The sequence below is a fragment of the Diadema setosum genome, chromosome 4, assembly GCF_964275005.1.
Source record: "Diadema setosum chromosome 4, eeDiaSeto1, whole genome shotgun sequence".
Taxonomy (NCBI): domain Eukaryota; kingdom Metazoa; phylum Echinodermata; class Echinoidea; order Diadematoida; family Diadematidae; genus Diadema; species Diadema setosum.
The window spans coordinates 3229200-3517557 of NC_092688.1; the positions used below are offsets into that span (position 1 = coordinate 3229200).

The 288358-nt window shown below is 38.2% G+C and overlaps 3 protein-coding genes and 1 pseudogene across 3 annotated transcripts; 2 read left to right on the forward strand and 2 right to left on the reverse strand.

The window, feature by feature from the left end:
* Positions 1 to 14267: 14267 nt before the first annotated feature.
* On the forward strand, positions 14268 to 168947 carry LOC140227519 (tetratricopeptide repeat protein 28-like). Its single transcript, XM_072307920.1, has 17 exons — positions 14268 to 14357; positions 55047 to 55475; positions 140298 to 140445; positions 145788 to 145934; positions 148545 to 148670; positions 149345 to 149503; positions 151068 to 153881; positions 154344 to 154928; positions 155272 to 155510; positions 158937 to 159133; positions 159616 to 160165; positions 160677 to 160911; positions 161436 to 161512; positions 162598 to 162729; positions 165445 to 165556; positions 166204 to 166311; positions 166706 to 168947. Exons 1-17 carry the CDS (start codon positions 14322 to 14324, stop codon positions 168862 to 168864), a joined length of 8253 nt encoding a protein of 2750 aa, XP_072164021.1. The 5' UTR covers positions 14268 to 14321; the 3' UTR covers positions 168865 to 168947.
* Positions 168948 to 181164: 12217 nt separating this feature from the next.
* On the reverse strand, positions 181165 to 200142 carry LOC140227281 (uncharacterized). The gene is made up of 7 exons (XM_072307703.1): positions 200076 to 200142; positions 199005 to 199289; positions 198138 to 198332; positions 191447 to 191673; positions 185640 to 185856; positions 181923 to 182222; positions 181165 to 181301 (listed from the first exon to the last, which is right to left on the reverse strand). Exons 1-7 carry the CDS (start codon positions 200140 to 200142, stop codon positions 181165 to 181167), a joined length of 1428 nt encoding a protein of 475 aa, XP_072163804.1.
* Positions 200143 to 201965: 1823 nt separating this feature from the next.
* On the forward strand, positions 201966 to 202816 carry LOC140227284 (uncharacterized; annotated as a pseudogene).
* Positions 202817 to 243464: 40648 nt separating this feature from the next.
* On the reverse strand, positions 243465 to 255265 carry LOC140227293 (conditioned medium factor receptor 1-like). Its single transcript, XM_072307716.1, has 9 exons — positions 254963 to 255265; positions 250847 to 251071; positions 250071 to 250207; positions 248539 to 248810; positions 247852 to 248031; positions 247352 to 247441; positions 246687 to 246831; positions 246002 to 246078; positions 243465 to 243670 (listed from the first exon to the last, which is right to left on the reverse strand). The coding sequence occupies exons 1-9, from the start codon at positions 255263 to 255265 to the stop codon at positions 243465 to 243467; spliced, it is 1635 nt and encodes a 544-aa protein (XP_072163817.1).
* Between the last annotated feature and the right edge of the window lie 33093 nt (positions 255266 to 288358).

Genomic DNA, 288358 nt, shown 5'->3' on the forward strand with positions numbered 1-288358 from the left:
ACTCACACACAAAATATCTGTGGTAATGTATTTTAATGACAGTTTACTAGAGATACCTATAGAGGATGTCTGTCTTGAGATCAGAATGAGAGCTTACCTGAGATAGGGGTATACATTGAGCAATGTTCTGGATTCAAGGAGGGGGGAGGGGGTCTCCAAAGCAGGAAAAGCCTGCCAAAAGCAGAAATTTTGGCAGCCTGGAGATAGGATATGCTTTCAAAAGGAGGGAATAAGCATTTAGGTTTAATTCTACATGTGAAGCAAAAGTCAGCTTTATAGGTTTGGGTGAGACATCAAAAATAGTACAAATATTTCCTGTTATTTGTCTGTCTGACACATTATTGAGAATAGCTTTTAAAGATTATGAAGCTAAAGTGTCAGACAGTATCCACGTCACAGTGCTGCAGCAACAGAATCTGAATCACGTGAACAGCTCTCACAAAACATGTACATACATACACACACACACACATACACACAGACACACACAAACCAAAAATAAGCAGACATACCCACCCTCGGGCCTATATGTGACCCGCTACAACAAAAGGATCCTAAAGTCGCTGACGGGCGAGCCAAGCATGGCCCAGAAAAATGCTATTTTCAGGCCTTTCCTTTCTGCCCCCCCACGGAAAAAAGCAGTAACTGACATTTTTATGAATGTCTACTTTTTTGCAAAAATGAATAGTTTAAGGCCCGGTCCCACTGGCCGACGGACACAAAGCGTATGCAGAAAGGACACAGCGGACGAGCAAAATTTCGGGGATGGCTTCATCCGCTTTCATCCGCTCCAGAAATTGACAAAATTGGCGAAAATTGCCGGTAACAGAACGGAAATAGAACGGACGTGGGTAGTATGTAGCGGGGATGTTAAACGGATGTTCATCGGAAGCCTAGCGGATGAAAGCGGATGGAAGGGGATGACAGCTCCGAAGGGGTTACCGGAGATAATTGCGAAACGGACGCATAGCAGAAAAAGCGGATGCAGAGTGGATGCAGAGCGGATGCAGAGCGGATGCAGAGGGGATGCTTTCGAAATGCTTTAAATACGAGATGCATACGCTTACATCCATTCTATTAACGTGCTATTAACGATGTAAAGACGTTCCACGTACCATATCTTTCCTCCCTCTTTCCGTTTTTAGCTGCAGCGGATGTGAGTTGCGAGGATGCCCAGAGGATGCAGAGAGGATGCAGCGGACGTTTAAGGGATGCCGCACGGACATACAACGTTTGTTGCTCGTATGTCGCGGATTTACATCGTACACAGCGGAAAGTTCATCCGTTCTAAAAGTTTTAAGCAGCTTAAAACTTTTTGCGCGGATGAAATCACAGTGGACGGATGCTCGATGGATAGAGCGGATGAAACACGTATGCGATGGGTACACAGCGGATTCGTAGCGTTTTCCAACGGATGGCAAGATTTTTTGTACGCTTTACATCCTCTTTGCATCCGTAAGTGCAGTGGGACCGGGCCTTTACCCAATGCTCTCCAATGTTAATAGGTCAGTTTTGCAAAAAGAAAAATGAAAGTGACCAAAAATACAATTTTTCACTTTTGCAAAAAGCAGTAACTGCATCCAGTTGATTCAACTTTGCAAGTTTCCCCACGGAAAAAAGCAGTAACTAACAAAGCCCACGGAAGAAAGCAGTAACTAACAATTTAGTCTTTATCATTCAGACTCTGTATAGTCCTTCCTGTATATATTTTTCCCTAATACCATTTATTTTTTCTACTAATTTTTTTTTTTTTTTAACAATGTAAACAGCAGTTTCTCCCATAATTTAGGAGAGTAGATATAAAAAGATTGTTTCACCAGTAACTTGACTCTGCCCGCAGGGAATCATATGACAAGTTGTAGAAAAAGCTTCTTTCTGGAGACTAGCAAACCTGGCAGACTCAGCGCGCTCAGAGTGCAGAATACGCGTGCAGCAGCTGCTGCATGCGCATAAATTCTGCAGCATGCATACAGTAACTAGCTAAACATTGCATCACATCACTCATCACTTGCATGCACAGTATTGCCAGGTCTGGTACAGTCTGAGTGATCATGCCAGTGCTAACGATGCTGTCACAGTTTCTGCGGTCCAGGCATGCCTGTTTATCTATCATGAATTGCAGAGGAAAAGTCATGGTAGCCATGGCTTTGGCCAGAACCAGAAAATCTAGGTGAGCTGAAAATATATTGAAGGGAGATGAGCACTAGTATTAATGCACTAGTTAACGTTAGTCTAATGTTAGATGTAGGACTAGGCCCTAAAGTTTAAAATAGGTCTACCAGATCTAACGTTACAGAGTAGATCTAGATTCTAATCTATTGTTAACTGTTTAGTGTTAGACAAAATGTCAGTAGGCCTAATCTAACGTAATAGACCTAGGTCTAGCACTAACATTGGGCATAGATCTGTAGTCTAGCTTAAGTGTAACGTCAGAGTTCGACTAGGATCTAAGACGAAGAGACTTGACTTTATTGTCTAGTCCAGGGTCATGTGTCAGGGGCCAGGCCGGGCACTCCAAAGTTCAATTAGGGTACATAGGTGTCTACCTTATTTTTACACAGAATGCCATTCAATCGACAAGACCTAGTCTAGGTCTAGCGATAGGTCCTAGATCTTATAGATCTAGACTAACCAGAAAGTAGAAGAACTTTATAACCTGGTGGTGGTAACAATTCTCCTCCTATGGTCATGTGACATGTGCAGTTACTGCTTTTTTCCATGGGGAAAACAGCAGACTCCTGGCCGTCTGCAGTTACTGCTTTTTTCCGTGGGGAAACTACCCAGAATCAAGGGTGAGCCACCGCAGTAACTGCATTTTCCTAAATAACATTTAAAAAATAACGGAAACATAATTTTTTCCTAGGTATTGTTAGACAACTAGGTATGGTGCATAATCATACCACAAAATTATTTTTGAATGTTTCTGTGTTTTTAAAGAATCTGCAAAAAACACAAAATCGCATTTATCTCAGCTCAGCAGCTATGCAGTTACTGCTTTCTTCCGTGGGGGGGCAGCTTTGATCATTTGATTTAGCTTCGAAATTTCGGCAGATGATAGAAGATACATTAGACTACAAAATTATGTAATAACAGAAATCTGAACGTTTTGACAGATTTTGGTGATATGACTTCAAACTTGATTTTCTCGGCTCACCCGTCAGCGACTTTAGGATCCTTTTGTTGTAGCGGGTCACATATGTACCAATATCACAGACAGTTTGTCCCTTATAAACAAAACAGCTGATATAAAACTGGAAGTAGAATTTTGTTTACTGCCGATATGTAACCATTCCACATTGTGATGAACTCTCAGGATTTGTCAGAATATACCAGCACTTTTCTTCAATCAAGCCACAGTGGTTGTGTTATTTATGGGATGTGACAGACCATAAAGAGTGTTTAAATTGAATGTATTTTTATTGTTTTTCTTTCTTACACTTTTATAGCTAACATTGTTACATACAGTGAGTGTATGTGGTAAAGCAGATGTGTAAAAGAAACAAATGGAGTGTCAAAAACTAACACAATTCATTGTAAAACACAGCAAAATCATACATTTTGAAGATAAACTGTACTAGATGATTGCAACTGAGTTGTTTGAAATTTTGTGTGATATATTTATTGTCCATTCCATGAACTTATGCATAAAGTTTCCTTTGAATAGTGTATTTATCTTAATAAACTCATTTTGGGTGTTTTAAAGAGAGAAGTTATGTTTTGAAAATAAGTGTAATACATTCCACTGGGTCTTTGCAATGAACACTTTATGCAGTATACAACAGCAGTGGTATTCATGTGTGCTATCACAAGAATGCACTGTTTTTATTGCCGTGTGTGTCTGCCATTTTTGCTCTAGAACTGGCTGAGTATTCTGCTTTCAGCTTTTCTCAGTTTGGATTTCTTGTTTCTTCTGAGTGACCTTTAAGTTTAAGATAGATATGATCAGTAGACCTTGAATGTGATTGATTAAAGTTTATCACAACAACAACAACAACAAAGAGATAAAATCACAGGAATTTGGTAGAATGGTTGACATGGGTGAGTTTTGCCCTGTACAAGCAATAAAAGATGGTCAACACAGTGCAACAAATAAAATGTGTTTTTGGAGTTTTGTCTGTATTGGTGGTAGTGAGATGGTTTTGGTGGTGGTTGTTGAGGGGGTGATTGGATGGAGGTAGAGGATGATCACTTTTATGACATTGATCATTATCACCATAATCATTGTTTGACTTCATGTGATGAGATTATACATGCAACAAAACTGCAGAAACAAAATCTGGATTACAATGATTAAAGAGGTTCCAAATTATGATTAATATATGAGCTCTGCTCAGTTTTATTGTGGTAATAGAGCAGTTAGACCCAATTATTATAGAGAAACAAATAAACAAAATTTGATCATGCTCCATTAGTCACAGTGCCATAAAGATCAAACTAAATTAATAATGACTTGAAGCAGAGATTATGTATTGCTACAAAATGTCCTGATATTCAATTCAATTATATTGAACTTTTTTTTTTCTCATATTTCTTAAATAAGATATTTGATACAATGTAATACACATACAATCATGACATTGTTAGACAGAAAAGAAATACTGTACATGAACATGTATCAATATCATGTTGTAACAAAGTAAGCAAAAGCATGAAAAACTGGATGGAAATGCACGGATGTAACAAAAACAGTAACCACAGACTGATAATGTTTATAATGATAATGGTGATGTAATGAATGTAACAAAGTATGTTTTGCCACTCGACATATAGGCAAATTTTGTAAAAAGTTAACAAGCACAGTGGTAAAAGTTTTATAACTACTGGATGTCAATAAGGGAAAATTGTGAGATTTTGAATTTGACATATTTTGCTGATTGGATGAGACGCTGGTGTCATTTCCTTGCTTTCCAATGACTCACACAATTGTAATGGAAAAGAATATATTTTGTTATATGTTTGAAAGAAAAAACGATTATATACTTTGTCACAAAGATTATTATTATCATTATTATTATTATTATTATTATTATTATTATTATTATCATCATCATTATTATTGGCAACCAGAGCAGTCCATAGTGTGGCATATTACAATTCATATTGATTATCACTATCATTATCATTATCATTATTATCAATATCATCATCATCATCATTATGTTATATCCTCCACAACAAACTATTAGGTATTGTAGCAATCTAGCAAATATGGATGGCTGTTAATGTGAGATGGGATGTTTCAAAGTTACCAATCAAAATATGATTCTCATATTTTTATATTTTTATGTATAAACAAGTGAGAGTGATGTGTAGTGATAATGCAAACACCTCACATGATATACTAAAACATATCAATGTTGCCGCGACCAATATATCATCTGGTGAGGAAAAAAAAGTAGTTCCATAATAGTAATGATAATACATGATTTCTGAACTCCTGGCTCCATTTTGATTAATTCTCAAGGCGCATTACACCAAAACAAAATGATGGAATTCATGTACCGTAAAAGAAAGAAAGAATGTCTGTCCATGAAATTCTATGACTTTTTTTTTCTGTCATGTGTAAATTCAAGAGCGTCAAATTCTTTATCATTCTATTTAGATTTTACTCCCTCTATGAACGCCACATGAGCATTGATCTAGTGGTATTTCACTGTGAGAGTCCCAAGACGAAAAACCACATCTATGAGCATGATCATCACATGATTCTTGAAATCACAGTGATGTTAGTGAACCTGTTGAATAATTATATATAAGACAATTATTTTTCATCATACTCAATTTCATAAGTAGAAGTAGTTTCACACTCATCATTAGTATCATTATCGTCATTATCATACATTTCCATTTTTTATGGAAAACTTAAGAAAATCACTTCACCTAAGCAAAAATGGTAGTGCCGTCTGCCACCTATTGACTTTTGTCGAGTTTATCGATTGAGAAAACTAGTGTAGAAGGATTGACAATGACGCAGAATATTTCACTGTTGATATCAATGACTGACCATGAACTGCACACCAATAGCTGGCGGGTGGGGTCGAGGTTACAAATTTGGGGGCACCATTATTACTGTGTGATGTTTATTGGGTATAGGATTGCCATAGAATCCACTGAAATGATAATGTTCTCCCACATTTCAATTACACTTGGATTTCTTTTTTGTCTTTTGAACAGCAGGTAGTGTATTCTCATTTTTGTTAAATGCGTAAACGACTCCTGCGCGTAATCATTTTGTATTATTAAGAAAAAACAGTGCTGTACATTTAAGTCAATCAGTAACCTTTATCCATGTATTTCCACTGTCTAAATATCACTCAATAACTTTAATTGACTTGCTGTTAAATTCTTTACGAAAAAGGAATGCAGAGATAAAATGAAATTATATTAATCATATCGAATAAATGACTTCAATTTGCCGCCAGCGAAATTCTTTGCTAGTTACATATTCTAAATGCGAGTGATTAAACTGGTTGGATGTTCTATTCCTATAATTATCTTTACCTACACTTTCTGTTCTTTACTTTTCTGACCACTTTTTCTTATAATTCACTTGAAATGTACGTAAACTCACCACATCTAATTGCTCAGTGCTACTGAGGATATCATTATTTGCATAATACATCAAGATAAATCTGAGAATGATGTTAGGAACGAACGACCGACACCACAAAAGATTTTACAAATAAATTTCGCCTGCTTGTTCTCAACAAACTGGAAAATATAGCACACGAAGCCCTTTGTTATTCCTATAGTATCTCTATTATTTAAGGGTTTGCTAGACAGGCAGACTTCTCAAAAATTATGAAGAAGTTAACATACCAAATTAGTGATTGCCTTTCCCCGACTTCGACGACGGCGGTGGTAATAGCTGAGAACGAATTAGTGGCACGGTACTTACCGCAGCGAGCAGTTGTCTCCGGGTCTTCGTCCGCCCGGATCCAGCCTCCCGCGCCTCAGAACATTGCAGCCTCCCGCCTCGTAGCATCGGAGGGTCCGTCCAGCACGCCGTCTTTACAAGCAGCTGGGTTATATCATTTACACCTCATTCACCTCAGATCGGCTTATTTCTTCTCCTTTATTCTCATCTCTATTTATTTCATTCTTCTTTTCTCTCACAATTAACATTGGCATTTCTGTTGTCGTGAAATAACGACCACTGCGGATCAGAGAGGCCGCTCAAATCTCTTATCAATGCGATAAACCTGCTTTTCTTCGTAGCATATAAAACTTCTCCGGAGATGTGGTTTTAACGATCTCCGCTCAATATAAATCAACGGTATTATTTATTGTGCCATTCTGACGTTTAATTTATATGTGCTGCAAAAAATAGAGTGGTTTTCGCACTTGAATAATATTATCGTAGATTATCGCATATCCAAGTCAGTATACTTGAAGAACTGTCAGGTGTAAATCGAAATATATACCGTAAAAAGAGAAGGAATGTTTTATTATTAAAGCCTAATGTTGTATTACCAAACTTCACACATTCGTCTTTCTTAATTAATTCACTCACACTTTATTTTGTAACATGTATTCATGCACACATTAAAATTGTTGTTTTAATTCTGTATTGAAAAAAAAAAAGCAAACATAGGCAGCATAAAAGTTATTAAGGAATAAGGAACGCACAAATAGTCCACCAGTCATATAAGTGGCTAAAATTATTACATGTATAGATAAAAATAAATTTAGGTCCCATATACATGACCATGTGCATGCTTCCCGCACTGTAACGAGTACCGAGAAAGCGTCCGTTTCTTATATTGATGTTGGAGTACCTGCTAAAATAATGTGAAACTCCAACCTAAACATTTTTTAAACAATAAGATACCGTGATACTCATTTCACATTTTAGACACTCTTTTTCTTACACATTGCCGCCACTGAGACGTCAAACCCTTTTAGAGATATGATTATGTATCATGCCCTATATTCAGACATTATTTTACAGAAAAAAAAATCGGAGATTGGTCAATTCATCAAAGTAGTTTTGGGCTAACCCTAGCAAATTCAAACGTATGACTATCAGTTATTTCATATGAGTTTTATGACCATGGTAGTGAAAGGCTTACAAATGCGACGGAGTTTTAAGAGCACTGAAAATACAACTAAAACAAGTTTGAGTGTAGAGGACAAGATAATGATATGAACTACATTATTCCATTTGCGAGAGATTAAACGGAAGCACAATATCAATATGTGTGAAATCACATTCAAATCTGCACATAGGCCCTAATTCGATAAATTTTGAAGCTGCTGGTTAGAAGATGCATGTAGGCATAGTACAATAATTATTGAACTTCTTCGGTATTTTTTTTTTTTTTTTTGACGTTCTTTTGTGTGATATGCTCATCCCGAATTCTTTCTGTTTAATCTAAACTGGTAGTTTTATATAATCATTTTGACTCTTTTGGTGTTTTGACATTTATCACGTTTATTTTCAGTGGAAAAGGCGCAATAGTTTCTATTCTATTAATACATAGACTTCAAATGGTGTCAGTAACCAATAACTTTACATTAATGTTTATCATATGATATTTTAATCATAAATCCGCTCACATTTAGAGAGAGAGAGAGAGAGAGATGAAGGTATGCATTCTCCATGTTTTTAGTTATTTTCTTCCGAATTTGATTTTCTCTCAATAGCGTATACCGTAAAACTGCTTAATTGAGTTAGGACTAACCAGAAACCTGCACGTACTATTGAATAAAAACCTGTCCAAAACTGTCATTGTTACGAAAGCAACAAAAAGATTAAACAACAACAACAACAACAACAACAACAACACCAACACACACACACCAAAGTTATTGTACATGAGGCAATGAAAATAAAAACACCATTATATTGATGAATTATTTGATAATGTTGAGTAAGTCGTAAGTATAGGGGAATTGATAATTAAGTTGTTGAGTTATAGCCAGTGAAAATGTTAATGTTTATGATAATACACAGGATACAAGATTAATTCATGTTGCTAAATGCCACGGGCATATACATAATCATAATATTGTATTCATTACATCATAAGTGAAATATGCATAAAGTGATAGGCCCCATATCAGACGAACAGAAAAAACGGACTGAAGAAAGTTTGGGAGATTTAACGTTTTGCAATCATGTTTTTACAACTCATTGAGATTAGAATCATAATTATTACAACCACTTTTGCATTTAGAGGTTTGTAATGATGACCGTCATCGCTTAAAATCTCCACGAATGTTAATCGTGCTTGTTGGAAAACAATGAGAATAATCTTTATCCTTCTCAGTACAACCTGTATTGCAGTCTCGTGATAATCTTACTAGCGATGACTCTACGGGAAAGACGTTAAAGTTTTTAACCAAAAATAGAATTTATATCTTATCTCACAGTTATAAACCAATCAACGAGGGAGGTGTAAATGTACTGGTACATGTATAATCTTCTCTGTCAACTTATTATACGGATCGTCTTTGCAGTTAAAATCACATGTTGGAAAAAAAACCCAGGAAATTTAAAAGTCTTGAAACTTTCTCATTTCTCTCCCGACTGAGAAGAAGATTCTACAATAATGACTATAAAATAATAATAAAGTCAACTCTATCATGATTTAGGAATGAATGCACTGTTGGGAAATGAGGTATATTAGGCCTATTATGCTAATTGTGATGAATGTCTACAATAGAATGACAAATTCATATTTCTGAAATGGAGAACAAAATTAATACTTCTAAAGGCTGAACGTGGATCGCGTTGAGAGTGCTGTACATAAGAAAACAAAACTCTTAGTATTTAATTCGGATTTCAACAAGAACAAAATATGAGAAAATTTGACAGAGATGAACACATAGTCCCTACGAATTGTATACAAGAGACAAATAAAACAAGAAAGAAATAAAGAGAGAGAGAGAGAGAGAGAGAGAGAAGGGGAGAAAAAAAGAATAGGGAAGTAGATAAAAAGAGAGAACAGATGATGAGACCAATATACCACAGAAATATATCATGGCAAATATGAAAGTCCTGGATGGTCCCATCAGGAGGTGGTAGAATCGTTCATCCCTGTGGTCCACGTCTTGCTCCTGTAAGGTGAAGGGTCAAGATATATATATATATATATATACAATATTATATATATATATATATATATATATATATATATATATATATATATATATATATATATATATATATTATATGTCGCACATTTTTTCTTCGCTATGTGTTAACAGCCTGTGTTTATAAACTAATGCATATAACCCTCGGTAAGTGTCGGCAGGTCTATACACACGTCCGAAGCAAGTTTATTTTCATGCAGCCTATTTTCGTAGTGTGGGTATTTTCAATCGATGATGCTTTTGTAGCATAACTTTTTTCCCCTCTCTTTCTGTTATGGAAACACCGCTTCAAAGACCCTATATCAATAAGTTTTATCATGCTACCCACACACACGCCTATAATCTTTATAATTTATCTCCGTTCTCCGATTCATATAACTTCCCCATCCATGAAAATATTTGACTTTGCTCTGTTGATATTGATTTCATAAATACGCAGGTGACGTTTATTATTCTTTTTCTATTTAAAGAGCCAACAACTCTAGCCCCTCCCCCCCCCCCCATTTCTTAACTCACATTGCGCTAGTATATTCGGTATACCCTCATGTCATAGTCATCCTGACATGGATAATGATTATGCTGCAGCTCTCCGTGGAAGTTTGTCAAGAAACAAACCAGATTACTTGCGACAACAAAGGTTTCTGACAAGGTATACAGTAAATAGTTGGCAAATTCGTCAGGTCAGAAACCAGTTCCCTTCACTTCTGCTTCGAATCAAAATAATCACCACTTATTCAGAAACGCATCCTTCAGTTCCTTTCCTATAATAATTATGCACAAAAAGCCTTGCACACTCTAAAACTGAAAATGGTAAATCAACAATCGTTTTAAATGCTATCACTCCCCAACCTGATTTTGTTATTAAATTTAACACTCAAAATGTCAAAATTTAACATTCAAAATGTTTAATTTACCATTTCAGAAATGATGAATCCAACATTTTGGGTGTTAGATTCGACATTTTATAAAAAGGTTGAAGAAGTGGCAACATTTGATATGCTAATTTGCTACCTTGTTAAGTGTATCATAATATTCGGTACAGGTCGTAGAGAAACTAAACCTTTATAGGTCTACTCTCTTTGCAGTCTATATGGCTGTATTCCCTGAGGACAAACAATCAGTGAGTGAGAACTTTGAGGCTTACCGGTCTGCTTCTATACCCCACCAGTAAAATTTGTAGAGATCTGTATATACTAACACGAAAGACACATAAGGCCTATATAAACATGAAAAATCCGAACTGTATTTCATAAGTATATAATAGCCTATTATGCACAACAACTACAGCTAGGTATTATTTATGTTCATCAACCCTCTGCATGCCACATTAATTAACTCTCCATAGGTTTAATTTTGTGCACATTAACTTCGACTCATTGGCACAGAATCGGATAATGAAAAACAAAAACCGTCACATTCAAACAATAACAATAATTTATTAGTTAGCGAAGTTAAAAACAAAAAGCGGTTTGCCCTCTTTTTACAGTATAAAGCTGTATATAGAATAAAGCATCTGCATAATGGTAGTTTGCGATGTTTTGCTCATGAGCACTTTTGGGTTAGAAAAAATAGCGGAACCTTTTAGAAAGGCGCTAAATAATGATTCAAATCCGGGAGGTGAGCCGCAGACTGCAGTCCCTGTAAACGTGGTTTGGCAAAAAGGTGTGTGTCTCTAAAAGTGCTAATTCTGAAGTATTTTTTAAAGTTTGATGCAAGAAAATTATCAGGTAATGAAAATTGAAGTGTAGGCCTATACTAAATCATGGAATTAAATGACAAGTTCACCTTCATTAACATAAGGATTGAGAGAATGTAGCGATATTAGTAGAACACATAATTGAAAGTTTGAGGAAAATCGGACAATCCGTTCAAAAGTTATGAATTTTTGAAGTTTTTTTGTGCAGTCACCGCTGGATGAGAAGACTACTGCAGTGTATGATGTCACATGCGTACAACAATATAAAGAAAATATAAAGAGAATTTCACAAAATTTCATCTTTTGAAAAAAGTACACATTCCCTTGACTCGTTACTGACATAATTATGTTATGGGTAATATTATTCCCATTGCCTTTAGAAAGAGGCAAGTCAAGTGCTCTTTTATTATGCGAAAAAAAGTGAAAATATGTAGTATTTTCTTTACATTTACTTTATACTGTTGTACTCATATGACGTTGTTGTTGTTGTTATTTGAATGTATTTGGCGTTTATCATTCCTCGAGGAATATTTACGCCAAATCTATATTAATAAAATTTCTATAAATTTCCAAATTTTACCCTATACTATTTTCATTTTATTGCAAATAATTCAAAATTAATATATCATATCAAATGAAATAAATCTCCCTCACTGGCCTCGGTTCGAGTTGCCCAATCACGAGCCTTAGTAGTCTCCTCATCCAGCGGTTCCAACTCAAAAGTTTTAGAAATTCATAACTTTTGCATCGATTGTTCATTATTCCTCAAACTTTCACTGATGTGTTCTACTAATATTGCTGCATTCTCTTAATCCTTATGTTAATGAAGGTGAACCTGTCCTTTAAATCCCTGAGCGCTGCACAGTTTAGATGGCTTCTACGGTCAAGGAAACTGCCAAAACTTTAAAGTCGATTTTCTCGGCTTTGTAGTCGCTGTAAAACGGCAGACATATACCTTTTTGCCAAAACACGACTGGACTCACCTCCCTGGTTTGAAATCGGTCTCTCAAGCTCTTTGGCCCTCTAAACATCTGCCTTTTTTCCATTATAGCGCCCTCAAAAGGCCATAGTACGAACATGTCAGTTTACGAAGTACACTGTATCGATTTTCTCTCTCGCACAGTATTTTGTATTGAATGAATGTCTTCTCTCGATGTTGAACAATACAATCAGCGACCAGTGAAATAAAACATGAAAGAGATAGGGCCCTTCTCTACTGGTCTATAGTAAGACTAAAGAAAATGTCAAGAAAGTGCGAACTTAACTTTCAAGCGATGATGATAGGTCATGAGTTGGTAGGACCTACGAAGAGATTGAAAATTGCTCGTAGAGCCATGCAATGATTTTTACATACACACACACTCACAGACATTTTTTTTTCTAAAAAAAAAAAGGGAAAGAAAAGCGGACTTTGTAAAAGCATTCCACATTGCGACATTACATAATTGCCTATTGATGTTGCAATATTTTTACTTTTGTCCTAGCGCAAAATTTAACCCAGATGAAAGTGTAGGTATTCTTGAATGAAAGAAGAAGCAGGGCTGAAAATTAAGTGAAAACATGGTCGAAACACTCGAATTAGTCGATGTGCATTACATAAAATTATTCAAATTGACAGAAAACATAAACTGAATGACTCAAAACAATTGAAAAGAAAAGAAAACAGGAGGCATAGCGAATTCATAACGAAAACCGCAAGTTTAGAAAAAATACAAAGCAACCTTCATTTTCCCCTTCCTTGCCGTGCACGACGAAGCTAAAGAATACTAGTAATAGAATAGCGATCCTATGGTTCACCTTTCAAGTTAACCTTGTGTTTGATAGCGATTTAATGACTGGTTAGCAGGATTAAACTACAAGTGGAATCCCTTTCGCGTTCGTGGAATCTAACGAGCTTGTTACACCAAATTTTCTCAACCTTCAGTGAATAACCCCTTTTGTCTCTTCGGGGTATCCTTTCTCCATTAACAGTCTCGAAGAGATTATCAAGTGAATAGAGGAAGAAAGAGTGGACCAATCGAGGAAACAACTAAAGGCAACGAAGTGTATCAGTTTATTCCCTTTTGTTGGGAAAACAGCTTTTGTTGAGATTCCTTATGATAAGGAAAACGGCCACGACAAGAAAGAAGGATTTTCTCCGGAGGGCTATTATGTCATTAAATTGGACTCCTCTAAATGCACTTTTAGAAACGAATGAAAGTTCCATGGAATTCATCATTATAGTGAGTATTCATGCCAAGCGAGGGAATCTTACAAAATGATCAATATAATACCAGAAACTTTCATATGACTGAACCGTTCGATTTATAGTGCTGAAACACATTGAATAATATCTATTCATATTTCCAGGGGGAGGTAGAGCTTTCAACACAACAGCACCCTAGAAGCAAGCTTAATCAAGATGGCGTCTGCAACAACGCTCGCTACGTGAAACCAGCTCCTGTTTAGCAACAGAATGTTTCTGCTTACGTTGGATTTATCTCGCTTTCGTGACGGATAACCAATATGGAATATTGAAAGGAATAAAATGGAGAAACTTGGCGAAAGGAAGAAGAGGGGAAAGGTAGGTTTTCACCCGTTATGCTTGAAGAATGAATCCTGATGCTGCATATTCAAATTTCGAGGAGTGTGCTTGTCGTGCATCGGATTGGGCTCGGGCTGGCTCCGGCGTACTACGTTATGGCGGTACGCTGGCGGTACCACTGTGGCCAGTGGGGATCTATGACATGTTACTTGTCTTGTGTTGTGTCTCTGTTCAATCGCATTCTGCTCTACTCAAATAGAATCTAAGACACTTTCCGAGACATGATTGGTTCGCTTGTCGCTGGATATGGTGTAGTAGTACGTAGGGCCTACTTTGATCAGGACGTTTGAAGTGTTTTCCATGTTGCTTTAAACCTTCGTTTGATAGCAACTAATTTGCAGGTCAATCTTGATACTCGGCGCCTACCGCCTAGCCTACCCTATCTATGAATATGGTTCAAAGCCTAATGGCCCTCCCACTTTCAGCAAGTTTCCACTGTACAATGTATGTCAAACTTGAGTACCTTGACTTCTTTACTGCAGTATTGACTGCTACTGACTGAGAAAACTACTCTGCAGAGTATGTGAATCTGTTGTACTTCTTTGACAGGAATGTGTCAACTTCTGACTGGAATCTGTTAGATCTCTTTGTAGTTTATAAGATGTTTCCACAGTAGCCTGACCAGACCGCTGTGCAAACATGTACTAGTGTTTAAACGTTGTAAACGACCGTCGTTTTTGACGGTAAGACCACAAAAATGTCTTTTATTTTGTTTGATTTTAACGGTAATACCACCCACCTATATCGTATTTTGCTGATGGTTGAGTTGAATTTGGTGTTTTGTTGGTATCCAAACCTTATTGTTGAATTTTTTGGAGTAGATTGTGCGATGATTCACAAAATCAACAAACTACCACGAACGCTCACCCGAGGTACCGTGGTAGCATTTTACGTACGCCTGTGCGTTTCTTGTGTTACGTAAAGCTTGTCGTCTTCTACGTACATGTATTTCCGCGTGTGCTGCTCTCATGATTTGACGTCACTTCCGCTCCGACTAGCTCATCCACTTCCGCTCTGACTAGCTACGTTGTAGTATAGGACTAGGAGAGTGATTGCTATTCAATAACACGCAGAAGATGAGGAGTGAAGCAATATGGACGCTTACAGACCTGATTTTAAGGACGGATTTCGGTGGGTTTTTGACATAATTAAAAAAAAATACGCATACCGATTATTGAATGATTATCATAGATTACGGGGATTCCTTATATTTTAGTTTTCCACGATTAATAAAGATATTCATGAAGGAAACGTACACCCACCGCTGAAAATAACAACGTCTGCGAAGGAGTAGAGGTGCAGCCGCTGTCGCGAAGCGACAGCGGCTGCGTGTAGTTATATCCACAGCTGACTTTATATATGTTCATGTGATGTGTTTGTTATCAGATTTGATAAGTAATGGCACCTGACTTGCGAAATTTGTGAAAATATACCATGTACATACAATTCATTGCCAAACTTCAACCAAGTTGCATGATCATAGGGAACAATATAGGTAACCTTCTGTCATACCTGATCAGGTTGCTTGCAAAACTGGTAGAGCTTCTAGTGATATAGTGATAGCCTTTGTTTATCGCCATCTCCCACCCATCAAAAAATAAAGAAAAGAAAGAAAACACATGCACAAACACACACACAAAACAAACAAACAACAAAACTAAAAGGCAACAAACAACCCAACAAAAACAAACAAATGAAAAGCAAAACTGGAAGATGTACTGTTTTTGACATGACTCTATAAATGACAAACTAATGTTAATTTCCAGAATGAAGTGAAGGGTAATCCTCATCATTCATATGATTTGAGACTGTTGAATGTGAAGTTTGAGTAAAGGAAAAGAACAAATCGTTAGCCAGAACTTCCAAAAGATAGATGAAGTGGTGCCATAATTGAAGCGGAAATGTGCTGCATTGTCAATCTGTTCAATGATTTACTACATTGTACATGTGTCATCTTTTTTTTGAATAGGTTGTATTAATATTCTGTGTGAGTTTATGTCCTTTTGTCTTCCTAAAAACTGTCACAAGATGATATCTAGTAAAGTAGCCTTTTTTTTTTTTTTTTTGCAATCATGCCAGAGAAATTTATTTTTCGATACTAACATGATGTCAAGAACTCTGTCTTGTAGTCATGTGACATCAAGATTAGCTTCTTACATCACATTGATTCACTGCACTATGTCTGTAATGGCTCAGGACTATTGCATTTTGATAATATGTGACCCGCTACAACAAAAAGGTCCTAAAGTCGCGCACAGTCGAAGCCGTGAAAATCGAGTTTGAAGTCAGAGCATCATAATTTGTCAAAACTTACGATTTTCTGATTTTGACATATTATTGGAGTCTGACATGTCTTCTATCATCTGTCAAAATTTTGAAGCAAAATGATGAAAGGAAAGTACAAAAAATAGCGTTTTTCTGGGCCATGTTTTTGGCGTTTCAACGAAGCAGAAACCGGTTCGAAAATTTGGATTGAGCGCCACAGATAGGCTCCGCCCATAACAACGACCGGAGTGATCTCATTGGTCAGTTTGCTGCTTGCCGCTAACCGAAGCGTGAAGCTCGCACACTGCCAAGTTGACTGGTGCGTGCGGGCGGGGTGCGCTATGCCCAACCGCTTCTCCTGGCATCCTGGTCACTGATTGGTCGGTGAGGAGACCGCCAACGCTGTGCTTGAATGAGCATTTCGGGGGTTGCTAGGGTTTACCTTCTATTGTCCGGAGGTGAAAATTGACTAGCGTGTCCCTTGATCGCGATTGCGTCGCAAGGAAAACTTTTAGGGCGCTTTTGTCGAAACAGTGATTTCCCATACGTCTCGACATGCTCTCTTTTAAACATCGATATCTCCGCAGCCGATTATTTTTATAATTATTGTTATATATCAATTTAAAGCGGAAAGATTAGGGAATTTTGTCATGCAATTTTCAAATAATCGACCTCACCCGACTTTAGGATCATTTTGTTGTAGCGGGTCACATATGCTCATCTGCTGTGTCTGAAAGGACTCAATTTGGTTCTGGTGATATACACAGGGGTCACTGTATTACAGAGTCTGTCATGTATGCATTGTTGAACAAAGCAACTGAGATCTTAAGTTTACAAAATTGTATCCTATACAAGAGACACTTAAAAAAAAATGAAAGTGAACAAGGGAGCTGATGATTTTATTAGATTTACAGTATGTTAGTCTGTTGTCTTCTTATTCACTATTAGATTTAAAAAAAGATAAAAAGAGAGAAGAGATCAAGAATTTCCCCAATAGCATTATTTTGTCCTTTCCCTTCGAACATTGCAACTTTCTTTGTGGGGACCATAGCGGGGATAAATTCACCTCTCTTGTAACACCCAAAATGACAGCAATACATGAACCATATCAATGTGCCCACTGTTTCAAGAAGACATGCCTCTTATTCTCTCCTGTATTAATCATCAGTTTTAGTCCATGTTGCAAGTTTGAGGCAGTGTAATTCTACCGATTCTTTCACGGCCACAGGAGACACTTGATTCCAACAGCTGCAGGGTCCTGTGGACATTGATTATTTGGAGTAGCTTTCAGTTACTCCTTCTGATATTCAATTATAGTCCACTGAGTGAGTGCTACATCAGAAAGTCCCTGTCAATCTGTTTTTAGCAGAGCAAACTCAAGTGTGACAGGTTTGTGCTAGCACTGTTTGTTTGAAGTTCATAGTAATTAAAAAGCAAGAGAATATGGTGAAGTGTACTGGTCAGTGGAATGTCAACTTTTTAATTCGATGATCATGGTGCAGATAAAAATCAGTCACGGATATAGTAAACCTACATTGAGTGTGTGTTTCAAGTTTATAGTGTTTTATGATTTGCTGATTAATTTCTAAAGTCTTTCTCAGACTTTACTGCCAAGTTTTGCCATCTTGCTGTAATTTCACCAGTTTTCTTTGGAACCGCTAGTGACCATTGCTTACTTTTAAGAGCAGAGGTTCAGTCAATATTCAAAGCCATGACTTTCAATACAAGAATGCTGTTCTCACTTCTTCTTCTTAGAACTTCTGTTTATTCTGCCTCCTTCAATCCTGAAGATTCTTGCAGATACACTCACTTCTGAAGGCAGTTTCAAATGGAAAGAGCATCACATCCTTACAGCATGTAGGCTTCCTTTGCCTGTTTGCGTTTTAAGTGGGTGCTAAGATTTCCCTCCAAGTAAACACGGTAGTGAAGGAAAAAGATAGGAATGCTTGAGTGTGCTAAGTGTGACAGCATCTAAACCTGCCTCACAGGGCCCTGATCCAGAACTGCTCAGCAGTGCTTCTTATGGTGTAGCTGTCACTCCTGAATGAACTCTGCATGCCACTGGGAGGCCCAGTCACTCTTGGTACAGTGTATTACAAAGACTAAACAAAACAAAATGAAAACGAAAACAGAGATAAGAAATGTAAATGTTTGACAGGGCTTCCTAAATAGTTGTGATAGCAGATAGACAACCACTGGAGCTTGCTTGCTTGCTTGCTTGCTCTTTGGTCTGATGGGAGCAGAAGCAAAACAGTGTCTGGTGTTATGTAATAAATCTTCTGCTGGGTCCAGAGGTCATTTAGTCGTGATCAGTTGGACCCCAAAATACATCAAATATGTGCATAGATTGTATATTTTTGTATTGATGTTTGTGTGTTTGTGTATGAGTGTATTGGGGGGAGGTGAAGGACAGGAAAGGGATTAAACAAAGCTGAAATGAATATTCAGTTGCAAGACAGAATATAAACAATGTGTTTTATTCTTTGCTTGTCTCACTGTGGAACACAATAGGCCTATTTGTTTTGGAATCTTACTGATCTGATTTATGGAATTGCGGAAAGCGCATGGTGGGGGGGGGGGGGGGGGGAGGTGTACTGTATACTTGAATAGATGGACTTGTCAAGGAAAACATAAAGCATGATATACAATGTACATGTGTAGGCCTACACGTGTACATACATGTACAACTGTACGTACATGTGTGCACTTGTATGAGGGACACTTTCCCTTCCAGAATTGAGAAATAGACCCTGTATAAAGTTTGTAGTGAATACGAGGCCTGTGCTGTACAGTATGTTTAATACAGAGTTGTGGGCAGACAGGCAGTAGGCCTATGCATGTGACACAGCTAAATCTTTTTTTTTTTTTTTTTTTAATGTGCATTTTTTTTTATTTTCAATTCGCAGCTTATCATGTAGTGAAGACAGATGTGTTCAGTATGATTTATTGTACCTGCTAATCTAGGGGAACAGCCTGACCCGCTCTATGTCACCTACAATTTGACTGTGGCGTCTCTGGTCCAGATTATGTTCTATGCTTTTTGTGTGTGTATTATTCTAGTTTTCATTGCTATTTTGATTGTTTGTTTGCTTTTTTTTGGGGGGGGGGGGGGTGGGGGGGGGGGAGGTTCAGTGATTGGGCCTCAAAACAAAAAAAAAATTCTGAGTACAATGCATGTACATGGTACTCTGACTGTGTATTGTTATTATTTCTTAAAGGGAATATTCATAAACATTGCAGTAAATCATTCCCAAATGCCTTTCACATTCTTAAATTCCTTTCCCATTCTCAAATCCCATTAGCCGAGTAAAGAAAATAATTTTGCCCAAATCGGTGGTTGTGGGAATATGCCAAAGAGATTCTTCTTAGAAGAAAAAAAATGAAGGAATTTCAAAGCGCAATTTCCATGTCAGCATTAAACATGAATATAGCACAACTGCAAATATTTGTTTGTGCAGAACTTTCAGCAAATGCCATCATACTTGGTACATATTACAGTTGAATGTTTATATTGATTTTTATGCCTCCGCCACGAAGTGGTGCCGGAGGCATTATGTTTTCGGGTTGTCCGTCCGTCCGTACGTACGTCCGTACGTCCGTACGTCCGTCCGCTTTCGTTTACGCGATAACTTGAGTAATATTTACTGGAATTTTACCAAACTTGGTCCAAGTATGAAGTATGATGGGGCAACGATTTGATAAGATTTTGGGTGAAATCGGCTAAAGGTCAAAGGTCAAAGGTCAAGGTCAAATCATGAAATTGTATCCGTTTACGCGATAACTCAAGACTGTATGGAGCAAATTTCACCAAACTTTGTTGGAGGATGATGTATGATGGGACAATTACTTGATTAGTTTTTCAGTGAAATCGGACAGAGGTCAAAGGTCAAAGATCAAGGTCAAATCCTAAAATTTATCTGTTTATGTGATAACTCAAAACTGGATGAAGCAGCTTTCACCAAACTTGGTCCAAGGATGATGTATGATGGGACAATTAGTTGAGTAGATTCTAGTGACATTGACAAGAGGTCAAAGGTCAAAAGGTCAAGGTCAAATGCTAAAAATGTTGCTATTTCCCCCATATCTATGCAATGCCCGCAGTTATTTTCTTGAAACTTAGTGTAGACATGTACTACTGCGTAAGGATTCTCCAGAGAGAGTTTCATGTCATAAGGTCAAAGGTCAAAAGGTCAAAGGTTAGGTGAAAATGTTGCAATATCACTTTTCTCGCAAATGGTTCAATGTATCTTCATGGAACATGGTACATATGCATGTACTGACTGGCAGGGATTATCTAGGGAATTTAGGGGTCATGGGTCAATAGTCAGGGGTTCAAAGGTCAAGGTCAACTCCTCAAAATGTTACTTCTGTATTTCCCTCATACTAGTATATGCAATGATTGCATTATTAGTTTTAAAAGTGTTTAATATATGTACATGTATTACTTGATGGAGATTCTCTTGGAAATTTCCAGCCAGAAGGTCAAAAGTCAAAGGTTAAGGGTCAAAGGTCAGGTTTAAATGAAAAAAAATATTTTGTACTGTAATTACACTCTTTCTTCATACCTTGAAAATTATACTCAATGCATAAACTTATAATGAGGTCGGTCAGAAGTCAAGTAAAAATTTTCAATTCCCCAAATATGTGTACCTGCGCTCTTTAATAGACAATTATAGCAAACCCAGTTCGTGGAAAGTGAACATTCAAGATATTTCTGACAAACCTGTTATTTCAATATTTTGCCAGTTATGTGAAACTGTCATCACACATTGTCAAGACATTGTACTATACACCTATTGGGAGAATCATGCATTATGGCGGAGGCATCAGTCGCCGTAGCGACATTTCTAGTTAAAATTGTGAGGGACCAGGGGGCTACTAATATGAATGATGAACACCCTGTCCTTTGTATCAGACAAGCTGCTCTCTATATGCACATGTACTGTACATTCACAAGGAGAGTGCTAAAGCCTCTTTGGAATACCAAAGTGCCATTTCATATGTCTATGTGTGCTGAAGAACACAAGCCATTCTTAGTTTCCACATGAGCAGGGTTGAACAAAAACAGTTTGGTCAGAACCAGACTTAACCACAAAATGGCATACTATCACACCCACGGTAAGCTGCTCACCACTCAAACCCTATTTGCGATTGTGCACTAAGCATGCTGAATTTGCATATCAGAAGAATTTGTGCACATGAACGTATACAGTTTTAGTTCTCTCTTTCTCTCCCACTTTCCTGGTGTCTCCCTGGCAAACTGTACACTGTAGTCTTCTCAAGTGGTAACATTATCCACATTCCATCTTGCATTTGGTGGGGTCAAATATGAACCTTTCATTGCCCTCGTTCACCTGGAGGGACTCTTCAGATGTCTCCTCCCATGTTCCTCCGCCAGTAGTCCGACCCCACCCCAGTCCTACCCTCCTGATCTGTTTCCCTCAAACTGAAAGGTATGGTACAGTATTGGTGGAGATGAGAATTGGGCTTGTAACATTTTGCGAGATACCATGAAAACACTTACATAGTATTATATAGTACAGAGCATACCATTCTAAGAGGAATTAAAAGTTTATTTGATGAATATCGGGTTTGGAATGACTGAAACATCCAAATACAAAGTAAAACAAAGTGATCGTAATAAAGTGTGGGTCCCACACTTTATTAGAATCGCTCTTTTTTGATATCACGGCCATTTCAAAACCAATTTTCATCAGATAAATGTTGAATTCCTCATAGAATTACATGCTCTTTCATATTTCATAAGAGGTTTCTCATTATCTCACCAAAAAGTGTTAGAAACCTGAAATTAGGTCTCGACCAAAACTATACGATCCCTTGAATGTAATGTGAATGTGTGATGCTTCATATCACACATAGGGATATGATTCGTCTTTGAAAAGTCCTGTGTATTTAATGCTGCAAAAGATATGATCTGAGTAAATTTACACTACCTTATGCCAGAACCCTGCCATCATATAATTCTATATTTTTTAATGGCCCAAAAATATGGAATGCTATTCCGGTTGAAATAAGACAGAGTTCATCGCTGAATGTGTTTAAAAGAAAATTAAGATTGCATGTTCTAAATCAGTATGTCGAAATTGTGTGATAAATTATTCTTTTATAAAATATGTCAGTGTGTGTGTGTGTGTGTGTGTGTGTGTGTGCATATGAATGTGTAGTAATTCATAAAGAAATGTATTCAATTAATATTTTGATATTTTATGAATGAAATAGTATGGGGACAGGACTTTTATATAAGGCATAGCCTTTCTGTCTGTCTCCGAACACTTTTAAATGTATTTTTATTGTGATCATTCTTTTCTTGTTATATTAAGTGTTTTCAATTGTCTGTATTTTCCTCTGTTTTTACTGAAAGTGTTGAATAAATCTGAATCTGAGTCTGAATCTATGAATTTGATCTATCAGAGGCTCAGAAAATTGTCGGAGGTACAGTTGTAGGCAGTGATGATCTACAGCCTGTACATGTACATGTGTACTGTGTATGAAAATGAGCTTAAACAAATACGCAGAGAGGAGGAACTATCAAAAGCCATACATACAATGTACAAAAGATAAGTTACTATCTATAGATAGATAGATAGATTGATATAGATAGGTTAGATAGATAATAGATAGATAGATAGAGCTAGAGGTCTGAGGAGAGAGAGAGAGAGAGAGAGAGAGAGAGAGGGTAGCTAACTTGCACCTTTTCAGGACAGATCCCCTCCGTAGCCCAATCAATCATCTTTAGCAGCGTTAAGTTTGTGGAAAAATGGCCATTCCACAAAGTGTGGAAGTTTCCACGCCAGGCGAGACTTGCGTACCACTTTCTTGATGGTTCGGTGCAGAAGACAAAAGATGTTTACAATGCTTGCTGACATTTAAGAGAAAAACTAGGGGCTGGCAGATAGCAATTGATGTTGAAGGTTTTGACTTCACTTCAGAAGTAGGAGACCCACGGAACGTCACATGTAAGGAGTGAAGTAATATTCAAAATAAGGGATAAATTGCACCTCGCATCAAAATGAAAAAAAAAAAATGTAGGGGAAATATAATGTTGTGGTTTTGCACTCTGGGAGATTTTGCCATATTTGCCTACGTACTCTGACACTTACACTTTGTAGGTAGTGAGAAAGCTGTGTTTGTTCTGAGAATTAGAACCTGATTCTGCCGAGTATTTTCAGGTGAGATGTTCATTCCCGTCAAAAATCACCTGCCATTGGCTGTCAGCTAAATTACCCTCTCCGAGTGACAAAGATATATCAAATACATTATGGAAAGGAGAGAACACCATCTCTCATTGAAGCGTTTTATAGATTAATATCATACATAATGCACTGCTGCAATACTACTATGTATTCTAAGTGCCAATCTGTGGCATAACACATTGTGTGTCAGTGGGGCATTTTTGTTTTATAACACAGTGCAAAAGTGTGTTACAGATTGTCAACAAGCAGTAGTCTTCAGTGGAAGTTTTTTCATCTACAAAGATTGTACAAACATACTGAATAATGGGAAGCACCTTGTTTTGGACTTGTTTCATTCCCTTGGCTTGATTTTCAACTAGTTGACAGAATTTGATTTATTTGTGGTTTTGATTTTTCTGCAATGGAGTGTTGTTATTTCAAAGGAAGAAAGGTGAGTGTAAAATTGCATACATTTAATATAGCAGTCATTCACATTTTTGATTGTTCTATGAAATTGCATTTGGCAGTGTACTGTGTATGTTGAAAAATCTGACATTGATATGAAATTTGAATATGTGTTTGTATGTAATTGATTATGCCAGTTGGAAAGTCACTAGTATGCAAGAATTTGCATATAAATATGATTGAATATTCCATGATTGTTTCTTGTACTTGCCTGGTATTATATTGGTACATTGTAGCATTCAAATGGAGGGATCATGAAATTTTGTCGCAGTTTGGAGCATGGAGGTTTCTTGAGCAACATGACATGACTTTCATGAATGGCTTCAGAACTCTTAAGGGCTTTTTACACTTGTGTTTCTTAACCCCTGCTATTTTGCAGGGCCAGATAGTACCGTACTATCGGTGGGGCTAGCCCACTTTGGCAAAAACGAGTGTAAACAGAAAGTGGGCTAAGGATAGTCCCGTACCAACGGTGGGGCTAAGGCCCCCCCTTAGCCCCACCGTTGGTCCGGGGCTAAGCAAAATTTTACAAGTGTAAAAAGCCCTTTAAAGACCTGATGGAAGTCATGTTTCAGTATAAATGTGCATGGTTTCTGTTTTGGCTCTTTATAATGCCATGTTATGAGAGATCAGTGATGTGTGTCTACTTGTTCATAATAACAACCGATCAAATTTTCTTCTGATGGTTGTCATAATGCTCAGTAAGAGCATAATAGAGCCAGATGGATTTCACATCCCCGAAATTGTCTTGATAGACATTGGCAGCAAACTTCTTCATCGATATCTGGGGGAAGAGTGATAATGTTGTTTCAGGGAACCATTAGAGGCACCCACAGTAGGGCTGTATAATATGGCAACGTAATTTGATTTTCTCGCAACCTGCTCTTGATGCAAAGACAACCACTGACTTAGCAGCCATCTGCGGCGATGTTCTTTTCGTGCGTCGCGAAGTGCCGATGACTGATGTCTATTCAGGCTGTCTGTCACAGGAATCTTCCCTCGTGTGGATGATTGCCTTTATGGTCCCAACCCCCACTGCCTTGGTACCTTTTGACAAATTGCTTCCTACATCATGCACGAACTCAAAGTATAAATAGTATCCTGACGAGAAACCCAAGCAATAAGTCAGGAAATGGTCCCAGGTGCATAACTGGGCAGAATGTAGTGAAATAAACCATAGTTATCAAAACGATATACAGTACCACACATTCTGCTCTAACTGTCTCATTCAGCAAGGATTGAAATGACACGTTGAATGAAGTTTTGCTGTATGCACATTTGATTACCTTGATCAGTCTCTGTGACGAAAAAAGAAAGACAGAAAAAATAAATACGCCTGTAGGGATACGGCCCAACATTTGTTGAGGATGATTGATCAAGCAGTGAGAAATGCCCACTAGAAGTAGGTGTTTATGAAAACATGCCGCAAACAAACATTCTTTCTTCTGTGCTCACTGAGAACTATGCATGTTTGTGTGCTTGCAAATATCTAGGTTGTTAGACAATGCACAGTTATAGGTGAAATTATTTAGGAGGAATTGCAGTCTTAACCCGATGAGGATTGACTGAGTTTCCTACCACATGCATTTCCCATAGACACCTGCCCGAGTATACTGTACTTAGGACTCGTCCTCAACGGGTTAAAGGGAGCCGTAAAGTACTTGCAGTAAATAATTTCTGAATGGGAACAGTAGCAGAAATACAGAAAATCAGTGAAAATGTGTTCATCATCAGACTGGTCAGTGATCTGGAAGTTATATAATCATATTAATGTCAAAATATTAATTTAATCCAAAGCTTACCCTAAGGACACCCTCATGGGTAAATAGCAGTTTTTCCTCTTTGCCTTGTCAGATGATTTTCTACCTACACGTACATGTAGCACCGCTATTTGAAGATCCTGTGTGGACAGTATACGGTGTAATTGGCAGTGGATGTGATACAATGTACATGTTGTAGATGATATTCAGTGTACAACCACAGTTTTCGTATGGTTACATGTACAATGTACACCCTGTATCCTTTGTCTTTCAATTGTCACATTACATTAAAAGGTGTTATTTTTGCGTATTTCGCAAATGAGGATGTCATAGACATTTATGTGAATAATACTGTTTTTGCGATTTGACATTGATACCCCTTTCATAAACTCAATAATGCGGATAATATCCGCAACATTTGGGCGTAAAATCGGAGCGGGGATAGAATAATGCGCATTATTTCGACCCTTCTATTATCCGCATAATAGCAGCGTCGGGACCAGATTTTGAGTTTATGAACGCAAACCCAAATAATGCGGATAATTGCCAGGGTGCGGTCAAACGTCACCTGTCTTTCCTGCAGGAGGGACGTGTGCAGTCACCATGACGATTATCCGCCTTTTTCAGGACAGGCGCTCGTAAAAATAATGCGGATTATTTTCAGAGTTTGTGAACGCATTTTTTATTGAATTGTCCGCATTATTCTTATGCGGATAATAGGAGGATGAGTTTATGAAAGGGGTATGAGGCTATCATAAGTGCACTGTTAATGCCTGTCTTTTTCGAATAGTTTCACATATTCGCTTCCCAACAGTGATGCATGAAATTAGCGAAAATTATACCCATGCAAAATTAATAGCTTTTGCAGTAGTTAGGGCCTATATAATGATAGATTTTCTGTCTATTTGCAGTTGAATTCCTCCAATAGAAGATAGTTTTCCTTTCACAAATTTACATGATCTGTTATACGTCATAGTTAGGAAATGATTTTGCTCCAATGGATGCATTAGACAAGCAAAATTTTAAGATAGTTTGCTCATGAAAAAGCTATTGGAGCTCAGATGAGAGCACCAAATATAGAGTAGATGCATGCTTGGTGTTTTTGTGTGTCTCTGTATTACGATTTACATTGTATGTGGATCAGCACTGACAGAACAAAAAGAATTCTGCAGCTTCTACGTTTGTATATGAACACTGTGCATTTTGGCATAAACTCAGTATATAACACCACACATGCCCCCTTTTGATGATATCTTGTTTACTCTCGTCATAACAGGATTGAATGATGGCTAGCTCCAAAAGTATTGATTGTGTATCGTTATTCATGATGGGGGACGGTATGAAAGGTGTGTGGTTGTTCCTTCTGGAAGGACCGGCACACACAAGTTTTTATCTGACAGGCAATCTAGGAAATCTTCTATCAAGCTCTGTGGACTGTTGGTCCCAAAAGTCACAATCGATAAGAGCGGCAGAATGGATGAGCCGCCGAATCGCACCATGTTTCGTTTGGCACGGATGGAGCTTGTGCCGGAGCTGCTGCTGGCTTTACAAACATCGATTGTCGGAAATTTGGGGCATTTGTCGGTTTTTGCCCCCGCGCCCCCGAGTCGAACAAGTTCCCTTTCTGCCGGTCTGCACACATCAACGCCCTCCTAATACCCTCCCAATGCTTCCTTCTCTCTTTCATCCTAACCATTGTCGTCCCCCGTCCATGGAGACAGGAGCTCCCAGATTGACACTCCCCACAGGTGTCCTCACAACGACCCTTGACCCCCAGTGTGTCGGCCATTCAGGCAACCCCCCTCGCCTCGTCTTGTAGCAACACCCCAGTGATTCATTCACATAGCCAAGGCAAAAGAGCCAGTTGCACTTTTTTTTTTTGAGTCTCAAAATCAATTAATTGTTAATCCTCTGTGGAACAGAAGTTCATAGATATAACCTCCTTTTCCTCTCACATGACACAATTTTGTGAAGTACAACAAAGCGTCCCTGAATAGTTGACAGGCAGCTTGGGTCTTTAACGCACTTGGCTCAACAAAGTCACAGCAGTTCTGTGATTTGCGCCATTTGTTGGCCGAACAATTTCATCGCGGGATGCAGACCCACCACATGCACGGCGATTCTGGGTGCAGCCCAACACTGTGCAAATATTTTTCGCTGTTCAGCCTCATTAGGAGAGAAGGAAATATTGTATAAAAATATTGAAATTATACAGGAAAATGGAATCCTGCAATCCTGTGATACTGCACCTTTTTGCTGTACCCAATGGAAAACTCTATGCGCGATACTCATGGCATGCATTGTACTCAAGAGTTCAGGTCTATAACAAGATTTTCTGTGGATTGGATCATTATCCATTGAGAGCCTACAACTACAGTAGATTTACAACCCTTTATATATATGTATAATACATTGTGTACAGTGTATTTACAGTAGTAGCAAGAATGTTGTGTGCTTATTATGCTTGCAGCTGTACATTCATGTACTTTCATGGAAACAGAAGGATACAAAAACAAAACAAAACAATGTACTCTGGGTTGGCCTCTGCAATTTATTTTTGTGAATAACAATAGACAAATGTCAGGTATGTTTCATAAAGATACAGTATTTTGGTTGTTTGTGTATTTTTTTTGGAATTATGGAAGTTAGAAAATCTGACTCCTAGCGGAAATCATACAAGTGAAGCTCTGAAGTATGCAAATTGGCTAAAATCAGATGAAATCAAAAGCATGAAAATACTGTACATTTTTTTGTTGTTCTTGAAAAATGATAGTGTCCTCGAAAAAGTCTATTAAAAGGTAATCTGGCACATAGGTTGGAATTTCTACTCCAGGCTAAATGTTGCCTCGTCTATAAATAACAGTAAGAACAGTAGCTACGTGTTGGACATCCTCTGATAATGGTGATCATAAATGTCAATGAAGAGGCAATTACATGTAGCCTGAGTTATGATACTTTTAGCTTTGTAGTGATATGGCATGTGTCCACTGTCAAAAGGTTATCTAGTGCATCTATTTGCACTATACACTGTAGATTTATCCTGCTCTCCGATTCCCCCCCCCCCTTATGACTTGGTATGTACGCAATACATTGTATTGCATTTGAATGGGACCCAGATTGCTACCTCTAAAGATGCATGTACAATACTCCTTTGAACTTTGTTTTATTCATTGTATATATTAAAGAACATTTTCCTGCAAGTTTATTCATTAGAGTCTATATGTGACCCGCTACAACAAAATGGTCCTAAAGTCGCGCACGGTCGAAGCCGTGAAAATCGAGTTTGAAGTTAGAGCATCAAAATTGGTCAAAACTTACGATTTCCTGAATTTGACATATTATTAGAGTCTGACATGTCTTCTATCATCTGTCGAAATTTTGAAGCAAAATGATGAAAGGAAAGACCAAAAAATAGCGTTTTTCTGGGCCATGTTTTTTTGGCGTTTCAACGAAGCAGAAACTGGTTCGAACATTTGGATTGAGCGCCACACATAGGCTCCGCCCCTAACAACAACCAGAGTGATCTCATTGGTCAGTTTGCTGTTTGCCGCTAACTGAAGCGTGAAGCTCGCACACTGCCCAGTCCTGGTCACTGATTGGTCGGTGAGGAGACCGCCGACGCTGTGTTTGAATGAGCATTTCGGGAGTTGCTAGGGCTTAACTTCTATTGTCCGGAGGTGAATACTGACTTGCGTGTCTCTTGATTGTGATTGCGTCGCAAGGAGAACTTTTAGGGCGCTTTTCTCGAAACAGTGATTTCCCAGACGTCTTGACATGCTCTCTTTTAAACATCGATATCTCCGCAGCCGATTATTTTTATAAGACGTGTTACATATCAATTTAAAGTAGAAAGATTAGGGAATTGTATCATGCAATTTTCAAATAATCGACCTCGCCCGACTTTAGGATCATTTTGTTGTAGCGGGTCACATATTATGAACCAGTTTTGTTTACTCAAAGAAGGCAATGAATTCACTGTAAAACAAGGATTCATACTCAAGAGTCAGTGTGTGCATTATGCTGAAAGGTGAACAAATTACACTGTACAATGCAGATACACTGTAAATACAAATGACTGCATTCAAAATATAAAAACAAACTTGCAGGCTACTACAGCATACAATAGTTACTTTTGCAGATGTGTGTGTGCAGTGAATAGTGTTGAAACAACAACAAACAAACAAAGCAGTTGATAAGAATATAACTTGCATTTGATCAGTAAATACTTGAAGTCATGTTATATTTGAATTATGATTACTTGTCCCCACTTGAACATAAGATGCCATTGATTGACTTGTAAAGTAAATACTACTGGCTGAAATGAGAAGTACTGGATGGTAGGAGATTTTTTTTTCTTTGTTTGTTTTGCCCAAATGTAATGTGTTTCATACTCTAAAGAGGATTCTATATTATGTGAGGACAGAATAGGAGTAGTATTGTATGTGTAATTCTCAGCATTTTATCCAACTGATGCATGAATTACAAATTGTTTTCAAACAGGTTTTTTTCTTTGTTTTATTTTTTATTTATTTATTTTTATGCCTCCGCCACGAAGTGGTGCCGGAGGCATTATGTTTTCGGGTTGTCCGTCCGTCCGTCCGTCCGTCCGTCCTTCCGTCCGTCCGTCCTTCCATCCGTCCGTCCGTCCGTCCTTCCGTCCGTCTGTAATGAATTTTGTGGACAAGGTAACTATCAAAACCTGTTGAGGTATCCTAATGAAACTTGGCATGTATGTGTATTAGGGGGTGAAGTTGTGCCTATCAACTTTTGGGTGCACATGCTCAAGGTCAAAGGTCAAAAGGTCAAGGTCAAATACATAAAATTTCACTTTTTCCAACATATCTATTGAATGCCTGAAGATATTTTCTTGAAACTTAGTGTATACATGTATTACCCAATTAAGATTCTCTGGTGAAAGTTTGCGTCATGAGGTCAAAGGTCAAAGGTCAAAAGGTCAGGGTCAAATACATGAAATTTCACTATTTTCGCCATATCTATTGAATGCCTGAAGATATTTTCTTGAAACTTAGTGTATACATGTATTACCCAATTAAGATTCTCTGGTGAAAGTTTGGGTCATGAGGTCAAAGGTCAAAGGTCAAAAGGTCAAGTACAATATCAAAACTTCTTCTCCGTGCCTTGGAAAATTGTTCAAGGTATCTTCATGGAACATAGTATATACATGTACTGACTGGAAGTGATTATCTAGAGAATGTAGGGTTCATGGGGTCAAAGGTCAGGGGTCAAAGGTCAATTGCAACACTTCAAATTTTACTATTTCCCTTATATTTATGCAATGCCAGCAGGGTTGTTATTTTTTTTACACTTGGTGTATGCATGTGTAACCTAATAGAAATTCTCTGGAAAGTTTTTTTTTTCTTCTTTTTTTGCCTCAAAGGTCAAAAGGTCAAAGATCAAGTGAAAGTGCTGAACTAACTTTTTCCTCCATATCTCGGAAGTGGCTCAAGTTACCTTGAAACTTAGTACATATTATGCATGTTCTACCTGAAAGTGATTATCTTATGAATTTTAGGGTCAAGGGCCAGATGAAAATGGTAACAATTTACTATTCAATTCAGAAATTGCACTTTTTCCTCCGCACCTGTACCTTGAAAATTACTCAATGCCTAAATGTATGAATGGGTCAAAGTCAAGTTAAAGTCCTTAAATCCCTAGATACATGCTCTCCTATTCATCCAATTAAACCTAGGTCAAGGAAGGTGAACATTCAACACATTTGTGACAAACTTGTCATTTTAATATTTTGCCAATTTTGTGAAAATGTAATCACACATTGTCCACATGTACTATCTAGACCTATTGGGAAAATCATGCATCATGGCGGAGGCATACCAGTCGCCAAAGCGACATTTCTAGTTTTTTTTGCTTGACAGAAGTTGTGCATTCTGGTAATCAAGTACTTCAGCCGAGGTTTCTCTTTTTAAATTACTATCTCTTGACTTTCTGGTATCGATATGTTCCTCCCATGTGGAATAATTGTAAACTTTCAAAGTAGGATTAAGTCAATAGCAACTGTGCTTGCTTGCAAGACTGTTTAGTATATTTTGTTGACTCCAGTATTGAAGATTTTGTGTTGCACATATCAACACTGCTAGCAATTATGACCACGTAGCTCAGATTTAATAGTGCATAGTTATACAATGCTTCAGTTGGTTGAATGGTGTCTGTAAGAAAAGAAGAGAGTGGAGTGGGCTAAGGCCGGAAAGGTAATGGTCATAGTGGACATACATGCACATCCAGGTGTGAAGGAAAGAGAGGGAAGAGATATGAATGGATGGATAGATAGATGGTTGGGGATGGATAGATAGATGGTGGGGGATGGATAGATAGATGGTGGGGGATGGATAGATAGATGGTGGGGGACAGGATAGAGAGATGGTGGGGGACAGGATAGATAGATGGTGGGGGATGGATAGATAGATGGTGGGGGATGGATAGATAGATGGTGGGATGGATAGATAGATGTTGGGGGATGGATAGATTGATGGTGGGATGGATAGATAGATGGTGGGGGATGGATAGATTGATGGTGGGATGGATAGATAGATGGTGGGGGATGGATAGATTGATGGTGGGATGGATAGATAGATGGTGGGGGATGGATAGATAGATGGTGGGGGATGGATAGATAGATGGTGGGGGATGGATAGATAGATGGTGGAGGATGGATAGTTTGATGGTGGGATGGATAGATAGATGGTGGGGGATGGATAGATAGATGGTGGGGGATGGATAGATAGATGATGGAGGATGGATAGTTTGATGGTGGGATGGATAGATAGATGGTGGGGGATGGATAGATAGATGGTGGGGGATGGATAGATAGATGGTGGGGGATGGATAGAGAGATGGTGGGGGATGGATAGATAGATGGTGGGGGATGGATAGATAGATGGTGGGGGATGGATAGATAGATGGTGGGGGACAGGATAGATAGATGGTGGGGGATGGATAGATAGATGGTGGGGGACAGGATAGATAGATGGTGGGGGACAGGATAGATAGATGATGGGGGATGGATAGATAGATGGTGGGAGATGGATAGATAGATGGAGGGGGATGGATAGATAGATGGTGGGGGATGGATAGATAGATGGTGGGGGATGGATAGATAGATGGTGGGATGGATAGATAGATGGTGGGGGATGGATAGATAGATGGTGGGGGATGGATAGATAGATGGTGGGGGACAGGATAGAGAGACATGCAGTACCAGATGGACAGAAGATGTGGAAAAAAATGTGGAAGGAACGAGGGATAGAGAGGTGACTGATTGATAGATGGATATCAAAATTTGCCTTCTTTGAAAGAGAAGAATGAATGGATTTAATATGAAGACAAATGGATGGATAGATAGTTAGATAGATAGATAGATAAATAGATAGATACTGTAGATCTGCAAATTGAGGTACCCAGTGTGAGAAGGAGAGATACATTATATATTTGTAGGTAGATAGAGCACAAATAGATACAGAAGGAAAGAGGGACAGAAACTGGAGGGGGGGGGGGGGGAGATGATGGATGGACAGATTGTATAACAGTTTAATCTTTAACATCGGAGGGGAAATATAGAGATACAATTTTGTACATGAACAGAGGAATGGAGGGGGGAGAGGAAAAACAAAACAAAACAGAAAGACGACATGCTTTAATACCGCTTCTACAACAGTCTACAAGTCACAATAAAGCTCCAGACCTATTTTTATGAATAAATCACCATGGCACCAATACTTTGCAATTTTTTTCCCTTCCCCCAAATACCAGAAATACAGCACTTGTGTTATATCTGTATGATCTGAAAGAGCATAACCAACTGGACATTCTGCATGGCTGCTTATGCATACAGTGAATTCTTTCACAGGAAAAAAGAAAAAGCCGTCTCAGCAGTATTGTTCATACAGATCTGCAGGTTTTCTCACAAAGAGTGTGAAAAGGGCTCTTGTCTCCCCGCAGTGACTGGTGTTTGTGTCATGTACAACTCGTTTTGGTGTGTAGCTTCTTTTCACAGGGGTAATTTTAAAGTGTCTTGATTCCATTTTAGTTTACAATGTACCCGCCAAAAATAACACTCCTCCCCTTTCTGAATCTGTCCATGCTGCAGACAAGATACAGAATACAGTGCATACAGTACATGTAAATTTGTACAAGGACAATCACTGTGTGTGCGTACACTGTATTGACTCCAATCATTATTTGGGCTTGCTCATATTTGGCTATGTAGATAGTTTAAAATGCTGAAAATATATGAGAGGGAGTCATACATGATCTTCTATTTTAGGGCCAGATTTCATGATGATTATTTGTGGTAGTGTATGGTAAAACTACCACCTTCTGAGCACCTGTTGGATACCAAGGGAAGTCACAGCTCTGGGGTCATCTGGGGTCACCTGTTGTTAATATGTTTCTCTTTCTCTTTTTAAAATGTCATCTCTTATCTGTCTGCTGTGAATTGTGTGTGAAGAGGGTTGTTGTCAGCTAGCCATTAAAATGTTTATTGCCCCAACAGGCTGATTGGGTATCGCTTCCATACAAACAAACCGATCACCACCCTGGTATTTTGGTTGTCTTTTTATCTGTCTGAGCACTGATAAAACTTCAGTACTGTTTATTGTGTCCTTCAGTGCCACCAATGACGGCATTGACATACATTATCACATGAAAGTACATTTGTGATTTGGAAAGAGAGGGTAGAATTTTATTTCTCACCTATTGTAAAATTTTTTAAATGAATGGTAAAATTTTTTATTGGATTTTATAGGATATAATTTGCTGTACTAGGCCTACTCATGTATGACTGTTACTGTACCTGGGTTAGGCCAAAAAAAAAAAATTGTTGCATTGGCGTAACCCGCCCGACCCTAAAAATTCCGCCGACCCCATGTTTTTTTATAATTTTTTTTTTGCTATCGATATCAAATATCTTGTTGATTGCGATCGCGATCGCACAAACCCGGAAGTGGAAATGGCTCTGGGGATATCGGATGTACGAGGGAGAGATCTAGCGCCTCGCATAAGCCTTCCTTGATCAGTACGTCATCTGTTTCCAACACGGACACGTACTCTAACAAGATTTATTCAGTGTATACGTAGCATTCAGACTGCGATGTATTGTGCACAGTTTTGCCATAGGTTTCTTGTGTGGAGAACTTACACGAATCTGTATATGTGGGACTGTGAGATCGCCGTGTGCGATGAAAAGATCGTACATATGGGTCAATTTGCATCTATCTTATCTAAGTCCAAATAGTAAAATATGAAGTGAAAACATTCAGGATAGGGATTTCAACATCTTTAAATTCTGTGAAGGGGTATAATTCCAGTAATATCGGCCTCATAAATGATTTGTAGAATAGATGAACACAGCACATTCGGTGCAGCAGTTGTAACTGTTTACTGAGCTGAGCACGAGTTTTACACGTAAAATGCAGGTAGCCAAAAAAAAAAAAAAAAAAAAAAATCCGCCCGACCGACCCTATTTGAAAATCTCATGTTACGCCAATGCAACAATTTTTTTTTTTTTTGGCCTTAATGCATTGCTCAAAGTATGATGTTAGTGAAAGAGCTGATAAACATTGACTGCTAGCTATCTAAAATGTGGAAGGTCCCATCTCAGTCTTTCTGTACAGTGTGTGTGTGTGTGTGTGTGTGTGTGTGCACTCTGTGATAAAGTCTTCAGAGGAGGAAATTAAAAGCAGTGATGACATGAATTAGTTATAAGGGACTTCCCTTGGTGTCAAGAGCCTGATCACTTTTATTGGCAGGCATCTCTTTGGTAAAACCTGCCTGATTGATCAGTCTAAACCGCTTTATGAAACAATCCAAAGATCTACATTGGTTGTACCTGCTTGGATTAATATGAAAACAGCAGGGAATGAAAGTGAAGTCTGGCAGCGTGATGGAAAGTTGTATTCTAGCTGTCGCATTGACAGCACTCTGTTGACGTCCTGCTCGAATTGTGCACTTGACGGCTTGCTGCGTGTCTTGGTGTGGCTTGGCTTGCATCTGCTCCCATCTTGTAGGGAGCTGGGAGGGTTACAACCCTGCATACATCATTCATGTGAACCTCAGCCAGTGTTCTCCAATGTACATGGATGATGGTAGGCAGGTTCAAAGGTCCTCCAATCCTCTAGTGTCAAGTGTCAAGAGAACCCCAAAGGTACATGGAATTTCACCCTGCTTCTTTCTCCCGCAAACACTTGATACATGGTGTCATAGTTACAGTGTATGGCATGGATTTTCATGTACACTTGGAATGGTTACATGAGCAGACCATTATTATCTTTTCCTCTATCGTATTGTGTGTTCTTCAGTTATGTTTATTTGGTTAATTTATGAATAGCAAGTTGTACACTGTATGTTGCAACTATGCTTTCACTGTCGTGTGAAAGCTATGGTCACAAACTGCACTGAGGATGTTGAAGGAGTGGTCCCAAGGAGATAGTAACTCCTAGAGTAGGCCTATGATAGAGAGTATTTTACATCCAATTTTACTTGTAATAATGTAATTGTAATGTATTTCAAGATAAGGTTATATTTTGATGCTATGTATTAACCCATTCAGGACGAGTCCCGAGTACACTCGGGCAAGTGCCTTGATGGGAAGTGCACATTGTAGCAAAATTAGCCCATCCTCAACGGGTTACATTGTCAGCAGACACGCCTGAGCATCAACAAAACTGTAGGAAAAAGAGAGATGTATTTTTACTTTGCACTGAAGAGACATAGGACTTAGATGTATTTGCCATGAGGTCCAGGAATGATGCAATAAACATGCAACTCTTAGAAAAGTATGGTCTCAGTAAAGGTGGGGGGAGGGGGATGATTGGTGACAGTGGTTCTTACAATGTAGGTTTGGAAGCATTTCTAGTAAACTTTAAAGACTTTGACCTTTGAGAGACAGATTTTGAAGTTGACTTCTTTGGTTTCTCATTCCCACTCTAGAAGCTAATTATCGAGCAACAATGTAAGCCTAATTATGGAGCTAATTATCTTTGTCATTATTCTGGACAACTATGCAGGGCATGCTGTGAACGCTATACCTCCAATAGACTAATGGTCCAGAGGTATATATTCTAGCATCAGAGAAGAAGAGGAAAACCTCCCTTTAGATGTGATATGTGGGTGCATGTACGGGAGTACCTCTTCACGGTCTAGTTATACTGGTGGGACTGCTTTCAGAGATGTTCTATGGTGTGCGGGTTTGCAGCTCTTTATTGTTGGTGAAGGAGGAAAAACAAGCTCCAAGCAATACATTGTACAGTAAATTCCATTTCGTCTTCCAAACAAACAAACAAGTACATGTAGAGTACATGACCTATTTTCTTATGCCTCTACAAAGGGAGAACATTCAGACACAGTTTTGTTTTGGTGTTGTATCTTGGCAGAGACTGCTCAGCTTCTGCACATAATGGTATATGGATTTGATTTATCTAACTTTTTTCTTATTGTAGCCACAAACTCAACCTGTCTAGGAGGGCAGGAGTGGAATAGTGCATCAAATGTGAATAAAGTCTGGGATTTAGTCTGAATTTCTTCCACAGAGCTGACATAGAACAAAGTCAGTGTGCAATGTTGTTTACAGAAAACAATTCTTTATCATCCTATTTCTGAAAGTGAATTCATCAAGTGTGAATACTAAAAATTTCTTGAGAAAAAAAAGAGTCTCCATTTTGAATGGTTTCAGATGTATCATCAAACTGTGAATGACCTCCTCTACATGAGCATTCCCAAAATTCATTTGATTTTTTTTTTCACCTGCATCATAAGATAGAATTGAGGTCAATATTAGGAGAATTGAGGATTATGTTCGAAGCTGTGCTTAGAGGGATGACAAAAAAATTGTATGTTGCAGGGATACAGAGATTGATATGGTGAGTGATTCTCAAATACACAAATTCACTCTGTCTCATAGTAGGAGTTTTACTGTGTCAACAGAAGATACATAGCATTGTCTTTGGATGTATGCACCTGTTCTGTCTGTGTTGTATCATGTCTCGGACCATGGAGGTTCAAGGGAATGGAGTCACAACTGTCGTATTTCCTTTGAAGTCACGTTCGATGCCGCCACTCGAAAGTATTTGAAGCATGTGGCAAACTGGATCTGCCGCGCAGATAGGAAGACAATTGACTCATGTCTCATTGCATAATCATCAGCCACTTTCTAACGAAAATATGTCTTTGTGATGGTAATTACTTTTCGCCATCCCTACTTATAAAAGATAGGTGGTATATAATGGTAAAGACACGGGGATGCGCGAATAGAAATTGCGCAAAAAATGATGAAATGAAAATGAAAATTACTCGACTGGCCGTGCCCGGCCACTAATCTGATATATCTAGTAATATAGAATTATACTCGAAGATTATTCCATATCAGTTTTATTTGGAGGAATTAAGTGGAAAAGTGAAAAAAGCTGCTTTCCGGGAGGGTACAGTTTTAAACACTTTCACATGATACAGCTCTGATTTACACTTTTGCTTATATTTCTTGAAGGAATTGACCTTTGTTTAATGAGCTCTATCATTAAGTGAGATTTCGTTTCATTTAATAGATAAACAAGCAAAATATAGCCAACATTAAAGGGTGTGTACAGTTCTGGTCAAGGTGTAGATTTAGCTTTTAACATTTTGCGAGATATTCAGAAACCACTCAATGAGATGTAAGGGGGAATGCAGTGTTAAGGGGAATCAAAAGTTTATTCGATGAAAATCGGTTTCGAAATGGCTGAGATATCCAAAAACAAGGTGAAACAAAGAGATCCTAATAAAGTTGTGGCATGTCGCCTTTTATTATTGGCACTTTTTGGGATATCTCAGCCATTTGAAAACCAATTTTCATCAAATAAACATTGAATCCTTCTTAAAATTACATGCTCTTTCATATTTCATAAGAGGCTTTTCATTATCTCACTTAGGAATGTTCAAAACATGAATCCCTACCTCAACCAGTACTGTACAGTCCCTTTAAGTTAACGTTCAAAATGAATCTTCAGATTGCTCAGCAAGACGGCGGCATCAAACCCTGTCACCAAAGGCACAGATGCACCTGTGGAATTCTTTTGTACATGAATAGAAAAGTGACAACTATTTGAATAATTACAGCCAGTTGGAACTCCATCTCTTAAACCTCCTTGCTCGTACTCCATGGCCATGCTCTGTGAAGTGTGTCCGCGACTTTTTCAGCAGGTGAAATGTCATGGTGATGATCACGAGAAAGCGGATATTTGCTCTTGGGCCATCTGTTCAAACAAGGCGGTGCCCACAAAACGGGAGCAAGGATTTGAGGTTATTGTCCCTCTTTGTGCATTTTAAAGAAATCACGAATTGTGTGATCATTTGTATTCAGCCTGAATGTAAAGATTTCATGGTTCATCCGCCAAATTGATGATAACAACCTACAGTTGTATACTGCACTGGTAATTTGAGCGCCAAAAAATTGTTAATTTGTCTTTGAGCACCAGAAGGCCGTAGACCCCATTGGATGGGTGAAGAGGTGATAACCGTCCCTCCTCTACTAGTACTACTGATGCTGCAAAAAGCTGAAACTTTTGTGTCTATAATTGTCTGAAATACTGGTAGGGCAATTTCAGTGAGCTTTAACATTTGCATAATTTGTAATAGAAGAAACAGTACGGTATCTTAGAGAAATATTGGCATGTTTTCCTATTTGCTCGAGTTCAGTACGATGTGAAGTGATGTCCTCCCCAGTAGTTAATTCTTCATTCATTCATAAATTCTTGAGATATCAGACTCCATTTAATATGTATACACTGAAGGTTCATTACCTTCACCAAGGGAGGAGGTTATATTTCTATGGGCGTTGGTATGTTTGTTCTCTGTGTGCAAAAATAACTGAAAAAGCTGTGAATGGATTAGGATGAAGCTATAATACAGGAAAGGTTGAGAATGACATAAGGAAGAGATCATTAACAGGAGTATTAGTGGATGTTAAGAAGGATTTTCAATATTTTGGCAAGTAGGATCAATGACCTTGGGAGTTCCAGCTGCACATTATTGAGGTCTGCATGTACGCGCACTAAATTATGCACTCTGGGCGAGGCACTGCGCAGCTAGAAACTGATGATGTAATAAAAGGTGTCTATATATTAGGAAATCAGGCGATTTTCAGCATGCATGTACATGAGTGGAAATCACTGATCTCATTTGGAGAACAAGATCAGTGGTGGAAATGAGCTGCTTGGCGGAGGACACACTCTCAGAATGCTTCTCTCGTTCCTTTAATATGTTCCTTTGTTTTTATTTCATCATTATCATTATTATCTGTTTTTTCTTCATACTGATACCTCAGAAGCTATTTCTCCAAGGCTGTACCTCACTGATTCTTAGGGCGATGAACCCTATTATCAATGCACACACATGTCTACAGGTGTATCCTATGGCTGATAAAAGTCAGCTTGGTACGTGTTATGCTCACATGTAGATAATCTTTTGCCTGCCCAACCTTGTCTTTTTCTTTTTTAGCTCACCCGAGCCGAAGGCTCAAGTGAGCTATTGCGATCGCTCTTCGTCTAGTGTCCGTCGTGCGTCGTGCGTCGTGCGTCGTGCGTCGTGCGTCTTGCGTCGTGCGTCGTGCGTTGTGCGTCGTGCGTCGTCCGTCGTGCGTAAACTTTTACATTTTCATCTTCTTCTTGAGAACCCCTTGACCGTTTTTCACCAAACTTGGCAGGTAACATCCCTAGGGGGATAGGATCTCAATTTCTTCAAATGGGCACCATACCCCACCTGGGGGCCCCCAAAGGGGCCCAAACCCCCCCAAAATTAAGGAATCTTAAACAATCTTCTTCTCTAGAACCAGAAGTGCTAGAGCTAAGTTAATACTATGAATTAGTACATTGATGACTGTAGTTTCAAGTTTGTTCATGGCGGAATCAGGGGTGCCCCCCTTCGGACCCAGCGGAGGGGGGTGGGGAGGGGTCCTAATGAGGCCCAAATTGTACATTTTCATCTTTTTCTTGAAAATGCCAGTATGAATTTTCACCAAAGTTGGCAGGTAGCATCCCTAGGGGGACAGAATCTTATTCCCATCAAATGGGCACCATGCCCCACCTGGGGGTCCCAGGGGGCCTAAATTTGGACCAAGATTATAAATTTTCAGCTTTTTCTTGAAAACCCTATAACTAATTTTCACCAAACTTTGCAGGTAGCATCCCTAGGGGGATAGAATCTCAATTCCATCAAATTGGCACCATGTCCCACCTGGGGGCCCCATGGATTCCCCCCTCCTGTAGGGAATCTTTACAGATTTTCTCTAGAACTGGAAGTGATTGAGCTTAGTTAATACAATTAGTCAGTATATTGATGACTGTTGTTTCAAGTTTGTTCATGGGAGAATCAGGGATGCCCTCCCCCCACCCCCTTGGGACCCAAGGAAGCGGGATGGGATTTTTTTTTTTTTTTTTTTTTTTTTGGGGGGGGGGGAGGGGGGTCCAAATGCGGGCCTAAATTTTCATCTTTTTGCTGAAAACAACATAATGGATTTTCACCAAACTTGTCAAGTAGCATTCCCATAGGGATAAGATCTCAAAGTGTTTGAATGGGCACCATGCTTTCCTTTGGGGCCCCAGGGGGTCCAAACCTCTTAAATTAATGAATATCAAATAATATTTTTCTCTAGTTTAATCAAAAGTGATAGGGCTTTCAGTCTTTTTTTCCCAAGCTGCATAATCCAACGTTCTATTAAGTACAGTGTACTTGGCAGGTATTTTTACCAGTGTGATGGAATATGTAAATGGACACTATGCCCCCATTCTCACCGCTACCCCCACCATAAGTTTCCAATGTTCTCAGGTAAGAGCTGCAAGAATGCATGGAAGGTGAACTTGCGATACTCAGGTGAGGGTGTGACCCCCAGGTCTCTTGTTAATTTGAGGAACCTTTGGAATGATAAAGGAAAATACCAAAGCAAACATTTCAAAACAAACTCATCCCAAACAGGATATTCAATACACTGAAAAATATAACACTATAAAAAAAAAGGACAGATTTTTCTGTATATAAGTTTGTAACTGGGAACACATTATTGGAAAAGCAAAGAAACTAGAACTGTTTTTGAAAATTGTTTTTTTCTTTTTTTTTAAATTATTAATATTTAAAGTGTAAAGCCAACATTCATACCAAGACAGACTTTGGGAAGATGAAAATTAAAAGTCTCATACATGGAGCAATGGCACAGTGTATAATGTATGTGATGTTAGATAACTACTTGACTAGAAGGCAGTTCAAGCGCTGCTGTGAAGTTGATTCTGAGTAGTGTGTTAGCCTCCAATAGTCTTGTAACAACCAAGAAGAGTTGTAACTCTCTTTACAGGTAATTCTCTTGTGTCTTGCTTGGCCTATTGATACTGAAGAGCACTTGATACGAGTCCCAGTGGGTGGGTGGGGGGGGGGGGGGAGAAAAGCATTTCAGGCCCAAGCTTCAAAAGTCTCGGCCCAACATGCATTACAGCAGGATGTGTAAAATGTTGTGGAGCCCCAGCCCTCCCCACTCCACTCACAGGCAACACAATAGCTGCCATGAATAGCTATGTCCCTCTCCTGCTTTTGGTAGTGGTCAGTGTATTGACTGGCTGGACTACTCCATTTGCATGCGACTCTGGTTAACAAGGCGCTTTATGCCAGAGCTGTGTCGGTAAACAGAGGATGAGTTTAAGCCTTGAAGGAACAATAGGGGAGAGGGGGACGTGTTTTCTGTCAGATGAAGTGAAGAGCCAAACGGTTTTCTTTTCAGCCATGCTCCATTCTTTTCCCCTCCTGTCCTGGGCACAATAGTGGTGTTACCCCTATTTGAATAGCTGTTGTGCATGGGTGCACTCGGGCAAATTGCATTGTGTAGTAGTGTAGGGAGGGCACAAGCTGCACTGCGTGGGATTGTATGCATGGGACTATAGACTTTTGGCTAGAGGGTGGTACCGGTATGTGATTACAGGTAGGAGGGCCACATAATGAGGTGACGAAGGAGAGGGGAATGGATCAAAGGAAGAGGAGAATGTTTGGCAAATATTGGCACGTCTGGGGAGGGAGGAAAAGAGTTAGAAAGCGTCTGCAACACACATTATGCTTACACTTAAGACACATGCACACACATACACACACACATATTGTACACACAAGCAAGCTACCGCGTCAATGACGCAAGATAAACACCACATCCATCACATGAAAACACAAACTAGATGTGAGTGTGAGTGAGAAAATAACATAATATACACGTAGTGTGTATGTGTTTTGGAATGTGCTGTATTTATCATTGTGCGTATGTATGTGTGTGTGTGTGGGGGGGGGGGTGCAGGGGGTTTGCTCAGCCGCCCCCTTCACATGTTGTATTCTATGTGCCACAGGTCTGAATGTTCCAGTTAATTTTCTTGCTATTATATCCCGCAAACATCCCACGAATTTACCATTTCATAGGCATCATCCTATTAAAGTTGTAGATTACTCTAGAGTGATTAGGTCTTTTATGTAATCGCTAAAAAGTACCTAATTGATTTTCTGTTGATTTGAAAGAGTATCCTGCAGTTGTACTTGCCATGGTTATGTCTCAGAATACTTTTTGTATGAAGTTTGTTGCCTTTTATTAGCATTCCTGCCTATAACTGTACTAGAAAGTGGAGAAAAGAGACACGTGTATCAGAAATAAAGCTCAACAAGAAATCCCAATGATGAAATGTGTATAGACTGTGATTGATAGCATCTCATTCATAACTAAACTTGTATGGTTTGAATGAGAAGATGAATTTTTGAATTAGATTATTTATGTAAACTTGTTAGCACTCATTAGAAGATACAGCTGTATTGTGTGAAAGTCAGGGCCTGTCATCAGTATGTTGTTATTGTTTTGAAGATAAAGAATAAGAATATTCCAAATACCTGAAACTGCATGGCACCATGCAAGACGAAAAATAACCCACAGAATACAGTGTAGATAATTTGCATCTTGGGTGTTTGCTTTGAAAACAATGTTGTTTTAAACATTGTTTTTCAAGGTTCCAAAAGAATTGCATTGCTTCTTGCGACTTTCAGTTGGGAACGACGATGAATGATCATACAGGAAACAAAAAGAAATCAAATCAAACTCTTATGAAGTCAAATTAATACAGTTAGGTACAGTATTTCACTTGAAGTTAAATAAGATGTATGCAGCTGTTGATGAACTGTATTAAGGGAACATTGCATATATTGGTTTATTTAAGTACATTAAAAAAAAAGAAGAGAGAAAAAAAAATCACCAACGATGGGCGGAAGCCAACGAGAAGCTTTTCAGCTGCCGTGGTAGTGGCCAGGGAAGTACACCGTATATTCAATTCCGGCGGAGGAAGATTACTCTCTCCTCCCAAACGAAACCTGAGCAGATTGGCCGCAGAGCATTCCGTTTCACATTCATCTCCATTCAGCTGCTGCCAGCATCCATAATTTGAGTTCTTCATCCATGAGGGGCCAATTCAGTGCTAAAAGGCCCTGTTCACACTGAACACTTGGGCTCGTTGATGAGCCATTTTTTGTATACTATGTACATAAAATGCTCACCAATACATTATAATATATTGTCTACATTTCATTTAAAACAGTGCCAGTGTACATTTGTGAAATTATATAATTGTGCAGTTAGACAGTTGTGCAGCGTAGAGCAAGGGATCTACATGGAAATTTTAATATTTGATATTTCGTGATTTGTATTTGCTTGTGCATTGTGTAAAATATGTGACACTGTCTGATATTGAGCTTTGCAGCTTTACTGGTAGGTACATTGTAGGTGCTGTTGAAATTTTTAATGGAATGAAGTGTCTTCATTAAACCAGCAAAAAATACATTTTTGTATAGTTTGTAGAGATCACCTGTATAGCTGTTGATGGATTTAAACCCGCGGGATTTATCACAGTGTCAAATACTTGACTCTGGTATTTGTATTACCTGATTGGCAGAATTCACTGGGGTGTGATGTGTTCCGTATTTCACACTATTTTGATTTATGGGCATGGCATATTTTATGAGTGGAGTATAAACTTAATTTCATTTATCAATCTCTCTTTCACGCCATGACGGCACACCTCCCAATGGTGTACCATGTTTTCGATAATATGTCTCTCTATTCCCCAATTTTGATATAACATACCTCTGCAAATTCCATGTGTTGACTTGGGAGAGTTGTCTGAAAAAGACCCAAACCAAACCAACAAACAATAAACATCTTGATTACTAAGACTATAGAATGAGTTCAATCAGCTCGATAAAACTTGAGTCCTTTATCAACCCAGGATTTCTTGGCACTAAAAACAGTCAAAATGAGGGCTGAATCATAATTAAATGTTTGTAGCTCCATGATGGGATCCACTCATCGTCATCTGTCCCTAGCTGGTAGTGAGCAGCTATTAAATGAAGAAAGCCAGCAAACTGCGAACTAAAGAAAAAAAGCTCTATTCTGGAAGAATTTCAAGACTCCTCAAACTGGCAATAGCACCAAGTGTGGCAGTCTACATCAGAGCAAGACACCACCAGCTTGTGTGCAAAGAAATCAGATCTCTCATTTGCCACTGGCAGCTCGACTATATAATACATAGAGGTGGTAGCCTTGACAGTAGAGGTTCTGAGATATTAAACCCTTTCTGTGCCAATATTCTCAAAGTGCCATTAACATTGTCTGTAACCAGCTTGCCTATTGTGATGCAAGAGTCAATGAAAGGCTCAATTAGCTTTAATATTGCTGTTCCATGGGACTGACACATTGATTGCACAATTGCCCCGATATGAGGCAGAAAATTAACCTCTTTGTCGTCATTGTACGTATGCACATTAGTTTGTGAATCCACCCAAATGGCTTTTGTTGTGCAGTGTGTGCATAGTATCAGAAAAAAATACCTTTTACTGAATGATCTATCGATTTGCCTGAATATTTGATAAATAATTACTTCTCTAATTGACCGTATCAAGAGAACAGGAAATCACATTTCTTATCTTTTCTTCTGTTTGATGGGAAAGTAATCTTGATATAATGTACAGATAATTAAGGGTTGCCTCTACGAGAATATGAGCAATTATTACATTAAACAAAAAACTGTCAAATGGGAAAATATTATTTGCCACATATGATATATTTTGAAGCATTCATGAAATGAATATAAAATATGAAAGGATAGTGATGTATGATTAGATGTGAGGTGATCCTACCCCTGTTATATTGTGTGTGCAGTATAACAGGGTGTACAAAGTCCTCACCCTTTTTTTTTCTTTCATTCTGCAGTTGCATTCATATGGTTGAAAGACAAGTACGTGTACAGCCAGTGAGTCATGACATACAGTCTGGCCTGTGACATCAATCTCACAGGAGAAATAAAAGAAAAGAAATGTGCAGATCTGTGTATGTGTGTATGTATGTATGTATGTATGTATGTATGTATGTGTGTGTGTGTATGTATGTGTGTATTTGTCTGTGTGCATAATGTGCGTGTTTGGGGAGAGAGATAGGGATTAGGATTCATGTTCAGGCTGGTTTATGTCCATGGATGTCGCCAAATTTTGGTGGTGTGGAATCAGACTCCCCCTGAGATATTTATGTAGGCCTCATGTCACAAGACTGTGGACCCCAAATACAGTGTACTCAATACTATGGGAACTGTACAACTCTATGGACTACCTCCGATCCCTTACATCATGTACAATTCTCCCTATCGCATAGCCGATATCAAGTGGTATCACCTCGCGATACCGATATCTGATCGATTGCTCTTGGGACGTACACTGCCGGTTTTGCCATTTACCTACGTCATGTCCTTCATCTATGGATATTTTCCATAATTTCATTGTTTTGCATCATCGACCCAGCATTGGGCCACTTCGCAGAAGAATCCTATTCATCAAATGTCAAGTTACAGATCAGAAAATAACTCTATTAGTCGACAAATTATCAGACAGAATTTGATACGATCTGTGAATACTAGTACTTCGGCGTTCAATGTGCATAAAAACATACATTTACACATTGCACGTTCACATTAAACTGGAAGTTTATATCCCAAGAATTAAAGGTAAAAAAAAAATAGAGCGCGACACATGTTCAGATTTCGAGAGCTATATGATGCGATAGAGAGAATTGATGGGAGTACTACCACTTTGTTCATATCTGCAAATACCATTAATCTTTTTTTTTTTTTTTCATTGGTTCACCCATAATCAGCACACGTATGTAATTACAAACAAGTGTAAGAATGATTACAGTAATAAAGCATCAGGGTGGTCCACAACTTGAAATTTGAGCACGGGTTGCAAGCTCAGAATCTGAGAATATTGCAGAAATTGTATGTGTGCGGGGAGCACATCATGAGCACGTACATCTAGTATGCAATTTTTCGCAGCTTATCTCTCTTTGTGCTGCTTACATTCATTGTTCTCTCTCATGTTTTGCACACAAATATCTCAGTATTAGGCAGTTTGATGTTTCTTGTATGTTTTTCACATGTTATGAATACATTTTATTTTGAGCTTATTGCAAATTCTTGAGGATGTTGTATGTTGCTGGCTTTAGAGGATGTTGCAGAAAGGGTGAGGATGTTACACAAGAATTTGTGCATGTTGCAGGCACATGCTGAAACCCCTCGTGGACCACCCTGAAGCACATTGAATAAAATAATCACAATGAAATAAGAAAGAAATAAAGGCAGGATGAAGCAGCAGTTATCATGCCCAAAGTTCCCCTACAATTTCAGTATGAACATCCCCATCACACAGAAATGCATTTTTAATGCAATCTGCCACTTTGTACTACATAACATTTCGCAATCAATCAAGAATGCCAGAAGTAGCTGATATCCACGCCTATGCAGGTGTGAATTCCTTGAATTATCCGCTCCTAACGCAGACACGAACTAGTATAATTGTAGACCCCTAGAAATACTGATGGCACAGTATTGCTGAAGCCTTCATATCTAGGGTTGATGGCACATTTGATGGTCGAACCAAAAACTCTATAAATTCACAACTATTCAACCAGATAGTCCAATTTCCCTTTATAGTTTGTTGATATGTTTTGCTCATATTTCAAAATTATTAAATCCACTAAAGCAAATCCCCAAGTAATAAGCTGTGATGCATTGCTGCATAAAGTCCCTACTGTAAAGCAAGATATTTTTTGTGGCATGAAATTTTCGCTTGCATCTACCTTTAAAAGCAGTGATAGTTTAAAAAAAAGGAGAAAGAAGAAGGATGTTAGTTGAAGGGAAAAACTGGACATTTCTTCTCTTTGTCACATTGAAGTTAAAATGAAAGATCTCTTCTTGTTTCTCCTGATGTTCATGCATCATGAATAGTGGGTCTTTGTTAGTGTGTGACATTATTCAGCCATTGTTCAGCTATTTGGATTTTTATCTTTATTGATGGCACAATGCAGTATATTGTGTTGATGCACTAAATATCACTCCTTCAGACACACGAATAGATCCCTACAAGTCTGAGATGGATGGGGCGTAGTCATGTTTTTCAGCAAATATGCAGTTACCCCACTTTTATTCCATCAGGCTCCCTTATGGGGATGTATGGGCCAAATTACCTGATGGACCACTCACTGGTGCATCTGGGGCAGGCGGAAGTGTTCGGCAGGACGAGTCTGTCCCCCAATAAAGAGGAGTGGGTAGGGGAATGGACATTAGCCGTGGAATGATCGCAGGGAGCCATCCCCGTGATGGTGGTGCATGCTTCCAGATGCGGGATGTACCGCTGATGCAAGTTGATGGATGACAGCCCCATTTGCGAGCGGTGGTCTCGCCGCGGCCTGGTTATGATCGGCATGCGTAATGCACGTCGCTTGGCATTTTCAAAAATTGAGAAAACCCAGAAACCTAGTCTCGCCGGAATCCCTTCCACCCATTCACTCCGCCCACCTATAATATTGCAGATCTCCAGTAATTTGTAGTCCTGGTTAAAAGAAGCGAAAATATTGTAAAATATATCTGTATAGAATCTATTTGTTATCAAAGTTTGAAAGGATTGTGGTATGAGAAGTTGGTAGAAAAGGATGAAGAGGGATGTCGTAAAATAAGTCGACGTTTTAGAGGGATGGCTGCATGATTTGGACAAATTGGGAGTCATGTTGTCATCGCTGCTTGCATCTCGACATGAAGCGAAATTGCGCGATGTCAAAACCACTTGAACCTGGTGCACTTTGTGCATTACCCCGCCCCCCCAGATGACATTCATTTTCCATCGTCCAGTGCACTTTCCCTCAAGAGTCAAGAAGCCTCGGCCACTACACTCTGCTGAAAATGGCAGTGCAGTGCTGTTGTTTAAAGTTGATGAATAGCTGAGAGTAGAATGTGTGTCTGCATTGGTCATGTAGATTTCAAGAGACGTAATGGAAAGGCTGCACATTCCTTCATGTAAGTGGTGCATTTATTCAATTTGGGAGCAATCAAAATTTACAAGAACATGTAAACTGAGACCAAGGTGGTGGGGGTTCAGTGTACTAACAGGATGGAGAGAGACAGAGAGAGGTCTAGAGAAGAGAGTGTACCTCAGAACACCTTGGCATGGCATGATTTTTATTGTTGTTTTTTTTCATCTGATGGGAAGGGTACAGTGAATGTTGATTAGATTTATGCATTGAGATGCTCTTTTGATATGTTGCAATGTACAGGAACCTTTTGAATAAAAAGCAAAGAGAGCAACATGCAGCCATCTGTTTAGAGGTCATTTCCAGTGGCTTGGTACCCTTTAATGAGGTTACATGCAAAGTACATCATACGGGAGAATTTTAGGGTTCGGCCTCTCAAGGTCTACTTTCTCTTCTGGATTGATGACATCCAAAAGATATGGTGCAGAGGAAAAACTTGCAAAAACTATTCCCCTTTGGGAGAGTCTTCTTCTTTGCACTGGTAGACAGGCATCTGTCTTGTGGAAAATTGATCAAATTGCATACTGTATTTAGTGGAAATTTTCATGTGAGTAATTTTTCATGCTTGGCAGGAAAGGTGAATTTTGCATGTTTTTAATTCTACAGAATCAGGACATTAATAACTGGGAGATGTGGCATGCAGAAATATTTGTGTGCTTTTATTTTACGCGCTAGCTTTTGTTTGCGCGAGATGCGTGAAAATGTCCACTTTTGCAGTATATGTCTCACTTAAACTGACCAATGCAAATGCCACCAGCTTCTACATGATATGGTCTGTACGGGTACAGCATCAGGTCGGTTTCTCAATGAATTCAAAGTTGATGCAAAGACATAGAAACCAACTAGAAGGTTTGCCAGAGGCTTGACTGTCATTGCAACAACTATGAAATCAACACTGGATTCTAAGTATTGACGTGTATGTTTCACAGGAACACTAGCAACAAATAGCTTATTTCATTGTGGGGGGGGGGGGGGGGAATCCGTATTAATATCATTTCTAAAGTTGATTAGTAAGACAGAAGTGTCTTCCTGATTGCTCTTTGGCACCTCCTCAAAACCTCATTTTGTGAATATTGGAACCTGTGCTTTGTGCATGTCTTGTTATGTTGGTCTTTATGGTTTCTTCACACTGAATAAAGGTGGTTTGTTAAAGAGGAAATATAGAACTAGCCGAGTGAACTAGCTGCTGTGATATCCCACACTTCTCTTTGTCATATAACCACATCAGCCAAAAGCTCTTGTCTGTGATACGTCATCCATGAAATTGGCATACATTAAACAGATGAGTCAAATAGGTGTTTACGAAATAACTCTTGGTGGGCGATCAAAAGGGATCAAATAATCAGGAAAGGTATGAAAATGAGCCAAATTGTTTCATATTTGTATTTAATCACAATGGCCTGATCCATACCGGTGGTGATGATACACTACATTAACCTCAATAAAAGAGTTTTGTGTCCTATATCAATTCAGAGCTGCTGTTGACATGCAAGTCATGCATATTTGAAGGAACTGAGAACAGAATGGAATGGATACTACATTTTGTAGAACTTTGCGTTTTCAAAATCTTTATTGTCTTTATTTCTTCTTCTTTGTCGACATTATTATGATCTGTATTTCTGATTTTAAATGCAGCTGTTAATATGTTATGGTGTAGGGAGGTGCTACCATGCATTGTCAATGGATAACAGGTATGCAGATCTGGGATTTGAGAAGGCATGGATGGGTGGTGTGATGATTGTCACCATCTTCATTACACAGAGTAACAATGTAAAAATCAGTTAACTGTCGATCGAAGTGGATCATGATACACAACATGCAAGTTTCTATGGCTAGCCAGCATTTGTAGCAAGCAGATTTTATCTTCACATAGTCCGTGTGAAGCGGGTGGAACCAGCTAGGAGCAGCTGAGTCAAGAGACAAACTCAGATTGAGATTATATCAACCATCTATGACACACTCACTTTTCGAATCACTTTTATTTGGACATTTAGAACATGGCAATGCATTACTTTAGTAGGTCTATGCAACAGCCCCTCTTGAATATTGCACGTATGCATGTACCTTTAACCCATTGAGGACGGATTGATTTTGGTACAACACGCATTTCCCATAGACACCTGCCCTAGTATACTCGGGACTTGTCCTTAACAGGTTTAAGGTGGTGGTCCTGAGAGGTTTGAAGGCAGGCTCAGGGTGTATTATAATGGACACATGAGATGTCACATTCACAACCTTGACAGAAATAAATGTGACTATCAATATGCTTTACTCCTGGGAAAGGCTTTTCTCTGAGGTACAAATTCACAGAAGCATTATATTTATAACACAATATACAATATGACAGTCTGAGACTGTAAAGATTGATTCTTTAGTGGGTGGCCAAGTCATTGTCTATAATCACTCCACAGACTTTGAAGGATGTATAGATGGGGGATAGGAATAGAAAACCCATTATGGGATGCGTTCTGTCACTTCTCTGGCTGTCTGCATTATATTGTAGCGTGGTCTGCCCTGTGCTCACTTCCATGCAGTGCCAGTGTTCAAAAGAACCTGAATGGTGTTCACTTTTATGGCATGGAACATGAATGTTGTTCCAGTCTATTTTAGGAATGTAAAATAAACAGCCAGACAGTTTGAGATCAGTGTTATACTGCGAAAAGAGGTACGAAGAAGCTCATTGATGTGATTTATATTAGCAAGCACCCAGTCAAACAGACAGTGAAGCCAATGTGAGGAAGTGTGGTAGACTATTATAGAGAGAGAGAGAGAAAAAAACCAAAACTCATAGAGCATGTCTAGTAAGATTATGTCCATGGACTGCTATGTCTGTAAGTTGATACTGGCTTCTCACATGAAATGCCATCTGCAGTTTATAAAATGTTATCATGGAATTGTAGGTTTATTTGTTATCAGAACTACATGTGGCACAGACTGTTCTATGTAATTCATTGTGCTAGAACAAAAAAGAAAAAGAAAAAAAAAAAAGAGCCACAGTATTGTAAGACAGGAAGAGGTTCCTTCTTTCTTCCATACAAGCTTTCTTTGCCATTAATGTATTTCATATGAAGTAATCAAGTGTTCTTTTGCACTGGGTTAGTGGGCTGAAATTATAAGAAACAGCTTGTTTCTCTAAATGATTATTTGATGTAGGCCTATTCCTAAACTTTGCATTTGTATGCTGGGACTACGATAAAAGATTCTTTGATCCAGTTTCATTGAATAAAAAGAAAAAGAGAAAAATGAAGCAAGAATTCATGAATCAAGAAAAGTACTCCTGTTCTTCAAAAGTGGGGATAATCTACAGTGGTGGTTACAAGATGGGGTGGAGGAGGGGGAGGGAGAAGGGGTGATAGAGGGGTGAGTGTGAAGATGAGGGTGGGGAGGAGATGGGACAGAATGGAATGGAGGGTTTGTGTTGGAGTACAATACATCATTGTTGTCAGTCGACAGACAGAATGTAAGTAATCAATACTTCACATGTCAATCCCTGTGCACAAAATGCTGCTGTCATAGTGCCTGTGAATACTCCCAGTTTGGAAAGGAGGGGGGGGGGGGGGGGAGGGGGAGAAAAGATAAAATCTTCTATGAAGATCCTAATGCCAGATTTTTTTTTCCTAGTTAGGGGAAATCCCAGTTGCAGTTTTATTATTATCATATAAAAATGTGTTGCAATCTAACAAAGACAGTTTGGGAGAATATTCTATGAATGCACCCCAAGCTACAGTGGGTGTTTCCAAGGCACATCTTTCCACACATTGTATGCTTTCAAACATGACCCTAAAATGTATTATGTATTGTTTGACAAAGGCCAGTGCATTCTGTTACACTCACTTGTAATCCGTGCAGTTGAATGATTTGTTGATGTATTCAATTCATAAACACACCTTTATAACAGATGTCTCTGTCAACCTGGAAGCTTGCCTGCAGCTTGCCTGACACAGCTACATGCATGCATGCAAACATGATTCCACATTTTGAAATACAAATTGAGTATGAACAGATGGATAGAATGCAGCTCTTGTTGCTGGAACCTTGAGGAAAATATCCATGAATTTGTGCTCTAGAACTGATTCGAAATGATTGTACAAACATGTTTAAAAGTACTGAAGTGCTTTTCATATGAGCAGGTGGGTGGAACAGCTTGCTGTAGGCCTTTGGAGGAAAAATGTCCGTGGATTTGAAATAAACTGGCCTACTTCCCTAATTTGAGGTAATCCCTGCTGGACCATAATTCAAAAGCAAATGTCTGTGAGTTAAAATCTTTGCAAAGATCATTCTTTGTTTTTAGGGAAGCATTCACAACTTACATGTTGTAGTAAGTTGTGGGAGGTTTCTGACTCTAAAAGCATTTTTCTGTTTTCTTTGTGTGAAAATGATGACCCAAATTCCAACTTTTCCCTGTCATTTAGAAAGACATTTTAAAGTGTAAAGTAGGTTGGAACTGTGAGTTACAAAAGTATGTGTGGAAATAGATGGAGCAGCTGATAGTAAAGATAATTTCATAATGGGCTTGACAGAAATAAAATGCATTAACAATCCTGACATTCAGAAAGAGAGAGAGAAAGATCAGCGATTGAGTTTGACACTTCTAGATTCCTGTGTGTTTTTGGCCTACTTCTGTCATTTCTAGAAATGGCCTGGGGTCTACACTGCGAGGACGTGTTGCCTGCGTAATAATGGTGTGTAATGTGGTGTGATATGTATCGCCTTTTCTAATTGACAGTTTGTCTGTGTGATAGGGGATCAACTTGCACTGTGACATTCTAATCTCTTTGGTGAGACCTGTGATAATTGACAGCAAGAATGCAAGGTCAAATCAATTGTTGATGTAAAGAACCCTAAGAGGAATATTTCCCCCTCTCTTTTCTTTCTTTCTTTCTTTTTAAAAAAAACTTGAACAACACCTGTTTTTCCCCCCTTACCCCTGTATGATTGGGGCCTTTGAAGGGCATGAAGGATAAATGTTGTTTTTGTTATTATTTTTTCTACATTTCAACAATGTGTGAACTGAGATGAAAATATCGATGCCATGGATGGACGGAGCAGAGAAGTTGTTGAAATGAAGAGATGTGTAGTCCGGGAACCCCAGGTGGCATGCATTGCACAGTGTGGCTTGTTGTCAGTCATCTAGACTGTGATTTCTTTTTTTCTTTTTAAATGACTGGTTTTTTTAGACCACGGTCTCTACAGATAAAAATGTAGCTTTAATCCTGTTTGTTCGTTTTCAGTTGTATTCAATTCCTTCTTGAATATGAGGATTTTTCTTTTCATCTTTCAGATTACCCGAATATGGTATATGAATCACTTTTCTGTGTTTTTGGGTGCTATGGAAATTGTTCTTCTTTGTTCTTCATTAGAGCATTAAAGTTAATGTCTACAGTAGATTTTAATTCTAAAGGACAAGTGGAATTGTGGAAAACTTGCCCTATAGGCCTATGCAGTAGATGGGAGAGATTTTTAAACTCTTCATGCATTGTATGGTCATTGATAGTAGTTGCGGTTTCAATGATGGTATTAGAAGGCGTTATAGGTGATTAAATGCTTCCAATATTTGTCCACCCTACAGAAGAAGTCCTCTTCTAGTGATGTGCAAGATGACACAAGCACAACCAGCCGAGAGTCCATAAACAGCTCCAACAGCAACAGTAACGCCAGCCTACTGGGCATTGCGGCCGCCTCGTCCACAGGGGCAGCCGCGAGGCCAAGTGTCCACTCGATGCCTGTGGACTCCTCGTCTTCGTCGCACCAAGCCCAGAACCTGCCCATGTCGGACAAGAGGGCGCTGTTCCAGGAGAAGGTGCGTCAGAGCAACGAGGCCTGCCAGAATGCCGACTTCCCGCGTGCCATCCGCCTGTACACCGAGGCGCTGGACCTGGACCCGGCAAACCACATACTGTACAGCAACCGCTCGGCCGCGCACGTGAAGCTGAAGGACTATGAGAGGGCACTGACGGACGCGATCAAGGCGCGGGAGCTGAACCCAAAATGGGCAAAGGTATGCTTTGTGTTGAGATACATGGGTATGAATGAATGACTGGGATGACAAATGGTTTGATGTGACTGGTGGTCAGACATGCTGAAAGTGCTGCATTTGTGACGTCTTTACTATGCTAAAAGTTGATGGTGATATTTTGAAGTAGAAGCGTCAAGTGTTTGACTGTGAGCACAGATATGACTGTGGTTTGTGAGCATCGTTAGTTGACTAACTACTGGCCTGCTAGATGTATCTATTGTGTTCTTTGCTCTCTTGTGCATTTCTATTTCTATTTCATGTAACATTTTTATTTTTTTTTTTTTCAAGCTGTAGTGCAGATTTGCCCAAGGGACAATAGACTTTGAGCCAGAGTAAAGTTTGGGATGGGTTGTGTTACGAAGGATCATGCTATGAAGAAAATGCGAGAAGTTTTAACCTTTTACACGGCTTCCTCATTTCATGTGCTGTCAGTGATGCACTTTTTCCCTGTAACTGAAAACTTTTGATGACATTGTAACGTGATGTGAAACACTGGGAGGATTGCTTGCCAATCGTTACATCAGAGTAGAATGACAATGACATAGCATCTGCAGTAAAAAGATTGAACATCAGTGATGAGATTGGTTCTTCAGCTTTTACAGAATTGTTGGTCTTGATTACGTTAAGACATATATAGAAAAACAGAAATGTCCTACGTATTGTGGGATGAATTTTGCTCACTAGAATTGTACTTGCTATTCCTTTTGCATTGAATCAGAGATTCTGTGTCCAATACATTCTATTTTAGAGTGATGACATAGCATTGGCCTCTGAAAGATATGGCCAGAAATTTGAACATGATAACATCGCAGGATGTGAATTGAGCGCAAATTCAGGCAAAAGAGAAAGTCGCTTGCTTTTCTTACCCCTCATGGAAACACATTTATAAAATGAAGCGTGAAGACTTTCATAATGTTATCCAGAATTTGTCATCAGAGTCTATTGTATTTGCATATTCTCTATAGAATAATGCACTGTCAAGGAATACATTATTCAGTGACCCCGACTATTAAAGTGGGGATCCTCGTTTTAGTGGCAGTGTATCCATGGCATTCTCATGCACGCTTCTTTGCAGTTTTGTGATGAATTAGAGAGAGAGAGAGAGAAAAAGGAAATAAAACAACAAGGGTATCGGCACTCCTTTGTTAATCTAAAGAGGTGGCATAATGCAGTTTGAGCTTTTTTTGCCAAGTGCCAAGTTTCCAGCAATCAGAGTAAATAAATGCGGACAGACTCTTGCTGTGAACTTGAGGCTGGGGGGAACCAGCGTCACTAAGGGTGTGACACTCCCGGCCGCGCTATTGACAAGCAGCCAGGAGCGGCATTCCCAAAATTCCTCTGGCAGTACGCTTTATATTCTGTCCAAGATTAATCCGGATCTGTAGGCCTTCTACAGTTGTCGTGCCATGAATATCGAGTGACATCTTTTTGTTGTTGTTTTTGCTTTTCAATTTTTGTTGTTGTATTTTTAGGAATTCCATCCGTAAGAAGTGGAAATGTGAGTTTATAGAAATATGCTCTTTTCTCAATTGCCCTATTTGTTGCAGGGGAAGTATTTTCTGAATTTCTAGACATGCTACAGTTATACTGAATGTGATTGTCAAAACCAGCTCTTCATTTGTCTGTAACCAGGCACACATTCTGTCATGTTAAAGACAGCATAAAGAGGGAGAAAAAAAGAAAAAAAGAGATAGGAAGGGAAGAAAAGTTAAAAGAGCTAATACTCTGCATTCCCATACTCATAGTATGTTTTTATGAGATGTCGCAAAGAAAACAGTTTCTCTGCCACAGAGTTTTGCCTCAAGCAAAAAAAAAAAAAAAAAAAAAAAAGGTTGTGAGGATTGAGATAGAGAAGATTGTTTGCAATGGTTACCGTGGTAATGACCCTTGTTCTACCGGCGGACAACCCATACCTGAATGAAGACGCTGTGTGCTTCAGAGCTTTCCTCAAACAGTGCGTTGTGGGGAAAAGAGAGGTCACGAAAGGCCAGACATGGTAAACTCGCCTTTTGCCATCTTTATTTTCAAGCACCCTTTTTGCACCGGAGGCTTGCTGAGGCTTGTACATGGGAGGGGGATCTGGATCTGCCAGGGCATGTTATATTGCCTTTGATAACAGCTTGTCTCTGGCTAGAGGTGATAGATCAAATGCTTGTGGGGGAAATTTATAGGGTTATGACCAAAGAGCCACATCAGGATGACTCTTTGTGAGTGTAATAAACTAAGTTTTCAGGCAAACAGTGATGCAGGGGAGAAATTTATGGATGGAAAGACCATGGAACTGAAATACATGGATAGACAGATAGATAGATAGATAGATAGATAGACAGATAGATAGATAGGGTGAGAGGGTGATGTGGAGGGGAGAAAGTGATTGACAAAAAGAGAAGGAAAAGATAGAGGTGTGTGTGTGTGTGGGGGGGGGGGAATGATGAATTATTGATACAGTCACACCAGTAGACCTCGATAATGTGTAGCCACAACAATTTATGGTCAAAATATGAAGGGAACAAGTGCCCGTGGAGGGTCTTTCTTATTCTTTTTGGGTGGAGATGGGACAGTTTTGTAAGACATCATATTAATGTGCAGTAAAAAAAAAAGATAAAAATCAGCAAACCTCTTATTTCAGCACAAGCACTAATCTTTTCAGGTTGTTCTGCATGAAATGCTGTAAAATGATAAAATTTGATTACGTTTTGGTCAGTGTAAAATGGCGTTATAAAACGACATCAATTGCGGTAATGGTAGTGACCAGGGAACAGTTTGATTACCAGATTGACTGAAAGGTATTGCTCATTATGGTAAGCATCAGCAGGGTTCTACAAACCCACTTGCCCACCTGTCTGGGCAACCAGAACTACTTGTTGGGCTTGTAAAAAGGAATGGGCACTTCCCTGTTGAATGTATGGGATCTTGTATAAATCCACAACAAGTCAGCCACATGGGCAGAAAATCTGTTACAATATCATGGGAAGTGACCAGTCGAAAAGACCATTGAGTAGTCTGTTGTAGGTCGTCAAACGTACTATGCATACCTCATATACAGAGGGTAGCCCATATGAATCAGAAGGTGTGTCCAAGTCGTGCCTGACATAGCAACATATCATGCATTCTAAGTATTGAAGTACAGGTATATTTACATGTAGTAGGAACACATGGATTGCATCACTGGTGGCTCTTTATTGAGTCATCAGGGAAAACTATTCATGAATTTTCAAACATGTAGTTGAACTTGCATATTTGCGGGGTTAAAAAGTTGAAGGATTAACTCATGAGAAGATGAGAGAAAGAGGAGAATGGGAGGAATGGTGAGTAAAGGTGAAGCACTGTGAATATTTGGTACCCCCTGGCTATGAGACTGCAGACGTCTCAAAGATAACCAGTGTGAAGTGTCCCCGTAGGTGGGGTCACAAAGGTTACTTTATTGGGATATCTTCTTGGCAGCAACAATTTCATTTTTTTCCTCTTTTTTTTTTTTCCTGGATTTTGTTCTGGAATATTTTTATAACCCAGGGAGGGATGGCTGTCAGTTTAAGGACTGTACTGGCATCCTCTTCTGCATGTGTTTTGTGTGTGTGTGTGTGTGGGGGGGGGGGGGGAGGTGGTGAGGATGGATGATGGGGTTTATGAAGTAGGCCTATTAGGAAGGATGCAGTGTTTTTTTATATTTAATCTTTCTAAGTAAACTAACTTCATGAATACTTAAAACTGTTATTCCTATGTATGCAAGAGTCCTTCAGATGTATCTAGAGTTAATGTTTTTCCCTTCAATATTTGATTGTATTTTGTATATAATCCACCACACATGCTGATGTAAATAACCACTCTGTCCACATGTCAAAGAAAGAATTTTTTGCCTTGAGCTGGGCAGACTTTTGGGCAGAAAGTAGCCTTGTCATTCATGGCTGAAAAGGTATAAATCTGATTGAACTTTCATTTCATGTCATTTGTTCTTTATTTTCATTTCCAGCTTATTTTGATACCTGCGGGTGTCAATATGTGACAATTCTAGATGTTAAAGTAGACATTCAAAGAGATCATTAAATTCTGCAATTTAGGCATCAGTAGAAAGCTCAGAAGACATAGAAGGCAATGGAATTTTGTTACCTCGCTTTCGCGTTGCTAGAAAGAAGTAAACGCTCACGAAAAACTGCGGTTTTCTGGAGCCTGATAAGGGCCAATTCGTCAGGAAAGATGCCCGTTTCGCCTGACGTCACGCACTGGATTTGCGGACTCTGCCCGGTGAATGTGTGTACAATGTTAACGGAGGTACAACCTGATTCTTTTGCATTTTATTTCCTTATGTAAAAGTCGAATTGAACGAAATATAACTTTTCATGGTTTAATAGTAATGAAGAAACATTTCTCTCTCGATTTTTTGTAATTCTTACAGATATTTTCGTCAATATTCAGGAATTCAAGCTACTTAGGTAATCTTATTTTTCTTACGTTTGTAATGTTAGCACGTTCAAGTTTCGCTGGTCATACGAAGCGTTTCATTGGAAATCATGAGGATGTCCGTGACAGGATTGATAATCTAAGACATGGTGATGTTGACAATAACAAGCAGACTTACGAAAAATTGCGAAATATCAAAATAGGAGAGATTTTAAAACGAGGATCGAGATAACAACTTGTGCAGCCCAGTCTCGTAGCTCGCGATTGCTCGCATGCAGTATGTACTTGTATTAATCCGCGGTGAAGTGGCTCTACTGCTCCGATCCGCATTGGTAGCCGCTCGCCGCACCACCATCCTCACTGCCTGCGTGCCTGGCCTGTTACGTGATCAGCCAAGTCATGGAAGTACTTTCATGGGCGTAGGAACATAGACGTGAACTACTCGTAATTGCCATGCATGCTTTGCATAACCACGTGTGTTCGTTTACGTTCGCGCCCGATACTGTAATACTGTACGACTATACGAGATTCTAACCAGGGAGGTGGGAAGAGAAGGAGTGGAATCTTCGACATCGACAAGGTTCGGTGTTTTCGCGAGTAATTACATCACTGCTTCACCAGTGTGCACACGCTCGTAAAACTTCCGTAAATGACATCTGCTATGATAGCTATCACGCCATTGCGCCTGACTAGTTGCTGACCTCAAACCGGTCAGACCAAGGAGGTACAATACTAGGCTAGCAGGGCGGACATACAAGCACTTCCCGATTGCTCGGGCAAGTGAAAATCAAAGTCGTACAAGTGTTCTGAACAAGGATAAAAATGCTTGCCCGAATCGGGCAGGCAAATAATTTTGAAGCCACCTTCCTTCTCCACATTTTCCCTTCAACAAACCCATGAAATCATGCACACGCAAGCCCAAAACTAACAACTGTTTAGCGATGTCACGATTTCAACAACTGTCGAACACTGACTTACTTCAAGAAGCCCGGGTATTGCATTACGATGCCACATCAACGCTCATCGATATCGAACAAGGTTTTTATTCCAATACGATGTATTAGCCTATTTTGGCAGTAGAAAATAGCGATAGCAGAAAAAACTGCCATTTTCTGCTCGCCGTTAGCTGCCTACAGGTGAGTCGGGTAGTCACTGGTTGTGCGTGCTCCATGTGGATACCGAGCACAGTGCGCAATTCAAGATAAAAATAACACAAATCAATAACGCGCGGTCAAAAGTAAACACCAAGTTTACCGAGAAACAATAAATTCCACGACGGCAAGGTGCGCGACTTGGGGATGGGGGTAGAGGAGAGAGACCATTATGACAAAAACAGAAACCGCGCGTACTGGCGCATTCTTGGCGGTCATGAACAGTCTGGGGCCTGGAGGAATGAACAGGGAAAATGTTTGACAAGTCGAAGACCTAGCCAGGATTACAAACGTAATGATTCTTTATTTCTCTCATTTAATTTGCCTAAAATAGGGCTATCTCTCTCTCCCTCTCCCTCTCTCTCTCTCTTTCTCTCTATTTCCTTTTCTATTTCTTGTAAGAATTGTTTGTACTTACCGATAAAGAAAAATGAAATAAATAAACAGTGTTAAACTTGAAATGCCTTATTTTCCTGCTTTAAAATATTTCTCCATTTTGTATACATTATTTCTATTCTGAGTTATGAAAAAAAGAGAAAACATGTTGCTGATTGTTACTCTAAAAGTTGTTTATTCCGAAGGTTCGCTAATCTAAAACTTAAGAAATAAGAAACTTAATCTGGGAACAAATTCAAGTCGTTTTCAGATTAACAAGCCTTTTCCCAATTTTCACATTACCCAAACTTCAGAATAATGCTACAAATGTTTGGATTAACAAACCCTCTTATATTTTCGGAAGAAAAACATTGGCACAGGGATTTTGCGTGTTTCAGATTTGGAATAATGAATTATAGAATACGTACACATGTATCTCATGTCTTCTTCTTTTTTCATTATTTTAGGAATAATGAATACCGGACAAACAAAAAATTAAGGATGTCAAACTACGACATAAACTTATGAGAGAGAGAAGGGGGGGGGGAAGGTTACTGGTCGTTTCTTTAAAAGATCGTCACTCCCGAGGGTTAATTATCCAAAAACTGAAAAAAAAAGGGTTCTTAAATCGAAAAGAGAAAAAGATGAAAATTAAGTTTCGTTATTTTGAAGTCCTGTTCACTCAAAAACATTCCATATTCTGAATGTTCGTTTATCCGAAAACGAAATAAGTAATTTCTTGCCGCGTAATTCAATTTCAGATAAACGAACTTTTCGAACCACAAATCAAATCAAATTAAACAAACCATAATTAAATTTGTCGGATTAACAAACATCCGCACATGCAATATCCGTGTTTCGAAATAACTACCATCGGGATAGTGAATCTTATTCTTTTTCGGAATAACGAGCACCACGCATAAGAGACGCGATGCTAAACTAAAATTCAAACCTATTTTTTCTCCTTTTTTTACCACCCGTCTATACACGTTTTCTGAACATTTCCTTATGCCCGACTAAAAAAAAAAATAATGTTTGCACGTTACTGTGAAAGTTCGTTTATCCGAAAATGAAACAAGCTAGCTCGAGAGTCGATACTCTGAAGGTTTGCTAATTCGACATTGAAAAAAGAAAAAAAAAATGTTAATCTGAACGTAAGATTAGCTTTGATTTTCTGATGGTTCGTTTATAATAATAATGATAATAATAAAGAGGTTTTGTAACTCTTTTTTAGATTCATGTCCGGATAAACGCATCTATGGAATCACAAACATTCTTGCATGTTTTGTTTTGTTGGTGTTTTTTTTTTTTGGGGGGGGGGGGGACGAATCATATTTCATTGTTACACTTGCGATCATCTACATTCATTAGACAGGGCTCAACACTAACTGTGGCCCGGTGGCCCGGGGCCACCAAAAAACGCACGTCGGGCCGACAATATTTCAGAAATGAAGATTTTGGTGGCCCAATCGGGCCACCAAAAAAGTTGGATGTTTGCTTTTACTGTTGGAAATGAACAGCGGTAACAATCGGCTCCGTAAGATGCTAAAATAATTGGAAATGAACATCGGTAAGATTCAGCTCCTTACGATGCAAAAATTAATGTCAGATATTTGATTTTGCGTTCGGAAATGAATAAGGATAACATTCGGCTCAGGAAGATGCTAAAAGTAAATGTCGAATGATCCCTTGTAACTTTCGGAAATGAATAACAATGATATTCAACTCCGTACGATGATTAGATAAATGTCGGATGTTTGTTTTTACTTTCGATAGTAAATAGCAATAACATTCGGCTCCGGAAGATGCTAAAATAATTGTCAGATGATTGCTTTTACGTTCGGGAGTGAATAGCAGTAATATTCTGCTCCATACCATGCTAAAATAACTGTCGGGTGTTTGCTTTAAGATTTCGAAATGAATAACAGTAATGTTTAGCTGCGTTCGATGGTAAAATAGTTATTAATGTTTGATGTTTGCTTTGACGTTTGGAAATGAATAACAATAGTATTCAACTCCGTACGATGATAAAATAAATGCCGGATGATTGCTTTTACATTCGAAAGTAAATAGCAATAATATCAGCTCCGGAAGATGCTAAAATAAATGTCGAATGATCCCTTTGACGTTCGAAAATGAATAACAATAATATTCAACTCCATACGATGATTGAATAAATGTCGGATGTTTGCTTTAACTTTCGAAAGTAAATAGGAATAACATTCGGCTCCAGAAGATGCCAAAATAAATGTCAGATGATTGCTTTTACGTTTGGAAGTGAATAGCAGCAACATTCTGCTCCATATGATGCTAAAATAAATGTCGGATATTTGCTATAACATTTCGAAATGAATAACAGTAACATTCAGCTGCGTTTGATGGTAAAGTAAATGTCTGATGTCTGCCTTGACGTTAAAAAAAAATGAAAAACAGTATAACATACGGCTCAGTACGATTTAGAGTCTCGACGATCAGTATGTACGATGAATGACGGCGGCGGTTTATAGACAAACAAACAAAAAAATGTGGAAAAAGAAGTACTTCCTCACGGCTCATTCTTCCACCTCTGTAAGTAGCAATTCGCTTCGTAGAACAGTATACGAAATACACAGATTACGTGTGGCGAACATTACTCGTACAGTATTGAGTTTATGTTCATCCATTATTATTACAAACAAAAACATGCAGAGAGAGCGAGTGATCAGCTGCAGGGACACAACTGGGGAGTCTTGCATCGAACGTCGAGGGGGCATGGAGCTGGCGCACATGTTCGAAGTACGTACAATAGTACATGTTCCCATACACACACGTGTTTACGCACAGCTCTCACTAGACCGAGGAAGAAATCAGAGCACGAACACTAGTATCACACACACGCAAACACACACAACGCAATGCGAACCACACACCAGCACAGTGCATGAACAGCCGATGCAGACCAGCTGAGAGCGAGACGTACCATCCAGCTTGCTGTGACCGGATCTACTTTTTGAAGGCACGGAACCGAAATGCGGACAAAAACGTCTGAAAGAAATCTCTTTTATGCATCGCTAGCATTCACAAATTTCATACTTTATGAGGATGAAATGTAAGGAAAAACTGTGAACTACAAGGAGACATGCAAGAAAACTGCTAATAAACTAAATAATTGGACTTGCTAGGCTGCTAAACACAACACTGAAAACAATTCACGGTAGTAGTCTATGGAGCGAACGTGTACTTTCAGAGTACGAATCCAGTGCGTGACGTCATCTGGAAGGGGTATCGGCAGACCGTTCATCGGGCCATTTCGGGTTCACTTTTTCGTCCGATTTCAATAATTAATAAAAAATAGTTGGGATTGTTCTTTTCTCTCGATATTTTGTGTACACCTAGGACAGATGTTCAAATTCAATATTTTCTTATCAAATTTGTGTTTCGTGCTCTTTGAATTTCTACTTTAAGGGTCTGTTGTATTGATACAGGTGATGAGTGAGACTGACATTGCTTATGGCACATTGTTGTTGTCATCATTTTTTGCTAAGAAGACCATGTTTGCCAGCTTTTAATCCCCCCAAGAATTAGACTAGACTTTAAATTTCAACTAGCAGCACAAAAGTTTATCTTCATCCACTGGGGCTTATCATGCATAGTGGTAGACATGCCTCTGTAACACTTGAAACTCACAGTCACTATGCTATATTTAAAGGTAGGGAATCCCATTTGCATGCCTTAAAGGGGAAGGCTAGTAACTGATCAGTGGGAATCAGTGGAAATGCTGGGAGATGATTGTTGCAATCCTTATGGGATTCATTCAAGAGTTCATTGTATATCTATTGTTGTGTGAAAATGATTTGCTTCAGAATGGTCTCATATTCAAGTAATGTGCAGTTTAATGCTGCCAGGTTAGCGTCCCTGGTCAGTGACGGAGCATTAACCTGCACATTACTTGAATATGTGACCGTTCTGAAGCAAATCATTTTCACACAACAATAGATATACAATGAACTCTTGAATGAATCCCATAAGGATTGGAACAATCATCTCCCAGCATTTCCACTGATTCCCACTGATCAGTTACTAGCCTTCCCCTTTAAATGAAGAGTTGTATAAACACAGTGGTATGTTGAAGAGAGTATCATTTTAGAAACTCCCATAAAGTATTGAAAGTGGAAGGTAACATTTAGTACATTTTTATTGACCGTTAGATTTTGAATTGAATTTTTTTCGGGGCTCACCGTAAATTCCAGTACATTTCTAGGCTACCTTTGCAGACCCATGCACTGCATGTGTGTCCATCATGTATATTTTGTGAATAAAGTTCATCAAAACTTACAAACATTTCTATATAAAAACTTGCCACACACTCTATATATGTTATTACATCAGCTCTTATACTTTTAGATATACAAGATAAAAAATACAGAAGACTGCAACAAAATGGCTTAAGTGTGGCTGACACACAGAACTACTGAGTAGTTGAGTTTTGTGCATTTTTCAAATTGTAGATAACTGTTGACTTCCAAATTTCTAAGCAGTGGCCTAAACAAGTCCACTGAGGTTCATATTTAATGTTTTGCTGCGTTTTAGGAGTTCTGTAAAAGGTATCCCCTACCTTTAATACCTGCTTATCAGTGATTAATATTCACTCACAAAACTGTCACATTAAACTACAAAGTAGCAGGTAATGGGGGATTTATTATTATTTTTTTTTTTGTTTTACATTTATTTTTGTTCACCCTCTAGGTGGTATTATGCAGTTAACTTAAATGACAAGTTCTCCTAATACATGTTTGGATTGAGTGAATGCAGCCATATTAGTAGAACACATCGGTAAAAGTTTGAGGAAAATTAGACTATCCATTCAATAGTAATAAATTTTTGAAGTTTCAGTGCCACCATCACTAGATGAGAAAGCAAAGCACAGTTTGTAATGTCACATGCATGAAAACAATATAAAGGGAATAAGGAAAAAAAAAGAATTCCACAGAATTCCATTTTGAAAAAAGTACACATTCCTTCAACTTGTTGCTGAATGGTACCTTCCCTCCCCCCTTTCTGAAAGAGGCAAGTCAAGTACTCTTCGATTATGTGAAAAAAAAGTGAAAATGTGCTGAATTTGTTATTTTCTTTATATTCTTCTATGCTTGTGACATCACAAGCTGTTGTATTGTAATAATCAGAGATTGTCTCTCTCAATTTCGGAGCCCCTTCTCCACGATGTTGTCGCAGCAAAGTGTTTGATGGATTTAGATTCAGATGCCCAAAAAATGCACATATTTTATGCTTTTCTTAAGTTTGTTTGTGTGGTAACCCTGAGGTTCCAAAGCCACCAAAATTGAATTGATTTACGGCATTACAACATGTACTGGAACTTGCAGGGCATTCAGACGCAAAAAATTTATGCTAGAATGGTATAGCTATACCAAAACGGTATAGCTATATGATGAATGTATACGTCTGAACGCTGACTAACGAAACAACGTATAGCAAAACGACTGTCAGAGCATCGTTTCGAACTAGAACTCGATATGAATCAGCATTCCATTGTATGCATTGTGCATCTGAACGTATGGCGACCATAGAACGGTATAACTGGGCGGGGCTTAATGGGAGCGAGCACGAAAGGTGACCTTGTACCTGTTACTCATGACCATACCAACATGCGCAGTGAGAAACTGCACATCCGGAATGGTTGAAATTTGCGTCTGAACGGTCTATCGGCTATACGATGATTCTTTATATGTTGTTTCTTTATCGAGTTTTAGTATAAACTGGCTTGCGTCTGAATAGGGGGTCGTACGTAATCTAAACATCCAAGGGTGATTTTTGATGTTTGTTTGTTTGTTTGTTCATTTTCCATCTGTGAAGATGGCTGGATAGCCCATATTCAGCTATGTTGAAGCTGGTCTTCCATGGGGTCCAGTTGGATGTGAGGTGGGACCACTTCACCGGGTTAAACACCCTGCTCTTTGCGATGAATGAATGAAGCGGGTTATTTTACGTGCATGAGTTGTTACTCTCTCATACACGGGACCTCCATTTTATGTCCTATCCGAGGGACAAGAGTGTGAGTTTACATGTAGTTTTACTGTACAAACCCGCCTTTCTCAATTGATGGTATAACGCCACCACAAATAATGATTTATAAGCTGTTTTTATATAACTTGATTGTTTGTTTTTAATCTATGGAAGTTTTATTCACAAATTTCACAAGTGGTGAATTTATAAGCCATTTTTAAAAAGTGTTTATGTATAAAAAGGGACTTTTTCACAAAGCAATAGGAACAGATTAGTAAAAGCAAATTGTAGTTGATGGCCTTTTTCGAGGCTTGAAATTTTTGCGAATTGCCACTGGCATCAATGCATTTGTAGGGTAAACAAGAACTTTTGCATGCATTTTGATTTTATGAATCCTGGCTCTTGCAAAATTTGCAAAATTGAAATGCACATTGAAATATCAAGTTTGATGGTTTTTGTTTCAGAAAATGATTGATTTTATTGAATGTTGCGAAAATCATGTATAGTGTAGGGCCTGTGTAGTGTTCTGAAATTACGTGTTTTAGTAATAGAAGAAAAACATATTAATGGCCATGCAGTGGTTCCGACTGCTACACATTTGGACAATTGAGAGAAAAGGCGGTCCTTTATGACATCAACAGCTTCATGTACACCTACGTAGTTTGTGTATCCAATTCTTGGTTCGGAAAGCCACCATCTGTGGATTGCTGTTTGGTAAAATTCCTTGTGACTAGCCAAATGTTGCAATCTTATCTTAGCATCAAATCTTGTCTGGGTTCACAAGCTGATTCGGTTCGATGGCTTATATTGAATGTGTAAATCGTCCGTGACATTTTACATGTTTTTAGTTTGTAGAGTAAAGTTCGAGCAGTCTTCCTTGAATCCGCCTGTTTACGTGCAATTGGATGCGATTAAAGACAGGAAATCTTAATCATTGATGTTTTTGCAATTAAAAATCCGACTCGTGCCATTGAAAAATATTCATTATTTTTGTATAATCTCTTTCTCTAGGTATCTAAAGGCAATTACTCCCTGGGCAATTGCCCCAGACCCTTTCCCTTCCCCTAACCCTAATTCTTATCCTGAACCTAATCCTAACCCTAACCCAAATTCTAACCCTAACCCTAACCCTAACCCTAAACCTAACCCTAAATCTAACCCTAAACCTAACCCTAAATCTAACCCTAAACCTAACCCTAAATCTAACCCTAAATCTAACCTTTACTCTAACTTTGAAATGGGGGGGGGGGGGGGGAGGGGAGGTGAGGATAAAGGGGGAGGGGGGGGGGTAATTATCCTGCCCTGATACATCTTTCTCCATGGTCATTGCTCATAAATCAGCACCTTGATTGGCAGCACTCTTTTCATCAACCTGTCACATTACATTGGCATGCAATGAATTATAAAAGTTTTTTTTTTTTTCATTTCTTCCTATGAGTATTTGTTTTACTTGTAAGGGATGCACATTGAGCATATTGTGATATTGCATAATTCTCATTATGATACGATTAATGCGCAGTAATTCCTTATTTCATGAAAGCCTAATCCATGGAGAAGGTCGTTCAGGCATCTTGGGAGATTTCTGGAGTTCGTTTTTGTCAGGTCTTGACTGCCCTTACTGACGGACTGAGTTTATTCTCACTTTTTTTTTATTGAATTTTTTTATATTTTTTTATTAGGCAATACATGTATCAACGTGCCATAAATTTCACCAGAAATGACACTGGTATTACCCCATAGCCTGACCAAATGGTTCTATCCCAATGTTTCCCAATACCAGCATTAGTCAAGCCTGGTTGATAATGTAGGGCAATTATGTGGCTTGGGTGAGGTTAATTGATAGCCATTTGTGCTGGAGCTGAGAGATCTGCCAACCCATTTCGCTGACTGTTAGCCATGCAGTGGCTTTAAAAAACGATGACCCACCTGCAAAGTGATTTGTCAGGCTGTTAAATCCACCCTTTTCATCAGCATACTCAAATGGTAAGTAATGAGCACCATCGTCTTATTTTTTTTTCTTCCAAACTTTGTTCTACATCTTTTTAAGCAGTGCGCTTTTCGATTGCAGTACCGCTCGAATACACATCGTATGAATGCACGTGCATGTGCACATGACCCTGCGCGTGCACAGCAATCTATAATCCCATATTTGTCAAGATTTGATTGGTATATTTCGATTGACCTTTGCTGTTCATGGCGTTGTAGATGGCTACGAAATGGTCGCTAGGTGCCACGTTTGATGACTTATCACCGCCAAGTGGTCATACATCCTCCTTAATGATCGCTTTTATTTCCACAAAATTTCCCCATCTCATTCATACTGGTAGCCTTCGTTCTTTTTTCCCTGCTCTCTTGCATCCTAATCCTGTGAAACCTGCTCTCCTTGAATGAGAGTTCAGCTGTGGGTGGGCGTGGCAGATACTCTTATGGAAGGGGGAGGCAGGAGGGTGCGGAAAAAATATCCCCTAAATTCCTGTCCTGTGTGGTGGTAGCCCCCCCCCCCCCCCAAGTGTTGGATGTCCATCAGCGAAGTACTTCCAGTTTGATTGATGACCCCTGCCAAGGTGGCCAAGAAATGGAGGAAGAAACAAAAAAACAGGAAGAAAAATACTACCCGATGAATGATGAAAACAGGAATTTTGCTGGCTAAGATTATAACTGATGATTACAGGGTGAAAACAGGAATTTTGCTGGCTAATACCCCTTTCATAAACTCATCCCCCTATTATCCGCATAAGAATAATGCGGACAATTCAATAAAAAATGCGTTCACAAACTCTGAAAATAATCCGCATTATTTTTACGAGCGCCCGTCCTGAAAAAAGGCGGATAATCGTCATGGTGACTGCACACGTCCCTCCTGCGGGAAAGACAGGTGACGTTTGACCGCACCCCGGCAATTATCCGCATTATTTGGGTTTGCGTTCATAAACGCAAAATCTGGTCCCGACGCTGCTATTATGCGGATAATAGAAGGGTCGAAATAATGCGCATTATTCTATTCCCGCTCCGATTTTACGACCAAATGTTGCGGATATTATCCGCATTATTGAGTTTATGAAAGGGGTATAAGATTATAACTGATGATGACAGGGTGGCGAACTGCCCAGGCTGGGCCACACGTTTGTTGCCACTGGTGGAAATGGGCCGTAGGAACAGTGACTGCAGAGGGCAGTAATGATATGTGGGTTTGTTTTGGGTGCAGAAGCAGTGAGCATCAACAGTTTTTAATGAACAACAGTAAATAGAAAAAACAATGTGCAAAAAACTAAAGAAGGAGTACTGTATTGATCATATTAAACTCAGAGGGAAAGTTAAAGGACAGAATGATGCGGTGACTGGAATTGCAAAGTACACTTCACTTATGATTTCCCCCCCCCCCGTTTTCTTAGGGAGGGGCAGAGGGTAGGAAGGGGTAACAGTGCAATAGTGAAAAAAAAAACTTATCTAATTAACTTTCTCATGAAGATTTTTAAAGAACATGTGGAGATTAAGAAACAAGTGAAGTGGTTAAAGCTGATGCATCATTGAAATGAAGATGAAATGAAAGCAATGATGATGCCACTCACTGTAAAGAAAGAGGAACAGATTGGTTGTGAAAGTCAGTCATTCTCTCTCTTTTTTTTTGGGGGGGGGGAGGGGGTAGGGGGTCCAATGTCGTGGAATCATAAAAATAGTCATGTGCTGAGTGCTTTTGTCTGAGAAATGCTGCATAAAGTTCACCATTTCCTAACCCTCTCTCCATTCAAAGACTCCCGTGGAGCTTTTGGAAGGAAGAACTAAAACAGCCTCACAGGCGATTGGTTGATGCCCAGCTATGTAGCAATTCTTGTAAAGTTGCAATTGTTGTCGAGTGCTTTGTGACGCAAGTCCATCATGTGGTTAGGTCTGCTCCCCCCCCATCTCTTTCTCCCACCTCTGATTTTTTGTGCTAATGAATGAGAAATAAATTGCTGCTTTTCACCTTTCCGTGAGGTGAAAATCAGACCAGTCATCAATTAATTTACTTTGATGAAAGAAAAAAAAAAAAGAAATGAAGAAAAGAGCAAATAAAGCCCCAAATCTAGGATGTTTACAAGTTCTGCAGTGCCTGTCTGTGCAAGCGTGTTTGTGTCTGCAAATGTGTGTTTGCATTTGTACCATCATCCATCATCAGCATGCTGCCCCTCCTAAGAACCGATTGACCCTGTTTGATGCCTCATAAGAATGCACCATCCTATCCTTGAATCAACAGGTGTATGTGAATAACATTGTAAAGTGAAACCTTACTTCTCTTCCCATTGAAATCTAGAGGGGTGGGGGGGGGGGGGGAGGGCATTTTGTCATTTTGTCACCTATTCTGTCTTTTTGCTTGCAATGTCCCATCTCTGAAGAAATGATTTTCAAACCTTTTTTATCAGAGACGACCGGCGGTTTGAGGTGGTTTGGGTCTACATTGTAGCTGTGCTGTTTTGGCACACCTGAACTGTGAATGGTGTACATTCTTGAATGACTAAGCTAAATTATGTAGTGCAGAGCTCCATCTTCTTATGTGGTAAAGATTGGTACCAGGAGAGTGTGATGTAGGATGTAGGCCTACTTATTTCTTTGACAAAGAGAATAGATATTCAGAAATTTGTTTATTTGTTTTTCTCGGTGACGGGAAGTCTGGCTAGGGAGGAAGTGGTATTGTTTGCTGTTGTAATTTTTTTAAATAAATTTCAACAAAGAAAGAAAAAAGTAACCGATGTATCATGTACTCAATCCATATTTCACCCCAAGGTGAACTGAAGAGGTCATGAACTGTGTATCAAGTTCAAGGGTTCAACGAATCACACACATTTTTTTTCTTTTTCATCTTGTGACTTCAGGCTGTTAACAAAGAAAGAATTGATTTCTGAGAGTTAGTTTTCAGAGTATTGTTATGACATAGCTGAATTGATATTTTTTTGTGTGTTTGTTGATAAGATGAAAAACACAAAGTCCAGAGAATATTGAGCAAGCACACAACATGTACGTCTTCTGTTCCCTTTGAAAAATTCTGATACACTTGCTATTTACCCAATGAACTGACAACTTGTTGTTAGTCAGCTTTACACAATGTTTTTGATGTTTAGCTTATTGGAACCTAGTTGCTAACTACATTATATGACACCCATCCCCAGGACACCTAATCTTCAAGTTTAAACTTTCAAGCAAGAGTCCCACTCTGTGTGTAAACTGTAAAACCAGAAGAAATGTACATGTATACAAGCAACAATAGTCAGAAGCAAGGTCTTGTGTGAAGATACATCAGTATACAGCACACTTTGGAGCTTGACTGGAAAGCTAAGGGTGAATAAAGTTGATGGAGAAGTCACGCTAACTTTCAAGTTTGTTGATTGTCATGTCCACACGATGCTAACCTAGAGTGGAGACCCTGAACAGCTCATGGACTAAGTGTATACCTTAGAGGCACATGGTCCCGGTGGTTTAGTCAAATGTGTACGTACGGCGCAAGTTTCCTGTAGAGACCTACGCTATCGACTCCTCTTTGGCGCTTATGCTGTGACCCATTTCCCCGAGTCCGAAGAAGTCCGATCCATTGTAGTCAGTGGTCTGATCACAGTTCGGCTCATGATTGGGCTGAGGGGGATGACAGATTTAGCCAACTTCTTTTGTGATGTCATAATAAGAAGCACATACAATATGCACACACCCTGGCATTACTACAGACTGCGTGATGCGCAGAGAAGACAGCGAAGGCAATGTTACTTAGCAACGGCTACGCGCTTTACTCTTGATGACAGCTCAACTTCGGCAATCTTTGTATCAATGTTAATGGTGATCGGCAGTATCATCAACAGCGCCCTCTGCACTACCGGGACTATGCGCCTTTTAGATGTGCTGTGGTTCTAATAATGTGATTAATCTTTGTGATTGCTAACCTTCATGTGTGTCCAGATAGTGCTAAACTACAAGCTAGTCATTGAAGTTTAAACTTCAAGTTAATCTTTAAATGATTAGAAATGTCATGAGAACCTAGCTATGGATAAGAATGGTTTTAAAGCACGCAATTTATGATGCATTTTCTTGTGTCTGTGACAAGCTATGTGTAGACTTGGATTTTTTTTTTTTTTTAAATGATAGTTTTTTGTGATGGATACAGCTGACTTTTACATTTACCATTACACCCATCACAACTAGGACAGTATGCCACACTGGTCTCCCTTCATAGGATGATTTACTGCTGCTGTGTGAATAGAAGGGTCAAATGAGGGTTGCTGTATGGCAATAGCTTACCCCAAAATGAGTAGAAATGACCAGTCTAAGGACATAAATTAGAGTTTAGAGAAACATGTTTCTTTAGGAGGAAGTCCATTATGTGGGGAAATTATGGCCCCATTATGTGCAATGGGCCTGATTTGAGTCACTTTGTTTACAATCAAAAGTAACTTCCAAGCCATCGCCCCCCCCCCCCCTAGTGAAACTCTTCGGGGGGGGGGGGGGTTTTAGTGTAGTTTAGGATTCTTGGGATTTTTCGTTTCGAAGACATTCTTGTCCTTTTCACCATCAATAAGATATTTAAGGACTCTGTATGGTTTTCTTCTTTAATTTGACTTGTTTGCTGTAAATGATCATCTGTCAAGAAAAAAAAAAGCTAGAAATTATCTAAACTTTAAGATATCAGATGATTGAATAGCCTGCACATAAAAATCTCTGAGGTTTCAGAATACAACTGCAAAGTAATCCCACCCAGTGTCATACATCTGTCTGTGTGGTGGTGGTTCTGTCTGTACATTATTCCAGAAGGTTTTTTTTTTTCTCTCTCTGAATTTGTTTTCCATCTTGCTAGTCTGCATGAGTGAGGAGACATTCTGATAAAAATGTGATGAATATATGATTTTCTGAACTCGGCCACGTAGAAACACATTTGCCATGTGTTCAGGAGAGTGCCAAAAGACTTGTGTTTCCCGAAATGTAATCAGTGATCAGCCCTTCTACAAGCCAGGCAGACATGTGGAAGTGCTAGCAGATGTAATAAACATGACAACATGAACATAACGTGGCATGCATGTTGCCCAGACCATGAGATTGCCAACCTGGAAGATATTCTGGTGGAAGAAAGTTAAGATAGGTTGAATCAACAAAATCACTGAGGAAATCTGTATTACTGTTAAAACAGGAATCTCCTTTAGTATACATATCTGTTTAATCAACAAAATCACTGAGGAAATCTGTGTACTGTTAAAACTGGAATCTCCTTTAGTATACATTTGTAATCTACTTAATATTGCCACATTTCGTAAAAGTTTTTCTTCTAGCTTCCCACCTCCTGCATGGAGGACATTATACGGATGTGCCGATGGGATTAATACGATGTAGGCCTACTGTATGTGTTCGTAAATTGTGTTGTGTGTGTGATGTTTGTGTACATTTGTGTATGTGTACATAGCATCATGTGGGTGTGGGATAGTTGCTTTGGATGGTGGTTTAAAAGCGTTCTCAAGTTTTTATTTTATTTTGGGCCGTCCTTTGAGTGCCTAAGTATAACAACCAGATTTTATCAGTTTGGCCTGCTGCGTCTAGCCTCGGGAGATACTGTTTGCCACGTTGGGGCCGGGGAAGAGAATGGGTCTCTCATCGGGTATGTCATACACAAAGGAGTAATTCTCCCCTTTTTCTTTTCTTTGCGGGACACGGAATGCTTTTCTTGCCATCTTATTGGGAGCAAAACATGCCGAATAGAATTAGAAACCCATCCTTTGTGCCACAACGCGGTCACAAGCAAACACAAAGAGATAGAAAATAAAGAGAAAAAGAAGGTTTAAAGAAAGAGAGAGAGAAAATAAAAAAGAGAGCTCGTGATTCTGTGTAATGGCATTCAGCCCACAATGTGCTACGTGCTGAATCAGAGGTACTAATCCCAGCCAGTGTTTTGGCAGGATTTCATTTTTCTGTCTATGACATATGACCTTTGACCACCCTTCTTCCCCTAGCAGTAACATTCGGCTCCAGAAGGGGCTGTTCACAGTACATTTTATGTCTTCCCCCTTCAGTTCTTTCTTTTTTATCCTCTTGTCCTCTTGGTCTGCCTGATTTCCAGTCCTTGGGATGAAATCTCTATGGTGTAAATGTGTCTACACTTCCTTCCTCTCTCTACTATTCCTCCTCTTAACTGACATAATGTATCTGTAATTCTCTCCACTTTTTTCCTCTCTCTACCCCGCCCCACCAACCCCACCCCTCCTGTCTTTCATTTTGACCAGTGTTTTGGGTGGAATGATGTGGGTCAAATCATTTCCTAACCATGCTCAAAAATCGTTTTTGACTGGAGCAGAAATTTGTGAGGAATGTCTGTGTTGGCTTGGACCTGACCGACCCTAGGACCGACCCGAGCTTGGATTCTCTCCGCTTTTTGTGCACGTAGAAATCGTTTCCATGTGGTTTACCCTGTGATGCCCCTTCAGTCCCCCAGTGTGTATGTAACTTCTTATTTCCTTTTTGCGTGTGTAAGTGTGGGAAGGCACACTACGTGACGAGGAAAACGTGGATATTGTCGGTACATGCAAAGACTCAGAAGTATTCTCTTCCTAAAGAATGTTTAATCCTTTTTTATGATATCCTGTCTGTCTGGAATTCATTTTGCATTAGCTGACCAATATCATGTGAATCATTTCTTTAAAATTTCTTTCCTTCAACATATGGATAAAAGAAATTTGTTCTAATTATGGAGTAACTGTGCTTTGTGAGCAGAAGTGGAAATGAAAATGAAAGAAAAACAACAACTGCAGGGACTGCGTCATCATTCACCTTGTAGCCTGAAAAGACTGAAAAACTTAACAATAAAAGAATCTTCCTCAATTCTGTACGTAGGAGTAAGAACTTTTATAAATGTGATGCCATGTCAACAGTATTAGCAAATATACATTATCTATGTTCATGCCCCCCATGCCATCCTTGTACCTTTAAGCCTTGCAAAGAGACTAGCAGGAGCTTTAGTCTGTATCACATCTGTCACGACGGATGTCTGGCGTATGTAACATTAGTGCTGACATTACCACGGCCGACTGGCAAGCCAAACTAACAGTGAAGGGTAGCGCTTTCAGCTAATGTACATCGTGATCCTGATGTGGAGTTGCCATGGATACGCTCTACCCCACCTTCATTTCATCCACCCCTGGTTGAAAGTTCAGACGTAAATGACCGCCACAATTAGAACTTTGCGGTGTGAGACTGTCAGTGCCCTTCCAGTGCCTGTCAGCATACCTTTTTACCTGCCAATTGTGTTCGAGCATGACTCGGCAGGATAGTCATTGTCTTCTCAGAAGATGCAACTTAATCCATCAATCATGTCGCCCAATTTCAATTTGGAATGTCGAGGGGGTTTGGTGGAGGAGATTTAATGACATACTTCACTCCAATGTGATATCATGCACTTACATAGTGCAGCCATTTCACTAGTAATGTCCTAATGACTGGCTGCCATGTAAAATGCATACAAATGTAAGTCTGCATGGAGCATGGAACTGTTCCAGGAACCTGGTCTGAACCCAGTAGGGATGTACAGTATGCTTGCTGTCCAACTAACAGGCGGCATACCACAGGGTTGTTAAAACCAGTGACATGCCAAGTTTATGGTACATGTATGTAATTATCATAAGTTGGCTGTAGGTGTACTTGGATTGGTGTGTGAGGTAATTTATATTCACATCTGTATTTAACAAGAAAAGTGTAAATGTCTAGAAATAATTCCATGAGCCAGTCCATAAAGAGTGTACAAAATATCTATGTCATCTTTTCCACTTTTGTACAGCATGTAAAGTCTATGAAGCAGCAATTTCAAGAACACAATTACTTTATAAAGAAGCATTTAGATGTTCCCATGTGACTCACACTTAATAGTTTATCTTTTTTGAGACTACCAGACAGAATGGTGTCAACAGTGGCACATGATCTGTGTGCATAGAAGGAATTTCATAAATTTTAATTTCTGATTGGTTGATTGTTCAAATTCATGTATTTTTCCCCTCATCCACACTTACATGTACCTGCAAACTATGTTTATAAATTATGTTGATGGAAAAGACATGATCAGAAATTCACTGTAGGTCATATCAATTTATTAAATCAAATCCAAACATTATATGTAGGAACAAGTTCATAAAATTTTACCGTCATCTATCATTTCACAATTTAGACACAATACCCCATAATACATTGAAAATAAATATCATGTATAAAGTCAAGATATTCCTTTGAAGACAAGGATTTTGATGTATGACCTAACACCTTCAAATTAAAGAGAAAATGTGGACATTTCTCATAAGATTAGAACTGCTGGTAAAGTTTTCATCTCTCTGTGTGCAATATTGCCAATATCATGATCTGAACACTTTTAATAAATGAATTATACTGTGCAAAAACAAACCGAATCATAAACTAGCTGTTAGTCACAAGGTCAGTTGAATACCAGCAAGACAAGTTGAGATGAAAAGTATGGTGATTCCATGAAGTGTCCAACCCTATTTCAGTGGCTGTGCACTGTCGAAACTTTCTCTGAACTTTCTGGAGAGGCTATCTCAGTCCTTGGTTGATGTCATCTTGGTGAACAGCATCACTTGCTTAGCCGACTGATAACAGGGTACATCAAAATCGGTATCTCAATAGGTATGATGACAGATGCTTGGATGGCATGGTGCTGGTAGTGAGGTATAGTATAGTGTAGCCCAGAACTCTGTTACCATAGGATGTGGTTTTGGTACTACTGTAAGAATGAAACTATACACATTCTGCTGTGTCCCTACAGGATAGTTCCTTTATTCTGGTTTCGACTGGTGACACAATTCCTTCATAGAAGGGATACCAGCATATTACACATGGTTGTTTCATTCATAACCAAAGAACAATGAGGATTCATTGGACTGTTGCTGACAAGTGTTTTCCTTGTTCTTATTTTCCTATAAAGTCTGTCTTTTTAGATCCTTTCATTCCATTATAGTGTCAGAATATCAACTTGCCACGTGGTTGAAAGAGGAAGGGAGAAAAGTATGTGCTAGTTCATCCCTTGTTTTGGTGGCAGGTATAGATTTTGCTTATTATTTTCATGTGATACAGGACTGCTCAATACCAATTTTTTATTCCTCAATCCCAGGCCACATAACATATTTGACTGATAAATCCTTTTTACTAGAATTTCTCTCTTTCTCTCAAATGTATGGCAGCCCTATCTAATGTGGGTTCAGCCTGAGCAGTTCAAGGAGCCTGAGCAGTTCAAGGAGCTCTTAATGACCCACCTTAAAATCACACCTTGTGATTAAGCCCACACCCCTCCTCTCATCATGCACACAAGTTGTATTCATCTTCGCGATAGGCTGCAGTTTATAGCCCTTTGAAGATTATAGAAGAAGAAGAAGAAGAAGAAGCCCCCAAACCAAGCATTGTCTTTTAAATCACAGTCAAAACTTTTGAAGCGAGGATGTGTTCATACTGTAGCAGATGTGAGCAGAGGAAAGAAGAGGAATGATGAAATGTTGTAAGATCAAAGGTGCAGAATGTTGATGCTTTCTTTCTCATTTACCTGTTTGTTGTTTTGGTTATGTTTTTGTTTGCTTGTTTGTCTGTTGTTGAAACCATGTGAATAGTAGAGATAAAGTATTAGGATGAAATGGATACTGAGAAGTCTGTTGAGATCTGTCAATGAGGGTTGGAACCTAGGGGGTTGGCAGGGCGAATCCTTAGGGGAAGATTAGGGCAGCTGGGACTGTCAGGTTTTGGTCAGGCTTGTGGCTCTGGTACACAGGCCCATGGGTCAGAGAGGTAAGACGGGGATCTTGATTCTTTGCTGCATGCCCCACCCCTTTTCTGCACCTCCTGTTTTTAATGATGATCTGTATCATTCATTTCTTTCTTAATCAATATGCTGCAGTAGAACTCTTGAACTCACTGTCTAGATACTTTCTACATTCTTTGGTCCCCACACTAACTTGTTTCATTTTCATTTATATCCTAGAGCTGTGCTTATTTGATAGTTTAAAAACACATCTTTATTCCTTAAAAATACACACAAAAACTCCAGTATTGCAATATGAGGAGAGTTGGTACCCCTTGGCAACCAGGACAGGCTGCCTTGAGTGAACTCTCAACATCTCACAATGCATTTTAGACATTTTGTGTGCAGTAGGGCATCAATGGTAATAACAGGGTTTATGATGATGGGGCCTTGTTCTTTAATATGTGTTGATTGTCATATCAGTTGAATGGGGTGTTTTTTTTCCCCTCTCTCTCTCTGTCTTTTTCTGTCACCCACCCATACACGTACGCACATCACCTTTTGCAGAGACAGTTTTTTATGCCTCCGCCACGAAGTGGTGCCGGAGGCATTATGTTTTCGGGTTGTCCGTCCGTCCGTCCGTCCGTCCGTCCGTCCTTCCGTCCGTCCGTCCTTCCGTCCGTCCGTAATGAATTTTGTGGACAAGGTAACTATCGAAACCTGTTGAGGTATCCTAATGAAACTTGGCATGTATGTGTATTAGGGGGTGAAGTTGTGCCTATCAACTTTTGGGTGCACATGCTCAAGGTCAAAGGTCAAAAGGTCAAGGTCAAATACATAAAATTTCACTATTTCCACCATATCTATTGAATGCCTGAAGATATTTTCTTGAAACTTAGTGTATACATGTTTTACCCAATTAAGATTCTCTGGTGAAAGTTTGGGTCATGAGGTCAAAGGTCAAAGGTCAAAAGGTCAGGGTCAAATACATAAAATTTCACTATTTCCACCATATCCATTGAATGCCTGAAGAGATTTTCTTGAAACTTAGTGTATACATGTATTACCCAATTAAGATTCTCTGGTGAAAGTTTGGGTCATGAGGTCAAAGGTCAAAGGTCAAAGGTCAAGTAAAAATATTAAAACTTCTTTTTTTTTCTCCGTACCTTGGAAAATTGTTCAAGGTATCTTCATGGAACATAGTATATACATGTACTGACTAGAAGTGATTATCTAGAGAATGTAGGGTTCATGGGGTCAAAGGTCAGGGGTCAAAGGTCAAGTGCAAGACTTCAAAATTTTACTATTACCCTCATATTTATGCAATGCCAGCTGGGTTATTTTTTTACACTTGGTGTATTCGTGTGTAACCTAATAGAAATTCTCTGGAAAGGTTTTTTTTTTTTTTCTCTTTTTGCCTCAAAGGTCAAAAGGTCAAAGATCAAGTGAAAGTGCTGAACTAACTTTTTCCTCCATATCTCGGAAGTGGCTCAAGTTACCTTGAAACTTAGTACATATTATGCATGTTCTACCTGAAAGTAATTATCTTATGAATTTTAGGGTCAAGGGCCAGATGAAAATGGTAACAATTTACTATTCAATTCAGAAATTGCACTTTTTCTCCACACCTGTACCTTGAAAATTACTCAATGCCTAAATGTATGAATGGGTCAAAGTCAAGTTAAAGTCCTTAAATCCCTAGATACATGCTCTCCTATTCATCCAATTAAACCTACGTCAAGAAAGGTGAACATTCAACACATTTGTGACAAACTTGTCATTCCAATATTTTGCCAATTTTGTGAAAATGTAATCACACAGTGTCCACATGTACTATCTAGACCTATTGGGAAAATCATGCATTATGGCGGAGGCATACCAGTCGCCAAAGCGACATTTCTAGTTTCTTTTTCTGTTTTTTTTTCCTCCCAGATGGGCCCAGAATTGACCTTGTCATTGTAAATGCCAAAATCACCATGAAGGTTTTCAACTTGATGCAGGTATAAAGTTTGCAGCTGTTCTTCTTGTTTGTAACTAGCCACAAATCTTAGTGTTCAATCAAATGTTTTCCTCCCCTAACTCCCCCCTTCCCACTTGGATTGATATTATTGTATATTAGTGGTTGATTTTGCCACAGACCAAACTAGTTTTTGTTGGGGGGGGGGGGGGTGGGGGTGAGTGGGGAATTGGGAATTTTTATATTCTGGCGTCAAGTTGTTATGAACAGTATTTCTTTTGTTTTAGGTTGTTTGTATTTTTTTTTTCCTTTTTTTTGGGGGGGGGGAAGAGGGTTTGGGATTGTTGGGATTGCATGTTCTGTCTGCTTTCTGGGATGCTAAATAGTGTTTGAGTTTATACTCTCAAAATCTACTTCTGTCAGAAATGTGTCCGATGTTCAGAAGTACGTAAGCATTGGAGTTGGAATGATTTTTGCTCCACAGCTCTAATCCGTTTTGGGATGTTGAGGTGGTGGTGTATTAACCTCATGTTTCCCCTCATGTTTTTCTTACTTTTGTCCTGTCAGTTAGGGGAGGTGATACAAAACATGGAACAGACATCTACCTCATTTTTCTTTTTTCCTCTTTTTTTTCTGGGTAATTTGTCCTCTTTCTTTCCTTCTTTCTAGTTCATCATTCTCATGTGCATTTAAAAATGTCCTTACACTTGATGACTTGCTAGTGTGATAAAATCTATGAAATTTTGATCGTCATGTTGATAAAACGAGAATTTAGGTCATGAAGACTTCATACATAGGTCCTACATATAAATCAACATACACACACGCTTTAATACACATGTACAGTATGTCTGTGTGTATACATACATAAACAGGGTCTTTATTATGTATATGCAACATTTAAAAATACAGAATTTTACCATATCTACATATGTATGAACCTTTTTTGCTGTTTGCCCAAAATTAACCCAACAAGAAGCCAAAATAGCATTAATTTGTCTATGTAATTTTGGATGGAAGATGTGAAAATTGTGCTTATTCATTCTTACTTATTGAAATTATGCCTCCATCAAAATATTAACTGCCTGTGTTTTTGACGAGTAGCATGCCCGCCATTTTATATTCCTCATCGTGGTTATCATTCTCCGAATAATTCCATTCTCCTGAGTGTGTGTCTGGGGATTTTTCATCTTTTCTTTTTCCAATGTCTTTTTATCTCGCCTGATCTGAATTTTCTCTGTACTTAACATAGTCAGCTGTGTCTATGATAACAAACAGTTTTTGATCCCGGGATGATGCATTCCAGATTTGTCCCAGTTAGAATCTCTCTGTCACAATGGATGAACTTGTCCCACTAGAGGCTAGAGATGTATTATAGGCACATGGAGGAATAGGACCTCAGTCAACACCTGTAAAAGTAACAGAAATCCGTGCCAAGCAACTCGCCATGTTTCTCCTATAAGAGTGTTCTCCCATAGGCCCTTCTACTGCCTTCCATGTTTGATGCAAGTATATGTGTGGTGCAATCCAGTGGAAATGGGAGATAACCTCCCTTCCAGGTTTTTGGACATTTTCTTTCTTTCTTCCTTTCAAATTGTCAACATCATGTTCTGGATTATATTTTCTAAAGTAGTTTTGTTTGATTAGACTTCTCTGAGCCTCACCTTGCAGACAGTGGATATCTTCATTTTTGTTTCGAATACAATTTGTGTGTTTTCAGGTAGATAAGATATTTGAGGAGACAAAATTATATAAGATGTGAGCATCTATTGTTTCTGGACAAGAAGGTTTGTAATATTGTGTACAACTTTGAAAGTAGTAGGATTTATGTGTTACCATTCATGTAGCCTTGAATGATCATTTGATTTTGTGTGCTTTTACTGAAAAAAAAAACAATAAACATACAATGCATCTCAAATGATTTTGCTACAAAGTTTTTTGCAGAAGAAATTCTAGGTTGCACATACACTGCAGTGTTAGAGAGGGGACTCTAATGTGTTATAAATTTCTGTGGAGTGTGTCAAAAAAATGCCCCCTTTGTATTCAGTCCTATTCTTGTGGGAAATGAAAAAGGAGAGAGGAAAATAATAGATTCAAAATCTTTTGATAAGAAGGGTGAAAAAGTGAACATATTTTTGTAGCATGTGGGAACACTGGATCATACTGAATTCTTTCTTTTCTTTACACGAGAACATAACTGCAGCCAGGGAATTGCTGATTGGCAACATAACCTAGGAAGTATTTATCCACACCACACAACACCCGCGATGTTGAAAGAACCGCCTTTTCCCTGCCCCTATTTCTTTTTGCCTTACCCTGTTTGTCTTTTGTTTTTTCCATGTGTAGGCTGGATAAAATCTTGGCGTACCAATTTGTGAAAACATGAGTGAAGGATGTTGTTCCTTTATTTTGATGTATTTTGAGAAAATCTTATCGCGTTAAAATCAACTGGGGCATGAAATCAGGTTCGATGTCATATGTGTCGCACATATCGGCTAAATTGATGATACCTGTAGGACATAACATGTGTTCTTATTCAACTGGTGTGGATGGGTGATTCTGATTTTAGACCCTAGCAATTTTTTCATTTCTTGTTTTTTTTTTCAATTTTTGCCTGTAAAGCACATCCTATCTATTGTTTTGTTATCTTTTGATTTGCCTGCAGTGCTACACGTGTAGATTTGATTTTCTACAGAATGCATTGTAGTTTATGTGATACTGTTATTTTTCTACTTTTCAGCACTTTTCAATTGTATTTTCTAGGTTAAAGGGTATGTACAGTTCTAGTCGAGGTGAGAATTTTGCTTTTAACGTTTTGCGAGATATTCAGAAAGCACTCTATGAGATGTCAAAGATCATGCAATTCTAAGGGGTATCAAAAGTTTATTTGATGAAAATCGGTTTTGAAATGGCTGAGATATCCAAAAACAAGGTGAAACAAAGAGATCCTAATAAAGGTGGGGCATGTCGCCTTTTATTATTATAATTTTTTGGATATCTCAGCCATTTGAACACCAATTTTCATCAAATAAACGTTGAATCCTTTTTAAAATTACATGCTCTTTCATATTTCATGAGATGTTTCTCACTATCTCACCTAAGAATGTTCAAAACATGAATCCCCACCTCAACCAGTACTGTACAGTCCCTTTAAATGAAAGTAGCATTGATGGGTTCTCCTTTTCTGTACCAGAGGTGATATCATGGAAAGGACCGTTAGCCCCGAACAACAAATTGGGCACTGCTTTTGTTTTTTAAAGTTCTAAATATCTGTGTTCTGTAAAATTTCTCAAAGATTGTTTTGAACCATAATAATTTAATAATATGTAATATGTTAGCATATTGAAGAAATATCATACAAACATCAAGCAAAAAATAAAAATTCAAAATTTGACAAAAGTTTACTGATCTCAAATGTTATGTTCTTCAGCAGAAGAGGAAGATGAAATATCACATGTAATGATAAAACCAAGATGCTTACTTCTTTTTATCAAAAAATGTCCTTGCCCATTTTAATCCACAGAGCTTTTAAACTCCTTAATTGTTAGAAGAGTGAATTGCAGATTAGTCGGTATGTTTGATCTACATTGTAGTTTGTACCAAAGAGTGTGTGATAGCTCTTTAGGTGCACTAAAGTTACCCAAATCCTTTGTTGTTGTTGTTGTTGTTGTTGTTGTTTCGTTAGTCAATATGATCACTGTGATTTAAAGAGTGACAGTCCACTCCCATATTTAGTTTGACCTTAATGAGTAGAGTGAAATTAAACAAAACAGAATGGTAAATGAAGTTCTGACTAAAAAAGGATTCCTTTTAATGAAAGTTTAACAATTTCCTCCCAGAATACTGATAATTTGTAACAGTCACAGTAATGTTGAATGAGGTGGTCCTGTCGAGTGCCCCAGTTAAACTTGCACACAGATAGCAGCACTCTTCTTTGATATTTGACATCTGAGTTAAAAAAAAAAGAAAAAAAAAGAAAAATCATCATTCATATTGGCTTTGTACTGGAGTACAATGCATTAGCAGTGGTACATGTACACGTAACTTCCTAATAATGATCAATATCACCATTTTTTCAAAACTTGTTATACGTTTTTGTAACCTTGAAATTCACTCAGTTATTGTTTTTTCCAATTCTGATGAAACTTCCTCTGCTCCGTTGGTTGGTTGGTTGGTTGTTGTTGTTTGCTTAAAAAAGTCCTAAGTAATGTTAGGGATGTAGACATGTTTTAATCTCCTCTTTATTCCTTTTAAAATGCAAGTGGTTTAGGGATTGCATCGGTCATGACAGGAGTTATTTCATATATAGTGAGGGATGAAGACATGCAATTTTGTAGAAATATGAGTAGAGCATGATTATGTGTTGTTTGAAGGTTTGTTTGAAGAGCATGATTGCATACAGATGTTTGTAAACACAAAAAGGATCTTAAGAATGCAGTAGGTAAGTAGGCATGCTGAGTTAAACTTTACCTATGTCAGGCTTCTTCACACTTAAGTCAGAGAATGATAGAACATTAGTAATGTACATGTTCTTAACCCGTTGAGGACGGTTTGATTTTGCTACAACACGCATTTCCCATAGACACCTGCCCGAGTATACTCGGGACTCGTCCTCAACGGGTTAAAAAGATATTGATAAAAAAAGAAAGTGAGATTTAGCATAGAAAGAGAAGAAGAGAGGGAAAGGGAAAGGATGAGATAAAATGGGAGGATATAGGGAAAGAGAATGAGAGGGAGAGAAAGAAAGAGAGATGAGCAGAAAAAAAGAAGTTAGAGATAGGAGGAACAGAGAGAGAGGGAGAGAGGAAAAGAGGTAGAGGGGCAGAACATATGATGCCTGTACCACTGCATGGGTACCATACAAACATACAGTTGTGCCCCCTATGGCCCTCTTCTGTACCCCAATAATTCAGAGCCTGTTGAGTGATTCTAAGTTTGAATTTCTACCATTGGCTGGGGTTTCGTCTTTCTCTACGTGATGCTGCGCAGAGGTCACACCTGTGCCATCCAGAGGGGTGTCTTTGTACCCCTTCTTCTCCTCCTCCTCTTGTCTTTCTGCCCTTACTCGTTCTTCATCCCTCTGCTTATGTCACATTTGGACAAGCTCAGCTGCTTACACACCTAAGTCGCGCCACGGGACTGCCCGCATGTTGGTGGAGTATGTTGTGCGTTATGTCGGGTTGGGGTTAATGCTCAATTACTTGCCACGTAAGTAAGGTAGGCGAGGGACTGGATGGCTGGAGGCGGTTGGGAAGCGCCGCTGGTGGTTGGGTTGGTGGCATCTCGGTCCTACCATTAAGAGAAAACTTCTCGACCAGGGCAAGGGAGAAAATGTCTGAATCCATACTCTCAGAACTTGAGCTGATAATTGGCACCTGTCAATGTTATTTACATGATGGTGAATCCTTTTTGTGTGTGTCATTCTCTTCATGTGATGCCATCAGAGAACAAAAAGATGGTCTAAAGTTCGCAAAGTTTGGGACAGTCCTAAATCCTTGGCTTTGACCATGTTTCCTCCTTTGAGAAGTGATGAATTCTTCCTTCTTGGTGGTCTACAGATTACTACGGGTAATGACTTCAAGTCAAAAACTGTTCCTTCTTTATGGGAGATTAGGGATAAACAGGGGGTGCAAAACAGCTTCAAACTGATTGGATCAAGATGTAAGGGTGGATTTAGATCAGGGGAATACAATGGTAAGCTCAGTTAATGCAGGACTTGTGTTAGAAGTGAGCTGTAAACTGCTTTTCATTCTTTCCATGATTTACGTTCCTCCATCGTGTAAAACTGGGTAGAACATATGTCAGATTTTTACTGATTTTGAAGAGAGCTTGTAATGTGAGGCCAGCTTCATCTTGTGCTCAGCCGAGTGTTTCAAACCGTTGAGAAACTTGTTTGTGGTGGTTGTTCAGTCATGCTCAAAAGAGGGCGACATACTGAAATACAGCTCAGGGACATTTGCCCTATGTATGCAGAACATTTTTTTTTTTTTTTTTTGGTTAGGTTACCATTGTGTTGAAAAGAATGCACTAAATTAAAGCCACATGCTATTTATACTTGATGTGTATGAGTGACCCCACAAAAATCAAGTTATATAATTTATATCCTAGTGTATTTCTGTTTTACTGAATAAAATAATCTTTCTTACTCTGTCATCTCATGATATAGAGAGAGACTTCCTGAAAAGTCTCTCTTTTTAAAAAATTCTTTATGGAAATGAAGTACATGTAGCCATCAAACTTGTTCGTGCTTAATGATGCTACCTGGTTGTTAGAACTCAACATCCTACATTTAAGAGTAGATATCCTTTGGTGAACTTGACGAGGTATCCAACAGGAAAATAAAGAAAAGGGGAAAAGAAAAAGGAAGAGGATGAGATGAAGAAGAAGAAGAAGAAGAAGAAGAAGAAGAAGAAGAAGAAGAAGAAGAAGAAGAAGAAGAAGAAGAAAAGGAGGAGGAAGAGGAGGAGAAATTCTATTATTCTTTAGATGGAAAAACTTGACCTCTTTTTTCATTCTTTTGAGAAGCTTTTGCAAGGGTCTGTTGATTGTCCAGAGTCAACCTAGCAGGCTGGATTGTAGACCCCCAGGACAAACCAGCCATTCAGAACGATATGAATTCACCTGTTGGGGGAAATTACTGCAACAACTCAAACAGAAATTAGCAATTCAGTAGTGTGCGTAGGGGATCAGTGTCAGTGAACAAGTTTGCTCAGTGGCTCGGTTTGATGAGATAAGTCTTCAACATGGTATGTAGAGTGTTGCTAGGGAAGCTGGTCCAGGGAGGTGGTTCCACCTCCCTGGCTGGTCCAAGAAAGCCAGATGACAATCTTTTTAAGACCTTCAAAAGATTCCTTGGAGATTATCTGGGTAGAAAACCGATGTTTGCAAAGCTTATCGCTGTGTGTCCAGTCTGCCAGGGGCTTAGGCAGCAAAACACCTCTGTGTTTGTGTGCTCGCAGATCATTTGGACTGTAATTAGCATGCATATGTTTGTGTGAAGAGAGGTTTCAGCAGCAAAACACCTTTCTGCTTGTCTACCTGTGAAACATGTTAGAGTAATTAGCAAGTATTTGTATGTGTGTGTGTGTGTGTATTCAAGGTGTAGGTATCTTTGAATTCCTTTGTGTACTCTTGCAGTTTGTCACAGTTATCACAGTACTTAGAGCTTTGAACCTGAGGTAAGACTCTTTGCTACTTCATCCTACTGTTACTGACAAAAATCCAATGATGTTTCAGCCACTGGTATAAACTCCAAGAGGTACAATGGTAGCAGTCAACAGCAGACACGCCATTTGTATGACACCTGAGAACAAGGATAGGCCGCAGAACCACAAGACGTTAAGGAGGAAACGAAAAACCAGGGGGGTGCAATTTCATCAACGTTTGTCAGCGCTGACAAGTTGTCATCGCTGACAATTTCAGCAAAATCCTTGGTTTTGATTGGCTGAGATGCTCTGGTCACTGACTGTTACTATGGTGATTGTCAACGATGACAACTTGTCAGCGCTGACAAACGTTGATGAAACACCCCCCAGTTTACTGTATTTCTCGAGTGCCACGTGTTAGATCTCTATCTCTCCAGAAAACTTGCCAACAAGGTGGGTTTCCTCAAACAATTTCATGAATACATTAATTTGCTGTTATATGCATTGATACATTCATGACACTAATGATATCATGAACATTCTTCAGTATTAATCAACAGGCAAGTAGTGGCAGTTTGCATGAGAATACTTAACACTCTCTCAGAGAAATGTATCAAAAATTAGATGTATATATGTGGATTAAGATCATAAATATATCTAGATGAGATGGAGAAAGTGTGATTTCTAATTGGCCTTTTGAAACATTGATTATGGATGCCGTATAACCAGAGTATACAGTATGTAATTCTGTCAGTTTGTTGATGAATTAAATGAAATGATTCAAACTTCTATTTTGCTTCCTAATTCATTTATTGTAATTACACTGCCAGGTTCAAAACTAATCCAGAATCTTTGTTTGCTTCTAGCTTTCTGATGGAAACAAACAGAAACAGAAACAAAACAAAACAAACAGCAACAAAGATTGACTATGCGAGTAAACTGGCCCATTGGGAACGAGTGGTATGGGCTTCCCTGTAAAGCTTTAGACACTAGAGGGTGCTATTACTGTTCCCTATTCGGGCAGTCAAGAAGGAGGTTTTTTTTTTTTTTTTTTTTTTCAGGGAGAGATGTGAGTCAAGGTCTCATTGTATATTCACTGATAGAGTTATTGTTGAATGAGTACTATACCTCAACTCCTATTCTTTATGCTTCATAGTGGAAAATATGAACAATTTTTATTTGTACTATGTGTATTCAAAGAGAAATTTTGCAATAGCAGCATTTTGGTAGATAAAAGGCATACTGAGAACTACTGAAGATGAATGATTTCATAGTGCTAGCTATCAAGTGTTACTTAGCACTTTGTAATGCTATCCAAATCCTTTACCTGTATCACATGGATAGACTTTTGGATTGAAGTGTAAAGAAAATCAGATCCACATGTAATACTAGTAACTATGATTCAGTTGTTGTAAAAATAAAGGTAGGAAAAAACCCCAACAGAGAATGGCACAAGTTCTATAGGTATTTGCCCAAGGCAAAGCTAACTGTGAAAAAGAAATGGTCATTAGCCACTAAACTGTTTTTTTTTTCTTTCCTGTTCTTGTTGGCTGCTTTATTGTTGTCAATTTCTGTGTTTGAGAAGAGAAATATGTATAGAATGAATCCGTGGATTTATAGGAGAATGGTTGATGCAAAAGCCTTCAGCAAACATTTGTAGTTGTGACTGCTGTGGATGAGACGATTTCTATGTCCACACAATGCCCCTCATTACAACAAAAATGTAAATGAGTGGGACTGGAGGTAGAATCACCTTATTCCTACCATGTCGAACGATTACATTTGGTGTCTTTGCCCTCTGCAAGTGCACTGCCAGCAGTTTGGAGTTGCTCATGCTTGTCGTGTGTACGTGAGTTATCATCATGAGGCAAATGTTTTTGTGAGATTTGTGTCAGGTTTAATGAACAGCTAATTGAGACGATCGTCGATGCATTGTTCAGCGGCAGTTGTGTCTCGCCCAGCGTGTCGCACTGGAAAACCACTGTCCTCATGTAGGTTATGATTCTTATCGCAGATGGAGAAAAGAAAACTAGGGCTGTGTTGAGAAGCAAGGTGTGGAGAAGAAAAGCTTGTTTTTTGGGTCTTTGGACGATCACAAAATGCTCTGACTGTCGTCATGGTTTGCTTGATTCCATTGTGATTGTGTTCCTTGTAACAAGAGTCATGATGAACTGTGCTCCTCCTCAACAATTAGCCAACACCATAGGGAGATGTAATTTGCATAACAATGGATGACTACAACTTGTTTTCCTTTTTCTTTCTCCCTTTTTAATAGAGCGAAGTTTGGTTGTTTGTATGTACAGTTTGCGAACAGCCAGAACACTTGAATCATCGTACGAAGGGTGGGCAGAAAAGCTGAAACTTTTTTTTTTTTTTTTTGAGGTTCCTAACCAGCTCCCCTTTCTTACTCACTCCGATCACTGTGTCAACTTCTGGGGAGCTCAGCAAATATAGATATCTTATCCCTGCTTTGCGGGCATTCATGGACAAAAGATGTCAGGATGAATGCAGTGTGTGTACAGACAGTTTTCTCTGGAATGTATCTGGCTGCCTTGCAAAACTTGACGTCACTTTCATCGCACAAGCGAGGGATTTCCAGCAGTGAAATGTAGTGCATCGAATCATCGAGCGATTGATATGGATTCCGTCTCTCACCTTTCGGATTCCCTTCTATAACTTGACATAAAGTTGGCCCAATTAAGTTATTTATGGTTAAAGAATTTACTTCGAATGTCAGAATGCAACTTGGACTCCAGACCTTTCAAAGTCAGTCTCTGGATTCTTTTATGAATGTACCTATTTCAACTTGTGTCTTGGATCATTTGAGCTGGGAATTGTTGTATGTTGGATTATCAATTGGATTATTGTTGGATGTGAAACGCTGCTCGGTGAAGGATGTATTCAGGGACTTCCTGCAGATGAGTGCGTGAAAGGAGATCGTGCTTGAAGTGGCGAAGTACCGCATCAAAGTGGACAGAGCATGGAGGACTGGGTTCAAGGGCAGGATGATGTCCAAGATGAGGTCTATGATGATGATGATGATGATGATGATGATGATGAAGAAAGATGTCTTGCCATTTTCAAGCCAATATGGGAGAAGGCACAGGTTTGTCATGCTGAATCATTTCATGCATTTTTATAACAACTGAGTAATTACCATTTTGTTGTGAAGTGCTGTGAAACCAGTCATTGACTGTGTAAGGGTGCTATACAAATTATCTGATTGTATTTCATAGACTTTGAAATTACCTGATGTTATTATAAACTCAGAGCTTGATTTCTTGGAGAAAATTTGTATCGAGTCAATAATCTCAAGTCTCAATATTCTAATAGTATGTAAATTTTTGTCACAGATGGCAATGAAGCAAAGTAACCAAAGGTTAATCTCCACCATCAAAGCATCAAATCATTTGAAGAGAATCCACCCTGAGTAAAAAAAATGCATCAAAAATGATTTACGTTGTATGTTAATACTCACCTTGTGACCTGAAACCTAGTGTGTCATCTTCTATATTCTGCTATAAAGAATATTCTTCTGATTTACCAGACCCTCGTGTTACATCTCTTGAAACTCAGTGCAGAGGAGGGAATAAACAGCAATATGTGAGCAGTGCCTGTGACAGATATATGTTATGAGCGGTTACCCCAGTAGAGGAACAGTTTAAGAGAATGGCATATCAGATGGGAGATGGGGGATGGAGACATTTCCTTGTAGAAAGGAGCAAAGAAATGAGTAGAATGATTGCTGCGTTCAGGGCCCTGTTGCTAGAAACTTTGCATTTAAACGCAACTTGCAACTGATTGTCACTGGCCAATCAAAATCACTGTTGCATGCATGTCTTCTTAATAGGGCAGACCCTCAGCCAATCAGAATGGTTGTTTCAAAATTGGCAATTATTTGCAATTGATTACAACTTTCTTGCAACGGGGCCCATGCTTTTGAATCCCCCTTCCCCTCCCTCTTATGCCAAGTGGCTGCATCTCTTGGATCTACTGCAGTGGGAGAGAACAGATCCTGAAGGGGCATAGCACATTGTTGGCTACTCTCAATATTTGCATAACGCCGTTTGCCAACATGACTCTTGTTGTGAAAGAAGCATAGTTTCTCTTCTCCATGGGGGGGGGGGGGGGGAGACTAGGTATGAGAGTGAAGGAAAGATGTGGTGTTGGTGCAGATGAAGATGTACTTGCAAAGTTTGAATAGAGGGGCAACATGTCAACTGTTTACAGAACTTCTCAGCCAGATCAACTTTGTGACTGATGAAATGAATTGAAGCAGTGTGCGGGTAGAGAGTGTGCATCTGTTGCAAAACTCCGGCAGTACCTGTATTTGCGATGTCTTCAGCCTTTGTTAACGTGGTGTATGTGCTATGACTGCTCATTCAACCCTGTAATGCAGAAAAATGTCTCAAAAATTCATCATTAGACATGGTAACTGGTTTTGCACAATAACCAAACAAGACCTTTAGCAACAGTGAATGCTCTTTAGGCTGTGCAACAATGATACTAGTATAGTTAGTTTGGAAGGCAAGTCATAATGTAAGTTCATGTTGGAAATTAATTTTGAACTGATATATCAAAACTGTAGAAAATGTGTAAATGATACTATTCTGTTAACAAGAAATTGCTCGAGTAAAGTATGCTTGTTTTGTAAATACTTTGCAAAACATTCCATTTATAGTTGAGTGTGATTACTCATGGGAAATTATGATTTGCCATGCTTAGTGATGTACACATTTTTGAGTAGAGCATTACTTTCCTTGTAGTATATTATTGCATTAAAAGTATAGTTTACAGCATGTTCATTATGTAATACTGTACCAATCTTCTCTTTCTTATGTCTTCCAAAATAATCAGTTCTGTTGCCAATGCCATCACGAATGATGTCTGAATGCATTGAGGTTGCACTGAACCCAAGGATTGTTTTTACCTCTGCCCTCTGTCATTGGTAGATTTGACTATTAAAGGTCCACAGTGACTCTGCATGGGCTTCTTTTCTGCTGTCATCGTCACATGAGTCACAATGATTGATCTTCTGCTAATATTTGCATACATGAGAGCTTACTTCCACTTTGCATTGAAGTCGATTCTTTCCCGGCTTGCTGGTCCCCCTCCCCCTCCCCGTACCACCTATCCAAAGTGTTTGTCATTCAAAGTGTACTAATAACTTTGGATCCCCTTTGACAAATTAACCCCCCTCTTCCTAAACCCACCCCAAGCCCAGCCTCAATACCGAACATTGACTCCTACCAGCAGGAGCTCGCGCTAATCGTCAATTTTACGTTTGGGTGGACTATTGGATTTTCCTCACATTTGTCTACATATAGCCTTTTCTCTCTATCTTTTTCTCTTGTGTTTCTTTTTTTTTTCAGTTTCTCTTTGCTAAAGTCTAGTGAATAATTATTGACCAGTGCCAAGGAGCTGCTGTTCCATACAAAGAGTATTGTTAGAAGGGATTACTGTGGCTCAAGTGAGGCATTACTTCTAGGTATGTGTTCCCCTGCTGGTGCAACAGATCAATTAATTTGGAATTATGGTGCTTTCCACTTATTGAACGGAAGTGTTCCATCCGTCTGTTCAGAAAATTTTTAAAATTGGCAGTTTTTGATGCATTCAGAAGTTATTTCAAATGATTCTTCCACACAGCAGAAAAAGGACTATTGTCATTACGGCCTGACATTTATGTATGGAGTGTTAAAGTAACCGGAATTAATCTTTAACAAAAGTTACCACAATACCTTCCGACCTACAATATACTTCCATGAAGACTTACTATGAAATAGCTTCATCTCTGACCATTCAAAGGTGTATTCCATCACTTCTTGATTACACACAGTTTTACAAGTTACCAACTCATCTTCTTTTAAATAGTTACGAAGTTTGAAAGAGGCAATAAACATCAGTCTCCATTAACAGTACTGTATGCTCAGTAGGTTCATTGCTTTTTGGTGTCTTTCATCAGAATTTTCCACTGACATGCACTCATAGAGTGTATACCAGTGCTGCCTTACATGGCTACAATAGACTCAACACAGATAGTACTACGCTTGTGTGATACAATGGATGCCTTGTTCACAAGAGCAATACGTCAGCTCTGAGGATTTCATGTTGTAGCTGTAGTAATACATACACATGTTGGTTTGAGAGTTGTAAGTTGTTAGGTAGCGCATTAGATCTTCCTGTGAATAAGAAACATTTGTGTTTTCTTTGCCTTAAAGGGACTGTACAGTACTGGTTGAGGTGGGGATTCATGTTTTGAACATTCCCAAGGGAGATAATGAAAAGCCTCTTATGAAATATGAAAGAGCATGTAATTTTAAGGAGGATTCAATGTTTATTTGATGAAAATTGGTTTTCAAATGGCTGAGATATCCAAAAAAAGTGCTAATAATAAAAGGCGACATGCCACAACTTTATTAGGATCTCTTTGTTTCACCTTGTTTTTGGATATCTCAGCAATTTCAAAACCGATTTTCATCGAATAAACTTTTGATACCCCTTAGAACTGCGTGCTCTTTGACATCTCATAGAGTGGTTTCTGAATATCTCGCAAAACGTTAAAAGCTAAATCCTCACCGCGACCAGAACTGTACACACCCTTTAATTGGAATTATTGTATTTCACAAGGTACACTGTTTCTGGGGTACATTACATGCTACTTTGCACAAACGATCACATTTCTGTTATCTTCTCCTCAAATTTTCTGCTCATGTTTTCTATCCTTTCTCATGACATCTACCCTCCTGTACAGCAATCTGTACAATTCTAGTTAAAATGGCTGATTCACAGTATACCCTTGACTTTATGCCATACTACCTGTAAGCAATGCACAATCTACAGCTCAATGGCTACACGGTGTGTCATCTAATAGGCAATGAGTACCAGACCCATTTTGTTACAACCGGTTCTTTGCACGACAACGGTGTCAGGTTTGTGGGCATTGTTGGCTGCTGTGTGTTGCCAGACGTATGGAGCCATAGTGGGCATCAAATCTTCTCTTTCTCATTTCCATCACGGACAAAAAGCAAAAGAATGTTTTTCAGCCTCCTTTTAGCCCACTTTTTTTTTCTTTTTTGAAGGATGACCTCATTTCTAAATGCCATCCATTTGTTATTTTATCAAAAAAAGTAAGTGAAGGGAAACTGGAAAAGGTGGAGGAAAGAAAAGACAAACTTTTGTAGAAATGTGTGTCAAACTTCAAACTCATCTATGTCCATCGATTATTGCATTGAGGCTATATATACACGCGATTACAACCATTAACGATTTAGATACAGCATAAGTGATTTATGACCCAGTTGATCTTGTGTATGGGTAGAGTAATGAAAGCCTCTTGAGAATGAGGTGATCTGGTAGCAGTGATATTAAATGTTCAGTATGAGGGCAAGTTTGCAATGATGTCTGTTGAAATGTGTGTCATAGGGTCAAATGGTAAATGCATGTTGCAGTCCTCTCTCCCTCTTTTTTTTCCCCTCTTTCTTATTGATTGTCATTTCTTCATTTACGTTCTGTCTCGAGTTGTTTGCCAAGGGCTAGCGAGGGCGACATTTGAGTTAGGGATGGTTGTCAATCAGTTGAAGTAGCTTGCTCGCAGAATTTGTTCACTGTTCGTACTCTGTCAGACTGTACACATCACAATTACCAACTCCTTTTCTGCTTGATAAAAAGGAAGACGAGTCAGGAAATGATCTTGTCCTGTAGCAAATACTGGTTCTCTAGGTCAGCATATATGTAGATGCACCAAGATGATGAGACCTGTGTTTCAGCGTACAAAGCAAGAAGTCCCACAATTTTAATTTAGGTATCAATGTTCCTCCCTAAATGTTGATTATGTAGGTTTTGTTTTTATCCACCACAGTAAAAGTACTTAAGTAAATTTCTACCCTCAGGGATTTTTTTTTTTTAAATTTCTATAATGCGCCCAGTTGTAGTCCAAAGGCAACTGGTATTGAGTGCAGAGAGCTTGTAGTGAATCAAGTTTATGTGGCATTCAGTGTTTTGGGAATGTCTCCCTCTGTTGACTGTGAAATGATAATTCTGATCTGCCTCCCTGTGTGTGAAGCACACAAGAGCTTTTGGATTTATTACTAGACTCTTCAGTGTAGAGTCCAAAGCATACAATGTACATGCCAAGATTTATTACTAACAGTTTTTTTTGTCTTTTTTTTTTGTTTTGTTTTTGTTTTGTTTGTTTTTTTTTTTTTACTATGATACAAAGCAATTGAAATGGTATGTGAAAGGCCACATTTCATGTGTACATGCCAATCTCTATTCTGTATTTTGACCCAAAATTTGCAAAAGAAAAAGGCCTGTGTAGCCCTGACATGACATTGAATTGCAAAAGTAGCGGAAGAAAATAATTTTTGATTGTGATTATCATTGTATGGAGTTGATTGTAGCCATTATTTTTAGGTAGATATATACGCAGATTTGGCATTTGATAATGATATAGTTATATGCTTGTCATTGCCCTTGCATATGTTGGTGATATATCTAACAAGGTCTTCAGATAGTTCTTAACTCTTTGCTTTCTCTTTTATTTTGTACACCTAATCACCAAGGGAGCAATTTTGCCACTCCTTTTAGAGATTTAAAAATTTATAATACCAAAACTGCACCTCATGTAGGGGTTTTGATAATAAACTCACTTCCCCTGTGAGCCGTTTGAGTGCTGAAGTCTCTGAAACCTTTTTGCACCCAAGGGTCAAATATTTCATTCCTTTCTAGTTTCTCCATGGTTTGTGTACATGCGTGTATGTGTGTGTGTGTGTATTATATTGTGTGTGTATGCAGGTTTGTGTATGGAGGGGGGTGGGGTCGGAGAGAAGGGGGACATTTCTTTGAGTTTATGATGACATTTTGAACTCTAACATCCATGAGGGGGTCTTGTGAAAGTGATATGAAAGAGATCAACTCACAGCACTTCTCAGTTCTCTTAGTTCCTCTCCTTTAAAAAGGAATGCATCTTTAGCTGATCTGAAGTTAGAAGTGGGAATCTTTTGGAATGTGTAAAGTCTACACTGTACTAATATATATTTGATATGGAGGTATATTTTGTGCATCTTTCATATAAAATATAAGATTAAATCAGACTTCATTGTACTATATTATGGCTTTAAAAAAAAAAAACATATACCACAAGGTTATGTTAGGTGCAACATCACCTACTTGTAGTTCTTTTATGATGAAGGATTTTTTAGTATAAAATTTCAAATGTGTGTTCATATGTTTTGGATTACATTGACTTTTTTTTTTTTTTTTAAATAGAATATTCTATCCAAAAGACTCTACGGGATATTGGAAATAGAATGTGATATGAATTGAATTGATATAAATTATAGTGAAATGTTGAAGAGGTAGTTGCTGTTCCTTTCTGAAGCTGATGTTGAATCTAGTATAATGAAGCATATTGAATGAAATATTCTCATATCTTTTCCTCTCAGCTTCAAGCTACATCACATGCTTCAGGTGGACCTGCCACAACTGATGTTGCATCTGGTTAACATGCTTCTTTTTGTGTTTAATTTGATGCTGATTTAATTCAAGCAGGGAAGCTTCTCATACTGTAGCATAATGCATTTGTGTTGCCTTGTCCCCCCAGTAAATAAACACCAACTGAGTAACAACAAGAGCAACAGCAAGGAAATGAAGGGTTGGTGATGTGGTAGACACAATAAACCAGATGTTTCATTAGCTGGGTGTATTGCATCATTGGTATGCCCATCAGAAGTCAATTAACTGGGAATTATCCCACACTAATTTTGGAGTGTAAACAGGTTACACTCTCTTGTGTCTTAGCATTAGTTCATTAAGGCTCCAGATTGAGACAGGGAGGCCCAGATGTAGATTTCATCTATCCACACAGATGTAGATTTCATCTACATTCAACATTTTCTTGTGTTCTTTTTTTCTTTCTTTACATTCTGTTTCTACATGCCTGGCAACATACAATTGCTATGATTATTGATCTCCTTAGTTGCAGAAGAATGTGAATCAAAGGTTAAACCTATATTATAGGGAGGGGGAGTAACAAGAAATTGTGTGGGTCGCAGAAGGTTAACAGATGGTTGATGATAATGGATCCATTCAATTGCTTTGTTAGAGGAACTTCTCTCAAGAACCATGGGTGACTCATGTTTGTATTGTGTGCCATTGAAGTGAGGTCTTTTATACTAATTGCAGTATTTAGGGCTTAAATGGCTTGATAATTGTCCTAGCTGTACAAGTGTACTTTTTTTTCTGTCTAGGTTTTTAAGGTCTCAGGGGCATGACAGAGTCAGGAATTGGTAAAATAGCAGAAACGGGATATTGAATTACAATGATTTTTGTGGAACATTGAAGGAACCAACTGCATGCTGGTTGCATTGACCCTTTTGGAAGTTGCCTGATATTTTACTGTGAGAAAGAAGAAGGGTGGAAAGGGGATAATGATCTGAAATTCTGAATCTGAGTATTAAAGATGTACATTACATTTATGTATGTCAAATGCCGCATAAAAATGTGGAAACTCTAGTATCATCACATGTGAAATTATGTGATTTTTTTTTTGTCTTCAACTCAGGAATAAAAAAAAAGCACTCTTTATATCAAAGTATGTTGTATATGGGCATGCTAATTTTCAATGATGACATCATATGATAGCCCCCATGAGAGTGAAACTGACTAACAAGTGGAAACATATAGGTGAAAACTTTGTATCTTTATTATTTTTTTTCCTACAGAGTATCATCACGGCATTTATTCTTTTGAAAAATCATCCCTGTGCTTGTTCTGAAAAGTAGCGCTGTTCTTATAATTTGCCATTTCAAACAAAATAAACTTTTCTGGAAAGTAAGGAATGTGGAGAGAAATATCACATAATATGCTTTGGCAGAGGTATGAAAGTGAAATCATACATCAACACCGTAATTCCCTGAGCCGCAAACGGGCAGCGATCAACCGGAGTCTATCCTCGGGGCTCAGTTGGGCTGGTTGCATGTGGGGCAGGCATGTTTTGAGAAGGGGGAATCCAGCCAATCTGGCCAGGTAATGAAATCGCCCGCTGGTTGCCGGGGTTCGTGTCAAAGACCGCCGCTCTGTGTGTCCTGACAGTGTCAAGAAAACATGGCAGGAAATATTTGTGCACACCGACCGACCGACCGACCGCATAGTAGCCGAGATGCGAAAGTGAAATTAGCGCAATCTGTGTGGTTTTTGTAATTGTGCGTGTCATCAAATGACCACCAGACAATTTTTGAGCCCGCCCACTTCTTACCAAAAGGTCATACTATGATGATCCTGATCACACAGGAATTTTTAAATCAGAAAAACACAATGACATTCTTTTTTTTTATTTTACTTTTGACACTTATGTTTCTTCCCCTTTCTTCTACTGACTTTTTTGCTTTTCATTCTTTTGACTCGTCCTCATTTTTCCATTCCTCTTTTTCTTCTTTCCATGTAATTCCTTAATTCAAATGTGGAATTCCTGAAAATAGTCATGTTTGAAAATGTGAAGTCACGTATATTCAATTTTTGTTGTTGCTGGGATTTTCAGAGAATGTCAAGGGGATATTTTCTTGACTAGCTGTTTTTATACCTCATAAATTCTCCAAGCTGCAGATCCCTGAAGCGAAATGCAATCTGCAGTATCATGTAGTGTTAATGTTTTTAGTGGAGTGCATATGTACATAAGGCCATGTCAAATATGCAAAAATACATATCTCTGTAAATCTGTTCTTCTGGTATGCTCTACCACCTGTCTTTTTCAGAGCTCACCTCCTTAAAAAAAAAACAAAAACAAAACAAAAACAAAAACTACACTTTGAAGTCACGATCAGAGAGAATTCTGTGAGTCAATCCGGGGTCGGCCCGTACCAAATCTGTTCATATCCCTTGCCTGTCACTGCCTTGCTCCAGTTCTGAGAAGAGCTTAGAATACAACCTGACAACCTGCAACCAGTACCGAGAAGAGCGCATTGCATACCTCCAGCTCGCAGAAAGGAGAGAGAAAAGAAAAGATAGAGGGAGAGAGAAAGAGATTGGGGGGGGGGGGGGTACAATGAGAGCCTGTAATGCCATAAAGTGAACATTGATTTGAGCCTTGTCAAGTTATATTTACATTCACCTATGACGTCATATTCACAAGCATCTTTTAGTACGGCATTCTTGTATCATGGTATCCAGGGGATTAAAATCAGCCAAGTATGTTTCCTCCCCCTTCCTTATCTCATTCAGTGGATTTCATCCTCCAGATGAAAACCAAGGATGGTATTAGACGTTCCCCTCCCTGTACATCAAGACTTGAGAGCTAGGATTATCGAAGAAATTGACATTGATAGTAATCACTCAGGATGGGCCAAGATGCTCACACATCTCTGTTACCATGATGATGTGCTGAAATCAGATTATGGATGAAAGTGTCTCTTCCTACCCAGTGTCAGTTCATGAAGCATCCTTCCTTTGATACCCCCATTTCTCGTGTGTCTCTCTGCTTTCACTGTGTTCGGCTTTACCGAGCAAATTTCCCTCTCCTCAGTAAAAGAAAATACACCTTCATATTGCATATTGTTTGATATCACAGATACCTTTTTATGTTTATAATATTATGATTACCTGTTTTGTTTTATTTTTTTTTGTTTCTGTCTATTCCTCAAGCTTGGGTAAGACATTGGTCAATTTTTTTTTTGATTTCCACAAGTCTTATCCAGAACTCTACACTTAGGGCTAGAAACGCATTCATCAAAAGTTAATTAAAAATCAAAATATGTTCAACTAGGGCATAGGAAAAGCAATTTCCTGTACATAATCTCCATCTAAAGGCATCATAATTGTGCAAAAACATATCTATTCCAGTGAACTGTATTGTCACAAATAATATGCGAATGATACCATATGATAGCAACACGAATTCTCATTCATACTTGAACTGAGCGTACCTTTGAATAAGTCCCCCCATGATGCTTTTCACAATACCGTGTACCTTCTGAAGGAAGAGATCACACATTGCTGCCTTGGAGTCTCTATTCCTATCCATTTTTACGCTTGATGTCTTCTTCTTTGTATTAATCCATCTCGCTGTGATGATCACACTCCTGTGCGGCATCATCATTCATGACTTTTGAAATGCTGGGTGTAAAAAATGGTACCATTATGTTGCCATCATTAAGCTTAATATCATTCAGTTGGCTTATTGTTATGTCTTGAAGGCAACCCCATCTTTTTTTTTAAACTTCTGAAAAGAGAGTCTGCCACAACACAATGACTCTTGCAGCACTCCAGCTGATATTCTTTGACTTTGGCGAAACGCTCACATGTGTTCAGTTCTCATGACTTTCGGGTGGCTGCCCCTTCCTTTTGTGGGTGACGGGCTTCCAGATCTTACAAAGAGCATGTAGTAGCAACCTAATGGGACTCCCACGTTACCATGTCAGTGACTTTGTAAAGGTGTCGCTTTCAAGTTCATCACAGAAAGCCGACTGCTCCTTCTGTCTCCAGGCTTATTGATTGAGCCGCCAAGAATTGGGAGATTAAAAAAAAAGAAGAAAAAAAGAGGGCTCAATGAAGAGAGGGTAATGCGGACAGACAGGGGAGCTAATTTTGCCCTCATTGAGTGTAGACATGACTCACAAAGGGAACTGGAATTAAGGGGGGGGGGGGGGTGGATAGATGGACAGAGGTGAATGGAAGATTCCAATGAAGTGAAAGTTTATGCAAATCAGTCAGCAGTCCAAGCACACTTTGTGTGGGCATCTTTTGTCTGCCTAATAAGAGTGATCCCACTGTTCACCCAAACACCTTAGACCAATGACAAGGAGGTTGGAGCAAAACAAGGGGGTTAAAAAAAAAAAAGAACTCTCTGTAGTCTGTGTCTTCCAAACCCTCACAAAATTTGCTTTCAGAGCAGCTCTTTTACTTTCAAAAAAATACCCTGATTAAATGTTTTGCGATTTCTCTGCAGGAAAGGGACATATTGTCACTTAATTTGATACCAAAGATGACTTTCAATGTTCTATCAGGGTATGTCTGATATTTTCTCGGTATGTTTATGATGAGGAAAAACTAAGTGGGTCATTGCTCCATGCTGTGGAAGACTAAAGGCCAGCTAGGTAACACACCCCATTGACTAAACACAAAAGGAACATTTCTATAGACTATCAAGATGGGAGGGGCTTAGTGAGATGTTGGGGATGGGGTCACCAAAGTCCAAGACAGACTAACAGGTGTTTCGATTACCATCCTCTTGTGTGTGCACCCTTCCATCTTCAGTAGATACTCACCAACGGCATCCCCGTCTTCGGCAAAATGTCATCGTGCTCTTCTTCAGAAAGGTGAAACTTCCTACATCTGGCAACAAACCTGTTTCCATGCACGTCATCCGATTATCATCTAGAGTTCAGTCTGTTGCTGATTTTTGAACGGTGTCTGTATGGTTTCAATGGATCACACTTGTGAGGAGTTCATGTATAAGATGTACAAATTCAAGTGCTCCTAGCTGCAAAGGAAATATATTTTTACCAATGACTTGGGAAAATGCTATTGCGTATGGCTTTCTTTCAAATGTGTTGGCCACCTATTAAAAAGGATATCATGCATTGATTGACAGTGTAATCATCATTTTCCATGAATGGCCTGAGGATGTTCCTTTCGAAACACATCAGTTCTAGTCATGTTGATGCACTTCCTTTCCTATGTTATGGAAGAAATGATAGTGTGGAAGTCAGCCATAATGTGTCAATGATAACAGTCATTTCTTCAAAGCCTTGAGGGACTGGTGGTGTGCGGCGCTTTGCTGTGCTGCCGAAAATGTCGTCTTATTTTTTCGCGGTCGAGCCAGAGAGACAGACAGCCATCGATTCATTTTCGTTTCTCCCGGGATTACCCCACGGACGTTGTTTGAGCAGGTGGACCGCAACTGGATATTATTTCGGAATTAACTGCTTTGGAGCGGGGCAGTGATGGGGACCATGCAACACTTGCAATCGACAAATCTTATAGAACCTGGACAGAAAATCCTATTAAGCAACTTGGCGATTCAAGTCTGCTCTCACTTTTGTATCCTTTTTGTTAATATCCCCCCCCCATGAAACTTGTACCAGGATGTGTCTGCTGACAGTCCATTTGAGTAAACACTATGTCTATTATCACTCAGCATTGTGTATGTTGCATTATAATCAAAGGCACATTAGGTACATCCTGCCAATAAAGGTTCTTGTTAAATAAATAAATATATTCATTCATACTTAATCCTGTATGACTTTGATCAAAAGCTGAAAGGGGAGGGTAAGAGGGATGAAGGAACTTTGATTGTTTGTAATGGCTGTCTTAGACAAATTATGTTAGGGCGTAGGTGCCAAATAGTTCACAAACTCTTTCTGTCCATCAGCATGAAGCATTTGGGACAGGTTTGTACTTCAATGTGAGATTTTGGATTCAAATAGTATACAATGTTCTTGATAGCCCTTTAAAAGTAACACACTCTTTGGTGCATCATTGTGCTATTTTTAAGTCAATCATTTGCATTTGAAGTGTTTTCTCCTGGCATTTACGTGCAGCGTGCTGGCTGCTCACATGTGTGCTCTCTCTGTCCCTCCCCCATGCTATACGGCATATCGTCGTTTTCGCAGAAAGCAGACTGTTAATGAGTGGCAGGGTTCCCTCGTTGAGTGGCTCACGTTCTTGGCCTGGTATCACTTATCCTCTCCATGTTCCCTCTCCAGGAACAAGTGGTATCACGGAGGGGTGCAGTCTGCATCGCTGAGTGTTCATTGACTCACTACTGGCAGACCGGGATATGCAAAGGTCCCTTCGTGTTCTCTTTGGTTGTGTTGTCCTGGAGAGGATCACATGTCGATGACTCTTCAAACATGAGGTCCTCTAAAGTTTGCCTTCCACTGTTTTTTCTCCATCTTTCTCTCGCTCACTTTGCACTTTTGTATCCTTTTAGAGAGTGGAAACTTTTTTTTCATATTGAACTCCTTTTTTCTCACCCCATTTTGTTCAGGGTTTTTTGTTTTGTTTTGTGTGTGTGTGTTTTGCTGATTGAGGAAGTATTTTTATTTATTTATTTTTGTTAAGATGATCTCAGGAATGTTAGCAGTATCAAAAGACAGGTTGCTATCATTGCAGTCTACTGGTAGATGCCGTTATTTCGCTTTGTGTTTGTGAGATTGCAAGCAGAAATGTGGGCACGTGGATGACTTCTGACAGTGTGTCTCTTAAGTTAATAATGACTTGTAGTTGTGATAAAGAACGTTATAGATTAGACCATTTATTTGTGGAGAATGAAAGATACCTGAAACATTCAAAGGATATATGAAGATATGTATTTCTTGCTGCTAGACTCATTGCTGCAGTTGGTATCATGAATGCTTTGATATTACATTGTAGGTGTTACTCTGGTGCCATTACTAATTTGCACAATTTGTGATATGTGTACATGTACCACAAGCATGCATACATGCACACACATTAATAGTAATATCTGCCTCACAATCTAGCAAGCAAATGTGGACCTACATTTATACTGGTTGAAAAACTGAATTTCTCTCCTGCTCCACTCGTGATAGATTCCACGTGTTGGTGTGATAATGGCACAGTGACATTATATCATCCTGAAAGCAGGACTCCTTGAAGACTTTTCCCATCAATCTCGCAGGAGTATTGATACCCACCATTCTCAGGTATGAGTATCTGCTTGGAGAAATCGCCACCTTGTCCTGTATCTCTGATGCAAGAATCGCAGGAATCCGTGATGAGTTGAAAATGATGGGGGTGTAACTGATACGCAGCGCTGAAAAGTCATCCGGGAGTAGAGTTGCTAATCAGCCTGCTTGCCAGGCGCACCCTGCTTCATCTCCTGGGCCTTGTCACTCTGTTCATCATGATCATTTATGCTTGAATACAATGAATTTAACATTTTCATCTTTCCCTGTAAATTAGAAGTCCATCCATTGGGCAGAAATAGGGATGGTTCTCAAATCTTGGATGTGAGTTTGAATTTGTTTAGATATTCATGTTGGCTAAAAAAAAAAAAAAATGTAAACTGAGTGTTGTATAAACACAATCATGAAAACTCTAGTGGGATATAAACAAGAGAAATGAGAAAGATTATTTATGCTTTGATTGATAGACTAGAGTGTTTGTTTGTATGTTTTTTTTTTCTTTAGAGATGAGCTCTTTGATTTGCTACTCATATTAAAGAGAACATTTTATGTTTCCCTCATGTGTGAGGTATTATAAAACATTTTACACTTCCAGAAGATTGCAGTGATTACAGTACAAGAGTGTTGATTGACTACATAATACCTGTTTGTTTAGATCTGCACCTGTTGTGTACATGTGTATGCTTGTTTCATCATCAAAACTTGATGGTGGAACAAATTGGATTTCTGATGTAATGTGTTGAAAGCTTCTTGGAAGATGCCACACTGCCACAGACCATCACAGGAAACTCTGTTCGGGGAGAGGGGGGCGATAATCAAATTGCTTTAAATCAGAGTTTGTTCGTGCTCTCATAAGCTCTGCGCTGGAGTATCAAGGATGGTTACGGAACAAGCCGCGAGCAAAACAGCGCAGCGGAATTGTATGTTTGGTGTTAGCTGGCTTCATCAAATACTTCTCTCATCCCTCCTCCTTTCTGTTTTGAGCATGTAGATTGACTGTATGACTCACTATTGTCTTGCCTTCTTGCCTTGGTATTTTAAACCAGTATTGACTGAGTCTTCTTTGTCCTTGGAGAGTCAAGTGCAAATATTAGCTGGGGGATGGCTGTCAAAAGGCCAAAAGTGAAAGAGATGAAACCCTTCATTGAATGTCTAGGTAGAATACTGTACGAGCTGAAATTTTCGCGTACAGATATTTTCGCGAATTGCTACTTGGAGGACATTTTCGCGTGTTGTTAACTTCGAGGTTGCGAGGGTCTAACTGAACTTAGTTATTTGCGAGTTGTTATTTTCGCAGTTTAAAAGCGATTCGCGAAATTCGCGAAATTCGCGAAAATAAAACCACCGCGAAATTTTCAGCTCATACAGTACTACTACTTATTGTCTCATTTATTTCATTTGTTTTCTCTTTGTTCCCCCTTCTTTTGAAAGAGGGAGGGGGCATTGTCCTCTGCAGTTTAAGGGATGGGCAGAGTGAATGCCAAGAGGATCTTATCATATATTATGCTACTTTTTACTAACGTGTTCACACGCTGATGAGTGTATACAAACTTTTCTCTAGTTGTGGTAGGGTCAGATGATATGATTTTTTGTGTATGTTAAAATGTTGTTCTGCCAGTTGTAGTGTTGCGTAGTTCCACTGTCCAGCATTTGTTATGACTGTATTTCAATTGTTATTGAAATGCTGGCTTTTCAATTATGTAGAATGAGTTGGGAATATTGAGTATAGGTGGGAATTAATAGTGTAGGCACTCTTCTCTGTGTAGACATTAGAAGTCTTGGACTATATGAGACCACTATTTACTTCGTCATGACAACAGAAAGTTTGAAACATGGTATAAGCACCCCCTCCCCAAATCAGTACCAAACAATAAAAAATCAAATAGCCATTTTGTGTGACACATTTCATTCTGTACAAATCAAAGTCAAGATAAGTTAAGTTTTATGTTGCTTTTTTTTGTTCATTAGTAAATAACACGATCTGTGACCTATATCAAGTCTTTTGCTCTTATCTCATCGTTGTCAGTGTTGTCTTGATAGTAATAAAAAATAAAAACAAAAAGGGGATAATGTTGGTGGTCGTATTGGTAACAATCTCGCCAATGTATCTGGGCCTTATGCAAACAAGTTATTTTTTTCTTTCTGTGCTCTTTCCACATGCCATAGAACTACGAAGTGTAGATGAGACCTGAGTGTCCTATTGATTGAAACTCATTGCTCCCTTTTCCCAGCGGGAGCATCCCTTCCATTGGTATATCTTACTGGTGTCATTCTCCTTCCTCCATGAATCGGGAGTATTTTGTCTTTCCTTTTTTTTTCTTTTTCTTTTAATCTTATCCTTCTTCCGGAGCACGAGCTGTGCAGAGCGTGGCGGGCGGTTGCCCCACCCCTCCCCACCTTTGCCAGGGAGGGCATCCCATCCTCGTTGATCTAACGACCTGGGATATTGGGGTAACTCAAGCCCCTTCATCATAGCAACCCGACTCATGTTTTTTCTTTCTTTGTTCCTATTCCATTCTACCTCAATCTAGCACATTAACCTGGATTTGTCCCACTTTTTTTTTTTTATAGTTTGAGTTGTTGTTTTTGTGCCATGGCGACCACAGTAGATCCTGCAGAGGTTTGGCTCACTTTGCACTGAATTAAAGATGACTCAGTATTTTGTTAAAGGTAAAATCCCTCTTGTTTTTTTCCCAACTTCCACGAAATTCCAGCATTTCTTAAAAATTAATACCAAAGATTTATAAACTGGTGCAGCTGTTACCTACAAAAGTTCATTTTTGTATGTCAGCAAATGAAACAAGGTGTGGCTTTGATTTTCTGACATTGTCAAATGATTATCAAAATGCTAGTTTTCATGTGTTATCTGTCAAACTTTGTTTGCTCATGAGTCATTTTTGTTTGTTTGTACGTAATCACCATGAAATATCAATGTGAACCTTGTGTCATGATGTGCCAAAGAAGCCCACACATAGCATTGAAGTTAGAGTCAAATAACAAACAAACAAACAAACAAACAAATGAACAAACAACCCCCAAATCAAACATTTTAAAGCAAAGCAAACAAAATGAAGAGGAAATAGGAGGAAAAAGGAATTCTGTGGAAGAAACCAATGCAGATGAAGATATTAGTGATGGGGCTGATGTTGGGGGCTAACATATGAAGCAGTCACTTGAGATTGCGGTGTGGGACACTGTCTCGACGAGCACTTGACGAGAGATATTGTGCGTGGGCGTGCATATCAACTAATGTCTTGAAGCAAAATGGTCCTGTCTTCCTCATCCGTGATGGAGACGGAGTGTATGGAATAGACTGAAGCTTGGAAAGTTAAAGGTGTGAAGCTGATCTTGATGGGTGGATACTTTAAATTTCTACTTGTTTCTGGATGCAACTATTACATGAGAGATGTTAAGAAAGATAGAGATACAATGGTAGATAGATAGATAGATTGATTGATTGATTGATACATAAATAAATAGAGAAAAAGAGAAAGAGAAATAGAAGGAGACATTGAGAGTATAGAGTGTTAGAAATATTGATCCATATAGAAATGGTATGTGATGAGGTGTGAATATGCATGCACATTTCTGGCATACTCCACAACTTGATTGGGGACACAAATAACTACAGAACAACAGAAAAGGAGACGAGAATCCAGAGAGAGCGCAGCTTATAAATCATAAAAGAGAGAGGGAGAAATGGAGGGAGATGGAGATAGCAATTTCAGGATAAAAGGAGGAAGTTCAAAGGAAGAAATCAGAAGTGATGATGGGTCATAAATAGTATTGATGTAGTGACTGGCATTTCCTGCATATTCTTTGATTGATGGTAGAGATTTTTTTCCGTAACTGCTGCAGAGTGGCTACATGAAGCCGTGGAATAGTTTTTTCTTTTTTTTTCAAGTAAAATATGATATATATGTCTCCTTCATCGCTCTGTATTTGTGGCTTGTTGCTCAGTAGTCTGATATTGCAAAGTCCTGATTATTCTCAATCATTAAGAACCGAAGTTGTAAAATACCAAGAATTAGCAACATTTAGCCAAATTAACAACAACAACAACAACAACAACAACAACAACAACAACAACAACAACAACAACAACAACAACAACAACAACAACAACAACAACAACAACAACAACAATAGCAACAACAACAATCAAACAAATCAAGGTTTAGTCATGTCAGAGATTATTAAAGGACATGTCATCTGATCAGATTTTGGGTAATTTTGTTTTCTAACAAATTTTTGAATTCTAATCAAAATATGTTATGTCTGTCAAAGCCATTTGTATGAGGGATTAGTTTGAGGTTTCAGCGTCTGTAAACACTCAGTATGCTGTTATCTCTCACAAGTGTTTGAATGCTGGGTGAAAGTGATATCTTCTGTTTTACAGTAAAAGAAAATTTGAAAGCGTATATCATCCTATTCTAGAGATAAACACAGAGCTATCTGCTTTGATCTGATGCGGCCATTTACTCTCAATGTAGACTCTCTGGCAGGAGTTAGCTGGTGGAAAGTGAGAAAAATGGAATGTGATTGATTCCCCTGCCTCATTGACTTTTCTGTCAATTTATATTTAAGAAGTGATTTCTTGATGTGGATTTCATTATCATTGAATTCCTAGCTCCAAGATGTTTTTCTACCCCTAAAAAGAAAAAAAAAATGTATGCATCATGATGCTGTTGCCATGGATATCTGGTGGGGTATCTCTGTAGAACTCCACACGTTCTTAAATGTTGTAACCACTAATCATTTTGTGAAGAAACTGTAGATTTACAGCCACTAATGGTGTTGCGTGAAGGAGAATGCCTGTTCTGTGTTGAATTTTGGCTTATTGTTTGTGATCATATAATCCTTATGTATTTGGATTTTTTTGCTTTTGTTTTTTGTTATGCAATTCATATGATAGGTCATGTAATGCCAATACTGTAGCCCTGGCTTTCCGTCAAGTTTTCCCAAGTTTTGTTCCAAATCCATAAATATCACAGCCTGGATCGAGACTAGACTCAGTCAGTGAACTTGTACATACAAGTGGAATCCTCAGATCGCCGCGATGTGTGTAATTCATCTCCAATATTCGTTTCTGGACAAGTCAGCGAGCTAGTCCTCGGGGACGGAGGCCTCATCAGTTTACACTTCTCATGCATTCATTTATTCGCCGTGATGGCTGGGATTGTACTGAGGGGTCAGTTCACACTTTCTCATCATTTTTGGCGCTCCTGTAGTCAGCGGTAAACCCCACTTGAGCGATGGTAATGCGGATTTAAGCAGGGCTTTATCGTATAAAATGAACAAATGTGCAACATGTAAGTGCTGCCTATGGAAGTGATGAATTTCATTCAAATGATGACTGACTTCTCAGTCACTTCTAATCATTGCATAGAAAGTGAGACAATCTCATATACCACTGCTTTAACTGACACACAGACTTGATTTACAGCTTTGATATTGTACAGCAAATGCAGAAAGAAAGAAATTCTCCATTTATGTTTTGCAGAGGAAAATATGGTAGAATATAGAGCCAGTCTCTGAATTGCATTTTATGTGCGTAATTATAGACATCTGTTGTTGATCTGTTTCTACTAGGAGTAGAAAAAGCTCCACATGTGTTCGGGTGTGTCAAAATTGTCAGGGCTATGCGACTATATATAGGCCACTGAGACATCATAGGCAATGCATTTTATGAACATGGGGATGGTAATGCTATTTTTTAGTAGGCGAAGAAAAAGCCTTAAAGTGACACATACCAATGCTGGCCATTTTGTTCTATGTAGGTTGAAACCAATAGCACATCTCACCCTCTCTGTCGCTAGATTTGGTCACCCCATCTGAAGCTTCATCGCCTACACAGTAGTCGTGTGTCATGCTGTGTTTGCTGTAGGGAATAGCTAGACAGGACTTAGTTGTGCTAATGGATGGGGTGGATGAGACAAATACTTCATCATCTTCCTGGGATATATGTATATTTGTTATTTATTTGTTTAGTATCCTTGTTCTTTATTTTTGTAAATCCCTGAAGGTGCTCATCAAGGATGTGGCCGAGTCATGGATACAGTATCACTTCTGAGTGATGCTTGTATTTCTGAGTCTAATTGCACTTCAGTGCTTGAAATGTATCTAGGCCAAACAGGATGCCTACCTCTCCGTGCGCACCAAATTTTTTTTTTCTCCAGGGCAAATTGTTTTTGAGAAGACGGGCTTGCTTCTGTTTTTCTACCTCCTCCCCCCCCCCCCCCCCCCCGCCTCAGCACGCATGTGGTAATAGGAACGGATGTCGCGTAGCAAAATGGGGCAATGAATTTTACTTGGTAATGATGCTATTTTGAATTCAGAATGTGTGAAGGAAAAAGAAGATGAAGAAGAAAGAGACTGAGGATGCCAGTGGAAGCGTGGTTATGAGGGAGGATGGGAGATGCAGCCAAACATCAGTGGGTAAATCCAGTGAAAGACTATTTGATTTATCACTACATATTAACAGGTAAAAATGAACTCTATAATGAGAGAAAAAGAACAGATATTCATATGATCTTGTATGTCATACACTTTCAATGGGATCTCTTTGGGTGCATATAACGTAAATGGATGACATAGACACTCCAATATGGAAAGTGTATAAGGTCAAATGTCCTTGAGAGAATCAGATGTCCACTGAGAATACCTCTTGCAGCAAGTTTTGCACAAATTGGCATGCAGGTAAATGCTATAAATGCTTTCATATGAAGTTAATGAACTTGCACAGCTGGATTTGAATCTGGAATAAATCCAATGTTGATGTCATACAGGCCAAACATTCTGCAGTTTTTGGTAATGTGATAAAGTATTCACATGTTGCAAAACCTTTCAGAACCCCTGTCTTTGCAGAGAGAAATTAGTAAAATGGAACCGAAATCCCCCTCCCTAAAAAGACAAGGCCCCACGAAACAAAAGGTGAGTGGGACTAAGGTTTGTCTTCCATGCAGAGAGTAATGTCAGCATGGTGCCAGACTGCTCCATGCAATTACACACGTTCCTCCATCATGATGTATACTGTGACAGTCGCAAGGACGACGAAGATACGGTAGAGGATAGATGGATGGGTCGTCATGGGAACGCTTGGATAATGACAAGAGAAGATGGCGCCTGATGGCCAGTGGCTGAATTACACAGGACAATTATTCCTGGTCAAGACAACACATCTATAGGTGTCATTACGGCGTTATATTGTTGGGATGTATTTGCCATTGATGCTGTCTGTACTGTGTCACGATTTTCATGTGGATGGAAATATATTGGCCAATCTGTGCAAACTTTCAGCTTGCAGTTTCTGTGATGATAGCTTCATAATGTATAAATTTCCCATGTGTCAACTGCCATTTTTATTTTTCACTGAATTTTATCCAAAGCTGATTTTTTTTTTTTTTGAATATGGTGCATTGATGAATATCCGGTTTCCTTTCTTTTAATTCTCTTCCCCCCAAAAAAAAATACTCTTGTGTCTTTCATCTTATGCTTCTAAAGAAAACATTTCCTGTTTAGGCCAGAGATTTATTCAACCTTTGAAATGTACAATGATCCATAATGTGTATGATGACTCATATTATTATTTTAGAAACAAAAGAGCAAATATTTAGGCTCTATTCATAACGTTCTTTTGCTTCTTCCTGATTGCGCATTTCTTCTGAAAATTTCTCAGGTTTGGATGTTTGGATATCGTATGCAAGAATAAACTTAAGATGAAAACAATTTTGTTGTCATCATGCAAGAATGTCGTGGGTACGCATTTCTTCTGAAAATTTCTCAGGTTTGGATGTTTGGATATTGTATGCAAGAATAAACTTAAGATGACAACAATTTTGTTGTCATCGTGCAAGAATGTCGGGGGTACGCATTTTCATACTAAAGTGAAAAATCAGATAATTTGATAGTGCGAATGCATGTTCATCTTGTCAAGTGTGTAACATACAGTGAAATAGAATCTTCCGAGCAAAATGGAATTCTCGAGAACAGACTGCGTATTCAATCTCTTTGACTGTCTTGAGAAGAGAAGGATCTAAGTATTGAGGACAGTGGGTTATTGAGCAGGGTTTGCAGTGGGCTATTGAATTAAATATTTGCTCTCTCTGAAATTTAAGCAGAAATGATCATGTTTAAAGATTCTGTGGGTTAATTTATTCTGGTCATTCCCCTGCTGCTGTGCTAGAGAGTTCTTAAGTTTCTGCTCAGTGCTGTTTTTATGGTCAAGGACCCCCAATAGTAGTAAAAGATGACATCATCTTCAGCAAATTTCAGTAAGAGGTCTCATAAGTGTACTGCAGGTGAAAGTGGTTTGATCCAGATGTATAATTAGTGTTAAACAATAGCATCCGTGCAATGCGTTAGCATTAGTACCTTATAAAATCTCAGAATTTCCAAGTTGCTTTCAGCTAATATATTACCTGCCCGAATACGAAATAAAAAAAGGATTTTTGTTATTATTCAATTGAACATCATTTTCAACAATGCATTGCATCCCAGATATTCTGAAAGAGAGAGAGAGAGAGAGAGAGAGAGAGAGAGAGAGAGAAAGAGAAAGAGAAAGAAAGCAAGGGATATGAAGGAGGCCCTCGCTGTCTCATGGCGGAGACATGTGGTGAACCGCATCAGTATCCCAGAGGAACAGAGAGGATGATCAGAGCACCACTTGACAGAAGCAGGCTGGGAGGAGGAAGGCTCCCAACTATAGAGATTACCCTCCAAAGAAGGAGGGGATGGGGCGGGGGGGGGGGGGGGGGATGCTCTGCACTTTGATTTTCTCTTTCTTTTGTTTATTGCAAGATTGTAAATCATCAGAAAGATAAAACCTAAGAAATCATACCCTTGCCTCCCATTTGGATCATATATTGCTATGAATAAAATATCCTCTTCAAATGCTCCCATGCATAAAGAATGCATCTCAAATGCAACCATGCGTAAAATCCATTACTCTTTGCATTCTTACATAATGATCTGAACATTCCCCCCCCCAAAAAAAAAAAAATGATGGCATTTTTAATGTGCTTGTTTATACTTATACCTTTAGAATGTTTTAAACATGTTGTGAATCCACTGTAGCCAGTATGGTTTATTCCTTCAATGAAGTCATCTGCAGTAGTCTATTAAAGTTATAGTCACAAATATAAGAAATCATGAATCATACGTGCAGGCTTCCCCACCCATCTCACAGATACAAACTAACAAACTAATAAACACACAATAAGAGACTGAAATAAAAAAAAATCACAATGCTCAGCTAAATCACTGAAAATAAATGCATTACATGCACCAGCAAAACTTTGTTAATGTAGCATAGTTGAACCACCTGTACACCAGTACATTCTAACAAACAAAAGTTTCATATGTAACAAATCATTCTTTCTTGTCAAAGCTGTGCATCAGAGCCCCTGTCAAAATGAAACAAAATCTAATACAAGCTGTAGAGAATGTGGTTGCTTAATCATTTTGAGATGTGGTAAACGACATTAGTCGATACACATAGATTCAGAATGCTAGTGGATTGTAATCATGACAGATGAATAATTCATTTTGTAGGTTTTATCTTCCTGGAGTTTAGTGTAAAAAAGAGTAAAGAAAGCACAAAGCAAAACAAAAGTGAAGAAAAATATAAGATATCTCCCCCCCCCCCCCCCCCATTGTGGATGAGCAAATTTCTGATGCAACTGGTGTCGTGGTACATTGTAGCTTGGCAAACAATGCATGCCTCCAAGGGATTGGGGTATTGGATTATTCAAAGAGTATGAGATCTTGTGAAACCTGTGCTTGACGCAATTTTGTGATCAAATATTGATCTGGCGTGGGCAGAATCCCCCCCCCCCCCATGTCCCCCTTCTTTTGGCTCTTGTGGTAGAGACAAACACCTTTCTTATGGATTAATCAGAGATGCAGAGAATTCCAAATGACTTTAATTATAAGATGGTCTGAGATGTTGAATTGATGAAGGTAGATTTATTAATTTTGCTCATGTCCTGTTGTGAAGTTGAAGCAGATGTGTCTTTATTGCGATGAGAGTGCTCTTAAGATGGATTAGGGATGAAATGGAGGAAGGGGGCAAATATTAGACTGAACTCCTGATTCTATTGACTCTCTGTCAGAGAGGTGTCGGCAGATGATTGCTGTTCTGGTTACCTGTAAGTTCTAATTGGATATACACGTGTATGGATCAAGAGTAGTGAGCATGTATTACTCTCAGCTAGTACTGTTGGCATGACAGTTCGTGTCGCAGTAGATTTGATGGGCTATTCCCCTTTTTATACAGTGAGAGATTCGGGGTTAGGAATACATTGTAGTTTCATTTGTTTAGCTTGAATAAATACACAAATATGCCATACTTGACATTATGTACTGGGTCAGGCTCTAACTTTACTTTATTTGTCATGTGATAGATACTGTTTACCAGAAATCAAGTGTATAAGATGTAGCATGAAAGAAAGCAAAGTGAAGGTAACAACTGACATTTGTGTTGATTGTGGATAGATCTGTAGAGGACAGCTTGAGGTAAATTTTCTCAATACCCATTCCGACTCCCATTAACATCAACTTGTTAAAATTCATGCCTGTTGTGAGTGCTCAAAACAGATGACTACCAATGTGAACACAGGCATAACGTGTGTAACATCAATTTAAAATGCGGTGGGCAGTCTTGTACATGCGCAAAATAATGGGATAGGACGATTTTGTCGTCACTGGTAATTTAATTTCTTTCCTTGGGTGAGAACTGGGATTTCTTAGAGTGATTGTCCTTTATTCTTCATTTGATCGTCTCAAATTTTCAGGCTTTCTTTTTGTATTTATCTTGCCTTTCCTGATATGTATTTTACGTATATCAATATTCATGAATCTGCCCTTGCTTTCTTAGGTCTTACAACATTCTCCTCTCTCTTTCTCTCTATTTCTCTATCTATTTTTCTCTCTCTTTTGCTCACTCTCACACACATACAATGTACACACGCACAAATTCACACACAAACATACAGTTGTACTCAATGTCTCTTTCCTTGTACCATTATACCTGAAGAATATCACTTGTTTTCTTTATCTTCCAAGGCAAGCCAAATGTGTGAGAGAATGTAGCACCTCTCTCTCTCTCAGATACTGTGTACAGATATAACAATGTATTCATGTCACCTAGCCATCACAGCATGTGCTGAAACACTGTGACGAAGACAAGAAGAGGAACCAAATACCTCTATGCCTGATTGCTGCTCGTGCTTTCGCAGCAATGGATTTCAGTTGCACATATTCAGGAGGCATCTCCGTAATCTCCCACAGTCAGAGTGACTTTTCATCCGTCCCCCGAGTGTCTCCTGTAGTTGTGTTTCCAGACTTTTTGTTTCCCCCTTTTTTGGTCCATTTTGAGTGTCTTCTGTCCCTTTTTCTCTTTTTTGTTTTGGTTCTTCCCCCCCCCCCTCTCGACCATCTGTACATTGTAGTTGAATATCCTCTCTGGGAGTAGCTTAGGGACATAAGTACGTCTTGCGCTGAGTGGCCGGCACTGCTTACCACAATCTCGTTACAAATGTTAAGAAGGAGAATTCACAGGGGGACAAGGGTGCGATTGGGATGTTTTGTGAGGTAGGGTGGGGGGGGGGGGGCAATGGGGATGGGGAGGGTTTAGTTAGAGGAGGGTAACAGGAGTGTGAGAGTTCATTGGAGGATGCTAGCCTAGTATCGTGTCGAGGATTCTTGGATACATTGTATTTTGAATGCTCTATGCTAGATGTCATGGGGGCTCCAAAAAAGCAGATGATCACACCTGAGAAAAGAATGAGAAATATAGTGGGCTGATATACTTCAGGTTCATTCATTCATTCAATGATTTATTTCATTTCTCGACAAAAAAGATATGAACATCACTTTTTTGATAACAGAAATTAAGGTGTGTAAAGTATAACATGAAAGAATGTATATACAATGATTGTACCACCTTATAATAATTATACACTGTCATATAACTCGAGTGATTAGAAGTAATTATACAGTATGCAAAATTCGAAAAATGGAGGGACCCACTATGAAGACAAGGCTTGTAGATTGTGGGCCCCTCAGAGGAAAACATCAGTTGAGAAAAAAAGTAATGGTCTGGAAGCCCACTAGAAAGATAGATCAACAAAAGCAGACAGATATATAAACAAATAAACATGAAATGAGACTGGAGTAGGAGTAACAATACAATGGAGAGTTGACTATGAGACGAGACAAAATGAGGCAAAGCTAACATAATAGAAAAGAACAGAACAGACAAAACGTTCTAAAGAGACAGCGATCTCGTAAGAAGTGTATCAAGAAAGTGAGAAAAAGTGACGCGAGAAAGAACAGGGCAATAGACATATGATCGGAGAAATATCGTAGCATTATATGAATATAGTATACAAGAGCTAAAGTATACTTGGCAATCAATATGTGAAAACGTAGGTTCTTAGAAAAAAAGTTATAACAGCTGGTTAATTCTTTTCAGTAGAATAAGGTTGCAATAAAGAAACTTTCAATTTCCTCTGAATGAGTATATTGAGGGGGCATTTTTAATATCAGGATGCATGGAATTCCAATAGCTCGGGCCAGTATAAACAAATGTGTTCTTTGCTAAAATCGTACAGAAAAGAGGTAAATGATATTCGTTAGAGCGTCGAGTTGGATATTCATGAAATGACTGATTTTTTAGGAACATGGAATGGAAAACATCAGGAAGAAGGTTATTCTTGTACATATACATAAATTGACCTAAATTGAATAAAAACAAATCTCTAAATTTTAACAACTTATTAGTGGCAAACAGTGCATCTGTATGAGAACGTATGGGAGAATAACAAATGACACGAAGAGCTTTCTTTTGCAAAAGAAACACTCTATCCAACAGATTTTGGTGCGTGTTGCCCCAGACTACAAGTCCATAATTAAGGTAAGGCAATATCAATGAGGAGTATAATATAAGTAATGATTTTTTAGGTAAACACAATTTTAATCTATTAATAACGCCTATATTACGTGAAATTATATTGCAAATATAATCGATATGCAATTTCCAAGAAAGTTTCTCGTCTAAAATAACCCCAAGGAATTTGAAATGTGAAATTCTTTCCAAAGGAGTGTCATCCAAAACTATGTCAGTACTTAAAGTGCCAACAGTATTACTAAAAAGCATATATTTCGTTTTCTGAACATTCAAGGAGAGCTTATTAGCTCTGACCCAATTTGTTACTTTCTCCAACTCGCTATTAACTTTTCATACAAGAACATCAATATCGCTATGAACTAGAAATACATTAGTATCGTCAGCAAAATGAATAAAAGAAAGAGCTTCAGATACTTGACAAAAATCATTGATATAAATGATGAATAACAATGGTCCTAACAGACTTCCCTAACAGACTTCCCTGAGGAACCTCAGCATTGAGCTGAGGTGTCATCTGTGGACATTGCATCTCAGTGAATTATTATCATTTTCTATTAGTATCTGAGAAGTCATAGAGGAAAAGCTGATATAAAAGAAAAAAAAAAAACCCAACAACAACAGTGTCATATTACGGGCATGCATTGGAATCTGTAATTGTATGTTAACATCTACATTGGATGTAAATTTCTTCAGATGAGAGAAAGCATGCAGCCTGGCGTATTTTTGGAAGCTGCTAATCTTATAATTTCTCTCCAGATAGCCAGCTAGAGCTTATGTTTCAGAATCAGGCTCAAAGCATAAATGTAAAAATGTAATGTTTGTTTGTTTGTTTGTTTGTGTGCTTGTGTGTGTGTGTGTGTGTGTGTGAACTAGCACAAATAGGTATGTGGGTGTGAGTTTAATGGCATGCATTTTCTATTTGCTGTGTCCTGTAACATATCGCTGCCTTGTGAAATTTAAGTTGCTTTTACATTGGAGGCAGAATTATACTGTTTTCCCTCAGTCTTCTCAGGAATAATGCAGTCATTTCCCATGTTTGCTGTTTAGTTTTTGAATGTAATTGGCTCTATTTTCTTGATCTGTAATTTTAAAAGACAGAATTGTCTTTGTGTTATAAAAGCTTGAAGTTGTGCTGCCAAGGATAAATATTTGACCATCATTTGTAGTCTTGGAATAGACAGTTTGTTTGTTCACACATACACAGACAGAAAATCCCCCCCCCCCCCCAAATAAAATTCAAGTCGTTGATGGGGTTGGAGCCAAGTTTCTGGCCTAAACTCTGTAATTCATGGTGGGTTCTAAACTTCTCCTCTTTTCAGTAAAAGGTTGAAATGTATTCAACCTCCCCACCCCCATCCTGTCTGGCGTCTGAGATATTGTAAGATGTTGCTAGCCATGTAATGGACATATTTGGTTGCACTAAAAGTGGATTTATGTGGAAATCAAAATATTTTGGAAAAGGCTGGGGAAAGAAAAACACCATGTGGACATATTTCATCTTCTGATCAGGTTCGGAATCCTCATGGTTTGAAAGATGAGGAAAGCCTTCATGATATGTAATACCTAACTTGTTTTAGCTGGTCATATTCTTTTTATCAAAATTGCCAAACCATAAAACTTTATTGGAGTGTAGTGGAGTCATCAGTAAAATATATTCCATATTGCCCATTTTCTGCTTCCTTAAGCTTTCTTTTATTTTGAATCTGCTGCATTTTCTGTAATATTAATGTCGTAAGAGGATTTTTTGATAATTTCTTCAAAGTCTTCAAAGTCTCATGATCGGATGAATCATCCAACTGCTCTGTCTTGTTATCTTTATTCCTATTTTCTTTTTAAACAAAATGTTTTATTTACCCAAAGATTTTCTAGTTGTCTCTTTCTGGGCAACTGTACCAGTTTCAAAAGCAACCAAAGAGTGAAATACTGGGCAGAATTGAGTGAAAAATTGAGCAAAATCAGATAGGTGAGCAGAACTGATATTTGTGTGATATTGTCTGTCTGTGCTGCTGTGCCCCACTGATGTAGCATCATACTCATAGCAGATACTTTTTAACTACACATGATATTATCTTCTTCTTACGGTGTCACTTGCAATTTAAGCATAAGCTGCTATCATCTCTTGTTGATGTTATTGTCTTCTGAGTAGTTTCAAAATTATGGGTAAGATTATATGGCTGCCTGTGTGTCTTGGATTCTCTTTGTCCCCATTGCTTTATATTCATGTGATTCTTTGAGGGATAACATCCCTCCTGATGCAGGACTTTGTTCCCCCTCCAAAGAGGGTGAGAAATCTCTTGGAGCGCTGAGCGAAATACGAGTTCCATCGTCAATCACCTCAATCCACTGGCCTGACAAGTGCGCATTCTTGCTATTAAGTGGCTCTTATTCTGTTCTTCTTTTTTTTTTTTCCGTTGCCTAGGGTATGGAGGAACTAGGAAGACAGGCAGATTCAATGTCGCCACTGTCACAACAGACAAGTTTCCCCCCCCCCCCCCCCCCCCCGCTAGGGTCAGTTTTGATACAATCTGGATTCACAGGGTCCTCCCTTTTAATTTCTGTGTATTTGTGTTTGCGTTGTAAACTGTCTCATCGTGGACACTGTCTGAAATTCACTTTAATCCTGGACAAGACTGCAGCCCCATTTTAGAACGATCTGACTCCAAAGGAGTTATTCTTGTCGTTTTGATAAAAAAGGAGAAAAAATAAATAGGAATGTAAATCTTAAATGCAGCATTATTGATGGCACTGTTTTTTTTTTCCACCTCTGTTTTCTGCATTGCATTGCAGGAATGGTGCGTGAAGGGAAACAAACACATTGTAGGATTATAAATCCTGTTGTCTCACTTGGATTCTGTGTGTACCATTATCGTAAAGAATGTAGAAATGTCATCTTGCTCAATGCTGTCTGGATATAATGCGATTATAAAGGGATGTAAGAAAAAGAAAAGCTTTCAACCCGACACACTCATTGAAGTTCATTTAATGTGTTTTCGCAGCTCTACCACATGATAGTATATGATACTGAACTGACAGTGCAGTATAGGTATTGTTAGTCTAGGTGTGTGCAGTATTGTGGAAAGACCAAAGTCAAAAAATCAAACATGGCTGCACTGAGTGAAAGATGCAAGTTTTGAATCGGGATTTACTTGTGACGTTTATTGTATGTGTAATGAGGTGCAATACATTTGTCAGTAAAATGTGCCTTAATTATAAAGAGACCTTGCTGCAAATGCGCTGATACCCTTTTGGATATTCAGGATGAACTTTTTTATTTCAAGGTTTTTTTTTTTTTTATACTTTTCCTGTGTCAAGTGAAGATTTTTGTCAGTATAGGTTACTCTATACGCCGTTATTTTCGCAAGGGTTGAACTTTCGCGAATTTCGCGAATTGCAGTTAGATCGCGAATTTAACAACACGCAAAATTGTCTCCATGCGCTTTGTTAAGAGAGCATTACCGTAAGCGTCGGCGTCGATTCGTGAAAACAACATCTCGAGAAAATGTCTATGACCTTGTCATTTGCGAAAATATCTGTATGCGAAAATAACGGCGTATACAGTAGTTTATATAGTTACCCCCACATGACTTTATGTCTACATCTAATCTTCTCACATGATAGTTTTTAAATTGTGATGCGTATGAATTGAGAACAAATTCATTTATACATACATTATTATACATATATAATTTTTATACAATTATTTTCATTTCTCATTAAATGCTGAAGTTGCTTTGTGTCATGTAGGTTTATGTGTGACAGCACTTTCTAAAACCTGTATTTGGGCAACATTTATTTAGCATTCTGGTACATGTTGTACAACTTTAGAACTTCTCTCCTCAACTGCTCATTGAGGACAAGTATCAGCATACCGATTATCACTGCCTAGACATAAGGACTGTTTTCCACCTTACAGCGGTAATACCCTATCTCGTTACACTTGTGTGTCATCGCCAAACATTGAAAGTTTATATCAAGCTTCATTTTTGCCTCGCATTTATCTTTTTTTTTTTCTGAATTTCTTTCTCTCCTCTCTTCTTTATTTTGCCTGGCTCTTGACAGTTATCAGAAACATGATTGCTGTAATCTCTGATCATTGCTGACGCTCTCATAGCTCCGCCATCCATCAAGTATTCCTGGGAGATAGGTCTGTGGCAAATATCCCAAGGAATGTAAGCCCATTAAAATAAACCAAGGAGGAGAAGAGATAGAAAAGAGAGAGGTCCCCCACTCCTACTGAATCTACATGGATTTGGAATGTCTGTGTACATTTCACATTCCCCCCTGCCCCCTTTTCACATTATGTCACATGACATAGTCTTGCCCCCATTCTCCCCTCCGTTTCATGTTACTTGTCTTGGTGTGTTCGTGCTTAATCTTCCTCCAGCAGTTCACAATTTTTATTGTTTTTATTTTTTAAAGTTAAACGAGACATCCTCTCTACGGCTGGTTTACTAGCTAAGGAATGTTCTTTCATTATTAATGTGGTGTGTATGTCTTTGTGTGTGTGTGAGGGGGGGGGGTAGGGAAGGAGGATGATTTAGACTTTTACTATGAATTCAGTCAATGCAGCCATGATTGAATGGAGCACCTTTGTGCCTTATCTAAAGCTGGCATTATAACTCTTTCTCTTCTCATGTCTTATAATGAGGTACTGTGGAGTGTGCAGACATTTTAGACTTAATTTGAGTGTGGAATTTAATTGGATAATCTATGATAAAATAGGTCTCCCAATCTGGTAAGAAAAGTCATATTGTCTCCAAATATTCCGTGGTATGATGCTTACATAACGACATTATCATCCCCCATAATTTTTGTAACATTAACAGGAAAATGAACATAAAACATTTAAGCTTCTCCATATATCATGTGCCATTATGTTTTGCCCTAGAGTGTGGAATTCATACAAAGTCAGATTTCAGTGTGTTGCAAATAATTTTGTTGTTGTTGAAAAGAGATATCGCAAATGCTGACGATTAAAATAGGATAGCGATACATAAGCAAGGATAGTGAAGTATGTAAAGGTACATGAATTTATGAGAAGCTGTGATGTGATCTTAAAGGACAAGTTCACCTTCATATACATAAGGATTGAGAGAATGCAGCAATATTACTGGAACACATCAGTGAAAGTTTGAGGAAAATTGGACAATCCGTTCAAAAGTTATGAATATTTTAAGTATCTGCGCAGTCACTGCTGGAAGAGAAGACTACTACAGTGTATGATGTCACATGCGTACAACTACAGTATATAAGGAAAATAAAAAGAGAATTTCACAAAACTTTACTTTTTGAGTTTAAGTGCACATTTCTTCGACTTGCTACTGACGTATGTTAAGGGTAATATTATTCCCCCTGCCTTCTGAAAGAGAGAAGTCGAGTGTTCTTTTGTTATGCGAGAAAAATGGAAATATGTTGAATTTTCTTTATTCTTTCTTTATATTGTTGTACTCATGTGACATCACAAGCTATAGTAGTCTTTTCATCCAGCCGTGTCTGAGCAGAAACGTCAAAAAATCATAACTTTTTAGCGGATTGTCCGATTTTGCTCAAACTCTCACTGATGTGTTCTACTAACATTGCTGCATTCACTCAACCCACATGTCTTTAAAAGTGAACTTGTCCTTTGATATGAATGATGTGCTGCAACATGCACGTTTGTGCATTCATGTTCATTTCAGTATCCCTCAAAGTGGAGTACCCTTTGTAGGTACATAAGCGTACACGTAGTATGGAGTACATTTACATTTACCCCCCAACGGCCTCCCAGCAGTCTTGTGAATGAATAGAAGTAGATGGGTGGAGTTTGCCATAGTGGGCATGTCCTTGTAGGAGGAGGTGTCTTTGTTGCTAAGTGCTGATTGGTCAGGTAATTTTCTTTGTGGTCATTATGGAGCAGGTCTGTGTGCCAATGTCTTTCTTGTGTGTATAGGCTGTGTGTGGAATTTATGGTGTGTGTTTGTATGATGCTCATGCAGTCATAAGTTACCTGTAAACACAGTTCCTGTCTCCCATGCCTTACAACGTGTCTCAGATAAACCAGCTAATACTACTAAATTATGGATCAGTGTCAATTCAAATGTAGGACAGAGAATATTAGACTCCAACCCAAATTCTATTGGAAGGTATATTTAATGAAAGATTATGAGATAGAACAAAACTGCCTTTTTTGGAAAATATTTCATGCATCCTACAAATTTTAGGAGAACTGATGGCTATGTACTTGCAAGAGAACTTGCTCCTCGGTCATTTCCTCTCGCAAACTTGTTTTACGCTGTCGCCAATGTGGACAGTCTTTTCGGAGATTGAGATAGCGTGAAGCTCTCTTCCTTCGCAGAGAGAGAGAGAGAGAGATGGAGGAGTAGAGTTTGGCGACACCGAGCTGATCTTTGACAGACTCGCTGTCAGACCACCAGCAAATCGGGGCAATTCGTCACGCATTTTCTGACGGGGCCACTTCACACATTTGTCCTCATTTTCCCCACCCCTGCCCAATCTACCATGCACTCTTTCTTCTCCCCCTCTCTCTCCCTTCTCTCTCCCTTCTCTTTCCTTGCCTCTCTCCCTCTGTCTTTCTCTCTCTGTATTTCTAAAGTGAGATGTGGTACAACGTTGCTAGCGCCAACCATCCATCCATCCATTTTAGCTCTTCTTCCTGCCAGCGTAGCCAGTCACTGCGTGAAGTGTGTGTAAGCCAGTCTTGATTGATGCTCGGCTCCAGAGGTCAACAGGGACGACTCGTCTGGAGTGAGTGGGGAGCTGAGAGAAGTAGATGGGAGAGGGAGAGAAATAAAAAAGCAACTACTAAATCCTGAAAGAAGTTGATCAGCAGCTTGAGGGAGGGGTTAGTTAGCCGCTCGTTGCCGAAGAAGAGTTCTCGTTGCCAGTGGCCAGGGGGACAGATCAGTGGATGACAGAGGATGAAGGAGGGAGAGGAGGAGACGGATAAAATGAGCCGGGGATAAAGATACAGAACGTTTCATCACTGTGGAGGTAACACGTCTGTCTGCTTTGGCGGCAGCGGAGCAGCGTGTGAATGCGCTCAGAGTTGTGGAGCATTGCGAGGCAGTGGAGCAGAAAGGGAAACTGAAGTGGGTTCTCCCTGAGAGCTGAGCGTGTATGCATGAGCCCCCCACCCCCCCCCTTTCTGCCCTGCATGGGGACAATTCCCAAATCCAGGGATTCAATGGATGGTTCATATTGACAGAGATTGGGGAGAGGTTGCCATTCACTGACTGAAGGTCTTTCACTCAGCCTGGGAGCTCCCAAACACGTGCAATATTGTATTGTTTGTTATGACATGTCATATCGTGGCACATTTCATTTGAGGCGTCTTTACAATTGCAGATGATCTGTTTATTGGATTCTTTACCACCTACCGTTCTCCTCCCTGATGGCCCTGTCTGCAGCTTGGCGATACTTATATCATTTGTTGTATTTCAGGCTAGTCTGTTATGATAATCCTCATCAACTCTAATCAGTGCACCGGAGTGGAAGTGCTTTCGTGGGGATTGTCACGTACTGCTACCATCGTGTGAAATTTTGTCTCATACTCCCTCTTCCTCCGCCCCCTCCTCATCCTCCTCATCCTCCTCTCTCAGTCAGTGGGAGTCAATCTTTGTTATGATCTTCAGCCGATTGTGATGAAGATGTGTTGATTGGTCGATCTCCTTCCAATAGGTCTTGTTTATTGGCAAAGGGATCGCTTGCGTCACGGTACCTCTTCATCTGAGAGCCAGGATTTGACAAGCCGTTGCCGCTGTATCAGAGCGGCATACCTCCATTGCCTATTTTCACTGGAATATTTGGATTTACATTCAGCTGGTAATTGCACTGCATTGCTTCTATACCCTCTTAACCTTTTCTGAAGTGTTCAATCTTTGAAATGTACAAATTTAGCTTCATTAATTAACACTCCACTGGTAATTTGATCAATAAGTCAATGTCGCCTGATATTGCACCTTGACGTTACACAACTTTTGCACAGATATACAATCTGTATCAGACATTTTAGCATCACCACTCGGGGAAACGATGCAGAGAATGCATGGAGGGGAAGCATCTCACCGGCCCATCTCTCCAGGGAAAGATCCACACCTCTTGGAAGGTTAGGGATACCACATGCTTGTGATTTGAGGGTGATCCACATCAGTAGGATACCAGACATTCATGAATACCACTTAAAAACGGATACCACCAAGAAACGGATACCGCTTCAATAGATACGGATACCACTTAGAAAAGGATACCACTTAAAAAAGGATACCACTAAGAAACGGATACCACCACACATGATAGACTCTTTGGAAGAGGACTGGAGGTTACTGCTGGATCTTGCCAATGGTTTGTGGAGGGGAATGTCTAGTGAGGAGGCAGCGGTATCACCAGCATGATGAAATGGCAGCCAGCAAAAAAGGTAAAGAGTAAAAAAACAAAACAAAACAACAACAACAACAACAAACAAACGGGAAGTTGTAAGTGATGAGTTGCCATGGTGATGCAGCGGGGGGTTGGCAACATCTCACAGATTTTGAAACTCTGTATATTTTGCTTGTTATGTTGTGCTGCACAGAGCATTTATTAACAACATGAAAGTGCTCAGAATCATTTTCATCGAATCAGAAATACTTTCCACAGCTGATTTGTGTTATTGTGATGAAATGTTGATGATAATGGCATCTGTGGTTGAATACAAAGCATTGATATAGAATAATAGTACAGAGGAGAAAAAAAAAATGGGTCCCACCTGTTTCCAACTCACTGAAAAGGATTAATTTTTTGTGTGTCCGAAATCAATGCTTTTTCTTGCTTGACCAGTTCTAAAAACAATAACAACAACAAAGCTTTTTAGCTTTATTGACTGCAAACAAATTACTCTATAGGCCTACATATTACTACCCCCCCCCACACACACACACACAAACACTATGCCCACACATATTTAGGTTAATGGGCATTCACAGTGATAGATTTGTCAAGTCACAATAGTTGTTAATTCCTCGTACAATGAGACATCAATGAAATTATTTTGCTGCATGCTCAATTGGGGGCCCATACCTCACAGGTACAGAATGCACCTCCTTGTTATCGGGGTTTCAGACAAAGGCAAACATAGATTTATGACTTTGGGGTGATTTAAAGGAGGCAATCAGCTGAGAATGAGGACGTTTCTCCTCCCAGGTGAGACCGTGCAGTTTTATTGAATGAAAGGCACGATGCGATCTGCCGAATGCTAGCTTTCTGTACAAACAGTACTGTTGTGATATAATTAGAAACTTCAATAAACTAGAATACTGTAAAATGAGGAATGTTCACGTGCATTTTAATTTTGCAAATTTTGCGAGCACCAAGATTTGCGAAATTAAAATGCACGCGAAAGTTCTTGCCAGAGGCAATCCGCGAAAATTTCATGCCATGAAAGAGGCCATGATGGGCTCAAATTCGTGAAAATTTCATGCCATGAATATATCATGTTTTACAATATACCTCACACATATAATGTACATACAGACAGTATGGAGTGGTGATGATATCCCTTGTCTCATATTATTAAGAGATATGTAAAAAATGTCAAAGTTTCAGAATGCGTTTGCCAAATCATATTTGTTGTGCATTCTCTGTCATCACAAAATCCGTGCTTTCAGAACTTGTACCGGTACTGCATGCCAAAGGATACTACAAAACAGATCTACATTCCGGCATGTACAATGTATGAATACTGGAAGCTGTTAAATTCCTCTGTAAGAACAGACATTGCTATTGTGCCAGACTTTTGAATTGTCAAATGTGTCATGTTGTGCCGAGCTTCAAGTGGTTGCAACACCATGCATTATAACCCCTGCACAGTGCGACTCGGGCACTTGCATATATATACATGAACCCTTGCCTATACCTCAGGTACCATTATGACAGCTCCGACAACCCTCTTCCCCCCCCCCCAAAAAAAAAAAAAACACACAAACAAACAAACAAACAAAGCAAAACTACACAAAAAACAACAACAAACAAACAAGCAAATGACCCACAACAACAACACAAAAAAGAAACAAAAACACCCCCCAAAAAAGAGGAGAAGAAGAAGGGGAAACCCCCCCCCAAAAAAAAAACAAAAACAAACAAAAACAAAAAAACTCGCCATTAATTTTGGAGGGGTTATTTTTTAGATTCAATATTATGCCTCTCCCATCACCCTTCCCACACACAAATAAATTGCATTCACGACACCTCTTGTACACCTCTTGTACATGACTCGGCGTCCATCCGGTCCACTGCAGTCTGTGATCAATCAAACCAGCTAGCTAACGTCAAGCTGTTTGTGGGTCATTCACTTAACAAATTGTAGTTGCTCCTGGTAAAGCGGTATTGAAATGAGAGTAGAGGCGGAGATGAGGGGGAAAGAAAATATTATATGGGAAGAAATTCACGTCTTTTGAGAAGCACAACTGTGCCCGTTGTGATTTAGCTGTCCAGTGTGTTATTTGTGAGGGTTTTGATGAACGTTTGCTCATGAACAAGAAAAAAAAAAAAGCAACTTGAGAAACTGCCAGTGGTTCAAAATATCAATTTTTGCAGGTCTGACACATTGGTAAAGTATGCCTTTGCTAATACTTTGGAGAAAAACCTGCATACGTTTTATCAGAACCCCCCCCCCCCCAAAAAAAAAGAAAAGAAAAAGAAAAGGAAGAAGAAGAAATGGGTCTTGCCTCAATTCAAGGGGTTCAATATTTATTCAAATAAATGAAAGTGCATTCACACTTCATCCCGTAACATCAGTAACAACTATATGTTTCCTATTTTATGGAAGTCAAATACTGAATGGACCATGAATCATTTGTCATGTATAATATGGAATACATCAGCCCTTACTAGGTCAGACAAAAACCTGTGGTTCTCACAAGTAGCCCTTGTCAAGGAAAGATGCATGCACTTTTGAATGCATTCAAATGGTAATGGTCGATTGATGGCCTTTTTACACAGGATGTAATGCATCCAAAGTGTTTGGCAAATATTCATTGCTTTCAGTGGTATGGTAATTGCCTCCTGTCTACCATCCCAAGGTTAATTGATTGCAACCTGTTTTTTTTTTTTTTTTTATTTGTAAGGCCATCTATTTCAAATGACATGAGATACAATTTGCATGGTAGCTTTAGCTTTTTAATGTTCAGCACTTGGTCATCACACAGTGACACACACATACTTGACTGCTTGAGAGTAGAAAATTTGAATTTTACTGGCACTCCCGAAAGTTGTCAGGCATTGAGAAAGCCTGCTACATTTTCAGTTCAGATTACATGTATTTTAGCTGTGACTGAAACAAAATGTGATAATAATTTTATGGTTACCAAGCAAGCTAATAATATTCTGCTTCGACCACATTTTATATGAAATGAAGGCATTTCTAGCCACACATTCTGTGATATCACACTGTGTTCACAGCTGTATTTTGTTTGTGTTTTGAATGGTTTATCTTGGTTTCCTGCCACACAATTACAGCTTGCAAGCTTTCTCAATGTGGAAGCATGGCCTGATAATATCACAATATGTCAAATATTCTGTGAAAGTGACAGACATACAATTTCCGGATGTAAGCCTGAATCCCATTGCTTTCTTGTGCATTCATTCTCAAAATTGCCCCCTCTTCCAGTTTTTCTTGACTTTGGCATTGTTCAATCCATGCCTGAGTGGTAACATTGTGTGATAATAATGGAGGGCAATCATACTTTTGACTTTAAAAAAATGGCCCACTTCCTGGCAAATGGTATGGAAAGCTAAAGCATTCTGTTGCAACGCCTGGAGTACCGTACACAGCACATTAGCATGAGTGTTGTGAGATATGTAATGGGTGTGATCTATCAACCTATCTAACGGCGCTGCGGGGTGATGTATTTTGCGCCAGTTATCGCATCATTTGCCATTCCATGCATAATCCCAGCCCCTTGGAGGATACGGTCAGCGGTGGAGCAATGTGCAGACAAGTTTGGAGGGAGAATTAACAAGAAGATATATATATTTTTTCTTTTTCAATTCAATTCAATTTCGGTTTTATTAAAAAAAAAACACCAAATAAAAGTCCGAAGACTAACCATATTTGGTTTACATCAAACTTTACAGCTTTACAATAGGGAAACATAAAGAAAAGAAATAAAACAAACTGACATTTTACACAACTGATACATATGGACACCCCCCGAAAAAAAGACAAACTATAATCACATTATCATAAAAATTGATAGCACCAATAATAACAACAAAGATAAGGCATCAACTGAAGAGAAATTGCACACACCCTCACATACAATATACATATGATAAAATTCATTATATATAATTCACACATCAAAAAACTTTAAATGTTATCATATTGATAGATAAATATTGGAGTAAAAAACCAGCAACTAAAAATGAATGCAGTCATACACAGAAATTTAAATCAATTTCATACTAGTGCAAATAAGTTATGGGGAAAAAAAAAAACGCAGCCTAATGCAAACATCATAATGTGTCATGACAAAAAAAAAAATCAAGGCTATCAGTATTCAAGAAGAGAGTGAGAAAAGAAACAAAAAATCAAGGGAGTTAAATAGGAGACGTTGAATAAATATTCGCGAACAGGTGTGGAAGCGGATAAGAAATAAAAGAGGACAACCAGAAAATACAAGAGAGAGAGGGAGAGAGAAGAGACTAACATAGGGATCATGACAAGGAGGGAAACAAAGCGGAGCAGAGAGAAAAATAAGTACTCACGAACAGGTGTGAATAAATACTCGCAAACAGGTGTGAAAGCGAATAAGATAATCAAAGGATAGCAGCAACATATAGATCGAGAGAGAACGAACGGAGAAATCAAAGAGAAGGGGTAAAACAAAAAGAAACAGGGAGAAAAAGTAAAAAAAAAAAAAATCTTAAATCTTTCAAATTGATTACAGATAAAAAATACCATCAACAGCAGCAACGAGCTACACATATGAAGTATACATGCGTAGTGCCAATTGTGCAATTAGAATAAAAAAAAAAAATAGAAAGAAGAAGAGCATAACATAGGAGGTATTCACAATGCGGATAACGCTACATACAGTGTACATGAGAGATGTGACCGAGAGAATGCTGTATAGTTGCCAACAACAGTATATAATGCATTCAACCATTCTTATTCAAAGAATTCTCATTAAACCATAAAATTATTCATTACTATTGAAACTACCACCACCACCAAAAAAAAAAAAAAAAAAAAAGCTTGAAATGAAAACTTGCTGACGAAATTTGCCAAAAATTCAAATTCCAATTATAATTGAGCTCAATACTGATATAGGAACGAAGAAAAAAAAGAAGAAAACCTAAAGGAAAAGTGTCGAAATGAAAGGAGGATGGACAAAGAGAGAAAGAAACAGAGGGAGAATAGTATCTAGAAGACCACAGAAAAAGAAAGAATGCAATGCGTATTTCACATTTACAAAACAATTCTAATGAAAGGATAATTAGGACGGACAAAATAATGAAGGCACTGCAGTTCGCTGGTAACGATGTGTTCTATAACATGGTAAAACCAAAAAGTGATCATTTCTACGACTATATCGTGCGGATCTTAAGAGCGATCTTACAAATCATATTTCACATTTACAAACAAACAAAAAAAGCTAATGAGTTGAATTAAACAGACGAACTAAAGAGGGCACTGCAGATCGCTGGTACCGCTGTGTTCTACAACGTGGCAAAGCCAAATGATGATTGTTTCTAAGACTACGACCAGTTTCAACATGGCGCAACAGTGGCAAGAGATGGCGGTGTCGTGCGGATCTTAAAGGGAAGGTAAACCCAAAGAGCAATGTGGATTGAGTGAAAGCAGCAACATACGTAGAACACATCAGTGAAAGTTTGAGAAAAATCGGACAATCGATGCAAAAGTTATGAATTCTTAAAGTTTTGGTGTTGAAACCGCTGGATGAGGAGACTACTAGAGGATATGACGTATGAGTGGACAACAATACAAAGAAAATATAAAGGATATTCAACAAAAATTCACTTTTCTAGAATTATGAAAGAGCAGTGGACCAACCACTTTCAGAAAGCAGGGGGAATAATTGCTACCCTTAACATATGTCAATATCAAGGTGATGGAATTTGTAATTTTCATGAAAAATGGATTTTTGTAGTATTTTCTTTATATTTTCTTGATATTGTAGTCCACTCATACGTCATAACCTCTAGTAGTCTCCTCATCCAGCGGTTCCAACATCAAAATTTTAAAAATTCATAACTTTTGCATCGATTGTCCGATTTTCTTCAAACTTTCACTGATGTGTTCTACTAATGTTGCTGCTTTCACTCAATCCACATTGTTCTTGGGGTTTATCTTCCCTTTAAGAGCGATCTTGCAAATCGTGACAGGATTTCAACGCGGCGATCTGCAAGGGATTGTAGTTCAAATTGATCCAAAAGGTCGTCATAATTTATTTCAAAGAGAGGCATTTTTAGGCAACATAGGTGTAATATGAATAGATTATCTAACCAAGATGAAGGATAAGTGAGAAAATTGTGATTTTCTAGGTGTCAATTTATTTCATGATGTGGTGCTACGTGGACAGTTCAAAATCAATTGTTTTGACTCATGGGACCATGGTATTATTACTTTGGTAGCACTCCAAGGTCTGATCCTAAACAACATTACCCAAAATTTGGTGCTTTTTTGTTTGCATTTTGATGAGGATATTCACTTTTGCAGGCCTCGAATTAACCGACGGCCACCGACGGCCATGGCCGTCGGTGCCCCTCTCGTTGGCCGCAATGCCTTTTTTCCATTATTAAAGTTACGGCCAAAAAAAATGTGCCCTTTTTCTTGTGGCAGTGGTGCCCTTTTAGAATGAAAGTTATTATTTATGACGTATGCCCTTTCTTAAAGTCTACTCAAATATCATACTTTCAGTTCACTCGCATCCCAATATATCTGATTCAAACTCAAAGTATCTTTCCGAGATACGAGACAACGTGTACGTACATGTGTCTACACCCGACCGGCTTTTACCGTCCCGACTGCCTAGCCTCCGCAGCGCAGCGGCCATAGAGTTACTAGCTAGGCAGCGGCGGGCCGGAGCAAGTGGTCGCAAGCCATGCTAAAAAATGCCAGGCCTGTCGGACGGCTGCGAGTATTGCCATCTCTCTCGCTCTGCATTCATGCCTTGGCTCCGCCCGACGCGACCCGCGCGCGCCAACGCCGCATGCTCAAAGCAAAATGGCGCCGGAGGTGCTCCAAAGCGAGCGCGGCGTGTGCGTTGAGAACGTACTGTATTGCAGAACCTACATCGTATTGCGCATGGCCTACTGCCTAACGTCGTCTGCTGCGGAGAGATCTTATGCGTGCGTGCGCTGCTGGAGTGTAGCAGCACGGTCGATAGCATACAGCTCTATGGGGCATTCACATCACGTATAAACACCCAACATGCCCTTTCGAATGTGGCCTTGGTGCCCCTCTGACTGACCTAAGTGCCCTGGCCTCTTGGAAAAAGTGCCCTTTTCTAAATGGCCTTGCCCCTCTAAAATCCTATTTCGAGGCCTGCTTTTGTAGTGTCTCTAGTGAATTTGTAACAGTGTGATCCCCCCTGCATGAATAAGCAGGGTAGGCAGTGTGCTGCTTGCATGCAGGAAATAATTTTCCAACTCAAATATGATTAGCAATTTCAGCGTATGAATATTGTTTCACATGTTATCCTGCCCACTTCTAGTGAAGAAAAATTGACTACACAAGAGAGTTTGTGTAGCAGTGGTATGAAAAGTGAATAGCAAATTGCAATGCCATACTACAAAGAAAAATTATTCCTAATGCTTGTAAGGAAACAGGTTCAGGAGTGAATTTTGGTAGCGTGGAAAAGACGGGAGGCATGCAAAAAAAAAAAAAAAAAAAAAGAAGAAGAAGAAGAAAAAAAAAAACACCCTTTGTAGGGGACTTTCAAATTGGATCCAAATGACCACTGCAGGTGTTTTGAGATACTCTCAGAATTTTAATAGTCTATATATTGACATTCAAATGGTGATAATGTTTCCAAATAGATGATTTGGTGATGGCTTCTTCACATCTGTTTTGCATAGATAACAGTGACTGATATTGTCATTTCGTGATTCTGCTCTGTAGTGTTAGAATTGCTTCAAACATTGAAGTTTTCTCTTTAATGGTGCATGCTAATATGCAAGCAGTCTCCTGCACGTGAGGAAGAAAGCGCAAGGAGAATATTCACTCGGTTGGAGTGAGTTTGTGAAATGTAAGAACATCTTATTTGCAGATGGTGTAATGTGACAAATTTGTTCGGCAAACGCCATCACAGATTCACGTAGAACGCCATACATTCTCTCTCTTTCTTCCTATCTCTCTTCTTCCGCTGCCTCCGTTCTTTATTCCTTCTCGATCTACTACTACTTTCACATCTTCTTTTCCGCTATCTCTCCTCTACGATTCCAGCTGGATGGCTAATCTCCTTGGGTTAACCTTCGGGTACCCTTCTCCCCCCCCCTATTCCTGATGATGTTGTCAATATTGTATTTCCATTCCTCCTCAAATAGAAACAGATCATCAAAGAAAGATTTAAAAGAGTTTATTAAAAGAGCGAGCTGGAGAAAGGAGAGACATGACCTTGTGTCATACCACCCAATTTAGCAATTGATTGAAATATTTGTACATGGCTGTATTAGATACGCTCCCTTTGACCCGTGTTGAAAGGAGTTCCACTTTCCATCAACGCTCTCAAGGCATTTCATTAATGAGTCCGGGAGAGTGGGGGAGGGTGTTCTAACTGACTTGTGTCAAAATACATTATGCTTGAAATGTCTGAAAATGCAATGTCATTTCTTTCCCCGAACTGGAATTGCTGGGTTCTTGTGTAGGACACTACCACGTGGCAAAAGGAGTGGACACTACACATCATGAAAGCATGACAACAAAAAGTTATTAAATCGACCAGGGTTAAAATTGACTCTCAGCCAACAGCTTGTCAAACTTTGAATAGGCCAGGCAAACCCTACATTGAAAATAATCCAAGTTACAACTTGAAGTATTTCAAGGAAAATATGCTGTGCAGTCACACATTTTACAATTATAATATGATATATGGATCATATTATTTTTTTTTTGTTTTTTTTTATGTAAAAATAGGGTTTACAGGTTACTGTACATCATACCAGTCAAATGAATGGTCATCACTGGTTATTTCAGCATTTTGTTTACCTTTTTAGCCAAATATTCAGATTTCACTGCAATACTACAATGTAAGCTTGTTGCTGTGTTCTAGTTTTGATGCCCCACAAAATAACCAGGGAGCTCCATTAGCATGTAGTGTATATAGTGTACTGTGCATAATTCCCAGGTGTAGTTACTTGACAGAGAAAGATAGAAGATATTTCTCTCCTTTCTTTTTCAAACAACATCTAATGACCGTATCAATCCAACACACATACAGTGTAGATGCAGACATACGCTTACCCCCTGGATGGTTGTAGATGAGCTCTCTGCATACAGCCTCGGGGTAAATTTGCGAAGGTGTCATTTTCTAGCTTGGGATCTTCCTTCTTTCAGGTCTATGTGAGGGGATTTTCCCCTCCAGTAGACACACAATGTTCTTTCCGTGAATGGTGGAGGGATCACATTGTAAGAAGTCATGTACAAAGGAATGATGACATTGAATGAATGTTTGAGCATGACACCTGTGTCTTGTTAATCTAAGCATTTGTATCAAAGAAACCAGCCATATCGGAGAGGTGTTGGAACTAATTTTCAAAATCATTATTATTTCCAGATTTAAAGGCCAGTTATGAGTCATAGCTACGAGTTATCATCTGTTTTCTCCTTTATTTCTTTCTGTTGGCAGATCTGATGTGCTGTATTTATGTTATTGAAACTTGAGCCAAGTTTCGTTTGAATGAAAATCAGATAAAAAAAGGAGTTTAGGAAGTGCTCTGTAGCGAATATAAAATTGTGTTTTGCTCTTGAAGGCAGGTAAATTGAGCTTGAAGATAAGCAACCGTTTGGCTATTTCTGTTTTTAACCCATTGAGGACGGTTTGATTTTGCTACAACACACATTTCCCATAGACACCTGCCCGAGTATACTCGGGACTCGTCCTCAACAGGTTAATTGGCAAATTAAGTTGCCATTCTCCATTCTAAATCTTGGAATGATCCATTAGCTTAAAGGTAGGGGATACCTTTTTACAGAACTCCCAAAATGCAGCAAAATATTAAATATGAACCTCAGGGGACTTGTTTAGGCCACTGCTTAGAAATTTGGAAGTCAACAGTTATCTACAATTTGAATAATGCACAAAACTCAACTACTCAATAGTTCTGTGTGTCAGCCACACTTAAGCCTTTTTGTTGCAGTCTTCTGTATTTTTTATCTTTAAACACAAATCTAAAAGTATAAGAGCTGATGTAATAACATATAGAGTGTGTGGCAAGAATGTATATAGAAATGTTTGTAAGTTTTGATGAACTTTCTTCACAAAATATACATGATGGAAACACATGCAGTGCATGGGTCTGCAAAGGTAGCTTGGTAATGTACTGGAATTTAACGGTGAGCCCCGAAAAGAATTCAATTCAAAATCTAACGGTCAATAAAAATGTACTAAATGTTATCTTCCACTTTCAATACTTTATGGGAGTTTCTAAAATGATACTCTCTTCAACATTTGTCATTTCATAAAACAAATAAACAGTCTGTCAATATAAATAGTTTATGCATGAGTGTGATGGAACAATATTTTGAAAAGAACAAGACAAAGGTGTTGTGCATGATGGATAATTTAAACTTGGAGGTATTCTTGATGTGGACTTACAAATTTGAAACACAATTTGGATACTTGTCAGAATGTTTTGAAAGATCATACAATGAAAAAAAAAATACAATCATAGATTTGAACATATTAAATTATTTTTGTCAATCCCCCTTCTTTTTGTCATACAATGTATGTTAAATTTTGGTCTCATGCAATTAACAGTTGAAACTTTACTTGTATTGCTCTTTTTATTTTATCCAGCTGTTGATGCAAGCAAAAGCTTGTAATACAAATGTTCTTGGGTCTTAACTCTGGCCAAAAAGCTGAGAGTTGACTGCCTCCAAGCATATTGAGGCCATGTGTGAGTTTTGCTTGTATGCCACTGCGACTATTGCTGAACAGGCTGAAATATGTGCAGGTCTAAAGGGACAAAAGAGTGTTGTAAGAATGAGAATCTTATTGTTGTTCCCCCAACTACCTGCACCACGATCTGTAAGCAGATAGCGCGCCAAATGTCGTTCGTTCGTGTTGAGGCTGGGATTGAATTCGATTAGACCGAGCGCTCCTGCGCGTGGGGACCGATCGATTTCCTAGGAAATTTTGACTCCCTTACGAGGAGCTGTTGTCACTTACTGGAGTTTGTAGGAATGTGTTTTTTGACTTCCAGGCATTGGTTTTGAGGGTTTTTTTTTTTTCTTTGCCCTGTGTTTAGAGGCAAAGTTTTATGATTATTCAAAGTGTGGGATGGTGCTACAGAGGTGCTGCAGTTCATGAACATATTCATCCAGAAGCTTCAATAATATTCATCGTATTTTAAGCGATACAGGTTTCATAGAATCAGATAAGTGCACAAACTGGCAGTTACACACACACACACACACACACACACACACACACACACAATGCACACACACACACTGCTCTTCATCTGCAAATCCAGATTTGGAATATTCCTTTATTGCTAATTACTGATGATTGTCAGACAATTGTGCTGTTCATTCGAGGCTTGTATCATTTTGGGTTCCGAAAATATGTAGCTCTTTTGCCATTTCAGAAATGGTAAATTCAACATTTTTGAGTGCTACGTGTAAATTTAACATTTAAGAAATTCAACATTTAACAAAAGGTTGGAGGAGTAACAACATCTAAGAGGTTAATTTACCATTTCATTTTTTAGAGTGTTTCTATCTATCTATATATCTATCTGTCTATCTATCTATCTGTCTATCTATCAGTCTATCTATCTATCTGTCTATCTATCTATCCATCCATTTACCTATCTTTCTATCTCTCTAAGTTGTTAGATCAGATGGGTAGATGTGAGGTGATAGATAAGTAATGTATATTGTATGAGATGGTCAGCACGTCAGGGCAGTGTGACATTACATGACCCTGCATAGCAAACCAACCACAGGACTGCCGTATCCAGGGATGTGTGCATATTCACCTGCTCCAATATTGTTGTTTCACCAGCACAGAGCCAGACAGTTCAATACCACATGAAGCAACCTCCACAGGCAGTCGCTGTCCAGTGATATATTATAAGTGGATGCTCTCATTCAGTATTTGAATTGAAATCCCAAATAGTCTGCAGTTTGTAAGACTTGTCCTATGATCACTGCACTCTCCAGAGAGATGAGGCTTCAAGTAAAATATATGGACACATATATATTCAAAACCCTACGCCATACCTACTGATCGGCCTTCTCATTGGACATCATTATACATAATGTTTAAACTTCTTTGAGTGGAATAATACACAATGCTAGTTAGAAGATAATTTGACATATATCACATTCATATATTCCTTTTTTTAGGTTGTGTCATAAAGAGAGTGACTGATAACCTTTAGTCTCAAAGTCCAGGTGTTTTTTCAAACACTGCTTCTCAGTGTTTGCCTTTGTTTGATAGAGGGTAATAAAGATGTCAGTATGAAGTGAAAATAGCTGCTTATAATCATGCCAGGGTGATTATCAACATCCAGTAACTTGTTTTATGGTTTCACTCACTGTACATGTGGAGAATTTATTAGACTAATATAAGAGCTCCGAGTATGAAAACTGATGGCAGGAAAATTGCTTGACAGATTAACTAAACCAATTGATTGTGACAGATGGTGGATTGATTACGGTAATCAAGTGATGCAAATGACATCATATTAAATCCTCTGAAATGTTTATCTTTTCAAAGAGAAAAGGTACAGTGGTATCATCTCTCTCCTGAGACTGGGAGGATTATGTGCAGACATTGAAATATCTAGGGGAATATTTTAAACCCTTTCAGATGAACTTTACCCATTGCTTACCCATTGAACTCCCGCTGATTTATTATTTTTATTATTATTATTATTTTTTTGAGGGGGGGGGGGAGGGGATGGGCATCACCTTTATCCATTTTCTACAAGTTCAAGAATCTCAATAGACCAGGCACTTTAAGCATCTTGTTGATGTTGCAATGAATAGGCTAATAGTAAGAACAGTAGATGATAACAGCATGCAGCACAGTCTTGCTTTTCCAGTAGGCAGTAATTGCCAATCCATTTTGCTGTATCAGCCAATTGAAATGGGCTTTTCACACCAGTGTGTCCCATTGAATCATTATTGAACTGTCAGGTACACAGGAGGTGTGAAGAGTACCTTATACTCAGGTTTTCATTGGTGCTGCAGCTGTGTTCAGTGAGAATTTATCAGAGAGAGGGAGTTCATTGTGAAACAATTCAGTGGATGCACTCATTGAATGTTGACTGCTCTGAACGGGGTATTAGTTTATCAAATTTATCAAATCAAGAGCACTTGATTACACAATACATAGAATGCCTGAAGAATTTGTGAAAGTTTCATGCCGCGAAAGAGGACGCCGACTACATTTCATAAAAGTTTCATGCTGTGAATGTTTCTAGTTTTTAATGTATACAAATAAGCTCAGGTACAACCTGTAGCTTAGCTATGTATCAGTTGGTGCTAGAAATTGCATGGAGCTTTCTAAGGTGACAAAACAATGCCAGTATGAGTATGAGGTACAACGTATGGGCAGTAGCCTCGACTAGCTTGTTGCAGTTTCTGTTCCTGTGTTTGATGTGTAGTGTTGGGTTGTTGATTTATGTGAGATGGATGTCAAATGGAAGCTGAAGTTAGGGTGAGAAAAACATTGCTGTATATGTGACCAGTTGACATCGTTTATTCATTACTAATATCTTTCTCATGATTGCCTTATCAGGTGTCAAAACTAATATCTTTCTCAGGATGGCCTTATCAGGTGTCAAAGTTTTGTTCTTGTGTTGATCTATGCTTTTCTATGTAACATGAAACGTTGGAAGTGTGAACTTTATGCTGTTATTAATAATGGTAGTATGCAGTTGCAGTTTCTTAGTTAGTGTTGGGTCGTTGATTTATGAGGAATGGGTGTCAAAGTAAAGATGAAATTACTGTGAGGTAAAAAGAAAAAGATCGGTGGCCTGTTTCATTGTTTATTTATTTGGTCAGTTATCTTGTTCAGAATAGCCTTATCAGTTGGCAAAGTTTTTATTTTTTTTTTTCTAAAAGTCTGTGATTTTCTATGTAACATAAAGTAATAAAGTGGATTCAAAATGGGCCTGAGCTGATGAAGAGTAAAATTAGGGCCGTCTTTCAAAATCACATTATTATGGTGTGCATCCCTGCCGCAGTGCAATGTCATGACCATGCTGTTGTCACCCAGCTTTAAATCACCATTTTTTGTTTTTTGTTTCCTCTTCATGCAGGCTTATTATCGTCAGGGCGTGGCTCTGCAGTGTCTTGGTCGCCATGCCGACGCCCTGGCAGCATTTGCCTCTGGTCTGGCCCAGGACCCAAAGAGCCTGCAGCTCCTGGCTGGTCTGGTGGAGGCCGCCATGAAGTCTCCTCTCAAAGGTGAGAAATAAGCTGATGGGATAGATAGATGGATAGATAGATGGATGGTTGGATGGATTGACAGATAGATGAATGGATGGATGGATAGATGGATAGATAGCTGGATGGATGGATGGACAGATGGATGGATAGATGGATGGTTAGATGGATGGATGGATGGACGGATGGATGAGTGGATGGATGGATGGATAGATGGATGGTTAGATGGATGGATGGCTAGATGGCTAGATGGATGGATGGTTGGATGGATAGATGGATGGATAGATGGATGGATAGATGGATGGATGGATAGATGGATGGATGGATGGATGGATAGATGGATGGATGGATAGATGGATGGATGGATAGATATATAGATGGATGGATAGATAGATGGATGGATGGATGGATAGATGGATGGATGGATAGATGGATGGATGGATGGATGGATAGATGGATGGATAGATATATAGATGGATGGATGGATAGATGGATGGATGGATGGATAGATGGATGGATGGATGGATGGATGGATGGATAGATGGATGGATAGATAGATATATAGATGGATGGATGGATAGATGGATGGATGGATGGATAGATGGATGGATGGATAGATGGATAGATGGATGGATGGATGGATCAAATGATGAATGGATGATTGAATGGGATGATGGAGGGATGGATAATGCATTGGTGCAGAATTCAATTACATTACGCAGTTGTATCTGTGCATAGTATGTGATTCTCCAGTACACCGTAATTTTCAGGTGTAAGTTATGAAATGAAAATCATAAGGACTCACAGAAATGCAGCAATTGAAGTTATTCTAAAGCAATATTTCTGGTGCTCATAAGAAAAATAGAATGAAACAATGCACTGTAATCAGTTTTACTATCTGAACACCACATAATACCCAAATTACATCAGATTCATATCCTTTTAAGATTATGGTGGTCAACCATGAAGAACAAGACCACTTTTACCCGCACGGACTGTGCTAAAGGCAATGCAGATATTCGGCCTGACTTTATCACATACATAGATAATGACATTGGACAAATACCACAAATACAACGATCGATATATACCACAACTATTTAGTTGTGGTATATCGTTGCATGGTAAGCAATGGAATGCTAGTTATTCCTTGTCAAATGATGATCATCTGTATAAAATTGCCAGCTGCTTTATGCAGGTGTTCATAACCGACAAAAGAAGTCAGACACAGTCAATATGGTTTAGATGATAAGTAGGTGGAAGGGTGAATGCAACCTGGCCGACAATATAATTTTTTTTTTTTTTGCTGTTGCCCATGTTTGCATTTTGCTGGCGAATTATTCACACGTTGTTGAGGCGATGAAAGAGTGGAGCAAAACTTGCAAATCGAGGTACGCTTGCTTCAAAGGACCCTGATGATGGGCAAATATTGACTCGCGATCTCGCTGGAACTGTATCATCATTCGGCAAACATACTGAGAAGTTTTATATTATGTAAAGGCGCACGCCCACAAGGAAGAACTTCCTGGCAAGTTATGCTGGCAGAATCAATCCTGTATTCTGTGGAGACACAATAATATGTGCATGTGTATATATTTCATTTGATCCAACAATGTGATAGTAGATTGTTATTGTTTTCATATTTAAGGGGAACAGTCTTTCTTGGCATCCTTTATACCCCTGTTACAAGAAACAACCCTTTTTGTGGTCATTTTCACTCTTGAGAGTCTTCTTATTCAAGATATTGCCTACAGGTGGGAACATGTGGTTTCAGAGGTGCATGTTTTCATTTCATGCTATGTGGCTAACAGGAAGATATCAACATTCATTGAAAAACAAACAAAACAAAAAGAATTACTGCTATTGATAAGAAATATTTCTGTAGTTAGAATATTAAACTTGAACTTGAACTGGAACCTGAACTTTTTTTTTTTTGTCTGAGCAAATTGCAAGTGTTTATCTTAATTTTGTGGTCACTCTGATTTTTCAGTCAGCTTTTTAATATCATATTCATCTTACAGAAATTTGAATAGGACAGAAGGTCATTAGTATTAATACTACATGTATTATGCACACTCCAAAATGTTGCAGCAATGTAATGTGCAAATTGCAATGGATGTCATTGTATTTTGGATAGTATGTGCCAATAAAAACGAACTGCCCCTTGTTTCTGCACTGAATTAGATTTCAGTGAATTGTTCAACTAGTGCAAACGTGAAGTGCACTTTTATTCATGAAAACACCAAGAATTTGTAGCTTGCTGTTTCAAAGTATGCCTCCGCCCGAAGGGTGCCGGAGGCATTATTTTTTCCTGTGATGGACTGCACACAGTAGGCAAAACCATAGGGAGGAAAGATGTGACTTGTTTTTTTTTTCTCATACCACTGAGAAAACTGTGATTTTGTAGTACTGTTGTCTTCATCCTGTAACTTGACTTATGCATCACATGTTATTTGTTATTAAATTGCTAATCTTGTAAAAAAAAAAATAGATGATTGAGGGAGAGAAAAAAGAGAAAGAAGAAAAATTTAGAAATGATCAGCAAATATGTTTTCATTATTGCTGTTATTTATCATCTGTTCAAAACAAAAACAGATTATTACTTTTTTTTTGGCAGAAAAATGCCAGGTTAAGAGGGGAAGAATTTTAAGCAGTGTAGACAAAGAAAAAAAAAAAGGAAAGAAAAGGAGAAATAGAAGAAAAAAGAATGGAAGAATAGATAGCCTTCCTGATGATAACTTTTTTGCTCTGACAGTTATCAAATATTTATGACTTCTATACTCCTCCACACTCTTTGGCCAGCCTCTTGAAATTCAAACCAGCCTTTTTTTTTATTCATGATGGAGGCTCTCCAAGATTTATGAAGCCTTTTCCATATATGCAGACATAATGTTTAGAGGGGAAAGGAAAAAGCAGTAAAATTGCAGCAAGAGGGAGGTGATAAAAATACCCACCTCAGTCGATGAACTTCATGTGCACCTGTAAAAATTTGGTGTGTTTGCAGTTGTTGTTTTCTCATGAGTGCTTCCTACTGAGATATCAGTAAATATTGACAGGAGAAAAGATGAGGAAGGACAAGGAAAGAGAGAGAGAAAGGGAGATATTGAGAGAAAAGGGAAATATAAATGACTATAAATGCCAGGTGGAGAGACAATATATAAGTATATTCAACTTGCTAGAAGGATACATAACAGAAGGCATTGACTTCACCCTGTGAAAGAAACCCTAGGTAACCGTAAACCAGTGAAACAAACAATGCAGTGCTGGACAAAATTTGCTGTCATTCCTACCAGTGCCGGTGGACATCCGACTGAGTTCAGTGTAGATTTCCTTCCTTTCAGTGAATGAATTGATGTATGCGATATCTCTTACACGTCACAGACAGGGACTGAGCTTCTTGTAGATTTATTATGACTTGGAGTAACTCAAATTTTAAGCGGAGAGGTTGTGGATCTGCTTGTACCAGCAGAGGCATAGGGTTGTCATAAATGGATGAAATCATATACCTCTATTATTCGAGTGAGTCAGATTTTGGGAGGCTCACTTTCATGGGAAAGACTGGCATCATTTGCCTCGCATCACTGCCATCAAAACTAGGAGGAGAGAACGAGAAATTCGGAAAAGGTTTGCAAAGTTTGTAAGGACACCCATAATGGCATCACTATTCTGCACTACCTCATTTGTGTCTTTCTGAATCAAATTTTGTCAATGACTGCAAAGCAAATGCAAAGGATATATTGTAATGCAGTCGTATGGATGAAATGGCATGAAGCCTGCAGGTATTTTTTTTTCTTTTTTTGGTGGGGGGGGGGGGGGAATGATGTTGAGCTGGAATGAGGAGAATTAAATACAACGCCATAAGGTGTGTTGCGAACAATCTACAAGCTGTGCTTTTGTTCCTTCCAGTGGAGGAAATCAAAGCATTGTGCATTCATGGTGGGAAAAGAGAGCGCACATCCTCATCAACACCTGCGGAAAGAAAGAATCCAAGAGAAATAGACTTCAGAAAGAGATGACGAGAGAGAAAGCTATCTACGTAATCCTCTCCAAAACCAATACTGATTAAACCGCAGAGGAAGAAGCCGATCGGAGATTGTTTCAGAGGCACTGCAATTTATTTCCTTCATGACAACCCTTGAAAAAAGAAAGCAAAAACAAGAAAAAAACAAATGCAAAACTGGACGTCAATAAACATGAATAGCCTTGAGCAAACCTCTCAGAAAAATTGATCCAAAGCGATTGCATATCCTGCATTTAAAGAGAGAGAGAGAGAGAGAGAGAGAGAGAGAGAGAGAAAAGGAGCAAAGGAAGTGAAAATAAGAATATTTTTTCCCCACAGATGGTAGTCTTTTGGGAGGTAGAGGAATGATATTGCCTTTTCATTTCTTGATGCCTTTCAGCTTGTTTTCTTTTCTCATTTTCATTGTTTTATTCTCTGTCAGAGATTACGCTTTCTCTTTCTGCTCTGATTCTCTGTCGGTCTTGAATGATTGAGTGATTTTGGGTGATTGTAGCCTTCAGGAAGTTCGGACATAAGATGCAACTGATGTTGATATATTTAATGTAAAGGTGCACCCCCCCCCCCCCCAACAAAAGATGTGCCTGGAGAATGAACAAATTGTGATGGATAACAGCTTTCAAGTTGATGAATTCTTGTCCTTGATTTTGATGCATTCTTGGACAATCGCATTCTTACTTGCAGTTTGGACAAGACAAGATTGCACCATTCCTAGTACTATAACATCTATTTTTTTTTTCACACTTTCTTTAGGAGTGGAGTAGAGAAAGTACGGCTATTATGGCAATGATAAATTGATGTCAGAGTACCCTTCATGCCATATCAATATTTGTTTAACATGTTCAAGACAGTGTGTCTCTGGGAAGGAGAAGGAACATATAATTGCTGTTCCTTGAAATTACCATTTCAACCAACAATGTTTCCAATATAAAGATGAATTAAAATGATAGTAATTAAAAGTAAATAAAACCAAATGATAGCATGAAGGCTTTCATGTCTCTTTCAAATGTAGTCTTGCCTCTGAATCACAAACATGAAACTATTGGGAAACAGTTAAACGACTTCATATTCAAATTCAACAATCAAATCAAGATTTTTAATGTGTGATATACAAATGTTTACAGTTCCTGAGGCTTTAATTCATGTAGCTTTCTTTGCAAAATTGTTTTTAAATCAATTTTCTATAATTGCTATGGCAAAAAAAAAAAAAAGATATTAGCTGTAAAGTGCCGTCTGCTCCTTAAGTGTCTGGATATTATCAGATATATGTAATGTAGCTGATTTGAAGAAACATTGTGCAAGAAAGCAAGTCTTGTGAACTATTGAATTGTTCTTTTCCTTCTAGACAACTTCGAGCCAACCTACAAGCAGCTTGTCTCAATGAACCTGGACAAGAGTCCTTTTGTGATCATATCGGTCATTGGTCAAGAGCTGCTGGCGGCCGGCTATCACGCCTCCTCCCTTGTTGTCCTCGAGTCTGCCCTCAAGATTGGTAAGTGCTCCGACCCCAGTTGTGAGATGTACAAGTGTTTCAACATAGATATGGGAATTTGTACTGCAGAAGTGTGCTTATATTTTCTTTCTTCTTTTGTGGCCTGCCAGAAGGGCATGAGAATATTTTGTGCATTTTCTTCAAACACTTAGTTTTCAGATTATCATGAATTACTTTATTCGAACAAAAGTAAAAGGTTCCAGTGATGTTTGATCCTCCATAGAATTATTTCTCTATTGATATCATGATTTTTTTTCCTTTACTGGGGTGTGCCCTTTCTTGTAATGCTCATGTAAATGTGAATTCTACTTTAGACGTGATGACCTTATGGCATGATTCCCTGTCAAGTTGGCTTGCTGTTTGTAACTTTATCACATCTATTTATCAATTTTAAAGTTGGATGGGAAGTTTAATTGATGGGAGATGAGGCACATATTATGTACAACGTGTAATCACAATCCTCATTGAGAGAACAGCAGGAAGGAGTACTCTAGAAAGGAACTGCTGAAATTCTAGAATGAAAGGCACTTGGAATTCGATCATGTACAAAATACCTCCTCCTTAAAAGCTGGAGAAGGATGGTTCGCTGTACTTTATAGGAAGGGGGATTTCTGGGTAGTGGGAAAACCACAACAACCAAAGTGGGGGAGACTCCTTTTGAAATGTTGAAGAGACTCTTGAAAATGTGATAAGAGACTTGAATCAGCAGCAGCTGGTCTACCCTGCAGTTTCTTAGTATGCCTATAGTTCAGAGTCAGGTGCACTTTTTCTGGTTTAAGAAACAGCAAAAAAGAAAAAACAAAAGCAAAAAAAAAAAAACAACAAAAAAACTCAGAGAGATAAAAAGTGGTGTAGCACTTTTGTAAGCAAGAAATGGTAAGGGCAATAGAGGAAGGATCAACACTATGAGATAATAAAAAGATGTTCGAGAAGGTTAAAGGCATAATCTACCATTTTCAGATGAAATAAAAACCCAGCATTAATGCTTCAAAATGGTTCCAAAATGTGAGTAAGGGATAGAAGCAACCATTGTAAAAATTCAAATTAGTATAATCACTGTTAAGTATTGTTAAATACACAAAATGTGAGCAATGGTTATGATAAAAGTGTTTCCAGACTAAACCGTCTACAGTTTCGGTTTATGGAGAAAAATAGTGATATCTCCATATATTTTGGGTTCTATTGCAGAATTCTTATATGATAGGATGTTTTGTAATACAGCTGACCTACACATATGCATCAAATGTGATATCTTGAACATTTTATTAATCACTGCTCCCTAAGGTAAACAGGATCTTTAACCTGATAAAGACGACTCCTGAAAATACTCGGGCAGGCGTCTATGGGAAATGTATGTTACAGCTATATCAGTCCGTCCTCGACAGGTTCAGAAATTAAAGCAGAGGAGGCACAATTTGAGCAAAACAAAAGATTGGCTCAGAGGCAGCCAGAAATGATAGTGAAATAATGTTCCAAAAGAGTTTTCAGCGATTGTTTATATAATCTATGTTCATATTTCTGCATTCTGGGATATATCATGTAATTCCATAACTGTTGTAGAGCATAAATTAGATAAAAAGGTTAATATATTGAATATTGACATAATGCTGATTTAAGCCATTTTATGTTCTTCCCCATAGTGGGACATTAGTTGCAAAATTTGACATGTAGGAGAGTCTACATTTAATACTAAAAGGAGAGATATGCACGTAATAGGTAAGATATAAATATAAGATTTTACTGTAGTTTTGTCAGTTGGCTGTACACAGTTATTACTTCAGGTTCTCAAACAGGAATCCATCTTTCCTGTTGTTACCTTAAAACTTTTTGTCTTCCTCAAAAAGGAGGGGGAGCAAAGATCCTGAATGACCCAAAATATTTACTCTCCAAAGCCTGCCCTGTTTGGCTTCTCACATTCCATTCTGAGCTCCCGGATGGCTTCCCCTCCAAACCCCTCGGGTTGGAGGAGAGGGCAGCAAGAGATGGTCTCTTCCCAGGGAATGACATCTGTTGTGTCAGTCTCATTGTTTTCTTATACTTGATGTATAGTCTTTAGAGATAGCAGCAGGGCAGATGGCTGTGTGCAGTGTCCCAGTAAAAGCACATTGCATATTACTATGGCTGGCACGCTTGGGGGCTAGGATAGACATACAATGGAGATTGGAGATGTTACTGGTCCAGTGGTTTGCAGATACTGGACTTGTAATAGGCAGGTCTAGGTTCCAAGTACTTGTCCCCAAGCAAGGCCGCATAGCTAATTTCTCCTATAAAGGTTTAGATGTGGGTATTCTTCGTCACATATAGTTCAAATTGTAGTGGTTCAACCAATTCAATCAATCGCTGTAAAACCAGAAACATTCAAAGAATGAACTATTTGTGAATTGCTAATGGTTTTCAGTGTAATGTGTAAATAAAGAAACTTTTGCATGCATTTTACTTTCATGAATCTTGGCTCCCCACAAAATTCACGAAAATTTTACGGACACAAAAATGTCTGGTTTTACAGTACTACTACTAATCATTGTTAAGATGTAGGAGTGTACTGTCAATGAAAGAAGCAGGAGATTTTAAGAAGTCTTAATTTTTTCTTCTCCTTTGCAACAATTACAGGCACGAGCAGTCTGAAGCTGAGAGGCTCAGTGTTCTCGGCCCTGAGCAGCGCACACTGGGGGCTGGGTAACACAGAGAAGGCTATATCCTTCATGCACCAGGATCTCTCAGTGGCAAAGTCACTCAGTAAGTGCAAGGAAGGGTCATCTGGTGTCAGAGGTTATGCTGGAGAGAGTTGATGTTGATCTACACTCGTACCTCTTGAGTTTTATGCTTGCTGGGTGATCAATGTTGATTCAGCTTCTGTGTCGTATGCCTTCTGACAAAAGAGACAATGTAATCAAAGGCTGTATTAGAAAGTTGATGTTCTTCCACTTGAGTTTTATCTTCACAAGAAGACCTTTACAGCATCAATTGAGATTTATCAAGGAATGCTTTATGCGGCCAGTACACTGAGTTTGTGAGAGAGATTTATCTGTAGTAGGCTACAGATGTCATTGCACTACAAAGTAACCTCAGAGTTTGTATAAAAGGGCAGTTTTTATGAATTTGAAAATGCACTCATGCTATCAGAGCTACTGTGAGACCCCGATTGATTTTCCCCTTTCTGTTTTGATCTGTGATATCGGAGTACAATTGTGATAAGTGAGTGAATAGTCCCTGAGTAAAAGCAGATCAGATGCAATAAAAAATCAAATCTGCGAAAAGGCAAATTTAGGACATACAAGCAAATTTAAAGGGATAAACTTCACCTAGTTTCACATTTGGAGTCGTTTTTATCATCACTATTATCATAATCTCTGTATGTGGGGGCCATCAGATCATAGTATGTCTTTCTTTCTGTCCATGCACTCACCTAGGTGACCATGTCGGTGAATGCAGAGCTCACGGCAACTTGGGGGCAGCATACTTCTCTCAGCGGAACTACAAGGAGGCCCTCACGCATCACCACTTCCAACTCTACCTGGCCATGAAGCAGAAGGACCGGAATGTGGCAGCCTCCGCACTTAGCAGTCTAGGTACCTCACTTGTCCGGCCTGTCACCTTTAGTGTTTTGGCCAACACTGTTATTTTAGGGTTTGTCACCATTACTGTAGTGTCCTGACACCTTTAATGTTCAAACCTGTTACCCTTGGTTTGGGCTTGTCACTCTTAGCTTTTTGGCCAACACTGTTAGTTTAGGACATGTCACCCTGGTGTTGGGCCCTGTCACCTCTGGTGTTTTAACCTGTCACCCTTGCTATAGGGCCTGCTAAATTCATTATATGCTACCTGTCAAGACACTATTGGTCATCTGAATTCTAAAACTTACAGAAATATTTCTCAGATATCAGAGATATATAAGAAATCTGTAGCCATAGAACCCTTCATTGACAAATCTCTTGCAACAATGAACAATGGTTTGGTCAGAGTAAAGGTCAGTCTTACAAACTGACTCTACTTCAACTTCACAATGCAATCTTTTGATCACACAAATCAATCCATATTTCTGAATCCTGTGAGAAACTCCTTCCCAGATGATGGAGATGATTTGAACTCAAGATGATATGACAGCTCCACCCCCCCCCCCATAGGGCTCTTTTGAGTAGGGGTTCAGCTCAAGTCAATTCTAATCTGTTTCCCATTACCATTATTGATTTTCTCCATGCTACCAACAATCATTGTTTATCTGGAGGAGTTATTGACTGCATGCTGTGGCATATGGAATTGGACTATTGATGATCAGTTATCAGTCACTGTGATTTAATCTGATATCTTGAATGCCAATACTGTTATTGCTGTCATTTGTTGCACAAATAGTGTAACAATAGATTCACACATGTTGAGAGCAGTCTCTCCATACTGTGGGAATAATCCACAAGTGGTTATCTAGGTCAGTGATTTTGATTGCAAAAGTTACTCTAGTTCTCTGAGAACTTGTAATTGTATCACGTAATCTGCAATAAAAGGCAAGGAAGCTTTGAAATAACAAATATGAAATATTGATCAGGACTGGTTGTCTTTAGTGAAAAAATGATTTTCTTTTCATTACAACTTGATGTAACAACAAATTTAATAGAGGGTAAAATTCTAGCTTAATTACTTGCAGTATGTGTATAGAGACAGCGATGGTAATAGCATTAGCAGAACTCCCTCTTCTCATGGACCTACCTAGAGATTCCATGAAATTGTATGACATGCAGGGATCTCCTGACACAATGTTGATCTGCCAGTTGATGCTTTCCTGGTTTAAGCAAGTAATGTATTTGGTAATGTTAGCTTGACCACTTGTATTCATTCAAACTGACTGTTGCTGCTGCTGCATTGTATATATTTTGTTGTTATTTTCTTTTAAAGAATGACTCAATATCGATTAGTACAAAATCATAGCCATCGTGATGTTTCATATCTAGGAGTTAGTGCCCCGCCCCACCCTAAGTTACTCCACTTGAGTTCCGATGAAACACACCTGCAATGTGTGTTGCATTTGTTTAGTGATCTCCCTGGTTCTTTTAATCGGGATCTCGGTGACTCTGTATGAACTGTTGGATTTGTTATCAATTGCTGCTATTGATATTCTGTATTTGTGGTTCTCATCCTCAGGTCATGTATACTCGGCCATTGGCGACTTCCCGAATGCACTCACCACTCACAAGCAGTGTGTCACTCTGGCAAGGCAACTCAACGATAAGCAATTTGAGGCACGGGAGATCGGTAATGTCGGCGCCGTGCAGCTGGCACTTGGGGATTTTGACAAGGCTTTGGAGTGCCACAAACAGCACTTGGAGATTGCAAAGCAACTTGAAAATAGAACTGAGGAGGCCCGGGCCTACAGTAATCTTGGCAGTGCTTTCCATTATCGCAGGAACTTTGACAAAGCCTCGCACTATCACAATGAGGTTCTAGGAATAGCCAAGCTCCAAGAGAATCGTGCAATGGAGGCCAGAGCATATGCCGGACTTGGGCATGCAGCAAGGTGTTCTGGGGACCTTAACTCAGCAAAGCAGTGTCATGAGCAGCAACTCAACATAGCACTGAGTACAAAGGACAAGCTAGTGGAAGCACAGGCATGCTCAAATCTAGGCATTGTTTACCAGCAACAGGGACAGTACGAGACAGCCCTGAAACTACACAAGGCACATCTCAACATCGCCATGGAGATGAATGACCGCGGGGCGATGGGGCGTGCCTATGGCAACATGGGCAATGCCTACAGCGCCCTGAACCAGCACGAGCAGGCTATCAAGTACCACAAGCAGGAACTAACAATATCACGGGAGGTCAATGACAGGGGAGCGGAAGCATGCACCCATGGAAACCTGGCTGTGGCCTACCAGGCTATGAACATGAAGGAGAAGGCCATGGAGCACTATCAGGGACACTTAGCGATAGCTGCAGAACTGAGAGACAAGGCCAGTGAAGCGAGGGCTCTCAGTAATCTGGGCAACTATCACAGTTCTCGCGGGGAGTTCCAACAAGCGATCCCATTCTATGAGAGATATCTGGCACTGGCCAAGGAAGTCAAAGATTTAGAGGGGCAGGGCAAGGGGTATCATAATCTCGGGTACGCTCACTACTCATTGGGCAATTACAAGTCAGCGGTCCAGTTCTATGAGAAGGATCTCTTATTGGCAAGAGATCAGAAGGACAAAGTGTGGATGGGGAGGGCATATTGTAATCTCGGACTTGCATACAGGACGTTGGGTAATTTTGAACGAGCCGAGGATTGTCAGAAGTGTTTCCTGACAATAGCGCAGCAGGTCAAAAATGCACCGGGAAAGTTCCGTGCCCTTGGCAATTTGGGAGACATCTATATGGCCAAGAAGGACATTGAGGGAGCGGTTCGATTCTATGAGCAGCAGTTACAACTCGCGAAGCAAGTAAGCAACAAGGCACTGGAAGCAACGGCCTATGGTGCCCTAGGTGCAACCCAGAGGAAACTGAAACACTATGACAAGGCTTTGGCTCACCATACCCAGGAGCTACAGCTCTATCAGGAGCTCAATGATATCCAAGGAGAATGCAAGGCCCACAGTCACCTTGGGGCTGTGCACACAGCCCTGGGAAAATTTCTTGATGCTTTCAAGTGTTATGAGGAGCAGCTGGCTAGGGCGAGGGAGGTAAATGATGGACCCATCCAGGCACAGGCACATGGTAATCTAGGCATCACAAAGATGAACATGAATCTCTTTGAAGATGCCCTGGGCTACTTTGAAGAGCAGCTTGCTGCACTGGAACAGGTAGGGGGCAACGTGGTGCTGCAGAATCGTGCAAGTGCTTTCCGGAACTTAGCGGAGTGCTATGAAGCACTTGGTGACATGGAGGAAGCGGTGAAGTGCTATGAGCAGTACTTGTTTATGGCACAGAGGACTAACAGTGCTGAGGAGCAGGACAAAGCATATCATGGCTTGGGGAATGTTCATCGCTCTCTTGGCAATCTCCAGCAGGCATCGTTTTACTACGAGAAGCGATTAGTGCTAGCACACGAAACAAACTCTTCCACTGCAAAGGCATCTGCCTACGGGGAACTCGGTTGTCTGCACAGTCTCATGGGCAACTTTGAGCAGGCAATATCCTGCCTGGAAAACCAGTTGCGAATCACACTGGAAACAAATGACAAAGCTGGCCAGGCAGACGCTGCCTGTGGGCTTGGTGGTGTCTACCAGCAAATGGGTGAGTATGAAAAGGCACTGGAGTTCCATGAGGATGACTTGAAGATTGCCGAAGAGACCAACAACCTTTCTTGTCAGGGTAGGGCATTTGGTAACTTAGGTGTCACTCAGGAATCACTGGGTAACTACCAGAAGGCCATCATGTATCAGGAGCAACACCTGAGCATTGCTGCTCAGGTTAATGATCGTGTTGCTAAGACCCTGGCATATGCAAGTCTCGGGCGTGTCCACCACGCCCTCAGAAACTTTTCCCAGAGCGTCACATATTTCAAGCAAGGACTGCAGATAGCCAACCAGCTGGGTCGCAAGGAAGACGAAGCCAAGATCCGACACCGACTTGGCCTGGCTTTGTGGTCCAACAGCAAGCTTGATGATGCCCAGCACGAGCTGTACCGGGCCACAGAACTCTTTGAGCAGATCCGCAGGGAATCACAAGGGAGTGGGGAGTACAAGCTGTCCCTGTTCGATGCCCAGTCTGCCTCCTACCAAGCCCTCCAGCGAGTCCTTGTCGCTTTAGAGCGCACGGACGAGGCACTGGCTGTGGCTGAGCGTGGGAGGACGAGAGCCTTTGTGGACCTGCTCCTGGAGCGCCAGAGTGGGGAGGCTGCTGTGGGTGATCACTTTGATGCAAGCCTGATGACCAATGATGTGATACAGGAACTGGTCAGCAGACAGAGTGCTAATATTCTCTACTTTTCTGTAGCTGATGGACATCTCTACAGTTGGCTCATGACCCCTGGTGAAGGTATGTAAACTACCTTTTTTTTTTAAACTCTCACTTTTCTTTCTGTTTTTCAAGTGTATTATTTCTGGTGTATGTTTGAATAGGTCTTTGTAGAAAGAAATTAGGAAAAAAAAACAACCCAAAAACTTCTGCTTTCTTGTCAAAGAATGCTATGTGAAATATTAAATTAGCTAAAAACCAGAAAGATGCTAGTTTGATAGATTTTTGTTTTTCAGCAGGCAGTGAATAATTGTGACAAGCAGTAAAAGAATCTTTTTGCATGTCAGTAGCCTGTAGTGCCATTGCATGTCTGTGTTTATTTGAATAATTTCAAACGGGTAGTGATGTAGTAATGCTGGCATTGGCCTTATCACAAGACCTAGTTCAAGTGCCAAAGTTCATAGTTGGTGAAATATGATAGGATAAAAATTTGATTTGTTCATGAAATATGTTGCAAATTCAATATTTTTTTTTTCCTTCCAGGTATTGTTAAGTTCCATGATTGTGACTTGGCCCACATTGACAAGGACCCAACATCAGATGACCAGTCCTCTACTGCGTCCTCCAACACCTCCCTGCCCTCCCTTAACCTCAGCATGGCATCGGGAACGGGTGTCTCCTACGCCTCCACCGCCCTCTTGGAGCAGTACATCAGCCACGCCCGAGAGGCACTGGGCGTGGACAGCCACCACCACTACTCCAGCGGGGACATCACCAGCGAGACAGAGAGTGAGGCGGACGAGCTGCTACAGCAGCATCTGGAGGAGCTGAGTGCCAAGCTGGACCCGGATCGCAGCAGCTTCCTGCGTCTCACCAACCGCAACCACATCATCAACAGTTCGGCACGCAGTGTCGCCAGCCTGGCCAGCCAGCTCAGTGGGGTAGGCAGCCTCAACGGCAGCCTGGCGCGGCGGGAGGCGGCCTCCAGGATCCTCCGCCAGAAGTCGTGGTCTGGGAAGCCACCACTGAGGGCGCTGTACGACGTGCTGATATCCCCTCTGGAAGACGCAATGCCACAGCCCAATGGGCCAGACACGCCTCGCTCAGATCTTGTGCTGGTGTTGGAGGGTAAGTAACCATATAGGATATCTCAATTTTGTAAGCAAAATAGTTGTGAATACTTGTGAATCAAAAAGTGATTTGAAAGTGAACCAAATACTCAGCATAATCATTTCTTATATTGTTGAGCAGCATCTCCTCTGCTTGTTTAGTTTGTATAAAGGCTTCCCATACAAGTTTTACTTGAAAATAATGCTTAAATAGATATGCTTAAGCAGATTTTGCTTATGGAGTAAGAATAAAATACAATGTATGCATCAATACTTTTGTTGCTTGGAAGAAAAATGAAATAAATCACGGTATGCATCAGACATTAGTTGACTGGTTTTACCTTAATGTTCTCCAACCTCAGGTGACCTGTACCTGGTGCCTTTTGCCATCCTTAAGGGTGGCTCCTCCACCGAGTCGCTGCATGAGAGGTTCAACATCCGCATGGTGCCTTCGTTGAGGGCGCTCAACCTCAACCTGTACTGGGAGCAGCGGACACCATCCAGCAGTGGCATGCAGCCCGCCCTTGTGGTGGCCAACCCCAAGTTGCCACCCAGCGTCGTGGACAAGTGGGGATGGAACGGAATGGCTGGCTCTGAACAGGTGAACATTCTCTTTCGTATCAATCTTTGTTTAGTTTGATGCCATATATGGCCTACAGACATTCCATAGTGCATGAAACAGAGAAAAACATTTGAATGCTGAGTAGATGTTTGGAGTTTGTTTAATGCACAAAGACATAGAGGAGCTGATAGAGATTTGGGTCTTATTACCAAATTTCATGAATGATATGAGGTCTTGAAAACATTTTATAACATAGCATTTCTCTCAAAATGTGGAATTAACATTTGAGTGGAGTGATCACCATTGTATGTATGTGGGCATGTGGATGTATGCATTTTTTGAGTGCCTTCAATGGTAGACCATGTCAGGAATATGCATCAGCTACTCATAAATGCATGCTACCTACACTACATTTATCTTCACTCCCAGAATCTAGGTTTCAGGTTGTGTAGAAATGCATTTAAAATTGATTCAAGCCATAGGGTGTGAAGGTTGGTCCTTAACTTGGATGCTCAAAGGGAATGTAAGTCCATTGTCTCTCGTAATGGATAAATGTACAAAGTGCTCATATTTGTGTCTTAAGGCCTTCAGAAATGTTTTGTGTATGTGTGTGCATCCATTTTTTGTATCTATTGTGATAATGCATTTATAGTTCACCTGAGCTGAATAGCTGAATGGAAGGGATTTTTATTTGTACAAATGGTGGTGGTACTCATGGCTGACTGCTAGGGCAGGGCTAAAATACTTAAATGTAGGAGCTAAAGTGTTTCCCAAGGCGGGGTCTGCAGAGATCCCAAATCTCAAGATTTGTGAAGTAGTTTTCCTCAGATGGAGCATCATGAAGGTGTAATGTGCTGCTCAGGTGAGCACCAGACATGCTGGTCTCTTGTTTGCACGCAAATTGACACTTGGAAATAACATTTCCCTTTCATGACCTCTGCAACCGTTTCTCAACTCATCACAAGTGTACACTGCCATTCTATGTTTGTTTGGTATTGTACTATATTCTCTGCTCTGGGCATCACACCTTTCTCATTCTGTATTCTTTGATCTATTTGTAAGTATCAAAGTTCATGAACTGACACACAGAGTGATGGACAGTGATACAAAAATCATGTGATATCATTCCACAGAAAATCATGCGGAGTTCGCTGGTGGATATGAAATTTCATGATTCAACCTGAGTCTTTGTGATTTGCCTAAATTTACATTTTGTTATTCAGGTCTTTGTACTCTCACAGTCTCTACCAGTCAAAAGGTGTTTAGTTGTTTCTTGTGGGTACTGCTGAAATGATTCCCAATCGATGATCACAAGTCAGTTTCAACTTTTGCTCAAGTTCAGTGCTCAAATCACCCCCTGTGGATATGCAGATTTTCTCAGTAGTTTGATGCACTCTCTCTGGGTTTGTTTCACTCTTTCTGTCTAACTTAAAAAAAAAAAAAAAAAAAAAATCTCTTATAGTTGGTCACAAGAGAGATTAAATGAGAAGTTAAAAAAGATTGTGAGCATATGTTAGTACTTCTTTGGGAGCAATTAACAGAGAAACGTGAGCGGTGATCTGTCTTCAGCTGGGTCCTATTTCAACCCTTCTCAACCTCGGGCTGCGGTGGCTGGCATCCCGTTGTCATAACAATGGATTTTTGTCGGGTCAGAGGTCATCTCATAATATTCCATTTCAGCCGCTGTCTCAAAACGTCTGGAGTGCTGCGTGTCATTGAATCTGAGTGTGTTTGGCCTCAGGTCCAATGTTCAAGTTTCACATTCTGTGTTTGTTTTGATGATCTTTGCATTTTTGTTTGTTTCTGTTGTCAGGTATGAATATTTGAGGACTTGATTTGTTGCATAGAGATTTACATGTCTTCCTGCTTGTTTGTGCCTTCCTCATTTTAAACAGTCGTTGCAATGTGTGAACAAAAAATGGCCCCCAAATCAGTGATTTCACCATGGTCGAAAGAATGTGAGATGAATAGTAACACTGTCTTCTAGTCCCTTGTCAGCGTAATGCTCTTAAAAAGTTGCTCTATAAAGATTTGAAATGAATGCTAGGTTGGGTTAGAATCTGTACAGGTAATTATTCTTGTGGCCTAACACTTGCTCTTATATTATAGTGGTATTCAACTGTTCCTTCCAAAATCAGCAAATTGAGTGAAAATTGCATTTCTTGGTAGAAGTGATCTGAATATTAAAACAGCTGCAGGAAGAGCTCATATTTTCAAGTGTCAAAGGTCAAGAGAAATGAATCCCTGGATGATGAGGATTTTGCCCCAAAAGGTTGAAATGTATCTCATCTCGTCTGTTTATGGCAGCAATATTATTTCATGGTTTGACATATAATGAGTCCCATATGATTTTATCTCAACCATGCAGCTGCACAGTTTGATATTTTTTCGTAAAGCACTGAAACTTGAAGGTGTCAAAACACAAGAATATGTACATGTGTTTGCATTTTTTATGTGTCATGTGACATATTTGGGTGGGCGGTCACTACCAGACCTTGCGTTTTGTGTCAGCTAGAACTGTACTTTGTTCTCCATGCATCCCTGTTGTATAAGGACAGTACAAGTACATTTTTGAAGCGAGTGAGTTTATTTGAGTGTACTCATTCACCATTTACTATGTGGGACACCATGTGGATTGAAATCTCTGTGGTAACCACTATGAAGGGATTTTTTTTTTTTTTTTTTAGATTAAACTAAACCTTGCAAACCAACATGAACTACATTGTACATTCTCTTCTTTGATATGTTGCAAAGCTGCACTCTAGCAAAAGGTCATTACTCATACTTAAATCACATGCTTCCTAACTTCTAAGTTAGATATAAAATGTTGAGCAATGCTTTCAGAAAATGAAAAGCAAAAAAAAAACAACAAAAAAACAACAACAACAACAACAAATAACTCAAAACCTCTCTTATTGACCCAAAACAGACATTTTTAGACCTACATTGTATTTGAAGATTGACTAGTATGGCCTTTTGTAGGTTTTGTGATACATGGTCACTTATGCACAACATGTCTCACACATACGTGAAGCAATGTTCAAATAATGCGATTGTCCTATGATTGATGCAAACTCACTCTTAATTAGTTAAATTAAATTAAATTAAATTAAAATATGAGCAGTGTGCCTTTACCCAGCACTTTGGAAGTGTGTTCCAGCCAGTCTTTCATTTCAATTACTCAGTTTGATGGTGATAGTGATGATGATGATGATGATAATAATAATGATAATGATGATAGCAAAAGTGATTATGACACTGGTACAAATTCTGCTAGTGCTTAAAGTATTAAATGTGAAATTAACAATCCTAACAATGTGGCTATCAATAATTGTAATGATATTGATACGATGTATGACAAGATGACACGTATTGTTCATGTGAAGCTGCATTCTAAGATCATGTTGGTCACTATCTTAGACACCTGATATAAACAAAATCTTGTTTCCACACAATGTCTTTTAGGAAGCAACAGCCGTGTCTGAGCTCCTCAGTGTGAAGCCATTGACTGGTGCAGCGGCCAGCAAAGAGGGCGTACTTCGACTGGTAGAGAGTGCTGAGTGCCTGCACTTTGCTACCCACGTGTCTTGGAAGCTCTCGGCCCTTGTGCTGTCTCCCAAAGATACCGGTGGGCGGAGCACTTCTCCTATCCATCTCATTAGGTAAGGAGGGTGTTATCTTATTATCTTGTAGTCTTCCTTTGGTATCTTCTTAGCAATTTCAGTTTTTAAGTTCAGGTGACCGTGTTCTGTCTTGCTTTTGAGAAATGTTACACTCTCACTACTAAAATGAGCTCAGAAAAACTTTGAAACAAAGAAATAGCTTCTTAGTAATCACATTTTTTTTTTAAAGGATTAGACCTTGTAAAATTGATGTGCATTTTCATGATGAATTTCTGCAAAACATATAATAAGTCCATGGTTAATCATACATGCCAGCAGATCAGGGATGCCTTTATAGGCATTATATGGCATCATTAGTAATTGATTAATCAGGTGGAGAAATTCACATTAAATTTCTCTCTCGTCATCAAGTTGTGATGAAATCTTTACTTTTTTTTTTAAATATTTGTCATTAGTAGGGAACAAGGAACTAATTTGTCTTTTCCCATTAGCCATAATTGTGTCATATTTTCTCATTGCAGTGGCAATAATCAGAACTCACCAGAGCAGCTGGACCTGAATGACATGAACAACCCAGAGGATTCTTCAATGGATGGACCCCGCCCAGACATACCCTCTCTCAGTGACTTCCTGCTGACAGCAGCTGATGTCTTGGACCTCCGCCTCACAGCCAAGCTGGTGGTCCTCAGTCCCTATGGCAACGAAGGGCGTGGCGGTGGCCGCATCACCTCCGACTCAGTCATTGGTCTTGCACGCTCCTTCTTGGCGGCAGGGGCCCAGAGTGTGCTGGTCCCACTCTGGTCCATGCCCGAGTCGGCGGTCCAGGTCTTCATGAGGGCGCTATATGACCGCCTGCTTGGTGGGAGCAAGGCCAGCGCAGCAGTGACCGAGGCCATGAAGAGTGTGCGGGAGGTGAAACAGTTCTCCCATCCATCCAACTGGGCGGGTTTCGCCCTTGTTGGATGCGACGCCAGACTGAGCAACAAGAGCGCCATGTTTGGCAATGCCCTGGGTGACATCCTGACCACGCCCTCCAAGTGTAGAGATGCCCTGCGGGTTCTGCTTCATCTGGTGAGTATCCTGTGATTGATCACATTCAGGAAATGTCTTCATCTTGATAATGTTTCTCTGAAGACATGTATGCTTGCATTATCAATTTGCACACTCTCAGGAGGTGTCCAGAAAAAGTCCAGCTGACAAGGGACTCCTCATACTGCTCTGTGGATTCACTACAATATTAATGCACAACATTCAGAGTTGATAGTCTTTATAGAAAGTTGTGTAGAAGTAATATTTGATTGTCCAGTGAGAGAATTGCTGTTGACTGTCATGATTTGTACATCAACTCTTGACAAAAATTTATGCACAGTTTTAGTGCGTGTGATTAGAGTTACTTAAAGTAGGTTAAAGAACAAGCATGAGTAGTTTATAGGTGCCCGTGTAAAGTTGGTGGTGAAGAGTGTTCATTAAGAAAATTAGAAAGGATGTCAGAGCTCCCTAGAATTATAACTGATGTCAGCTGACCTCATGTTTTCACTGATCTCATTCTTTCCCACCTCTTTTGCTCCCTCCCCCCTGCCAGATTGAGAAGTCCCTGCAGCGTATCAACCGAGGCCAGACCAACCCCATGTATACCACCCAGCAGAGCATCACGAAGCGGGTGGGGCCGGTGAGGGGGTGGCAGGAACTGCTCAAATCGGTGGGCTTCCGCTTTGAGGAGGAGATCTCATCCACCATCCCGCCTTCTGTCTTCTTCCCCCAGTCTGACCCGGGGGACCGGCTGCTACAGGCCAGTGCCAGTCTGCAGGCCCTGCTTGGTAGGTTTCTTTGGAGAGTACCTAAGAAACAACACAATGATTTCAAGTGTAATTTGGCTCTGATTGACATTAAGAAAACCAGAGATTGTTCCCTACATGTATACCCTAGCTGTAACATGCTAAGTTGACCTCCCCCCCCAAAAAAAAAACAACAACACCCAAAACAACAACAATAAAAAACCCCAAAACAAACACACTTTGCTTTTATGTATGGTGCAATAATCTGTTTCGTTGTGTTTTAGTGTAACATTGTTTTAGTTACATATGTGGTTGTTTCTTAAATAGAGTGAAAAAAGGAAGGTACCTACGGAATTCTTTCCATTCGAGGGGTTCGTAGTAGCATCTTCACTAATCTCTGAAGTGTGAAAAATCAAATGCTTGCCACATGTATGAGTATATATTATGAAGATCACCATATGTTTGTGAAGCAGTAATGGTTAGGTATCTAGTAGTTGAGTGAATGATATGTAGTGCTCACTTCAGTTTCTTTCCTAATAAGTTATCTGTTCTTTTTCATATTTCAGGCTTGTCCAACCAGACCAACCTTGCCATCTCAAAGCTGCTCCCATCGCCTGAAGCAGCTCTTGAAATCATAGAAATGGTGAGTGTCTAGAATGCGAGCAGCAGTGAATAGATGTTATTTGAACTATGTGATCTATGTGTACAGTTTGCAGAGCTACCGATTTGTATGCTTTTACATTATCTAGTGTCTTTCTTTTTTTCATCAAAATTGAGAAAATGTATTTTTTAAAATGAAAAATATGTTTCTTTCAAAATTGATTTAGTATGGTAATTGTGTGCAATTTGTGCATATCTAAGCCAGAGTATGATTTTTGTCATACATTTTAAAAAACAAACAAACCCTGCATCAGTCTGCATTGTGATATGCAGATTTTAGCAGCCCTGAGTTTGAGTTTGGACAGCATATATACATGCACATGTAGTCAGTTCAGTGCAACACAATACTGTTAGAGCTTATCGGCATGATCATTGCTGCATATAGATTTTTAATTTGCCTTTAGACTTAACATTTTCCAGTACAGATGACTCAGAAGATTGTCTCCAAAATGTATACAATGTAGAGTGGGATGAAATATGCTGAGTTTTATTTCTGCAGTAAATGCATACTGAGTGTGTCATTCAATGTTGTGTGCACCAACTTGATGTGCCTTTATCCTCATTGTGAGTGGGTAGAGATGAAATTTATTGCATGTGTTAGTGTATGCATTGTACATCTAGTTGCTTGTAGATCAACAACTGTATGCCCATCATAGTCCCACATGTGTTTTGCAAAAATGGAATGTTGCTTGCCCTCTGATGTTTGCAGCATTTAGAGACTTCAAATGCTTTCGGTAGAACCTGGAAGCATTACCTCCAAAATGCTTTGTCAGTGTTGTGCCATTGTGCATCAAAATGCAGTGTTACATGTTCTTCAATGTGTATATCGTAATGCAGCTTTGCTTTGATGTAGTTTATCACACCCTAATGATGCCTATATCATATTGCATCTCATCCCATATGATTCTTCCACGCCCACCCTTGCCATATGTGTTGCCCTGCTCCACCCACCACCCCTGTCAACCCCCCCCCCTCAATCCATCCATCCATCCATCCATCCGTCCATTCATTCCTTTGTCCATTCATTCGTTCATCTGTCACATCTCATCCCAAACTCTCCCGGAGTAGCTGTATGCGCTGCTGATTGAGCTGGAGAAGTTGAGGAGTGAGCAGAGGGGGGAGAGCCCCACGGCCCTGGACGCCAGCAGCCTACATATACCCAGCTACCTGCAGTCCCCTGGGACTGTCCAGAAACATATGGTAGACAACAACACAAAGCACCAACACAAATGCACCAACACAGATGCACATGCATACACACAGTAGTTCACTATGAGAAGAGATGATACAGTACTGTGTGCCAGTTTTGTACTAACATATTTAAATTTATGCATATTTTTCTTTTTTCTTTTAATGGGCTTTTCAATTCACCCATTCAATTGGAATAAATTGAATTGTTTGTGATCTGAAAAGCATGCATTAGTTGTTGGTTAATACCACACGTGATAATCCTCAATTCTGTTTGGTCAAAGGTGCAGTAAATAGTTTTTCGCTATATTGCCCACCAGTCAGTTAGTGGTTTTCAAGATGTGCATATTCACAAAAGTATATCTTGCGCGTGTACCAGGTATCTATATTTGCGCATTGTCACTCATTGTCAAAGTATCTTGCGTGCATATCTTTATTGGCGCATTGTGAAATGATACTTTATGTAACTTTTCTGACCGGTCATACTACAACTTCATGTTCAAGAAACATCTTGAACTAAGTGGAAAGTGGTATATAAAATAAATATCCACTCCTTTTTTTTTGTGTGTAATGGTTAAGACTACTTACCCTTAGTGATTTCTCAGCAGTGCTGTGCAGCTCAACTTCGTCTCGGGACATAGCACTGTTGAGAAATCACCTCTAGGCAAATAGTTTTGATCATGCCCCTTGAAGCAGTCAGTACTTGTATGCTGTATCAGGCAATACTGATATGCACTGTAGTCTTTCCTTGTTATAAGAACAACTCCTCTCAGTAAGATGTGCAAAAAGCCAAAATATGTTAGTAAACTGGTCTGTTTGCCGCACTCTTAGAAGGATGACACACCAGCACACTGCTCTTCCTGCATAGTTTTTGTTTTAACATTTACAGCTAACCAATGACCTGACTTTCTTAGATCATACAGAATACATAAACATGCACATACACATACACATACAGATGTATAATACTGAGTACACCCACAATACACCTACACATACACACAGACACAAACATATACTGTATTCACCATATATTTAGCGAGTCTAAATTGTCATGAATCGGGACTTCCCGACAATTTCGCGAGTGGTTAAATTCAGGATCATGGAGTACTGTACTGAACAGAGAAATGTATACCTGTGCGTCACATTCATATCGGAATCAGAGTCATCATTTTCGTGTGTCTTTAATTTCGCGAATAGCACCTGACTCGCGAAATTTGCGGAAATAAAAACCTCGCGAAATATTCGGCGTATACAGTACACTTGTATACATTCACAGACACAGAAGCATGTACATAGTCACCTATAATGCTTATAAAACTTGACACAGAGATAGATATAAATACAGGCACACACCTACCATCAAACATATGTGTATATGTGCACACATCCACAATACACCTACACATGCACATACACGCAGACACAAACCACACATTCACAGACACAGGAGTACACACAGTCACATAATATTATAATGCTTATAATACTGAATACAGGCGTGGACATAGACACAGGCACACATTTACCGTCAAACTTATGTGCACATGTACCCACATGCACAGAGTGTTCTCTTTGCCTCACCATGATTCACCTACACTCTCCTGCCAGCAGTGCACAGGAGTCAGTGACACCAAAGCATGCTGTGAATTGTTCTAGACACCCACACTCACACCTCTTCCTCTTTGATATCATTTCCTCACATTGCCTCCATCTCCTCAACCTCATGCACAATGTTCTCATCCAACCTATCGAGAAAAGTTTGTTGTTATATCACCACCATGCACTCTCATCCTTGATGTGTTCTCCCTCTCCCTCCCTTTGCTTTATTTTTCTTCTTTGCTATGACTAACCCATTCTCATTCTCTGCCTCCAAAATACTTACAAAGAGCAACAGCCTCATTTCCACTTTTATTAATTTCAATAGTCTGTTGCTTCTGACCACCCATCTAAGTGTATCAGATCACAGTCTGATTAATCTGATTGGTATTAGTTGATTATCAGGTCAGTGTCAGACATATTGAGTGCTAATCCAATGAGGCAAGATCTTTCGATGAGGATCACGTGCGACATGTCTGACACTGACCTGATTGTCGACTAACACAAGTTGGAATCCTCAGACTGCGATCTGATCCACTTCAGTGGGTTGCCGGAAGTAAGAAACTTGGCTTCTGACGAGTGACTGATGAGAAAAAATCTTGTGGAGTGGGGGTATTAGGGGAATTAGATAATCTCAATTCATTGAAGATTAGCCCTCTGAAAAGGCCCTCTGAACAGCACACAAAGCACAGTACGGAAGTATGAAAATAAAAGAGAATAACGCAAACGGTAATTCATTACAGCCTTTGATAAAAGCAGTGCCAAAACACTGAACTTAAGTGTGTGTGTGTGTGTGTGATGTAGTTGTTGCTGTAAGAGAGATTGGCCATCAGTGTTAACCCTTCCTACCCCAGAGATGTGTTTCTTGTTGTCCAGGCAAAATATCATATGATGGAATGTTCAGATCACTCAGGAAGCAAATGGAAATAGTAATTTGATAGTAAGTTATCAAAATGAGAATGAATATGTACAGTCTGTAGTTTGGATGCTGTAAAATTAGAAATAGAATTTGTAAGCTATGTAGGATGAAAGAACAAACAAATAATGCGTAATGAGTGAAGCATTTGGAGGTAGTGAAGCACGAGCTGATGATCTCATCTCTATGTATTTATTACTCGCCTGAAACAGCTTCAGCATGTGCAGTCAAAGTACAGCCGAGATCGGGAAGGAGGGATCCAGCTGCCGGTCCAAGCCAAGCTGTGGAGGACTCCTGGCTGCCACGAGCTTCTGGCTTCACTAGGTAAGCCAGCGGACAGTGACAAACTCTTTCTTGACTCTTTTGAAGTGATCACAGTTAGGATAAATGTACTAATGGAAAATATATGTACAAGTACCCGGTGTATATACAACTATATTAACTATGTATGATATATACTTGCAACAAAATGATGATGGATAACAATATGTAAAATAGAAGTGAAAGAATGTGTCAATGGTTGAAACAAAAAGAACAAAGTCATGTGAAAGCGTTATGTCTTACCTTGTGAAAGTAGGGATGGTGTTTGGTTTTTTTTTCCAGGAGTGACACCGGTAGCCACTGTGATAGCTGTCAGATCGCTAACTGTTGTAGATGTCAGATTGCTAACTTTTCAGTGCAACGATATTGTGATACAGACAGCTTAAGACAAATAATTACAGTATGTTTATGTTTTTTCATATGCTTGATGCTGGATGCCTATGAAAACTGATGCAGGCATGCATGACATGGACAAGATTCTGTTCATAGCTGTGTGATATTCACTTAATTGTAAAGACGAATATAGTCCCATGTCATGATGAATACAAATATATTTGTTGTAAACAGGTCAGAACAATTTGTATGATCCTTTTTAAGATCCATGCAGAGTATTCACTGTTGGACGTGTAATTTTGACTTTGTCCTCGCAGGATTCGATTTGATTGATGTTGGTCGGGAAGAGGTGCTACTCATCACCAGCAAACAAGTGAGCAGGAAAGTCATCCACTACACCCTGCAGGGACTTTTGGCCATCTTCAGTAAGTGTCTTATTCTTTGGGCTTGGGGCATTTGTAATATATATCTGAAGTTGCCACCTGTGGAAAGTTTCCATTGTAGTGACTAACCCATTACATATGGTAGCCTTCAAGGCCCTGTAGAAAGGGATCTAGGACTGCGGAAACTGGTAGTGAAGAGGTTTTAACCAGAAATGACACCAATCTGCTCAGCTCATAACCAATCAGTTGACTTCATTTTGAATCGCAAGTTTTACTTTTGAAGCAGTGTGTCATTTTTCCTTGAATATGACCCTAGATTGACATGCATCTTTTGGGGATTTCATTCAATTGAAGCATATAGTTGATGGTATTGCAGTATTGATGGTATCATGAATGTGGAACTTAATACATTGTGTTTGGTTGTCCTTCTTTACAGATCCAACTGAGGCTCCAAAGACCCTCCCCTTGGAGAGTTTCTCATCCATGGAGAGTCTGAACTCAGAGACGTCAGGGACCTCCATGTCTGGGATGTCAGGCTTCTCTCTTTCTGCCATGTCAGGGACTTCCATCATCTCCAGCCACTCCCTCAAGGCTGGGGAGGCTGTCCCTCCTCAGAGCAAGATCTCAAGGTCCATTGTGCGCAGCGTCAAGGAAGGTCGCCGCAACCATCTCCAGTCAACGCCCAAGACTCATGGCTGGCGGGGTAGTTCAGACTACCTGAACTCCAGCATGAACTCCTTGAGCCTGAACAACCCAGCGCTGTCCCCGGTGTCACCAAGTCCTCCCTCAACTCCGGACCCAGCGCTGCAGAAGCAGGTGAATGGGACTGAGCACAAGAAGAGCACCTCGAATCATCCAGGAATACCAGAGGAGGTCCTGGCCTTCTTGCAGGATGAAAATGCTTTTAGTCCAGATTCTGTTCCACCTCCCATGAGACTTGCCTCGGACAGTCCAGTCTCTCTTGGGTCACAGCGATCATCCAGGGAGTCATTGCTTGGAGGAACCAATTCACCTGTAGTTGGAACAGTCAACCCTGCCTTCATAGATGAAACTGACGATATCGTGAGTGAACGCGGTTATACCCTTGCTGCCCTGAAAAGATTGAGTCCGACTGTAAGAGGAATTAGTCCAACTGGCAAGGGGAAGGTTGGATCCAACAGATCCAGTCGATCTCCATCACCAGGAGATGTCTTCCTGCCTAGTGCTGCTGTCAATGCTTTGGGCCAAACCTCTAGGAATAGTAGTCGTGGAAACAGTCCAGCTGGAAAGCCTGTCATTTCTGGGAAGACACGGCGTCAGAATAGCACCGATAGTGTAGATAGTTCCAAGGGTGCAAGGCAGAAAAGCAGAACATCACCCCTGCAGACCCTTGGACATGAAGCCATTGCCATGAGGGTTTTACGTGACACCATGAAGCACATGACTGCTGTCGAGCGAATGCAGCAGTACTCTGACCTCCAGCACAACAGGGAGAAGTTGCGGAGAAACAGCAGCCAGGACAGGAGCAGTCCACTGGACCAGGACACCAAAGTTGTCGCCAGCAGCAAGAGCTCTAGCAATAACAGCAGCTCTGTGCCAGAGCAAGGCAGAAATATTGCATCAACTCATCAGCCCGTTTCTGCAACAGTAGTAGAAAGCAGAATACACCATCATACAGCAAATGCAGAGACCAAGAGTGCACCCACGTCCTCCATGGTAGGAGCTCTGGAGAAGGCAGAGCGTAGGCCACCGCCTCCAATCAAGGCCAAGCCTCCTCGAGCGTTCTTTGAACAAAAATTGCAGGGCGGTTCAGTGAATGCCCAGTATCCTCGTCCATATGTGCAAGCTAATGGTGGTGTTCCTAGCAGGACTAATGGGTATGGTCCAGTTGGACTTGGTCCAGACAGACCGAGCCCTAAAGGAGTGTTATTACAGTCAAATCTTGCTCCCAGCCTAAACAGGACTAATAACAATAACCAAAGAATGTCAGGGGGTAGTGAGAGTAGTGACGGGAGTTCCACCTACCCACGCAGCTCAGTGTCCAGTGATCCAGACCGAGGAGACTCTCAGCGGGAGACTCCGCCCTACAACCACCCCTATCACAACCAGCCTACCTTGCCACGCACCAAACCCTTCAACAATTCCCCGCCACCAGACTACAAACAGATCATGCTGTCTCGCCAGAGATCTCTCACTGACAATACCCCTAGTCCCAACAGCAGCCTAGACACTTCGAGCCAGGCACGGGGTTCTCCCCTCACCTCACAAGCCAACCAGTACATGAATCGCAGACCTGGTAGCGCTCTCAGCACAAATAGCAGCTTGTACTCGTCGACCTCGTCCATCCAGAGCGTCATCCACGTCCCCTCCGCGGCAAGTGCCGTGCAGAATCCGCGCCAGACTACAAAGGTCCGACAGGGAAGCCTGGACAGCACCACGTCTTCGGACAGCCTCGGGTTGATGACCTCGCCACGCAGCCCTCTGACTCCCAACAGACCTATGGTGAACGGGGGCATCAAGACACCCATCTCATCACCCCGAGACTCCACAATTGTCACCAAGGATGGAGAGAGGAAGGTTGTAGGGCAGAGGGTTTACCAGTCATCACCTTGCTGATCAAGTTCCCCTTTTTCAGATCATACTTAGCATGAGAGAAGGCACAAGTACTTAAATCTATGACTCACATGCACACACACACAGACTTACATTGTGTATCGGATGCATCACAAGCATTATCAACATATTTTCAAAAACGTGTCGTCATATGAGAAACAGAAGGGTGTAAAATCCACAGACATTTTACTGCACAAAGCCTTTACTGTTCTAAGGACAGCAAAAACATTGTTTGTTTTGACATTGTTGAGCTATTATGTGTTGAAACCATGGCACCTTGGATTGCATTTGGATCACATATCAGTCCTACCTGAATATACAGGTTGGTATGAGTGCACCGTAAGTTGACGCTGGCACGAATCATTGACAATTTTCCATGGGCATGTGTAGGAGTCAGCTATGCTGCTGAAGTATGAAGCACCAAACCAAAGATGTTGAATGTGCCAAAACTGCTTTTTGCAGAGGTAATCTGCTCAGTTGTTTGGTTAAAATGTATGATGCGATGTTATATTTCATCACTAAGACATCCCCCGAAGAGATACAATGGAATTGAAGGAGTACTAAGTGAATTGTACATCTGAAATGCAAGATGAAAACTAGCCTTTTGAGAAATAGAGGTATTAGTGGCAGTTGTCATTTCTTTGATGGCTTATCAAGCCCAGCTCACTAGATCATGTTTTGTAGTGTACCTATGCTATTTACTTGCAAGATGTGATGGTATGATGCTATTTAACAGTCATTCCTTGCACAAACACACTTAAAACAAAACAAAACAAAACAATCCTGAAAGGTATGCTGGAGTATTCCATTCAATGAAAATGTCTTCATGTCAAAATTGTGCCCTAACTGAAACCAAAGAGTCACACTGCATGATCTTACCAAATTATGAGTGTAGATCTCCCATTTTTTATCAATTTCTTGTTATCAGTATATCTTTTCCTTTTGAAAGAATGATGTGATTATGGGTAATTTTAAAGAATCGAAGAGCACCTCCGTGAATTGTAGGGTGTGATGGGAGTTTGGTAAAACAGGTGCTTAAAAACAAGCATCTGTGTTTTACCACTCCACAGTTATTCATTTTTTATGTTTTGGGCTAAATGCCTGAAGATGCTAACATTAGTGGCATACGATTTAAAAAAACAAGATTTAAAAATATTTATTGACTGATCTGTGCTGAACCGTTTAGTTTTTGAACAAGAATCGAATGCCCAAACGTTTGAGGAAAATTTAAGCTAACTCCAAGAATATTTCTCTTTCATTTGGCCAAATCAGAAGGAAGGTGGATGTCATACTCAAGAAAAAAAAAAGCACTGCCTTCATCTCAGATGTTTTCCTGAATGTGAATTTCAGTAGGGGAACTAGAGGGGTTAACAATGGCTACCACCTCCCTTCACCTTCAAAATATAACTGACCAGCACTTTCAAGTAAAGGACATAGACATATTGTCTGCCTGCGTTTTGAGAGCCATTTTCAACAAAATGAAGGCTTGTCACAAGATAGTGCGATTTATGAAAGGAAATCTGTGAAGATGTCTTTAGATGTTTAAGACCAGTGCACTTTTTCATAAAGGGAAGCATCAATGTCCTTTAATTCTTAAAAAAAAAAAGAGAGAGGAAAAAAAGAGGAAATGTTCCTTTGATATACCAAAGACATTGAAAATACTAAACGCTGTCATTTAGCCACTAGCTTGGCCTGTATTCATATATGTAATAAATGGCAAGCCGTCTTGCTCCACAGAACACACAACAATTATAACGACATCACACAGTTCATGGTGTTGTGTGATGATAATACAGCTGTAGTTATATTCACATTTATGTTGATTTCCTGTGCACTCTCCTGTAATTCGATTTGTAGAAATTAGACCCTTTTTCTGGTTTTCTTACACAGCTATCTTATTTTGTTGGTAATGCCACTCAGATGATATACCACAACTCAGTGTTATATACGTGTGATTGTTTAGCATTTGTGGTTACGGTTCTGACAAGCTGATAGTAAGTACTCGCACCTAACCACTGACAGAAGATTCATTTTATCAACAAAATGTGATCTTGACAGTAATTGTGATTATAGCACCTTAATATTGGCCATTTTAATTTCTCTTCATTATTAATTAAAAATTAATTAATTGGTACAGTATCCATAGTGATCTACCAAACTGTTATGTGTTTGTTTTCTTTGATTCTTATTGAGAGATATGCTCTCTGAAGGAAGTTGTTAATCTGTGTAAATGACTGACCCATCTGGTGTGAATGAAAGATTGTGTCCCGTAGAAGTGCCTTTTTCTGGTAATGTGTCACAACGTTCAAGTGCGTGTGAATTTAAACAGTGTCTGTGAATTTTCTAATGGAAATTACTGCTTGACTTTTTGTAAGACTAAGCTTTTGCACCGAATTTTCCAAGCAATTCCATAGTGTTTTTAATGCCAAGGAGATAATAATTTTTATGAGGATTTCATGGAGCATTATGTAAATTGCAAGTATTATGGTTATCTGGGGAAATGGATTGAAATATTTATATTTGTGATATCTTCCACTTTATTAATGCAATGTAAATTTATTGCACCATTAACTTATTTGATGATTCATGAGAATATATGAGTATATGTATTCTTGTGTACAACCTGTACATAAAGTGTAAATGTTATAAATTTGTACATAAAGTGTATGTGTATGAGAATGTCTGTGTTCATAGAGCATATTGTGTTATTAGTGCATATGTATTTCATTTTAGGTATTCATTGACGCAAAAGTCAACCTCAGACAGTATGTATATTGGTGTTTTATAGTTTCATGATGGTTTTAAAATATCATACGATTATATGAGATTACATATAAACGAGGATAGTGGTCTAAAAAATTAATTATGATATCTGCTTATAGCCTAAAATCTACTTTTGTTTTAAGTTCATTTTTATGTGAAATCAGTAAGAGTGATTGGAATGTTTAGTGTCATATTCTCTCTTTTCGTTCAGCTTTCCATTCCCTCAAAAACCATTCCTTTATCTTGAATCAATCGCAGTATCAGAGCTTATCCCTTTTCAAATAATAGTTCTTAGTTCAGGGACTGACCCCCACTATGTAAAGTCTTATGTGAATATCTTAAGTTCACCAGCATGAATTCAAAATTTTTTTTCTTTTGTTTGTAAGAAAATTTGCTTACTCTGTTAATCATTGATGATCTTTGAAGACACAACATACCGGAGTACTCGCTGTTAATTGCTGGATTATAAAGTGAATGACAAAAGTCCCATTAAAGACAGTGTCCTAATATGCTTCTTTCAAACTTACAGATACAGTGTACTTGCTTCAAGGTTTACAGATCAGATTTTACCATGATTGAGCTTACATTGTGATTTGCTGATGTGGTATTCTACACCTATGCGAGACATGCAGTAGTCTTATAAAGGTATTGATTGCATCGTGCGAGTACAGTTTGTGGTGCGTACCATGTGAGTTCTCAGAGCAGATTCTCACTATGAATACCTAGTAGGCTTGGCTGAAGATTATCCAAACAGGGTTGCGGGAAAGCTGTCTTCAAGAGTGGGTCCCTCTTTTTTATTATCTGTATAGCTACACAGGAAATTGCATAGCCTCGGTACAACAGAGACTCCAACTCTCCCGTTTTCGACGGGAGATCTCCCGCCGAAAACCCATTTTTGCAAATTCTCCCGTTCTCCCGCTGGAGATTTGATTTCTCCCGCCCTGGCTCTGTGTCTCCCGGTGGAAAGGATTTCTTACTTATTGCTATCGTATGTTGAAAAAATAAGCCTTAGATAGCACCAGAGAACATGTAGAACCCTAGGAACTTCGCACACATCAACTTGGAGTCTCCCGTTTGCTAGGGGTTTCGGGCGGGAGAATCTCCAGATCAGAAGGTGCTTGGGGTTGGAGTCTCTGGTACAATGGTTTTCTTGTTATGATAATTAATGCGCACTTTTGTTCCCTTGATGGGAGAAATGATTGAAAGTAGGCCAAATGCCAGCATGTTGTAGGATGGGAAGGGGAATAGAATTTAATCAGCAGATTTTTTTTTGAGATTGCTGTAAGATTTGGATGATATCTTACAGCTACACTTGTGCAGTATGCTTTCATGTATCCGTCCAGGTACTCCCGTACTTACAGTTAAATGCGGAAGTGTGGTGTAGCAGTTTTCATGACTACTTTGCTGCATATATAATGTCACAGTGCGTATTAGGCGAGTTTAGTGCAAAGTTTTACAAGATAATGTAGGCACTGCTGGTTTGTTCAAGCATTGATGGTTTACTTGATTAGGTCATAGTACCTGTACTTTTGAATGTAGATGCCATATTTCATGCAGATTCACCAACATCTTTATGCATTCCCATTAAAAGCTCTGAGGACCAACGTTCTACCGTACCCCATACACACACACATACACACGCTCACACACACTCATGCATTATGCATTTTTCATTCAATCAATAGAAGTACCATAGACAATGCTGTGTATGGTTACTTCCACTTATGCTGTGGAATAATATGCTTCCTATGTAGGGCCGTGTGTGTGTGTGTGTATTGAGGAGAGTATAGGAGTAAGGTTATCATTGCCAGTATTGACTAAATAAGCACAAAAGTACAAGTAATGCGTAATATTTCTCCCGCTTCGCAGAGACTCTTCAATGCAAACGCTTGTACTTGCGTATGTTTGTTTGTTCGTTTTTGTCGTGACGGGTTATCCCACAAGACCGAGACCCACAAGTTTGACAATGAAAAAAGGTCCATGAATCGTACAGCCCACAAGTTTGACACTAGACAAATAAGGACTGTGAGTTTGTCACTCGGTAAAAACAGCCGACAAACTCGGCATTACAACACAGGACTTAATGTGTCGGTCTTGTGGGCCTCGTTTGCTTAGTGTTGGCTCCTTGGCTGTATGACTCGTGGGCTATGTATGATTCGTGGGTGTCGGGACTGGTGACGTGCACCCGTTGTGACTGTTTTCTAGAATTTGGAACTTTTTGAGGCTGATCCGGTGTCATCTTGAAGTATGTTTCATGATGTTGCAAGAGGTAGACAGTGTAAATCACCCAGTGTGTTCAGGGTATGCTTCAATTACGCACAAGTGCACAAGAAGTGAAGAACTAAAGTATTCATTACACTCTCATAGTTGGCAGTATTCATGCACACGTGGATTTTGTTAGGAAAAACAATTCTTTATTCGTACAATTCATGTATGTTACATTTGCTTCCATTTATACTATGAAATCCCACCTATGGTTTTTAACGTTGTGTATGCATCCTCTCATAAAAATAACAAGGGTCTATGGAATATGCTGTTTGCCTTACACTATTTATATCTTACCACTTTTGGGGAAAATATTGCTGATTTCCCCAAAATGTTTTAGGTTTTGAACTTCTGTTTTCTTGCTTGAGTTTTTAATTATGTAAAACAGTTGTACTCATTGTTAATCTGTATCTTATCCAAACATGTGATTACTCCTGCATGATTTCTATATTCATGTACAGTGTTTATGATGTACTCTTTATCTCTCTCTTGCAATAATGCAAGAATCATTCCACAGTTATGACTGAAAATAAAATCACAATTTATCGTGATAACACAGCTGAAAGCTACCACTTTTGTCGTCTGTTTTTCTTTCAATATTGCTGTGTGGTGTGACTAGCAGTCACTAACAGGCACTGTATAAAATTAAGTAGTTTATTACATGTAGTCTCTTCAAAGGACTGTTCTGCCCTGATGACAACAGAAGAGAAAGTAATAACAGTGTTTACATTGCCTCTGAGATAATGAACACAATCTCTCAGATCCTGTGAGGAAACCAGTGTCTACCAAAACTGAAAAAAATTCTCTCTCTCTCCCTCTCTCTCTTTATATATATATATATATATATATATATATATATATATATATATATATATATATATATAAACCCTTCAAAAAAAAAGTTTGGAAATCTGAGTTCAGTTGTAAATTTCTCCAGTTTGTAAGCACTATACAATATATGCTTGATATCAATGGAAAGAATATTCAATTCTCTTTAAAATGACATCCTACTCATTACGATTATGCTATCAAGTAAAGAACTGTACACAAAAGTGTGTGATAAGGTCTGCATTGAAAAGTTGCAAAACGAACAAGAACTGTCCTTATGAATGAGAATGGTCGTGAAGAGTACATAAAGAGCATGTTCTTTTGTGTTAATATGTCTTTTGTTCTCAACTGGTCAGCCATGAAGGAAAATTGAATAGACATCTTAACTTCACATTCAAGTTTTCAGTGGTGGCATGCCAGGCAATTTTGATAGCTCATGAAGTTTTATGGTTGTACGTCATGCCACTTGTAAGCAATGTTCAAAAACCCCGCGCCATAGGGCAAATTTAAGCTGAGATGCTTCAAAAAGATGACAACACAAAACCACATAGAGCGAGACATGTGGGCAACTTTCTCGACAGAGAGAGGGCATCATTAGAAATGGACTGGCCTGCATGCAGCCCCGACCTCAACCCCATAGAACATTTTTGGGATCAACTTGGTCGAGCTGTGGGGAAGAGGGTCACAAATGCAACGACATAATAGGCAGGACTCCGTTAGATACTGGGTGACGCCAATCAGCAGCATGAGGACACGGTGCCAGGCGGTGATGCAAGCACTTGGCTCGTACACCAGATGCTGAGCCCTGATCATGTTCATTGACTATATAAAGGCAAAGTAAACATAAAGTAAACACAAAATAACGACTAAATGAAGACAAAAAAAATATGAAATTCCAATAAAATCAAGAACATGCCATTTCACCTCTTTTATTGTCTTTGTCGCGGTTAATGTGGCGAGGTTCTGTGAGATGAAACGGTTTGAGTCATGATCGTTTGTGTGTGTGTGTATGTGTGTGTAATGCTGTGTATGTGTGTGTGTGTGTATGTGTGTGTTTATCTGTATGGTTGAACGCATACATGTTTCACTCCATAAAAATGTTGATGTTACAGTAAATGAACACCAAAGAAAAAAATGGGGAACTCGCTCATCACGAGGAAACTGCATTTAAAAAGAGAACGGACGTCAAAAATTGGGCCATTTTGCAACTTTTCAATTCTGACTCTACCGCATATTTGTAAGCACTGCACCTCCATGTATACGATAATCATAACAAGTATGGTATCATTTTAAAGAGAATTAAACAATCTTTCTGTGGTACTAAGCACAAATGAATCATTTCTAAGGAAAGATGAGAAATGATTGATCAAATTCAGATTTCCAAACTTTTTTTGAATGGGTTATGTAGTACAATACATAGTAGGATGGAAGGCGTTGCTTTATTAGCGACTTCCATCCTACCATTCCTACTATATATGGTGCTGCATTAGCTCCTATATAGTTGAGCGCTGTCAGCCATATTGTAATTCACACTCTATACTTATACTGTATATATATATATATATATATATATATATATATATATATATATATATATATATATAATATATATATATGTATATATACATGTTACAGGTATCCGTGTATATTATATACCAGTACAGTATATGTATGTAGAAACTATGAATATTAAGGGAGGATGACGAAGTAGGGTAGTAATGCATTTCGTTCCATGGCGTTATTTATTCAAACCAAATTTTCGACGCATACACACGTCTTCCTCAGGGTTGACAATGAACAATTGTTCATTGTCGACCCTTCGGAAGACGTCCAGTGGAGAACGTTCCTCAATGAGCTTTACAGAGGGCATGCCTTGCGTAGAAATAATATTTTTGAAGAAGAAACAGAGTCGTTTTGTAGTCATCATAGGCCTACTTTCATTCTCATGCTGTCGTCACAACTGATATCAATATTGACTCCGAGTGCAACTGATTGACAAGTTGTCCTTTATCGACGAGAACAAACACCGATTATTTAGAGTTTGTGTAATAGACATGATAAGATATGGACATATACATCGGATGGGATTCGAACTCACCATTTCCTGGTTGCTAGACTAGTGTTGTATAGTGTTATATAGTGTTATATCCACTAGACTACTGAGCTTTCATCCGACAGCCAGTGACGGTTATTATCTCTTTTACAGGAGGTACCGAGAAAAGTTAAATTCAAAGTTATTATTCTTGCATCGAGTTGTTTTTATTGCAACTGAGTGACAAAATCTCTTCGTCTCTGAACCTCTTAGTGAAACATGATGATAGACTTTAACTTTATTTTTATTTTTTGTTGATCATGAGTTTGCCATAAATTTGTGATGCTTTCTTTTTTAGCATCCCATATGTAGATCTACCCATGGATTTTGTTCAATAACCAAGTTTCTTTTTCCTTCCCTATATACTCCCATTCAGTTTGATTACTTTGTGCACATGTACCGTATTTTTTTTTTGTTTTGGATAAATGGTTCATTGAATAGATAATCGATTAATTTCACTTCCGTTTAACTGTTTATGTTAAAGTTGTAATATTGTTACTGTTATTGGTCCTTTATGACTTGTTCCTGTTGTTTTTGATTGGATCTAGCTGCATAATTGCGTGTTGTTTCCGTTTGTTTGTTTGTTTACGGAAGTACCTCGGGTGAAGTATAAACTAAGTTATGACTCAAAGAGTCCCTGCTTCTTCTGTAGAAGAATTACACAATTTGAACTAATCCGAGCAATTATTTCCGTCGCTCTGTACATGAAAGGTTTAGGTCGCGACTCACTCCAGAGGTCTACGAAGGACATTCACTCTGCCCAAAACGTCAAGTAATTAGATTATCCTAGTTACCATTATTCTAGATCTCTAGAGCCGTTGTTAAGTCGTTTTCACGCCGTTTTCTTATCCTATAGTCTAACTTCTCCTCGACTCCACCTCTTTCCTTCCTCTTTCTATTTCCTACTTTCCTCACAACCCAACGGTCCTTTTTAGAACCATTTCACTCTATTTTTCCATTAGTGCAACCTTCACTTCCAGCTCACTGCTTCCCTTCGACTGTCGCTATTTGCCTTCCTTACACTCGTATCTCTCTATGTCGCTTCTCTCCTTTAACAGACACAGGGTTTTAGGGCAAGCATCCCTTCCTCATTTACAGCACCATGCAAACGGTCAAACATGTTTTTATGTATGTATGAGTGTACTTATAGTATACCATGCATGTACGAATATGTGTAGCCGTCGACTTCAAATTATATTACTGTATCATTATTATTATTTTATAGCAGAACAGTATGCGTACGCAGAATGATACATGATAAATATACTTTATATTACGAATTAAAAAATTGCCAGGTTCCATCAAAACTTTCATTAGTCTCACCAGACGCTCGACTTGTGTATTTCAAGCGACCAATCGATGTTCTCCTGCTCAAGCAATTAAACTGAAAAGCCCGTTATTTATATTCTCAGACTTTACGTATTGATATGAGAAGTCGTAGAAACTCCATTCAATTCGGTGCTAAAATATCATTTTTTCATAAGTGTAATGAAAAAAAAGGTAGTGCATTTGATTTTCCGACTCGATTTGTGTTATGCGTAAAATGTACTAATAACAAGCCTCCTTTATTCCCCCCCCCCCCGGGGGGGGGGGGGCGGTATGATTTAGCGAAATACACGATGTCAAGGTACTATATCGTGATCATGTATATGACTATTAATGTGAAAACTACATCTTTTGTATGTCGATATTATAAAAGGGTAAAGCATTTATTGAATTTGTGGTCTCAACTGAATCTGTCGAAAGAACATGGCAGAAACGACTTTACTCTATGTTTTATTTTTGTTTTATTTTTCCGACGAAGTCATTACGTTACGGTGATAAAACAAGTCTCTGTACAATCATTTCATTTCATTCATTTCATTTATTGGTTTCTGCAGGTTATCCTTGAATGAAATACTACAAAGAACATATATTCTATCATAAGGAAATTAATGCTACGATACTAAGAGTACATTTTGAATTCGTGATGATACTAGCTAGTCATTAACCTGATTAATGAGTAATCTTAAATGTACTTGTTTTATGGAATATTTGTATTGAGTTTTAGAGGTTGACACAAAACGCTTGAAAGCGCTTGACAAGCCTGGAATAAATACACAATCTGAGTACTTTTATAATGCAAAAGGTGCATGTGCATGACAGGACCTGTGTTTGTGCTTGGGGGTGGGGCTTAAAATGTGTTTCTGCATTGTTATATTACATTACAGCACGGGTATGTAAAGACAATTACAATTACTCAATACACGGTAGAAAGATATATGTTCAAATCGTTGATCATTCATTTCATCACATTTTCTCTGTGGTGTTCTTTCAAAGGGAGTCGGGCGATTTATCCGTTTGAGGGAAAATAACTCAAACGACCTTGCTTTCGTATAATAAATGATTATATATATATATATATATATATATATATATATATATTTTTTTTTTTTGATGAATAAAAAAAAGACCGTGATAGCAACATTTTTAAGACCTGAGTAAAGCCGTTGATATATGATTGCCTCTACAAACTCAGGCTTTATTGTATACGAGGGCAAGTACTCCTGTGTCTTAGAGATTGTATCTCTCATACCAGGAAGCAGTGCGTTACCTTTGATTATACGAAATCAAATGTCATTCACATTACCTTTGGAGTATCTCATTTGTATTTCATGTCACTTCTTTTTAGCTTTTACTTTGCCCATATAACAGTTTAATCACATCACAGTAAATATCGTTCACTGTATTGTGTTATTCAAACAATGAGTAACATTAATCTTTAACATCTGAAACATTAAATCATCTGGAATTCTTTGAAGATTCAAATGTAATAGACTCGCTCCTGCTGTTTTTTAATCCACAATTTAGACATTCTAGTCACGATAATCATGAATGATGACACTTTCTAAGCTTACAATCAAATGATCAAATTTCCTGTTAAAATGGCGAAATTCAAATGAATACCGTGTCACTAGCTATCTAAAATAACATACATGTGACAATCATATTTTAATATCGAAACTTATACCCGGAATTGTATATATAATACGGGAAAAAAAATCCCATTGCTTTCCCATGCTTTCAACGTATTCCTCTTGTCACATCTTTCTGAATATTTCTGACTGATATATTCATCGTCATCGACATAAACAAGAAACAATTATTCAGTGTTGCAGTAGCCATGATGGTCATAGGACCTACATACCGGGGTTGGACTCGAAGCAACGATCTCCTGATTGCTAGACGTCATATCCACTAAAGACTATCCAGCTTGCGCCCGATAGTCATGATGGTTTTGATAGCAGCGGGTACTGCGTATTTATTCAAATAACTGATTCTTGCGTTGATTTGTTCTTACTGAAACTAATTGACAAATTGTCCTCTATCGACGTAGGCCTAAAGATACTCAACGATTATTCAGTGTTATAGTAGTAGTAGTCACGAAAAAAAAAATCATGAGCATACATTCTCGAGTTGGGACTTGAACCCACGACCTCTTGACAGCTGGACAGGCATCACATCCAACAGACTGCCGAGCTTCGTCCCGATAGACAGTCATAGTTCTGATCATTAGGGTCTATAATATGGCAACAAGCCCTGTTTAATTATTGAAATTAATAATTCTTGCGTCGAGTTGTTGTTATTAAAAGTTTGTTATTAAAACAGACTGACAGTCCTTCATCGTCGTATATAATACACACACCGACTGTTCAGTGTTTCTGAGCAATAGCAATGGATATGTATGGATATGTCTAGTAACCAGGAGGTTTGCGTCCTAACCTGCCCAATTACCAGTGTATATTTATGTCGATGAAGGGCAATTTGTCAATCCTTTTGCAATATGCCAGCTAATATTGTGCGGAAGCGGTAAGTCATGTTGCAATGTCTCTACACTTTTAGGCGATACAAAGTTGGTACAGATACGCTGCACAATCTTGCGTCAGTTTTTTCACAGCTCGATGCTGGCTCTCTGCGGAGGAAGCTCTGTAGTCTAGTGAATATGACGCGTGTCTGGCAGTCACGAAGTCATGATATCGAAACCCACCCGAGTAAGTATGCCCATAATTTCGATCATGGCTCTCATACTATGAACACTGAAAAATTGTAGCTTGTTTAGTGGATGAAAAGTTACTTGTCTAGCAGTTGCAAAAACATTAAGCACATTTTTGAAATAAAAACCACATCCCAATTTGCGATTGTTCTCAGATTGTGCTCAGATGCTAATTTCATACCATTTTGGTAAAATCAATTCACATCATTACTTTGTTTGATACTTTGCCAGAGTCGCGAAGGACGTAAGCAAATGGATCATACACTTAAAGTGATTCAGATGACACTCGGAACACAGTGAAAAGTTTTAGTAGTCTCCAAAATCACGGGGTTCCCTTCCTTCTCCTGATGAGGACGGTGGCGCAGGTGGCCATTGCGAGGATGAAAATGACGATGAGGAGCCAGTACGTGGTCGACGACTGCTGTAGCACGCCCAAATAAGGACTGGCCTTCGGGTCCGCTGTTTCCACAGTAGAAATCAACAAGATGATCGTACATTAGAGGGAAAATGAACGGATCAGTGTCTTGCGCGCTAGAAATTCTGCGCGGGTCATAGGCCCACCAAACTTTGCAAAAATGTCAACTATCACATAGTCTGTCACAGTTGACCAGTGAGTCGAGAAAAAAAAAACATGTTTGCTTGACAATACTGTAGATAAAATAACAACCAGGCACATCCAAGCAGAGCATTACCAACATGGGACGTTTTCTTTCTGTCTTTGATACCGGCACACAACAGGGACGGCGTAAAAAAAAGGGGGGGGGGGTGGTGCACGATGAGTAAGGATTCATAGGCAGGGGGTAACCACTTTGGGGCCCTCCTTTTTTTCTTGTCAGCTGAAGAAACCAGGAAGTGGAATGAAAAACTTGCGCTGAAGACCGTTTTATTTTCATTATTATTATTATTTTTTTTATAAAGTGCCCACTATCGCCACTTACAATACCGCTATATTGTTTGATACTGGTGTTGTTTTGTTTACATCGTCATTGCCGTAAATTTCTGAGACCAAAAGAAGAGAAGACCCAAATTTACTTGCCATATGCATTTGAAATAGAAAATGAGTAGAATGCACGATCTCACCTTTGACCCCGGGTGTTGGACAATGGGTAAAGTAGGTGGATGTGGAGCCAAGACCGTTCGTGAAGGAGCACTTGATTTCGATGCACCTGTCAGGACGATTTGGGAGAAGACTCAACGCGTAGCTGGAGTTGGACAGGGTGGTGTTGTCAGCTGTGATCTCGTAGGTGTGGAGGTGCAATTGGGGTTTCTCAGCACTTGCCATGTGACAATTAATAATGAGCGTGACTTGGTTACCTTCTCCTTGGATCTCATAGGTCTCGATCATCAGAATGTTCTTATCTGGACCTGTTGGCTCTGAACCTGGTTTCCAGTGAGAATGAAAGAAAGAAATACAGTCCTTGATATCCCTAAGTAATGAAGGAATGAGATTCTATTATCCACAAGGTTTTCAATAACACTAGCGTATCTATCATAGGGCCCGCCCGCTATCTAGATTTACCTCCGAATGATGGTAGCTTACCATGCATCCAGGCCGAGTTTTTCTTCATCGCTGCCTTCATCGCCGTCTCACCCAGAAACTGATAACGTCAAGAAACTGATAGAATAAGGCGAGCGCGATTACTATTATTATTTTTTTTTTTCAGTTCAGTCTCGGTCTCTAATAGGCATATATATGCTCACGCCAAAATAAAGTTTTGGTACCACTGGCTTTATGGAGATAGAGCCAGTAAATGATCTCCTGCTGGTTTGTGGGGAATCAATCATCCTTCCTTTTGCTTTTTCCCCTGTTTGCAGGTAAGCCAGTACGGAAAAGTCAAGCATGACACATTCGATCTCACTGCCCACTATTTTTGCACGTCCACGCCGCCTTGCGAACAACCGCCTTAGTATTTTGAAAGTCTAAGTCGACATCAAACATAGAATTAACTTGAAAAGATCTGGCCATCCATCAGCAAATAGCTAGGAATCACTATACCACACGGGTTTGAAGACGCCCTTGAACTGGAGGCCGTCTCAACTTATGCAACGTCCCGGACTGTTACTCATTATTACCCCAGCTGCAGTATGCAATGCATGGATGATGCTGTTCGTCGCCTCCCATCCTATCCGTCTACATCGACGCTGTCCTGATCGCAGCGACAACGAAGATGACCCCGAAGTGCACTTTCGCCTCCTGTTAGACCTACTGGAGATGTATGATGCTGTAGTGAATCTTGCCAAATATAATGTCTTTTTGGAGCCTCGTATCTTTCTTTTATCGACCTCACAGTCGATGAGCACGGTATCAAGCCTCTTGGAGAGACGCTGCAATGCATCTAATAATCCCACCCTAATTCTCTTCGGAAGCTTAGTTCTTAGATCTGGGGGTGTTTCATAAAGCTGTTCGTAAAGTTACGAACGACTTACGAGCGACCAGTGATCAGTTCTTGTGGTGAATTATGGAAATTCTGATAAGTATAGCACATCAGAACTGATCACCAGTCGCTCGTAAGTTGTTCGTAACCTTACGAACAGCTTTATGAAACAGGGCCCTGATATATTTCAACAGTCAATATGGTCGAAATGCTACAACCTCCCACTAATCTTCTAAAGAGTATGAGAAAACACAATATCTCAGGTTGACTGAGCGTGAACTTTCCAGATTTAACAGTCAAGGATGAATACGTCCAGGATTCAATGTATCTCTGAGTCCGTTCATTGACGCCACCGAATTGAATTGTTTGAATCGGCGGAGTTCAGCAATTCGTGGCAGCACATGGTTTACCTTTCTTTTCAAAGAAACCAAAAGATCATAAAAGCCTGCTACAGCACATTTGGTCGAGAACCTTTTGTTGCTTATCTCAGTGTCAGACTTTTCCGTCACCTGCAGGAGATATAGCTATTTAAATAGGTAAGATATATTTTCACCGATCACAAAAAAAAACCCAAAACAAAACAAAATTCTGACCTACGCGCTGAATTCGAAACGTCTTCGTAAATCACGTCAGTGGCAGGGACAAAGTCATGGCGGATGCTTTCTGTCGAGTCAACATTTACAGTCTTAGTCTTCCTGCCTTCATTCCGGCCTTCATTTTCGACGTGATTGTATGTGCTCAGGAGGACGATAAAGAGATCGCAACCCTGTCAGACGACTCGCTCAAGCTAAAATGAGAACCAATTCTATTTTCGGACAAGTTCATCTTTTTTTCCGCCGGCACTATGGTCGTTTTGTTTCTCCAGCTTTTTGTGAGTCAGTTTTCAACTTTTTCTTCTTCTGCCTCTTCTTCTCCTTTCTCCTTCTCCTATGTGCCTCGATGATTAAGTAGACAATGGAATACCAACTTATTTTCATGAAGTTAAACACAAGCTTTTTAAAGCGCTTACGACGATGACTTACATTACAGGTCGCCCACTTGATGAATAAGCAGTGTAGATGCTGAAATATGTAGCAAATGTGTAATGCATATTAATAACAGTGTGCATATGAATGCCCTTGTATCTGTATCATAACTGTAAGTGTCGATGAAGTATGTTTTCCGTTTTTCCTTCTTTCTACCTATAAGAATGAGTTCAATCAATATCTAAAAAGTGAACATAGGGTTAGTATTTACAGTCGCCATGCTAAAAATTACATCACCGGAATTTAGTTGTCTCTTAAAATAAGTTTGGATCTGAATCTTCAAGACAAGTCTGCCCTACTTTGGCAAAAGGAAGCAAGTGACATCGAGTACAATGCTACAAATGAAGAAAATATATTTTGGGTAGGCCCTTCAACATGGAAATTTAAAAAGAGAAATAATGTCGGTATTCGTGCAAGTCATATGGTGATGCATTTATGACAATTCGAAGAATTTTGATATTCCCATAGAAACTCATTACTATGTAACTTGCTTCCTTTTGCAAAAGTATTATAGATTTGTAGCAAACATAAAAAACTGGCAAAAGGAAGCAAGTGACAATCATATCATGAGTATGTTACTTGCTTCCTTTGCCAAAGTATTTTAGATTGTGTGCAAATATAAATATTTTGGCAAAAGGAAGCATGTAACATTAATATCATATGAGGTTGTAACTAGCTTCCTTTTGCCAAAGTATTTCAGATTTTTAGCAAACATGAAAAATCTGGCAAAAGGAAGCAAGTGATAATCATATCACGAGAATGTTACTTGCTTCCTTTTGCCAAATATAATAGATTTGTAGCAAAAAAAAAAAATGGCAAAAGGAAGCAAGTGACAATCATATCATAAGGATGTACACTTGCTCCCTTTTGCCAAAGTATTTTAGATTGTGTGTAAATATAAATGATTTGGCAAAGGGAAACAAGTGACAATCATATCATGAGGTTGTAACTTGCTTCCTTTTGCCATTTTTTTCATGCAATTTTTTGCACTTGCTTAATTTTGCCACCCGAATATCTCAGAAATGGGCCAGAATGGTAACTTTTGATTTTTCAGTTAAATAGAGCATGCCTCAAATATGCTAAATCAATAAAAAAGTAAATATCCATAAAAATATCACTTGCTTCTTTTTGCCAAAGTAGGGCAGAAGTGCTTAGATTCCCTTGGCAACAGCTGCAATGATTATAGTGTAGGGACATCATCGAAATTTCCTAGATCCTAGGAAGAAAGTTGAAGCCGTCGATCTTGCAATACTACGTGTACACGGTCTTTTAGACTACCTAGATGGTTACTTGAAATAACTATATTTCCATTTATCAAATTGACATGACATGGCGTATTTATACTGCTCTTTCTACAACTATGTGATTTTGCACATGATGTCAAATTAAAGATTTACTTTTGACTGCTCGACAAGAAGGGGTTGATGCATTCCAAACTAGTTTGTGTGTCGATGGACCATCGTTGGATGACGTCACACAAAGTAACGCTGCGCTACCAATGATGGTGTAACCATCATCACAATCCAGGGTTACTAAGGATCCGAGTCGTGTGATGTTTGAATCCCATCTTCCATGCAACACGTTACCAGGGTGACCACATTTTGACACGTGACCTGGAGAGGAGAGAATGAGTTTAGAAGACAAGAAGTATGTCCTGTGGGTGATGGGGATAGTCAGGCGAAGAGTTCTGTGTATTGATATTTTGAAGGCACAAAGATCGGAGGGAAGATTACGGGGATATGTTGCGTACATGTGTACCATATGCCCCCCCCCCCAAAAAAAAAAAATACAACGGTAACCTCCGCAATTCAATTCAATTCAATTCAATTCATTTATTTCATTCTCATTTTCTTTCCAACAAAACATAACACGAGGTAAATCAGAAAATCCATCATAAGCATGTATACAGTGCAAAGTGCGAAGGATTAACGATATACAACAAACTAATAGAGATGAATCATGTATACATACGGGAAAATACAAAGTTATATTTTGAGGAGAAAAAAAAAAAGAGAACTGAGAGGTCCACTAAAAAGCAGTGCTTGTAGATTGTGGACCACTCAAGAATTTCTTTCAAAAATATACATACAGTTACAAATACATTACACATATGCACAACAACATGGCATAACTAAACTAAGGAGATACAATCGAACGGAATGGGACAAAAACAGAATTAGTGGAAGAAAGGGAAAGGAAGAAAGAGAGAGAGAGAGAGAGAGAGAAATGAGAGAGAAGGGGGGGGGGAGAGGGAGGGAGAGGAAAGATAGAGAATGCCTACACGCTGAACAAGAGAAACGGAAGAGAGAATTGATGAGGTGCTTCGAACAGCTGGTGACTGCACGCAGCTATGTAGAAATTATGCAAATAACATGCCGTATTTCATTGCCTAGTAATGCCGTTTTTCACTGCGTAATAATGAATTGAATAACCGATGATGACCCTTATGTTTGCTGTAACCTGTATAGGTAATGAAAATAAATATCTTAGCTAGAATTTAACAAAAAAAGATTTCAAATTACGCTTAAAAATGTATAACGATGAAGAATTTTTTATTTCAGGACCTAATGAATTCCAAAATTTAGGGCCGATGTATATAAATGTGTTCTGAGCTAATAAGGTTCTCAAAAGGGGTAAGTGAAACTCATTAGAGCTCCTAGTAGGATAATCATGAAAAGATTGATTTCGTGGAAACATTGAATTAAAAATATTGGGAAGAGCATTTGTGTTATAATTGAACATGAACTGGCCCAGTTGAAAAAGAAACAAATCTTTAATTTTCAAAATCTTATATTCAATGAACAATGAATCTGAATGAGAATGTGGCGAAACCCCACAAATAATACGAAGTACTTTCTTTTGTAATAATAATAATTTATCTAATAAAGTTTGATGGGCGCTACCCCATGCTAAAATTCCGTAATTAAGATAAGGTAATATTAAAGAAAAATACAACGTTAACAAAGACGACGATGGAATGTGAAACTTAAGTCTGTTGATAATACCAATATTTCGTGAAATTATTTTACTTATGTTGATAATATGAGGCCTCCACGAAAGTTTATCATCCACTGTAATACCAAAGAATTTTATGTGGGATACACGTTCTAATTGAGTACCATCAAAAATAAGATCTGTGCTTAATGTTTCTATGGATTTACTAAAAAGCATATACTTAGTTTTCTGGAGATTAAGTGATAATTTATTAGCTCTTATCCATTGAGTCACTTTTTTCAATTCAGAGTTGATGGTGTCAATTAAAGTAACTGGGTCTTGATGGGAAAAGAAAACATTTGAGTCATCAGCAAAAAGTATAAATGAGAGTGTATCAGATGACCTGCAAAAATCATAGATGTAAACAATAAAAAGTAAAGGACCTAATATACTACCCTGAGGGACGCCACATTTAATAAATTTGAAACTTGAGTTATTCTCGTTCAGAGATACATATTGTTTTCGGTTTTGCAGGTAACTCCTGAACCACTCCAAGGCCTTCCCCCTTATGCCATAATGTGACAATTTATGAAATAAAATGTCATGATTAATTGTATCGAAGGCCTTGGAGAAGTCCAGGAAGATACCAACAAGATGTGAATGATTATCTATTGTATGCGCGGCATTATCAATAAACTTCAATAGAGCGTGAATAGTGCTGTGTTTCCGACGAAACCCAAATTGAGAGTTTACAAAAACATTATAAAAGTGAAGAAAAGTAATTGTTCTTTTAAATATCAATTTTTCTAAAATTTTAGATAAGGATGAAAGTAAAGAAATGGGTCTATAATTGCTGACATCAAGATCATCTCCTTTTTTAAATAAAGGGACAACCTTAGCAATTTTCATTTGATCAGGAAAAACGCCATATAACATAGATTTATTGAAAATATGTACAAGTGGGTCCACAATTGAAGATATAATACCCTTTAAAATGAACTTACTTATGTCATCATAACCCGCACTGCGTTTGTTATTCATTCCAGTAACAATATCCATTATTTCATGTTTCGTAGTTGGAACGAAAAAAATAGAACTAGAATTAGATTCACCTAAAAAATGTGAAAAATGTGTATTAGACGGTGGTACTTCTTTCGCCAAATTCTCTCCAATCATTGAAAAATAAGAATTAAAAATATTTGTCATATCACCAGAATCTTCAAAAATTCTATCATCGAATCGAATTTTTGTAATTCTTGATTTCTTTTTTGATACATTCATGGCCTGTTTCAATACCTTCCATGTATTCTTCATATCATGTTTATATTTTTCTAACTGAATCGCATAATATTTCCTCTTTTCAAATCGTATAACTTTAGTTAAAACATTTTTATACGATGTATATTTCCTTTTTGACTCTTCAGTTTTTTTTTTCATTTTATATTTATAATATAACCTATTTTTCCTATTCACAAAACGCAAAAGGGATTTAGAAATCCATGGAAGCTTAGGGGATGTTTTATAATTAACTAACTTATCTTTTATTTTAGGAATATATTCATCTAAATTTCTATTAATTATCTCTAAAAAATTATCACATGATACATTAACATCCTCATTATCACAAACACCAGACCAATCAACTCTTTCTAAGCTAGCACCAAGGCTAGCTAAATTTTCTGGTGTGGCTCTTCGTCTAGTTGGAGGAACATGAAACTTATTAACCGCATGCTTAAGATTAAACCAAGCCATAACTGGGAAATGATCAGTCATAATCATAAATGATCACTTTAAAGATAATGAATCAATCCAAATACAATTTCAGGGTAGGCAACTATAATTTCTTACTCACATCTTACAGAAAACCCCATCCGATTTGCTTCAGTGGTCAAAGAGAAATTTTGATTTTTGTAGAGCATGTCAGGAATCCCTTCCCTCCAAGTTCTGTCCATTGTGTTCCAAGAGCATCCAAGTGCTAGACTTGGAAGAATCAGACCCATGACATGCTTTACAATGATCCACATTTCTCCGTGACCACTTAACTCTATAAAGCCCAAGGGGGGGGGGGGCACTCCTTCGCCCTTGATCTGATTTCAACCAAATTTGGTGAGTTTTCCTAAAATCTTATTGCGATCATTTTGATATATAATTTAGCTATATATGATGTTGCTGGTTGCCATGGCAACCATAAACTGACAACCATGTCAATCAGATTTTGCACCTTTTTTCTGTTCCCATTTCATTTAATAGCATTACAGTGTATGGAATGTATGTTTCTTGGCTGAAATTTGTTGAAGGAGCAAAATTTGAAGTAATTATGGTCTTGGAAAGTTTTTCTTATTATTTCCTTTGCTTTTGTGTGAAAAAGGCATAAAACAATAGATTTAATAAAGATAATCGAAAACAATAATATTTTCTAAAGATTGTCCTTCTGTTTTGTGTAATTTTGATTCCTTCACCCAAGTTATGCCTCTAATACCATTAGTTCATCATATTATCAATTTGCAGTCTCAAAATTCCACTTTTATGCAAATATGAAATGTCATAACTATACATGTACCCATCCCAAACATTTCATCTCGGGTCTCATAATGTATTATTATGTTGATATGAATAGCGCCCCCATGCGGTGACCTTGAGAAATTTTAACCATAACAAATAATAAGATTCCACTCGCTTATCATTTGTGACAAATATGAAAATGATTGGTCTATAATAAGACATATATAATGGGGATTACAAATTATACAGAAAAATCATGTTTTTAGCATATTTCCTATGTTTTTCTTTATATTTTGGTAAATAGCGCCCTCCATAAGTGACCTTGAGAAAATTCAAATGTGCCGTCATGTAGAGTATGAGTTACTCTACCCATGTGCCAAATATGACGATGATACATCAAATAATAAAAAAAAAGTTATGTGGGGGGGGGGGGGGGAGGCACAATGTGCCCCCCCCCCCCTTGGGCCTGCGAGGGGTCAAAATAGCTTGGGCTTAATAGGGTTAACCAAATTGAATGGGGTTTTCTGCGAAATATAGCTAAGATATTACATTTTACGACCCTGAAATATCATTCAGACAGTTTACTCAGAGTGGAAGTTATCAATGCGAAAATCCGATTGTATTTTTTTTTTTTTTTTTTTTGGGGGGGGGGAGGGGGGCATATTGTAGGGCAACCAGTGTGTCCTTTCGAAACAAACAAGCAAACAAATAGCCAAAGTCTTGTCATAATATGTTAAACACCTGAAAGGTAAGAAAACACTACTCGTTGATGTACATGACTTTCACATTGTTTTTGATATGGATGGTACTTCTTCACATATGACCGCACACCATGACGATTAAGATGAAGATTAAAGACCAAGGTTTTTTTTTTTTCTTAAAAAAAACCCCAAAACTTAAAGACTCCGTCTTATGACGACGACTAACTTGTAAGACCGCCATTTTATACGTTGACAGTGGATACTGGTATTGAAGGAAGGTTCAGTTGTGAAAACATGTCATAATTGAGCAATAGTAGGCTTAGCTTGATTTTATATATATCTATATCTATCTATCTATCTCTCTCTCTCTCTATATATATATATATATATTATATATATATATATATATATATATATATATATATATATATATTCAAAGAGAGACAGAACCCTTACAGTTCCAAAAGTTTAAAAAAATGAATGGAAATAAACATAGTATAAGTATTTATAAGTATAAGTGTCAATATCTCTTTCTCTCACTATCTGTCTGCATGCTGATCAATTCAAACAATCATTATTTAATTCTTGATATGGAGTTAATGATTACACCAGGGTGATTATCCCAGGGTGTGTGTGTTCGTGTGTATTCGAAATCAGTGGCAATGACAAGAGTTTCGTCTCTTCTCATTCTTTTGCTGTCAATCTTGGGCTCTTAGTCTCAAGGATTGATACGACCGCACACCATGACGATTAATTTAATTGATTAATAGATAATTGGAATTCCAATAAAAGCAACAGTGAGAGCCTCTAAGATGGGCGCGATATCGTTAGTACCAATTAGACCTTGGAATGATCATTGAAGTTTTCGGACCTGTCATTGTAAGTTCTTGTCAGTGACCACGTAAACTGTTTCTTCTCGTAAAGAAAACGAAAGAACCCCTGCTGAGACACGAATGTATACATGCACTACCATATACAGCTATCTGATATTGCGCATGGAATGTTGCCTTCAGTGCTGCAATCAAATGAGAATAGCGTCAGTAATCAATAATTAAGGTAAAGCATGTAAAGGATTTACTTTTGTCCGCTAGGCAAGATGGCGTTGATGAGTTCCAAATTGGTGGGTGTGTTGACGGATCATTGTCGGATGACGTAACACAAAGCAACGTTGCACTTCCGTTAAGGACGTAGCCTTCATCACAATCGAGGTGTATTATTGATCCAAGCAGTGTGATGTTTGAATCCCATTTTCCGTTTGGTACATTTCCAGGGTGAGTGCATTTCAGCTCATTACCTGGACGCAGTGAATAACGAAACGGTTATGAGATGTAGAAAGGCAAGAAAAGATTTCGTGTTAGTTTGGGTTGTTTTTTTGTCCTTCTGTGAAATACGCATATCTATACAATCATATGTACATATTTTGTTCTAAGATGTTGCAGAAGAAGGAAAGATTATGAGAGGGGAAGAGAAATTGTGTTTTAATCATATTTAGACCACGAATGTGTCTACCTGAAACATGAATAATGTGATATATAGTATAATTAACCTACATAACCTAGAATGTCAGGATTAAAGAAGAATGAATGAAACAAGTATTGATAATGAGCTTTGAAATATAAAAGAAATGCTGCTTAAATATTTGTGCTATTATAAATGAGGAACGACAAACTTCTTGTCCATTGTCACGTCTACTTCATTAAGGAATACATTTTAATTGTATCGAAGCTCCATGCTCTTAGGTGTTCTTCAAGGCAAAACAAACTTTTACATTGTAGTCCGTCATTAAGTTGATAATCTGTAAAGGGTGATTCACTTGTGACAGATATTTAAATCTCAAATAACAGAATATGATTGCCGTTATATCTACAATAAAGTTTTCATCAAGTATTCTTGGATGATGTGTCACGATCTTTTCTCTCGCACTTTTCAGGTATTATGGATACAGCTTTAGTAGTAAATGACACCACACTATCAAAGCTTGAATAGTCCAGCATCGCCTTCTGCCTTCTGCATTGTTTGTTTGTAGTTAACATTATACTTCCAGAATTTAGTTCAGTTTAGTCTATAGGACTCAACTTTTAGGTGATTGTTTCAATTCCAAAGGAATCAAGTCAGGAAAGGCACTGAGAGCTAAAGAACACCACAAGGTGATCATTGCTCGCTCTTAGCATATCAACCCTTCAATAGTATTCAGAGATAATATGATGTACGTGCTCATAAACAGAGCTACCAAAACAAAATATCAGAGATGGACATATACTTAAGGTTGAACATTAAATATTACTTTCATCTTCTAGGCAAGACGGGATTGATACGTTCCAAACTGGACCATCGTTGGATGACGTTTCACAAAGCAAAGTTGCGTTACCAGTAAGGACGTAGCCTTTGTCACAATCCAAGGTTATCATGGAACCAATTCGTGTGAAGTTTGAATCCCATTTTCCGTGTAATACGTTACCAGGGTAACTACATTTCAACTCGTTACCTGGAAGGAGGGAATGATTGGAATGATTACACATTAACAATCCATGTGATAGTCAAATATAGAGATAACAGTACTACTACAACAACCTTCTCGATTATCGATAATCTCTAATTACCTATTTATGATTGCCTTTGTGGCTGCTGTTAAAGGTAGGGAATCCCATTTGCATGCCTTAAATGAAGAGTTGTATAAATACATTGATATGTTGAAGAGAGTACCATTTTAGAAACTCCCATAAAGTATTGAAAGTGGAAGGTAACATTTAGTACATTTTTATTGACCGTTAGATTTTGAATTGAATTTTTTTCGGGGCTCACTGTAAATTCCAGTACATTACTAGGCTACCTTTGCAGACCCATGCACTGCATGTGTGTCCATCATGTATATTTCGTGAAGAAAGTTCATCAAAACTTACAAACATTTCTATACATTCTCGCCACACACTCTATGGCCCGAATTCACGAACGTGGTACAAATGAAACCATGGTTTAAACCAAGGACAAAAACCATGGAGTGCCAAGTGTCGCACGGAATATTTCGTTACGAAATTGGTCATTTCGTCCACAAAATGACCGTTTCGCTAATGAAACTATCATTTCGTGGACGAAATGTTCATTTAGTAACAAAATGTTGTCATTTCGTTACAAAATAATCATTTCATCGACGAAGTGACTGATTTCTTAACAAAATATTCCATGCGACACTTGGCGCTCCATGGTTTTTGTCCATGGTTTAAACCATGGTTTCATTTGTACCACCTTCGTGAATTCGGGCCTATATGTTATTACATCAGCTCTTATACTTTTAGATTTGTGTTTATAGATAAAAAAAAAAATACAGAAGACTGGAACAAAAAGGCTTAAGTGTGGCTGACACACAGAACTACTGAGTAGTTGAGTTTTGTGCATTATTCAAATTGTAGATAACTGTTGACTTCCAAATTTCTCAGCAGTGGCCTAAACAAGTCCCCTGAGGTTCATATTTAATGTTTTGCTGCATTTTGGGAGGTATGTAAAAGGTATCCCCTACCTTTAAACATTCCCTTATACCTGTACATGCATTTCTGCAACACCCTACTACCACAATAATGTGTCAGGAGCTCTTATTTTTCGCTCTCATTTTTTTTCATGCATAATCATATATTTAAAAAAAATGTGGATATTATGTGTATAATGGGAGACGTAACACCAACGTGACTAAGGTTCGTCGTTCCTGGCTTGCCCCCCTTTTTTTGTGTGTGTGTAAATCTCTAGAATTCATTTTCATTCAACCCGTGCTTAATTCCTAGGAACTCAGCAAATAGCGCTTGTATCGGCAAAGTAATGAGAGTTAAAACGACAGGCCTGTGATTGCTTGATTAGTAATTACTCACACCCCTTCTGAAGTACGTGGTAGGTAAAGTTTTCTCATTCATGAAAAGAGCTGAACAAACCAAAATACCGAAGCTATTCGTTCATTAATTACTTAACACCACTTCGCAAGTGTATGACACCGTATTCGGAGAATTGCTGCGTTCAAGTCTCAAGCTTTAAGGCCCCCTCACACCTGAGCGAATTGCCTGAAATATGACTTGCGATGGCTGGCGAAAGGCATTTTTGGAAAAATCGTTTTCAATGGTAATTGATAGTAAATCATATTTACCCTTCGTGTTTGGGTTCGTACACCTTCTGAACTAAAAGTTGCGATTATTCAAATTGGCACGGGATTTTTGAACATGTTAAAAATTTCCCGACGAATTGAAAAATCGTCTGTCATTTGCATCTCTTATTTAGTCTGCGGTAATCGTTCGTTTATCGTTCGTGTGCTATTGTCACGCATAGTCCCTCATCGCGCTTTTGCCAAGGTGGACCGATCTCGAAGGAGCCCTAAACGAAGCAACACGATGACTAAATATGACTTGCGCATAGAAACGAAGATACTATGACAAACGTATTTTCGCTTGCCATCTTCTATGCGAAAGGAAACTAAGACTGACTTTTACTAAATTTGAAAGGCGATGCATACACGAAGGCAAGTCTAAGAGATACTATGACAAACTATGGATTGAGAAGTGATACGAATACGAGCGAATGACCTGACGAAAAAAATGGCGAATGCTGAGCTGCTCTCTGTGACCAGCCACTCACCACGCTACTCATATATAAACATTCGACCCGAAAGTTTCAAAGTTTCTTCAGAAAAATGGAAGATGCAGCCCGCCTCAGAGTCCAGTATTTACTCGCAATGGCTCAGAATGAAGTTATACATCAGCAGCTGAACCTACACCAGTTCATCAGAGGCCGCTTCAGATGGAGACGAGGATTCAAACAACGTCGTATCTGGAGAAGGACATGGCTGAACCCTGCCAGAAGAAGGGCTTTTGGAATCTACGACCAGCTGTTAGTTGAAGAGAAGACCCTTCGACTTTCAAGAAATTTCTCTTCATGCCCCCTGAACTCTACGATGAAATCCTGGAGAGGGTCAGAGGAAGAATCAGGATCGAGGCAGTACACCTGGTACAGGGAGCCGCTGGAAGAAGGTCTCAAGTTGGCAGCTACTCTCCGTCATCTTGTGTCTGGCACCAAGTACTCCGACATGCAGTATGGGTGGAGGGTGCCTGAAAACACCCTACTGTAGTGGTCAGGGAAGTGTGTCAGGCCATATGTGACGAGTATGCAGATGAAGTCATGACAGCCCCTTCAACCCCTGATGGATGGAGACAACTTGCTGGTGGATTCTACAAGCGGTGGAATTTTCCCCACTGTGTGGCAGCTATTGATGGCAAGCATGTGGCCATCAGAAAGCCTCCTCTGTCTGGATCGCTATACTACAAGGGCTTTTTAGTATAATCCTGTTGGCTATAGTGGGCAGTGACTACAAATTTGTCTGGTGCGACGTTGGTGGTAGGTATGATACAATAGGGGAAAGGGGGTAGGTCGGGTAAATTTAGGGGTACATCAGATTTGTTATCACCTCACCTCCATTGTTACTGTTTCAATATTTATTTTTTGCTTAAATGATAGCAACTGGGGCAATTCATCTCAGTTTTTGCTTGATACCTTTTTTCTTCTTCAAAAACGTGCTTTAAGAATAATTGATAATGTTGGATATTTATTTCACACAAATGATCTTTTGTGTAGAAGCAAAAATCTGAAATTGATTGATTTGTTTCATTATAATGTTGGTATTTTTATGCATAAATTTTCAGTTGATGAGCTTCCTGACATTTTTGCACATATGTTCATAAGAAATAACTCTCTTCATATCTACCCATATCTCTTCCTTTCATGTTGCATGGATGATTTCTCTGGCCGCACTGAAATCTGGACGGACCTGGTTGCTTTTATACTCCCCGAGGAGCGCACACACACACTTACGAGAACGCCTGATCTATTCTTTCGTCTTCGTTTCCAATCGCACGCCATATCAAACCATTGCTCATTGTTCGTTCGTCTTATCGGGTCATATCAACCCTTCGCTCGCCCTCGGCCGCAATTCACTCAAAGAAGTGAACCGAAAAATCGTTATCCTTCGCATGTCATATTTATCCTTCGCTTACCGTTCGTTAATCATATTTGACTTTAGTTTATAATCGGATGATTTGAAGGCAATTTTATTTGAAATCGTTGAATTCGCGCGCATTTCGTGCGTTTTTCCCATTCGCCCCCTTCGTTCCCCTACATTCGCTCAGGTGTGAGGGGGCTTTTAGAGACAGAGGGCTAGGATTGAACATTTACGTTCTACTCTTTGGCAAGATAGGATTGATGTATCCCAAACTGGTGGGTATATCGATGGACCATCGCTGGATGACGGGGAGATATGTTGATATACTTATAATAAGATAAAAAAAAAAATAAGTGTATACACATGAAATGCTATTTTGACATTGATGCATTAGAAATGCAGCCTCTAATCATGATGTTAAAACATAGTCCAAAAAATTAAGCTGTGCCAACTGTTTTCGATAAAAATTTTATCAGGAAAGTAAAACTTAAGCATTCTAATCCTTGCCGTATGCTAAGTTGCTGCCTGATGAAGACTACGTTCGCTAGCATTGAATGTTACTTTGGTAATGATTACTGAAAAGAATACATCACAAACCAAAGTGATTGTGCCCCTATATTTTCATTTAACCCTCTACACTCTTGATTCAATCTCAACTAAATTTTGTAATTTTTGATAAAATCTTACTGCAAACATTTTGATACATAATGTAACTATGTCCGATATTGCTAGATGCCATGGCAACCGTAAACTGACAACAATGATAACTGCTGCTTACTTTTAAGCTGGGAAAAGGGCGCACTGCGAATTAATATTACAACTCTATTTTCACTCCACGTAAAGATCGTGGTTAAAATCGGTGAGGACTCGATTAAAACGAAGAAAGCAAGCACCATGGAAGTTTGTCTTGACGTATAGCAAGTTGGAACAAATGCATTCCAAGCAGGTATATCACTGTCAGGAGATGTCATACATAACAATGTGGCACTGCCTTTGAGGATATACTTATCATCGCAATTGAGAGTTATCAAACATCCCTGTGACGTCGTGTCTACTATTACTATTATTATTATTATATGTTACCATGATGATCGCAAAACAACCCAAATCCTGATAGTTAGGAGATAGAATAGAGAGAGAGAGAGAGAGAGAGAGAGAGGGGGGGGGGGGTTGATGGGGGAGGAGAGGGAGAGAGAATTGCGACCTTTGATTTACTCGAACGGTTGAACACTCACAGGAAGTATGAAAACATGTTATTGTCTTTCCAGGTTTTATTTTCTTTTTGTATGTGATGATTGTAGATGATAGTTCTCATGTTCCTCAAAGGGATATATATATATATATATATATATATATATATATATATATATAGAGAGAGAGAGAGAGAGAGAGAGAGAGGGGGGGGGGGGGCAGAAAGACCAATGAATGCAACTTATCCTATTGGTGAATACTTTTCTAGTGGTGAATGTTTTCTTAGTCTTCTTATTTCGTTTTGAGGAGAGTTTCGCCAGGAGGCATCCCAAGCGTGAGAAAAAGAGGTAAAGCGATTTCCTGGTTTCGATTTAAAGCCTTATTGAGATCTGGCTAGATGGTTAAAAAAAAAGAAAAAAAAAACAGATGATAACCCTTGCTATAACTGAGCACACAACTGAGCAAGTAATTATAACTGATTTTTTTTTTTTTTTTTAAATATCAAAACAGAGATCGCACTCTCTTCAATGACTGATATTACAAAGTAATTATGTATGAGACTGGAGAAATAAACGTACTGTCTACCAGCGAGATGGGACAGGATGGTACCGACGAATTCCAAACCGGGAAGTAAGTCGACCGGCCAGGTAGTGCCACACATTGGAGTGTTGCGCTGCCATTGACGACGTAACCTTCCTCACAGCTGAGAGTTACAATGGAACCAAACCGCGTCATGTTGGAATCCCATTTTCCATTTTGAACAATGTCAAGTTGGTCGCAAAATCCATAGGAAACTACAAAGAAGGCAACAATGAATAAGCAACTTTTTTTTTTCCTGAAGTATAGAATACAAAATCGCAATTCTAAATCACTACTACGTTTTCAAGCAAATGCAAAATCAGTGTGATGTACCAGTGTTCAAATGTCACATAGCCACACACAATGTTTTTCTCATGTTATTAGTGCTAGGGGTGTCAGGTGTATAAGTTGAAATAATGACAAGAAAATAGGATGAATGATGATTTTCTTGGATTTTAGTAATAAACAATGTTTAAATGAATGAATTTGAGCTCTTTGATGATGAAGAGCGATTTACCATGTGACTTATAATTGTATTATAAGTTATTCATAGCTATTTCAGACCCTTTTCATGCACTTGCTACTAGGCCTAAATAGTTTGAACATTATGCTAGAGTCACACACGGCCGGGTCACAAAACGGATTTGATCCAGGTGAAATTGAGCCGGATTAGTCCCGGAATGGAGGGTAATTTATGCTACAGTCACACACGGCCAGATTTCGAATCGGGTCGATGCGGTTTTAATTCATATGGACCAGGTACGAAATCCGGACGTGTGTGACTCTAGCATAATACAGACTAAATTTATTCATTCTACGTTTAATAGATGTGCAGTCACTGTATACAGCGAAACAAAACACAGGATGTGGTTTTACACAACACTCACCGTTAAACGCATAACATACAGAAGATTTGAATTCCAGTTCAGTTCTACCAGGGCATAACCACTCGTGAATATTGGTTTCTGAATAGAATATGCTGGTAAATGAATTCGATGGGACGCACACGCATGCGCCTCGATGCAGAACAGCTACGTCCGCAAATTGTCTTTGTTCTCGGCAGATGGAGATACACTCCAGGTCATGCTCGACGGTATGTCTGGCGAAACTCCGACTTAGAGTATTCATTTGCGAACTTGACAGCCTCTTGTAACATCCGAGATACCCAGGCTCTGAGAGGAGAAAGACCAGAGCCAAGAATAATTTCCCTATAAAATAAATAGAATATTACTTAAAATTCGCGTTGAACAAATTTGATAAGTATAATAACTATGTATTTCATTTTGGAGTTGTTAAGTAATAGTTATGTTTGTCAGTAAGACTGCAGTAATAGTGAAATATGTTAGGTTTTATAATTGATTTCAGATTTCACCCCCCCATCCCAAGTCAAAATGTTTATTGTTATATTAAAACACTAAAAAATCCGAAAACATGAATTTCCGTGAATATCATAGAAAGAAGAAAGTCGCACAGAAAATCAGAGACATAGATTTGTGTTTTAGACGGCTCTCAATTTCATACGTTTATATACTCATTTGAATATAACTTTGCGCTGTTTGCAACGTTTATTATGGCTTGTACAATCTTTCCCCCATGAGTAAAGATCTCTAAAACGCATATCATGACAGAAGATTTAGAATGTACGGAAAATACACGCTCTGCACAAAACCTGGGGAGTTATTCATAACTTTACTATTTCACGCTTCTGATCGATATCATGGGAAAACAAAAACCCAGTTATATCTTGAATCCTTGCCCAGCTGAAACTAAATAAAGTAATTTAAACTTAGATTAAATGCACCACAGCATAAAGAGTATCTGAGGAAACTGCATGCGACGTGTATTCGATTCTTTTTTACACATCAGTCGACCAGGATTATGTTAGGCACTTTATCTGTGCGTGTGCGTTACAATATCCATAGAAAAGTTTCGTTTTAAGTTTCAAGGCGTTTCCTCACCTCGGCATTTTATGTTCACGGCTCTCTGAGACAGACATTCAGCCCTTGTCCATGAGCAATTCACCATTCTTCTTGAATCTGTGAAACAAAGTTTAAATGAAAAATAGGGGTGTTTTTTCCTCTTCGTACAAGACCGATTCAATCCATATAATCTCCAGGACAATTTTCTTTTATTAGTCATTTACCCTCAGAAGAAAATGAATGTGCTCGATGATACACTTTAAAGAGTTTCCTGAAGATCATTCAAATCTAAAACATGACCAAAATAATCAATACATTTTAAAGATGGTTGCTTACAATTAGTAATTTGAAAATCTATAACAAGACTCTTATTCCAATGCACTTGCTGCGCTTATACCCCCATTCCACGGAGATTTTTTTCTCATCGGTCACTCGTTGGAAGGTTTGTTGTTCCCGGCCACCAACTGAAGTGTATTGGATTACAGTCTGATGAATCCGACTTGTGTTGGTCGACTATCGGGTCAGTGTCAGACATGTCGGGCGTAATTCGTCATCGGACGCCTTTCCCGATCGCACGTCGAATTAGTGTCGGATGCGTGTCGAGTGAGTCAGTTGCGTGTCAGATTAATGTTGCGCAGCTATATCGGGCGTGTCTGGCCGACGCCCGACGACAATCTGTGGAGTGTCCAGTGATTAACCTTAATCGGACACTCATCTGATTTCAATCTGCGGTCTGTCCGACGTGTTCGAGAGTCGCCCAGCACAAATGCAACACTGATTCGGAGGGGAAACGATATTCTGCGCCATCTGACTACCATCCGTTGTGAGATCAAAGGGTTAATCTCTCATCAACTTGACTGCCAACTGACACTCATCGTATAAACTTAGCGACATCTGATGGCCAACGGCATAAAATTATAAAAGGAGGGTGAACCCATTGTCAGCCAACACTGGCTCTTGGCAGACTTTTATCGGACAATAGCCGTTAGCTACATCCTGATTGTCCCCTTTGCCGTTTTGATGTGGAAAGAGACCTTAATTAAATAAACATGTGGATCAGTGAAATTTCTAGGAAAAAAAGGACGATCCGTTCACAAGTTATGAAGTTTTAAAAGTTTCGTTACCGCATCTTCTGGATAAGAGAACTACAGAATTTTGTGACGTCCTGTATGGAAAACGATTTAACGATATCAACCCCCCAATTTTTTTTTTTTTTTTTTTTTAAGTGAAAAGTTCCCATTTCCTCGACTTGTTACTGACATAATGATAACAGAAAATGTCTTTCCCTCCCCCGTTTTTTTGAGTGAGGTAAATAAAGTGATCTTGTGTAATGGTGGAAAAGTAAGAATTAGTTGATTAGCATTTTCCTTACGTCGTTTTCTACAAGTGACGTCACAAAATGTTGTAGACTTCTCATCCAGCGTTAGCAGCACCGAACCTGTAAAGATTAGTAAATAACTTTCAACGGATTGACTTATTTTCCTCAAAATCATTTCACAAACTTCGTCTAATAATATTGCTGCATTCACTTTATCGACGCATATTTCATAAATCCCCATAGTTTGGGTTTATTCGTCTTTAAAGTGCCAGCAGACTCACCTGTGCCCCTATCTAAAGTGCCACTGGACTATCGCACTTCCCCTACGGCTCCAGAGGATTCAGCGACGGAGGATAATGTGGTCCCCATCATCCCTAATGCTACGGAGGGCGCTATTTTCGCTTCATCTGAGCGGTCACGACTACTTTGACGGAGCCAGAAAATCTCCCAGATTTTATTGTTTGTGAGTGAAAGTGAATGATATATATATAATTTCTTGATTTTGAAACACTTTTGAAGTAATTGAGCCAGGAAAATTGTGCTATCTAGACTAAGAACAGTGGATGCTGGACGATTTCTTCAATAAGTCTCTGCCTTGAGAATGCCTCAAAATGGCGACAAGTGTGTCGTATTCAGCAATGACTGGCGATAGTCAAGAGCCGAACAAAGGTAAGCCAGTTTTTCTCAAGAGCAAGGATATTCCAGACTTTAATGGGAAAAATGTGTACGCAGATGAACTGTTCAAATGTCTCCTTCACGTTGTACCCTCAAGTGAAATCAAAGGAATTCAGAGAATTGGGGGACTTTGGCGCTTGTACATTACGGATAAAGATGCTCGTATCAAACTCATCACAAATGGCCTGAACATTCGTAGTGTCAATGTGTGTGTGTATGATTCGAATCCTTTTCTTCCTGGTGGCAGAGAGGACACACTACGTCTTGTCGTAAAAGACATACCGTTGTAAGTTCATGAGAACGTGATAACCGATGAGCTAGAGAGGAGAAAGTGCAAAATAACGGGAAAAATGCACTATCAGAAACTCAGAGTGGATGGGAAACTGACAGAGTGTTTGACTGGAGATCGTGTGGTGTATGTATAGAACCCATGGCGTCACCCCTCCCACGAACAATCACCTTTGGGCTTTTCAAGGGAAGGATCTTCCATGTTGGACAGCCAGACCCAAACAAAGCGAACAAGATATGTTCGAGATGCCTGAAGTCTGGACACCTGCGATCAGCGTGTATGAATGAGATCGTGTGTCGGATTTGTAAACAAACCGGTCACGTCGAAGCTGACTGCCCAACCCATGACACACCCACCTCTCCAGCCAATCAACAATCAGGAAAGAGACAGCCCTCTCGATGGTCTCGCGCAGAAGACCAAAGAGGTCGCCACGAAAACCGCCAAGCAGATAATGCTCTATCACGGGACCGGTATGAGACAGACTTCCCTCCTGCCTAGTCTAGCTTCTGGACTCTTTTTACTCGTAGCCGTGATTGTACGCGACAAGCCGTATGAGGGCGTGACAACCGAGGATTGCGATACGCCGAGAACTGCGATACCCGAGTAAAAAGAGTCCAGTAAAATACTTTCGCCGGATCGAGCAGGGTCAAGAGTTCACGCTAGAGTGGTCATGAATATTCATGACTCGCAGTCAACCAGACAGTTTTACTAGTTAATGAGAATACCAGCTGATCGCACTCCCGCTGGTAGTGTGTGGTAGTGCTGCCCACCTCCACTACACTACAGCATTGTCCACCAAAATAGGGGGTTTTGTTCTGAAGTTGAGCCCACTAACTTACACTTCGATCGACAGCGCATACTGCATTATGTAGGCCTACGTGCTTTCTTTATGCATGATGAGAGACAAGCTGCCCATTCCATGATTTCATGAAGTCATCATATAAAAGTCTTTACATAAAATCAAGGAAATTCCAAAGATTCTCATAATTATGTAGCTATATTATGTATACAAGAGAAGTAAAGTCTGTGTGTCTTATGAGAGAGAAGTCTTTTCATGAAACGTAGCCTCCATCCAAATAGGGGAGCTGTATACCACGATTTTACAGTACGATGAAAAATGTTTCATTGGACATTATAGGCTTATTGCAGATTACAGACTTTATTTTAGATTGATTCCTCCGAGAATAACAGAATGACATCCGTAAAAGGGTCAATCCCACTATATCCGCTAAAATAGGTGATCTTCATATACATGACTTTTGATCAATATTCCAATAGATTTAAGGGATCCCGTGTCACAGAAGTCATATTTTTGGTAAAGCAACTCTAGCAAAGATATTAAAAACCAGACCCCCCCCCCAAAAAAAAAAAATAAATAAATAAATAAATAATAATAATAATAATAATATTATTATTATTATTATCATCATTCACAAAATATCGAATGTAGGAACCAGAATAGTCGATCGTGCCAAAATAGATTTCTGTCTTTGAAAGCCTGATTGTAGATATTAATAAAAAAAATTGTCATGGTCAACAAAGGCAAGTGAAATTCATTGGATTGCGCCTGCGGGTAGGATAACGAAGAGGTTCGTGTTTTTGTTATTTTTCTTTTTTTATATAGATCGAGTCAAATACAGACGGATTTCACTGACGAATTCCATAAGGTACTTTAAGATTCAACGAAACATACGTGATACCCTGCTATGAAATTTCTCCTCAAGGATTATGAGAGCCTTAAATAGCTCAACTGCAAGGAACTATACTCCCATATCTCACTATAGAACACATTAAAGTAACTTTATTATCTCATTTCCATGGAAAAGCGCAGGTGGGAAACGTATACGTTACGAAAACTCACTCCCTGGCCAACATAACTCGCAGGATTCATCCAATTATAAACTTATACAAACGCTCTGAGGGAATTTATTCATAGTAACAACTTTCATAGTCAAAACTACTTCATCTAAACGTAAAAGCAACATTATTCCTTGCGTCCTTTTACCAAAACACTTGTGGCTTAAGATTATGCTGATAGTGCTATATTCGTGAGGAATATGGTGCTGGTTAAAAGCTATGTCTGTTATTCCGAAGGTTCATTTATTCGAAAATAAACTATTGCTCACTATTTTTTTTTCTGATAATGAAATAACGTTCATTAGCCGAAACTTAAAAGAAGGGTTTGTAGTTATGTACTTGTAAATAACACACTTAACCATCACAACAATACCCGCTGTTATGTTCACACGGCATGTGCTGATACGTGGCGATAACAATATGTGAATTCTTTTAATCTTATTAACTGAATGGATTTTGAAGTAACAGGAGGGTTACACACATCTATTTTCCCTGAAAAGGTGTTAGTGCTAACCTATAGCAGTAAAGCAAAACAAAGCAAAAGGAAACAAACTTGTAATGGTATACATTAAGCCGTGTTGATCGAAGGATGATAATACAACATGACATTGTAATGATGAGAAGGAGAATGCTTCACAGACGCAGGTACACAGTGACTCAAATTGTCTTATGACTTTGAAAGCGAACACTTCTTTTTAATGGATGCTCACCAATGTGAATGCAGGACGGAATACAGGTCATTCTCATTGATACACACACAAAAAAAAGGGGGGGGGGGCAAAATTGAATAAGATACGACTAGCAAATTACCTCCCGCAAAACCATACTGTTGAAAAGACATGCATTTTACTTCTCTTTTTTAATGGGAGTGGACTTTCTCTTGTCTGTATGGTTGAAGATCACCTATTGGAAAGCAACTTACCCGGAAGTAAATAGTTTAGCAAATATTTACACATCACAGATGATATAACTTTCGAACCCAGCTATTAGTAAAATTGCATTTATATGCATTGAACATCTGTATAAAAATTGATGATGCGCAGTGTGGGGCACGACATATTGCAATTTGTCTTAACGGTAACATACTATTTTGTTTCATTGGAAATACCAGATATTTCTCCTTTAATCATGCTGTTAATGAACATCTTTAATTATCGTCCAACAATGAAGGATCAAAAATCTAGGGCAGCTAGATAAACTTTATAGGAGTCCATACCATGTTGTTATCATGTAATATGTATTGTTCTGAGGAGTGAACCCCGGAGACTGTGGTATCATAAATTTTAAATGAATAAGTAATGAATTTATTTTGCACTACGATATATTCATTAGCAAGTGTCTGATTTATATGCCCTTCAGCATGGTGTTGTGGAGTTTACCTGTTATATCAAGGAGGCTCTCTCGCCTTCTCGATGATTATAGTTTACCTCCTGATTGTTACATGGCATCATCATTATAATGCAAGGTGAATATCAGAATTGTATGATATCCGCTGCCCTCCGGGATTGGTAAATGCTGATTCTGGAGTCAGAAATTTCTTATTTCTGGTTACAGTTTGTTTTGCTGAAGGTTCATTTTCAGGGTTTATTATTACGATGGTTCGGTAATCCAAAACGAAATAAGGTTCGTTTAAAATACTAAAGGATTGGTCTTCCGAATGTTCGTTTGTATAGCCCCTAAAAGAAAAATAAAGAAAAAAAAAGTTTGCAATACCGAAGGTTCGTTAATTTAAAACGATATTGGTTAGTAATTCCGAATGTTTGTTAAAAGTATGCAATTTTTCCATTTGTGGATTTACGAACATTGTTTCATTTGTTTGTTTGTTTGTTTGATGTTTGCTTGTTTTGTTTTGTTTTGTTTTGTTTTGTTTTGTTTTTTTGTTTTTTTTTTGGGGGGGGGGGGAGCTATCAAACCTTCAAAATAATAAAGTTTCTCTTATTTTCAGATTAACGAACCTTCGGGAAAACAATGCCTATTCAATTTTTGGATACATAGCGTGTATAAGGTTTGCCACGTAAATTCTCCATCAAACATGTGATATCTTTATCTTCCTTTGGTAAATTAGGTCTGAAGAAAATACCAGCTTATTTTTTTTTTAATCAAAACTGATAAAATACTATTCCTTGTGAAGCTCAACGCGGTAAACCTTTGTATGCTCGCGTAATCAAAGCGTGTTTTGTATTCTAACCTGTTATATTTCATAACACATAAAGCTTTGATGGCTATTCATCGATGAAATCACTTATTACTAGTAATTTCATCGTCAGAGCCACACTCAGAAAGATTTGTGGATGTTTTTATTTGAAATTGCGTGGTATTTAGGCCCTATGCTGATAGTATTGTGGTTGTGTTGTGAATTATTGTTCTCCAGACATACTCATAGAAATCCAATTGTAAACCTACTTTACGTTTATACTTGGCTGTAAAAAAAAAAGGGATTCCAGAAGTTCAAGGCTTCATCTTGTGAGCATGGCCCACAAGTACAACATACAGTCGACTGCAGTCGTAGTATACCCAGTCAATTTGCATATAATATCAATTTGATATTTAGAATCAGTGCCTCGATTTTCAAAGTGTTTATGGATTCACTCGGACACAGTGCAGCCGACTGAAATACCTCTCTCTTACAAAATCCTGTTGCACAAACAAGATCGCAAAATCAAGAACATTTCTACTTATGATACGAGCAGTCATGGCTACTGTTTGGCCCTATTTTTTGTACAAAGTTGAAAAAAAAAACATTAGAGAGAAATCACTAGATATAAACGATCGTAGATCGCCATTCGTTTTTAGCTCCATAGCCAAACTAAACACTTATACTGGGTAATGTACATAATTATGCAATGCATGCATGCAGTACTCCATCCGCCCATGGTGAGACCAAGGACAGATCTGCAGGGTGTTGGGAGAAAGGTACTGAACTGTGTAATAACCTGGAACAGTCGATGACTAGTCTAATCCAATTTCAGCAGTAAATTCAGCATTATGTGTTCGTATTAGGCCTACTATGAAGAAAAAGGTACTGTATCTTTTCTTCAGAAGAATTGAATACTCTGAAACCAATTTGTGACCTATATGGATCTACATGTCATTAATATAGATCACATACGAAACCAGATAGATGCAAATTCCATTTACTGAGACTGGCTGAACAGACTACTACCATACTCGGTGGGCGGGACCTGTCAGAGCGAATGATTTATCGCGTTCGGTCAAAATCCGATCGGAACTGAAACTTTCTTCCCGGACCCTTTTTCGTTGGGCGCGCAGTCTCTCGATTATCGCAATCAGAAAATTTGCGCCCTCTCTTGGTTTATCGCACCAAGGAAAAGGGGACGGAGCCCAGACTACTCCTGCCGAGAAACTGACCCATCGAAGAAGCAACAGCCTCCCCCGGAGAACACGGAGTAGCAGCAGAACAGCATCTTCTACGTCTTCATACCGACACCATGCTGGTCCACGGAGAGATCACGAGGACAGCAGCAACATGCGATCTTCGGATGCAGCGAACCCCCAACAGCTGGAATCCACCGCTGCGTTTCGTCCAGCTGAACAGAAGTCAGAGACAGCTGAGCAGACCGCACCCCCAAAACCGTCCAATCAGCAGCAGTAAAAAATTACGCAATTCATCGAGCAAGCTAGGCAACACAGCGACGCTATTCGCGAACACGATGGAAAGCCAGCTGACACCAGCGCACTGAGCGACCAACACTCAGCTGACAACAGTGCCTGTTCTGAAGAAGACGAGTCCGAATCAGGTGAATATTCAGAGTGCGAGGAAGATAACATCACTCAGCACCAGTCTGATCTCTCGGCAGAGTCTCCAGAAACAGGAAAAGTGCGTGGTAAAGTGAACCAGACATCTAAAAGAAAGCAGAAACCCAAGAAGAAAACCGCGAAAAAAAGATGAAAGCATCCACTTCCTAAATGTCTGCTTCTTTATGTCATTTGCTTAGTCTGAATGTGAGAGGATTAAGGAACAAACTTAAACGAACTCAGATAGTGTAAACAGCAAAAAGTAAACATAATGTTTTGAAAGAAACATACTGGACAAAAGATATGGAGACAATTATCCAAAGTGAATAGAGAGGTAAATGCTTCTTCTCACATGGAACCAATCACTCTTGTGGTGTGGCGATATTTATAGATAATAGATTTGACATAGAAATAAATAAGATAGATTCACACAATGATGGAAGAACTCTACTTTTAGATGCTAAGATAGAAGGTTATGACATGGATAAAAAATACTGTATACAGATATTCGCAGCTCAGTGTTAGTAAATGGCTGGATATCTGAGTCTTTCTCAATACAAAGAGGCATTAGACAAGGATGTCCACTTTCAGCTTTACTCTTTGTGCTTGCTGCAGAATTTATGTCGACCCGAATAAGAAATAACAAGTGTATAAATGGTATTTCTGTTTTACAAATGGAGGAAAATTTTGAAGTAAAATTACTACAATATGCAGACGACACTTTATTTTTTGTTTCAGATAAACAATCATTAGAAAAAGTAAGTGAAGAGTTGGAATTATTTGGAAATGTAGCAGGACCAAAACTGAATAAGAGTAAAACATCTGTTATGTGGCTGGGAGCTGCCAAGTCAAAATGGTCACTCGATGATCTTGATTTAGTGCGGACAGACACACCCACAAAGTACTTCGGGTTTTATGTTTCACCTGATATGAATAAAGCACGAGCATTGAATTGTGAAAACAAACTTACGAAATTGCAAAGACTTTTGGATGATTGGAGAAAAAGAAAACTTACTCTTTTTGGTAGATTGATTATTGTCAAAACCTTAGCTTTAAGTCAAATAGTTCATATACTTATGGTTGACACGATTCCTGAGAAAATATTTAAACGATTGAATAATCTGTTATATATTTTTATTTGGCAAGCAAAAACTGAAAAAATGAAACGAACTATTATGATTAAAGAGTTTGAAAAAGGAGGCGTTAATATGATCGATCTTTTTAAGCAAAAACTCAGTTTCCGATTGAGATGGCTTGGTCGCACTATAGGTGCAACGAAAGGAACATGGGGCAAAATGTGTTTTTATTGGTATAACTTTTTCGGTGGATTAGAATTGTTGCTAAATTCTAATTTGGATTGTTTGAATATGAAGAGAATGAGTAAAGATCAACTCCCATTGTTTTATATTGAAATATTAGAAGCTTGGTTAATGATAAAGAATGATATTTGTTTAAAATTTCAACCCATGGTACACGGAGTACAATATGAAATTTTGTGGCATAATAAAAATGTAACCTTTCATAAAAAGACCTTATTTTATGATGGTTGGTATCAAAGTGGAATTGTATTTTTTAAAGATTTTTTTAAGAATGGTAAGTTTATGTCCATTCCAGAAATTTTGTATCAACTTAAACGACAGAAAAGTAAGCAAACATTAATTTTTGATTATATTTTCTTACGCCAGGCTATCCCAAAAGCATGGATAAGTAATTACGAGGAATCATGTATAAAGTTTCATAATAGGTTATTGGAAATTCCTAAAATAAGAATAGGAAGAAGAGAGCAGAAAAGAAGCATTCAAGATGTTTCAACCAAACAGTTTTACAAACTATTGTGTACACAATATCCCAATGGTAACAGATGCTGTATATACTGGGAAAAGATATTCGACTCATCATTTGATTGGATGAATATATTCAAAAGAAACTTGTGTTATTGTAAAGAAAACAAATTGAAATAATTTAATTCTAAGATTTTGTATAATCTGCTACCAGTAAAAAAGAATTTGTACAGATGGCAAATCAAAAGAGATGGAATATGTGAGCATTGCGGTGTAGATGAAGATAATCTACATGCGTTTATTGAGTGTAAATTGAATAAGTTTTTCTTTTCGTATCTAACAGTTATAATTAAAATTATATATAAAGTTGATTTTTTAAGATAACAGGAATGCATCTGTTAAAAGCTCATAAAGAGACTGAATTAGATTTGTTTTTGACAATTGCCTTTTGGTGTATTTATAAATATGTACTGTTAAGAAAGAAAACAGGAAAAGAATGTCGTGAAACTAATTTACAACATTTGTTTGGAAGAGAAATTTGTAAAAGAATAGAGAAAGATCTGAATAGTAAGAAAACATATTATAATTTACCAAAGCAAATGAAGTATATTGTGTAAATAGTTTGTGGTTTCCTTTGATCTCAGGAACCCCTTTTGAAGCTCATTGTATTTTTTTTTTCAATTTTTTGTATAATGTGATATAAAATGTTGAATTATGGAGGCAATAAATACCCTGTTGGGGTCCAAAAAAAAAAAAAAAATCCCTAATGCTACTGTTGAAACCCAGGACCAGTATCATTGGGTAGTACAATTGAGTTTACTATATGAATTAAAATAAAAAGTAATAAAACAACAACATCTGTTTATGATACAAATATTGTCGTTTTGAAATGTTTTAGCTTCCTGTTTATCTAAAGACTTCAGACATAGAATTTGCATTTCACTTAAACTAGGAGATGTACTGCTTTGGAGAGTCAATTTGACCCGTTTCCATACACGCTTTTTACACGATTTTGGCGCAAATCAGTCAAGTATCTCGTCTGAGTCTGATAACCATCCGATCACTGACCGATTAGTCGGAACGGTGTCTTGTTGGAAGTGTTGGGTCAGTGTCAGATCATTCTCACATCACAATCAGATGAACAGATGACAGACATCGGGCGGCTAGCAGCATTCGATCCGATTACCCCGATCAACGTCAGAACGTTGTTGGATTTGTTAGAAAACTGTAAACAAGGCCCCAAAATTCCGCTTGTCAGCTCAGATTTGATCTGAACTCATTGGAACGTCAACATTTTGGCATTTTGGTGATCAGATGAGCCTCCGATGGTCAGTGAAATAGAGCCTTGACATGGGTCTGGTAATCTTAAATTGGGTTGCTGATATGCACAAGTTGAATAAAAAAAAATGTACAACATGTTTCCTCTGCTCGGGACGTTACAAACTATATCCCTGGGTCATTTTCTTTAATTTTTCGTTGACACAAACTAAATAAAATAAATATGATATGGTGGCATATCTCATATCTCTTTTATCTCTACTTTATTACGATTCAAGAGATTGTCCTTTAATTTGCTCCTTCCGAGGGAAAATTAAAATTGAAAAAGAAAAATCTATTGTCATCCTAGTCACACTTGTACTCACATGAATTAAAATCATTGCTTGCGAGCACTACGTCTATTGTCTATAGTCCATCTATCGCTTATATACTCCCACCTTTCCAATCATACTCAACTTGTTTTCTACTCTTCTTTCATCTCTCCTGGATTCTCGCTGTTGTTTTCCATGGTATCTGTGCATATATATATGTATTTATATACGCATGCTGTTTTTTTTTTTCCTTTTCCCATTCCCACCAAACCAAATGTAAAACCTTGAAATGTATATTAATTCTTTTGCTTGTTTGTTTTACATGTATATTAATATTCAAGTATTACTGGGGCCCCTATTCATAAGCACTGCTTCTCCTGGGGTTCCCACCATCAAGTTTAATTGTTTTCTGCTTTGTTTTTGTTACTTGTATATAGTTATGTATCTTTGTGTATCTTTTTTTTTTCATTGTATATTATTGTATTGTGTACTCCTAAAAATTTGATATTTAAGCTCCGCTTGTGGAATCGTGCTTGCGATAGTTAGTTAAAGGTCCAGTTTACCTTTGGGAGCAGTGATTTTAAAAATGTTCAAGATATCACATTTGATGCATATGTGTAGGTCTGCTGTATATCACAAAACATCCTACCATATACAATTTTTGTAATAAAGCCTAAAATGTAAGGAGATATCAGTATTTTTCTCAATAAACCATAACTGTAGACGGTTAAGTCTGGAAGCATTCTTATTATAACTATTGTTCACATTTTGTGTATTTAACAATACTTAACATCGATTATACGGATTCAAATTTTTATAGTGGCTGTTTCTATCGCTAACTCACATTTTAGAACTATCTTGAAGCACCAATGCTGGGTTTTTGTTTCATCTGCAAATGGTAAATTATGCCTTTAAATGACAAAATATCCAGAAAGGGTGTGAGGTCAGCCAAATGTACGAAAATTCAAATTCAAATTCAAACTTTATTTTCTACTCCTTTTTTTCTAACAGAATGTACAAGAAGCAATTATTATAGATTTGACATGCGAGTAATAAAATATACATAACCAGCAAGGATTAACAGCATGTTCATGTCTACATGATCAGTACAAAGGAGATACATACGAAGAGTTTGTTTGCAAAAACCGATAAGTCCATTTTTTAAGATTTTGAAGTACGGTCTCTGTCATAAAGTACAAAATAATACCTTTTAAATGATGTATTGGTCACTAAATATAAAGGTACATTTTTTAAGTTATGGTCAAAAGAAGCAAACATTTTCTTATTATTGTCTTTATTTTTCTTGACCTTTAATCGCAAATATCTCCGTTTGGCAAATATGGACTTATCTGTTTTTGCAAACAAACTCTTCACTCTATATACACTCTGCGCAGAAAAATAGTGGAGGTACCCACTCAAAAGACTATGCTTGTATCATGTGGGTACCTCTGAGGGAAAGGGGGAAATAATGGGGTGAAAAGCTTACAACTACAAAGAGTGCGGGAAACTGGGAAAGTCGGGAATAGAAAAAAGAAAGAAAGCAAAAGTGTGAAAAAAGGGAACAAAAAACAGGGAAAAGAGGAAGAGAGAGAGAGAGACAGAAAGAAAAGCCTAAATCATTTTGATGCAATCACCAAGGGCGAAAGCCCACAGAGACAATTAGCCAAGCGTCTTCAAAAGTGATATATTGCCGAGCTGCTTTCCAACGGAAGAAATTGTAACTGTGAGGACGAGAGCACGTATGGAATACTAGCACGCAGTAAAAATGATCGATGCCTGAAGAAAACGCAGCCTATAGTGAAAAAAGAGGAGATAATGTCGTGCTTACGAAATACATTATAAAGTTAAATTCATTGGGTTACATTATAAAACTTCAAAAGAAACATTTTCAATCTCTTTTTAAAAGAATTCAATGAAGGTGCATTTTTTATATCCTTAGGAAGGGAGTTACAGAACTTTGGACCTACATAAATAAAAGTCTGCTGAGCTAGCAAGGTTCTTAACAGAGGTAAATGAAATTCATTTGACTGTCTTGTTGGATATCTATGGTACGTCCGGTTACGCATAAACATGGAGTTAAAAATAAACGGGAAGCAATTATCATTATAAGTATGCATAAATCGCCCTAATTGAAGTAAAAACAAATCTTTAATTTTCAGAATCTTATCATCAGAGGATCTGTATGAGAATATGGAACGGTATTACAAATAATGCGAAGAGCCTTCTTTTGTAATGGTAGAACCCTATCCAAAAATAATTGATGCGTGTTTCCCCATACCAAAAATTCCATAATTTAAATAGGGTAACATCAAAGATGAATACAATGTAAACAACGAATGTTGAGGAATAGACAATTTTAGTCTATTATTAACACCTATATTACGTGAAATTTTCTTGCAGACATTATCAATATGAAATTTCCAAGAGAGTTTATCATCAACTGTAATACCGAGAAACTTTATATGAGAAACACTTTCTAAGACAGCGTCACCAAAACAAATGTCCATATTCAAATTATCTAAAGTGTTACTAAAAAGCATATATTTTGTTTTTGGGATATTCAAAGACAACTTATTTGCTCGTATCCACTCACATAAATTTTGTAATTCAGAATTAATTGTCTGCACAAGAGTATTTGGGTCTTCATGTGAGTAAAATACATTTGAATCGTCGGCAAAAAGTATGAACGATAACACATCAGACGAAGCACAAAAATCATTAATGTAAACAATAAACAACAGCGGGCCCAATAAACTACCTTGTGGCACGCCACACTTAAGTTCTCTCATATCAGAGTTATGATTGTTTAGAAAAACATATTGTTTGCGATCAGTTAGATAACTCCTGAACCACTCCAAGGTCTTCCCACGTATACCATAATGAGACAGCTTGTAGAGAAAGATATCATGGTTTATATGATAGTGTCGAAGGTCTTGGAGAAGTCCAGGAAGATACCAATCAAATGAGAGTGATTGTCTGAAGCAAGTGCTACTTTATCAACAAAATTCAACAAAGCGTGACAGGTGCTATGCTTTTCTCGGAACCCAAACTGCGAATTTGTAAAAACACCATACATTTTCAGAAAATTCATCGTTCTTTTATATATAATTTTCTCTAAAATCTTGGACAAGCAAGATAATAAAGAAATAAGCCTATGATTGCTAACATCTAATTTATCTCCATTCTTAAATATATGGGAATAACTTTAGCTATTTTCATTTGTTCCGGAAACACACCCGTTAACATTGACAAATTAAAAATATGTGCCAAAGGATCCGCAACAGAAGATATAACGCCTTTCAAAATCATATTGCTTATGTGGTCATAACCTGAACTGTTTTTTTTTTCAAACCAGATACAACATCAGTAACCTCATACCTCGTGGTAGGAGTAAAAAATATTGAATTCATATTATATTGATTTAAAAAATCAGAGAAATGTTTATTAGTATCGGGAATTTCTTGAGCTATGTCTTCTCCAATTGTTGTAAAATATGTGTTAAAACATTCGCTACATACACAGAATTATCAATAATTTCATCATCAAATCTTATTTTCAAAATACTGAACTTTTCATTTGATGTATTCATTGCTTGTTTTAATACATTCCATGTCCTTTTTATATCACTTCTATATCTCTCTAATTGCTTATGATAATATTTTTTCTTTTCAATACGTATTATCTTAATATTATCTTAATTATCTTGAATACATAAAACAATTTATTTTTCCTATTTATGGAACGGAAAATGGACTTCGAAATCCAAGGAAGCTTTGGTGTTGTTTTATAATTCCCTCGTTTATCCTTTCTTTTAGGAATGTGAATATCCAAATGATTATCAAAAATATCCAAAAAATTATTCAAAGCCAAATTAATGTCATCAGTATCAAACACACAATCCCAATTGACATTATCCAAAGAAGCACAAAAAGAAGACAAATTTTCTTGGGTTCCTTTACGCCTCAAATATCGCTGGGAAGAATTATTACTAATATGGCTGAGTTTAAGGTGCGTCATTATTGGAAAATGATCAGTAATAACTGATAACATTATCGACGAATTTGGAAGGGTTAAAACATTACTAAATATATTGTCAATTAAAGTGGCCGACTGACGGGAAACACGTGTCGGTTTCGAAATAATAGGTAAGAAGGGAGAGGATAAGAATGTCTCAAGAAATTCTCCCGAGATATTATCCGTTGTATACGTTTTAACAAGTCAATGTTGAAATCACCGAATATAAAAGAGTCTGAATTTGTAAATAAAGGGTTTGTAAGCAGGTCAGTGAGATATGATAAAAAGTCTTTGTTGTTGGAATTTGGAGGTCTGTAAATAGTACCTATCACAATGTTTTTATTACCAGGAACAGTAATCTCAGTGAAAAGTGACTCAACATTGTCATTCATTTTGCTAAGCTATTCACGGACAGTGCATTCAAAGCAGCGTAAAACATATAAAGCGACTCCACCACCGGAGCGATCAGATCTATTATTCGCAAAAATATTGTACCCTTCAAGCGCAAAAGATTGTTTTGGACATGAAGACAACCACGTTTCAGTGAGTCCTATCACTGAAAATAAAAATTAATTTGTATTATCTAACAATAACTGCAATTCTTCAAGATGCTTATCTATACTTCTTATATTTAAGTGTACCAACGAAAATGTATCTTTCATAACCCTTACTAATATCTTTGAATTGATTCAAGGTGACATAATTACACAATGGAGCTTGAGTCAGATCATTGAAATCATACTGCATTTCTTCCGCTGCTGAATTAATATTGTCAGCAACTAAGTCATCAAGAGGAAATACACATTTATTAGAAACTTCTTCTTTATCTAAGGAATCAAATTCTGGCATAAAAGGTCTAAATAGATCAAAGAATTCATCATCCAACATAGAGTGAAAAGGTACATCTATCCTGTCATTCATTCTGAAATGGGGGATTTCTGACTAGGTGTTATCCGCGCCATTGCTGCTAAAAGACAATCATGACTAACGTTGGCACAACAGAGAAACTGACACGACAAGAACCAAACGATAGTGGGCAGCGATCATGCGTGACTATGAAAGGTTCGTGCTCTTTGTATGCATGCCAATTGTATAACAAGACTAGTTGGCTGGTAACGAGAAGTGAGGTACAGATAGTGTCAGAAAAAAATGAAAAGATATAAGAAACAATGAATGGACAACATGTAGAACATGGCTAATGTCTCAGTAGGCTCTCCCCCTGATAGAATGCACAATAACAAAAGGAGTGAAGCGCATCGGCCAGAGAATAGCTTCATGCTATTACCAAGTGATGATTATATCCAGCATCTGACAATGGTGCAGATTATCCTTGCCAGATATTGATGAACTAACATGTGAACCGTATAGACCATAGAAATCATGGCAGTGTTGTGTAATGACACACAAAGTTATCACTACCCCCTCCCATTTCACTATGATGACCGGATACATCTCTTCACCTCAGGCCAGTCAATGATACCTACCAATACTGACCACCTCATCCGGTGAGTCATCGACCTTCACCATCCCTCGAGTATACAATGTACTTCTAGCCCCATCTAATTTACGACCAGGCTAAGCCAAACCTAAACATCTTGCCCTTCCCCCATTGATTACTTAGAATTGTTGTTGAACCCAAAACCAAGAATACTACATCCTTTATAAAACTAGTCCCGCCTTTGTTACCAAAGTTTTGCCCAATTAAAACCCCTCTTTAACATGAAGACTCCACCCCCATTCACCCATTCATAGTGTGTTACAACAGTGTAACCAGTAACCAATGTGTAATCCTCGTGACTGAATGTATGAGGAGAATTGGATCATGCAGTAAAGAAGACTTGTAGAGTTCTGATTCAACATCCACTATCACCTGACTATGTGAACATGCCACCTTCGGATTGCTCTTTGACATTATTGTTAAGGCGACTTGCACTTGTAAACTTTTGGAGTCTTGAGTTATAAACTTAAACTCAAGAAATAAAATTGATATACTCTGAAAGACAAATCCAGTCTCCGGAGCCTATGTTTCTCTTGCGTCTTCTTATACATATCTGGACATGGTACCTCTTGAGTCTATATCAATCAATGAGCATACCGATCCCGAGTAGCTAAACACCGCTACACAACAGAGTGATTGAGAGTCTTACCATCACTTCTTCTTGGAAAATGTTGTTTTCTTGATATAACAGTCTTGAATTTGCTGTATAGGGTATAATGTTTAGCAGCGTACTGAATAATCATAAAATGATATCGAATAAAGCTAATGGCAGCATATTCGACAAATGTTCGAAAAGAAAACATTATCGTACCGATTTCGTCTCCTTCTCCCAATTAATATGATTGAACTATATTACTAAACCGAACAGCTTTACATCAATGAATATCATTGTTCATATTCTTAATGCTCACTGATTGTTAAGAAATATCAAAGAAAATTAATTTCACGACACTTTTCCCTTTACAACATTAATTGCCCAAGTCGTCAGCACGCCTTTCTTCCCTCTTGTTTGACAATGTCATTTTTTTTTTTTTTTACGCACCAAAATCCTACTGTGTTAGTTGATACGCTTAACTCTGAATTTAATCATGTTAATGATTGGATTCAAACCAACAAATTATCCCTAGATCTTAACAAAACTAATCTTATGATGTTAAGTAATACCTGGTTCAATTTCAGTCAAGGGAGTAAACTTATAACAGATAAATTCAGTTAAACTTCTTGGTCTTTTAATTGATCGTAAATTATCTTTGCAGGAGCAAACAAATTATCTATGCAGGTTACAGTCAAGAAATGTGGGTGTTATACAAAAGCTGAAGCATGTTTTCCCAATACTATATTATTACATATTACGTACTTTATATTTGACTTTACTACTTCCGTATCTCTATTATAGCATACTGGCTGAGGGAATTGTTCCAAAATACGAATGAGGTTTATCTTCAGAATACAAATCGAGCTTTAATGATTATAAATCGTACAAATTATTTAGCACCAACACGTCCACTTTTTAAAAGTAATAACTATAAAAGATTTTTGATATATAAACCCTTGGGTTATTTATGTACCAGTTAACCAAAGATGAATTACCTCATGCTTTAACTCCCATGTTAAAGCTTTGTAAAAAATAAGGTCATACATTCCTACCCTACAAGACAGGAAAACTCATTCCACTTTCTCCAGTAAGAACTGTATTTGTAATAAAAACAATAGTACACACAGGTCGGACGTTCTGGAATAGCCTTGACTCTAACATCACTGAATCATTGTCACTGGATTGTTCTAAATGCAAACTAAAAAAAAAAATCTCGTGGAAGCTAATGTTTAGTCATAGCATGCAACTTTATTCCAACGTCCTTTTCTTTTTCAGCTTCTTGTTTCTTAGGTATTCCGGGTTTGCTTTTCGTTCATCTTACTGAGTCATTCATGGCAAGGCTATTCCTGAATTATTGAATTATTAATAATGTATCATTTATTGTGTATCTTGCGCATTCTTACAGTTACGTAACTATGTTGCTCGGGTGACGAGGAATCTTGTAAGCGTATTACATCGTTATTTTTGATGTATTTTGTTATTTGTTTTCCTTGCTCTTTTTGACCTCTTTTCCTTTCAGTCCCTTTTCTTCCTTTCATATTTTTCGTTTCATTAGGTTGTTTGTTTAACAAGACGAACATTTTCATCAAGGGAGCTATATATTACAAACTCTGCTTTTTAGTAGGTCCCCCACACTTAATGTTTGTATAAATTGTCTTATTTCGTCTTCTTTTTGAATTATGATGCTATGTCTAGTCTTATGTTCAATTGATTGTATCATGTTATTTGTGTTGAGATGCGGAACAATAAAATAAAATTGTACAGAGACTTCACGAGGAGGGACCAAAAAGATAACAGGCTTAAGATTTTGTAGTTAAAATGATCAGAAATCGACTAATCCCAATTATTCGATACTTGCTTGTGTTATCTTAAAAGAAAAAAAGTCATATACATGATTTAATTTGTTCGGGCAGAAAATTCAATACATCCGGTCCATGGTATGGGATAGATCTATGGGCGAAATGAATGCCACTGCGATGACGAGTGGGATAAGAACATGAAGAATGTACATATTAGTAACTGTTTGAGATGAATGTATCATGGAAGAATAGAAGTAAGTTGTTAATGTGCTTGAACATAAAAATAACAGATTGATAGGTATGAAAATAGTATGCCTTTACTGTTTTCTGTTGTTTAAATAGGACCTAAAGGATTGGTGTGGGCTAAAAAGGCTGAATGCGTACAATTCGAATGGCTTTTTTTTCTGTAAATGACATAATGAATCAAGTTTGGATTTGTTGCAGTTACCTCATACAATATTACAGTAATTAAAGGCATAATTTACCATTTGCAGATGAAAGCATTAGTGCTATAAAATAGTTCTAAAATGTGAGTTAGGGATAGAAACAACCACTGTCAAAATTTGAATCCGTATAATCGATGTTAAGTGTTGTTAAATACACAAAATGTGAACAATAGTTGTAATAAAAATGTTTCCAGACTAAACCGTATACAGTTATGGTTTATTGAAAAAAACCCTGATATCTCCTTATATTTTAGGTTTTATTGCAAATATTTCATATGGTAGGATGTTTTATGATACAACAGACCTACACATATGCATCAAATGTGATATCTTAAACATTTATGAAATCACTGCTCCCAAAGGTAAACTGGACCTTTAATACGCGAAAGGGGGGGGGGGGGGGGCGCAAAAAAATGTTTCTGGTGCCGCCTCCGGGTTTAATCAGCTGAAACGCCCCCCCCCCCCGCAAAAAAAAAAAGGCTTCAGGGCAAATTTCTGGTGCCATTAAATTGAAAATTAAAGGGGAAGAATGCGCCCCTTTCATTTCCTTTAATTTCTTTTATTTCAAGAAAAAAAAAATAAAGGGGTGCCCAATGCGCCCCGCCCCCGGATCCGCTACTGGTTAAAAGAGCTTTCTCTGTAAAAATTTGGTTTCAACCTATAAAAAAAAAATACCAATCGCTATTGAACTCGAAGTACATATTTTTTGAACAAGTTCATTTAGCCAAAGTCCGTGCACGGATGAAAACTTATTGAAATGTACAACACAATACAAACAAAATCTAGAAGAAGAAAAATAACTTAATCAAATACAACAAAAAACAACAAAGGTTTAAGCTTAATCATTCCATAACTTCGACCCGCAATAACTGAAATCATTCTACCTAAAACACGAATCTAACCACGATAATGGAAGAATTTGCATTTCCTTTCTTAAATGATCTGGAGAACATCTAAGCTCAAATTTACTAATGGTACCCTGGGGCTAAATTTGCCAGTACAAGTTTGTATTTTATACATCAAACATTTAGATTTAGCTCGTCTTTATTCTAACTTGTCGAGCAATAATGAATCATAAATGAGGCGAGCTGAAGACCTATATTTAATGCGCAAAACAGCAATCTTGAGCAATCTGTTCTGTAAAATTTGAGGGTTTTAGATATTTTTTTTTTTCGTTTTAACCACTCTACATCATACAAATGTAGTTTACTCTGTGCTATTGTCTTATAAAAAAAAAAAACTCAACTAAACGGTGCCGTTTCTTTAGGAAGACAATGCCTAATACGTTTTGATAAACATAAATTTCTTACCGTAATACTGAACTTGTTTTTCGAACTGAGACAACGATCAATGAATTCTCTGAGGTATTTTAGTGTAATAACCTGATCTATATTTTTGTCATCAATGTACAGATTAAGTCTTGACTTTGATTAATTTTTCTTGTTTGTGACCCAATCAACATGCCTTCACATATCTTCGCATTCAATGCAAGGAGAGTACATGAAAGCCATTTTGAAATACTTGAAAATCCCCCTTTATATGAAATTGATGGATATTCTGTTGTCCGTCTGACAGAAAATGAGAACGAGGAGGCGGAGTAGCCCTGTTCCTATCACACTCGTTATCATTTAAAGTAAGGGCTTATATGATGTACAAGGAAAATGAATTTGATTGCACATGTGTTGAAATCAATATGTGAAATAGAAGAAATATAATACTTTGTGTAATATACAGGCCCCCTCATAGAAATAGTAATTTATTTTTGGAAAATTTTGATGTTTTATTAGAGATGACCAATCAAGAAAACAGAGATATTTACTTGATGGGTGATTTTGATATTGATCTTTTGAATAAAGTGGATATTGTTAACAATAGACTTTGCAATATTTTGCAAGTATATTTTTGTAATGCATGTATCACAACTGATAAGCCCGAAGAAGAAGAGCACAAATTCACATGAGAAAACATAACATTACTAAACGACGATTAAATCACGGAAACATCGGATGGTGTATAGCTTTGCCTTGACCGAAATATTGCTTATGATACGTTGTGGAAGCAATTTTTTTCTTATCGTTTTTTTTTTTTTACCAATATGTCCCACAATGGAAAAGAAAAATGATTGAAAACTTAATAATTAGTGGATAATAAAAAAAAAGAGAAAAATATGGGCAATCAAGAAAAGAAATGTGTTATATAGATATAGCCTACGGTATCCTAATAATGGTAATGTTAATCGATATGAATTATATAGAAATAAACTGACACAAATTACAAGACTTTCCCCCAGAATGCATTATACGGAAGCATTTAAAAAGGCTACTGGAAACAGGTCAGTCACTTGGAAAGTTATTAAAGAGGCTATTGATAAGTAAAAGAGCATGCCAACATTTCAAATTATACGTGACGTACAAACGCTCTGTAATCCTATACCGCTTTCAGTAACTCATGCATTTTGGGCCCGCTCCTGGTCCGAGCTAAATTAGCCCGCGCCAAGCATTAACAATAAATTGCGTTCAGTAACTATAGCAGAGCCGCGCTACTTTTACGATGACCTATTCATAAACTAGGTCAAGTAAGGGATAACTACGATGGTAACTGAACACCTCATGGACAGAGCGGAAGTGCATTTTCATGCGATATTTGATGAGCGTGCAGCGCGCTTATGAGCTGAGCAGCGTAAGCTGTGACTTTTGACCGTGAAAGGAATTTTGGCCAGAGCCTGGCTCTGCTATCGTTCGTAAACTCTTCGATCAGCGCCAGGCCCGCGCCTGGTCCGCGCCTGGTGCTAGCTGCAGCAGTGCCAAAATAGACCGCACCTGGGGCGGGCCATTTTGGCCCCCACCTATTCATAAACTCAAAATTTTCGACTTGGTCCGCTCCTGCATGGTCCGCTCCTGGTCCGAGCCAAGAGGGTTACTGAAAGGGAAAGATGTAGCACGCTGTTTAGATGAGTACTTTGTTGATATAGGTCCCAGTCAAGCTTCAAGTATCGATCCTACAAAAAAAAAAAAAAAAAATTCTCGTAGTATACGTCAAGTGATATTTCATTATCATGTAAACCAATAGATTATAGTGAGATTCTTGACATTGTACATTCACTTAAATGAAGTTATTGGTCATGATGAACTAATGAGCACGTGTGTTTTAAAACAAGTTGTTGGTAGTTTAATGACATCTTTCAGTTAGTACTTTGTAACTTGTAGCTATCATCTGGTATATTTCCAAACGCATAGAAAATTGCAAAAGTTATTCAAATATACAAAGAAATGACTCCACTGTAGTATCCAATTTCCGTCATAGCTCTATTCTTCCTAGTCTTTCTAAGATCATAGAAAGGCTTGTTTATAACAGAATGCATTTTTTTTTTTAAATACAAAATGATACTAAGTACAGTATACTGAACCAATAATTGTACGACAGAGTGTCGACTGCCTTAGCCGAACAAACATGGACCTAAGCAAGGCAGTCGACACTCTTGACCACACTCTCCTTAATCGTAAATAACAGTGCTATGGAGTTCGTGGCATTCCACTAGAATGGTTCAAAAATTGCTTGTCGAATAGAAAGCAATATGTGTATTATGAATCTGTTAACTCTGAAGTATTACCTGTACAATGTGGCGCCCCATAGGAATCCATATTTGGACCGCTACTATAGTGTATACTATAGTGTATTTAAATGATATTTCAATCTATGTCACTGCAACATATTCTGTTTGCCGATGACACTAATATTTAATGTTTCAATTCTGATTTTCATTCACTCCTAATAACTCTTAGTAATGAATTATCGAAATTATCTAGACCTACATGGTCGATGGTTTAAAAGTTATCGATTATGCCTCAAATAAAAAAAAAACTTATTTATTTTCATAATAGAAATCATAAACATTAGATTTGAATATTATGGTGGATGGTATAAACACTGTATATTATTGGAACGAAAAGAAAGTATCTAATTTCTCGGAATATACATAAATGAAAATATGAAATGAAACACTCATGTGCAATATATCACACCTATGATAAAGTGTGTCATAACGTGAGGTTGGTATACTCCATAAGCTTAAGTATTATGTCCCTAAGAATGTTTTATCTATGCTTTATAACTCCTTGAGATTATCCTACGGTACATTTCATATTGCAATATTGTTTGGGTAATTTCAAAAAGTCACATTGACATATTACTTCTACAAAACTTCTACTGAACAATGATGACATAGGAGCCTCACATATTTCAGAAATGTAGCAATGTATAATTCCCATTACAATACTGCTAGCTTGCAAGTTCACCTGTGTATAATTATGCATGCTTTTTTTTCTGATTTCTTGAGCCCCAACTCATGCATTCTTATGGTGAGGTTGCATGTCATCATCCTTATTCATTGCAATTCAATATAAACTTTGAAAACATTCTTCTTCTTTATCCTAATCATTACAAATCCTGAAACTCTGTATTCAGCATGACTAACTTACAGTTGTTCAACTGTAAAAATCTGAAAATCACTCACTATATTGTGGAGTTTTCACCGTAACATATTAAAGATCCTATTTACCTTTGGGAACAGTGATTTAAAAACATTGTCAAGATATATTTGATGCATATGCGTTGGTCTGTTGTACCACAAAACATTCTACCATTTCATTACATTTTGTTTATTTTATTCTCATTTTTCTTCCAACAAAACATAACACAAAGTAAATAAAAAATTCAATCATAAGCATGATTATATACATTACCATAAATATTTTTCGCAATTAAGCCTATAATATAAGGAGATCTCAGTATTTTTCTCAACAAACCGTAACTGTAGATGGTTTAATCTGGAAATATTTTTATTATAACTATTGTTCACATTTTTTATATTTAACAATATTTAACATCGATTTTACTGATTCAAATTTTTACAGTGGTTGTTTCTATCCGTAACTCACATTTTAGAACTATTTTGTCGCACTAATACTGAGCTTTTGTTCCATTTGCAAATGGTAAATTATGCCATTAAGTGTGGGGTGCCACAAGGATCTAAACTAAGCCCTCTTCTATTGATGTAATGATCTTCCTAGTTGTCTTAAAGATAATATAAAGTTTTGGTACCTCAAAAGTTTCCCTGAGTTTCCTTGTCTTAGTTTGTGTTTCAGGTTAAAGTACCTTTAATATTACTAACACTGTGAGACTTACTCGCCCCAAAGTGCTCTAATGTCTTAGTATATAATCATGCAATAATGGTTTCGTACAATACGTGTATACTGATTGTCGCGGTACCGCGTCGAGTCAAACTAACGGCTCGTTCGAATTTTTCAGAGCCCGCTCTGCTCTGGTACGAAACCATTAGGACCTATTGCATGATTACTATGACATGAGAGCACTTTGGGGCGAGTAATTCTCACAGTGTTAGTTATATGAAAGGTACTTTAACCTGAAACACAAACTAAGACAAGGAAACTCAGGGAAACATTTGAGGTACCAAAACTTTATATTATCTTTAAGTACTGCAGTGTTGCATTACATGCAGATGGCACCTGCATATATTGTCCGCGTGACAAACCTGTGGACATTGAGACTAACTTGGATAAAGATTTACAAAATATTTTGATTTGATTTGATTCCTGTATTGTCATTGTAAATGCGCATACATGTACACACATACACACACATTGTTGGTGCCATGCATATACATAAACACAAGGTGTTAACAACATATTTTTTTTTCTTCACTGCTTTATACAATGTACAGCAAAACGTATCAGCAATAGAATAAATAATACAGAAGGGCTACAGCTTAAGAGTAGCTAGATTTGCGTGCAGCCCTCGATAATACATATCGCAAAACAAAAAAAAATGAGAGGGAGGGATATGACTTGCGTAGAGATAGAATAGAAGAAAGCAAAAAAGGATAGGAGAGGTCTGTCTTTCTAAAATACTGGCTGTGACCGGCAATGATCGTCATTGTGATCGGTAACCACTTTTATAAATAGTTTGAACTCGCATGAAGACCCAAGTACTCTTGTGCAAACAGTTAATTCTGAGTTGCAAAATTTATCTGAGTGGATACGAGCAAATAAGTTGTCCTTGAATATCCATAAAACTAGGCCCTATATATATATATATATATATATATATATATATATATATAATGTTATATGCTTTTTCGTAACACATTAGATAATTTGAACATTAAGCTGTCTTAGAAAGTATTTCACAGACAAAACTTATCGGAATGGCAGTCTATAATAAACTTTCCTGGAAATTTCGTATTGATAATGTCTCTAAAGTAATTTCGCGTAACTTAAGTGTTATAAATAGACTAAAATTGTCTATTCCTAAACATTTGTTATTTATATTATATTCATCTTTGGTATAACCGTACTTTAATTCCGAAATCTTAGTTACTGTTACTCTCATACAGATCCTTTATTCTTTGATAATTTGATTATGGAATTAAAGATTTGGTTTTTATTTCAGTTAGGGCAATTTATGTAACGTTATGATAATAACTGCCTCCCGTTTATTTTTGACTCCATGTTAACGAGTAATTTGTCGCACCGTAGATATCCAACTAGACAGTCAAATGAATTTCGTTTACCTCTGTTAAGAACCGTGCTTGCTCAGCAGACTTTTATTCATGCAGGTCGAAGATTCTGTGACTCCCTTACTATGGACATAAAAACATGCACCTTCATTGAATTCGTTTAAAAAGAGATTGAAGGTGTTTCTTTTGAAGCCTTAGTTTGCGAGCTAATGAAATTAATCTCGTAATGTATTTTGTAAGCATGCACGCCGTTATCTTCTTTTCCTATAGGCTCTGTTCTCTTGAGGCATTGTATTATCACATCCCATGTTAATTTTACTGCGTATACTAGGCTTACAAGTGCCCTCACGGGGAAAAAGTCAGTTCCGCTGGCAAGCAGTTCCCTTTACCACTTGGTAGTCGCTTTATACGTAATGTCCTGTTATGCGTGGCCGATGTGGGCTTTGATCCTTGATGTATGCGTTTGAATTGATCTAGGTTTCTCTCTCTCTCCCTCTCTCCTCCATATTTTCTGTTCCCTTTTTTTTCACACTTTCGTTGTTTTTTATTTTCTTTATATCGTTCTACACATGTGACATCACAATCTGTAGTAGTCTTCTCATACAGCAGTGACTGAGCAGAAACTTCAAAAACTCATAACTTTCGAACGGATTGTTTGATTTTCCTCAAACTTTCACTGATGTGTTCTACTAATATTGTTGCATTCATTCAATCCACATGCCTATGATCGACGCGAGCTCAGTGTCTTTGTCCATTGAAAATCTTTCGGTCGGCTGACCAGCAGACACAGCTCTCTCACTTGACGTGGACGTTTGGCCCCTGCTGCCCCGTGAACTCTGCGATCGAGTTGCTGGGCCTCCGTTCTCATCGTCTTTCTTCACAGTTGGCCTACTCATTCCAGTTTACCCACATAGACAATTCAAATTCAGCTTTATTCAAATTTCAATAATTGTCTTTCTATGACTCATCACCTGACTTTCTCATGTTGTCAAGGTATACTGTCTCACACAATCATGCAAAAAAAAAAAAAAAAAAAGATAGGGCCAGCGCCCTGTGCCCCCCCCCTCCGGATCTGCCACTGATAGGAGTCACCTGTTTACCGTGTTCATCGCTGAGTGTTCAACGAATAGATACAAATTAACACCCTGTCTATAGTTATGTGTATGAATTTTTGCATATTTGACTCATTGTCACAGAAAGGATTAGAACCGCAACTGGAGATAACGAACACACTTAGGAAAAGTTTCACTTACGTTCGGGACAACTTTCAGCCTTGCTCCAACTTCCCGCGTTGAAATAGGATGGCAACCTGGAGCTAGAAATCTTATGATAGGAAGGAAAGCCAAGCGCTCCACAGATCGAATCAGCAACGTTTTCTGTAAAGTCATCACTGCAAACAAAGCTGTCCGTAGCAGATCCCCAAACTACCAAACCTTCGAGAGGAGACTGTTCCCCGATGAGTTGCAAAGGAGGCAAAAGTTGTGTACCTTAGAATTGCATCACAAAAATTAAAACAAAGTTTTGAAAAACAAAAATATATGCTTTCTCTGAAGGGGGTATCTCACTGAGCTGCGAATGTTTGCGAGCGTAGCGAATTTTAGAGAATTTCATAGTTGGTTATCAGTTGTAATCGAATTCGTATAAACAATTATAATCGAATTCGCAAAGAGTCTTCACTGTCGTAAACATTTTTTCTTGTCGTAAAGAAATTTGGAACATGTTCAAAAATTCTTTACAACAAGAAAAACTGTTAACAAGAATAAAAGAATTTGATTGCAATTGTTAACGAACCCTGGTGAACAATAAAATTCCCTAGAATTCGCTACTTTCGCAAACATTCGCCGCTCAGTGAGATACCCCCTTACAAGCTTTAAAAATACATGCCAAGAATAAAAACTATCCACTGAAATTCAGGGTAGGGCACCCATGTAACACTCGTAAATTGTAACATCAAATTGAACAAGAATTGATTCGATAGTATGCTCCAAAATACACATCTTAAGAGTGAAAAATGAATTTGTACTACACTGTGTATCAGTAATCAAATTTTCACTGTGACAAGAACCAATGTTTTAAGCCTTTTTTTTTTCAACTAGTAGTTGCAGCTTTGGAAAATATACAAACTAATTGCGCAGAAGACCACTGTCTTAAATCAAGGAAAATACATGTATGCAGTTGTGGTGTGTGTTGGTATATCACCGCTCAGACATTTTTATTAGCGAAATACAGGTACTTTTAAAGAGAAAGCTACGTTGTTTAGGTGATTAATTATGCTTTGTAATGTTGCACATTTTTCCAGAGTAAATACAGATAGAATAGGGAAAATCAGGTGGGTAATCAATATATATATATATATATATAATATATATATATATATATACATATATATACAAACAAAGAAAAACATAAGGAATGGAGGAACGCCTGAGCGCTGGTCAAACTATACGGAGTAATATCCACGTAATGTATCCATCTTTTTTTTTTTCATTTTTCGACACAACAATTCCTACTGTGTATCTTAAGTTCGTTTGCTATGATAAAAAAAAAAATCATACATACTTATTATATAAGTTTCTGTTCATATCAAACTGAAACAGATAGGCATATTGTTTCACTCTTCTCTTGACCCATCGTTATGTCAAAATTATCAAATTATACATTATGTATTAAAATTTCCATGCTGCGATATCACACCTATATACTGAATATATACGTTGGTTGTACTCTTGTGTTGAAATTATTGACCCAGATCTCATTGAGAATACAACTTGTGTTAGAACTATTGACCCAGCTTCTATTGAGGTTCTTGGGTTGTTTAATTCAGATGTTTTGATATCATGTGAAACAAGCTCCCCCGGTTTTATAGGTTTTCCCGGCCAAGTTCGCACTTTTTTTCAGTCCAATTCCTGATTGCTGCATTCAATTTAGCACAATATAGCCTAGACGGCATGTTCGGTATTTCAATCTTATAATCTTTTCTTTCAAATTCATTTTGGAGCATTCAAATTACCTTTTACATCATTCGAATCAGCACTTTTTCGGTTCAAATTCGTGAGAAAAGCACCATTTCGCAAATCGTTCATTCAATTTAGCACGATATAGTTACGTGATCACGTAAACGCTGCCCTCGTTCATTCGAATTCATTCTTGGGCATCCAATTTCGCATTTACTGCAGTCAATTTAGGAGACACGTTTATGCTTTTATTCTGATATCACCTTTGCAACAGTACTTTCAAAATAAGTGTAGGTGTTTATAATGTTCGATAGCATTATTTCATTCACAGATACATTGATCTTAAGTTTGTTTTGTCAATAATTGGGAGAAGGAGGTTTCAATTTACATGATTATTTCTTTCATCTGCATGTTTCATTATTTTCATTTGGTGGGTGCTAGATTGCGTTAATTATCATTAGGAATAAATAAAAGTTCTTGGATCAGCTCTAGCCATCAATTTGTCAAGGTTATTACCCTCAAATGCTTCTATGATTCTGTCCCTGTTTTCTTCAGAGATACGCCTGTATCTAACTCGTACTGCCATGACTGGACATAAGAAAGTGAAGTGAATCTATGGTACTGGTGCAAGCATGGCATGTATAGTTCTGATAACATGTATGGAAGAAGAGGGGCGTTACAGAACAACAAATTTGAGTTATTTAGGGTCAAAGATACCTTTACTATATACTTAATAGTGTGTGGATGAAACAAAAATTCACATTTAAATACGCATAAGTCACGGTTCTCACCTTTTCAAAATAGAAATAACATTACGCCAATTTGAATGAACATATTTGGAATTTGACTGCCCATACGCGAAATTGAATGACTGAAATACCATTTACCGCCAGTGCTGGCGAATTTGAATGACTGAAGAGCACGTGCCAATTTGAATGCCCGTTTTACGAATTCGAAAGGCACATATGCGAATTTCATTGACCGAAATGCTAAATTGAACGAACAAGTTGCAATTTTGAATGACAGAATGTGCAGTGACGAGGATTTTCGCTAAATTGAATGAACCTTTTATCAAATGGACTGACAAAAGTGCGAAATTGGCCGGGAAAACCTATATTTTATATAGGAAGTCTTGTCGTTTGATTGTAATATGACATTGACCGAATTCTCAAGACACCTAAGGATATTGTTGTGAAATTGAATTTATTCCAGTCAAAAGGTTTTGACACAAGTTGTTGTATTCTTAGAGGCAGTACAACCAGTATAGCCAAACAGACTCATATATGATGGGCATATGCCACAGCATTGTTTCTTTTGATAATTTCATTGGGCTTATCATAAAAAGGTACCACTTCATTTTTTGATATTTTCGATGAGATCTAACAACAATCCTCAATCATGCCGCAATGACACAGCTCGTTTTAGTTTGTATGAGCTCATCGCTGCCCTGATATCTTTGACCGATGAATGTAATGACTTTTTGAGTTTGAAGGACATAAAAGTTTTGTTGCTGGTGTTTCAGATACGAATATTGTACTCATTCTATACACCTTGCACCTACAACATGTATAGTTTTATACTTTTGTCCAAACACTGATCTTGATTTCGCCTGTCACGATGCAAAGTTGATTCCCAATTGCTCTGTTCTGGATATTGATAGGATGATTTTTTTTTTTTTGCTTTAATACATAGACTCACTCTGTCTATAATGTAGATACAACATGTTTCGATCATTTTTCGTACATTACTAGAAAACTGAGTAAAACTGGTCATAGAATCATCATGAGGTAATTGTTTAACTCTTGATGATGTTTGTTTGTTTGCTTTTTGCTGGGTGCTAGTAAACCATTTTGACACAATGTTTTAGTGAGGATGAGGATATGGGTGGGGGGGGGGGGATAGTCCGACATAGATTACATGGAAGAGACAGATGGAAAATAGTTTTGACTTTGCGCAGGACCCACATTTATGTCTTTTTTTTCATATATTGTATAATTCATGCTTTGGCTCAGGTTATCAACCACGCTTACCTGATTTCGTTACGTAAGAAGATTTCTGTACAACGCAATTGTACATAGTCAACCCGCAGGAAAAAAAAAAACACCTATCGATTACGTAAGAGCAGTGACTCACTGCGCTCGTGCGTTCAATAGCATTAGCGTATCGTTATCATTTTATAGACATGATTTTCATAAGAATGTGAGTTGTTGTACGCATTCCAAATGCCACGTAAACTGGCTGCGGCATTGTCCACTTCAAAATGCAGAATACGTAATGCAGAAGTCCGTAGGCAAGGGTTCATGACTTACCCTAGATGTCATCTTTGTAGCGTCCTTCACGATGGAAATTGGGCGAGGAACGCCAGTCACTATGGTCACATGTGTTGCTCCTTTTGTTCTTGTTTTTGTTTCATCACGAGTTTGCACCATTGGTTTGGCAGTCTTGGGCTGCTCGAAGTTTACTAAATTTGGTTCTTAAGATGTCGAGATGTTGGCAAGTCTCTCAAGTCTCTCTGGATTTTAATTTTGTTTTGATTCCTACTTTATAATTGAGATTCAATGAAATACTCTTATGTTAACTATATACAAGCTAGGCACCTTGATAGGTGGTAAAAATTCTCTTGACAATTCAAGACAATTTTGTGTTAAATTTGGCTAAATCAGAATCATTGACTCAGTTTCATCGAGGCTCTAGGGACTCTTTAATTCAGCTGTTTTGAAATCATATGAAACAAGCTCCCTTATTTTGATTAGGAAGTGTTGTTGTATAATTGTAATTTGGTCTGGTTCGATTTCTTAAAGCATGAAAAAAAGTTGTTGCAAAATCATATTTATTCCAGTCAAAAGCTTGTTGACACAAGTTGTTCTACTCAAATATCCGTATTGCCAAACAGACTCATTTATGTGATGCGCTTATGCCACAGCGTGATTTCTTTATATAATTTCAATGGGCTTAATGTCCAAAGGTACCACTTCATTTTTATTTTTCGATGAGATCTAATAGTAATCCTCATATGCCGCAATGATACAGCTCATTCTAGCATGTATAATCTCAGCCCTGAATTCTTCGACCGCAGAATGCAATAACTTTGAGTTTGAAGCACATGAAGGCTTTGTTGTTCTTTTTGTTGTTGTTTTCTCACAGATGCGAATATTGCACTCATTTTATACACCTTGCACCTGTTTCATACTAAATTGTCCAAACCCTGATCTTGATTTTGCCTGTCACGGTGCAAAGTTAATTCGCATCATTGCTCTGTCCATAATGATTATAGGATGATTTTGTAATTCTTTGACCAACTCTATTTGTTAGAGCCTATATAGATATTATGTCATTTATAGACATTTCGAATATTTTTGTGTGTTATGTTTGAAAACTGAGAGAAACTGGTATTACGATCATTATGAAGCAATTGCCTTATTGCTGTTGTTGCTTTTGCTAGCTGTGAGCTAGTATACTATGTTAATACAATGTTCCATAAGGATGAGGATGGGGGGGGGGGGTAGCCTGACATAGTTTATGTGGTGGAAACAGATGGAAATAACTTTGGCTCTACGCGGGAACCATGTTCATGCCTTCTTCTGTTATTTTTCCATTCATTGCATAATACATTGTTTTCTCAGGGTATTAACCCCGCTTGCCTGATTTCTTTATGTAAAAAGATTTCGGTTTAACCCAATTTATATAGGCAACTGGGAGAAACTGTTTTGATTACGTAAGAGCAATGACTCACTGCACTTGTACGTGCAGTGGCAATAGCGTACCATTATCATTATCCTGTAGTCGTGATTTTCATAAGACTGTGAATAGGTGACCGCATTTAAAACGTTATCCAACCAGACTACATTTTTCTTCATTATACATTTAACGCATAATACGGCATGCCGAAGCCTGTATAGACAAGGGTTTGACTTACCCCAGCATCCCAGTATAAAGTCCTTCATGATAGAAATTTTGGCGAGGATCTCAAGTCACCGTGGTCACATGCAATGTTCCTTTTAGTTCTTGTTTTGGTTTCACCATGTTTTCGTGCCATTGTGTTGACGGTCTCGGGCTGCCCGAAGCTCACTAAAATTATTTTTTTATCACGTTGTCAAGTCTCGCCATGGTGTCACTCAACGTCACTCTGAATTTTATTTTGTTCTGTTTTGTTTTGATAGGTAAACCTTTGCGGTAGTTTGATGCCCTCAATCTCAGTATAAAGACCCGTAATATTTGTTTTGTATAGGATTTTTTCCCTTCAATATTGCATCAAACTTTGTCAGTTTTCACAAGAATAATATAGCATCCCTTTTATAATCTAATATTGTGTAATAATGTATATTTCATTCATATCGTAAAAAAGTATGATTAATCTTACGCTTCCTATTGATTGCAGCATGATTAATGTCTGCATTTTCTTTAAGTTGCTCTTTTGAGTGCTGCTATATTTTCATCGTTCACTTCCGTCATTTTTGATTATCTTATAATTCCTCACATACTTCGTGCCAAGACAAAACGTAGGGAGCTTCTACTGTTTTTTTTTTCTCTGCTCATATGCCCTGTACTGATTCTGCTGAATTCCGTTTGCAGACCTTGCTATTTAGTGTGTACGCTTTCTACTTGTGTTGTTTATGTCTTTTGTGTTCTTTGATTGTGTCGCTTGAATTCTATGTTAATATGTTTTTGCCTACACGCTGTACTATCCCCGAACTCGGAATTGTTTGTGCTTCATTTACGTCCACATATATCATTCTTTTGCAACCTCGCCAGTTGACATGCCTTCACATACGTCATGTTCTGCGTTATGGCTAATCGACTCAACGCAGCATTTGACTCCCTTGATGACGATGAACTCTTTGATTTGTTTAGACGCTCGCCTACAGAATCAAGTCAGATCAATTTACGTTCTTCTGCACTTTTTGAAAACCTCGTTGCCAATAATGTTAATTTTTCTTCTAATGATTTGTTTAAAGATTTTGACTTTGAATATGATTCCGCTTTAAAGGGTGTGTACAGTTCTGGTTGAGGTGAAGATTAAGCTTTTAACGTTTTGTGAGATATTCAGAAACCACTCTAGGAGATGTCAAAGAGCATGCAGTTCTAAGGGGTATCAAAAGTTTATTCGATAAAAATCGGTTTTGAAATGGCTGAGATATCCAAAAACAAGGTGAAACAAAGAGATCCTAATAAAGTTACGGCATGTCGTCTTTTATTATTAGCACTTTTTTTTTGATATCTCAGCCATTTGAAAGCCAACTTTCATCAAATAAACATTGAATCCTTCTTAAGATTACATGCTCTTTCATATTTCATAGGAGGCTTTTTATTATCTCACTTAGGAATATTCAAAACTTGAATCCCTACCCTCATCCAGAACTGTACAGTCCCTTTAATCTCCTCCAAAATATGTTACGGTTGATCAATTTAAAGATTTTGTGAAAGATTTTTCAGAAAGTATATTTTCTATAGTACATTTGAATATTAGGAGTATGAATAAGCATTTTGATGAATTACAGGTATAGATAATCAAATAAACAACAAATATCTGTAATAGGTTTAACAGAAACATGGTTATCTGATATTGCTTTACCGTATGCATTGAATGGCTATGATTTGATTGTAAATAATAGAGTGAATAGGACCGGCGGCGGGGTTGCGATTTATTTATCTAATGAACTTGAGTTTGATATTTGTGATGATTTAAATATGATAAATGATACAATAGAGTCTTTGTTGAAATTTCCATCCCTCAAAGTAAAAATATTATAGTTGGTGTTGTTCATAGACCCCCAAACTCCAGTTTTAAAGATTTTTTAGATAGTATCACAAATTTATTAAAAAGCCCTCGTTTTGTTAATAAATGTATTTATATAATGGGTGACTCTAATACTGATTTGATTAAGAGTGATGATAATACGTCACAAGAATTTCTTGAATTATTTTTGTCCTCTTTTTTGCCATTAATTTCCAAACCTACACGTGTTACAAATCATTCTGCCACCCTCCTTGATAATATTTTTACTAATTCTTTACAAGTTTTGAATTCTTCTATAATTTTATCCGATATGACCGATCACTTTCCAATTATAACATGTTGTGATCTTAAGCATTCGGTTAATAAGTCTTATTTGCCTTCATTTAGACGTAGAGCCACACCGGAAAATTTAGCTAGTTTTGACGCTTGTTTAGATAGGGTTGATTGGTCAAGTGTTTGTGATACTGATAATGTTAATGTATCATTCGATAATTTGATGGAGATAATCAATAAGCATTTAGATGATTATATTCCTAAAGTAAAACATAAGAGCAAATTATAAAACAACACCTAAACTTCCATGGATTTCGAAATCTCTCCTCCGTTCAATTAACAGGAAAAATAGGTTGTATTATAAATTCAAAATGAAAAAAAACCCCCAAAAAACTGAGGAGTCAAAAAATGAATATACATCATATAAGAATATTTTGATTAAGGTCATACGATCGGAAAAGCGGAAATACTATACCATTCAGATAGAAAAATATAAACGTGACGTGAAGAATACATGGAAGATATTAAAGCAGGCCATGAATATATCAACAAAAAAATTGAAAATTACAAAAATAGGATTTGATAATAAAATTGTTGAAGATCCTGGTGATATAGCAAATATTTTTAATTCTTATTTTTCAATGATTGGAGAGAATCTGGCAAAAGAAGTACCGCAGTCCGATACGCATTTTGCAAAATTTTTAGGTCAATCCAATCCCAGTTCTATTTTCTTAGCTCCAACTACGAAATATGAAATAATAGACATTGTTACTGCAATGAATAATAGACGAAGTGCCGGTTATGATGATATAAGTAATTTTATTATAAAGGGAATTATATTTTCTATTGCTGATCCACTTTCTCATATTTTTAATAAATCCAAATTACATGGTGTTTTTCCTGATTGTATGAAAATTGCTAAGGTGTGTCCTTTATTAAAAAAAGGAGACAGTTTGATATAAGTAATTATAGACCTATTTCTGTACTTTCATCCCTATCTAAAGTTTTGGAAAAATTGATATTTACAAGAATGATTAAATTTCCTAATTATTATGATGTTTTTACGAATTCTCAATTTGGGTTTCGTCAGAAACACAGCACCATTCATGCTCTTTTGAAGTTTATTGATAACGCCGCACATAATATAGATGACCATTCTCATCTTGTTGGTATCTTCCTGGACTTCTCCAAGGCCTTCGATACAATTAATCACGAAATTTTACTTCATAAATTGTCTCATTAAGGTACACGAGGGAAGGCCTTGGAGTGGTTCAGGAGTTACCTGCAGAAACGAAAACAATATGTATCTTTAAAGAGCACAGCTCTAGTCTTGAAGTCATAAATGTGGCGTCCCTCAGGGTAGTATATTAGGACCTTTACTTTTCATCATTTACATAAATGATTTTTGTAGATCATCCGACATACTTTCTTTTATACTTTTTGCCGATGATTCAAATATTTTCTTCTCCCACCAAAATCCAATCACTCTTGTCCATACTGTTAATTCTGAATTAAAAAAAAAATGACTCAATGGATAAGAGCCAATAAATTATCACTGAATCTTCAGAAAACTAAGTATATGTTATTCAGTAAGTCTATAGAAGTTTTAAGCACAAATATAATTTTTTATGACGTTCACTTAGAGCGTGTATCTCATACAAAGTTTCTCGGTATTACAGTGGACGATAAACTTTCGTGGAAGCCTCTATTATTAATATTAGTAAAATAATTTCGCGTAATATTGGTATTATCAATAGACTTAAATCTCATATCCCGTTGTCTTCTTTGCTGACGTATTTTTCATTAATGTTACCTTATTCAAATTGTGGAATCTTAGCACGGGGTAGTGCCCATCAAACTTTATTAGATAGATTATTGCTATTACAAAAAAAAAAGCACTTCGTATCATTTGTGGCGTTTCTCCACGTTCCCATGCAGATCCATTATTTGTTAGATATAAGATTTTAAAAATCAAAGATTTGTTTTTATTTCAGCTGGGTCAGTTTATGTTTAATTATAACACAAATGCACTTCCCAGCATTTTTGTTTCAATGTTTCCACGAAATCTTTTCATAATTATCCCACCAGGCGATCAAATGAGTTTCATTTACCCCTTCTGAGAACGTTATTGGCTGAAAATACATTTATATACACTGGCCCTAGATTTTGGAATTCTTTAAGTTGTGATATAAAAAATTCTTTATCTTTGAATTCGTTTAAGCGTAAGTTAACATTTGTTTTTGTTGAACTCATATTAAGATATATACGATTCATTACTTAGCTGCTCTTTACAGCCTAAGGGTTCATCGTCAATCATTGATTTCATCATTGCGTATTTTTTACATTATCTTATTTGTACAAACTTTGCTCGGCTGATCGAGCTGAAACACCTCAATTCCCTCTTCTGATCCCGATGTTCAGCGTGTTGGCTTTTCCTTTTATTTCCTTTTTCTTTCTCTCCTTTCTTTCCATTATTCTCTTGTGTTTTATTATTGTTATGGTATACCCTATTGTAAAGTCATGTAATGTCGTTGTGTTTCTACTGTCTTGTTCAGTCCTGTCTTGTTCTGTCCTGTTTTTGTAAAAAAAAAAGTTTAATGTATTCACAAGAATCCTCTGAGTACACGGTTCACAATTTACCAGCATGCTTCTCAGTGAACCTCACAGTTCTTTTTTTTTTTCTCCAAACATAACTTTGTATTTTGCCGGTATGCATGTATAATTTCGTATTTGTTAACCATTATCTACCATGTAAAGTCGAATACATGCCTATGTTATATCTTCTGATACATTTCGTGTTATGTTTGCCGAAAAAGAAAGAAGGAATGAAACAAATGAAATGAAATGAAATGAAAATATATATATCAATGTAAAACAACTACAAATGATATCATTTAAAATATACACTTTGAATACAAATAAATACAAGTAGAAAATGGAAATGAAAAATGGAAATTGCCCATAAAAACCCCGGCATACTTACCTGCTAAACACGACGCAATGATATTTATTCTAATAGGGTATATATATCTCTGAGTCGGGCTATGATTCATCCTAAGTCTCAGCTTGTGACCACGTGCAAAGATGGGAGGAGACTCGGCATGATTTATAAGCACAACTTCACTTTTGATGGTAGATATCTCATCCTCTGTAGTAACCTTTATGTGCTGATTGTTGATAGACTGCAGCCATAGAACCATCCTTTGACCCTCAGGTGCTTGTATTTCCCACCTGTCGGCAACTAATCGTATCACGCTATCTGCCTGGATCGCAATGGTAGTGTAGTGCATCGAACAGTCGAGAGAGTCATCTGAATGAAATGAACAAAGAAGATATATATATATATATATATATATATATATATATATATATATACTGTTCTATACGCTTACAAATGTATATATGTACATGTAATGGTTTCAGGTGTCATTGAGGCAACAAGAGAGGTCGAGAGAGACAACGGTTTTAGGGTTTTAGAAGCACTCATATACAGCCATGGCGGCATCATTGTTAAATGGATACGCATCTCCTTTTACAAGTATTTGAGGTGGATCCACGTGTCCGTCCTTTTGAAAAAAAAAAAGATAGTGAATTCAGGGTATGGATTCTTGCACGGATCAAATACTAATGGCAAAAGTTTTAGACAAAGGTTCCATCCTCCTCAGTCCTACATACTCTGGAGCTATTCGTTTAGCATCGAACCATTGAGAGACGCTTCTCTCGTATCGGTGAAATCTTCAATTTGCGCTTGAAATTCTAAGTCTATCAAGACGTAATTGTTATCGAAATTCTGTGTGTTCTCTTTGTACTGAATTAACAGATAAAGAAATACCTTCGCATTTCGGTTTGAATGTGAAACCCCATGACACAAACATTTATTTTTTTTTTAAGAAGAATCGTTTGGTGTTCAAATGAAACCAAAAGAGAAAGTTGGTCTGAAAGAGTAATAATAATCAAAAGCACTTACGTATCACGTCCGATAAATTTTGCCGAGGGAAAGAGACCATCATTATCATCATCACGAATATCCAATTTTCTAGACTGAGAGCCATGATTTCATTTTACTTATTCTTCCGACAAAGCATACATTTTTACGTGGAATAAAAGGCCCTTGTCTCAACCAGAGTTTCGGAAGCCAATATTTGCACTGGACAAGATGGCATTTTTTCAAGTGGCTATACATTAAAACTCAATCACGTAGCGTGCACCCATAGCCAAATCAGACACAATTTAGCTCCTACTCCCTACTCTGCGCATGACAGTGAACATGAAACGTCCCTACTCGTGATCTGATTCACGTTCACGTGACATTGTACAATGGCCAATCATTAAAAAAAAAAGTACCTATGAAGAAAGATGTACTATTCGTAATGGGAGAGACTTGTTATCAGAGAACCTCCTCATCACAAAAATCGTTCACCGCTTCTTGAAGGGCAATGTCGTGTAAAGAAACGTTAAGTTGTTCGGGATAATGAAAGCCTGATTACACAATGTGCGATTGTTGCCTTCGTAATGCGGGATCTTTTAATCACAGGCATGACGTACAAATATATAACTTTCAGAGGTTAAAAAGAGAAATATAGTCTCAAATTAGATTATGAAATTACAATGATAGCATTCCTCCAACGCACGGATACGAATCCATTCATCGATACGTTTACCAGCGCCATCATCACTCTTAGAATTCATTATATATACCCATGGATTACATATATACTTCTTTTTTTTTTTAACCAATAAAGCCAGCTTTCTTACATGAAATACACAGTCCAACACTATTTCTGTTTACTTTACGGTCAATAATTAGAATGAGATCATGGTCGGTGCTTCATCGGGATATCCCTACAAAGTTTGAATGACGAAACCCAATGCATGATTTGATTTGAATTGATTTGATATATTTGTTTCTGCATTACCATTGCACATGTACACACATTGTTGACAGTATTTAGATATACATACTTTCATTGCAAAGTAATTTTGTCTCCATTGGAATTGCAATGTTATATGCCGAAAGTGTGGTGGAAGGTCAAATTAAAATTCATTTTTTTTTCAACAGAATGTAGAAAGAAATATATGAAAGTTGACATGTATTTTGCCGAATGATACATAGACAGCCAAAAATAAAAAAAATGTTCATGTCTATATAATTATGATGACTATGATCCGTAGCTTTACCTCTCTGCATATTCATAGACATGCCGCATGACACCAAAAATAGTATGACAAATTTACGGGACTATTCAATATGGAGAACTATGTTCTTTTCAAAATCACTTGCAATCAAGACCCCAGAGGAAAATTTCGACTTTGCGATATAAACATATGATATAAACATTTGATAGTTTGTGGATTAAGTCTTACTTCGATATTCAGCATTAGCGTCAGCATTATCAAGACTAAAACTAGTATTCTGATTTTATAACAGTAAGTGATGCAGTTAGTTGTCACTACGGCATGCTCGATAGTTTCTTTCCGCACCTCCCTCTTTCCTATAAAAACATTCAAGTTTTTGTTTTGGCTCACTGCGTCCTGGGAAAATACTCCCTGAAGTAATGAGTGATAACGATCGATACTGTCTATCGAAACTGAAACATTATAATCTAACCCGGCTTGTAGCCTTTGTAGCGCGAGTTCACTGGCACATTTTCCCATAGTTTTGTACTTTATTTCTGTCTACTTCCTTCTCTTGTCGTAAGATGAGATAGTGTATAATTACATACAATGTAATATATGCATGTCAATAATTTATACTACCTAACCTTATACATTATAGGCAAGTAAGCGACATAAAGGGCGATATCCGTTGAGTCGTGACGTATTCTATCACGCTTTAGTCTAGATTAGATTAAAGGTTTTTGGCCTTTTCCGGTCTTATTTGATCGCCGCGTTGGTAAAATAAACGAAGTCATAAGAAATCAAAATTTGAATATTAGTCGATAATATCTAAATTCCGCAGTCTAAATAATAAACAGCGTATTAAATTGAACAAACCAAAGTAAATGAAGCATACACGAATAATTAGAGAAAAATGATTCAGATATCATGGCAGTTTAATGGGGTCTGGATGTTGCCACAACTACTTTAGGTGTATGGGTTTATGTATTATACAAATGCATATACACACACGTAGGCCCTACGTGTATAATATTCATAAAAGTCACAGGACCCCAGAAAGAACAGTTCCTCCGTTTCTTCCTGTTGTGTATGTCATTTTCTTGAATATTTTATTAGAATATGGAAATGAAACAACAATTTACTCATAGGTTCACGTTCGTATAGAACAACGGGGAAAAGGTTGTACTCTGTTGGCATATGGTAATGAGAAAAGCGAAAGGCGTGTGAGAACACCATATAATTACGTGTTCCTGGCTCTAGGGTTCTGTTGAAGTTTACTGTGTGATTGAATGGTGCAGGTCCTATGTGTTCATTAGGTAGTGGGTTAAAAATTGACCTGGTACTTGGCATTGTAAGGGCGATTTGGAGCAGCGGTACAGGCCAAAAGCACGGCAACATAAAGAGCGGGGAAAGCTCCGCCACCGGATATCGCCCTATATTTCGTTTTCTTTTACATTAACGATCTTCACCTTACGAATAACAAGATATCGATTATTATACCAATATCTAGCATACACAACAGACACACCCACACACGTACACGCACATACACACATTTATATATATATATATATATATATATATATATATATGATATATAATGAGACATAGCGTCGAGTTTATATCAACGTGTCACTGTTGGATGAAACCGGAGATATTTACCGACATCATTTGGTTTTACGGGAAGTTTAAGAAAAGCATAAATTATTTTCAAAGTAGAGATCGTCATCGATTTTTTTCTCTTTGCATTTAACAAATAATGTGTGACGCAAATGATCATTTAATTTCTATTACGTATTAAGTACGTAAAAAGAATAAATAAACTGCATCAACAACCTAAATGCCGGCTTGCTTGAACGTAAGACTTGTATATACATGTATACAGTTATGAGTAATTTGAGTTTTTATTCCCGTCGTCAATAAATTAAGTTTTGTTTGTTTGTTTTTTCCCCGAAACGTAAATGTCAGAGAAAAGTGGCAAATGACTATGGCCACTGAAGACTGATGAGCCATGTACAAAGTCTATGAAGAATCACAATAAAGAAAATTACTGGCGCGATTTCAACTCTTCAATGGGAAGTTGTGTTTCACTGTAACTACAATGCGTCCTCGCGCGCGCGTTCACACGTTTATGAAATAAAATGACAGCGTGAATCCACAATCACAAGTTTAACATTGCTTCAAATAACTTGAATACTTATTATCCATGACCATAGCAAAGTCAATTCTTGCATCGAAGTATTTTTTAATAAACTATTTTAACTTCATTGCAACTGATTGACAAATTGCCCTACATCGACGTAAATAAGCACTGAATCGATCAGTGTTTTAGTAGTAGCCATGATAAAAAAATCATGGGAGTACATACTCGAGCAGGACTCGAAGCTACGACCTCCTGATCACCGGACAGGCGTCATCTCCCCTAGACCACCGAGCTTTCGCCCGACAGCAAGTGTTGGTTCTAATCCTTATAGCATGCAGCGGGTACTGCGTAATTATTCAAATCATTTTGCATTTGATCAATTCAGTGCTTATTTACGTCGATGTAGGGCAATTTGTCAATCAGTTGAAAAACATCTCGACGGAATAATTTCATGAATTTGAATATTTTAACTTCATAAAAAAGCAGTGGTATGTAACGGAGGTAATAATTGCAACAGATTCCGTGTACTGATTTCTACAATGGAGATTTGATACACGCAATCTTAGTTTAATACATGCATGGGGATTGTTCTCCTCAACTACCAGCAATAATCACTGAGAATGCGTTGAAAGTTGAGTTGCTGTTGTACCATTAACTTAACAAAGGAAACGATAAAATCGACACATTACTGGAGAACTGCAGGCCAGCCTGTGACAATCGAGCCTTGGTCTTGATAAATGCAATATCACATTCTACCCTGTGATAAACGTACTTACTTATGATTACAGCTATACTTCTCGATTACAGCTTGCTTTGATAGAACACACGAAGCATAAGTAAAACTTTTCTTTTCTTCCACAAGAGACACTATTTCGGTCGTTTAGTCTAATCTGTATATTTTAGGTTCACATTATAACACAACCCAATAGAATATCATTCCATTTCAATCAAATCAAGCATAAACTGAGTGATGCAGTCAACAGTTTGTGATACGATATTCATTCCTCCCTTCTTCTTTTCCCTTTCTTTTGTTTATCATTTTCCTAAGACTCTAATCTTCCTTCTCTTTCTCGTCTTCTCTTCCATCTTTCTCTCCCGTGTCACCCTGTCCTCCCAAACCGAGAGATATGAGCAGTCGCTGGACGAGTAGGTGGACCAGTTCGAATCCGACCACGATGACAAACTCTGGCCGCAGAAGGTTGACCTTTGGCACACGACCGGTCATTATCTCCGCCCACTTGGCCATGAATGCATCCCCTGAAGACAAGACAATAAACAGATATTGTTTCAGGCCGATATTATAAAGCCATGTAATTAGGAACACGCCCGCTAATGATTACTTGATTGATCAGGTTAATTAATGGAGTACGGTTGCATTACGGCGTTTGATGTCATACACCCTAACGAAATCGCCATGGTAATGTGCGATTATATCATTTGCATGTTCATAACTCCTTATTTCTTTTCTGGGGAAATGTGACCGTGCACCTCAAAACGAACATAAAGTCGCACACCCTGATTTTTCGTGAGGACTGAAAATAAGTGAAATGGGTCAACCTAGCCGAACTTGACTTTTTCATATTTTCTGAAAGAGCGGGTCTTCTTTTACATTATGCTAAAATTTGGTATCATAAAACGGGCAGGAAAGTGTGTGTGTTTTTTTAGCAGTTTATCTCCAACATTTTTGGTAGAGTAGTGTGATTAGGTGTGTCTTTAGAATCCCTTTTTCATTTCTGAGAAACCTTGTCCACACTCTTCACTTTCAACTCTAATAACTTTTGAAAGGATAGTGCTACTGCTTTTAAAGTTGGCGTTAATTGTGGACAGAATGTGTTAATGAGGCATGCTTAATTTCAGTTTAATCTGATAATCCCTTCATTGTTGTTACTCTGGCGGTTTACTTCCTGTTTTTTGTCCCATTCATCGCACAGCCAGCACGGTTTGGTAAAGATTAAGCACTTGAATAGACACTGTACTTCAGAGCCTCTTTTCTCAGTTCACACTTCTCCTGAGTTTGTGCTTTCTTTCCAGTATTTAGATATGTTAGGAGAGTCCATTTGATTTGAATCATACATCATTTTAAAGCTTAAATTCTGCTCTTTCAGAATATGGTCTTAACTAAAAATTCATGTCTGGCGACTTTTTGTTTGTTTTGAGGTGCAGGGTCACAAATATTCCCGATGCCACATTTGCTTAAAAAAAAACAAACAAACAAGCAAACAAGTAAAGTTTTGCTCTGTGCCTCTGGTCAAGGAGACATACACTAGCACCGTCACAGAGTAGGTAAAGAGGCACGGTCAGACTGGCAAAAGATCGAGAAGTTTAAGATCGCTATATTTAAGATCTAGAAGTTTTGCCAGTGTGACCGCAAACTTCCTGTGAATCTTCTCGCGAAACTTCCCACTCCAACTAGGGATTTTCCCTCACCCCTCCTAACTTCAGGATCTTTTGCCAGTGTAACCGCGCCTAAGGTCTGGGGTTCGAATCCTGTCCTGTGAGTTTATCCTTGGACAAGATTCTCTGCCCACAATGTCATCAAAGGGGCTGTCATAAGGCGTGGTCAGACTGGCAAAAAATCGAGATCTTAAAGATCGTGAACTTAATCTTCTCGATCTTTTGCCAGTCTGACCGCGCCTTGATAATAATATGACTGCATTATGATTATTTGTCACATTATGTACAGATCGTTTTTTACGTTATTATACGACATTTTATCCTACATCCCCCTCCCAAACAAAGAGAGTAATTTCCTTTACGGAATATTCCAAAAAAAAAAAAAAACATTCAAAAAATCATCTTTGAATTATTTTACGTTTCGTGAACGAAGCAAGGGTTTCCATCCGGCAACGTCGCGGATGTGTAAACATGACGCATAGACCCTACCATACCTACCATGCCTAAAGGACATTATCCTCGCTGACTTATTAATTGTCAAAAAATTGCTGGGTATAAAAATCCAACCTCAAAAAAAAAAATAAAAACACACACACAAAAGAAAAACGAATTTCCTACTAGAGTTCAGTCCACATCTAAGGTAGATGACAGCATGACCTGCGCTGACGTTGTAAGTTGTGCGAGGAGCGGGAAAACTGTAATGCTGTGTTTGAGCACGCTGCCTCGATTTCTGACACCATATTTTTTCTTTGAGTTTCATCTGTCACGAGTCCTGGAGCGACCCGCGACATACTTCCTTTATTTAGCCAGATATATAAGCTTTAAAGTAGAAATGATCTGATGTAACAAAGATTGTCTGGTTGATTGACTGGGATGTCACACGTGACCAAAAGAAACTGTTTAACCACAGTTTATCAGCAATCGCATTTACGTTCAGGTAGCTCTTAGACATTCACGCTCGAAAGACTTCAAGTGAAGAGGAGCCACACTACCTTCGTATGAAACAAATAATACTCATTCACAATCTGGCGCTGGTTTGGGAATCATATATTCTAAGTCCTGGGCTCAATTTGCTTTTGTTTTGTTTTGTTATTTGTTTGTTTGTTTGTTTATTTTTTTAGAACGCCGTCACCTTCACGAATTTCTACTAGCTATAAGCGTTTCTCCTTTAACTCTCCCTCACTCATCACTTACCTTTGCGCTGAATGGCTGCTGTAGCGGCATCTAGCAGAATAGGGAACTTGAACTGAAGATAGCTTATGGCGGAAGACCTACCGAGAAAAAAGATAACAAGAAAAGCAATCGACATGATCAGTCAAATAACGTACACAAATTGTATAAGCACAGAAAGAAGCTGCATTCATCAGTTCATCGTTAGCCATGCATGATGTTCATAATTCATTCACTTTCGGCACCGGGGTCTATGAAATCATATGTAGCTCGAGAATATGGTACTCATCGTACCACACACTGACTTTGATAATTTTATGGAGCATGCAAACCAGGGGTCTGTTTCACAGTTTTATGAAAGTCTTATGAAAACACGCTTTTAAGAAACTTTATGATATGGATATGAACGTTTCATGTAGCTACATATCAGCGACTTTGGCCATTCTGAGATCTATGGAACGACTTTTATGTGATGACTTCATGAAACGGACCCATGGAAGACTTTAAAATAAATGAAATTAATGTAATGAAAATGATACACATTTTTAATTGGGTTTAGAACAGATCTTCCCATATCATACTCCCATTTCTTGGTAATTTTACAAATTTAACGGTACACCATCGATGCCTCATAATCTGTAGAAGGGATGGTGTTAACATGAGAATTAATTTAAGGTCATTTTTCTCTTGGCAGGCACTCGCTACCGACCATTTGAAGTCATGTCCAAATTTGTCCATCCACTGCTGATGGTAGATCTCCATGGCCTCCCTGTCCACATTTCCCCGAGTGAGGGCCTCATCCAGAAACTTTGCCGCCAGACGAGCGCCATCCATTGCCAGGTGAATGCCTTCACCTGATTAAAAAGAACGAGACAGTATACTTACTGAATGTCATATCTACAACGGTCGACAGATTAATAGGTATATTTTGTATTCAGTGGTTCGGACAGATCGAACAAGCTCAAATTTAAATCAAGGGTACCTTTACTACCGATGAATGCAAGCAGTGTGAATGGGGATATATCTGATTATTTTGCTCCTCTATCACCGCACAGCTAAGTCATTCTGTTACAAACATCTAGAGGGAGGGGGGGGGGGGGGGAGGCTGTCCAGGAGTCAATACACCATTTATACACCTATAATTGTCTTCTCCAGATTTACTAAGCGAAAATAGACGCATACTTAAAGGGTTAAATTTATATTTATCCACGCACATTTCAATGATTGTTGCCATGCAAGACATCAACAAAAAGTAATAATAATACAACCGCCTTCACTGGGAGATTTCCTTCAATCTTCAAACACAATGTTTTCCACTGATACTTACTCCATCTACTGCTGTGGAAAGCAAAATGACGCATAAAAATCACTGACCTGTCATGGGGTCGATCATTCCGGCTGCATCCCCAACTAGGATGACCTGGTCGTCAAAGGAACGGGGCACACCTCCGAACCTCAGACTCGCTGAAATGAATAATAATAATAAGAACTATGATAAAAGGCTAAATGTTTTACCAGCAAAATTTGTATGATATGTTATCAGCAAGACCTCACAATTGTAAGATTGAACCTTATGTAAATATCAAACTGAAACCATTAAACTGAAGCAAATTTGCATAAAATTTAATCGTTCAGAGATACGACAGAGATATTCAGTGAAGGGTATGCTTTTAACAAGAGCCCAACAACATAATTTCCTTCATGACCCAGATGCCAAGAAGACGCGTGTGTAGTACATAGTGCTTCAAAATGCTGTTGTTTGAACTTCAAGATCGCCTCTCATAGTGCTGTATTACTTATACTTCAAATTCAGAAGATAATCTTATATCATTATCCGGAAAACATCGGTATTTCCAACTTGTACTAATCCTCACCAACTCGCATTTTCTCGATCTTTATGTTATCACCCAGAGCCTTGCTGACGTAGGGGTCGTCCTTCATGATGCGATTGTGCCAGTAGGGTAGGTCCTCATTGCGAACTTCCGGATTACCAGGTATTATGTACACACAATAGTTGAGCTCGTTGTTGGGATGACGAAACAGGGCAGAGTATCCTAGAAAGTAAGTAGACGGGTGAATAGTTATGACTCTCTTTTAGGAGCACTGACAGACCTGTGCCATGACCATAGAGATATTTCTACTGTATAAATGAGACACCGTGTAAAAATAAAGCAGCCAGTCTGAGATCCCACCCAGCAGCGAACTGGTTTACCAGGCGGTGACAGTACCACTGCATCATTGACAATTCAGAATAAGCCATTATCAAAGTCGTACATCTCGACAATGTACACACAGCCATTTTGTCGCAACACAAACATAATATTGCAAAGTAAAGATATAGGCCTGCATAAAGAGAAAGGAAGAGAGGGAGAGATAGGTACTTTAATAGCTAGATTCTTTCTTTGTACCCATCTGCATTATGGAATGGACCTACCTGACAACGCCTTGGTATTAATGCTAAAGACAGAGATTCCTTGAAGAGTAGGCCTAGAACTAACTCTGGCTCTTGGTGAGTTTTGGACTATAAAAACCTAAAGAGTGCGAACACACGTTCTACCTACCTGGGAGCATGTCCTTGTTGTAGAACACCACCCCGTCAGCCTTAAACCTGTGAGTACCAGGCTCTACGTACGACCTTGAGCATGAACCTTGAGGTGGAGTGGTGATGATGCCTAGCTTCGTACCCATCGTTGAGGGCGCTCCGTCGCAGCAGGCCAGGACGCGTGCCTTGTACTTCTCTTTCCCTTCTTCCAGTGAGAGGGTCCAGAGACCACTTTCTTTGTCCAGTTTAGCATCCGATACGGCGCTCTCTTCCTTGAGATCTGCTCCCGCCCTTCGACATAGAGGAACATTTTGGTATTAAAAGTCAGATTGTAGTAATTACTTTTGGAAAATTTCTCTGAATCGCTTTGTCCCAGAGGTACAAATATCTGCCAGGAATTATAACTTCAGCAATAAAAAAGAAGTAAAAATCCGGAGGGGGAGTCCCACATTCTACTTCTGTTTCGGCTACAGTATACTTTTACAGCATCATCTCTGCAGATACAAAAGTATCCATATATCTGTAGATAATCTATAGAATCTGATTGGTCAATTGGCATGCATTGATTTTGACTGATCCACACTGAGCCATGCGTCTGATAAAATCCGAACGCATGGCTCAAGTCTTGTACAATGTTGTAGGTGTACTGGACGCATGATGGGGAAAATGGTTGTATTTCATGAATTTACGGGCTAATTTTATAACACAAATGAAGCACAGGCCAATTTCGTGGATCAATGACAATTAGATGCTCTCGTTGAAGTTTGGAACAGTCTAAAACCCACTCTCTGCGCTTGTGGGTTTTAACAGTTCCAAAGTAAAACTCGCGCGGCATCGAATTCTCACCGATCTACTGTGTCCTGCCGTGTGCATCATTTGTATAATTGACCATTTGGCACAATTGTGATATACCAGCGTCTTGTCTCTGTCTATAATCTGATTAACACTGAATGACACATCAATAAAAACAAAACCGAATAAGACGAGATAATTCAAGTTATTTGAATAACTAGTCAATGTACCCGTGGAGTGCTGAATCAGCCGAAGTGGGGCATGGGGTGGGGCTAGGGCTATGATGAGGTTATCGCAGTAGTTTGGTATTTACTGAGAACTTCTCTGTATACAACATTGTCTACTATCAGAGAGTACATGTATCATGCTTGTTTGGCTTCAGCCAGTGCCCAGAAATCCTCTATGAGGATTCCCCCAGAAATGGTCAAGGTCACTGGGTCAATGGGAGTCAAATAACTGTTTTGCGCTACTCCTTGGTCCGATCTTGGCCAAACTGGCTGGAAGCATAAGTAGGCCTACACCTGGGAAATCCCCATTGAAGGAGTAGCGAAAAACAGTTATTTGACCTTTGACCCCAGTGACCTTGGCCTTTCCAAAAATGAACCCCTCAAGGGCAATTTTGTGGTCAACCTTCATCTACCCACTAAGTTTGATGGAAATCGGACCAAGGACCTGGGAGGAGTAGAGGAACAAACAGACAAACGTTGCTCGAATTATAGTATGATTATTCTTAGAACTGATGAAGAATAAAAGATTCACTTTTTAGCAGCCATGGCTATGGCATTATCAAGATGGAGTCTCTTGCACGCAATGGCTGCTGGGATATCTCCCATGATTTCAAGACTTTGACCGATGAAACTCAAGCCGCCAGGACTCACAAGGCCACCGCTGTCCGCCTGCATTACAACAAACCCAACGAAACAAAACAAGGAGACACTTTAATGTATAGGTCATTGAGCGGTCGTTTTGCATTTCGAATTATATGTTTTCTAAGATCACGAAAGGCGTTTATTAGTAGGACTCTTGATTGGTAAAGTGTTAATGCACAGTATTATATATCAAGCTCACTCACATGCACACAGGCAAACGTATCCGCATACCCCCAAACTGAGAAACCAAATGGAATCTTAAAGTTAATTCTTTCGAAGAAAAAAAAAAAAGAAAACGTGATCTTCATCTCTATCAGCAAACCATATCCACCAATGCTACCACCATCCATTGCCACCATCACCACCACACCGTCATTGCTACCTAAACCATCACAAGTACAACTATCACAACTTACACTGCAATGTCACCACATCCACTACCGCTACCACCGTTACCACCGCATCGCAAACAGCTCTACCATCATTATAATCACCATCACCACCAACAGAGATAGCCACTACCACTGATACCAACACAGCGCCCCCATCAGTATTCATCACTGTAGCCTATCATTATAGGTCTTACAATGTCATGACATGGGAATTGTAATCTTTGATTCTGCATCTTTACAACGATACCAGTAATGTGGAAACACTCCATCTCACCACGTGGGCCTTCTTTTGGTTGATGAGGTCATCATAGATACCCATATCCATCAGGATTTCCACAGCCGTCTTGCAAACCGCATCCCCGCAGTACTTGTCCCGCGGGAATTTCTTTTTCTCAAGGAGCAGTACTTTACGTCCGCTCTTGGCCAGGTAGTAAGCCAGCGTCGACCCGGCAGGACCCGCCCCGACGATGGCCACGTCGTAATGCTCCTTCTTTGCTCCCTTGCGTTAAAAAAAAAAGAAAAAAAAATCATGATAGAATAAATCATCGTGTCGCTCAAACTGACCAAAATCATACATCCATACAGATTTTTTTTTTCTAAAGATTCTTAGATATAGGGCTGAGAAAAAAATACAAATGAACATGTTTTCATCAATGTGTGGGTATGTGTCATGAGCAATAATCCTCGCTGATTGGAAGAGACTTGTTGCACATTACATCGAAGTGAGCGAAAATATTTTATTATGTAGGATATCCATATTAAGAGTTTTTCTCGTTTTCGGACTTGACTAATGAAGTTGGAGTATTCTAGTATAATCGACAATAAGAAAAACAAACAAAACTAAACGGAAGGAATGGATTCACAATAATTTCAGTACTAAGTTCAATTATCACAGATATGAACACTTAGAAGAAGATTTGTTGCGTACATAGCTTTTCCCAAGAGGCTTTATTTTTTCTTTTTGTTGTTAACATAGACATGGTAAAAACGCACAATTCTGCTCATGTTTGTAAATTAAAGAAGAAGTGGGTTACGCCATTTCCTGACCCACTTTATCTGACACACTCTTTCTGACACACTTTTTTTGCCATTCACTTTGTACACGGGGCAGTTTTCATGAGACGGCGTCTGTTATTGGCTACTGTGCTAATGAATATTCAAGACTATGGTATGGCTTGTCGAACGTCGCGCTCAAGGCCGGCCAATAAGAGGCGGCCAGGAGCTGGTGAGCCGGAGGCGCGCGGCAATTTCTAACCTCATCCACGTGTAGGCCTTGCTACTACGTGGGCTTCCAGTACCTTTTTTTTTTTTTTCAGCTAATTAACCCATCCACGTACGGGCCTCTGTGTACTAGTAATCTTCGTGCCTGCCTAGTAAGTCGGCAGTGAACTTGGGCGCGATCTTCCCTACGGCGCGATCTACACGCGAAGGGTATTCATGCTCCCACCCCCTCCCCCTCCCCCCCCCCCCCCCCCGAGATAGCTCTGGAACATTCCATTCAATGACGGGGGTTTTATTTTGCAATGTTATCAAATAACTCTCATGTAAGCAAATTCTTGCCATAGCTAATCTATTTTAAAATAAAATCGTAATCCATCTATGATTAGATAACCTAATTCAAATTGGCAGAGACATAGAAAAATATTTGTTTTACAATCGTGATACGTTCAACTACTCATCTGTGCTGAAATCCGCATGTCTGCTCCACACATGTTATCGCTATCGCTCAAACTTCGATCGCGGTGCCGGTGGCTTGTGTGTGTTTACAACATGTGTGCATATGGAGGAAGCATGGGGCTGAAAAAACAGTACCACGTGGTGAGGTAAAAAACAAATCGGACGTAAGAAGTCGTACATTCGAGAGCTAAACAGACAAATAGCGAAAACAAAGTCCACTGAAAAGGTCTTGACACTGTAATGTATGTTCCAAATTCATGTGTGGCTTAGTTTCGAGAGAATTTTCTACACTTGTAAAGGTTTTCTTTGCAAGAGATCAGGAGTGAGAGCGGTGAAGTAGCTAAACATGTACTCTATGTGACTGTTGGTGACTGCTGCATGCATGCTTGCACGTGGCTGGGAGAGTGCGGCAAGAACGCTAGGAATGCACCACCAGCACGTACGGTGGGCTGCAAATTCTTGGGGCAAAATTAGACTTCATTGTTCAGCCCGTCTAGTATTTATATATTCATAATAATTCTAATTCTTCATGAAATCACGATAAAAATTCTTCATAATTATTTATATTCATAATACATTTAAGAAGCGTAATATGAAATATTTTGACCTTTTTTTGAAATCCAAAGAAAAAAAAATGTTTTGAATAAAAAATTGATAATAAATAATAGTTCTTGACTCAAGTCTAAACTTCGTGCGTCTTCTTCCAGTTACCCCGCAGTTGCCCATGGATACGACGCATAAATAATCAGCTGTTTGCTGAGTCATTCCTACCCTACTGCCTCTGTTCAAATTGAGAGCGATTGTGATTTTATCGGTGGCATTTATAGTTTCATGACCTAATCCAATAAAACTAGACAAATTTAAACATCAAATGTTGTGACAGTTTTTGTCAGAATTTCCTATCAATATCACTTGTTGCCACGAAAGTTTTGAGATTTCACTAGCTTCATTATCGAAGATGTTCTGAGGCTGTTATGGACATTTGAAAGAACTGCTTTGTAAGAAATCACCTTTTATTTATTATCTATTTTCACACACAAGAATTTTGATGACTTACATAATCTTTTAAAACTATTCTAATGTCATAATATTTCATGATGGTATGTGTTCTGTCTTTACATGGCAAGATGGGATTTTTTTTTCTTCCGTCCAGGGTCAAAGAAGGAAGTGACAGGAAGGAAACCAACACGATAGGAAGGAAATGAAAAGGATAGAATGAAACACCTGCTCAGCGGGCTCTTTTTTATTGATTTTTACAATGGTGAATGCAGTACGTCAGAATTTAAGTAAATTTACAGTTCTAAATAATTTATCATTTGAAAAATGAGCAAAGAAAATGGGATATAATCGAGTTCTTAAAATGAAAACTAAATTAGCATCGCCATTTAGATCTAATATTTACTAAAGAATAGCCCTGAGGCAACCTTATTGTCAAGCTTTTGGTTGAGTTTCTTTAGAGAAACGAATTTTTGGAGCACTAACCCAAGTGAACAACCAAAAGGTAAAAAAAAAAAAAAAAAAACTGATTAAATGCAGGTCTCTAGGTCTAGACCACTCCTGTGCATGAGCGAGCAACAGCCCCCGTGGACAGTGTCACTCTCGTCCTTGGCCTAGGCTAGGCTACTCGTGTCGTTCTCGCCATCATCAATGATCAACGTCATGGTCACACGAAATAAATTGCATCATCAAAAGGGTTCGTATATCATCACCAGAATCATTATGATCATCATCACTATCATCTCAACCACAGCAAAACCCTGAATATCATTCCCACCATAGTCACTCCCAGCTCACAAAAACACATCAGCATACAGACATCGCAGACTTTGTAGCTAACTACGTTAGACTTTAGATCAATGTTAGTTGTACACAAAATGAAACGGAGGTGGAAAACTAGTAATGAATACACGGAAATCATCAACGATGGCATTTTACCGTAGAAAAAATACACTGAACATCTTGCACCGCAAAAAAAAAAAAAAAAAAAATTGAGGTAAAAAACTACGTTGAGGAAAACTAGGGTGAAAACTCGCTGCTTGGAAGACGAACGATGAAGACACTGTACGGTAAAAATGCACACGGAAACAAACGAGTGGGTACCATGAATGTTCTCGCACACACGTAGATAATCTACATCGTGTTCAATCAAAAAACTCAACAAACACTCGAACAAAAACTCACCTCTAAATTGTTGCAAACGAGATAATCACTTCAAAAAATGGGGGAAAACACTTGTGGTAGTACGATTGTACTCTAAGAATAACAGAGATAAGATGATACGAAAGCAAAAGAGAGAAAAAGAGAGAGAAATGGACAGGAAACCTGCAGAAGTTATGCCACACTCACTGGCACTAAAACGCAATTCAACAGACACACGCACACTGGTAATCAGCAGATATCGTCATGGACCCCCTTGAGGAGATCGATATCACGCGTAAGTCAATAGCTAAAAGCCAATCACAGACACAGAATCAGACCGAGTGACTCTTATGAAAAAATTATCGCAAGGCTGATGAATATTCATTAGCACAGTTGCCAATAACAGAGGCCGTCTCATGAAAACTGCCCCGTGTACAAAATGAATGGCAAAAAAAGTGTGTCAGAAAGAGTGTGTCAGATGAAGTGGGTCAGGAAATGGCGTAACCCAGAAGAAGTCTCAATTTCTATGTATTGTGGGGAATTTGGAAATATGACTCTGGAATTACAATGACACCTTATCATCTTTGAACTTCTGGGGCAGCGTCTGAATCGACCTCCTGATCGTCAAGATGACGTAGATGAAATACGAGACGATGACGAGCACGATGAGTTGGACGAGGGGTATTGGACCCAGGACCAAAGTCCAGTGGAGCAGGATCAGGAACCACTGGACCTTCGGATCCAGCCAGGGCGTCGAAGCTTGTGAGTCAGACGTTGGCGTCGATGATGATGGCGATAGGGGTGGCGACGACGACGGGTTCGGTGATGGCGAGGGAGGTGTCGGTTTCACTGGTGTGGAAGGATTAGGAGTTGCCATTTTCACCTCTGACCTTTTCTTATATCCGTTTTCAGCGAAGCAGTGAATTATATTTCCAGGTGCCTGTGACAATCCAAGGTAAGACGAAAGTAAGGGGAGAGTTAAAAACACTTTTAGTGTTTTGGATTAATCGTGAAACTGTTGCTATTACTCGCTAATCTATGAATGATATCATATTCATTGAATCATATTATACAAATGATGCACAGGACAGAGTGGATCGGTGAGAATTGGAAGTGCAGCGAGTGGGTTTTAGACTGTTCCAAGGTTAAACGAGAGCATCTAATTCTCACTGATCCACGAAATAGGCCTGTGCATCATTTGTGTTATAAAATGGGCCCGTAAATTCATGAAATACCACCATTTTCCCCATCATGCGTCTGGTATACCTACAACACTATACAAGACTTGAGCCATGTGTTCGGAATTTACCGGATGCATGGCACAGTGTGGATTAGTAAAAATCAATGCATCACAATTGACTAATCAGATTGCAGAGATTCTAAAGCCCTTTTACGATAGTTTGTCTGATTATCATCAAATAACAACATAATTACATGGTTACGTACATCGGAATGTATTGTCGATACATGCATGGGTCCTATACATGTATAACAGAGCACTGTCCTACTGGGCAAACAAACGAAAGGGGGCGGGTTCTTAGTGATGGCAAAGGAGGTACTGTATTAGGCTCATCTCCTTGGTATGACAAACTGAAGGTATGGCGATGGCTGACACACGGCACGATGTCATTCACACGTTGTTCATGTTGTTAGTGCATTACGCAGTATATTATACCGTACTTTCGGGAAATCCAACGTATTATCGGTCCTGTTTTGATTCGTTGCAGGCATTATTACAAATCACTACAACGAGAAAAGAAATCGGCTTAAAGCTCTTTTTTTTTAATCACCGTACGTATTCCAGAATCTTAAGATAGAGAAGTTTGATGCATGATTACTTCACTTACCTGAAGTTAATTCGTGCAAGAGAGTCGCTTTCCTTTCTGAGGGATGAATTTATTATGTCTTCGTAATTAGCTGGGCTCTATCATGAGGCAAGTGAAAGCATTTGGCTTCATAAAGACTGCAGAAATTCTTCATTTGGCACATTTGACATCATTAGCTGCAATGCTCCCGAAAGCTGTGTTCCTATATGTCCTGTCGGTGGTAGGCACGCCGCGAGTCAAGGACATCTTTCTTATCACACTAGACCGTGATAGACTACGAGCCCTCTTCACAATCAAAACTTAAGACTATCTCAAGGAGGCATCTGAGGTCAACGCACTTTTGATGGACTTTAGTAATCTATAGACAGTACGTGTTTTTGTTTGTGACGTTTTTTTTTCCTTTTTTTTTTACTCATTTGTAAGATAATCCCGTCTCAATGCATAGTGCAGTACAACAATGAAAGCGAAAGAAAGACGTCAATATTCAGCGGACATCATTACTGATGTCCCTATCACAATCGATTATTCCGAATGTTCGCTAGTCCGAAGGTTGGCTATTCCGAAACTGAAATAAGGCTCGTTATTCCGAAATTTCATGAAGAAAAAAAAAAGTCGTTATTCCGAAGGTTCATTAAGTAGTACACACCTTCTTTACATTTTCGGTTCCTTCGGAATGGCGAACCTTATTTTAGTTTTGGATTAACCAGCCTTTCGAATAACGCCACAAAATAATACTCGGATTAACGAACATCTAGGTATGCGGGATTTATGTCAGTATGTGTTTCGGACTATCAAACGAGCATCACCCGATATTCTCTACGTTTTTGTATCTGAACCTAGCAAAGATGTGAATATGAATGAATGAATGAATATCTAGATGTAAATTGGTCACCTCATAGAATGAATCCGATAAATCACCGAAAGACTCAGTTCTGTAGTCCAAAGTTCGCATTGTCAATGCAAGATAACAATGAGATAAAGGAACATACGTCATTAACTATTTTGCTTCCCTTGTGGGTCAAAGTGTGCTGCTTGTTGCCTCATAGATATCGCTGTATTGACTTTCATGGATCACGTAATCAATGTAACACGTCATAGACGGTTGGACAAGACGTGTTAATGTGTAGTTAACACACTGTGCTTGCAAAGAGGAGTGAGAAAAAACAACAACAATAGAAGAAAGGAACAAATGAACCACTGACCTGATGTATAGTGTACTACAGTATTGTTGTAGTCACTAAGACACTCTTTGGACTAGTTTCATATTACTCAAGTTAACATCAGTTCAGATCTTGTGTACGTGTTGATGTTTATGATCTGTAAGTCTTGCTGAAATGAGTATTTTTATTGTAAAAGTTGATAAGCCATTGTTTTGTTGTTGTTATTATATAAATGTGTCATTATCATCGATTGACTTGGCACAAAATTGATACCAGTAAGACACTTTAATATAGGCCAATTTAGATAATGAAAGCGTTAAAGCATAACCAAGGAGTTATCAGACACTCCTTGAGCATAACCAATTAGCACTTTCCTAAGTTCTAATCAAAGTGGATTTTGTAGATGTTCTGAAATCAAGCTCCTCATGTAATGCAGTAGGCCTAGATTGTTCTTGCTAGCATGGTCGTGGGTTTTGTTGTTATTTTTAAAAATAATTTTCTGACCTTTTTTGGGTTGTTTGTTTATTTGGTCTTTATTGATGGGCAAAAATGATTGTGTGTGTGTGTGTGGAGGCTGCCATAAATCGTCAGTGAATTTCATCTAAACCAGCATGTAAAATAATATTCACTTGCTGTCAGCTACTCTTAATTTTGCAAATTCGTTTCTATAGCCACGTTTTTCTATTGTTTTTCCTTGATATTTATTGATTTTATTCAAACCAGTTCTGAATCAGCCCATTCTGGGTGTAACATGAACAAAAACAATATAAATACAATTCAAAACACAAACAAATCCATTTTTCAATTTATACTGCAAATAATCTCTCTTCAACATAGATACCTCGATTATGAATCAATCCCACTGATAATTCCTTCACGAGAAAATATTGACATAATTATGCCAAACATATATCCCTTAATCATGAATCATGAATTGAATCAATTGAATCATGTAACTCATTCTCACTTACATAAAAAGAAAAAAGAAATACATTATACAAATCTAGAATGAAATCATTCATGAAAAACCCAACCAACCCCTCCCCTCCCTACTAAAACAAATCTTCATCTATCCTAAATATTAAGTCCCACCAATATCTTGCATAAAATTTATAACTATCTTTCTTCAAATCAAATCCCAATCCCACCAATCCCCCGATTCACCCAACCAAAAGCACACGCACACCCACAACCACCACCCACAAACACACACACACATACACACACACACGCACACGCACACACACACAGACGTTCATCATGTCATACATACATACACGGATAGGAAGAACTGGAAATGAACAGAATAATACAGTGTACTAGGATATGTGACAAACGTTTGCAATATAATTCATATGGCAAATAAGTACTTTCAGCTATGCATGCACATATTTGACATACTTATATTATCTTACATAAGAATACATGTGGTATAATTGATTTAGTTTCATAGTGATATGTTTATCACTGAAAAGGCAAAAAGAGTGACGAAGTATGTAATATAGACATATATGCATAGACAAAGGTTCTGAACAAAAAACAGAACAGAAAACAGAAGATAATGTTGTTTAAGGGGGAACCAAAAGTTAGCACAAGTGCTAGTCGAGAATGGTTCTCCCATTATAGCTACATTTAAAATGCTTATTGCAAGGTCTACCTTTCTAAAGTAACTTTAAAGTTACAAAAAAATAAGTAAAGTTACAAAGGTAAAGTTACAAAAGTACATTGAACTTAACATTTGAATATCTTTTTTTTTTATCCCTAAACTTTATCTAAGTGATTTTTTAGATTTCTAAAAAAGTGATGATGTCTATGCTTTTCTGTCTCAGTCAGAAATCGTCCTTTACAAAATTGTGCAACAATGAATTTCTTTAGATTGCCTTTCATTTATTAATTAAAAAAAAATCATTTTACTCAATTTCGCTAGAAAAAAAAATGACTCGATCCAGTTTGTTACCACATGTGGTTTGCTGCCCTCTTTTGTCGGCGACATACCTCGGCGTTGTTGAAAGCATGTATCCTTAGTCACAGACATCTACATTCCTATATTCTTTGAACAGGTGTAAAGTGTAGCCTGTTTGAAAAAAGTCCAGCTAGCAGTAACGTATTTTCAGCATAGGCCGCCGTTGAAAACTAAAACAAGATTTTTTTTTTTTTTAACACCACAATGGCATTATGTCTTTCTGCTTCTCCTCCTTTGATAAACATATTGTTACCTTTTTACACGTTATGTCGTCTCGAGTCTTTTCCCTTGGACCAAAACAACTCTCTCTCTCTCCCTCTCTCTGTATATATATATATATATATATATATATATATATATATATATTTATATATATATATACATACACGTAGACGTACCCATACGCATTTTACACATTAAAGACATAATAGCATAATCATTCGTAACATATAGGCCTACATCATAGACATTCAGATTAGTTTGTTTTCGTAATAAACATGCATATAATTAGAGAGAGCGAGAGAGAGAATATAGAGAAATAATTTATATTCACACATTGTTGGTACCCTTTGAATGAAGCTGCGCAAAAATTACCTTAAAAAATATGGACATCATTATCATGAAATGCTTGACCTAGTGTTGCACAAAAGGGTAAGTAAGTATCCACTCTGCGTGCTTAGGACAAGTCTATGGCATTTTAAATGCATTTCTCCGAAACTCGCCCGTGTGTGTACATATTGGAAGTCAAACGAGAGTGATTAGCGTGAAAGTCTCCTTTTTTTTCATTCATCACAAACGCACAACTCGATTTTAGACTCGGTCATAGGACTACTCTGTCACAGAAAATACGAACTCATTAATCACACACTGGTGCCACACACATACATACACACACACATACTCACACACATACACACATAAAGATCTAAACCGCATTTGAAATGATGTACAATGTGCGTGTGACTTACTTTACTTCCCCCATTTAGACAGTTAGGAATATATGAGTCACCTTATTTCCTTCTTTCCTTTTTTTTTTTTTTTTTCTAGGGGCAATACTTACGGCTTCTAGCTTCAAGGTCACGGACGAGCAGCGGCTGAAATTCTCCACGGGATGCCTTAGAATGGAACGCATTTTAGCGAGGCTAAAGAAGCGTGAATACTTTGCTCAGAGGGGGGAAGAAAAATCAATCGTCAGAAGATGAGTTCCACGCGACTGCAACATGAATAATATTTTTGCTACCTTCATCATTCACCGACGCCATTTTCCTGGTAGCGCGACCAGAATCAATATCAATTATAAGAATTTCGGAACATTATCGTATGAAGTGTCGATTGGGGGAAAAGAGAAAGAGGAATGATAAGGCTTGTGGCTCCAGAAATACTCACGAATACACAGTGTCTTTGACGAATTGGAATTCATCTTTTTTCCTGTTTAATTCGGAACACAGTGTCTAATTTTTCTCATGCCAAGTACCAAAAGAACTCGCTTTGCGATCATTTTACCCATAAACTAGGTCGATGACTTATTCACTAAATTCGGTCCTTGTCCCTGTATTACGTCGCCATCATAAACTTCACCGATGAAGCTGGTATGCTGAGGTATGTGTCAGATAAAAAGCTACGTGGGCAGTGATTTAGATTTTAGCAATGCTTGCATGGCAATGACACGTTGCACCATGTACATGGCTGCTGTACTGTACTCATGCCGAGAACGATATCTAAGGAGTGCATAAATTCCACACAACATCTTTGATGCAGGGAAAATTCTCTTGAAACGATATGTAACGACATACATTTTCGGCGTATGTGTACGGACGGGGATGTTATAGAAAACGAGAACATATATTTTATAGGAATACCCTTCCTCTGTTGAAATAATTGGATGATGCTTCTTATTCCGAAAACGATACAAGATTTAATCCGAAAATGTAGGAAGGTTTTTTGATCCAGAAATGAAGAAAAGATGAGTACTAATAATTTTGAAAATACAACTATATATATATATACATAGTCCGCCTGAAGATCGTCCAGCGCCTGGGAAGGACGTGAAACTGTCGGTAGCGGTCTCCGTGCGCCCAAGGTAAATGACTATATATATATATATATATATATATATATATATGAAGGGTTTGTTTGCAAAAACCGATAAGTCCATTTTTGAAGATTTTGAAGTACGATCTCTGTCATAAAGTACAAAATAATACCTTTTAAATGATATATTGGTCACTACATATAAAGGTATATTTTTGAAGTTATGGTCAAGAGAAACAAAAATTTTCTTATTATTCTCTTTATTTTTCTTGACTTTTAATCGCAAATATCTCCATTTGGCAAATATGGACTTATCGGTTTTTGCAAACAAACTCTTCATATATATATATATATATATATATATATATATAGTGCGCCCAAGGTAAATGACTATATATATATATATATATATATATATATATATATATATGAAGAGTTTGTTTGCAAAAACTGATAAGTCCATATTTGCCAAATGGAGATATTTGCGATTAAAGGTCAAGAAAAATAAAGAGAATAATGAGAAAATCTGTACTTCTTTTGACCGTAACTTCAAAAATATACCTTTATAATATGTAGTGACCAATATATCATTTAAAAGGTATTATTTTGTACTTTATGACAGAGATCGTACTTCAAAATCTTCAAAAATGGACTTATCGGTTTTTGAAAACAAACCCTTCATATATATATATATATATATATATATATGCATATATATATATATATATATATATATGACGTCATCATTCGGAATTCTGTTAAATGAACATATACTGTCCTTCAGCTTGCTTTTCTAGATCTCGTTGTTTATTATGGACATACATTATGCAAATATAAGCTTTACACTCAAAAGAGAACTTGAAAATTATTTACACTAATGTACAACATCGCATAACAAAAGTAGAATACAACGAAACATTGCCAATACAACCCTATATACATGTCAAACTATAACATCGTGCACACTACAATGCCCACAACAGAACACACTCTTACCGAGGGTAATATGACAATATACAATAATCATACACGAACATGACAGTACTGCTTTAGCGACAAAGTAACATCATATTAAGTTCATTATGATAATCTCTCGTTTTTTGAAAACTTAGCATCAGATAAAAAAGACAAAAAAAAAACAACTCTGCTTTTGTTAAAATATCATTCCAGCATAACTTAATGAAGTTGCCAAATTAACACTAACATACAATATATATATATATATATATATAAACGAATCAGTAGAAGAAGAACGCCGTAAAAAATAATAAATCCTAGATCTTGAAGATCTTAAAAACGGAGCATAGCTCTCAAATACTGAAAGGCAAGGTCACACTCTTCATCAGTGCCCATTTGCCATGTCATCTTGCAGTCATGACTACGCGTCATTGGATGCGTCACTATGGACACTGTGCGCTACCTCCATCTGTTTAGCGCGGTGACTTCTTTGAAAGGTGAGTTTCAAAATCCGTCTGCCCATGATCAGACGTGTTTTCATGTCTGTTTCAGAAACGGGTTTGATTAACATCTTTTGTCACACCATGGGCACTGATGAAGAGTGTGACCTTGCCTTTCAGTATTTGAGAGCTATGCTCCGTTTTTAAGATCTTCAAGATCTAGGATTTATTATTTTTTACGGCGTTCTTCTTCTACTGATTCGTTTACTTATTATCATCAAGATGCCGAGCAGACCAATTTTCTTATTACGTTTCTGTATATATATATATATATATATATATATATATATATATATATATATATAAGAGAGAGAGAGAGAGAGAGACAGAGAGAGAGAGAGAGACAGAGAGAGAGAGAGAGAGAGAGATTACATAATGTTCAATTCAAGCTCACTTTTTCCATGACTCATTAGCAAAGGATGCAGATTCAATATGTAGTCCAATCCAATCAAGTTTAAAAGACAACACAATACAAATTCACCAGTAACACATGTAGATAAGGAGGTATATAAACTATCCCTTGACTGTCTAACCACTATTGATTAAGTTATAGTATGATGCAGTGGAGTATAAGGAGCTATTGTCATGTACGCGAAGCTCACTATAAAGTAAAGGGATGCTCAGAATCAGAATCATACAGAGTTCTTTGTTGTTCTTTTTTTGAAAAATCATGATAGTGAAATGATGTGATAGTGAATATAACGCATCAAATCTAAATGCGATGGAGTCACGATTAAAGGTTAAAAATCTAAAAAGCTGGTAAGATGAGGGTAGCTGGATGTTTCAGTTATAAATAGGACCCTCAACCATAGTCTACGAGTTGTTTGACAAACTAAAAGTAGAAGAAAAGGTATATCCTTGTACATTGTATGCACATTTCCACCCGTTTAGTCACTGTTAAGAAAAAATGAAGCTGTGTAACAATGAAGACACATATAGTACAAACAGTGGCCTACTATTTCAGTTTCTATTTCCCGCAAATATTTTCTTTCTTGTATTTCTTTTTTCTCTGGTGACCCAGAAGCATTCATGGTTGACTAGAGACGGACCAAGCCCTCACAAACAAGACCTCATAGGCAAGGGAGTTGATTCAACTCCCATTCAGAGTCCCTGTGCGTTATTAACGTTGAATGGGTGGAGCCAGGAATCAATGGAGGTACAAACGTCCCCCAACAAACGCGCGCGTTTCACGGGTCTTTGGGGGACAAGAAAAGGGCGCGTAATTGCGCGATTTGTGGCCGACAATGATAGAGCAGTAATTTGTCTCCACCCTCTTTGTAAGCCTCCGTATCGCTCTATAGGAACAGATGCAGTTCTCAATAGAAGAACTTGTCAGTGTAATGTATTCGGGATAAAAAAAAAAGATGCGTCCCTAATGAATTAGCATCGGAAGTTTGAGGCTGGAAGGTCGCGTACGTTGGTGAGTTGCTCCTCTGCGTTATCATTTTACCGTCCAGTGATTCCATTTTGATAGAAAAAAAAATGGGAAGAGCTATGACTGGTATAGAAAGCCACATCCTCATTTGTGAATCAACACTGTGTTTTCGTGTAATGAGGTCATAAAATGATTGACGCTATTTACACATGGTATACGATTATAACAACCATTAAGTAGAAATTACTTTCATAAAGATGTTTTTGGAATAGCCTGCAGCTTCTGCTGGGGCTAGCGAACACAATGATGATTGATGTTGCCGTCCAACAAAATAATGTTTAATGATGATAATGCTATCCTCAACATTCATCATTCCTTGCAGGTATAACATAAAATCACAGGCTCTCCGGGGAACAGTCATTTGTTCATAGTATTAGTGACCCACTGTGAACAAATTATGCAAACTAAAATCACACATCACTCTGGGATACGCAGAGAAACACAATGGGAAAAGAAATATATCACAGTGTGAACTCTTCGCAATGTTCGAGCTAGTTCCAGTTTGAAACACAAATATTTTTCTATGAGCACATGGATCACAGAGTGCTTGGCAAATTTTGAATGTGCTTCATCAATCGATGTTATATTCGGCAATAGATGCTGAAGGAAATGAAGAACGAAATAATATTTCTTCTGACATCGAGAGAGAGAAATAGTTATAGTGTCGTTTTGTATAATGTCAGCTCTAAAACTAAGAACAATAGTCTCCTAAACATGCCGCTATAAAAATATGTAGCAAAGAGGAGAACGCTATATATAGGTCCTATAACATGAACGGTATACAGAATCAATCCACTCCCATCAATAATATAGATAAAACATAGAAAATATAGGCATACGTATCATTTTGCTACACACTGTCGGACTGCATGTCCTATTAATAATAGGACATATCCATACCACATGCCATACTTCATCTTCGTTTCCCTGTGAGGAACTAGACGTGTCTGGTTTGGGTTTCGTTTCTTTCTACTAAAATGAATTTCTTCACAAATATTGAGTATATATACATATTAAGCAGCCATTTTGAGAATCTTAGTGCAGATAGGAGAGTAAATATATATATATATATATATATATATATATATATATATATATATATGATAGATAAAAAATAAATTAATAGGCCTAATTAAATGAATAAACAAAATTAAAGATATAAATGAAGTGAATATATACAATATATATAAGTAAATGAATAGATATAATTACTCACAGACATTCATATGTTTGTATTTTTGTTTTTAAAATGTCAGTAAAACACACGTCCAATACGTCCAACACGTCCAAATAATATTGTTGAACTGCTAACCCAAACAAGGGTGTTGGGTTTTTCACCATCACTTTTTTTTTTCTCGTCACAGGTGTCCTCTTTGAAAGTGTTTTGAATCCATTAAAAGGAGTAATACCTGAAGTCAATTCAAAAGTTACAAATTATCTTATGAAGAAGAATTTTACGATGAAATATACCTGAAGTTATGTGTTTGAGCATGCAATGTTTTCACCTTTGTCTCTTTTCTCCTATACCTTCTATCTTCCATCATTTTGATTTTTTTTTTATTGGTTTGATAACTGCCCTCGTTAAAATTTAGTAATATTGTAAGGGATCATTTCCAGCAAGCGTCTGGCGTGCTTCTTAGATCCAAATGGAGTTTGAAATACTGTAAACTATTTTAATGTCTTGAAATGTATAAGTAAATGAACGAATGAATGGTTAGAAGACGTTTCGTTTATTTCAAACGAATTCATTTTGTTGCCGAAAAAAAAAAACCGCTTTCTCCAGAAAACAAAACAGGAGGAAGGGCAAAACCGTTCCCAGAGGCTTGCTAATGTTCTAGTATTAGAAATTGGGTTTAGAAAAAGCAGGATACATTATAAACACATGCAGAACAACATAGAATGATATTTGTTTGTTTCATCATTCATGATTTTACAGTGTTATCTTCATGCATCCTCACACCATCCATTTATGTTACAAGTAATGCTACGAAATGACTTTAAAGATAGAACCCTTTCTAATTGTGACATTTGTTTGCATCATCATTTATTATTCTACAATGTCATTTGCATGCATCCGCACACCCTCCATTTACGTGCAACTAACAAGTAATGCTACGAAATGACTTTAGAAATAATATATTCCCTTCTAATTGTACATAATGACTATATTCGGGTACCTAATCCTTGAATGGAAGTCAACTGCTCTATCCCGTTCTCCATTCAATTACGCACACAATAAAACTGAAGTACGTGATCTTCGACTGCTGGAGCAAACAACGATCAGACTGGGTTGGCTAAATGCGTTCACCAGTTTTGCACAAATAAAATGAATGCCAGGGTATTTTCCTCGTGTTAGCTTAAGCTTCACGCATGAAGTGGGCTTATGAGCACACACACACTTTCATGTCGAGCTTATAGTCACCATTAAATAGACGCCAGGCAGATTGTGTATTCGACAATGATAGACAGAAATTGATGTGTTTTAGGTATCTCGCGATCTCTCCCGTCATTTTTTGTTTGTTTATCTCTCCCCTATATCTTTTTCTGTCTTCCCTTCTCTCTCCATCTACCCATCTACCCATCTATCTATCTGTTTATGTATGTATGCATGTATGTATGTATGTATGTATGTATGTATCTATTTATCTATCTATCTCTCTATCCCTCTATTGTCTCTTTCTATTGACTAGAACTATATTTAGTAGACATTTAGAGGGATTTTACTCAAGTCAGAAGCCAAAAAAGGAACTATTTTTTTTATTCACCGAATCTCACATAGATTATTATAGTCCTGTCCGAGAAGTCCTTCATTAAACATTTCTCTTTGTACATTGCAAAGTCTTTCCTGTTACATCAAAGCCCAAGTATTCGTTTATGTGTTTGTGTGTTTGTTTGTTTAGTATATCTCGTCATGATGTTTTTTTTAACAAAAGTTTGAGTGAATTTCTGGCTCCCTTAATTGAAACAGAGAGTGATGAAAGCGTCTAACTGTCGCGAAAATATTGTTACGTTATGTTATGTTATGTTAAATATGCTATGTTATGTTATGTTATGTTATGTTATGTTATGTTATATTATGTTATCCTATGTTATGTTATGTTATCTTATCTTACGTTACGTTACGTTATGCTATGATAAGTTTGTTATGTTATGTTATGTTATGTTATGTTATGTTATGTTATGTTATGTTATGTTATTGTGCTATGTCATGTTATGTAAGATGTTATGTTATGTAACGTTGTGTTAGGATATGTCATGTTTTGCCACCTAACCAGTCATTTAATTTGTTCTTTGATTGTTTGACACAATCACCCTTTTCAAATGATGAATTGAATCTATTTTGCGACGCCTCATGTTGCTTTTTAGAATTTTAATGAACAATGACTTTGAGTTAATTTTTGAGACGTGCAATTTCGACAAGCAGGAAATGCTGTAACATTGCAGATAAGCCATTACAATCAATAGGTATCAAAGACATCTATTTGACATGATCATGTGGAACTTCATTGGGTTTCCTGGCTGTTTCTGTTAAAAGAGTGAGGATAGCAATAGTACTTTAGAGATTCTACATGCTTTGCTTTTATGACCGAGATGATTTACCAACACTGCTACAAATCGTGTTTAGTTCTGCATTTGGGGCGGGCACTTTGGTGGTGCCGCTCACCTAGACAAAGGGAAATTCGGTGCTCAACCGCATCTGCTAATTTAGACAATGATTGCTTCATTTTCAGTGCTGCTATAGCAGGTCGAAGGGAACATAATTACACGTGGTGTCTAAGCCTACGGCATGGCTGGCTGTGCGGAGGAGGAGGAGGAGGGGAACGTTTAGTGACTATAGAATGGGTGCCTATCACCCCGTCCGATTCTTCACAGTCTTTTGGGGTGGTTTGCCGCCGAGACGGCGCCTGCGTTCTGGCGAGCACGGTCTGCGCCAGACCAAGCCTGAGTTGGCCTCGACAAGAGAGGCGTTTCGCAGAAGGCATTCGTGCGGGTAATTCGGCCGTGTTCCGAGGCTTCCACGCCAGCATTCTGCCGCTCATTCACGGCTGGCATCCCGCTGATGCCGCGATCAAACAAAACATGACATCACCTCGCTGGAGATAGAGAAATCTCCTCATCTCGAGTTTTTCCAAACCCTGCATCATCTCTTTCTGCATCCCACGTCATGTTTTCTTGAACTCACTCTTTTTCCTCCATCTTTCCATCTTTTCCTCCCTCTCCCTCTCTGCCGATCTCACGCTATAACGTTTCTCTCGTTTTATTCCATTACTTCTCTTCATTTTTCTGGCTCTATAATCTTCCTTCGGTGTTCTGCTTTATGTGTAGGCTGGCCCCTAATTCTATTTTGATGAGTTGTGTGTTTGTGTGGGTGTGTGCATGTTTGTGTATGCGAGTGTGTGAGTATGTGTGTATATTTTTGGATGCGTGTGAATGTGAGTCTTTGTAATGGGGGGGGGGGGGGACTATTCTGTATTACACTTACTTTTTCAATCGCTTAGCATAATGATTTGAGTACACGCAGCTCAATTTCTAGCGGGGTCATGAGTCAACTATGAATTTGACCCGCTTACCAAGGTAGGAGGCGGGTCGTACCCTCAGTTTACCACTGGTGACTCGGAGATGCTGAATTTAGATTCACGAATTTGTCTAACAACCACAAACGGCCACATTCATGGTCAACTTATGCGTGCATGGAAGCAACATTCCATTAGCAATGTCGACAATTCAATATAACTATAATAATTTATGCTGTTTGCCATGACCTGTCACCCTCTGAAAGGAGATGACTAAATATGGATAGTAATAGATCATAAACATAAAGTGTGAGCTGTTAATGACCTGAGCATTATTAGTATTGGTGTATTTGCTTCAGTCGAGAGCTTTAAATGTCATTTGAATATCAACCCAACTGAATGTCTTGTATTATTGAGCTTATAGCATTTGAGTATTATGCAGGTTATGTATGAGTTGAAACCTTTGTTTCACTGTCATTTCTTTATGGGTTCATATCTCATCTTTCATGTTTTTTTGGCTCCCTTTCTAAGTTTTTTTTTTCTCAATTGCTTGACTTTTTTGACTTACATATATTTCGCATACATTGTTATTCATTTACTGTTTCATCTAAATTACGTATTTCTTGTTTAGTCATTTTTTAACTGTCCCCTACTCCATGAATGTTTTTTTTTTTTTTAATACTTTGGTTGGACCCCTTCGATAAACAGCAGTTTGCTCAAAGGGCTATCCGTCCCATGAGTGGTGAATAAATAAAGACAAAATTTATTACATAGACAAGCTTCTTATGATGCATTTATGTGAATTCATTTATGTGTTTGTTTAAATCTATAGATTTAGTTTGTTATATAATACATACATATTATGATTACTATGATTATGATGATGTATATGTTTATATGTTATCATTCATTTAAAAATGAATGCAGCTAAAGGTTTACTATCTCTGGGATCTGGTGTTTGTGTGTAAGTTGAGAGGTTTAGGGCCTATAAACGCTCTTGTGAAGATCATTTTAACCCATAGTGTAATGATAATAATTATAATGAGTGTTGATAGTGATGACAATACAGTTTCAACTATCTGGATTAGTCTTATCAGTTTCATTAGTCATCTGAAGTATATCTTTTTCTTGTTTGTTTTACCTAAGATGACTTTCTTTCCTACTTACCTGATGAAATCTTTCAGAGGTCCTATGTTCAATACGTCAAACTAAATTCTCTTACCAACACTCGTTTTTTTTTTTTTTTTTGCATAATGTAATTGCCTGACAACTAATCCCCAAACACACACACGAATGCATATTCAAACACATTAATATAGATACAGTGACGGAACGTAATGAACTGTATACAGAAAATATCACTGGCATTCAAACTCCATACGTGACAACTGTATTTTTTTTCCTTCCTCTCGCTCGCCCACACACACACACTCGCAGTTCAAGGTCGGCACTAGGGTTTGTAATACTCTATAGATAATTACACGCTCTGACGCAACGAGCCTAGCTAGAACGAAAGGAAGGGCTGCAGAGCGAGATACGAATGAAATCTGGTCTTCGCTAGCTGAGATATGGTACAAGGCAACGTTCATAGGAACGCCGCGGTGCTCCGTCTTTTACGTCGTGCGCGGCGGAGGCGGCGCCACGGAATCCTCATAGTACGTGTCTCCACACAGAGGGGTTCGATTCGAGAATTTTAGCTCGTTTTAGAAGTTTACTTTCCATCTTTGGCAGCGTTCAAGAGGCATTTGCAAGTGATTTAGGACACCAAAAACTTTGTGCGTTATTGTTTTGACTTTAATGACTCACTGGAATATGTCATGTTTGTCGTATGTGCATTACCTTGACATTTAAAGATGGATCATTTAAATCAGCAAACAGACGCAACATCAAGTATACTGTGTCATGATTACATCCTAGTGCTGACCGCAATTACCTGAAGGTAACATCTTCATCTGTATACGATTAACAAATAATGAAGTCATTAGCTTGGACTATTTTGCAGAACATAGTGTTTACTAGGTGAGCTTTAGAAAGACGGATTTCTTTTCGCAATGAAACTTTACTTCACGGAACACGAGTGTGAGGACACGGTCACACGGTAAGGCAGGTGGGATCTATCTTACTTAACCATTCGCTAACCTTCCTCATATCAAAAAAACAGTAAACAATTCACGTTTGTCCATCTTTCGTGGACTATTATTCATATCACAATTGATTTGCTGTCCGTAAAACTATCAGAAGAAGTTTATTTTGGCAAAATTCCTCATCATTTGGAAAAGACGCTTTCTTCAATGAGTTAGAAAGAAAGATTTCCGTCACTCATAAAATGCCCTTTCGAGACACTGGCTGACCGTGTAACAACAAAATAGAACAAACACAATGAAACAAAACTCTTGCGCGGAAAAAAAAATAATAATCTGCAATTGCAAGTACATCTACAATAGTCACTGCCTAGTGCGTCTCCCTCTCCGAAAAGGTATTGAGATATGAAATGATACGATCAACGTAGTGGTGGTAATACTATGTTCACTAGAGGAGATCTGCGCGGTGGAAGCGAGGGAAGAACCGTGCATGCCATACTGGCTGTAGACCACCGCCCGTCGTCTGCTGGCATGAAAATGGCGCCATCGTATTGTGATCATGATCCAGATGACTCCTTCGGCGCGTTCGTCGTACTGCCAGCTCTAAGGTAAGGTAACGGTCAGAGTTCTCTCCAAAAAGTATCAATATAGTGGTGATCTTTTGTTTACTTAGAAGGTCCTGCCATTTTTGCATGATATAGACTGCCGTATTCAAATCAAAGCATACAGGTATATTTGCCACCAATAATGCTGGTGATATTGGCAATAATGATGAATCATATCATGATAGTAGCATGATACATGATTAATTTTGGGTAGTCTTCATGTTTAGACACTGGTGTCTCGGAGGGTCCTGTTATTACCACTAGCTCCGAATTGAAAGGTAACCAGGCAGACCGTGGACAAGTGGACTGTCCCAGATTTGAACCCATCAGGACCTCTGATTGCGGAGTTGAGGGTCTGTTCCACTATCTCACAGTGCTCTCCTACTATTATGTGCAACTTCAGTTTTCTTTCATATTTCACGAGTAAAAAATCATGTCAAGCTTTTTGTGGATTTGCACTCATTTTATCAATATATCTATTTTCTCCCAATCCCTTATCTTGAATCAACCATTAGAAATCATAACGGGCTTGAAAACAGCCCTTGTAGTGAAATCAAATTGTTTGATTGAAATTTATAAGAGCTTTACTATAGGTGTACCAAAATAGTACGTTGCACTATATGACATTGATAGAATAATTAATGCTGCGAAGATTCGGTTTTTGGGCAGGGGTGCATAATAATTCAATTCGCAACAGAACATTACAGCATGCGTGAAATGTCCAAATATTCATCGTGTTCGCATTTGATTATTCATCACGTATTCCCATCAGCCTTGCACGTGTTCAATAATGTACTCCCTAAACTAGAGTTAATGGGCAACGCTGACACCTCGCAGTGAGGATGTAGGGAACGTCTCACACTCAATGTAACTGTCCTTGCAAACTGTCATTACACACACCTCAAAGACCTTCGAGTAAGAAATTGATGAAAATTATTCCATAAGTGAACGACTCGTTCCGCCTTGGATTTACCTACATTATGTAGATCAGTGCTCTCTGAACGAGTTAATGAGTTATTTCAGTAGCTTACGTCAACCTCAATGCAAAACGAGATAAAAACCACTATGATCTAAAACCTGTACAAATGCACGAAAATGATATCAAGTTATAAGGAGTGTAATTATATAATTCCAGTATTATTCTGTTTGAAGGCTTATCATGAAATGATTTTCTCTTTCTCTAAGGGAAAAACACAACCAGAAAATAAACTCGAGGATGATGTAGTCACAAGTTGTGTAAATCGTCTGCACAGCAAACTTGCCTCAACCTATCATTACAGATAGCTTTTATATTCCTAATGCTGTTTGAACTTGAAAACATGATGCCACAGATGATAAACCTGTAATAGTATGACGAAAATTATACACACTGCGAAAATGTGCTTCATTGCAAAGCTATAGAATCGGTCTGATTCAACTCGCCCTTTATCAATTTTCCAATTCATTCTTGACATAAATTGACATTTTGATTGAAATAGAAACGATCATTATTTTTTTTTTTCCGAATGGCAATATGCCGGTAGGTCATTGTATGGTCTCCGAATTCTCAGAGGTCCATGTACTATTTCATCATACTGCTAGCCTACATATGAGGCAGAAAAACGTGGTCGTATTTGCGCACTGCAAACCCGGTAGAAAGTTAGATAATATCAAGAATCGTCTTTGATTTATCGCTATCACCTCACGCCTTAACAAACAACAAACAAACGAAACAGGAACTGTAATTATTGTCATATATAGTTAGACAAATCTATTATATTCATACACAAACATTGAATCGTGATGTAAATGTAATGAATGTGACACAATTCGTTCTAATTGATTCGCCGTTTTATTGCAGCATACAGAATGAATTATCATGACTTGCAAAGATCCCCCCCGTGAAAACAAGCAGTTAAAATCAGACTGTCCTCAGTTCTCATACGTCTACGTGAGTGATGTGTAGGAAGTACGTATCTAAAATAAATGATATCCCCCCGAGGCACTATACCACGGAAAGTGACAGTGATTTATCTGCATTTGCTCATCAGGCACAAGCTCACAACGCGCTAAATTGAATAGGCTGCCACGAACGAATCTGGTCATGAGAGACCACTGATGCAAATATCGGAGACCAGATAGAGAGAGCAGTGCCCTTGACCGAGACCTTATGGGGGTAATTGTCATTCCCAACTGCACAATGGTTGTATCCTTAAACAGTTTATGTAAATGTACGGATTGAACTATGTTATGAGGCTAATTACTTTTCACTATATTTCATATTATTCCGTTATTGGTTTTTGCAACATTTTTAATTTGTAAGTTCAAGAACGAAGAAGATTTTCCGACCTTGGGTGGTAAGAAGGCCATTCTATAGGAACCATAATACACCTATGTAAATATTAAAGCAACACCAGTCATGCAGGGAAAAAATGATAAAAGTTATCAATTTGAACTGCACTAGAATACACACAAACTGTTGGCGTTAAAACAAACAGAGCTTGTATAGAGTCAGGGTTTGACAACAACCAACGCAACAGAGATGAAAAAACAAAAACACCCCAACAAAAACAGCTGGCAGTTTCTTGAGTTCCACTTGTAAATCAGTTTATAAGCGTGATATCTTCGGGGAGTTCTTTGTTATGACTTGTAATATTGTCATTAAACATGCCGCATCATTTAGGTCTTCCAAATCGATTACCGTTTACATGCATGTTTACATATCACTGAAAGTGACTATTTATTTTGTAAGCAAGAAGGGGTTTGATTGATTGATTTGAATTTATTTCTACTGTGTTCACATAAACAAAGAAACAAACATAATTGAGTTACAATGATTATCATTATACACTAACATTTTGTCTTTTTGTTGACGTACAAAAATAACCGAAACGTATATTCTGTATAATAACATATATTATTTATACGTTTGCAGCAATGAATGGTAAATAAGTAGTAATCATAAAAAGCAAAGTTAAGGGGGAGCCTAAATCAAAAGCACAGCTTGTATTACTCACGTCTCCGAAAATCAAATCACATCATAGTGGGGAAATTGAATACATAACAATAACAGAGCATACTGTGATATATTATAATGAATATTAGATAATATACCAGAATGGCACGAAGAACAACGACAGCAACAACTAAAACAGAAGCTGTGCATTATGAGAGAGAGACAGGAAGAGAGGGGTTGCAAAAGAAAGTGTTACTGTGTCGTTCTTTAGTGATTTTACGTTGCTAAAGACAAACTCTTGTTTGTGATTTCATGACACTCGATTTCAGGCTTTTTTTTCTCATATTTGGACAAATTGAAAATTGAAAAAGTTCATCTTACCTTATTAATGCACAGTATACTGGCTTCTGGCTTAAACACAGAATAGTATTATTGATAATATGAAATTCTGTTTGTCGTCTCGTAATTCAACATAGAACGTAAAGTCTGAACTAAAAAAAAAAAAAATCTTCAACATCATTGATAATTAATGACCAATGCCGCAAATTTGTGGTATACCAGCCCTTACCCGCCCCCTTTTTGTGATGAATTGGCATCTGAGTCGAACCATGAAAATACAAAATTGATATGTGCTTGTTTCATTTAGTATAACCGCTAACGCAGGATTGTGTCACACGAGTTCAGTGTGATTGCTGCTCTATATTACCATGTCAGGTGCATGCTACATGTAGTGACGGTAGAGGCGATGTGTTCATCCAAATATAGTAAAACAGACAGCACAATATAATATCTCACAACGGAAGATTGGAATAAAGTTTCCGCGGTATACCGTCAATGACCTTTGCATAAATTTACTTCCGCACCGTGACCCAATCACTCATCAGACCGCTCATTGTGGATTTGCCTTGACAACGAATACTTTCCCTCTACGTATTTGGAGCGGAAACTATTGGACTGATCGAAACCATAACTCCATGATTTCTGTACTCATGCACACAACCCTAGTAAGATATGGAATAAACCAACGACAGGGTGGGGTGGGGGGGGGGAGGGAGATGTCCGCAATTATAGACATTTATAATTATGTCTAACGAGTACGCTGTTTTAAATTTGTAGAGAATCTGATTAGAAGAAATAAGAGTATATGTATGACTGAAAGGGCATCGAGAAAAGATTTTGATACCGACACCTAAAAACAGACGGCGGGAGGCAGAGAACGATTTATAAAATTGCGAAGTGATACTCTGACTAGGTGTGCATAATGAACTTTGTTCTTCTTGTCCACTTTTCAGCACAAAATTAAATGAATTAATGCCAATGGCAATAGACATGTACCGTTGCTTGGGTGAGCACGCAAAACTTCTCTATCTGTAAAATCTGAAGGAGCACATAGCATGCTAATTGACGATGAAAAAGATCATAAATACTTGGAGTGGGAAAAATCTTACTCTTAGTTTTCTTTTGACGACGCTAAATAGTCGAGTGTAATCATTATGCATAGAAACGTTTTGAGGGATATATCTTTTTCATCACTTTTATGTGTGCTATATAGGTTTCTAGAATTAGGAATTTTCTTGTGATTTATCATGGATTACTTTCTCCATACCCCGTGAAAAGAAAAGAAACATCTAATTTTCTTATACAGCTGTATACAGCTGTACACATATCCATCTATCTATATATCTACACAGCTATCTATGTCTCTTTTCATCTATCTTTGCAATATACGTGTGCATGTATGCATACCATATATGACTATAGTATAATCGAAATTTACTGAATCACTTATGTTACAATTCATTGACTAAGGAGCACAATTTTAACTACAATTGATTTTTTCCTTAGTCTTTCTTTCTCTGCCCAAACATGTGATTAGTCTCTGAGACAAGACACAGCGAAGGATTTGCAGTCTATAACTCAGAAAATTTAACATCGGAAGAGAGGGTTACTTTAACTCATTAGTTTCCAACGTATATTAGTTTGGAGAGACCTCTTAACGTGGACAAAATTAAATCTTGTCACGGTAAATGCATTATAAGATACCTGATTTTATATGGTGTTAAAACAGAAGGACTCAGCTATGCTGTCTATTCTTAATGGCTTACACAAAAGGAATACACAAATAAACACAGTTAAAACTAATTGGAAGTATGTTTTATTAGATGTTTTTATCATGACGTTGAAATGTATTTGATATAACTTCAGGCCTCTGCTCTCAGAAGCAGCGAAAAGTGGCAATGTCAGTTTGGCATGCCATGAATTGGCGACATACACATTGTTTCCAACCAACCCACATACAGAAATCGCAATACGGCGCAGACTATGTTTTCGAATTTTGTCCTCGCACATGATTGTGTTTTCTGGGGCTGAACAAGCTGTACATGACCGCCCAAAGACAAAGCGGCGTACCCGTCACCTCTACCTGGTGAATCGAACTAAACACCGTGCATTGCTATTGCTATCTTTTGTCTCCTATATGTCGATATTCACAGTAAAACGAAATGCAAATAGAGGTGAAGAAGATGAGGAAAAATTGATAACTACTGTAGCGTACTATTGGAAAAAAAAAAAAGGAAAAAATGGCGATGAGTTTGATAAGAGAACGAAGCAAGGGAAGTGGTGTGAGGATGGTTGGCGGGTCACTAGACCGTCTCAGCGCCGGAGATTCTGGCGTGGGAAAGATAGACACGGTCCAAACCTTTCGTGACGCCACTACACTCTTCCTCATTATTCTTAACACCTTTCTTTTCTCTCCGTCTTTCTCCCCCTTTTTTGGCTCCTCTTCCTTTTTTCTTTTTTTTTTCTGTTCCCCACCTTTGTCTCTTGAAAGACTAAAACAACAACTCTGCGAAATTGTCTATAAGGTTGGAATAACCACCGCAAACATAATGCGTAGGCCCTATATATGAGGTCAACCTTTGTTAACTTCATTTTGTGTTATTCTTAGTTAACGAAACAGAGCTGTTTTCTCTGTCCAGTAAGGAGTAGATTTTGAGAAAGACCAGAGAAGAAAAGACAATGAAATGCGAATGCGATGTCTTTGGGTGCATCTCTCTGCGTCGTGGTTTCAAGCTTGGGGTTTGCGGGATATGCGCTTGTTTGATTTTATGTCATGTCAGTGTGCAGTGGATGGTCGAGTACAAAGGAGACCGACTGGGGTAGCGGTCCGTACAGCTTGCCTCCATCACATGTAAAGGGATTTCCGTCGAGATAACGATCATATGCAGAGCAGATCAGAGGTTGGACCAGCGTATCAATAACATCCATCGTGCTATCCCAAAGAGTCGTATTATAGCTCGCCACAATTGGGACACACATTGGTGTCTAGTCACTAGCGAGCGGTCTTAGTTCATTTCACTAATTAATATGATATAAAAAACACAACACCGTGTACTTTTATGTGTGTGCGTGTGTATCTGGGCATCGTCATACATAGGGCAGATGATGGCGGTGACGTGTATCATGGAGCAACGACAGGCATGGGTTATCAAGGGGAATAACGCTGGAACAAACTTATATAGCACGACATTACTTTTCACGTGAGTATACCACTCATTCTCTTTGGAAGGGTCAAACGTATTAATTATAGCGGATCATGTGTTGTGTGTCATCCCGGCAGCCACCACTGAAGCTTCTTTTCTTTTCTGTTATTGTCTTGATTAGCAATGCTTATCTTGATATCACTATCCTTATAGGACAAATATAGAGATGATATGTGGGAGGGTGAATGGTGCTGAAATAATGCAAGTAAACAAACAAAAGGAAATTATTATAATTATCAGATATTCACGTGTCTTGCAAAAGATTTCTGATATCGTGGAGTTTGTTTGTTTGTTTGTTCATTTTCCATCTGAAAAGATGGCTGGATAGCCCATATTCAGCTACGTTAAGCTGGTCTACCATGGGGTCCAGTTGGATGTGAGGTGGGACCACTTCACCGGGTTAAACACCCTGCTCTTTGCGATGAATGAATGAAGCGGGATCTTTTACGTGCATGAGTTGTTACTCTCTCATACGCGGGACCTCCATTTTTTTTATGTCCTATCCGAGGGTTTCAATAATTAGTATTGCACTTGCTAACAACAATGCTGCGTGGGAATAGGAGACAAAATGCAGACAAAGGTATAGAATTGACGGATTGAATTCTGAGCCCCATTACTGCATTTGCCGTTTTTGTCACCGAAGATCAATGCACCAAATCAATGCACAGAATATAATCAGTGACAATAGTATTACCATTACACAAGCAAACTTGCTGCGATGCAGTATGAATGATACATGCATCTGTCAACCCATGTGCTGGTTGGATTATTGTATTGTGTACAATATATCACATGCACAGGTTTGTCATGTTTGTTAAGTCAGAGTACTCAACATACTACTGCTCCCAAGTGGATACACTGATACAGTGAGAAGAAAAGATGAACCTATACCAAAAGTGATGCACAATTTTCTTCTAGTCCTGTACATATACCAAATCTTAAACGCGTAACTTTTTTTTTTCTGTGACATGATCAATGACTAATGGGAGATTACACGTCATCTCATTGTTTATCTCCAAGAAAACGTAATCACCGAGTGACAAACAAAAACTTACTTAATACTTACTAACTTGGGCCAAAATTTATGGGGAGCGCATCTTTCACTTTCCCATCTTACCTTAATGCAAGATTGAAGAAAGCCGCGCAGACTCGCTTATTCTCAACGAATAGAAGACCGTCTTTCATTTTTTTTCTTTTGTAAAGGTTTCATCTGCATGTTCCCCTCTCTTATACACTTCTCCAGCGTTTCAAGCAGAACCACACTGTGTATAGGTGTTATTTGTAAACTAGGTGAATACTATCAATCATCATTTCATAAACGCGCAAAGATTGTCCTCGGCTATGTTGTGTCTGGAGTAGACAAGACAGTAAACAGTAATCATGATAGATAGAAAGGGCAGTAATAAACAGGAAGCTGATTTGATGAGATGCCACCGCCATATTATAGCATCCACAGACTCTCCGTATCATAAGATCTGACTTGTTGTCTTTTTTTATAGCTCCTTTCTTTATCGTTTCGAGAAATTGTCAAACATACACCAGTAATTGGTTCTACCACTTCGTCTACATCCAATACTACGCAACATTGCTTACAAGTACTAGACAGAAAATACAGACATGGCCTATGGATGACATACAATGAATACAGGTGTAGAGACTAGAGAATTATATCAGGACATCACCTGGCACACAGAGTTTTATATCAAAATCCTTCACCCATCACAGTGAGCTTACTTAAATTTACTTTTACTAGCACATCAAACATAGGTTCAAAGCTTGTCAAAACATTGTTTACCTGACAGCAAAATCAAAATATGATAAATTGATTTTTATACAAATTATGTCAGTTTGTTTCTAACACTGTCATGATATGATGCGACCATTGGAGGCACTTACTGAATGATGGTCAAATATCTCTTAAAGACAATGCGTGATACTATGAAATGAAAAATATCTTACTCCCAAAATGTATTCGGAACATAACTAGAGAATACGACACATATCACAATCCCAGCATGGTTATACTGTCATCAACACGTGATCATTACAACCCACGTTATAGTATGATAATACATGTATCTGCTGTATAAGTGAGGATAGAGCATGTCATCGGGCATCATAATCCTTGCAAAGCAGCTCTTGTGATTGTTTTTGATAGATTAATAACGTAATGTTTTGATCGAGACGAATATTCGAATAACTGTTCGATGGCTTGTTTGTTTTTTGTTTTTTGGGGAGCTGTGCCACCAGTGTGTATTCATTGTGGGAGGAATGTTTGTGCGCATAAGTGATTTCCAATGTCTTAAACAAGTTTATTTCTTTAAGTGTCAGCTTCACTTCCACTGGAGTATTCCTGTGTAGCAGACTCACCCTCCCTCCTCAGTCTCTCTTCATAACATGTTAAAATGATGGTATAGCATTGGATGGAGATGATGATTCAACCTTTAACTTTCTGCAAGATTCTTAGAAACCACTTTATGAAATATCAAAGAGCATACACTCTAAAAGGACTTTGAAGTTTATTTGATGGAAATCAGTTTTGAAATGGCTGAGACATTCTATAAACAGAGTAAAACAAAGCTCTCCTAATAAAAGGTGGGTCCTACCTTTTACCATGATTGCTTGTTTTGGATATGTCAGCCATTTCAAAACATATTTTCATTAAATAAACTTCGAATTCCTCTTAGAATTATATGTTCTTTCAGATTCCATAAGACGTTTCTCATTATCTAATAAAATCATCATAAAAAAGTTGGAAACCTGTAGCCCCATCTCTACCAAGACTGTACTGTTCCTTTAACGTATGCATATGTATTGTATTTAACATTATATTCATATATAATGCGTACATTTGTTTGCATAATGCATTAACATTCAATGTATCTATGCATACAAATATACATACTGAATGGATAATGATTGTTCATGACTGAACAGTGGAATGGTAGAAAACGGAGAAGCGCTATAGTGTTATACAAAATGGGGCGTGTGTCACGGTGATATTTGTCAATTCCATGAATATCATAATAGGCTGATTTGGATTATTAATCAATCTCTGAATGAAAAGAACAAACACCGTCTGCTGTCGAACAAAACTAACTACTTTCCGAATGGAGGAAAAATAAACAACGAATAAATTCAATCTTAGGACATCACATTCATGACCATGTTCTGTACTGGTATAAGTTCAAGCCCCTCCCCCCACAAAAAAAAAATCCCACACACAACAAATGATGTTCGCAAAATGTAAAATTTCCCAACGAGTTTGCAGCATTGTAACATCCCTTCCTTCAAAAATGTAAAGATGATGATAGTGAAAGGTCAGTTTTCAATCTTCACTATTTGATATACTGCGGATCTCTCTAACTTTGACCCATTTCATTTCGATTCTATGTTATTTTCAAAATGTAACTGATATGCTGATCATTTTTATTGTCAAGCCTTAAGTCAATGCAGACTTTGTATTCGGTGACAGACGTGGCAGAGAACACACTTCAGTGTTTGAGGTTACAAACTGCCATGGGAAAATTTTTAAAGTATATTGAAAGACACAACGTAAAATCTTGGAAGAAACCAAGTCTCGTAGACATAAAAATCCTTCTTAAGTGGTACTCGATGTTTTGCCTACTTACTGACAACTGAGTTCGCGTCATCTGAAACAAGGCAGAGCAAGAGGATATGGACACAACAACTTCTGTACAAAAAATGTCAGTGGAAAAATATTTCACAGGAGGGTTTCATCAGTTGGGACATTCATTTGGCCTAGGGTCAATTGTTATAGGAAATGATGTGTTTTTGACAATGTTGTCAAAAACGGAAGTCATCATGCGGTTTAGATTCGGTGTTGTTATATAGCCAAACCACAAACGTTGTGCTAACGGGACCTCTTTTGTCCGATTCATACCCGAGTTTATTGTATATTGGCACCGCGGCTATACATGACACTAGCAGAGAAAACGACTGTGCAAACTTTCATCAATTTGGCCAAAACATGGGCGTAAACAACAGCATTGAATAGTAGACCACACAGCACGTATAATATATGTAATAATGATCATAAAGCTATACTTGTGTAAACAATTTCTGCTTGATACTATTTTCAAGAATGATCCTGCAGACCATGCGTAAAATTATGATGATAGTGGTGGTTTCCGAAATACAAAATTTTCGAATCTAGGATGTAGTCAATCACTGCTGCTGAAGACTAAAACTGACCCGTATACTTTCTTCACTTCTTGGTGCAAATCTCGCATTTCTTTCAGGGATAATTAATTCTTCACGTTTTCCTGTAATTTCTGAATAGTTCTAGCAAAGTGTGATCTCTACAAAGGTTAAGTTCTCACTGTTCATGTAAGACATCATGATTACAGTTTAACTACTAACATACAAGATACAAGACTCGATGATACACGGCACCAAAACAGAAGGCAGTATTGTCCGTACCAAAAGTGATATTACTTCGCTGAAACCTCACAAAAAAAAAACCTCACCAAAACCCCCCCCCAAAAAACCAAAAAAAAAAAACCCCCAAAAAACAAAAAACAAAACAAAACCCACACACAATAGAACAGGAGTGCACAGGACGTGGCTTGTGAGGCAGCCCAGAATGAGATTTATGAAAAATTAAGAGGTTGCAATGATAAGCATAATATTATCTGAAATGAAATGCTCTTAATAAATTTGTCGTATCTGAACTACTCAACGGATAAAGACCTATCTCTTTACTTCTATAGTTACTTTCTTTTTTTACTAAATGGTATGAAACTCAAATTGAATACAGGCATGAAAATGCCTGTACGTAAGGCAACTGTAAGGTAAACTTCATTACGTTCAGTGGGCACCAATCCAGTGCTAATTTCAACTTCGTGAGAAAATCCAGCAATAGGAATTTTCGGTAAATTTGAACTTCTTTTTCGAATGATGTCAGCTATTTGAAAATGATTTCTCCAGCATGAGAATAACCCTTTTCTGCAGATTATGTTTAACTGAGTTGTCCGAGACTTCAGTTGGTATTTGGCCTGCCGATCCTTTGGTCATGGAACTTGTCCGCTCGGACAGATCGTACGGAATCAAACTTCGATGTTTTGCGTCTGTTTGGAAAACGCCTTATTAGTTAACCCTTTGTGTGATAATGAGTCAAATGTGTTTGTTTAATGTTTTATACATAATCCTGTGGACAGGTAATTGAGGTGGTACGCAGAGGATTAAAGGGCAAGATGAGAAGAGGAAAATCAAATCATTAGAACCGTGAAAGTTTATTTGATATCAGACAAACGATGATGATTTGAGAACGTCATGGATATGAAAGGTGATGAACTGTAATATCCGACATAAGATCTGACATAGGCTTACTACTACTACTACTACTACTACTACTGCTACTCTTCTTCTTCTTCGTCTTCTCCTTCTTCTTCTTCTTATTTTTTTTCTTCTTATTATTATTATCATTATCATCATTATTATTATAATTATTCTTAATATTATTATTATCGTTATTATTAATATTATTCCCATCATCCTTACATGTATTACCATTATCATCAACATCATCATCACTATCTCCACCTCAACCACCATCGACCATCATCATCACCATCATCATCATCATCATCACCATCATAATCATCATTATCATTTTGTGTTAACTTTTATAGGTATAAAGTGGCACAAGGCACAGTTTTCACAAGGGGAATTTACTACTAAAAGATGAACGGATTCAACACATGCATAAATAACAATTTCAATCACACCTGAAAAGATTGAGTAAAATTGAACAATCCGTTCAAAAATTATCCCTCAATACATTAATTGGTTTATCTATGTTCTGTCATCGCTCACCGAGAAGGCTACAATAATTCGAGAGATGACAGAAGTGGAACAATAAAAAGAGTCTGTACAGAATTGTGCAAAATTTGATTTCTTGTGAAAAGTAAACATTCCCTCTACCTGTAGCCCACAGGGCAATTGTCATTCATCCTGTACATGAGTTCTAAAACATTGAACGAGCTGCGTGTATCGATATACGCCACACTATTACGGATGCAACCGGCTGTGGTTCGCCACACTCCGAGTCACACACATGCACTGAACGTCATAGCTTTGCAGGTAGCTGGGGGCGCTCTTTGCTTATCACTTGGGCTCATGTGATCATGGCAATGAAAGTTCATCAAATTGTTGGTTTTTATTAAAATCAGAGAGTAAATTGTGGAAAGCACATCTAACTGGTGTATTTTGTAGCTCCATCAGTTATTTTTTTTTCAAGTGTTATAAAGCACTGGGACTTTTTTAACTTCTATTTTTGAACCCTAACTATAAAAAAACAAAGACGAACAATTAACTCCATAAAACCCGGGGGGGGGGGGGAGGGGGCACATTGTGCCCCCTACCAGATTTTCAGTTGCCACTCTTTTTCCCTTCATCCAATTTCAAACAAATTTGGCGACTTTTCCAAAATCCTATTGCGAAGATTTTTATATATAATTTAGCTATATTTGATCTTGCTGGTTGCCACGACAACCATAAACTGACAAACATGTCAGTCAGATTTTGCATTATTTTTCTGCTCCAGTTTTAATTAACAACATTATTCATCCATTCATTCAATCATTCATGCATTCTTTATTGGTCTATGTCAGACATAGAAGTTTGGCTTCCATTGACATTACATTGTACCAAAATGATCATGACAATACAAACACATTTTGCATTACAATTACATAATTACGTCTACAGTAATCACAATGAATACAAACAACACCCTACAAATCTACTACACATTTATACATATACAATGTATCAATTCTTTATAACCCCATATAACTCAAGCTACTTCAACCCTTCTCAAACCCGAATTTTAGATTTACACAATGATGATATAATACTACAAATAAAACTTATGTCGGAAAAGTCAAAATAACACACACACACACACACACACACACACACACGACTAACATGGGCCTCAGTTAACAATTGTCAGAACAACCAGCAATATCAAACGTAACATAAATGATAAAACCTCCTGGGGTTCCCTGAAAGGTTAAATAAGTACATCAAATCACTTCCAGCATGCTATTTCAACATTTTTTTTTTTACATACAATAGTACAATTATAGTGTATGGAATGGACGTTTCTTTTTTTCCCTTCCACAGGGTGTTTTATTTATACACATATTCAGAAAGTGACATTTACAAATATATATATATTTTTTAATACAAAACAGAATAAGAATTAAGTAATAATTCAATCATCGACAAAAAGTGGCCTACTGCACTTATACATATCATAACAAAACTTTTTTACAACATATGATTTATATTATTCTTTTTTTCATTGGCAGAAACAACCTTAAAAACACTTTTAATATTATATCATTTTAACTAAATGTTCAGAAATACTTAATGAATAAAGCCCATTTTTTCACAAAATTCTTTTCTCTACAATTCATTTGACTTATACATTTTGCCATCTCAAAATAACATTTTATCTCAGATATTATGTGTTCGAATGACGGAACGGTTTTTTTTTTATTTCGCGGAGAAAATTTCTCTTCTTATAACAATCATCATACAGTTTAATGCACTGTTGTTGAAACCATAAAGTCCGAATAACTTGTGTTGGTTTGTAAATACAATTTGTTTATCCATCTTCAGGAGGAACCATCGCTCAAACTTATTCCATATATTATTTGAATAAGAACATGAACAAAATATATGCATTATGGTTTCCTTACTATCATTACAATTGAAAAGGAATTAAACAGTATAAAGACCATGTTTCATCATCAAGATCCAACATACTACTCCACTTTACAAAGTTGTTACAATGTTTTGACGTGTGTCTTAAAAAAGTTTGATAAATATCAGAACAACATTTCTTGTGTTTTAAAGGTAGGGAATCCCATTTGCATGCCTCAAATGAAGAGTTGTATAAATACAGTGGTATGATGAAGAGAGTATCATTTTAGAAACTCCTATAAAGTATTGAAAGTGGAAGGTAACATTTAGTAAATTTTTATTGACCGTTAGATTTTAAATTGAATTTTTTTTTTCGGGGCTCACCGTAAATTCCAGTACATTACTAGGCTACCTTTGCAGACCCATGCACTGCATGTGTGTCCATCATGTATATTTTGTGAAGAAAGTTCATCAAAACTTACAAACATTTCTATATACATTCTTGCCACACACTCTATATGTTATTACATCAGCTCTTATACTTTTAGATTTGTGTTTATAGATAAAAATACAGAAGACTGCAACAAAAAGGTTTAAGTGTGGCTGACACACAGAACTACTGAGTAGTTGAGTTTTGTGCATTATTCAAATTGTAGATAACTGGCCTAAACAAGTCCCCCGAGGTTCATATTTAATGTTTTGCTGCATTTTGGGAGGTCTGTAAAAGGTATCCCCTACCTTTAATATTACATTTAAACCATGAGGAATAAAAGGTTCTGTCATCTTCGACATATAGTTTTTAGCAAATGTTTGAATAGAAGTACACAGTCCACAGTGCTAGAGAAACTTAGTTTGTAAACCAAACTTCCTCTGAAATTCAAACTATGAAAGAAATTTTCCCTCATTATCTAACATATCATTTATAAAACGTACACCTTTCTCACACCAAGACTTAAAATATACAATGTTGTCATTCATTTTAATCAAAGGATTATTCCAAAGAGGCTGGCTTGCCAAATTATCATTTGTATTACTTTGTAAAAATTCTTAAAAGGCCAGAAGTACCTCTTTCCAAAAATCATTAAGCATTACATTGGCATTTTCTTTTGTAGTATAATGATCCCATAAATAAATGCAATGATACTGATTGGGGCAAGAATGAACGGAACATGTGGAACGTGTAATTTTCAGTCTGCGGATCACAAATAAACCTTCTGATCCAGGATATTTTAAGAGATTTGGCATGCATAAGAATAGCAATCATTTTAGTACCACCATGACAATATAATTGGCACATTTGATTTCTATTTATTTTATCATATAAATGAATAAAAAAAAACGATTTATGTCTGTCAATGTTTTAAAATTTGGTTCGGGAAGTGATAACAGCAAATAATTTAATTTTGACATTAGTAATGATTTGACAACAGTAACTCTTCCTAAAACAGTAAGTGATCATTTAGACCAGGAGGTCATTGTATTTATAATATCTTTCATTTTTTCACGATAATTTTGTTCAACCATTTCATGTAGTTTAACTGAAAATTCTATTCCCAGGTACCTAAAGTACCTACCCTGAAAAATCCAATCAAAATTACAATCTTCCAATATCAAAATTACAATCTTCCAATATCAAAATTACAATCTTCCAATCAAAATTACAATCTTCCAATCAAAATTACAATCTTCCAATGGACGTTTCTTGGCTGAAATTTGCTGAAGAAGCAAAATGTGAAGTAATTATGGTCCTGCAATGTTTTTCCTTTTATTTCCTTTGTTTTTATGTTACAAAGATATAAATTAATAGATATAATGGAGATAATTGAAAACAACAGTATTTTCCCAAGATTGTCCTTCTATTTTGTGTCACTGTGATTCCTTCATCCAAGTTATGCCTGTAATATCCTGTATTTGTTTATCTTATTATAAATCTGCAAACTAAAAAATTCCAATGTAATGAAAATATGAAATGTGATAACTATGCACATATCATATCCCAAACAATATACATCACAGGTCTCATAATGTATTTCTTTATTTGCTCTGTATAGCGCCCCCATGTGGTGACCTTGAGAATGTTCAACCGTAACAAATAATGAGATTCGACTTGCCCATCATTTGTGGCAAATATCAAAATGATTGATCTATATTAAGACATACATACTGGGGATAAAGAAATTATACAGATTAATCATGTTTTTAGCATATTTCTTATGTATTTCTTTATATATTGGTAAATAACGACATCCATGAGTGACCTTGAGAAATTTCAAATGTGCGGTCACGTAGAGTATGAATAGCTCTACCCGTGTGCCAAATATGACCATGATACTTCAAACAATAACAAAGTTATATAGGGGGGCACAATGTGCCCTCTTCCCTAATTGGGCCTGGGAAGGGTCAAACTACCTTGGGCTTAATAGGGTTAAGTTATGTCAACAATCTTTATTTCACCACTTACCTGTCTGACAACAATTAAATCAATAACTATAGACTTGTAGTTACTGAAGTGAGGTTAGTATCCCATACAACTTATTCAGTTGAAGTTGTCCACAATTATAAATCAACTGCAAACAATGCTTTGTTCACATGCAGCGAGGGTACTCGTAATTTAGTGAGACTCAAATCCGTCATCTTTTACTTTCTACTCTTCAGCACAACAATGCTAAGGTGGATGTCGGAAATACCACGATAAACAATCAAAGATTACACGAGGGGTTGATAAGAAATTGAAGACTCAAACT

Excerpts from the sequence above, each read along its gene's own strand:
- LOC140227519 (XM_072307920.1), top strand. The coding sequence starts at position 14,322 with ATGGAGAAACTTGGCGAAAGGAAGAAGAGGGGAAAG. Across the intron at positions 149,504-151,067 it reads CTCCGCACTTAGCAGTCTAG|GTCATGTATACTCGGCCATT; the intron begins GTACCTCACTTG and ends TCTCATCCTCAG. Across the intron at positions 153,882-154,343 it reads GCTCATGACCCCTGGTGAAG|GTATTGTTAAGTTCCATGAT; the intron begins GTATGTAAACTA and ends TTTTCCTTCCAG.
- LOC140227281 (XM_072307703.1), bottom strand. The coding sequence starts at position 200,142 with ATGGTGAATTGCTCATGGACAAGGGCTGAATGTCTGTCTCAGAGAGCC. Across the intron at positions 191,674-198,137 it reads GAATTCGTCGGTACCATCCT|GTAATGAGCTGAAATGCACT; the intron begins GTCCCATCTCGC and ends CACTGCGTCCAG. Across the intron at positions 181,302-181,922 it reads TCCAACACCCGGGGTCAAAG|CGGACCCGAAGGCCAGTCCT; the intron begins GTGAGATCGTGC and ends CTGTGGAAACAG.
- LOC140227293 (XM_072307716.1), bottom strand. The coding sequence starts at position 255,265 with ATGGCAACTCCTAATCCTTCCACACCAGTGAAACCGACACCTCCCTCG. Across the intron at positions 248,032-248,538 it reads CAACAAGGACATGCTCCCAG|GATACTCTGCCCTGTTTCGT; the intron begins GTAGGTAGAACG and ends CTTACTTTCTAG. Across the intron at positions 246,832-247,351 it reads AATGATCGACCCCATGACAG|GTGAAGGCATTCACCTGGCA; the intron begins GTCAGTGATTTT and ends CTTTTTAATCAG.